The 288,358-nt window shown below is 42.2% G+C and overlaps 5 protein-coding genes and 1 non-coding gene across 14 annotated transcripts; 5 read left to right on the top strand and 1 right to left on the bottom strand.

The window, feature by feature from the left end:
* Positions 1-39,397: 39,397 nt before the first annotated feature.
* On the top strand, positions 39,398-50,022 carry LHX8 (LIM homeobox 8). The gene is made up of 9 exons (XM_005151202.3): positions 39,398-39,462; positions 39,720-39,870; positions 40,034-40,192; positions 42,843-42,964; positions 44,403-44,623; positions 45,093-45,196; positions 47,354-47,449; positions 48,429-48,612; positions 49,419-50,022. The coding sequence occupies exons 2-9, from the start codon at positions 39,790-39,792 to the stop codon at positions 49,493-49,495; spliced, it is 1,044 nt and encodes a 347-aa protein (XP_005151259.1). The 5' UTR covers positions 39,398-39,462; positions 39,720-39,789; the 3' UTR covers positions 49,496-50,022.
* A 14,571-nt stretch (positions 50,023-64,593) lies between these two features.
* SLC44A5 (solute carrier family 44 member 5) lies at positions 64,594-159,075 on the bottom strand. Of its 5 annotated transcripts, none has more exons than XM_034063481.1 (24): positions 158,703-159,075; positions 139,354-139,438; positions 138,786-138,978; positions 109,698-109,746; positions 99,650-99,723; positions 95,024-95,108; positions 93,217-93,301; positions 89,884-90,012; positions 89,060-89,120; positions 87,351-87,474; positions 86,067-86,150; positions 83,706-83,818; positions 83,140-83,271; positions 80,657-80,756; positions 77,881-77,973; positions 76,862-76,949; positions 75,365-75,627; positions 74,018-74,112; positions 73,534-73,637; positions 72,214-72,287; positions 70,371-70,441; positions 69,025-69,113; positions 68,407-68,491; positions 64,594-66,414 (listed from the first exon to the last, which is right to left on the bottom strand). In XM_034063481.1, the coding sequence occupies exons 3-24, from the start codon at positions 138,790-138,792 to the stop codon at positions 66,302-66,304; spliced, it is 2,118 nt and encodes a 705-aa protein (XP_033919372.1). In that variant the 5' UTR covers positions 138,793-138,978; positions 139,354-139,438; positions 158,703-159,075; the 3' UTR covers positions 64,594-66,301. The 5 variants fall into 5 exon arrangements, with proteins under 5 accessions (XP_033919372.1, XP_030906618.1, XP_033919373.1 ...); XM_031050758.2 differs by lacking the exon at positions 158,703-159,075 and adding an exon at positions 156,098-156,271; XM_034063482.1 differs by lacking the exon at positions 158,703-159,075 and adding an exon at positions 148,258-148,433 and having other exon boundaries at positions 139,348-139,438.
* On the top strand, positions 158,847-172,726 carry ACADM (acyl-CoA dehydrogenase medium chain). 3 transcript variants are annotated; one of them, XM_034063484.1, is made up of 12 exons: positions 158,847-159,123; positions 162,411-162,510; positions 163,266-163,363; positions 163,468-163,537; positions 165,767-165,867; positions 165,954-166,034; positions 166,858-166,988; positions 168,078-168,186; positions 168,982-169,122; positions 169,207-169,302; positions 169,970-170,218; positions 172,540-172,726. In XM_034063484.1, exons 1-12 carry the CDS (start codon positions 159,100-159,102, stop codon positions 172,609-172,611), a joined length of 1,272 nt encoding a protein of 423 aa, XP_033919375.1. In that variant the 5' UTR covers positions 158,847-159,099; the 3' UTR covers positions 172,612-172,726. The 3 variants fall into 3 exon arrangements, with proteins under 3 accessions (XP_033919375.1, XP_033919374.1, XP_030906692.1); XM_034063483.1 differs by having other exon boundaries at positions 158,915-159,123; positions 162,414-162,510; XM_031050832.2 differs by lacking the exons at positions 158,847-159,123; positions 162,411-162,510; positions 163,266-163,363 and having other exon boundaries at positions 165,744-165,867.
* A 2,106-nt stretch (positions 172,727-174,832) lies between these two features.
* RABGGTB (Rab geranylgeranyltransferase subunit beta) lies at positions 174,833-189,938 on the top strand. 3 transcript variants are annotated; one of them, XM_031050872.2, is made up of 9 exons: positions 174,833-174,860; positions 175,351-175,458; positions 176,489-176,686; positions 179,241-179,346; positions 180,644-180,696; positions 180,816-180,926; positions 182,976-183,101; positions 183,963-184,112; positions 187,775-189,938. In XM_031050872.2, the coding sequence occupies exons 1-9, from the start codon at positions 174,858-174,860 to the stop codon at positions 187,913-187,915; spliced, it is 996 nt and encodes a 331-aa protein (XP_030906732.2). In that variant the 5' UTR covers positions 174,833-174,857; the 3' UTR covers positions 187,916-189,938. The 3 variants fall into 3 exon arrangements, with proteins under 3 accessions (XP_030906732.2, XP_033920145.1, XP_030906733.2); XM_034064254.1 differs by lacking the exon at positions 174,833-174,860 and adding an exon at positions 174,893-174,910; XM_031050873.2 differs by lacking the exon at positions 174,833-174,860 and having other exon boundaries at positions 175,356-175,458; positions 176,466-176,686.
* Positions 175,592-175,674, top strand: LOC115946869 (small nucleolar RNA SNORD45). The gene has a single exon (XR_004080881.2). It is a non-coding gene; the product is annotated as a small nucleolar RNA SNORD45 (small nucleolar RNA).
* Positions 189,939-191,709: 1,771 nt separating the features above from the next.
* MSH4 (mutS homolog 4) lies at positions 191,710-221,165 on the top strand. Its single transcript, XM_005151324.4, has 21 exons — positions 191,710-191,998; positions 192,330-192,332; positions 194,174-194,335; positions 194,937-195,100; positions 197,355-197,465; positions 198,509-198,624; positions 199,200-199,373; positions 201,797-201,969; positions 202,663-202,730; positions 205,461-205,535; positions 205,942-206,006; positions 206,553-206,722; positions 209,503-209,639; positions 210,083-210,186; positions 210,988-211,112; positions 213,423-213,623; positions 214,826-214,944; positions 215,502-215,630; positions 215,996-216,170; positions 220,251-220,339; positions 220,687-221,165. The coding sequence occupies exons 1-21, from the start codon at positions 191,710-191,712 to the stop codon at positions 220,870-220,872; spliced, it is 2,835 nt and encodes a 944-aa protein (XP_005151381.3). The 3' UTR covers positions 220,873-221,165.
* Positions 221,166-288,358: the final 67,193 nt, after the last annotated feature.

Genomic DNA, 288,358 nt, shown 5'->3' with positions numbered 1-288,358 from the left:
GTGACAAACTGCCAGCTTCAATATCCAATTCCGACTGGATATCGAAAGACCCAGTTTCAATCCAATTTCAATCGTCAAGATGAAATGTTCCAAATTTTTATGCAAAGCCAGATTTTTACTAAGAAATTGTGATCACTTTTAGTAAAAATGTGACAGGACAAGGTGTAACAGGTTCAAACTGAAACAGGGGAGGTTTAGATTGGATATAAGGAAGAAATTATTTACTGTTAGGGTGGTGAGGCACTGGCAGTGTTCAAGGCCAGGCTGGACAGAGCGTTGGGTGCCATGGTTTAGTGTGAGGTGTCCCTGCTCATGGCAGGGGGTTGGAACTGGATGATCTTGAGGTCCTTTCCAATCCTAACTATTCTATGATTCTATGATAAACCAAAAAATGAGATTCAAAACAAAATATTGAAAAATATCCTTAGCAAGTGGCCACAACTGACTCTCTCCATTTCCTCGTTTCAGTGGTCCCTCACATCCTGCCTGCACATCCACACATCTCAGGTCTTTTCTCATTATTTTTTTCCCTGCAGCATCCTTCTAAGTACCATCAGTAGCTGTCAAAGCTTCCTGATAGCACAATTCAGACAAACCTGGAGGGCTCATGTAGACAAGACAGACATGCCAAGTCAGTCACATCCCCCTGTGCAACACATCTGAGTACCTGCACTGACAAAAATTTCCCACTACGATGCTCCTTTCGTTGTCTTCTGCTAATGCTCCATCCCAGCGTGGTACACGGGAGGCAGTGCTCTGAACCCCCCTGGATGTGAAACAGAAAGATTATTTTACCTCCCTCAAGCACTTATTTTGTTTACTGAGTAACAACCTCATGTCGTAAGACCATTAATTCATACATAATCACAGAATCCCAGCCTGGTCTAGGTTGAAGGTACCCTAAAGCTCATCCAGCTCCAACCCCTGCCATGGGCAGGGACACCTTCCACTGGAGCAGCTTGCTCCAAGCCCCATAAAGCTCCTTCTTTTTCTGTGCTTCCTGCAGGGATCGTGGTGCCTTACCCGGGCTTCCCAGGGACTTTTCCTCTCCCAGGAACACCCCCAGAGGGCTGGGAGGGTGCTCCTCACCTCAGCTCTCCTTCCCAGAGTGAGGGCAGTGGGCACAGAACAGCCCACCCCACCGGCACAGACACTTCCATAGTGCTGGAGTCCTCCCTGGTTCCCTGCGAGCAGGGGAATGGGCACCTCCAGGACATTCCAGACTCTGAGGTGATTGTGAGAAGTGATTTATAGTTTCATAAGGTTATGCTGTGTTATTACATACTATGTGGCATGTGTTGTCCCAAACCAGCGGCAGCCCAAGGACTGAAGCCTAGACTAGGCTGTAATTTGCTTGTACATTTTAATCAAGATGTAGGAACTGATCAGTCTTTCCTGTAACTCCCTGTTAAAAGAGCCTCATGGAGGCTTTAACAGCATTTGACAAAGTCATTTTCCACACCCTTGCTTTAAACAAAACAAAACAAAAACCAAGGAAGAGGCATGGGATGTGCATGCAGTTTTCGAGGCAATTAAACTCCTACATTAAAATCCCCTCTTTCTCCGCTCAGCAGAGCAGGGAAGTTCCCTTTGTTCTCGGGGAATACAACAACTGGGATTTAGGTATTTGTTCTCGCAGTGTGCACGGCACCCCACGCCACAGCACACCCAAGACATGCACGCAGGGAGGGCTCTGCCACATGGAGCTCACCCTTCGCTCCCCACCGCCATCGGCACAATGTTAGATCAAAAACACGTGAAGGAATTACCTTAGGAAAAGGCAGTAGGACAGAAGGGATTTCTGGTCCACAGGGTTTTCTTTCACACTCTTAACAAACATTTCCCTCTGCAAGGACAGCAATCTGGGAAGCTCAGAACATTATGTAAGGGGCACAGCCAACAGAAGGCTCGTAAAGTTAAAAAGTCTCTGTTAATCAATGACAAATTTAGTACTTGTTGCTACAATTACAAAGATAATAGTTCCTTTATGTCAGTGCCTTTGGTTTTGCAGCTGTAAAATAGCTTTGAAATTCAGCATTTCAAGTAACAGAAATTAATAGGAGGTCATTTCTACCAGAGAAATTTTAGGGGCCCATCCTCTCTAATCATCATTAAAAACTAAATCCACAGGAGAAGAGGCACTTTACTGATTGTCAAGTGGAAGCTATTATTCATTTGATGAAGCTCTTGGCACAGTGCCATTTATTCTGCTGTAGAGCCTGCTGGTTGCTCTACTTCATCTCATGCAATCAAGGTTGTTTCTGCCTGCCAAGAGTTATTTATAGAGTGGGGGAAAAAAACCGCAATATGTTCTCTTGCTTCAAAAACAACTTTCAAACTTTCTGACTGAACAACTGCTTCCTGCTCCCCAGTGACACCCCTTTATTTTGAGCCCCACTTGCACAAAAACAAAGGCACATTCCTAGGTTTCATCTCCCCCAAAACAGGGAAATGATCCCTGAGCCATGCACATTCTCACTGAGAAATCATCTGATTGTCTCAAGATAAGACTCTGCACAGTCCCCGCATCCCCCGCTGGTGTCAGGAGTGCTTCCTTTGGGGGTCTCCTTCACTGATGCAATTCACCTAAACACAAAGTGTGGGGGAATCCTGTTGGTGGTGGGGACGCTTTGCCTGTCCTCACTGAGCTGCCAGGATGAGGAGGTGGATGAGCCTGATGGATTTCCATTCCAAAGCCTGATTCTCCAGTCTCCAGATCATGCACAATCCATATGCCCCACACATCGTTTGCCACTGTGTTGTGGAAGGGCTCTACATCCCCTGCAGTACCCAAATGACCATATATTCCTAAGAAAAAGCTTAAAGCCTGTTTTTGACCCCAAAGCCAGTCTAAATTGGCAATCCTGACATTCTTGAAATGAAATGTATGAAATCAGAAACAGTCTTTAAAGTGAATGCAGTAAAACACCATGGGTGTCCAGTTTGTATAAACCCAGAACCACCCCTTGAAAAGTTCTGTAATTTTTAAGAGCAGTCCAATATAAAGCTCAGACTAAACATCTGAAAAAGGGAGAAAGTGAATCTCACACACAGCAAGAACACAATTCTCACAGATGCTTCAGAAACAGAACTATCAGTGTGCCACTGAGTCATTTGACAGCTGAATTCTGGTTTATTTGGCTCCATGAAACAGAAAGCAAACCATGGTAGTTTTCAGTGGAAAATATTGTTAATCCTCCGTTTCCAGAACTGTAAACCAGTCCCTGCCAACAAGCAAGGTTGTTCAAGTTCACTCATTGCAGTTCTGATACTTTTACTCACACAGAATAGCACTTCATGCCATGGGTGTTTACCCTGATGTTAAACAATTATGCCCTGAACAAGCTATCCATCATGGTGTACCCTTCCCTCTTCACCTTAGGACTTCATACACAATAAACAAAGCACAACCCCTGCATGAGTCTCCTTCACCCCTAAAGCAAAACCCTGACTGTCCCCTGATCCTCTGCACATCAAGTCCACACACTGCCTGAGGTACTGATTTCACAGTGGGTGACATTGCTCAGAGTGGGCACCACATCTACACATTTCCTAAATCCCTCCAGAGATGAGGACTCCTCCACTGCCCTGGGCTCACAGATGTCTTGTTTGCCTTGCAAACTTCATGTAGGGACTAACAAAGATGATTAAACTGGCCCTGTTTCTAAGCTATCTTTAATAACATTTAATGAACCTCACAGATAAAAGCAGAGATTTGATTCTATATCATCATTTCTAAATGCAATATGAACCAAATTCATAAATGTTGTTTTCTAATGGGTTCTATCCCTTTCCCTTTTGACTAATATAAAGTTTGATGTATTTTAGTGGATCTTTAGTTAAGCAGAATTCAGAAGACAAACAGAGAGCTACTAATAACCAACTGCTATGGCCAGCCTGCCAGGAAATCCCTTCAGTAAGGAAAATGTTGAGCAATTGTTAGCCAATTTCCTAGGGATTTTATACATAATAAGCAAAGTACATTAGAAGCTCTTGATTTAACAAACACCCTGAATTATGCATTTGTGTAATGACAAGTACTGTAGGCAACATTTACACAAGAATGCAAATTTCATGTAGAATCTAGTTTGCATATGGTGAAATGCCCATCCCCCATATAAACTCTGGGATAATGCCAGGGAAGAGTTTTCAGGATGGTAAGCACCACACAGCTTGATCGAGAAAACACAGGCTTCTAAAATAACCAGCAAACCTATTGTTCTAACTGGTATGTGAAAAAAAGATGCATAAATCACTGGAAAATCATGTGTGCTTTGAGGATTATGTCTCCGAGCTGGTTTTCCCATTGGGTGACATGCCAAACCCTGGACACCAAAATGGGTTATGCTATAGAGCAAATACCAGTCATTAACTTTCCTGTGGTTTAATAATTACACCTCTTCCTGGGGATGTGATTAAACCACACACAGCATTAGAAAACAGAGGGAATTAAGTCAATATGCCTCAGAGCTGAAGAGTAAGTGAATGTGTATAGTAAAAAAAAAGCTGAATCAGATGGCTGGATGTATATGTTCAAGGTCTGTACAGCAGTGCAACACACGAATGCAATAAGAATAACATCATTACCAGATGTAACGGCATTCTCCCCCTCCACAAGGGAAATGCAGCATTGCATTACAGAAAGACATGAGGGGCACCAAGGCCAGCGGAGACCTGACTCCCCACCATGAGCCCTGGCTCTCTGGATGGAAGGGTAACTCCTTGCCAGAACACTTTGGTCTGATGTTTGCTTCAGCAGTGGTGCTGTGGGTTTACATTCCTTCCTGGAACAAAGGGGAAGAACACCTGAAATGCCTGGCAGGGTACTGCTGCTCCTTAAAGTGCCTAAAGACAGACAGACTGAATCCCACAGAAAGACACATTGGGCCCAAGGACAAACACCCTCACCCACACCTGCGCCTGGCTGCAGACGAGTTGGGTGTTTGGCCCTTTGTATTCTCTTCTGCTTTACTTTGTCTTCAGCATTAGAAACACTTCCAATCAATACAATATTACTACATTACACAATGATTCATGTGGCACTGGAAGGTGACATAAAGCTACAAGAAATGGCATTTCTGAAGAACTGCATTAAACAAAGACTCTCCTATTTCTCCAGTTTTCAACTGGAGCAACTCCAGGAAATTCACTTGAGTTACTTGTGGGTGGGAAGCAGGAATGGGAAGAAAGAACAGTTTCTCTGTTTTGATCCCTGCCTGGAAGACAAAGCTGTACAGCACCCTCTCCGTGGGACACTGATACTTACCCAAGCATCTACAATGGAAACATTACATTTAAAGTGTGATGCTGGCAGGGAGAGCTTTCCAACCCCACTCTGACACTTGCCTAATCCTCCCCAGGTTTCTCTCAGCCCACTTGTTTCCCAACCCGTGGCCTTGCCTCTGAGACTGAAGATTATCTGAGCAGCAGGGGAGGTCTTAAGTGGGGGTTCCACTCATCTTCTGCAGCACTTGGCTCTTGCTGGGTATCACACCATGTTCCCCAGAGAGAGCAGCTGGTGACCATTGCTCTGATCTGGACCTGAACCAGTAACTGGGAAAGGAGGGACCCTGTCAGGCTGTCCCTTGCCCAGCCACCCAGCACTCCCTCAGCAGCAGTTTTGCTGCCAAATGTTTGTGAGGCTCAGAGAGTGTGATTCTGAACTCTTTAAAACACCCAAATCACTGAAAGGTTCATGTTCAGCAGCAAATTTTCTTGAGGAAATACAACCAAACCAAGAACAGACACTGGTGTCAGCGTCACTTCCCCATCTCTGAAGAAAGCATTTGGGGCAGCTGGCAGAACTTGATGCAAGCAAAAACAAGCAAATTCAAATTGGTAAAAATTGGTATTTGTCTCTAGAAACCTTCCAGCTTTACCAGACCCACTGGTAAAACAGAACAATAAATACCTCCAGGTTGAGTGCAAATTTCTAGGTGGGGACAGCTCTTTCCCTACTAACAAGCCTCTTGCCTGCAGGCCATGCTTGCTGAGCACACGTCTGGAGGGGATGGGAAGAGGGTTTGTTCTAAAACCATTTGCAAACAACAGTAACAAGCCAAAGAGGTTTGGCAAAGCTTAGGAGGATGCTGGCTCAGGAGACCAAATTAATTGGCTTTGATGGAGTAACATCAGGGAGGAATTTAAGACTAAAGCATTTCACTTGTGAGTCATTTAGGCTCCAATGCCACCATCTGGTTCTGGACAATCCTGTAACCGTTGCTGCTCAGGGCAGAGTGTGGCAGCCCTGTGCCAGGCAGGCAGCAGCAGAGCCCTGTGCTGGCCAAGGCTCCTTTCCCTTCCTGGCACAAGGAAATGACAAAAGTGACAAAGTTTTCATTTTCTTTGGACATTTTTCTTCAATAGTTCTAGGGTTTTCTCTGAAAAAAAAAACACAGAGAAGATGTCTCATTTTTCAAACACTTGAGAATTCATTTTCCATCCAGTGGTAACACCCCCAGAACTGAACTGTGTCTATTCCCTGTGTAAACTTGCACTCTAGCAGAGCTAAAAATTGGAAGAAAGATGTTCCCCCCCTCCCCCCCATAATACATTTAACAAATAATCTCAAATTATTTAGCTAATTCTTTGCTCCACTTTCGCAAAAGTGCCCCAGTACAGACTTGGGATATGAATGCACTAGGGATACAGTCAGCACACCCAGCCCAATCACTCTCTTGCCCTGAGCATACTCCTCCTCACAGAACCACAGACTGGCTGAGGTTGGAGGGGACCTCTGGAGATCATCTGGTCCCACCCCCTCCTCAAGCAGGGCCACCCACATCACACCAAGCAGCTTCACTAAAGCACATAGTACCAGTCAGCCCTGATTCTCCCTCCTTCCCACTGCGGGTGAGTAGTAAGCAAGAGGCAGGGAGATGCTTAGTTCCTGGCTGGGGTCAACCCACCTAATGCAGATCTTTTCCCCTATCCTTTTGTCTCATTACCCACACAGCATGTCCCCATGACGCTGGAAGAATATTTATGGGAATCTTGGACAAAGCGTTAGTTTATGATGGGATCAGTTTATGATCAATATATTTAAAATATAAAATATGATATTACAAATATATATAAATATACATGATTAATATTATAATTTAAATTACCTTTTACTTCTTTTTCCAGCCTCAATCCAGACTTGATTGAAGAAACTTTGACTTTGTTTCATAAAAATACAGCTCATATAGTCCTTAGGAATCTCCACTTTATTTTGCACTTTTTATCTCTAAGGCACAGCTTTTCTGTTCACTTAACATTTTTTCTTTACATTATAGGCTCTTCACCCATTCATTGTGCCCTTTTGAGGCATTTATCTAGTTCAGTCTGGAGTCATTCCCCACAGCATTTTTGCCTCTGTCTGCCATGGGCAGATTCTGGATGGGTTTCACATCTTAGATTCAAAAAAAGGCCAAAGCTCTTCCACATGCTAAGAAACCTGGAGACCAACACAAGCAGAAATATCTGGACCCTGTTGCATCTGCTCTCAAATCTATGTCTGGAAGGTTGAGTCTCCCATCATGATACAATCACTGGTAGTATTTATACCTCTCTAATAACATTGCAGAGATCTCTCCACATTTCCAAGCCCAACCCTGAGGGCATACAGCAGACACTGCACTACCCCAACAACGCCTTTTATCATCCCTTCCCAAAAGGGTTCTGTCTCACAGTCTGGTTTCTACACACATTACCCTTCTTTGTTCTTTCGAGTTACTGGGTCCTTGGTGTGCAGATGAACACACACACACACACACACACACACACACACACACACACGCTGGATCCCCAGGGGATGAGAATTTGCTACCACACCAGTCCAAGCCAATGGCTCCTATTGCTGCTCCCTGGCTCCTGCTGTGAAACCCCTGGCTCTCCTGGCCACTGGGAACCACTGACCCAAGACCAGGTTCTAGGAGAGGCGGCAGTGGGTGGGAGAATGTGGGATGTCACTGCCCGGGCGGGTGCCTCCACCAGCCAGCATTGCCACTCACCAAGAGCAGAAGCAGGGTGCACACAGGACACACTGCCCGGGTCCAGGGAGCTGCTTCCTGGCAGGGTTACTTCTGTTTGCAGAGTTCCCCTGTGGAGGAAACACCTCATTGTGTTTTGAAGCATGCAGACATCTCTGTGAAAAGGTCGTAGTACAGGCATGGAAGAACACATGGACAGGGAAACCATTGCAGATATGCACTGATTCAGTGGTGGCAAACAGAAATACTTTGGGCCAGATGCATCTGTTGCATCATTTATTTAAATTGCAGGGCTCTCTCCAGGAGTTAAATGGGTCCTATCCCAAGACCACTGATGTATATTTTACATTACAAGAAGATCCCAATGCTCACCAGTCTATCAAATAGGTAGGGCGGCTTTGAATAAATATAAATTACAAATATAACAGCAAAAAATATAAATTTTAGAATAAAAATAAATATAAATTATGAAAATAAATTCTGAAACAAGTTATACAATAATAAATGTCTATTTGGTAGAAAATAAATGCATAATTTTCAATGAAAGTAATGGAAGTTCCTCTGACCACTGAAGCAGAAATGCAACCTACCCCATTCTGAGACTCTATCCAGGGGACTTTATAAAAACACCAAAACACAGCCAAACAAACAACTATTTTCCTGAAAACAAGAGTCATCCACACCCCTTATTATCTAAATAATATGGATGTGAGGGATAAGCAAGGTCATTACCGACTGTAAGAAGTGAGCTGCACATTGTATTGTCTTAGTGTGAAAGAGACTAAAGAATTACATTAAAAGCATATTTCATGTTTTAAGTTTCCTGTGAGAATCAGACTCCTCTCAAGTTTAGATGCCTTCTCTCCTGTCAGTGTCTCCCTTACTCTACTGGACTGCCCTCACTGTCGCCTTCATTTGCAAGATACCCATTAATTGTAGCTAATGAGACCATTCAGATAACTTTCACCTTCAGCCAGCCATTAGGCCACACCAGCACTTCTACACCCTGGAATTCACCCTGCTAGACAGCAAGATGAATTAGCAGCCACTGTCCTAGAAGGGGAGGAACACACAATTACTGCTGGAAAAGTCACCCAGCATATGACCCACAAATCAGACACATCTGCAGACATGACCAGTGCCTGAAAACACATCAGAACTTGCAGTGATACCCCAGAGATGACACAGCTGTATTTTCTCCAATACAGTCACTGTAGGGTCGCCCCTTGTGTTTTGGTGTGATAATCAGCTCTTCTTAACCTGCAAACGGCAGCGGGAAAATACCAAGACAAGACCATTGGCTTCTGAAAGACTGCATTTCTGTGTTGGTTCTCCATCACTTATTTGCCTTCATTCTCCCATATTCCACTTTCCTTGTCACAAACCTGTCCCTCAGGCAGCAGAGCCCTGCTCACGGGAGCACAGCCCAGGAGCTTGTGTGCTTCCCTGCCTGGAGGAGCCGAGCCCTGGGGAGCACCCAGCAAGGGGCCCTGTGCCTGCTCCAAGCTCCTGAGCTCCACAGCTAGGGGAGGTTAGCATGGACCATAACGTGCACATGTCTAAAACAAGGATATCCCTTGCAAGGCAGATACTTCATTAACTTGGAAAGTTCTGATTGTTCCTGTTCCACATACAATGTCAGGAAAAGCACTGACTGCTGCTTTCTGTCCTGGAGTAAAGCATAAAGTGTCTTACAAAGGAGTTTTCTGGGCTGCTTCCACAGTTACACTTAACCACATGTATTGCACATACTCATTTTCTCCTGAGGTTTAAGGAATATGTTGCTTGTGTGCATGGATACTCTCATTTTGAGTGAAGCTATGCTATTCACACAGACCAGCGAATGCAAAGCTTAAATGTTGAATTTGACCAAGTTCAAACCTGAAGCCTATTTAAACAAAGTAGGATTTGAAAAGGATAGCCTGCAAGAAGGGATTTTTCTAGCAGATTCCTGGATTAGCCCAGCGGAAATGTGAGACAATAGATTTTAACATTTTTAATAAACAAGTGATTCTCTGGGGAATTTAGAAATTAAAAGAAAGATCAACCAGTTGTGGTCTGTGTGCCAGATTGTTTCTTTTCTTTTGCCCCACTATTCCAGCCTGCTGTTCTTGCAGTGGTTACTGAGATAGAATCATAGAACCCTGTAACCACAGCCTGGTTTGGGTTGGAAGGGACCTTAAAGCTCCTCCATGCCATGGACAGGGACACCTTCCACTGGAGCAGCTTGCTCCAAGCCCCTGTGTCCAACTTGGCCTTGAACACTGCCAGGGATGGGGCAGCCACAGCTTCTCTGGGCACCCTGTGCCAGTGCCTCAGCACCCTCATAGGGAAGAGTTTCTGCCTAAGAGCTCATCTCAGTCTCCCCTGTTCTGGCAGGTTCAAGCCATTCCCCTTGGCCTGTCCCTACAGGTCCTTGTCCGAAGCCTCTCTCCAGGTCTCCTGTAGCTCCTTTAGGCACTGGAGCTGCCCTCAAGTTTCCAAACAGCTGTAAGGTCTGGAAAAAAAAACCACCCCACACCTCTTCCTCAGCTCTCTGTGTTTGTATTGCCATGGCTCCAGGCAGCCTTACCAATCCCTTGGTGACCAGTGGCCATGAGGGCAACCTGGGGGAACACCAACCGCTGCTCGGTGTGGACAGCTATGCCCCACATCCTGCTCCGGAAAGCCAAGGGCATGGTGGCAGTGACATCTCTCCTCTGTGGCAGAAGGGATTTGGATAATGGTGCTGGAACAGCCACTGAGACACAGAGATAGAGCTCTGCTCCATCCACAGCTCTTCCTCATCTCACAGCTTATGCTATGCTTCATCCTTAGCTTGGTACATATGTACACTGGCTGGTCTCCCCTGGAGCCAGGCATAGGTTCAAGGACTCCTTTTCTCCTCTCTGCTTCCACTGACAGGTACCTGGGGATTTGAGTTATAGAAATATTGCTGGAGGATTATACCTAACAAAAATATTTGTCATTTTTGTTTCCCTCAGCGTTAGAATCTTGCTTCAGGGCACAAGGTCCTTGTTTCAGTGAATATTTTCGTTAGCAGACAACAAACAGCATTAGAAGGTAGGTTTTTAAACAGTAATGGTGATCCAAGCCCATACATAAAAGCAGCCCCCAAACCGTGTGGACACCACAGACAGGGAGTCACTGAGCAGAATGGGATACCTGCCAGGGATGAGCTGGGAGCACAGCCCTGGCTCCTTGTCCCTCCATCACTAGAAGACCTGACAGCTCCACTTATTGAATGGATCTTGGAGAGAACGCTTAGCAGGGAAGGTGCAGGGTAATGAAGGCATTTCAAAGTGTCTTGTTCTGACTATGTTTAAGCAGTTTTTCTTGGCCTGAGCTTCTCTGGGGAAAAACACACACTGAAGTTTGAGTCAATATGAAAATACACACAAGGATTCTCAGAATAGCACCACAGAAGCATCATTCCCAATTCTGGTTGAAGGAATTCTGTCTACTTATAATTGCTAATGCCACACAACATATGGAAGCACCAAAATGCCCATGTCAGGGCAACTGGAGTTACATAGATTCCTAAGCAAGATGTTGGTCTCAGCCAAGCAGCAGGCTGCAGATGCAGTGAGAGCAAGTACACTGGGAACAGCTTTAACCCCAAATACCTGCTGCTACATCACTGCTGGATACCATCGCACATTCCCAGGAAGCTGGTGAACAGGAACAGGAGCTGGGAGACAGACTGAGGTGTCTGGCTCTTGAGAACCTGAGCAGCAGCACAGTTTTACTAAGTTAGTTTTGTATCACCTGCCACAAGAAAACAAGGGGAGACATGCTGTATTTGTATCAGGTGGCTCAATTCCTACATCATCAAGGCAAAACAGGAGCCTATGTTATTTCTGTCATTAGTTATAATTAGACAACTCTAATCAACCCCCTGCCTGCCCCAGTACTCAAAAGTGTTTGAATCTGCAATTTTGCTTGTGTTCTTCATTAAAGAGGCAAAAAGGAAAAGAAATTCATTCATGAAATTCCCATCCGTATCAAGGATTTTAATTTTAGGTTTTGCCTTCAACATATGTACCTTTAGATCTTTTAAATAGGAATGCTGTTCTCCTGTGCCATCTCCAGTAATAATTCTCTCTATGCATAAATGTATGTAATGCCTATTAAAGACTAGACATTTCTCATTCCTCTTCAGCAATAATTACAGGACTCGGGTTCAGATTTAGAGAAGAAATATGAGGAGAAGATAAAGGTCTTTGAGACAACCACAGGAGGTATTAGCTGCACACACTTTCTGGTGCAGAACGGCAAAATTACTCACAAATCTGCAGCATCTTGAGTCTCAACTATTTCCAACAGATGGTGCTGATGACATAATTACCAGTGATTACATTTCAACTTTTATTAGAGGATGGTTTAAAGGCACAGGTAAGCAGCACCAGGTCCGGGCTGAGATCGTTGCCAGGTCTGCCCAGGGGCCATGACACCAGATTTCTCCCCCACGTTCTCCACTGCTTGCCTTCAGCATTCCCAGGAGGTTCGACACAGACACTGGACAAAAGCTTGTTCCCATGCAGACTACTGCAGTCTGGAGCATTACCTACCACATCCCCACAGCGTGCCATGGATTTCATAGGATGCTGGATTTAAGAGGTTTATAGACATTAGAGTGACAACTGATCATCCTTTCTTGCTCTATTGTATCACTGCCCCAAAAGGTACCATTCACATCTGCTATGACATGAACCAAGGCTTCATGTAAGCCAAGTGTTTCAGTCTTACAACCAATAGTAACAAGTGCTAGTGGCAGGGAACCTAGGAGATCATGCCACCTCTGCCTGACACTTCCACACTTGCAGGAAATCGATACAAGAGACTCACACAGTTGATTTCAGAAACAAATCTGCATGCCAAGGGATGCGAATGAAGGTGACAACATGCAGAAAGGTTCTGCTTAGGGAAAGAGCACAGCCTGTCTGGTTGATAGAGTCACAGGTCTGCCACAGACACGCTGGTCAAACATCTGAGGGAAATATCTTTGCTTTCCCCAGAAATCCAACACAGTTTGCTCAGATTGTATCTCAGACACAGCCAATTGCCTGTGTGCTTTAAAAACCAGTGACGTTTCATTAAAGTTTGTGCTGCCTTGAGAAGAAGAACTCTCCCTGAGCCCAGAATGGAATAGGCAGAAGCCCCAGATGAGAGTAAGTTTGGCTTTCTTGATAAATAACCACATGTGTCAAACATGTGGCCCAATTGCCAGCTCTGAAATACCCCAAGCATCTGCTGAATGATGCAGTAATCAGGTCAAGATTTAATAATGGGAGCTTGAATCCCATAGGCTTCAGTGTTACTGAAATATGCATGCAAGAACCTTTCTGAGAGGTTTTCCAAACTGGAATCAAGCTGTAACGATCATTGAGCTGGACAGGCCTGTCTCAGTTTTGTCAGATTTCCACATTCCTACCTTGTAGAAAGGAGCTACAAGATAAAGCAATGCCCAGCACCGCAGTGTGGGTGCATTCCCACTAGACCACAAGTCACATCCAGCGCTGTCAAGTGAGCTGCAGAAGCAAGAGAGCAAAAGGGACAGGAATCAGTTACAGTCTGTTTATTCAGCTTATCTGGAATGAGATGTGTGGTGACTCTCATATATCTATATAATTATCTCAGAGCTCAACTACTTCTTGCTGATATAACCCAAGTTGATGAACTAGGCTAACAGACAATCCCGCAGCTTCTAAAGGTGCAGTGACATCAGCTTGCTCACAAGCCCACCATTTGTGTAGCCACAGTACCAGAGGTCTAGATGTTCCTCTGGGATGCAGGGGCTTCACAGCCTTAGCCATCACCCATTAGCAGTCCATGTTGGCAGGGAAGGGCCTTGGGCACCAAGCAGCACAGCTCCACAGGATGAAAGGGCAATGTAGCTAGAAAACTCATAGAGGGCTCCCTGTGCACTAAGTGTCCACTTGTCAGGAAGTTAACAGGAACACATGCACCAAAGAACCAATTGAGGTTTTGTGACGGGAAAAGCAAAGCTCTCCCACAGTCACCAGTTCAGCCCAATGTACTAAAGGATATATTGATGTTCTCATGCTCTCAGAGCTGAGGACAGAAGAGGGGCACAAGCATTGCATGATCAAAAAAAAAAAAAAGAAAACCAACCCAAAAAGCCAGAAATTCCCCAGCTCAGGCTCAAATCCTGCAGTACTGAATTTGCTGTAGCACTTCTGTGCTTTCTGCGTCCCAGCAACCTATAAAACCAGCCCCAGAGCACACATATTCTGACCTGCTAGGCAGCTCATGGGAATCACTCCGTGCCTGAGAAATCCTTTCCCAGCATGGAAAGTCCAGGACCCTTCTGCCTTGCCAGGTGGGATGTTACCCTTCTTGTGCCCCAGGCTTCGTGGAGACCACCACAGGTCCAGACTTGTGACTGGTAACTTGCTCCTCCCTTAGCAATCCCCATCCACAAACACCTCTGCCTGGTTTTCTGCCCCTGGCACAGTCTGGCTCAGTCCCAGTAGATGCCCGAGAAGCCACTTGCACAGGCTGCCGAGCCCCATGGAGTTCTTTAAGTAACCACCTAGTACACCATGGGCCTGTTACATTCAGTGTTTCAATTCTAAGTGGTTTATAGAGCCCACCATGAGCAACAATCATGTTTCCAGTTAATTCATTCTGATTTCTCAGCCCAGCATTTCCCAGCAAAATTAAGAATATAAACAATTACCAGTCAATCACCGTGACAGAACTGCAAGAACACATAACCTACCTGCAAACAGCAGCTCAGGACAGTTCAAAAGGCCTGCGAGGGTACCCTCACAGTTGCACAGGGCTGCTTTTCACTGCTCCACCAGTGCTCTCCTGGGAACGTCATCCAGCCCTGTCAGCATGGCTAATTCAAACACGATGCTGCTCTTCTCTGTCAAACACATTACCCAGCTCAGGAGGCCTCGACAGCAGTTCTTCCATCTATATCAATATCGGTTTCTGCTCCATCGATACCATAGATGAGCCCTCACTCTCTCAAAGCTTTCTGTGTCCACACCTATCCCAGGTCTGTTATTTCCCTTGCATAAAGCTGTGTGCTATTTGCTTAGCTTCAGCCAGAGCCACAATTCTTCCTCAAGCCCATCAAAAGCCTATTCCCCTGTGTGGGAAGGTCCCTCGGGCACCAAGCACAAGCAGCAGCAGAAGCCTCCCCTAAACAGCCCCCAGTGTGTGACCTGTTTGTCAGAAGGCAGCCGGCAGGACCTGAAACACCACTGGCCATGTCTCCCGAGTCTCTCTTGCTCCAGGAAATGGAAAGTCTTTCCTTTGTTCCTGAGTTATCCAGGAAAATGGACTGACTCTTCAGCCGGTTCCGTAACACATCAGGCCAACTGGCAAAGTACAGCTGTGTCTTCATGCATGCATGGTGTCTGCCAGTCCCCCCTAATCAGCCTGTGACCCTCCACCAATCTCAGCTGGCTCTGACAGAGGAATAAGGAGCCTTCTCCCAAGTTCTTGATGAAAATTGGTGGTCGAATAGCAAAAGGATCTTACTGATATTCTTATTAGTGGAGAAAGTGCAACAGGATCCTGCCTCCAGTATCTGAGGCTTCACATCAGGGAGACATCATGGAGCATCAGTGAAACCCTGTATCCAGCTAAAGCACGAGTCAGCACGACGTCCAGGGAAAATCATAGAATCATAGAATCATAGATTAGTTAGGATTGGAAAGGACCTTAAGATCATCCAGTTCCAACCCCCCTGCCATGGGCAGGGACACCTCACACTAAACCATATCACCCAAGGCTTCATCCAACCTGGTCTTGAACACTGCCAGGGATGGAGCATTCACAACCTCGCTGGGCAACCCATCACTCCTATGGAGAGCCTCTGGGATCTATTATGTGCTGAACTCTCACTGTAACTGTAGTAATGATACTAAAGGTGGATGCATCACATTAGAAATTAGGGGGTTTGGACAATTTGTTGAACCTTCCCCAGGTGGCACCAGGTCCTGCTGCAGCTCCTCTGCCCACCACCCGACATCCACCACCAAAGCCAAAGAGCTTCACACTCTCCGAGGAGAATCATAGAATAGTTCGGGTTGGAAAGGACCTTAAGATCATCCATTTCCAACTCCCCTGCCATGGGCAGGGACACCTCACACTAAACCATATCACCCAAGGCTTCATCCAGTCCCCATGAGTCACACCAGCCCCCAGACCACCATGATCCCAGTCCCTGCTGTGCTCCAGTGCTCTCTCATCCATCCCCACTGCCTGCCACGCTTTTCCCTCAGCACCCACCCGCTCCTGCCCGCAGCCGTTTCCGGATGACAGTGCTGCCTTGGGCTGTGGTTATCCACGGGCTGTTCCACTCTTGGCACTGTCTCCTGAGGTGGCAGCTCTGAGCTCCGCATTGCTCAGCTTCGCCCCATATCCTCAGGCCCTGCCCAACCTCAAAGCTTGTCAGGCGCTCGTGGCTCTCCTGAGGAAACCCCCGGTCTCCCACAGTCACTTGTTCTTTCTGTACTTCCCAGAAACCAACTGCGACCTGGGCTGCATCAGAAGGAGCATGGCCATTGATTCCCTCTGCTGCATCCCCCTGCAGCCCTGATCCAGCTCTGGGGCAGCAGCACCAGAGGGACGTGGAGCTGTTGGAGAGAGGCCAGAGGAGGCCATGGAGCTGCTGCGAGGGCTGGAGCAGCTCTGCTCTGGAGCCAGGCTGAGAGAGCTGGGCTGGGGCAGCCTGGACAAGAGAAGGCTCCTGAAGGGGAGAGCTGAGAGCAGCTCCAGTGCCTAAAGGGGCTGCAGGAAACCTGGAGAGGGGCTTGGGACAAGGGCCTGTAGGGACAGGCCAAGGGGAATGGCTTGAACCTGCCAGAACAGGGGAGACTGAGATGAGCTCTTGGGCAGAAGCTCTTCCCTGTGAGGGTGCTGAGGTGCTGGCACAGGGTGCCCAGAGAAGCTGTGGCTGCCCCATCCCTGGCAGTGTTCAAGGCCAGGTTGGACACAGGAGCTTGGAGCAAGCTGCTCCAGTGGAAGGTGTCCCTGCCCATGGCAGGGGTTGGAGCTGGATGGGCTTTAAGGTCCCTTCCAACACAAACCAGGCTGTGGTTCTGTGATGTCCCCAGATGTGGTCTCCACAGCTGTCCTCTGCCTGTCTTCCCCTCTCTCCAGGCTGGCTTCTCAGTCGAAGCAGAAGGAGAAGCATGCGCAAGGCAGAGTTGGCAGGAGCAGGGCTGTCCCATGCTCTTGCACTTGTAACCAAGCAAAGACCAGACCCAGCAATGAAAAACCCTTGTGAATTGGCTGGTGACTAGCTTAGTGCTTGCAGGGGCAGGCAGGACCTCAGGAGGAGGCTTCAGACCCAGAGCAGGACCAGCAGTAGAAGGAAATTACTGGAGAATTACAGAAAAGTGCTGTAAATTAGAGAAAACTGCCGGAGAATTACTGCCAGAATAGCTGCAGTTCACCTAAAAACACTACAGATTGCAGGACTTGGGAGACAAATATTCCTCCATGTGTATGATGTGATGGTATTTTATGATGCACTGTATCTAGAACGTATCAAACGGTGGAAAGGAGAAGCAGAAGGAGCAGTTATCCCAACCTAACCTGTGCTTCTTACATTGCAAATGTGTTTATCGCAGCCTTACGTGGGCAGACCCCAAACTACATCCCTACCTGGATCATGAGCAGGCCTGTGAAAGGGGCTGTGAGGATAACATTGCAACCCCAGACCAAGAAGCCCTTTTGCCCTCCCTGGCAGGAGCAGAGGAGTCACTTTACAGGATCAGCAATAATTGCACTGAGGCTACGGGGGTTATGCAGAAGCTTCCCCATTGCCTCTCATGAGCTGTCAGACAGCGCAAGCCAGGGGGAATCATAACAATAACCCTTGAGTAGCTTCTAAAAATAAAGCCTGCAGAGCTCACAGAGAATGCCAAGGTGACTGCTGCAGCCACGGCCCGGCCTGCCTTCAGCGGGGCAGGTCCCAGGGAACAGAACAGGAGAGATTACCCACAGCCTGCATGCTGCAGACTGCGGATGTGATAAACGACTGGAGCTTAGAGTAGATAAAAGGGCTAGGGAGGAATTACAAATGTAACTAATGTAAGAAGTACAGCAGAATACAGCACAAGAAAGCTGGAAACTCTGTCAGCTAGTGACACGCTTTGATTTTAACATCGCTGATTTCAGCAGACAAACTTCACCCGATTCAGTCACTTACCCAAGGGGTAGAAAACCATTGATTTCCCAGGAAATCCTTGGTGTTACTGAATGACTGAAATGTGAGCACAGGCTGATTATGAATTGTTTATCTGAAGAAGATTTTCTAGTGAGAGGTGCTGCAGAGCTTAAGCCTCAGTAGTCCAGTATTAACACTAAAAGTCTGTCCTTAAATACTGTTGCTATCCTCAATTTCTTAAAACTGCTGGAATTTATCATGTTCTTAAATGCAGTAATGGAAAGAACATTTTTCTGTGCGAGTAGGTTTGGACAGAGTGCAGAAAAATGCTGAACAGATTTTTTTCTAGGACTGGGCTTAAGGTTAAAGCTGAAGTCAAAAAAATATGTTGAAAAAACTTTCTTATTTGATTCAAAACAGCCAAGACATACAAAAAGAGAATCCATTAGTCTGAACAATAACAATAATAATGAGATAGAGTTGTATATTTGAAGACAGTGGAAATATACACTGGGGGGAAAATACATGTCACACGAGGGAACTGCTGTTTCCTTACAACATTCCTTCAGAGAATTTTCCTTTGTTTTTCATGGAGTCTATCACTTTCATCCAGGAAAGGAAGATGAACAAACCAAGTGTCAGAGCTAGCAATGCTGTTGCACTTCTCCTGCACACACAGCATGGCTCAGGCCAGCTGGCTCAGGAAGGGGCATGTGGAGGTGTAGGGGATTCCAGGTAGGAAGCTCCAAAGGGCAGTGGTGGTGGCTGGCACATTCTTTCCATACACTTCCCAAACTCCTCCCCAGACTTCTGCTTGCAACAATTTCCCCAATAAGCCATTTTTTATACCAAGGAAACACCATCGACCATTGCTTATTTAGGGAAAAATCATCTGCCTGTTTGTGAAGGAACCATAGAAATACAATGAGAAAACCTGAGCAGTCACAGACCATGCAGCAGAGCCCAGCTATGCACAGGAGGCACATGTGAACCAAGAGGCCTAAAGAGGTCCATGCATCACCCCATCCTTGGGAATAACCTCTGTGCACAGCAGGGTGAGGAACCCACCCCACCAGTCAGCACTTCACCATGACCAAGCCTGCTGTGGGCTCCTCATGCGAGGGGTGGGATGTGGCCATCTGGAAAAGGAAAGTATGCCAAGTTGTAGCTTTGGATTAGGGGAGACCTTTGACATCACCAGTTAGCCCCATGCTCCCTGTTGCTCCTGCATTCGTTAGTGTTTGGGCTGCCTGGTTAATTGTGGCATGCGAACGGCAGGCTGCACAGATGTCAGATGTCACGCTCTATCTGATGAAGAGGTCTCTGCCTTGGGCTGTTTATATATGACCTACCAGAATTTCCTGCTGCATGATGAAATAATTAGGGGGCCCTCATGCAGGGAATAATGTTGCAAGTAGGTTGCAAAGGCATTACACATACAAAAAGAAAATCCTAAGCATTTTTCTTATCTGTGATATAATCTTCCAAGACTCCTTATATACATCCAACTTGTTTGTATTATTTCTTTTAAAGTTCTTCGTGCAAATGCTAAATGAAGGCTTCAGAAAGTTTAGCAGTGTGCTTTCCTTTATGCTCAGATTACATAGTGGGAATAGTGGCATAAGCAAACAGGAAAAAAGGGAGATTTATTGGTTTGTTTTAAATCAAGACTGCTTTTTGCCTCTGAAGGCAGCAAACTCTCAACTGGGGATGGTTTAATAGAAGTTGATCCTGTCATCAGAAAGAATCTCATTTTTGTGGCTCTTCTTTTTTCTAATCAGTTTTAATTCACAACTGGTTTTATACATAAAGAGAATGTCCCTCCATGTACTGATTGATATCAGCCCTCTGCCCTCCCAGCTCACTACAACAGAACAGCAACTGGATCACATCCTGGATTCAGTCTGGAACAGCTTACCCATGTCCTGAGTACACCCGAAGCAGGCGAGCTGGGCGACTGCTGCTGGCAGCGCTGAGGGAGAAGCATTGGGAACTGGTTTCCTAGGCTGGAAAATGAGGACAGCCTGAGACAGCTGGGACTTTTCAGTCTACAGAAGAGAGGGCTTGGAGGGTCTTCTCCTTGTGTATAAACACCTGATGGAAGGAGAGGAAGAAGAGGCAGCCCACTGACAGGACAAGAAGCAACGGGAACAAACAGAAACATGGGAAGCTAGCAGAAGGTGTTCCTGCCCATGGCAGGGGGTTGGAACTGGATGAGCTTTAAGGTTCCTTCAACACAAACCAGTCTGGGATTCCATGATTCTAAGCTCTATCTGAACATGAGGACGGAGCTTTTTCACCCTGAGGGTGACCAAACACTGTCAGATGTTGCCCAGAGAAGCTGTGGACCCTCCATCTATGGAGATACGGACAGCTCAGCTGCAGGCAGCTGACCCTGCTGAGTGGTGGGGTTGCACTGGGCAGTATCCAGAGGCCCCTCCCAAACACATGATCCTGTGAAAATAGCAATGAGATGGTTTGTTAGCATGAAAAACCTCTGCAGTGCCAAAACGGGGTTCCTGGGAGCCCATTTCCCTTGCACTTGCTCTATTAACTGCTTACAGTGCAGTGAAAAACCTTGTGCCATATTCCTACTGCTCGTGTGACTTGACGGGCTGCTGTCAGCTCAGTACATTCCCTCTGCCCTTCTCAAAGTGACTACCTGCTTGGATGGATATTTTGTTTAGAAATGTAAATGTTTTCTTTCTGTTTTTCCTGTTTCCAGAGCACATTTCCATCATTCTGCTATGAGAGGCTGGAAATGGCATTCTCACTGGTCTTGAGAAGACAAAAATAGGGGATAAATCCAGCAGATTAAGAAAATAAATGAAAATTACTTTTCAGATTGGCTGCGTAACTCATAGCTGGCGAGCCTGGAGCCTGACTCACTCATCTGGAGGGAGCATGAATTAGTCATAAGCATATCATTAAATAATCAGAATCTTTCCAGGCAGTTAATCAAAATGGGGTATTCTCCCAGAAATGCAGTAGCAAGCAAGGGTGCGCTGCAGAAATACCTGGAGAGGGTAAATTAATGAGTCAGACTTGTTTCTGGATTTCTTATCACAAACCATAGAATCATTCTGGTTGGAAGGAACCCTAGAAGGCAACCTGGCAACCTTTGCTCAAAGCAGAGACACTTTGGAAACAGAGCAGGTCTGAACATCTCCTAGGACAGCAGATGAAGACTAACCAGCCCCTGCACCATTTACCTTCACTTCTGAAGCTTTCCAGCAAAGCTACAACAAGAACCTCAGTAGCTGACATGTACACTAAATGTCAGTAACAAACAAAGAAAAAGGCAAATGCACCTTCTCATCAGAAACTATATTTGCTGTTAACTGACCGGACCGTGTTTGAGGGAACCAGGGTGCAAACTGGAACACTTCAGTCTCACAGCAAGGTGCAACTGGTACTTTTGGATCAGATCACTACACATCTTTTTCCTTCTGGCATCTTAACTTCCCATTAACTCTTTAACTTTGACTTTTGAGCCATCATTCTACTAGCTTTGGATGGGCTGGAGTTAAGTTTTCTTCATAGTAGCTTGTATGGGACTGTGTTATGGATTTCTGATGAAAATAGCATTGATCACACAAGGATGTGTTAGTTATCATTGAGCAGTTCTTGCATAGCATCAAGGCCTGTTCTGCTCCTCACATCACCCCACCAGTGAGCAGACTGGGGATGTACAAGGAGTTGGTGGAGGGACACAGCCAGAACAGGGGACGCCAACTGACCCAAGGGATATTCCACACCTTATGGTGTGTCATGCTCAGCCATAACAGCTGGAGGATGGGGGAGGAAAAGGGGGATGTTTGTAGTGATGGTGTTTGTCCTCCCAAGCCACCATTACACCAGCATGCTAATATCACAGAAAAGCCACTGCCAGCTCAATTTAAATTCCTTTTCCTTAGTGTTGGAGCTATGCTGCCCTGGGGATGACCGAACACCTGCCCTGTGGGAAATGGTGAATGGATTCCTCATTGTGCTTTGCTTGTGCACACAGCTCTACTTTACCTATTAAATGCTCTGTATCTCAGCCCATGTATTTTCACACTCCCTTCATCCCACCATGTGCACCACAGTATTCCCACTGGGATTAAACAGCAGCAACCATGATGGACCCCAGTGTAGAGCAAACTGGACTTACACAGCCTCAGATAATGCACGAAGACACACTAAAATTAATTTCTAAGCCTGAACTCCAGAGGCCTCTAAACTGCTCAAACAGTTGCCATAAATGCATCACATTTCCAGGCTTCACCCAACGTAAATGACCTCAAATGATTGGAAGTAAGACAAGTGACCAAAATAAGAATTTTCAGTGTGCTGACCATCTCTATTTTTATGGTTAGGAAAGCTGGATCCACACTTGTATTAAAGCACAGCATGGAAAAGAAATTCACATTTCCCAAATATCAAAAAGCATATACATCACTGCTCTACAGACACGGAATACAAATCCACTTCTAAATTATCATTGCCTTCCTGTGCCTATTTAGCATCTCAGCAGTCTTCCTTTCCCCATCTCCTTTTCTAAATGGATCCTGTCTTTCACTAACCAAAAGTTCAAGCACAATAAACAGCCATTTATTTAAGAGTATGCTGTCCCTACAGGTTCCAGTTCACATTAACACTTCTCAGCTTAGGTTTGTACACAGCACTGTATACATTACTCCCAAGGAAGTCGGTCTCAAAGACTGGAATAAAACTTCACATTTCCTTGATCTTAGTCCTCCATTAGGCTCACTATTTAATAGCTTCTTCAGTTACATAAAAAAGATAAAGCCGCACTTGCTCACCACCATTAAAAGCACACATGTATTCAACATCAGCTAAGGCTCTGGGTGGGCAGAACAGCTGGTGGTGTAGGGGTGCTTCTCACATCAAGAGCAACAGTGTTCTGCCCTCTGAACAAGACAGAGCTGTATTCCAGCATGCTGGTATCACAAAGAAGCCACTGCCAGCTCAATTTAAGTTCCTTTTCCTTAGTGTACCAGTGCATCTTCAAGAAAGAATAGAAAGACCACAAGACAAGAGGATTTCTCTTATTCACGTATTTGAAGACTACAACCATAAGAGTCATCAAGCCACCTGTCATCAAGACCAGGACCCCCTCGACAGAAGCTATTCCTTTCTGTAAGGGGAAATCAGCAATGATACGTGATGATGGAAGGCATTGCCTTCCTCAAGGACCAATTTAGCACAGCAGGAGAAAAGTAGCTAAGGCAATATGCATCTCAAAGCAGGATTAAAATTAAAGGCAAGAGAATGAAGAGTGGATTTGGAAGGGAGAGTAAGGGGTGAAAGTAGCAGTAGTAACCATGGGAAGGACAGTGGATAAAGAAGAGCAAATGCAGTCCTTGCAGTTTATTAATGGAGAAGATATCTGGACTGAGAAAACTGGGATGTCATAAGCAGAGTTGGAGCCTGAAGAACTGCAAGTTTACCAAACAGCTGCTGCTTTGTTCAACTTCTTCTACCAAAAGGTTAAAATGGCTGTAAGGGGCCCACATCTGCATGTTACGTGCCGTGAGTAGGATCACAGTGTTGCTGCTCTTGCTGTGGGCCAGACCTCATCACTCACCTCTGACTACTGCACCAGCATGAATGAACGTGGGAGCTGCTCTGCCCCAGCTTGCCTGACCCCCAGCCCAGCCCAGTGAGCAGCTGAAGCATGTCCCACTGCCTTCCTGAGCCAGTGCTGGCATGGCCCCTCTGCATTGCAATGCCGCTTCTTGCTTGGGCAGAGCTCAGTGATCCTCCCGTCATTGAGCTAACAAGAGAGCATCCTCACAGTACACACCCATATTCACCCACAGCAGGACACGCCACAGGGTGACCTGTAGGGCCTTATGCAAGTCATTCGTCTCCCTGCACCTCTGTTTCTGCCTCCATTAAATGTTACTGACTTGCCTCATGTAGCAGAGAATAAAAATCATTAAATTAGGAGCATATTAAAAGTTGTGGGAAATTCCCTTCACTGCTGGCTGCTGACAGAGCTGTGGAACTGTCTCCAAAGCACTTGACAAGCCCTAGAAGTGCCTGGTATTTGGATAAAGTATTTATTGAATCACCCTTATGTTTTCACCTTTTATTTTTCCACAACATAAAGTCACAACTTCTGCCTAAATGTGCATATTAAACCGAAACCCAGTATTGGAGGAGTAAAGAAGCAACTCCTTACGCTAACTAAAACTAAACTTACACAAACTAAAAGCAAACACATGCAACTCCTTCCACAAAGTAAATATGATCATTGGAAGTTCATGCATGGAATATGCATTTTTCACCTGTAGTGCTCAGCCCTTCAAAAGTTCCACTTAGCTGGAACACGGGACTGTTTTTCGGAGTGGTTATGGATTTGGGTAGTCCATTTTGGAAATGTTCTTCCACCTGTCCCATAGATAAGGGACACCAGCCAGTTCTCAGGCCATACACACTGCTTCTGAAATGACCAGGGAACCCCAGACAGCACCAGCTCCATGCAAACAGACCAGTATCTGCTGAATGCAGGGTGAGCTGGGGGGCCCTTCTTGCCTGCTGATGTTTGTCCCTGTCCCACCACAGAGTGAATGTGTGGTAGTAACAGGCTTTTTAACTCTAATAATAGATACCCCACCCAAAGCTACACAAAACAGAGATAAGTATGGTCTTATTCACAGGAAATCCTGTCTTGGTGGTCCACTTGATCACAGATAACACCAGAATGTTCTCGGTGTGAAAAGGACTCACATATAAGGGAAACTTGAACTCCCTTGCTGCCTGTCCTCATGATTTCTGTGATTGATTATATATATCCTTGTCTTAGTCTTAAGCTATTCTTCATTTATTTCATTTACAACATTTCTAGGCCTTTTCTTGATAATCATTTTATTCCCTTGTCTTCATTTCATTTGGCAACAGCTGAGCTGGCAACAAGCCCAAAACATGGTAAATGACAAATCACTACCAGATGAAGCTGTGAGTTTTACATAGAGCATTTCCTCCAGCCACAGAATACTTTGAGGCCCAATAAAATTACAAAACTGACTGACAATTACACCAAGATCAAGCTTTACATGGAGGCCTCCCAGTTACAGAAAACCAAACCAATTCTCCAAGCTGTGAATCAAGTAACTGGGTTAATGAAGCCCCGGAAAAGCTTCAGAATCAGAAGCAGCAATAGCAATGCAAATCCGCAGCGGGTCCCCCAGTCGGAGTTTCATGCTTGCTGCCTCACCTGGGAGCAGGAACAGCCCTTTGTTCCCCTAGAGAGACAGCATCCATGGAGAGAAATGCTCCACAAAGAGCAGGAATTCCCCCCTGCGTCCTCCCTTACCCACGTTAAAGCCAGGGAGCTCTGCCAAGTCACCTCCCTGCAGATGGGGCTCAGGGAAGGTGGTGCTTTTCCAGCACAGCCACAGAAATTTTCCCAGGAATCCAGCTTTTTGTCTGGAGAAGACGGCAATACCAGGACCTACTGCTGCTGACAACCATGGCAAATCCTTCTCTGCAGAGCATTGCCCCTGGACGGTGAAAGGAGAGGGGATGGAATTCTGACCAGAGGGAACAATGTTTCTCTCAGGTACCCTCCAAGCAGAACAATGATCCTTTCTCCCAGGAGCCCTCCCTGCAGTATCTGGGAATGCAGCATTGAAGCCACCAGGCATGAAACATGACATTTTCCTGAAGCCAGTTCCACCCTCCCCAGGCTGATGCCGCAGAACATCACCTCTTGCTACCCAAAATGATCAAACAGGAACGGAGACACCCCATCCTGTGAAAAGGCTTCCCTGTTTGCTGCTGGGTGGGCAGCCTTAACCAAGGCTGTGGCATTTACAGTGCCCCTGGAGCTCATGTGCAGAGGTATATTTCTTTATCTAGTTGTACAGACAGGGCTGAATTTCTGTGTACAGTAATTCTATGGGAAACACAGAATGATGAAGTGGATGTAAACTAAAACCGTTCTGAGTCACCCAACAATGCCTGGCTGTGGATGTAACCGAATGATACAAACTAAAGCCAGCAGACTCCTGGACAGAAAACACTCCTGAGGTGTCCAAAATGTTCAAGATCAATGATACAGCTATTCAATGAAGGTTTAAAAGTAAAGTCAGGGGGAGAGGAACAGACTGGGTAATAAAGCAGTGTTTGGCTGTACTTCTGTGGACCCTGATGTCACACAAACTGTTTTTCATGATCACTGGAAAATCAATTCTTTTATAAAGGGTGTTGTCTGATTTTGTGGGAAAGTTTGTAAGATATTGGAGAGCTGTGCAGAATAAACACACAATGCACAGCACACATCAGGCTTACTTAGCTGCTTCCAATTTCAACCCTCATCCACCAAAGACTTAAATCAGCATCACACAGTATGGTTAAGACAACTTTTTGCCACCAAACAAGCTAGTACACATTTAGGCTTGTCTGAGTCTTTCTTCAAACATCTTTGGAGTCAAGCATCACCTAAGAAATAATCGCTCTGCATACATCCAGCTTGCAGACCTGCACCCAGTGGCAGCCCTAGCCACCTGAGGCTGGGCAGGACGGGTTCTGGGGACCCCCTGCATGCCCCCCCCCCAGCTCCCATGGCACCCAGATGCGATAACCATGGCAGCACCCCATGGACAGGGGCCACGGCACTGAAATTGCAGTGAGCTGGAAGTGGAGGTGAGGGAAACTTCAAAGAGCCAAGTCCAGACAATCCCTCCCTGTGTCGGAGTTGTGCAGAGCCGGGAGAGGAGCGCAGGGGGAGGCCTGTCAACCTTCATTGGCCACAGGTAATGGCACAGGGTAATTTCTCCTGATAATGTCACCGGAAGAGGAAATCCTGCAGACTAAACTCATTATGGCCTGAGGGGCTCTTTCTGCAGGAAGGAGGGCCATAAGCTGACTTTGTCTGAGTGGGGGAGCATCTCTCATGGCACACACACTGAAAGCTTTCAGGGTACGTGTTAGTTCTTAAAGCCTGATTTCTCACTTTCAAGGCAAAACTCATCTGTCCTTCCAAAAGCACCCCCATCCCCTGGGAAAAAACAACAACAGAACAAAAAGACAAAATTCCATCAAGGAATGTGGCAGAATGATGCTCAAGAGCCCACAATTTGGAGGCATTTGAACAACTTTCCTTCACTGTATCAAGAAAGCTAATAAATAAGACATTTTGTCTTCATAAGTGGTTGTCTGTTAAAGATATTTCCATTGGCTTTGGATCAAGACCACTAATGCCTAGAAGTACTCTGTGGGCAGTGGTGGAATAACCCTCAACAGCTCTCCACCAAAGGGCAGTACCATTTGCCAAAACCAAACACTGTTATCCAGGCAAGGCATCTGAGGTATACATGGATTTAGCACCCAGCTTTCCCCTCCTCATTCATCTGAAGGTCTGGAGCAAGTCTCTTGTGGCACTGGAACATGGAGCTACTGGTTGATGAGCGGTCTGTGGCACTGCCTGTGGTCTGTGACCACTGCCAATCACCTCATCCCTGCTCAACCACACACACCCCAGTGCTCACTGATCCGTCCCACACAAGCTCCCTGTTTGCCAAGCACTGTGGATCAGCTGCTTCCCTGCACATGGGTCACAGAGCTGCAGAAAGTGTGGGAGTTGTAGAATCCCAGAATCATGGAATGGTTTGGGTTGGAAGGGAGCTTAAAGCTCTTTCAGCTCCAACCCCTGCCATGGGCAGGGACCCCTTCCACTGGAGCAGCTTGCTCCAAGCCCCTGTGTCCAACCTGGCCTTGAACACTGCCAAGGATGGGGCATTCAACCAACTGATGAAAGAAATTGAGCTTCATGTTGAAATAAAAACCAACTATGGCTTTACCCCAGTGCCAGTCAGAACACTTGTGAGGGGCACCTGTATCTCAGAAAATACCACCTTGTCAGAAGAAAAACAATTTTGGGAAAAGAATGTCACTTTTGAGGAATGCTGGTTTTAAAATAAAGCTTTTTAGCTTATTTTTTAGCATCAGTAAAACACAACCTTGTCTTTCTGCCTACTTTTTTCCAAGTTTTGAAACTGATGTTGTCCAATAAACCATAAAATGCAAAACCTACATTTCAATGAAGTGTTTTGAGTTTGTAAATCAGATCCTTCCATTTTTATGTTCTTTATAGAATTTGAGGTACCAGTGAATGTAGAAGAAAATAAAAACTGTTCCAGAAGGAAATTCCAAGTCCCGTAGCTGCACTGCTGCACTTCAAAGCATTTACCTGTATTTATGGATTATACTTTTGTACTCAGCATATCTAAACTATCAGCATAACCATTCCTTTGCATACGTCCATGAGAAGCTTAAAATCTGCAAAGGGAAGACCAATCTTGTGGCCATTACTCAGACTGAAACAGTGGGCACTGTGACAGGGTAAGGATCACAGCATTGTTACACAAGCAGTGCTGCAACCTGATTTCTAAGCACAGAGCTTCTACCTCCCTCATCACTAACTACACAAGTAGCTTTAGTATCCAAAGCTGTAACATGTTACATGAACTGAACCATTTGTCTAAGGTGGCCTTTCTTAGAAAATAAAGACAAAGTTAAGAGTATAAACTATCTGAAAATGCAGCAAATTGTACCATTGTGACTCTGATCTGGGAGAGATGGTTTAGCTCAAAACCGGCTGGCTGTGTACAGAGCAAGACAAAGCTTCAAAATATCCCAGGGGCTAAGTTCTGCCCAGCCGAGTAAAACAGGCATCATTTCTCTGCAAAACAAGCACACTCACATGCTGTAGAAGCAGCATGCACACAGAGCTGTGCTGCAGTATCATAGACTGGGCAATGCTGTGGCTCCCTGCTGCCTTACACACACAGGTACCACAGGAAAACCCAGCACAGGGTGCTCGTGCCCCACCATAGCAGCCAGCACCCTCAGCTCCAGCCACCTCCAGAACCTCTTCCAGCCCATCCCGGCACAGCTCCCATGCACCGTGGGACACCACGGAGCACTCCGGCAACTCAACCACATCGCGCCTTGGGTGTTAGAGCACGTGTTCCAGTCAGACTCTGGAAGCGGATATTGTCCTAAACCTCCCACCCCGGAATACCCACGTATGAGGGAAGTGGCTGAGATGGCAGCAACCACCGCTGGAGGCACCGTGAGCGGATTACAGGGACCTGCTGGCTTAGAGAATGTCCTGGCCTGTCCCCAGCAAAGTCAGTCAATTGTTTGTCTTCACCCCGAACAGGTTGAACCCAGCGTGAGGCCAGGGGGGTCCGAATGGCTCTTTGTCAGCTGCACATCACAGCCTGCTGTACTCTTACATGAGGGTGCTGGAACCGTTGGTTCCAGACTGCAGGGCTGCGCTGAATGGCAGTGACAAATTGGCTGTGCAACCTGCTCTGACATGCGTGTGTGTTCACATCCTCTGCTCCCAAACTGCTTATCAGTACTGCGAACTGTGCCCATGTAACCTTAAAACAGCTCTTCCTCCAGTATCCCATTGGCAGAGGGAGATACTACACCCTTAACCGGATCCATTACTCTTTCAGTGCTTCCCTAAAATAACTTGATTTGGGAATTTAAATGGAAGGAAGCATACATATGTAGGTTGTATTTAAAGCATCTCTTCTGTGCTCTGAGCTGGTCTAATTCTGTTTCCTTCTTCATTCCTAATCACAACCTTTAAACCACTTTGCATCAGATCCATGAGTATGTGCCTTTGCCTGGATATTCCCTTACATTTAAAATGATAGAAAGAGCATTGTGAACAGACAAATCCTGCACTGAGACAGCCATGGGCCCCCAGTGTAGGAGGACGCTGGATCACATGGTTCTGGAGAGCCTTCTCTCTTCTGGATCAAGCTGAATGACACCTCCTTACACATCTTAATGCATACCTCGCTAAGGACTAATAGAAACTCTAATCAATACACTGTGGGAGCATCTGATCTCAACTGATCCTCAAAATTATGTACTTTCCATTGCCAGTGTATAACTATTCTCTGAAAGTACCAACAACTTCAAATGAATTAATCCCATTCTAATTTATTTTGCTTGCAATGCCAAATAAGAAACACATAAAACACAATTAAGTCATCTTGAGACCTCTCTTTAAATCCTAATCATGAATTGCCACATATGGATGAAAATGAGACAAATCATGGCAGGGGGTTGGAACTAGATGATCTTAAGGTTCTTTCTGACCCAAAGCATTCTGTGACTCTATGAAACCAAAGCCTTTTCTGGTGTGAGCCAAAAGGTGTGGAGCACACAGCCCCTACTGCCTCCAAGGTAAATGCCTTCACTACTGCTTAAGGTTTCTAGTTAGGAACTTGCTCAGCTGTATTGGGACTGTGCGCAATGATTACATGGATCTCCTATTTGGAATGACTAGTGCAAGGAAACTTTAGCTACAATGTTCAATTCACAGCAAGACATTAGCCTATGGAAAAGGAAGGTCTGACACTTACTAAAGAAAAGGATGGCAATGAGGTACTGGAATGGGTTGCCTGGGGAGGTAGTGAATGCTCCATCCCTGTCAGTGTTCAAGACCAGGTTGGATGAAGCCTTGGGTGATATGGTTTAGTGTGGGGTGTCCCTGCCCATGGCAGGGGGGTTGGAACTAGATGATCTTAAGGTCCTTTCCAGTCCTAACTATTCTATGATTCTATGATTTGTTAAGCTGGGCTGACATCTCCCTCTTGTTGGGTACAGACACTTCTGCAGGGCACCTCATTCCAAAGCAGCCTGCTTTGCTCACTTGTAAGCACCCCCCCCAGAACCCAGACATGCCTTTCAAGCTAAGGCATTGAGTACACCCAGGTAACAACCATACACATGGCTCTCAGGCCCTGCGGGAGGAGGGTCTTCAAACACACACCCAGGAGACACCAAGGGGATTGTTGCTGTGTGCACAGCAGAGAGGTGCAGCAGGGATGGGTTCATGCTGTGAAGAGCTGGATCTCACTGTGTACCACAGCTGTGTGGGATGGACAGGGCTGCAGCATGAGCAGCTGTGTGGGAGAGTTACCACATCCCCACCACAACAGTCCCAATGGAGCTGCGGGTGATGCGACAGCACCAGGCAGGTCAGCCTTGGCACAGTTACAATTATAGAATCAGTAAAGTTGGAAAAGAACTTTAAGATCAAGTCCAACCATTCCCCAGCGCTGCCAAGGCCACCACTAACCCATGGCACTAAGGACCTAGCTGAGCACTACAAAGCAAATGTTGCCTCACTGGGAGGCACCAGAGATGCAGCCAGTGTCAACCTCAAACTTTTCAGATGGCCAATGACAACATAAATGAGGAAACATTGAAGATAGAGCTGTTAAATATGCAGAGCAGCAGGCAGTGAAGAAGGTATCTTGTCTGTCTGTAACTCCGTGTCCACTCAAGCAGCATCGAGTCCTAGTATGAATCCTAGCAAGTGCCTTTGCCTGCAGCAAAAGATTTATTTGTGGTTAGACAGGTACTCACATTTGATCAGTTCATGTATCTTCATGATGGGAAGGAGTTCTTTATAACAATGCCTTTGGTCTTTAGGTGCAATAGCTGTCTGGTGAGACTCCATTCTTGTATATATCATCTAGTCATACATATCATGGCTGAATAGCACATTCATAGCTTCTAGCACTGAATAGAATCCATACGTTCTCCTCTTGTCCCTCTGGAGAAATTTAGCTGTCTGAAATACTTGCTATGGGATCCTGCATATCCCATTTAACACCAACGTTCAGACACAAAGCAGCATCATATGTCCTGGCCTGCTCATCCATGAGAACGTGGGGCATGATCAGCCACCAGTATGAAATCCTCCCCCCCCACAAAACACTGGCATGAACTGCAGATACACCAAATGCAATGCAGCAAAGACAGGATAAATATAATCTCAATTTCTGAGCACACTATGATCCTGTCTTACAGAAAAATGCAGGTTCCCAAAACAGTTCAAAGTAGATGTGGAAACAGCAAAACTCACTGCAGAGCACAGACAGGACAGAGAGGGGCCATGTTTCCCACACTGCTTGCAGCCACGCAGGAGGCAAAACCAAACAGAACCTTGGCACACACAAGGCCCAGGGGCTCCCAGGGAGTCATCTTTCTGTTTGCCAAAGTCCTGGCCTCCAGCCTGACAGGGCTCCACATACTGGAGCCCTTTGGAGCTTCGGAGTGGGGCAATATGAAGTTTTGTAGCTCTCTGGTGTGCTGAGCCCATCAGGTTCTTCAGCTCATAAACCTGCCCCTTCATGCCATCAGGGCTGGCTGCTGGCATCTACGTGCTTGGGTACTTGTAGCACAGCAGTAGAACAGCACCAGTATTACAGGCTGTGTAACCCTTGATGGCAAGTCAGCACTCCACTGAACTCTGGGTTTTTTTCATTCCATTAAGCTCTCTATCCCTGAAAGCTAGGTAAGTAATTTTTCTCCTGGTCAAGCACCAACATCCAGATGGTTCTAAGGGACAGCAAAACATCAGACAGTAAATACAAACACTTGCCTTTAAAATCTTTCCTCTGTCACTCTCCTCCTTCATGCACTCCCATGCCGAAGCAATTAACAGATGATTATTGTAAGAGCACCAGGAATAAAAATCATCATCTGTCAGACTGTTGTTGTGGAGTACAAACAGGACTGAAAGTATCATACAGAGAGTCCAATGGCTCTAGAGCCCACAGAGGAGACAAGGGGTTTGTGTAGAGCAGTGAGGTGAACAAGACACCTCCTATATGTGCAGGCAGCAGAGTTCATGGGTTCAATGTGCTGATGTGCTGGAGCGATCCAGCTCTTCTCTTAATTTTATCTTTTTATTTTATCTTTTTTTTTTCCTTTTAAAACCCCAGCCTGGTTTATGTTGGAAAGGACCTTAAAGCTCAGCCAGCTCCAACCCCTGCCACAGGCAGGGACCCCTTCCACTGGAGCAGCTTGCTCCAAGCCCCTGTGTCCAACCTGGCCTTGAACACTGCCAGGGATGGGGCAGCCACAGCTTCTCTGGGCACCCTGTGCCAGCGCCTCAGCACCCTCACAGGAAGAGCTTCTGCCTAAGAGCTCATCTCAGTCTCCCCTGTTCTGGCAGGTTCAACCATTCACCTTGGCCTGTCCCTACAGGCCCTTGTCCCAAGCCCCTCTCCAGCTTTCCTGCAGCCCCTTTAGGCACTGGAGCTGCTCTAAGGTCTCCCCTTCAGGAGCCTTCTCCAGGCTGAACCAGCCCAGCTCTTTGAACTGTGCTCAGTGAAAATCTGCCTTGCTGCCCTTCAAAAGCAGACACAGTAGCCAGGGATGCTGCTGACCATGTCAGCAATAGGACTGGATCTGGATCCCCAACAGTTACAGCCAAAATACCCCTAGGTTATTTTTCCTAATGCCACAGTGTGCTCACAGATAATTTTAAATCCCAAACAGTGTTTCCACATGGAAACAGATGAGTTTATCTCAGGAAGCTCCTTGGAACAAGCAGGTGGACAACGGGAGCTCTGTCAAACTGACACGACCTTTCCCCTACCTTGTCCCCTGCCCAGATGTACTGCGCTGCTTTCAAGCACCAGCCTCAATAACTCAGGTGCCTGGGCAGAAGCACATGTCATCTGGGCGCTTCATCCTCTGGAGCAGCATAACTCTAGTATCAGGTAAAATTTTCCCCCTCAGTGTCAGTCAAGAGCTACTGTAGCCTTATCAGTGTAAAATTGATAAACACAAAGAGGAATATGATTCCTTTCTTCAACTTAAAACACTGTGCTGAGCACCTGCAGCCCCTGCACTTCCAAAAAGAATGGATTTTATTTCAGAGGATTACAGTAGCACTGCATAGACACCACTCACAAAACTGTGTCATGGTTTACGTGCACATGCAAACATTTTGGTAATTGTAACCTGTGAGTAGCAGATCTGTTTCCGGCATTTTCAGGTCTGGTAGGAGCAAATCACCTTTTCTCATGAGCTTCCTTCCCCAACTTGTCCACCTATGAACAAAACATCTCCAGCCAGGGAGCACTCAGGTTTTAAACAGACATTCTCATTTTAATACACATACTGAACATCAGCACGCAAAGTCATTCATCAGCTGGGGAAGTGTTTGGAAGCTCACATCTTAAACCAGATTGAATCTGCCCTTTAATTCACACTGCAAAGAACAGTCCTCTTTCTGCTACATCAAAAGAACGTCCCACCGCTGAGGATGTGATGAAGCACTCACTCTGCCTCTGAGAAGTGTCAGCCAAAGTCATCCCTATGTCTGTGTAACAGCCAAAGCGTTCACCAGTGACTAGTGCTTAGGGAGACAGAGGTATTCAAGTGCCAGAGGTTGCACACCTCCTCGATTCCCAATTTTCACTGAGCTCAGCACTACTTAAGAAGTCCCCTGAACGTGTCTGCGGTTGAAACACCGCAACCCAGCCACTTAAAAACCCCTGAACACATTTCAAGCAGAAGCAAGTGCGTTTCAAAGGCTGAGGTGGACTCAGCGCATGATTTCTGTGTGAGAAGACAGGACCGAGGAGCAGATCCTGCACCCAGAGCGTGGCCGCGGGCGGTGGAAAGAGGCGGGATTTGACACCAGGTAGTGAATATGACTTTTCTCTCAAAAGCGTTTGCGCTGCTGGGGGGTGGAGGGCAGTTTGCATCCGTCGGAAGAGGTGACTTCCTGCGCCTGCCCCAGGCTGGCTGTGCTGGGCTTTCGGAGGCGCGACCTTAACCGAGGAGCGGCGGCACGGCCCGGAGTGACCCCGTCTGCTGCCCGTCATTTGCTGGTCCGGTGACAGCTCGGACCCCGCTCCCTCCGGAGGGGCATCACCAGCGAGGCGAGGGGCCGGGCGTCCACCGGTCGGAACGGAGCCTGCGGGGGGTCCGCAGCACAGCTCCCGGCAGTGGATGCCCGAGCCACCCGTCGAACCGCTCCCGGTGCCAGGCAGACAGCGCGGCGCGGAGGGTGCGCGCAGCACCGCGGACACGGTGACCGTGCCCATACCCGGAGTGGGGCACCGCGAAGCAGGTTCTGAGCGGGGAGCCGGCAGAGCTGAGGGTTTCGGTTTCCACAGCACCTGCCCAGGGTCCCGGTGCAGAGCGGCCTCCGGGCCTGACCGCGTCCTGCGGGGAGAGCCGCGGCACAAGCCGGAGCGCCCGGCAGCAGGGGATGCCCTGGCTCGGCAGAGCCGGACCAGGGCAGCGGGGCGGCCTGCGGATGGGGTGCAGATATCGCTCCGTGGGGAGCCGCCTGCCTGCTTCGCCCTAGCGGGGAGGCCGTGGGTCCCGCGGCACTTCCCCCCAGTGGGGTCCCAGTCCCCGTCGGGGGCCGGAGGAGCTGAAAACCTTCCGAGTTCCCTCGGCCCCCCTCCTCCCGCCGCACACACGTTTCCATCCGACAGGCCCACTCTCCTGCCAGAACAGTGTTTATTCATCGCATAAACAGAAGTGAAAGGAATTAGGCGGGCAGATACGATAGCTCAAGGGAACCTTTCAGGCCCTTTTACCTTGCTCACGGAGAACAGGACATCCTCACAACTGAAACCATGCAGCGAGCTTTGTAGCTCTGTATTTATAAACAACCCACGATGGTTTCCATTTTGGGTTTGCCCTCTAGAACGTTAAGGGCAAAATGCTGTTTTTTATAATACGATCGCTGCTTTAATTTCCTCCGTCCCCAGCACTTTCTCTGGCTGAATGACGGCGAGACACAACCAGCACGGACGCTTAAAAAGTCAACTTCTAGGTAAAGCGTTCACCGCGATCTAAGGAGCACATCAGCTTAACCCGAGCACTCACAGACTTCACCCAGATAGTCTGCTCATAGTGCAGGGACCGAGAGGTGAAATAAGTGGATCTGAGAAAATGATGCGAAATTATTGCAGTTACACACTGGGGTGCCGAAATTACTCCTGAACTTTCTCCCGCAGTGCAAGGGCCAGAGCTCTAAAAAGATGCAGGGCTGCATCCCACTAACCCCCTTCTTGTCCTCTGCTCCCCGCCCCCCACCGGCCCCGGGGGTTTTCCTATAGGACAAAAAAAAAAAAGGGAAAAAAAAAAAAAAAGAAAAGGTAAAAAGAAGAAGGCAAATCGGCTCAGGCTCTGGCTGCTGATGCGGGAACCGCTGCTCGGGAATCCGGTTAGGAAATAGAGATTTTTCCCTGAGTGATCGGTCACCCACAATTAAACAACACGGAACACCTCACTGGAATAGCCACCAACAGAAGCCACATGCGCGCAGCTCTGGGAGATCCCGGACACCTAAACCGGCGGCAGACAGCCTGGCCCGCGGAAAGTTTGCTGCACTGACTTGGAAAACAAGTCACTGGTAAGAGACGGGTTCGTTCACTCCTCGTTAAACCAGCCCCTAACCTCGGAGTCGGGGCTAGTGCCCACCCTGCCGCTTCCCCCAGCCCCTGGAGCCGGTGCGGATCGCGGACTCACAGAGACCTGGCGGGATCTCCTCACCCGCCTTCCGCAGCGCACCGAGCACAACCCACCCGCGGCCCGGCCCGGCCCGCTGCGGTCCACAGCTGGAAAACCTCTGGATGCTGGCGGGTGTGCGAATACCACAGTACGCGGGCGAAGCTGCTGAGCCAGGGGCGGGGAGCCGAGCTTCATCCCGCAGAGGCTGCGGGACCCTGCTCTCCGCTCCGCGGCCTCTGCCAGACAGCTGTTGGTCCTGCGGCTGCCCAAAGGGGAAGACGGGAGCAGGGGCAGCCTCCCCCGCCTCTCCCTAGCCCCGCTGGGGAGCGCGGATGCCGATGAGCCGGAGGTGAGGCTGGGGAAGGCGAGGCGGGCACCGGGACAGCAGCGGGGATTGTCCCGCAGGAATCACGGCGCCAGGAGCGTCGCGGAGCGGGCTCACTGCGCAGGGCATGGCGGTGGGAAGGCCACAGGGCTGGGAGCGGCGGCTACGGCCGTGCCTGACGGTACCAGCCGGGGACGGCAGACCGACTCACCACGGCCCAGGGTTCGTTTCCGTGGGCTCACCACGGTGCCGTTGTTAATTTCTCAGCAGATTATATTTTAACGGGATAACCAGTTTCGTTAGAGCAAGCTCCAGAGAGGAGCACCGGTCGCACGCACTCGCGGTGCGGTCGCAGATGAAGCTGTCCACAGGCCAACACCCTCTTGTTAAAGCAACCCTCACTCTCCAAGTCCACTGTTTCCTTCGTGCCGCGCCTTACCGTCAGATATTTGTGCAAGCTCATTAGCATTCCCACGCGCATACACGCACACATCCTCACATTACTTGCGAGGAGAGGAATCACAACCAGACGCAGCGTACCGTCTATCCCACCCCCCTACACCATCGGAGGGTCCCGCGGGAGTCCCTCTCTCCGCTCCCAGCGTGGACAAAAGTGGCCGGGAGCTCCCTGCTCCCTCGGCAGGTTCCCGTCCCCTCCCGTCTCTTTATGCCGAGAACCGCAGGGCGAGGAGCGGCGGGACCGGAGCACGGGGAGAGGAGAGACCGCAGAAATCAGGAACTCCCTAAAGCCTGCGTGTCTTCATCTCCTAAATAAAAAGATGCTGTGAACACTCATTAAAACATCGAGGGCGTGTAAGTGAAACGATGAAATTCAGACCGGACGTTGGAGAGAGAGATAGTAAATCTCGCACGGGCGGAGCCCGGATAACCAAGCCCATGCCGTTTCCACGTCCACTTTGCACGTACTATCGCTATTCTGACCTCGTTTATGGAATAACGGCTCTCTCCAACAAGCTCTACGAAACCGCTCACTTCTCGCCAAACTGCTTCGGGCCGCTTCAGTGACCGGGTTCTGCCGCCTGACCAGCTCCGCTCCCGCCCCCGTCCCGCGCCTCAGAGCCAGTTTCCGAAGGGGTGAGCACCACGGACCGGCCTCCATCACCGCTTATGAGCTACCGCTGCTTGCTCGCAGCCGCCGTGGGGAGAGACTCCTGGACCGCCAGGGCCGGCTCCCACTTTTCGAAACCGAAGATATTCGCACACCGACAGGGAGATATTTTACAGGAGTCTAAAGCGCACCCCACCGTGTAGCGCACACCGACACCCTCTTCTCGTTGACAGCGTGGAAAAAGAACCGACGACGAAGAAACCCAACGCTGCTGCAACAGCCTAGTCGCACCCCGAGCTTACCGTGGGCTCTCCGCGGCGCGTCCTGCCCCGCTCATTTCTCGGCAGCCCCTTTCGGAACTCTCCCCCATCTTTCCCCCAGGTGCTCGTTTTCCGCCGCCGCCGGGGCAGGCAGCAGCTCCCGTGTCGTACCTCGGTGCTCACAGACGGGCGGTTGCGCAGGGTCAGTCCCGTGGGCTTCGTGTTGGACGCGGCACCGGGCCGGGAGCGAGTGCCCCGGAGGGTGTTTGCCTCTGAGCGCAGCCCAGCGGGACTGGCGGGCCCGGGATCTGCGGGACGTCGCGGCAGTGAGCTGCTCCGGCCGCGCTGCCGTCGAGGGAGAGTAGAAGGGGAAGGGACAGGACGTGGAGACGCCCAAAAGCCGCCTCCGGGCCAGCGGGGGAGCGGAAGAGTCCAGCGGACCCTCGGTGCTCGGCCGCAGCCCCACTTCCCCAGCCGGGCCGTGCTGGTCGCACTGCTCTGAGTCTTGTCACGGCCAAAAATCCCAATCTCTGCTCGCCTCGCTGTAACAGCGGCTGTTGGGGACATTAGGGGTAAATTTAAGGGGAATTCTGTCCAGAGTTAGATCGGTTCTAGGGCTGGACAAACGGGAACATTCCGGACCGCCCCTCAGTTACGGTCCTACAGGATCGTGTCCTGGGATTTGAAAAGACAGTTCTGGGGGGAAAAAGAACACGGGGCTTCTCGTTTCATTCCGCTTCCCAGCAGCGGAATCCCCTTCACCAAACCCATCGCATCTCTCAGGGTACGGCAAGCCTCTCTGCTTACTGGGGCTCTGCAGCATGTCTCCCATAGATCGTCAGGCGAAGCTGAAACAAAGAGACGAGGGAAGATGGAAACACAAGTTTAATTAAAGCCACCTGGCTGGTTAAATACGTGCCGAGAAGCAGACACCGCGTTATTCACCTCACCTGCGCCCGGCAGGGCTGCGGCTGCTTTGTTCTCCCGACATGTCCCGAGACCAGGAGCGGTGCTCGGGCTGAGCGGGACTTGCGGGGAGGGTTTGTCACGTACAAAACCCAGGACCGCCGACGGGCCGGTTCCGTGCTCCGGGAGCTGCCGACACCTACTGTCCGCGGCAGGACCAAGGGCGCGGGTGTTGACTAGCAACACTTGCGGTCCTGGGGCGTGAGCTTGGCCTCATGCCACTCAGGTGCTCCCTGTTTGGGGTAATGAGGGAGGTTTTATGGAGGGACCGGAGAGGCGCGGGCGGGAGCGGCAGGTTTAGGAGGTGTGAGTTTAGAGTTATAGGGAAACGCTCGGACTTCAGAGCTTTGCAAGATGGAAAAACCTTTTCCGTTGACACTCGCTCTGCTCCCCGCCGGGTTAGCCTTCTCCGCTAGCGCAGCGCCGTAACGCGAGTCTGCGTTTGGGGAGAGCGGTGGCAGAGGATGAAGGCAAACAGGGGGGCTGGAGGGGGTCCTCTGGGTTTTTTCGTTGCCGCCGCCGCCCCCCACCCCTCCCGAAGGCCGGCGCGGTCCCGCCGCGCTGGAAGGCGGGTTTAGCGCAGGAGGTGAGGCCAGAGCAGGCAGGTCCGCACCGCCGGGCCCTCCCCCTTGAAAACAAAACTTTTTTCCGGCAGGCGCTGAGAGCAGAGCCCGGGCGCGGGGTCCCGGAGCCGCCGCGGGGCTGGTATGCGCTAGGGCCGTGCCATGTATTGGAAGAGCGACCCGATGTTCGTCTGCAGGCTGGAGGACAAGGACCTGCCCGCGCTCGGCGGCCCCGCGGAGAAGGTGCGTGGTGGCAGCGCGAGGGGAGAGCGGGGCCAGTGCCCGGGATGGAGCCGTAGCCCCGCGGAGAAGCTTCGGTTCCCACCGCGTCCCTCCCCGGCGGGGCCCCGCAGGTACCGGCGCGGGGCTCCCGCCTCGCCTGGGCGCTGACCGCGGTTTTCCGCAGGCGAGCCCCGCAGCGGCCGACGAGGATTCCTGCTCTTCCTCCACCGCCCTCTCGCCCTCCTCCTCGCCGCAGTCCATGGCCTCGGGCTCCGGCTGTGCCCCCAGCAAGTGCGTGTGCAGCAGCTGTGGTCTGGAGATCGTGGACAAGTACCTGCTCAAGGTAAGCGCGGAGCGGGCGGCTCTGCCACCTTTTCCTCACCGACGTGACCCGGCGGCGCTGCCGCTCGCAGGGCGCCGCCTGGCCGGGAGCTCCGCGGACGTTTGCCCCACTCCCGGTCGGCGGTCCGAGCTCCCGGTGCAGCCGGGCCTTGCTATTCTCCCCGCCCGGGACGGCACGTTCCACTGGAGAGGGTCCCACGCAGAGCCCGGTCTCATGTTTGCCTGCGGGATTCGGGCCTTGGGGCAGAGCCAGGTCTCTGCTCAGCCTTCGGATAATGTTCTTCGGTGCTGGGACTGTGTTTTCTTGACTTGTCGTAGGGGAGAGTGGGGAGAAAAGCGGTGGGTGAGAGCAGGGATCGCTTCCCGGCCGTGCCTTAACGCTCCTGGTGAAGCGGTGGCGGAGCCACCCTTTTGGTATTAGCTTAAAGAAACTCGTCAGTGTGGTGTCCTGAAGCTCAGAGCAACAAACTGACCGTTGAGAAACGTACAAGTAGAAAGATGGTTTAGTAATGCCTGTGAAAAAGAAGCAAGCTGTGTGACTGCAGAGCAGTTTTGCTAGCCTTAGCGTTCGGGACTAAGATAATTTAAAACCAAGCAAAACCGTGCGACTTCAAATAAACTGCGTCAATGTAGCTGCGAGGGGGACTATTTTTCTCCTGTTCTACAGCCATTAAAATTATCCTGGATCGGGTTTTTGCCATCTAATTTTCAAAAGTGAGATCAGGCAAACTGCTGGAAGTCGCTTCGTTCTATTAGGTGCAGCCTTGAGTAAAGCCGTTATATATTCTGCAAAGTGAAAGTCATTATCACCGTTGAAAACATCCCGATGTTGTTACTAGACCGTTTGCTTAGGGTGACGAGGTCAAAGAAAGGCATATGCAGGTTGGTGCTCATTTAAAACCCAGTGGGTGCAGGTGTGGGGTCCTGCTTGGTACCTCTTGGTCAATCCCAGCCACCTCTGCAAGGGGTGGGTGCAGCGGAGCTCACCCCAGCTCCTTTCTAGCCTTTTCATTCCTGTGATGTGCTCAGACCTCGTTTGTCCGTCGTTGATGTTGCCTGAGTGAACAACCGCAGACATGTTGCTTGGAGCAAAAGACCTCTAAATGGTTTAGCCTGAAGTTTGAACTAGGTGTTAGTGCTTCCTGCATGGACAGAGAGGGAAAGCAGTCTGTGGTGGTGGTTTCCTGCTGACCATCAGAGTGCATCTTCCAACTTTGTAGTTTAATCGGAGAATGTAGATGGTGATGGCAGAGGGGACAGCTGATGTCCTGCTCTGTAGAAGACTGCTGGGCTCCGGAGGAGAGGCAGCGAGATGAGTTCTCTGTGCTTGGACGTCTTGTGCTGCACTGGGGTTTCTGGCGTGGGCCCTCGGTCGTGGTTGGAGCATGGGAATGGGGAGCAGGCCCGGCCTGGCTGGTGAAGCTGCCCGGGGCCAGCCTCGGGGCAGCTCTTCTGGGAGGATGGGTTTGGTGACAGCCGTTGTCAACAGTTTCACATTATACCGCAGTGTAAATCTGTCAGCATGCGGGGAGACGTTGCCAGTGAGGGAGAGCACTGGGCAACTGCAAAACATAACGTTACAACGTGGAGAATGACTGAAACGAGCGATTCCGGCGCAAGTGCTGGAGTCAGTGCCGAGCTTTCGCTGTGATTTGTCTGGCAGGGTCTGATGAAAGGCACATCCTGGATTATCTCAAATCTGCTGCTTTGCCCTAGGCAATCTATGGGCTGTTTGGTGTGAGACCAGAAACTGGCTCAGAAAACAAAAAAAAAAAAAGATCTGATTTAGTCATTGTTTGGCTTAGAGCATTTGCAGCATGGGATTATCCAGAGGGTTGTTACTTACTTTCTGTGGTCGCTGGAGTCTCAGATTCTCAAACGGTTTAAGTTTTTTAGCTGATGTGTGAAGCACAGTGTCTGCAGGACCAAGAGTTCTCTTCATGGGAAAGGAAAAAATACAATAAATGCACATAATATATTTACCAAAAATTAAATGTGAGTTTTCACATCTTCTGATTCATGCTGCTTCCCAGGGCTGTGTCCAGTTTCACAGATATTGATGATAAAGAACTGTTTAACTTGCTGTTAAAGCATCTGCTGGTATTTTGAGACTCTGGCTTCGTGTACTTGCTTTGCTTTAACAGAAACCTGGCAAATGAAGATGTGGCTTGTGGTGTGTTTCCCTTTGGCAGACTTACACTGCCCCCCCAACACACACTGCCCTTCAGTACAGGTATTTTAAAGTTTCAGATCCCTCTGCAAGGTTTGCTCTTTGTTCAGCAGGACTTTGACAGGCTGGAAAATAGAAGTATGTGAGTTCGCTGCCTTCCTGAGGTCATGTGAGGCCAAGACTTGCTCTGTTACTCCAATGCTATGAAAATAAAACTGGGCACAAAATGCTTATGTAGAACTCCGATCTCTTGCTTTTTCTTCTGTCACTTTGAATTGCAAAACCATGAAAGCTTATTTGGAAGACCCCATCGCATCAGTTACCCTTCAATGCATAAGCTCTGCTATGAAGAAAATGCTTTGCATTGAAGAGTAATGTCCCTTGAATCGTGGAACATGTGACTGTTTTGGCCTTGTCTGTACATGTGGAAAACCGGGTTCTGTGATGCTGAAACCTGGAGGGGGATTGTTCTGTTTTGCAGGTGAATGACCTCTGCTGGCATGTGCGCTGCCTCTCCTGCAGCGTCTGCAGGACATCCCTAGGAAGGCACACGAGCTGCTACATCAAAGATAAAGATATCTTCTGCAAACTCGACTATTTCAGGTATGCCACACAGGATTATCATTTTACTCAGTAACACGTTATGCTTGCTCGTTATTTCTTTGCTTAAGCTGCAACTAAAACACACATTGAGGCTCTTTGGGTTGTCTTTTCTAGGTTTAATTTCAGTAGTTAAACTGTCATTCCTTGCAGAGGGACTTGGGAGACCCCAAGTCTGTCTAATGCAGTGAGCTGTGAAGTCTCCCCCTCTACCCATCCACTGTTATGCACAGTTATTGCATTTATACAGTCGTCTACTTCTGTATGCATGGGGGGCAGGGAATCGGAGTTCATGCCATAGTAAATTGTAAATGTATTGTATGTATGTATGAAGAATCATCCTTTGGTAATACTGATGGAGGAATATGAGGCACAGTTGAGATGATATTCTGCCTAGACTGGCACTTTGCTGGTATGAGACTCATGAAACTACAAAACCAACCCAGAATAAATCCCATGATCTCTAAGAGGAGCTTTCAGCAGTTATACCTTTATGATCCATATGATTTGGAATTTAAGGCACTCTTCACAATTAAGGCTTAATCCTGTAAAGAAGGATAGTACTGATTTGTGTTGCATTGGAAGTACTTGTGATACAAAAATCTTCAGAAAGCAAAAAAATAGTGCTGTTAATTTTGGTGTGATTGGTGGTACTGCCCCATGCCAAAGTGTTTATGGGATCCTCACCTGTGTGGTGAAAGGACTGTGTTCAACTTGTCAGTTTGGCCACTGAAGGAGAGGGAGGGGGCAGGCTGAATGCTGCCAACTCTGGAAAGGCAAAGAGAATTTTTGCAGACTCATAAGGACAAATTATTGTCTAAATAATCAACATCCCTTGGTTGATGGTTTCCTCTTCAAAGAGAAATAATCTACTGTAGCAATGTAAATCCTTACAGATATTTGAATTTCTTTGAAAATAATAATGTGGTAGTAATTAAGGAAATAACTGTGAAGACACCGGTTTTCCCCCTTCTGCTGAAGGGGACTGACTGATTAGTGAGGGATGGTGTAGCTAAATATAACATTTCAGATTACCACTAGAGAAATGTGAAATATACTTGAATAATTGGGAGACTTTTGAACACAGTGTCAGCTGCTTCCATCTCCCACTCACAGCTTTTAAAAGAGCAGTTATAAAAGGAAGGGTGAAGAGTTGTGAATTCATGTAAACGTTTATGATGGTTCTGTTTTCCTCTTGGCTTATGAAATTATTAATTTCTGTAGTTCAGTATGGTCTTGCCTTAAGCAATTGGATAAAACTCATGGATTTACTTTTGTTTACCAGGTAAGACACAACTACAGTGTTCCCCATCCTCATGGCCAGCCTGCCTGCTGTGGGTCTCAGCTGTGCTGCCACATCCAGGTCATCCTCCCAGAGCATCCTTCCTGCCTGCACAGTCAGTGTCTTTGCCCTCACCCTGTGGTGGCCTCTGTTTTCCAGGCGGTATGGGACCCGCTGCTCCCGCTGCGGGAGGCACATCCATGCTACTGACTGGGTCCGCAGGGCTAAAGGGAATGTCTACCACTTGGCGTGCTTCGCCTGCTTCTCCTGCAAGAGGCAGCTTTCTACAGGAGAGGAGTTTGCTTTGGTCGAGGAGAAAGTCCTGTGCAGAGTACATTACGACTGCATGTTGGACAACCTGAAAAGAGAAGTTGAAAATGGTAACATGCTGCTTTTGTTAAGAACTGTGTTCGTGGTTTACTTTTAATTAAACTGTTGGGGTTCACTTCATCTTCCTTATGAAGAGGTAATTACCTGCCTTTGCTGAGGCTGGAAGCGCAGGTTCTTGGATTAAAATAATGTGTAAGTTATTTGATGTTTTAATTTTTTTAATTTATTTTTTTTTAAATTTCTTTTTTAGTTTGTGTAACTTGTTTTCTGTCCTAAGGAAAAGGAAGCAAGAGTGTATCTACCTGATAAAGTACTGTGCTGGATCTTTCCTCGCTTGGAAGGGAGTGATTTGGGCTGTAATGGGTAATGGTGCCAGACCAATTTAACTCTGAACACAATACAGCTTTTTTAAAGCTGAAGTTCAGCTGGTCAAGTGCTGTCGTTGCAGAACAGTCTGAGTTACAAATAACATTGTTTTGAATGTTCAGCAGACAGTGGTGTTTTCCTTCTAACCTCCAGGTAATGGGATTAGTGTGGAAGGAGCACTACTAACAGAACAAGATGTGAATCATCCAAAACCAGCAAAAAGAGCTCGGACCAGCTTCACAGCAGATCAGCTCCAGGTAGAGCCAGGGCTAAAGGCTTGCATGGCTCAGGTTTTTGCAGGACATAGGTGCTGAACTGATAGGAAATCAGATGAGATGCATATGGGGGGGAAAGAAAAAACTTGCATGCTTTAAACTCTTTCATAAACTATCAAGACACAGCATGTTTCTGGAATTGTTTATTAGCTTCAGTAGTTTAATATGAAATGGTTACTCTTCAAACTTTTTATTTCCCTTGGGGCAGCGAGCAGTTCTGCAGAATGGGAACAAAAAGGTGGTTCTGTTTTGATTGCTTGATGAAATCTATTTGATCAGGCATTTACGTGGCTACATATAATAAAGACAAAATATTTTTAGGATTCTATCATGTGAAAAGCCATAGTGAGGATGGGTTCTGTGTATGACTTCAAGATGTTAACGGGGTGGAAGGCTGGATTTTGTTGTAATTCTCCCAAGGCTTCTTGTGTTGTTGCTCCCTTGGCAGGAGTTAGCTCTGGACTGCAGCAGACATGAGTTATTTCATCCTCTGGATCACCGCTTCACTTAAATGAGCTTTCTAGGGAAAACCACCATGACTAGAGCCAGCTCCCCATGAGAGGGGTACTGGTGATACCAGATTTAGAGGTTTCAGCCTGCAGTGGGAAGGAAGCTGTTCTCTACCTAATCCTAGCTACACATCCCTGCTTTCAGCTTATAACACATCTGCATTTCTGGTCACACGTGGCTGCTATGGCATTTGTTTTCTACTGTCTCAGTTTGAGCTGTCCTCCTTCTATTTGTGGTGAAAACACTTGAGAAAAACTAAAGTTGAGGTGTGAGGCATTTAAGTGGTGCTGTATTACATGGCACGTGGCTGTTCAAAGCTTGCTTTGCAATTTCAGCTGTGACTGGAGACAGAATTATTGCAAGCAAAGCATGTTGGCAATAATCTGATGAGGGTTCTGGGCATCAAACTTCTGCAAAAGGAAACTTTATTTTCCAGCAGTTGCTGAAGGTGAGATAGGCACAGCCATCAGCATAGGAACCATTTTCAGAGCTTCCCATTTGCAGCACTCAAACTTCCATGTTCCCCCTCCCCCCCCTTTTCCTGGTTTTTAAATAGATTCTGACTTACTTCATAAGGTGTTTGAGTTCTCAAGGTCTCTTGTTATTTAATGACACTTGCTATCTGCTCAGTACATCTCTCTGTACCTGACCTTGATGCTGGTTTAAGACTTCCAGCAAGGGATGCATTGGAAGAATAAGTGACTGTCAGGGTGGCAGCACATAGTAGCACACCTCATGAAGCACTTGTACCGAAGGATGTCCATGCTTTTTGATGTCTTTGTATGGCACAGTAGGGAAGTAAATAGGTTTGATGTTTCTAAATGGAGAGAAGTAGTTGGAATCTTCAAAGAAGCAGACAGGCAAAATTTGCAGACTGTCAAGGGTCAAAATCCAGAAATGAGAAGCTACCGTTTACTGAGCTGCTGAAGATAACTTCCAGAAACCCATGGGGCCTTATTTCCTTAAACAAAGCTACCTTTCCCCCTGAAACTGTTCAGGGTGAGGCCAAGGTGACATCTACTGCCTAAAAAAAAAGTCATTCATATCCTAATGCCAAGTGTTGACAGCAGCTTTCTGTAACAGATAAGTGTAATTGAACAGCCATGTAGAGCAGGGCAGGCAAGGGGGACCTGCTGTGTTACTTGGGTTATTTAAAGGTGAAGGAAGCACAAGCAACTTCCAAGTCCACCCTCTGTGCAGCCGCAAAGAGGGTTAAGTTGTTCCGTATAACACAAGATGCAGACAGATAGTGACTGACAAGTTCAGAGAGGTGGATAAAAATCCCTTCCTTGTGCTGTGGTCTGCTGCTACAGACATCATCAGGGACGTTCAAATCTCTCTGCAGTGAATTTTCTCTCAGTCCTTTTAATGCCACCCTCACTGAGCATCCCCTGAATGTTTCACTACTGCCAAGCAGAATTTACTCCATTCCTGGCAAACAGTGCAGCTCATTTGAGCAGAATAAAGGGACAGGGGGGATTTTTCTATTGTTTTTTTCCTTAATGTATTTGGGACTGTTTGGGAGTAGTGATTATAAGCAAGGAGTAGGACCTCGGTCTTAGAGGAGTCCCTAATGCTGCTCTCAGAACTGCACACACAAACCTGCCATCTCTTATCTTCCTGTTTCAGGTTATGCAAGCACAGTTTGCTCAGGACAACAATCCAGATGCACAAACACTCCAGAAACTGGCAGAAAGAACAGGCTTGAGCAGGCGTGTTATACAGGTAACTGTGCTAAGACACTGAATCACAAAGGCCGGTACTCATTCTTTGGAAATGTTTAATAACAACTTTCTCCATGTAGTTACTCTGAGATGGAAAAAGACCTAATCTGTCAGTTTTTACATAACTTTGGCCAACATCCTTAGTCAGGAATAGGCCTGGAATAAACATGTGAATTTGGAGAACTTCTCGTATTCCTCTTGCGTGCTGTGTAAAGGATTAATAATCTTCCAGGAAGAAACTTCTCAGCCTAAGTAGTAAAGAAAATGCTCTAGGGTCTTCTAAATACCGAGTTTTTTACTTTAATTGTCTGTTCTTAAGAGCTGCAATCTGAGAAAATGGCACTTGGGAGCAAGTGAGTATTGAGTGACCTGTTCTAGAAAGCACAGTTAAAGTATACACCCATGCCATCCAAAACAGGGGGACAGACAACCTTTGAATCTTTGCTTGATGATGCCTCTCAGCAAACAGTATAAGCATGTTCTTTCATCATAGATATGAATTTTTATATTGTATAAATTATATATTTATGTGTTTATGTAAAAATAAGTTTGCAGTTCCCTCAGCATGTTCTGGCCTGCAAAATTGACAGTTTTGCTGCCAAAAACAAGGTACCTGGCAGCAAAAAAAAGGAATTTTGTATACTTTTCAATGCAAAGAGGAAAGTGCATTCTGTGAACAGCCACTGCATGGTCAGCCATGTGCTGAGGGACAGCACTGGCTGTGTCCTGTGCAGCCCTGCACCGTGCCTGCCCTTTGGGGGTGCTGGTCACTGATGGAGCTTCCCTGGTTTGACTGCGCTTATTTGAGGCACCCTGCAGGCTTTTAATGGATGTTTCTTCATGTGGACTGTCAGTGTTATGGCAAAGACCCGATTAACTAACCAAGTTCAGCTGAAGTTGGAACTCTGGGGGTTTTATTATGCTAATGTTGAAGCAGAATGCCATCTGTCAACATGATGTAATTTTTTCCCCCTTTTCAGGTGTGGTTTCAAAACTGCAGAGCACGCCATAAGAAACATGTTAGTCCTAATCATTCATCTACTGCTCCTGTCACAGCAGTTCAGCCCTCCAGGCTGTCTCCACCCATGTTAGAAGAAATGGCATATTCTGCGTACGTACCCCAGGATGGAACGATGTTAACTGCTCTACACAGCTATATGGATGGTAGGTACAACAACGTCACATACCCAACTAAAATCATTAGTGACTGTAGCAAGAGCAGTTTATCAGGTACTGATTAAGGAAACTTAAAGGGTTTTTAATTCCTAGTATGTCCCTGCCCATGGCAGGGGGTTGGATCAGGATTGTCTTTAAGGTGTCTTCCAACCTGAACCATGCTATGATTCTGTATGTTATTACTACTTGCTATCTACGCCTCATTAAGAAGTGTGCCTCTTAGATCAGTGGCCCTTCACTATAAGAGCAGAGCTAAAGGTTTGGGTGTGAAGACCAGTTCTTGTGCTTCCTCCAGCCTGTGAATATTAGTATTAAGAAACCAAACACTTTTTTAAGCATCTGTGCCAGGTTTCTAATAATAGGTAATTTTAAGACCACCCACTCCCTGACTCTTACCTCAAGGACTGTAGGTACACTCAATCCAGCAACTTCACCAAAAACTTTGGCTTCCCTCAGTGACACACAGGGAGGGGATAGCCTGGAGGTCAACAGTATGTTTCAGTCATTGCATGTCTTATGTCCCAGCAAGTCAACAGCTTTGGCTCATATTTGTGATTAGGAAGGACTGCGAAGGTTTGGGGAGAACTGGGCTCTGAGCTGCATGTGTCGCCTGAGCTTATTTACCTCCAGAGCAGGGGTGTAAGGTCGGCTGCACGTGGATGCTGGGCTGGGACAGAGAGAGCACACTGCAGTGCTTGGGACCAGAGGACTGTTTCTGCCCAATGGGAATTACTTGCTCCTGATCTTTTTGTACATCCCCTGAAGCTGACCAGTAAATATTTCTGGTTTTGTAGCTCATTCTCCGACAGCTCTTGGACTCCAGCCTCTACTACCCCACTCAATGACACAACTGCCACTAAGTCACACCTAACTCCTTTCTGTCAGGGATATAAACTATTAAGGATGTAACCTTAAGTCATTTATTGAGTATTAAAAGTACCATTGGAAAGATATTAATGTTAACTTTTTATTTAACATCTGAAGCATTTTCAAGATCAGTTTTGCTGCCCAGGTATGTAAGTATATTTAGCCTGCAAGACACTTTCATGGATTCTGCATAAATAACTATTACATTGTTTACAAGCCTTATTCAACACCTTTTTGTATTGTCTGGAAGTAGTCCACTCTAGTTATGTGTGTGTTAATTTATTTGCCATCAAAAGAGCACTTTGCCTAAAAGAAAGGACTGACAATTGTGCAAAATGTTTACAACTCCCTGTGAAATTGTAGTTTATCATTAGTTTGTATCTGTAAGTTATTGCTGAAAGTATTACCTGTATTTGAGTTGTAACAGCCTCTATGTTAAAGCTTATTTCTGTGAGTTTACGGAAATAAATTTTGGTTGCAGATATTTTCCAAAAGAACTGAATAAAGTTTCTGCTGTAGCATGCCAAGCAAGAGTGGTGCTGTGTGTCCATGGCTTCACCAGGGTCCTCTCTAAGTGCTGGACTCGAATCTTATGTTTAAAGAGAAGGTCCCTGGTACACTTTAGGTGCACTACACCGGATTTTCAGGAGTGTTCATATCTGTCCCAATGGACTTTAAAAACATCTTGAATATCTTGAAACACCCCCAGACCCATCTTTCAAGAAATAATACAGAAAACAGTGCTGCTCCTGCAGGTGTGCAGCTGCGGGGTGAGGGTGGATGGAGTAGATGTATATAGGACATTTAACTATGATTCAAGTCAGCAAGTGGAGAACCTGATTTCACCTCTGCTTTAACAGTTTGAATTTTTACTACTTCATCTGCTTTCTTCAGTGGTTTTCTCCTGTGTACATGATATGCAATGCTGAGAGTCTGCATTTGTCAAGTAAACTCTAGTTCAGTATTTGAACTGACCTGTGTCAAACTGCATAGGAACAGAGACTGAAATTCAGTCAAGTGCACGAAAGTCTACTGTATTTTAAATGTTAATGTGCTAAGACTCCATTGCAAAGCATGCTTTGATACACTGATTTAGACAAAGGCTAGTGCATACTGGCAATTACACTGATTTTTGTCTTCACAGACTAGTTTCCTTCAAGGATTTAAGACTGGTAGACCACATCTACACACCTAAACTTAGCTGCATCAGAAGGAAATCGTACTTTGAAGGTGTGTGTGTGTGTCCATGTCCTGTTTTGCTCTCCGAGTTATGAGTTAGTGTCTCTATTCTGTGAAACTTCTTAACTGTCCTGGTGAAACCATTTCAATGGGGAAGAGGTAGCAGTCTCCCTGCCACCATGGAAGGATAATGGCTTTTGAGAGTAGAACTTCAAGCTCGGAATTATTGAAGTTCCATAACTTAAATGTTGGCATTGCTTCAAGTGCTGCTCACAGATGTCTGAGCTAATCTGAGTTAGCAAAGGCAGTCTATTTGCACTGACACAGTGGTTTGTTTAGGCTGATATTATCCTGCCACAGTTGCTTCATGGCACACCACAGACAGGGTGTTCTGGAACTTGACTGTCTTTGCATTTTATTCTAATGTACATAACTTCTTAGTGCAATATTCTGTGTGGGATGTTGGAGCCACTGTGTTGTTTTCAGTACCTAAGCTAGCTCCATACAGCTGTATGATACAAAACTGCATGTGTACCAGCAGACAGACTGGTTTTTGTTCATTTGTTGGGTCTGTTATACAAACAGAACAACCTTGCTGCTGAAGTTTTGCCACTTAAATGCTAAATAATGCTAATTTAGATCTGAACATAAATTGATAATTTAAAATGCAACCTGCCTTGTGTCAAGTCCCTTTTAAAGAAAAGTTATTAATCACTCTGAGGGACTAAGCAGCTTTAAGTTGCCTGAACCAAACTAAGTCTGGTCTTATTTATGAAACCCTCTTCTGTTCAGTGCAGGATTAAGGTAAATAGGGAGCAATTTTCCCATTTCCCTACAAAAATAGGAAGCAGAAGAATTCATTTGCTGCTGTGGAAGACTGAGCAGCTATTTGTAAATGTAGAGTAGAAAATAGGAAGCTCCATCGGAGGATCTGGTCTTGTTGTTGCTGTTTAAAGCCTAACTTGGATACTGCAGTGCTGAGGAAATGAGTGGGCTCTCTTCACAGAAAGAGAATGCAGCTATAGCTCCAGCAGGAATATGTAGTATGCTCAGTCAATGCCTTTTAGACTGCACAGGTTCAATTTCAAATTGAAGTGATGTGTGAAATTAGTGTATGAAATAATTCATCTTAGCATCTTGCTTAAGGGATCTTGAACAGAGAAAGATATGGAGCTCTGCTTAGTGCTCTGCAGATGCTTTTGCAGAGAACTTTGTAATACGTTATCTGATGCCAAAGCATTTAGTCTACATTACAGGATGATCGTATGACACTTGCTAATAGTTTCAGTGCTACATATCTTAAGAAATCCAAAATGGATCTAAAGATCTGAAACATATTTTGCATCAAAGAGGTTATCAGAGGAAAAATCACTGTAAAAGTTACAGCAGTGTCTCAAAAGTCCTGTGAGATTGCTGGCTATCAACTTCCACTCCTCTTCCACTTCCTTCCCTGACCTAACCAATGCAGGCTGGGGCTGGCCCATGTAATGTGTTGGAACAAGTGATTGCACTGTAAAATAAAACTTAAAATGTATTCTATTCAACCTGCTGGAGGAGGAGGGAGAAACAGAGCTGGAAAGTGTCCTGCCTAGTGCATGCTCCACAGAATCTCTAAAGGATCTCTGTTTATTACTAGAAGCTGCTACTACATCAGTTTGCAAAGTGAAGAAACCATCTACTCCTACAGCATCTATCCTGGTGTCCCTCAGATATAAGAGTTAATGATGTGGGGAAGTTGCTGCCTTGTTCAGTTCTCCAAGGAGACAATCAGATTGGACCTGACCAGAGATTTCTTTTTCTGTTTGGGTGTTTTTTGGTCAAAACTGACACAGGTGAGGGTCTGGTCTGGGCTCACGGTGTTCCCTGGCTATAATTCTGACTCTTAGTAACAATCAGCACTAGCCTCACTCCTGATGAGATTTATTAATAAATGTACACATTGCCCTTGCTGACATTTGCCAATGCTGTCTGATGTCATGAATCGGCTTTTTGGCCAGAAGTTGCTTTCTGCATTTGCATTATAGTAGCCATAACTACTTTCTGCATCACTTCTATGACCACATACGGAGCTGAAGAGCTGCTTAAAGTTTAGGCAAGTTGATCTTATTGTACTTCCCCTTTTCCTTTATTAATTCTTTTTTGTAAGTACAGATAACTGTCAGGAATAATTTTCATTTCTGAAGGGACTGATGAGTCTTGTCTTTCCCCCTGCCCCTGCCTATGAAATTTTACAGCTCAGCTCTGATGTATGGCATTGCCTTCTCGAACCCTGTGTTTCCATCTTTCAATACACCACTCCTTAGGACATGCAAGGTCAGTGGTGTAATAAGGATGAGTAGTCACACAGATGTACAAGGGTTGGTCTCTTCATAAAAGATGCTATTTCCAGAAATATTTGACACAAGAATCTGTGCTTTTGTCTCCCTTTTTCTTGTCTTGTTTTTAAATTAAGTTGCACTTAAAATGATTTCTGATTCAAAAGTCTCAATAGTCTCCGACAGATAGACTTGATTCTCAGTTCAGAAAAGCAGCTGGTTTATGATGAATGGATGTACTATTAAAGTGGAAGGTGCAAGCCTTCTGCCTCTTGCTTTTTGTCCAGCCTCCTGTGACCTGCTGTAATCACTGTGGTGGGCACCCCCATTCTCTGCTAGTGACATGAATACCAAGTTAGAAGATCCCCGAAGGCCACCACTCTGCTGGCCCTGTGCAGAAGTGCCTGTGGCCAGCCCTGGCTGCAGGTTCACTGGATTCTGTACCACTGATTTCACCGTAGCTTTCACCATTACAGTAACACACATTTAAACTCTAAATATGCAGCTCCTCCACACGTACTCCCTAGACAGCTCCTGAGAAAAGCGTTTGCACCTGCAGCAGAGAAACATTTGCAAGTCCAAATATTTAACCTCTGCCAATTGCATTCTGTGCATCGCTGTTGTTGGCAGTTGACTCTGCACTCCTACTCATTGCACAATAGAAAGCGAAGCCCTCAGACTTGCCACACGAGTCACTACCAGTGCGACAAGCACAGGCTCTCAAAAAATGAAACAAAAATTATCATCAGTTTAAATGGAAGAGCAGAAAAATCCTGAGCCGGTTGAGCTCATCCCAGAAAACCCAGCTCAGGTCTGTGTGGCTGAGTCTCCAGCACAGGGACATCTAGGGACAGAAAAAGATAGCACAAGATCAGTAACAAAGCACAGGCTGCCTCTAAGCTGTTTATCAATTGATTTACACTGGAGTGTGTGTTTGCACACTTTAACTCTCCTGTTTCTTTTTAAAATGAAAATATATCAATCCAAGAACTCTTTTTCACGAGTTCTTGGGTAGAACATGAGAGAACAAGGTACTGTAGTGGGTACCTACTGCAGTACTTTAGCCTGGTTTTAATTCACAGTAATGGAATGCAATTCTAACATCCATTTCAAAGAGTGAACTCCTGTTGTCCTATGTAGCTGTCCTGGTTTTGAGCAGAATAGTTTTTCCTTTAAGGTGTAAGAGGATGCCTTTTCAGTTATGGGTAAGGCTGTAACTAATGCTCACCCTGTTAAGAAACACTGAGTCCAGAACGTGTTCGGAGTTGGGTCCATTCATGCAGCCTCTCTGTCCCTGGTGGTTAAAAGAAACAGGAATGCTGCAGGTACTTACTGTGTGCTTTCATCAGCCACCTAAATCTGGAAAAGTGTGTGTGTTTGGGATTGTGTCACTTAGAACAACACAACCCCAAACTCTGGAGGTTCACATTTTTTACAAGACCATTGCTTTCAGATTATTTACAGGTTTTTTTCCCAATAAGTCTGGTAACAGTAATTAAATAAAAATAAAATTAGATTAGAAAAAAAAGGTAATAACTGCAACACAAATGTGTGAGTTGGTTTTCTCTCCAGTGGGAGTTTACTCTATAAACTGAGGTTCAAAGAAAAGCCTTACTGAGTCGTTCTTAGCTCTTCCATATATGCTAAAATAACCCCTACCAAATGTTTTTTGTGTTCTGTTTTAAAGAAATTACACATCATGAGCAGTCTCCAAAAGAAAAAAAAAGAACCCTTAATTTTGATCTGCATTTGTTCTCCAGCCTGGTATCCATCGTTATCCCTACCTGGCTTGTTGTCAACACTTGCTCTTTCTTACTCTCCTTAGGGCTGGCGGGTTTATATTCCATCAATCCTGATTTAGGCAAACTTAGCCTCCCAGAATCAAACAGTTTAAAATCTGCTCTTTTATGAAATGGATGGTAAGGAACCAAAACATAAAATTAACATCTTAGCAGTGGAGCTTTTTCAATGTGTAACATCGTCCCTGGGTAGGTACATCAAACGTACCTGCTACAAGTGCATCCTCCTCCATGGCGTTCTCTCCTTCATGGTCCCCTTCTGCAGCTCCTTCCTGAGAAGAGCAAAGTAAGTATTCCCAAGGAACCAGCTGAAATAAATATATCCCTGCTTATTTTTAGGTGTAGAAAGTGATATGGTGCTTTGCTCTCAGTTTTTGGATGACTGTTTTGACTCAAACAGAGATCCTTCTAAGGCAAGCAGAGCAACTGAGCTGCTTTATCAGCGTGTCCTCTAACCAATTAGCAGCACAGGGAACTGCTCTGACCTAGAATGTACAGTCTGTTTGATATTTCTAGGTGCAGGAGCATTTTGATGCAACCCACTACAGTTGTGCTGTAATGACAATCCAGTGCTGGTGACTCTTGATGTGGATAGATGCCAACAGCAACGTAGAGTGAAACCAGAGAGAGCCTCTGGTCTGATCTCTTGCAAAAAGCCTTTTCTGTGGCTCATTTGGTTTCTATGATTCATTTGATTCTATGGTAAGCTAGAACATGAGCATATTACAGAACATGCAAATCCCAGCTTTTTCAGAGCTGCAAATCCAAACTTTTCTGCATGAAGATGTTATTATAGAATCATAGAATAGTTAGGGTTGGAAAGCACCTTAAGATCATCCAGTTCCAACCCCCCTGCCATGGGCAGGGACACCTCACACTAAACCATATCACCCAAGGCTTCATCCAACCTGGCCTTGAACACTGCCAGGGATGGAGCATTCACAACCTTCCTGGGCAACCCATTCCAGTGCCTCACCACCCTAACAGTAAAGAATTTCTTCCTTATATCCAATCTCAGCTTCTTCTGTTTAAGTTTCAACCCTTTACCCCTTGTCCTATCACTACAGTCCCTAATGAATAGTCCTTCCCCAGCATCCCTGTAGGCCCCCTTCAGATACTGGAAGGCTGCTATGAGGTCTCCATGCAGCCTTCTCCAGGCTGAACAGCCCCAACTTTCTCAGCCTGTCTCCATATGGGAGGTTCTCTAGTCCCTGATCATCCTTGTGGCCTCCTCGGGACTCGTTCCAACAGTTCCATGTCCTTTTTATGCTGAGGGCACCAGAACTGCTTGTTCCATACCTAACACCTAGCATATCTAAGAAAAAGTTTTCCTCTTCTCCTACACAGGCAGAATGAAGTGTAAGGCAAACAGAGCACGATTCTGTTGATGGATACACAGGTGGTTTCACACTGCTCTGTTGTTTCTTAGCCCAGTCAGGATGCCAATGCAGACCCCTTTACCTGGATGTGTTTTTTCTAAGTTGGTATTTTGATAGCTCAGTGGGGAGATTAAGGTATGTGACATCTTTGCTGTTTGAGAAGTGTTGGATATACCTCCTGAGACCATGCTTAATTCTCTCATGCTTTTTAAGATATTGTTACAAAACCACAGGCATCCAAAACACCAAAGCGTTCACAACAAAGGCAGTAACTCTCTTTCTGAACTCATACTTAGAAGCTCAAGGGCTTAATTCTTTGTTCTAAGCTGCTCCAATAATGTTAATATAGTTTCTAAGCATTTTACAAATAGAGCTTGGTGTGTAAGGACATCATCTGGAAGCACAATAAGTGCTCTTTCCCAGAGGTGCATCAAGGAGACCACATATTTGTTAACATGCCTGCGAGTCCAGCCCAGCCATACAGCTTCTGTGGAGCAGTAAGGGTTGTAAGGTCAGGAGGTTTCAAGTGTAAACTGGCTCTAGAACAAAAATCCATTCTTTGTCTACTCAGAACATCCTGGATTTGAGGGATAAAGTGTCCGGCAGTGAGGTTTTTTGCTAGCAACATAAGTCTGTGCAGTGTACCCTCTGTTTTCCAAATATACTCCCCTGGGAGGAAAGGTATGACAGTGATTTTAGAATCCGTGCTGACGGCTGAGCTGCTGTCTCACTGTCAGCAAATGAGGTGACACAACATAAGTTGTCTCAGCTTTAGCATCTTTCTCTCACCAGGCTGCTGGAGCATCGGTACCTTCACCCAGACAGTCTCTCCCTCCCTTCTTGTTAGAAATTCTAGATCAATCTGATGAGGACACCCACAGTCAGCCTACTGATGTGAGAGGTACTTCCAGCATGAGAGAATTGCAGCTTACTTCAGAAGGACGACCAGGGCTAGGGGAGAGAAATAGTACTCTAAGCTATGTTGGGCACTGCCTGCAGACCAGTCACATCCCCTGCGCTTCCTCTGCAAGTATCCTGGTCAGCAAGTGCTCTGCTCTATCAGTTTGAAAGGCTTGAACTCAACAAGGAAAGCAGTGAAAAAAATCTGTATAAAGCAACCTTGATAAAGTGGCTCAAAACAGAGCAAAACAAATGAGGAAACAATATTACTTCTGCAGGAAAAAGGCCTCCCCTCCAAATCCCACAAACCCCACTTCAAACACTGCACTATAAAGATGCACATTTTCCTGCTCCCATTCATTTTCTTTCTCATTTTATATTAATGGAAATGTGCAGAAGGTTTTGGTGGCTTCTCTGTGTGCAAAAAAGCAACTTACGGGAACAAAGACTTTGCCTCTTTGTGTTGTGCTACCTGCTCCAGCACAGCTGCACTCCCATGGTGACTGCTCTGATCTCAGTGCATAATGTTCTTATGTGGAAGCAATTATTCATGTAGATATTAAGATGACAAAAAGCTAACCAGCACATCACTGTTGTAAGAGGGTACTTACATCCTCAGAAGGGACTGCACCAGGATGTACCAGCAAACACGTATTGACTGTTGTAAAATCTAACATAAAAAAAACCCAACAGGGTATAGCTCAGGCCACTCTTTAAAAACAATGCTTTAAAAAAACATCATTTTATATGTGTGTGTTTTCTCTTTCCATTCAGTTTGCACTTTAAAGCATGCTCACTTCATCTGTTCCCCATAGCTGTGCAGCCCTTAGGCTACAAAAAAGAACAATGCAGTAAGAACTGACTGTTGAAGTGTGATGTGAGACCCATGAGCTCTATAGCATCTGATGATCACCAGGGGCAGCAGCACCGGTGGCCTCACCACAATCAAGTGTTTGACTCTCCATCCACCATTTGTCTCCTTTCCAGTGCTCATCTTTGCTCTTCTCCTCTCGCTAATTTCTTTTCCCCACACAAAGAAACAAGCAGCAAACACACAGAAATCCTGCGAGAAGACCTTGCACCTTCCTGCTCTGCTGAAAACTGCACATTCCTCCCCTCGCACAACTCTCCCCACCTGCTCACAGAGAGATTCACCCTGCTGGGCACACACAGGGCTCTGCGTCAGCTCTTCCCAACATTCCTGGCTTGTGGGTTTTCCATTTGTGATTGTCTCTTAAAGCCTTCCCGCATCCCACCAGGACAGCCCCCCCAGTGATGTCCTGCAGCAGTGGCCGTCACCAGGTGCACCACAGTGTTACCTGCCAAGCTGTGAGAGAAGCTGTCTCCTGCTCCGGACCTCCTGCAAATAAAGTTCATTGCCAAAACATGGGAAACTTAGAACAAGTAACAGGGCACCAGTGGATAGAAGTTACACATTGCCTTGCCTTAAAAATAAGGTATTGCATCTGAAAGACAACTACTCTGTAGAAAAAAACACTCAAGGGAATGCTTGGGTTTTTATGTGAGCTAGCAAGTTATCTGAGAAAGCTAACTGTAAAAGTATCATTGAAATAGGATGTAAACTGTAATTCACTGAATGTGGGAACAACTGACAACCAACGTTTTTACTACTTTCAGAAACAGCCAGCAGAAATACTATCATTCCTGTAACATGGATACAGGCACCTACATAAAATATGATTTTAAAACACCAAAAAAATACATGTATGTATGTTATGTGCAGTTTAATTCAGAGAAGTATTACCTTTCAATACACATTCTGATCTTCAGTGTCTCTGCAGGAATTTGTACAGGCATCTTGCAGTGGGCGAGGATGCTAAAACATTCTGCATGCTGAGTTACATGTTTCTGGTCATGACACCAGCTCAGGAAGAGTGGCCACCACTGGACACAAAAGCCACTAAATATTAAACTCAAACATATAACATTGACTTGTTAAAGCCCCAGTGACACCAAACCACTACCGCTGAGTGTCAGACTGTAATTGTGAGTTAACCATACCAATGTGATGATGCTCTTCAAGTGCTTTGTATTATTTGTGTTGCTGTAAGGAACTGGGACTGCACAAACTAAAGAAAAAGAGAAAAGAAATGAAACCAAACTGCAAACCCCACTTTTGACACGATCATTTGGAGCAGATTAAGCATGTGAGCATGCAGCCTTCTCCTGAGACTACACTGATTCCTTTCCAAACTTGGGCTTTTTCAGACTCCAGAATGAAAATATCTTGCCCAGACAACCAACAGAAATGAAAACTTGGGACTTAATGAAATGAAAGTTGATTCAAGACAGGAAATTGAGTTGGTCAGATGTGTTGAAAGTGACGGCAACCAGAAACTGCATTCTGAAGCTCTGTATAAAACAATCTCTTCCTTTCCCTCCCCAAGCCATCTGCAGATGTGTGCATCTGCAGAGCAGCATGCCAGGTTCCAGGAGAGAATGCACCAACAGCAATGTTCATCTGCAAAGTGAAGCAGCAAGGACACAGCCAGCAGGACACATCAAACACCACTCACACAAGCAGGAACATCTTCATCCTGTATTTACAGCCAGGGTCTGTTTCATGAGCGCAGATCAGTTACCTCATAGCTTCCTTCTTCAGACAGGCCGTGCCACTGCTCTGTCCCAGCACCACTGCAGCACCATTGGGATGCAAGGTGTCCTCTCCTCCCCAGAACTCATCTGGGGCTGGATTAAAGGTTCTATGGCATGCAGCCAAGCATTAGATTTAAAAGTAATAGGAATGGCAGGAAAACCATGTGAGATATAAAACACATCAGTCTGAAAACATATTTAAAAGGAAGCAAGAAAGGAATTTTGCTAGCAAGCCTGACGTTCTGAAGAACAATATAATGAATAGCGTCAGTCAGTTCTAACAGGCCCTGTGTGTTAAGAGCAGATACTGATGTAGCTTAAAAAAATAATCCACATTTAATTCAAATAACTATGTACATATGAGACACATAGTAAAGGTTCTCTATGCTCCAAAATCCCCTTACAATAACTTCTATATTGCAAATGTATCTTCCAGTGTCTCGGTCCACAGTAAGAGATTTGGAAGGGCCACACATCATCCCCTGCATCCAACCCCTGATACTGTGCTTTAACATGGGCAGTGCTTTGTTATTACTGTTGTTTATTGCCATGGTCAGGACTGAGCTTTCCAGTGGTGCTCTACAGAACAGAAGCACGCAGGCAGCGTCTGCCAAATCTGCGCCTGATCAAATGTGAAAAAGAAGGAAGAAGAAAGAAGTGCTTTCATGAAATGTGCTGTAGAACTGCAGCGCCTTTTACCTCTTCCTGATGGCAAGGCCTCAATCAGCCTCACTGTAAAACAAGGCCAGTATCCCTCTGAAGATCCCATTTACCGTTCATCTTCCAGTGTCCAGCTTGGACCAGCCTTGCCCACATCTAAACCCTCCAGGCTGAGGCATCTGACCCAGCTGACAGTGGCAGCATCAGCCTTTCTGTGCTGGGACAAGAACATTACCTGCAGGTTTCACTACAGCCACTGCCGGACGCCAGGAGCATCCTCAGGCAGGGCTCCCACACATGGAACAACTTCCACTGCATGCCTTACCTGTTGACCTCCAGCCCAAATACTCCCTTTGTCCTGCCTCCAAATAACCACTCTGGTGCTGCCTTTGCAGAAATGGATCTCCCTGTTCCTCTGCTGAGATCCATCCTCAGGGCTGAGAAGTTTTTGCACTGGGTTTGGTTGGTGGTGGTTGTTTGTTTGTTTTTGGGGGTTCTGGGGGGTTGTTGGTTTGGTGTGGGTTTTCCCCATCTGCCAGACCCACATCCTGCAGCAGCTCCTGCTCCATTTCCCTACTTGTTACAGCAGGCCCCGGCCTCCAGCCTGCTACAGCTCCATCTGTGATTGCAACAGCAGCATCATGTCCCCTGCAAGAGAAGCCTGTGAAGTCAGCCCGTGGTGTGCAACAGGAGTTCTGTTGAGCTCACATGAACACAAGGGGGGAAAGGGATGAGTCTCCTGAACCCAGAAAGAGGTTTCTAGGGCCAGGTTGGACATAGGGGCTTGGAGCAAGCTGCTCCAGTGGAAGGGGTCCCTGCCCGCGGCAGGGGTTGGAGCTGGATGAGCTTTGAGGTCCCTTGAACACGAACCAGGCTGGGGTTCAGTGGATGTGGCTGATTTAAAACACCCCTTGTGTGGCTTGAGGAGGTCCCAGAAGGGGCTCACGCCCTCCCCCATGTTTTGTTACTGCACGGCTCAAACAGACCCGCACAGACCCGTAAGGAGCCAGCCCCCCGCGCATGGAACGACGAGGATCCTCCCGCAGGGGAGCGGCAGCCCCGTCCCCACACCCGCAGAGCGGAGCCTCCACTGCGGGCACGGGCAGCGGCACCGAACCGACCCGATCCGCGCCCGGCCCGGCCCCTCCGCCTCCAGCCCGGCCCCCGGCAGCGCCTGCTCGCGGCTCCCCGCAGCACAGAGGGACGCGTGTTTGTATCCAAACCTTTATTAGAACAATCCCCAAGAGCTGAAAACAGCGAACAACAAAGGGACACACTCCTGTTAGCAAAGGAACTGCAGCAGCGCAGGCCCGTTTCTCCACAGCAGAAGCAACAGCGTTTAGAGCTCAAACTGTCGTGCTCGTGTCAATTTGGTTTTGTCAAGCTGACAATTTAACAATCACATCAACGAGACAGTGACCTCCACCCCGCTTCTTAAACAGCGTTTTCGGTGATTTTACAAGCCAGTGTTTGGGAGAAATACATGTGGATGCTCTGCAGCAGAGTAACAGACAGTATCAGTAGCACCACTGTTACTGGAACATGAAGAAACAGTTCTCTTTCCAGTTGGATCACAGCGCAGTACAAATTAACAACACCTCAAAATCATCACCTGTATCAAAAGTTTAAAAATTTAGCATAATTTATAAACATTTCTAGAATAGAAAATGGTCAGTCTCAATGTAGAGGATGGGCTTTATGCGTATGGCAAACAGACATACCAGACGCACCAGCTTCTCCCCTCCTGCTCTCAGTACTCGAGCCCAGCTCTCCCCACAGCAACAGGTACAATGGTGTGGGCGCTGGAACACAAAGCAGAACCGGCGTTCCCAGCTCAGGAGTTCACCATGCCACAAATTAAAGCTATAAACAACTGTACTACTGAAACTGGAATATCTTGCATTGGTTTTATTGGATTATTTGACCACGGCCATGATGGGTTTCCTCCCGGACCACACAGTCCATGTCTTCATCACACTGCGGGGAGCTGCATCCCGCAGCCAGACACAACCAACAGCTCTCCCATAGTTCACTGCGTATCAGTTAATTGGAAATAAGGAGAGCACGTCTTTCCTTACCAAACCTTCCCTGTTCTGTAGTCTGCATGGTGTGAATAAACTTCAGGATAGAAGCCAGGTGAAGTAACAGCCTGTAAGGCACTTTGAGACGACACAGCTGTCCAGGCTGAGCAATAGGCCCAAAGGAGACAGACATTACACGTCACCCAGGAGAGCCAGGCTGTTCTTCCCCATCGCTCCTCTGACAACCTCCTGCGCTTACTGACACTTACTGGCTGTCCAGAACCAGCTTGACACTGCACCTGCCAAAATCTTTTTCCTGTTCTACAGCAGAACATGCAACTTTACAATATCTCATCCTTCTAAACAGTAGTGTCCAAGAGACCATTCAGCATCCTTGGGACACCCAAGAATCTGCTGCTGCATACTACTTGTTAAAAAACACCTCAGCATAAGAAATGATGACATCTTTCTCATTTCTTTTTGTTTCTGGGGTTACTTTTTTTTTTCTATTTTTCCCCTTTTTTACAAAATTTGAAGGCTTGACATTAAACCTTTGGTATAAAACATGTAAATGAAAGCCATCCATTAATACATCCTAGGGAGGCACAATGAACCCAATCAGAACTAAACCAAACGTGACTGTGGGGATGTGATAGCAGGTGCTTTCTACTGTCTCTTGGTTTCTATGTTCTGCTTGCTCATGGGGTCCATAAATGGGGCTATCTGCCTTCCCAAAGCTTCTCCTGGGGCAGGGAAGGACCAGGACCTGCCAAGCTCTCTGCCAGCCGCAGCACAATGGGCTTCTGCCATGTGTTTGGTCCCAGCATCACCTCCTCTCCTGCACTGTCAGCACCAGATGCTCACCAGCGTGTGCCACGTCTGCCACGTGTGTCACATCTGCCACATGTGCCCCGGGGCTGTGCCTCATGGGAAGGGTGGGCACATCGTCATCATCTCCCATGGACTCAGAGCAAAGCACACAGGACATAATTCACCATGTTACAGACACAGCTACTACAGATCACACTCTCTGAAGTGAGGGATGGAATTTTCAATTTTACACTAAATAAAGCAACAAAGGACATGTCCAGGTCCATGAACATTACCACTAGGACCTCCTCTGTGGTGCAAGGCTGCAGACTCTGGCACACACAGGATAAGCTAGGAACTATTATAAGTTAGTCTTAAAATATTTTAGGTTATTCTTTCCCAAGTAATTACTTGCATTAATTTCTACTTAATTCATTAATAACAATTTATTTTTTAGCCAATCCTAGTATTAAATCATTCTGATTTATTTATTGAATCTAGTGATTACAAAATCTACATGGTATTGCTTTGTATTGTCACAGTTCTCATAATTATATCATTAAGAAAATGGCTTTTAAGTTTTTTCAGAAATGATGATCACATTCTAAATAATTTCACAAAATAGTGAGTGAAGCAAATTTTTACATATATATATTTACTGTATATAAATAATAATACAATTTAAAACTTTCACTTTTAGAAATTCCTTTAGTAAATGCATAGGCTTGTTACAAAAGTCTTCTAGTCAAATGACTGTCTACTATGTCTATTATGGTTTATTCCTAATAAACTCTATGGTTACATTCATATGATAAAAAACCACACTGTGTTCAGAAACACGCTTTTTTGGATGAGCTCCCAGTAAGACACTCAAGTCCAATAGAAATATAGATTCCTTAATGCAAACTAACCACACAGTGCTATTGAAAAAATTAAATTCAAAATAAAGGTTTAGCAGATGGGCTGTGATCAGACCAGCTGCTCCTTCGATCACAGAATGGTGACACAGACCCCAGAAAGCTACTGACTGCATTCTCAGAAGAGATTAGAATGATGGGGAGGGGGTGGGGGGGTGTTGGATATTCAATGCCATGCACATAAGGAGAAAGGAATGATGATGATGATGCAAAACTTCATAGTTGGAAGCCTGTGTTTTTCTGAAGGCAGGTTCCTCAGCCCTTTCAAAAATCAGGTTTACTCTAGGCTATCTAAGAAGGGTTCTCAAAATCTGAAGGTGCCCACAACCCGCAGTTCCATTTGAAACTGTACACCTTTACATTACTGGAGTCCTAAACCAGACCCCTCATTTCTGCTCCAGGGAAAGTGCTGCAGTGCCAACCCAATCACAGGGAATGCACGTGAGTACCCTGTGCTTGCACATCAGCTCACCAGGTTTTGAGACCCTGCCGTGCCTGTGCCATGCATCAGCAGGACCACAGACTGGCCACATCAGGGACAGTATTTCTGCCTCTGTAGTTCTTACAGTTACTATGAACTGGAGCCATGAGTTGTTAGAGAGCAAAATCACTTAGGGATGTGGATCATCAGGAATTTTTCCCCAGAAATTCGCATTCAAATCATCTGGAAATGAATTTGCCTTTCCCTTTGTGACCAACTGACTCCTGGGGCTGGGAAAGTATGTCAAGTGCTGAACTCCTGTAAGAGGTCTGGCAGAGGCACGGCACATGCCACTGCTGCAAGCAGACAGTAATGGAATATCTCACTGACTGTGGTGGAATCCATGAAAACTAGGGGCAGGATCAGTGTGGCTGCGTTCTTGGGCACCCATGAGACCAATAAATTAAAACCTTTTCAGCTCAGCTCATGGCAGTAAAGGACTTTAGAAGCACTCCAGTGTAAGACTTCTTCCATGAGCAGAGCTGCTACTAACCCCAGTGACACTTCTACTAATGGGAGGGTCATTAAATGGAACAGAATATTAATGTGCTTTCTACCAATGGATACTGTTCTAATGATTGGGCAAATTTAATAATCAAAAAACAAACTAAATCTTTTGGAGCATGTTTCAATATCTAAATAACTCATGCTGCATCATGAGAAGAGTCGAGTTCAATGTGTTAACACATTTCTGTGTGAGCACCTGAGAGCCAGGAGACCTGCTGAAGGAGCAGGCCTGGCTCTCAGGACATGCACGGTCACTGCAATGTCTTATTAAGGAGCCCTTCTGAGCGAGGCAGTGGCAACAGAATTCCTTGCACAACTGCAGCCAAGGCTTTCTTCAAAGTTAAAAAAGACTGCATTTGGATTTCTTTTCAGTGCAACTCAGCTCCTCATAATGCAGAACACAATCAGAGACAGGGGGATATTAAGTGCATCTCTCTCACACATCAGCTAAAAATGATACATTCACCATCTTGTACAGATGAAACTTCTTTTGTGAAACCACAAATCAAGTGCAGTGGGACCTTCTCCTGATTATATCATCTTTCAAGCACAACTCAGAAAACCTCACTTTAAGCAGGACCAGGTATAGTCTCCTCCGACCACCTTCTTTGGGACCTGCAGGGTACCATCATTTCATAAAAGACGCAGATGTGAATGTGATTAAAATATCACTACGTTTTTCAGTGTAGGGAATCATTAATGCATGTATAATCACAGTTTAAATAGCTGTGAACCAGCTCATACAAAAAAATACAATCATAGCACCATATTTACAAATTTAGTACCATCTCCTAGGTAACTAGAGAGTCTCAAACAATCTTTTATGGCTGATTAGGTTATGTTAGTGCTTTCAAAAAATTGCCTGAATTTCTTTTACAAATATACACTTACAAAAAGAAACGTTATCAAAACTGCTGTCATCTAAGGCAGCAACTTGTGTTACAAAAGTTATTAAAACATCATTATAGACTTAAAAAAGCTTCAAATTTACATTTTCCTTCTCATAGGCACTCTATAAACTAAAACGTGGCCTGTTTTCACAGATGTTAGTTTAAGCACTTAAACTAGTTAAATGTTACCAATGTTGCTCATTTTTTTAGATATAAGCAAAAGGAAAAAAGAATCACCCATTAACCAGAAGCATCGTTTACAGTTTTTACTTTTGCCTACTTTATACAAGTTTTGCTTAAAAGTGACACTGTTTTGACGTTGCAGTTTAGTGCATGTTATCCCACTGCCTTCTTAGGGCTTAGCTCCTTCTTCCCTAGAATTCGGTGAAGGCTAGCTGACATGAAGTAGGGTTTTGCTGTAGATCCATCATTTCTTTCCAGGTCTTCACCTGAATTTACACAGCAAAAGCGGCCAGAAGAGCAGACAGCAGTTCAACCACACACACATCCAGAATTGAAGAAAAGAGAGAGCAGAAGAAGACCCAGTATTAAAACCAGTCTCAGTCAAGGCAGTTCAGCTGTACTGTTGACAAAGGACACTATCAAATTTCTATTTGTTCAAACCAGAAAAGCTTTTACACAAAGCAGAGATGCAAACATCTAGCCATTTTTAAATGACGGCAATATATGCAGTTCATTCCCCAGGTCTTTGGTTTGGCAGTATAGGTGGGAATTCTCAGAAACATTCATGCCTCCACAGAAGCCTGTCATTTCTGGCTTGAAATTTTGCCCCAGTTAGAGCTGAGGATCTAAGCACTTCTTAAAACTGGACCTACCTAAGATAAAGTTCTTCTGAAAACCTGATGCCACAAAATATATTCTATATGATCTCTGGCTATCCATTACTGAATTACTGCATGGGAAGCAAACCAGAATATGCATTTTAAATAATGAGGCAGATATACTGCTTTTTTTTTCTCCAGGGAAAGGGAAGAAGGCTGTGACTAAACTGGGTTTAGCCCAGTGTTTGTGCCATGCAGTAGTCACAGACCAGTGAACTATTTCACACTGATGAGCAATCTAGAGGGAGTGTGCAGGGAAGCACAGTCATTGCAAGTGCAACCCTGCTGAGGCCAGAGAGAGAGCACTACATATAAGGGCTGGCCAAAGAGGTTAGAGGAAGCAAATCTTCAAGTATCTCCAAGGCAGTATATACCCTGTGGCTTTGGAATGAATTAAAAAGAAAACTGCTAATATTTGAGTGCACCAACAAACCTTCTACATTTAATTAGTTTGATCAATTTCCATTTCACTCTAAATAACAGTAGTAACTTACTTATGGAGTGTTATTAGTGCCGTCTACCTGTGATTATGTTTGTTTAGAACCAAAATCCATAACTCAAGATACATAGCTCTCAACTAGACATTAACTTTCAGTTTTCTGACTGATTTTGCTCCTGTGATTCTTTGGCCACCCAGTATTTCCAGAATCACTGTTAACCTTAGTTTCTCGGGAAGCAAGGTTAAGAAGGTGAGTGCTTAAAGGAAAGAAAGACTTCATGCTATTGTAAAAGGAAGATCAGTATTACCATGTTTACCTTGCCTCAGTGATCCACTATGCATGTGCTAGATTAAGCCTATGACTATAGTTAAGCCTATGACTAATGCTAAGGGGATCAGTATCACCTTAGCATTATCAAGTGATTCACCAGTTGCAAGAGCAATCACTACCATGCAACTTCAACTCGGGCCTACCAGAATGACTTTGATTATAGGAAAATTATAACTTTATTTCTTTAATTCTGTATATCTAGGAAATGGAATACATTTTGTAATAAGTACATCCTCTTCTTACAGTCATGTCCTAATCTGAGACAGATTTTTTTGTGACTTCAATATCCTCTGACTGGACACACTGAACAGCAGCAGTCCCTCTGAGGGTGCCCAAGATGGCTTGCCACTGGTGGGTCCAAGGGACAGATAGTTTGTTAAATGGTATTTGACACAAATTTGAAGACATTTCAGCATAATACTTTGTTTAGGGCTGTTAAGTTGAAAGAAACATATATACCCTAACTATTCTATGATTCTATAAACATGTACACCAAGGAATAACTTTGTTATTGACAAAAGGTTTGAGTAAATCATTTCTGTACAGGGCTCTTTACAAAGCACCCAGGAAAAACTGTTAATGAAAGTTAAGGAATGACTGAAAAACAAAAGCCAGATATCCCCAAGGGCCAGACAGCTACCTTCCATTACTTAAAACTAATTAAAACTGAACACTGAAACACTTCTGTACATCAAGGAGCCAGTCTAAAAAGCAGTTTGTTTTTCACAGTCTGATAGCATGTCACCAGAATTCTGTAAGGAATGGATAAGGTGGTTTTCTACTCTTCCTGTCACTTGCAGGTATTAGTGAAAGAAACCATGGTACTTACAAAAGCAGAGGAAAAGCGTGTCAACACACATTGCATAGACGCTGAAGAACCCGTGTGCAACTAGGTAGGAGCCAATAATGACTGTCTACAAAAGAACAACACAATAAACCCTCAAATTCAGTTTAGCATCAGTGTGGCAGTGGTAACACAAGTCAGAAGCCTAGTCTGCTAAGCAAATTTAGGAAGATTTAATGGCACCTCCATAATTCTACCAAAGGTCACTATTTCTGTGGAAAGGGATCACAGGCTCAAGACACTATAACATGCAGTAGCTGCTGGCTTTCCAGCTGCCAAATTACAGCCATTTCAACCCCCAAAGAGAATATATGCCAAGGATATTCTGAACTCCTACAAGTTTATTCTAAAGAACGCCCATCCTGGAGATGTCCCTGAGCCTAATGTAGCTACAAAAGGAGAAAGAGATGCATCACAAGTCTCTTCCACTAGAAGTCACACTGACATTGGTGCCTCACCACCACCTTTGCAGCTCAATCCTCACCTCAGTGGACAGTATGCCACTGAGAGGGTGACAACAGGAGCTACTACCAGACTATTCCCTGAGTAGTCTGGACACCTCAAATTGCTCTCAATGGTCAGGAGAGTAGGTGGTTGCCTTACCAACAATGGTACCCAGTAGTAATTTAACGCTGGGGCTTCCTGTGCAATGACTGGTATCTTCTGTGTGAAGAAAAAGAATGCAAGAACACCTGCAAGAAGCAGAAAAGATCACTGATTCCTATACTGACTCCGATTTCCTAAGACTAAAGAGTGGATAAAACAAACAGACAACAGAACCAAGGTTAAATATGAGCTTACAACCAGTAAATTCCTCAACACCAATTATCTCCTGGATCTGCATTGACAGAAGAGATATGTAAATGAATCAATTACCATAAAGATATTCATGGGCCCAGAGAGATTTTAATGAATTGTTTTGTTTCATCATTCTACTGGATTTAATAGCATAATTAATACATGATGATAAACAAGACGATGACATGAGATAACAAGGGCCAATGGATGGATCTTTTGTAAAATAAAAAAGACTGAGGAAAAATCTGCTGCTTTAACTTTCATTACTTGTAGAAATACTGAACTACTTCAGATTAAATGGAGAAATGGCAGTGCTAGTGATAAGCACAAGAGGTTTAGAACAGACCAATGCACCTGTAACAGAGATCACCCAAAGAGTTTATTTTTGAAGACAACAAAGACACAAATTAATTTCACTATTCCATGGCTTATATTTGTTAGAACATGTTTCAGGTCAAATTTGACACCCCGCCTGAAAGTCAGGCTAGAGTAATGACAAAGTAACTTAGATCTGCTCTTGGGACTAATTTTCAATTTTTGGTGAAAATAGACTTTGTTAGTATTTTTTCTTTTTTAGTATACAGAATACAAAATGTGGTTATTTGTAAAATAATGATGGAAGCAGCTGTAACACTTGCGAATGGAGTGAAGGAACATGAAAACCCCATTTCTGAGAGTGTTCCATTTAAAAAATAAAATCACTTTTCTGTCACAGAAAACCATGAATAACATACTTTTATATTTACTGATAATTAAGAAACCCCTCTATAGCTTATAGCTATAAAGGTTTAGTGTGAGGTGTCCCTGCCCATGGCAGGGGGTTGGAACTAGATGATCTTAAGGTCCTTTCCAACCTGAACTATTCTATGATTCTATAATGCGCTTGAATACAGAAGAGCTTCAGGCCCATCTCCTGCAGACCTGCCCCACCTCCTCCACTTATGGAAAAGATGCTGCCAACAGCACATGGGGCAGAGGGAGAAGGGGAAAAAAGAATCATTTTAGTTCAATCCTGTAAACCCCACAAACATCGGAAAGCTTCCCAAATAGTAAGACCCATAAGAACCTCTAGATGTTAACTAAGCACATATAAACATGGTGTGCTTGTAGGTATCAGAACACAGAACACTGGAAAGAAAACATTAGCTCACCTACACCACCAGCAACGAGGATTTTCCCCAGGAATAAAAGGAAGTCTGTAACTTTGTCCAGAACTGCAACTCTGTCAGCAAAGGACAAATGATACACAATCACCATCCAGACACTTGTATTATTTCTTCTTAAATCTATAGCTTATCTACAGATAATTGACAAACATGACCAAGAAGGTGTCTTCTGCTGGTTTCATGGACTGACAATACAATCAGACAGAAATGCAACACTGAGATGGGCTTTGTCACAGCCTGATCCTAGGAAGCAAAGCAGCACTGAGCCTCTTGGTGAGTTAATATAGCAATATTGATTCTGCAGTTGAAGACCATTCACTTCTCTTTATGGTTAAAAAACAAAACAAAACATCAAATTATGTTTATTTCAGCCTTTCTTCTAGGGTCACAGATAAACCAGGCTAGAAGAGGCAAAATACACACTGAAAAAAAAAAAGAGCAATGCTTGTAGGTCTTCTTACTTTGTCCCATCTGGCCACATTTCACGATCCCATACGATGCGAAATCCACTATTTTAAGATATCATGGTACAACACTGAAGGCAGGAGGCCTCAAAGCAGAGAGAAAATCACCAATGGATGAATTAAGGTAGACAGCAGAACTGACAGTAAATCTGCAGCCCTCACTGAAAGCAACAGCAGGGAGTTCCTGCTTGAAATACTTCAGGCCTGTCTTACCAGAAACTGCAGGTAAATAATGGGATGGAAAATGAGCTTTCTATCATCAGCCTGAAGGCTACAGATATGGTAATGCACAGCATTGACTACCAAGAAAGATGAACACTAAGGAATATTAAAGAGTGTAAATCATCTCATTAACCTGTCAGAATTCAAAATCAGCAAAATACACAAGACAAAAACATCTCAGTTTGAAACAATGAAAAGTACATGCCTGGCTTTTAGCTATTGCTCTTAATGATTAAGAGCAAAACCACAAACAGCAGTGAGGTAATGTTAGGAAAGCAAATGAAGGCAGCTTCTCTGCCCTATTGCACAGGTGTGGGCACCACTGTGCTACTATTACTGTGGGGTAATGGAGTGAACGTGCTCCATTCTCCCATCTCCAATTCTTTGCTGTAGTTTCTTAAGCATCATTTTCATTTTGCTGTTTTGGCCTCCCTCTCCATTCATCTCCACCTCCCAGTCCTTCACTTAATTTAAATCACCTAACCAGTTTTATTGTGTCTCTTGCTTGGCAATCAGGCTGTCTGCTATTTTATCAACATGACCTGATCCTAAGTTATTCTTCCACTATTTTCTGATCTCACAGTAGTACAGGAAGAGCCAGGAGCAATGAGGAAAAGAATCTGATGAGAACAAGAAGCTTGGCAGCAGTCTTCATGGTAGGGAAAAGAGCCAGGGAAGTTCCCAGCACTAGGGGATATATGGGCATGTTACAGATACTGGTTTGGAAAGCAAAGTACTCTCTTCTTCTACTCCCTGACACCCCATAAGCTTTCTGGTTCACTCTGAAGATTTTAAGTATTTCTTCTGCTTTCCTTTTTCACAGACAGTGAGTGGGCCAAAGCTCAAGAAACACACATATGGCAGATGGTGAGCACTCCATTCCTGTATATCTGCAGGTCTCCTATCAAGGGCCCCATTGGTTCCTTGGAGGAATCTATACTGGATGCTTACGAACTTGAAAGAGCGAATCACAACAAAACTGTTGGATTCCATCAGCTCTGCACAGGTTGCTGTGCTGGAGAGCCTGCTGGCCATGTCTGAGGACAGAAGCATCTTCCAATAATGGGAGAGGACAGAAGTCTGTCTTCAGAGTGTGACCGCAGGAAATCCTAACATTCCAAGTCCTGGAGGGTGCCCCTTACCTCACCACATTCCGCATGAGCAGAAAGAACGCTTCCTTCGCCGAGGTGCAGAAGTTTTTACCATAGATGGCAATCTGCAAAAAGCAGTAGCTGTTCAGTATTCAGATAATAAGGATCCCCCCTTGTGTGCCACCATCTTCCAGAGCACGGTTCTGGTACATGCACTGGGACTCAGGTGAACATAAAGCACTTCCCCCGGTCACCCGCTACCTCTCAATGTTCCCACCAGGCTGGGACAGAGTATTATCCATCTTTCCCCTTCAAATGACCTGATAATGAGCATGCCACCCCAGTGATCTGGCAGGCAGCAGACACAGTACTGAGTTTGCCAAGTTGAGCAAATGAGGTACTTGCTGAGGGATTCCCACATCGCTTGCTACCTGCACTAGATTTATAACCAGTGGAAAGAACAGGCACTTGTAGAGCAGAAGTGAGTTGACCCCTGTATGTCTCTCCTTGGAACTGACGCTGCTCTCACTTAATAAGAATCAGCAATACCAGTATCAATGTGGATTTACATCAGCATAAAGTAAAGAAGCTAAAGTTATTCAAGAACAAAACCTTTTCTTCTTCCTGGAATAGCATCTGCCAGGGTAGGATATACTAGAACAGCTCTCAGTGCATTCAGTTTACCAACTGTAAACAAGACAGTCAACAAGAATACTTCCTCTTCCAGATGGCATTAATTTCTAACACCAATTGCATGAACATGGGTTATAATGGACCCATTCCAGCCACCTCTTTTGAGATAACAAGCCAGGACTGTATCGTTCAAACAATGAAATTGCTTCCAGTCAGAGCATCCTAGGCTGACATCTGTGTATGTTTATTTAGATGAAAATCTGGAAGTTCTCTTCTGGAAGTTAAGAAGGGTTATTTAGAGAAATAGCACTACTGCTGCTGGTAAAATTTGTGCTTTTAGCTTCCAGGAGGAAGTACAGATACCACATGCCTTATACAAGCACTGCCTCCAAACAGAAGTGTCATCAACATGCCATATGAAACAAGCTCATATTCCTGTTGAAATCAGGATTTCAATTGCTGACTCAGATGGGGAGTTAACCAGTTATGCCATCTCCTCCCACCTACTTTGGGGGGTGAGGGTGATGGACAAGGACAGGCATGAAAAGAAGTTGAGTTCAGACTCAGGGAAAACAAAAAATCTTTTCCATGGTAGAACCATATGTGTTCCTGACAACTCTTATAAATCCCATTACTTTTCCAGCAGATTCTAGTACTGCTGGCTGCTGAGCCATTAGGAGTGGCTAGGGTATTTTAGTGCCCCAGACAGGGGAGACCACCTGCAGAGACAGCACATACCATGATGTAGGCATTTCTGTTTATAAATTTTAAGAATTTTTCCAAACACCAGAAACAGCATTTGAGGCAGCAGAGTAGAAATCTAGTGAAGGAGTTCTGTGTACCTGGAAAAGAGGAGAGTACATCATACACAGAGCTCCTGAAGTGTCTTTCTCAGAACATGGAAAGGTATTTGTAAGAAAATCTTACACTATGACAAAAGCAGAAACATTACTTCTTTTCTTCTAGGTACGAAGTCTTTTCCTCGATCAAATTTAGCTCAGTAGCTTTCAATTAGAGCAGATCCACATCCCCCACACAAACTTTGCATTAGGTTCCCAAGGACACAGCCTCAATTTGAGTAAATCAGTATAAATTCACTGGCTTCAAATGCACCTACAACAGCTAAAGCTCTCTTTTCACTGATAAAAAACATCTTGGGAGAGGAAGGAAGGGATTTACCAGAGGAGGCCTTGATAAGCTAGGGTAGATTCATAAATCTCACCTTTCAGTTTGTGATCCAAGTACTCCAGTATTACTCTAATAAGCTGGACAATTGCAAGAATTAAGGCTCCAAATGCCAGCGAACCTGTATGGTATCTAAAACAAAATAAATTACTGTTATATTGCACATATGTACATATTTACAGTTATACATGTATGTGTATGTGTGTGTATACACAGAAATAAAATTATAACTGGAGGAAGGCCCATTAGTAGGAATTACACGTACTAATGGACCATTACCTCGATCCACAAGAGAGAGGAACAGGATGAAGCCATTGGTGCTTTTGGTGTTTGAATGCTGTGTCTGTCTGTGTGGCCAGCTGTGTATACATGTGTTGCATACATATATTTGGGTGTGTGTGCCTACTGGGAATACCTGCTCAGCCTTGTACTTGGCTGGAGCTGGGGGCATGGAGCTGCAGCAGCCTTGCTGCTGTTGGGCTATAGGATTCAGCCTCCCTCTAACAACTACATTTTTCTGACTGGGTTTGGATGGAAGAGAGTTAGAATTCTTTGTAGTAGCTTGTACAATACTATGTTTTGAACTTGTGATGAAAACAAGTGTCGATAACAAAGGGATGTTTTAGCCACTGCAGAGCAGTGCTTACACAGCATCAAGGCCTTTCCTGCTCCTCACCCCAGCAAGCACACTGGGGGTGCACGAGGAGTTTGGAGGGGACAAACTCACCCCTGCCATGTCCCATCCCTGGCAGTGTCCCAAGGCCAGCTTGGAGCAACCTGCTCTAGTGGAAAGCGTCCCTGCCCATGGCAGGGGGTTGGAACTGGATGAGCTTTAAAGTCCCTTCCAACCCAAACCATTTCATGATTCAGTGATTCTATACGATTCTATGACACAGCCAGGACAGCTAACCCCATCTGACCAAAGGGATATCCCACACCATATGGTGTGTTCAACAGTAACAGCTGGGGGAAGAAGAAGGAAGCAGGGGGACACACACATTTGGAGTGATGGTGCTTGTCCTCTAAGTCACTGGTACACGTGATGGAGCTGTGCTGCCCTGGGGATGGCCGAACACCTGCCTGCCAGTACAAAGTGGTGAATGGATTTTGTATTGTGCTTTGCTTGTTCACACAGCTCTGCTTTACCTATTGAATGCTCCATATCTCAGCCCATGCACTCTCACACTCTCACCTTTCTGATTCTCTCCCCTGTCTCACTGTGTGGAGGTAGCGAGTGGTTGGGTGCGACGTGGCTGCCCACTGAGAGAAAAGCACAGTGTTCACTCATCATTTTCCTTTGATATTCCAAGTCTGGCTTCCCTACATGTAAAATGTACACTTGTTGGATATGTGAGAGGGCTCACATCCAGCCCCACAGTCTTACCGTATTGCTCGTCCAAATGAAGAGAAGAGTGGCCATAGTGGGATATCAGCTGGTTTTCGAGAGGCCCAGTAATAGGAGGCAAAGGCACCAGCAAGGGTACACTGACCCAATGCAATTGCAAAGTTCACCAGCCAGAGAAAGACAAAGGCATTGGCTAACTGTAAGATGAAGATGTACTTATGGTACAGGCTTTCTCCTCCATAAAAAGCAAAAGTACACTGAGCACCTGGACACAATTTAGTGACATTGGTTGTGTTAAAAGTCTGTACAGGAAGAAAAATAAACAACACAGTGATAAGCACTGAATTCTGTATTCACAGGCTCTGAAATTTCACAACTTAAGACAAATCACATAATCCTGCTTGATGTCTCATTAGATCATTGAACACTACACACCAGTACTATGCAACCTGTTTACATACATAAGGATTTATATCAATGTTTATGCAGGTGTTTAAACTGTACAGTTGGCAAACAGGGCTGTTTTTCCTAACCCTGAAACCTAGAGATACAGAATTTGAATGTCAGAAATATACTTTAAAGATACACAAATGCTTCAGTTTCATTAAAGAAAAGCTGCTCACATAAAAAGTTATAGCAAGGAAAAAAAGAATATTTGAAAATCGGAGGGCAAGTATGATGCTTGTGTAAATCACCATGACTGAACTGAAATCAACTGAGCTATGCCATCCTGTACAAGCTGCAGAAGTGCCAGAGCTTACCTTCTGTAAGGTAAGACATAGGTAAGCATACCCTTACCTATCTCATGGTATTAAAACAGGGGTAGTCTTTACATCAAATTACTCTTCCTTAGTTCTGTTGTTCAATTCATGTATTTGCTCAGTTTGGGTGTTAAATAAAACCAGCCAACTCCTAATCCCTTTCTTCTTTAGTGTTCGGGTAGCAGGATGGTGGGGAACTGTCTGGGATGTACCTAAGCACAGCAGCACATTGACATTTAAACACCTGAAAATAAACCTGACAAAACATTTGATAAGTATTTCTAGCTTTCAAGAAACACTTCAATTCAACCCCACACTCAAGTCAAAAGACAAGTATTTCTGGAGCTTCATAAAGGCCATCACTGTGCCAAAAGCAGCCAAGCCTCTGCTTTGAAACCTGGCTGGTCTTTGGGCAAATTTGAAGCACAGCTTTCAAATTCTTCCATCGCCTTTTGAGAACCACAAAAACAGAAATCCTTGTGAATTCAGGAATGCTTTTCCAAATAAACCTGTATTTCTGCATCCTCCTTTCTCACCCAGTAAATGAGACTGATTGATACTCACCTGCTCACAGGACACTGCAGCAAAAAAACTGCTCTGTATTTCTAAATTGCTTTGGACAAAGGAGTCTTAGCTGAACACAAAGCACTATTTTCAGATTTAACACGAGGAATCATTAGTTAAGATAGGCACATTTTCTCACACTGCATTTAATAGTGATTAAGAAATACAATTACTATAGCTCTCACTACAGGTAAGTATTTGTAACACCTACCTCTGGGTCACAAGTCAGGTTTGCATACTTGCACAGTGTTTGATTAGCCATTACTTTATACACAGGTTCTCCTGATGTAGCCAGAAAACTGAATGAGGTATTTTAAGGAGGAATCACAGAGCTGTGGGCTTTGAGCAACTCAGGAGTGTGCAGTGGGTAACCGTGAGCTCTAAAATACTTGTGCCAGTAACAGAAAAACCGTTCTTGCTATGCAGAGATGTATACGAAGGGCCACAGACAAGACTGAATACTTTAATTACTTACAGAACTATGGCAGACTTCATCCCAGAGCTGTATGCCATGGCCAGAGTGGGCAAGGGGAATAACCTTGAAAGCTGACTCAGCCTCTCCTGCACATCCACCTCTGACAAGGCACATTATGCAGTTTTTTGAGAGCTTGGATTTTGGTGGCAGTAGGCACAAAGCATAAGGATAAATCAACACTGTCCTGTACATCAGTAACTGACCCTCTTTGCATGAGAAAGAACTATTTGTTTGCAAAACGTGACTGTATCCTTTCTGACACCTTACCAAAGCCTTGCCTTTCCAGGAACAGACAGTGGCTGCTGTCAGGCAATTGAGAGGACTCGGTGCACTCTGTGTTCTTTCACTCTTTTCCTACATTATTCTGTACAGAACATGTGGAGCCCACCCAATCTAACTAAGTGACCATTAACATCAGGTCCCTAGAGCATATAGCCAAGAAAGGGCATAGTCACTCTTTGCTGAGGTTCCTTTTTCACCCCTTGAAGCCAACCTTATGTAGTATAAAAGATCTTGTATGATCCTCTGCCTTGGCATGGGTTTAGTCCAGCTCTTCCTAATGACATTGAGTTCACTGTCCAGTTGGTACATCACACACAAATGCCCAGTGAGGAAGAGTGTATCAGTGCAGAAAGTGCCTACTGACCAAATAGCCCTTTTAATGCTGGTTTGGCCAAGGTGAAATAGCAGAGAATTATCTGGACTTGTAGACCAGAAGACTGTTCTTCCAGAGAGGTACACAGACAGAAGGATACACAGCTGTCACAGCCCAGTAGGAAATACAAATTGCAATGAGTATGAAGGTGACAATTGGATAGAACAACGTAGACATTATGTAGCCAATAGCCCTGGTGAAAGAAACAAAACACGTCAGTAAGCTACTGCAGTTTAAGAAACAAGCTTTTTATCAGTCCCCTTCTAGCATCATCCTTTTTACTTTGAGCTACTCATTCATAATGGTAGCATAATCTAGAGCTGGGATCTCAGAATACTGTGGGTTCTTTCTTCAGATGTCTTTACATCTTTACTTTGTCATTTCTACCACTCCACTTTGATCACCAGCACTACAATCAACATTAGAAATTTGCCATGTTCCAGCCTGTCTTCTACTTCCTCCTTCTCCATAACTGCTTCACAGATCCAGCTCTCCAAGGCCACAAACCCATTTCAATCACATCTTCTTGCTGCAGTATAATAAACACCTTTTATTTCCTTGTCCCACTCTGCTCAGTTCATATGCTCTTCCCTCAGCTCCTACACACCTGAAATTACCTCTTGCTACTTTGCATTTGAGGACTCTGTTCCTAGCCCCTTTTCTGCCTTAAGTACTAACTATTTTGGGGCAGGGACATTCAGTTTGTCTTTGTAATGCCAGGGCATGCTAACACCTTCCTGTGACTATGGGACTTCCCTTGCATGTGCCCTAAATGAATGGTGCTCACCTTTGGCTGCTGGCAAGCAGAAAGAAGAATGGCCTTTCACTGTTGGCAGCTTAGAGAGCTCCTTTTAACATCAAGGCTGATGTTCTAGAGGCTGACATTCTGCTAATAGTTCTTGTTAGAATGCAATTACTGAGAAGGAACTTGAGCATGTCAGCTCCTACTCCTCCAAGGACTCCCCTCTGTGAGTGAGTGGATACAGCCCTGTTGAGTAAACCAGCCACAGTGACCTCAGATGTGAGTGCCTCCAGCTGGGTTATCTCATGGGATGGGATTGCAGAGAGCAGGGTTTTGTTCACTCAAGATTACAGGTTGGTTCTCTTCGCATTCTGGCCATCTACCTCTTCCTGTTACTCTAAATTGTCTTTTCAGTGACCCTGTAAGCTTATCACAAGCCTTTTTGTCTCTTAGCATTTCCTACAGGATTAATTTGTGGCATTTCTGATGCTATGTGTTTGGCAGGAGGGAGTTTCCAAAATGTAAAAGCAGACAAAATCACCCAATTCCTGCTGCTAAACTAGTAAGTGTTGGGGGAGTGCAAGGGAACTTCCGTGTGCAATCAGGACCTGAAGAGCAATACATCGATTTCTGTTTTAGTCTAGAGATGCATAAGTCCAGTAAGAGGCACACAGGAGGAACAGTCACTACACTACATAGTAGCAGTGTGCAGCAGCTCATAGAAGGCCTCTTGGTTTCCACTAACAGCATGGACAGAGTAACAAACAGTTAACTGTTTGCACCTATGGATATCAAGACAATTGCAGTATTTTTGACAGAGTAGTTAAAAGGTATTGAAAAATGGAATTTGATTTCCAGTCGTTAGCAGCTTGGTTTGCATCTTCTCGAATACAGGGCGTGGGCTGTTAGGTTTACAGGAATTGCACACAGAGCTTCACCTCATACGCTACGCATGAGAGTAAAACCATCACCCTCAAGTGACCTTTCCATGCTGCTGAAGAACTACAGAATGTTACCACTTCCCAGCAGGAAGTTTATGAACTTCGTGAAATCCTTCTACCTGTCAAGGCTGTGGACAAAAGTGTTGCAGAGAGTTAAAAGTGTTCCTGGATTGTCATGAACAGGAACTAAAGAGGATAATTCAGTGCTGCCAAAATTAATTGCTATGCTTTAATTGCACAGTAGCAGAAGACAGGAAACAGGTACCTGGCTGAATGCAGAACTTCAGTATTTCTCAATCCCATTACAAAAGTCCAAAACCCTGACTCCTGAGAACCATAACATCAACAGAGAGGGCAGGAAACTACAAGCAAGTGCACACAGATAAACTCAGAGCTAACTCCATGTGCTCTAACAGAGCCCTACTTCTCAGGCCTATGAGACCTTAGCCTATTTGCAATGAAATCCAAGGGTGTGGTAAGTCCGTTTCTCCTTTCTTATATTCCTGTTAAAACAAACCCAAACCAAACGCAAACCAGAACTAAGAGTTGGCACTGGATAAACCAGGAACCACTGTGAATAAAGCCTATCCAGATTTCAGAACTCTCACATCCTGCTCTGCTTTCCTCTGTACTTAGAGATGAAAAGAAAAGCTTTGGACTACACAACATTACAATTATCTGGTCATGGAATTCTCCTTTTCTCTCTGCAGATTTATGCATGTCCAGACAAAAGGTTGATTGGAGCCATAAGGATCCAGTCTTTCCTGAATTAAAAGCCCCAGCCAAAACAACACCACTCCTCTACCACTAGCATAAGTCTCTCTGGAGACCATCCAATGACAGAGCAAAGGTGGCAGGTATAGGTCTTAGGCTCCTATTAACAGTGTCCCACACTTGGCACACACCTCCTTGCACCGAGGATTCATGGTGCCGCTAACAGTGTAGGTATGCTTCAGGCAGGGAGCTGGGAGATAAGAAATGTCTGACTGCAAAAGAGAAAGCTCTTATAAGCACAATCTCAGTGACAAATAACTGGCTTTCTTTACACTATCTGTATGGCTGGACAAATCCAATGTTGTACTTCAACCCCAAATTCCTGCCCTTGGTAGTGCAAGACGAAGTTCAAGAAGAGTAGACTCCAGAGATCATTTAATAAAATTCAAAATATATTCCCAAAACTCAGGCAAACGTACCTACTGCCTTCCTTCAAGAGTGCAATAGCGATCCGGATCCGATTCCTTAGGAAGATCAGCATCAGTATGATTATGACCTCAACACCACAAAGTAGTATCACTGGAAGCAAACAAAAGTTAGATTTATCAAGAACTGAACCAATAGGCTGCCTCTGTAGTTCACCTGCCCCCCCCCTTGTGTTTTGCACTATTGCTCATGAGCTCGCTAGAATTCCCTGCTAGAGCAGCTCTTTCCTTCTCTCACTGCAGCTGCCAATCTTCAATCCCATTTCACAGCTTTGTGGGAGGATACTGTACATGCCCAGAGTTTGTCAGAATGGGCAGGACCCTGACAGTTCACCCTTTACAAATGCTGCTTTTTATAACAAAGAGTTTGCATGTTTATACTCTAATGCTGCTCATCTGTAGTATTTCGATACAATAAAGAAAAAGGAGATGCAGAGTCAGCTTTTTCCTGAGGAGTGCAGTTTTCTGAGACACACTCTCCTGTAACATGTAGATGCACTTAAATCAATAGACTTGCCTGAGCATTAGCTTGGCATGAGCTCCTTTCCCCTCATTCGAGTCAAAAAAACCCAAAGAGGCTAAGACAGTACAGTTTTAGACAAATGATTTTCACCTTCCCCTTGTGCTGCTGAAATCACACAAACTTGCTCTAAGGTTAGAGAGCTGAGAGCACCATGTCCCGGAACACTTCCTCTCTTAGTTGTGAGCAGTGTTTGATTCAGAACCCAGATCTTGTTTAAGGAGTCAGCTTCTCTCTGACTTCGACTGGCACCAGTTCAAATCCTACTGTTGCAATAGGAAGTAGAAGAATTCTCTGGACTCCACCTCCAGAAGGCAGAGTCTTAAATGCCTGAAGCACACCTCCTCTGACCCTGAGACACATCCCTTAATTCTGTGTGCCTCAGAGGGTTAGACACCATTTAAACCAGCCCAGCAGTGGTGGATGCTTACACACACCAGGCCCTTGTCTCCTTCAGCTGAAACCAAGAAGTTTTGCAGAGGCAGAGGAAGACAAAGGGATGGTTTCCCTCAGCCATGGGGTGTCTGGAGGTTTGCACAGGGACAGAGGAATTGGCTTCAGGTCCCACAGATCTGACACAGCCTCAGAATCCAAACCCAGATAGTCAGGGATGATGTTCAATTGCAATCCCAAGTACTATCAGCACCCCCAGCCATCAGAACTGCATGTGGCAAGTGACCTCTGTGGTGCTCAGAGCCACTGACTTTCTTCAGAACAAAATTTTTGTTACACACATTTCAGCACCTATTTCTGGTATGGTTCTCAATGAAGGAATACATAGGCAGGTTCCTTTGAAGCTGGTCTCAATCCCGTTCAGCTCTGTCAAGTTAATGTAGCTTGTCCCAGGCATTGTGAAAAAGGAAAGCAATGTCAGTCCGTGATGAGGTCTAGACTAGGACTAAGAGAGCCTACGATTTCTTCAAGGACATTTAACTGATTTGCTGGGTGACTTTGGAAAAGTAATTTCATTCCTGAGTACCTCAACTGACTCATCTGAAAGTGACACTGACCTCTGGATAAACTGTACATTGGCTGCTAAGAATCAGGCAGGGGAATTACAAGGAAAGACTTAATAAAATCCTAATATTCTCTACAGCCAGCATGCTAAAAAGCTCTGCCTCAACAATATGTAGAAGATGCTTGTGAGCAAAATGATCCAACACAATTACATGAAGACACAAAGCAGAGAAGGGAGATTGAAGCAGTAAACTACTGCTCTGTTAATTTAGCTACCAATTAGTAGACACAGTGTTTTAGGTTATGTGATGTTCATCATCAGTTAGTGCCTGTGTGCCTGCTAATAGAGCAGTAACAGCAGTGCAAGTAGTATTTGACAGGTATTTGCTCTCTTTTGTGTCCCTCCTTCCCTTTGGGAGGGATGCATACTCTGCAGGCTGTCTTGTTCCAGTCGGGTTGTTTTAAATATACTGCCCTTGTAAGAGAAAGCAGTGAAGCACTTTTGAAAACCACAAGTGATGACATTAGTGAAGTCACATTAGTTCCACAGCCTCAGGTCAGCCTCCAAGAAAATTCAGTGACCTAAATGTAAACAGGTCTACAAAAGATGCACAGAGTTTTTCATCTCAGTTCTGGGCCTCACAGGGAGGGAGCATAAACAGACTGAGAGAGAAAGATGCCTCTCCTTATCTTCATCAGGACTTAGTTATTGCCTTCTGCCTCCCCATTGTGAAGGATGAACACAGAGCAAGTAGAATGCTAGTAACACAAGTGTTTTTCACTATCATCACTAGTGTGATTGCATTATGATCCCTTACAAATACACTAGTAGCCTTGCAGAAAAAGCAGATTTTTGTACTGTACAAAGAAAGAGAATTCTGCTTACTTCTATGAGCAACATACATAGAGGACGAGATTTAACATGGCAGAAACTGCAGCGAAACAGTGACTGAATCTCCTGAACATTCATTAACAGATACCAAGTTTAAAGGGCACTTACTAAATGCTAACCATGTTTGCCTCAGCTGCAGGTACACTCTGAAGTCTGTCTGGAATCCAATGTCATAAACAGTGAGGTCAGACCCAGGTATTCCTTTAAGATGGTCATACTCCCAGTAACAATGCCAGATGCCTGTTAGAAAACAGTATCAAATAAGTGTTTCTGAAGAGTGCAAAGACAAGGTTGGGGTTGCTCTAAATCTTTGACAAGTGAAATGTTTTTCTCCTTAGCACATCAGATAAGCAAAACCCAAACACGCATTACTGCGAGACTAGTCAGCTATAACATCACATCTATAGAAAAGAAAGATGAGTACAAGTGAATGTGGACTAAGCACACTGCGATTAGATAGTTGAGGTTGCTACATCTGGTGCTAAGTATCAGCACAGCTGGATTCTTACTAAATTTCACTGTCATTTAAGCCCTTCTCACTTAACTGTGTTTAAACCTAGGCACTAGTTTTCCCAACTATACCCTTTAAGTGATGTTAATCACTTACTTTCCTTGCCCAAAATTAAGCAATAAGAAAAATTAAATAGCCTCAGAGGGTGGAGGATTACACCTACCATAACCTATAATTCCAATCACGCCAAAGATGAAAATCCAGAAGAGAACCCCAGCTGTGAATCTCAATAACACAAGGAAGAGCAGACTCACAACCATTGCAATGAACAGCCCACTAGAAAGACAAGAAACAGAAACACAGGGAAAACAAGACTGAGACTCTTTCTTGCATGCCTCTTATTCCAAATGAGGGTCAGTCCATCTCATGTAGGAGAATGGTTTGTAAAAATGTATTTCAAGATCTTTCTTATGAAATATTTCCTCATGGCTCTCTGCTGTTAGAAACAGATTATATATGATGGTCTCACAGGACACAGCCAGAAATGTCTGCACACACTAAGTTCTCAGGGAGTCTGAATGGGACCAGTGCAGGTCTGGTTTGGTCATGTACACTGGCTGACCAACTCACTGCCTTTTCCAGGCCATGGCTTAGTCTACAGTACAGAAAGTTAAGCTGGAAAAATACCTGTGTGTGTGTAGGTTGCTGCTTTATGTTCTCCATTTAAAATCCCTGCTTGCAAAGAAACAATATTAGGAAATAAATATTTGAGGTGCTTTCCTAGAAAAAAAGAATTCATTTTAGGAGGAAAAACAGTGACTCTTTCTACCCATTGGAGAAGAAAATGATCAGGGCATACTGATGCATAAAAAGAAACGGTTAACAGCCATCAGTGGGACCCCTAGGAAAGACATCTACTGTGTCTTTATCAAGTCTGTGGTAAGGAAACATTTGCTTTCATTTCATTCCCAGAAAGCAAGTCAGAAAGGAAAAAATTACTGCCAAAGGCCTTTTTACTCAGAAAGGCCTTCTAAAGCAATGCAAATAAAGCAGTGTGAACAATGGTTCCATCCAACAAAGATCCAGCTCAGACACTTCCCAGAACATTTCATTTCTCTAGAAACAGAATTTTGATTCTCTAGAATCAGAATTTTGTATTAGAACAGACTCAAAAGAAATGAAACCCTTTCCTTGCCTGTGGTCAGGAACCTCTCTTCTGAATGTTCCCAGTTTATTTAGCCAGTGACTGAAGATAAAGAACTGGTCAGCCTGATCACAAACAATCAAAACCGGATGTTTTGGGCAAACTAAGCCAGATGGGCAAAGGGACAAGAGAAAGAACATCCATTTATTTAGTTAAACGTTTGTGAACTGGCCTTTAAATGCTTCCCAGCATGATGTGTTTTCCCTTTTTGAATGGCTTGTTTGAATTCAGAACTTATTCCTCAAAAAACAAACAAACAAAAAAAAAGCTGTCTTTTTAGAGTTCCTGACTCCGTTCTTTAAAGCACTTAAGTTACCTTTATCTACAGTTAGCTTCAGATCTACACAAATCCTAGAAACATCAAAACTGAACAAATACCTAGTAACAACTGTCCTTAACAAAGTGGTTCCCTTAAACTGAGCCTTGAAAGCAGCAGTTCTTTGAGAGTACAATAAAAAGAACAGAGCAATTCCATACTTGATTTTTAATCCCACCTCCTTTCACCATCAGGCCTTTACTGTCATCACCCAAACTCTGGCACTTTAATATGTTTGCCCAGCAATAATTTGACACATGGTCTCATTTGGTGAAAAGCGTGAAGAAAATTCTATCAAATTACTTTAAAAGTAACCACAACTCCTTATAAAAGTATCCTGTTTGAAATGTGGAAACTGGCCTCATTGAGAAATTCTGTTCAGAAAATGGTCAATTCTCTCTTCAGCCCATCTGTTGAGCGGTATCTCCTTTGAGAGAATCTGCACTATAAGCCTGATTTCAGTAACAGATCTAGAGAGAATGGCCATTTATGCACACACACTTAGGTGTTTGCTTCAGCAAAATAGCTACTTCTTTTGTTTCGGTGCTGCATTTTTACTAATCGCTGATTACTGAGTAATAGTTGCAAGATAAAGCTAACTCTGCTCGGTATTTTTTGTTCTTTAAGCTGCTTTGCCTGCTGCACTGGATTTATGGAGTTAGACTGGATTTATGTATTATAATGAATTTAACTACAGATTGCTAGTATCAATTTAGAAATTTGGATGTGTTTTATATAGATACTAAAGACATTTAGCAACTGTAATTGGTTTAAAAGACTCTTAATTAAGATTTTTTAGTTTTGGAATTTCCACACTGATGGGTCCTGCAACAGAAGACAGCACCTCTTGGGTTTCTGCCTGGTAGGATATTAAAAAGCTACTCCAGACCATACAGTATGCATGTATGCTGTGCTATCCTTACTTCATGTACAGAACCATAACAACATTATGGCAGAGTTTAAAACTAGGTTTGGTAATAAACACATGCGTGATCTATTTTTCAATTCCCTACACACTCCAAAGTGAGTTTGGAAAACCATAAAAATACCCATTAGAATCTTACATTAAAATCCAGTACCAAGAAATGGCATAGTCTTCAAAAATTTTTACTCCAATTGATCTTGCATCCAGGACATTATTGATGCCACTGAGAAAAGACAAACCAGAGAAAAGGTTGCTTTAGATAGAAAAGCAAAATATAGTTAAACAACAAATAGGCACAGTGAAGGAATTTGAAGTATCTTTGCTAGTGGTGAGTATATTACTATCCTCTAGCTCCAGTTCCATAACCAAGCCGACATCAACCACCATTACCCCAAATCAAAACAACTGTAAAAATGTCTATACTCCTGAAAGGCTCCTGAAAAAGCCTTATTAAAAAAGCTTTGTGAGTACTCACTGTCATCAGATAGAACTGACCATTATGTCACAAGTGTACACTATTCAGATCTGCAGTGGACCAGGAGCCAAACAGTTGTCACTCCAGAACTGCTAATAGCAGAGAAGCGAAAAACAGCTCAGTGAAGCAAAAGGAGGACTTCTTGGAGTTGTTTTCCTAGCCTGCAAAGTGCTTGCCCATATATGTTCTCCTAACATTAGAAGAAATATCTTATCAAAGAACAAACAATGTAGTCATAGATGCCAGAAGGAGGAAACTTTTTAAGGTGCGGGTGTTACCACTGCTGGTAAGCTGCTAGAATGTGGTAGCCTCAGATCTAGAGGTAAGAAAAGGTACCCCTGTGCTCCAAACAGACAGGCTGAGGACGGAGAGCAGCTGGAAAAAGAGGCTACTGCAGCAGTTTTCTCTCATCCTGGTTGCTATCCAGGATTGGAGATGCTTGCTGTTCATCTGCAAGGGAAGTGCTGTCTGGCATCAGAGCCCAGGACATTGCCTTTTGACCTTCAGACATGTGCTAAACACAGGAGCATGCTGATGAGGTGAGATGCCAAAGTACTAGGACAGTCCACGGTAGCAGAAAGGCTGTTGTAGGAAGGCAGAGCTGAGGCCATTACTGGCTGGCCTGAGTCTTGCTGCATTTGAACCTCCTTTAACTTTCCTTAGTACTAAATTTTTATAGGAAAACCAAGTAGAATGTTTTAAAAACTGATAGTCATTCTGAGGCAGACTATGGCTTTTGGCTCCTTGCTCATTTCTGCATACCACAGTGCTGGTTTTGCCTACTGGAACTTTGCAAGTGCTCAGGCACAGAAACCATCTACCAGCAAGTCTCATCTGGGTACCCTCAGATGTTTGCTGCAACAGATTCTGATCTTTGTTTTTCAATTCCTAAATTATTTCACAGTCTCAGAAACCAACACGTAAGCAGTCCAGAAGGGTAAAACCTACTTTGCAGCTTCCCTGAGATCGGTTACATTTCTTGTTTTCCCTCTTCCGTCTTTGAATGTAGTCTGATTTGCCACGGTTAGCACACCATTCTTCGTGGAGAAGTCTGGGAAGCATCTCTTCAGAACTATTCAAAATACCAAAAGCAAGCAGAAATGTTACACCTCATGTCAAATGAGCTCCACTTTTGTTGCTTTTCTTTTGTGACACATTTAAACAATTTCAGAGTCAAGATCAATTCCTTTTCAGCTGATTATGTAATGGAATTATGACTTTGAGAACTCTTGCAAGAGCCATTCTATGCAAAATTAGGATTTTTATGCTCTGGGATTTTTTGTCCCAGCTAAGGGGACAAATCTCAGCTGGAGATTCTAGGTGCTACTGAAAAATAACAGTAGTATGTCTAGCAGCTTAAGAATTTGCAATATATGCACAACTTACTCTCTGTCAGTATCTGGGCAGTCTGCAAAAACTGTGGCTTCTCAAATATGTAATTTCATGGTAATAATCAAACCAGCCCCCAGGGACAGACTCAACATGATTGGTCACAAATGTTATTAGCACCCAAAACAATACATAACAGCAAGTGTCAGTTCCTCATATGCCTGGTGAGCTCCAGCACGAGGCACTATCACTAGACATTCTTGGAAAGGAAGCAATGGATAAAAGACAGAAACTATTGGTTAGACAGAGGGAGGAGAAGATTATGAAAGAGAGAGACAAGGACAGATGTTTACATACTCATTTACGTTGCCCTGCTCTTTGCTGCACCAATTCCTTGTTTTCATTCCAAAGGGAAGAGCAGCTCCTACACAGCTGTACTTCACCTTTAGCTAACGGTTCTGCACTTTCCGTACCAGGTTCCAATAAGCACTGATGTCTGGGCTCAATATTCAGCCTCGAATAACTACGCCCTTAGTTATTTTCAGGAAATAATTAATTAACATGTCTCTTTTCCACCCTCTCTAATCTTCACCTCTTGCTGTAGTATAAAAGAAGATAATAGCTTCTTTGCAAATGATTTTCTGTCTTTTGGGTGACTATATGATTTTTCATACAGATTTTTAACTTTTTATCATTTCATTCATTATTTTCTCTTTTTGACAGCCTGCTCCTGGCTTACACAATCTCTGATTTAAAGCATGGAAAAATAAACAGCAGTTCCTTATTTGCAGGAGCTTCTAGGTCAGCAACAGATGCTTTTGAGCTCTGAGACCTCTGCTTGTCTACTCAGAAACACCTCCTGACCACAGTGACAAAACCAGCTTTTTGCCCCCTTAATTCCTGTGCCTTCCTGCATAGGCAGCACTATGTGCAGCACTGAAAAGCAAGCTATGCTGTAACTGGGCTCAAGTACGAACTGAACTTCAACAGCTCCCCAGATGAGCCTTCCTACAGTTGTGATTGGGTTGGATGCTCACGTTTTAGAAAGCACATTTTGCACTGTAAAGCATTTCTTATCAGTGATGATTCAAGAGCAAGAAAGAGCTCAGCTTGACCCAATCACATTCTAACTGTCCATGGATGGCTCTCTAGGAAAAATAATGCTAAATCTTCATATTTTCAAACTGTTTAAAACTGAATGGATGCCACTGCCAGGTAACAGACACCTCCTTGTGATCTTGCCACAAAACACTTTTCATACTGGAGCTGTGCTTTCATGTGAACACTTACAATCTGCTAAGATGTGTGCAAGAAATAGAACCACTCACAAGGCCTGCTTGGAATGATCATCGAAGGACAATCTTCATCACGTAGGACTTGAGCAACAGACTAAAAAGGGGAAAAACAGGAATATTGAATACATAGCAATATAACTATGTGGCTTTTGTTTCTCATCCACTCTGAAAAAAATGCCCCAAACTGGACTCTGTAGCCTCCTCCCCAGCATTGACTGATGGAGCTGCAAGACACATTCATGATGTGAGAATCAATCTCTCAATGTGATTTGGGAAAAGACTATTCTTTACTTTTCTAGTGACAAAAAAGAAAAGACCTCTTCACTTCGGATCAGTAGGGGAGGCAGTAATGACTGGGCAATCGTTCCTTGCTTCCTCCTTACTTTTATCTTAAAGAAGAGTAAGAATTTAACACAACTAACATAGCTGAATTGCAAAGTGATTTAGAGATGGCAGAAATAACACAGTACATTCGAGTCCAAAATCAGTTCCATGAAAGACAGACTTCTTTTCCTAGCTGAATTACTGAGGAGCTATACATAACTCAGGAGCCTTAAGAACTGGTTTGAGACACTCTGCTCTACTGCTGTAGAGTACTTACTTGCCACAGTAACACAACCACATGGGTAGCTGCAGATACTCTTTAAGGAAACAGTAATCACTTAAAGAGCTAGGGATTTGATGTGCATACAAGACCTTCACCCCCGATTAAATCACTGTCAAAGCATATGTATGGGACAACTTATATGGTGAAATCAGAATAATTCAAAGCTTTGCTGTAGCTCAGTAAAATCATGTGTATTACACATTGCTTGAAGAAAAAAAAAGTATTCCATCACTTGCTGATACATACAGACCTTGCGAGGACTGTTAAAACCAGGTTTGCAGAACTGCTTGAAGTAATTCCACTGATCGGGTTTGTATCTGTAGGAAGCCTGAACATCAATGTAGGTCACAAACCTGTCTGGGCACTTTGAGACACAAAGCTGCAAGAAAAGAAGACACACTGGGGGTAGAGAAGGTAAGGAAAGTCAGTGAAATCAAAAAGCAAGAAAAAAGGCCTCCTGTAAAAGTTCCCTGTTTTATGGAATTGCCTTCAGTAATGTTTACTGCAGCATTTGAAAAGGGACACAACGCACTCCTGATTTCCTAGGTGAGCACTTTTCAAACTCTTTGGTAAATACTTTCAAAGTCTCTCCCCTTCCCTGGTACATCGAGCACTGCCTGTACCTCCATCAGCTTCACACATCCCGATGGATCTGCAGAGCTTCCAGTCTGCTGGGGAAAAAACCCAACTGTTTTTTAACAGCAGGAAATAAACCATCTGCCAGGTCCTCCTCTGCTCCCCTCAGCAGCCGTGTCCTGAGTGAGGTGGTGCAGTCTCTGCTTTCACAGCACACACCTCATGTCCTTCTAGCACATTTGTAAGGAGAACTTTACTCAGAAAAGGCCTTGTGCAGCTAAAATTCTTCAACCCTTCTACGCAGTCTCTTCAGTCAAACACAGCTCCATGGTTTTGCGTCAATCACTCAGAAGTGACTTTACTACTGACTAATGATGAATCTCCCCCAGTTACAAAGCAGGAAGGGTGCACATGCCAGGAATGAAATTGTCAGCACTTGAGGTACAACCATTATAAACCAGATACATGTGAGAAATCACACAAGGACTGCAGTTTGATGGAAGCATCCACTCAGAAGTTAGGATTCATGGAATGGAGAAGCAGTTGTCCCATTTCCCCAGAAGGCTCTGCTGGGCTCTGGAACAATGCAAGTGTACAGCCGGTCTGACTCCTTAGTGCTCCTAAACACTCCTGCGTAGTCTGAAGTCCATCTGTTCAGCAAGTTTCAGCCTTTTCCAGAAGTCTGTTCACTCTTTCCAGAGCTGTGCTAACCAAACACCCTTTGCAAAACTCTGCTATCCAAGTACCAGAGGACATCATGCAGGAAGCTGCGCTTCACCTCTAGGGATTTCACTGTATATGACCTGAGGGACTTTTGCAAAAAGATCTTGTACTAATCCTCGGAACAGGGTGGATGCTGCAAGAGGTCTTTCTACACAGGTGCTACAGTCCTGCGCACTACCCACAGGCCAAGGAACAAAGAAGAGTTTTGTCTTGCTGGGACGACAGGTAACTAACAAGTATACACTTTAACCTCAGCTTCCCACCTATGAAACAGGCAATGAAACACACTGTGCATGGATCCAGTGAACCGTAACAACAGTTTGCACATCCAGTGTCTTATTCAAGAACTGAAGCTCTTCCCACATCAGTTCTTGTTTTTTTTTTTTTCCTCCTGCTGTTTGATATGAACAGGACAGGAATGAAAGACCTTGTTTGCAGTTCAAAAGAGGAAATATCTAAAAACGTTTTCACAAGAGACCATCTGCAGGATCAAGCAGCCAAAACCATTCTCTGCATTGGAGATGTTGTACATTTGGAAATAAATGAAATAACTACTCTGCTCCCCCAAACTTTCCTTCAACAAGTATTTCACCTTACTCAACTCATGACCACTGCCAACTTGCCCACAGCCCCAATCACATCCCACAAAATGACGCCAGGATTTCTGAACAGGCTGAACTGTTCCAGTAACAGAGACTGCATGGTAACGGTGTCAGTGTGCATGTGAACAGAGGGGGATTCCTGGAGCAAACCTGCTGCTGACAGAGAAAGTTTCCATTCCAACAGGAGCTGGTCAGTGTTAACAGGGATCTTGCTATTCTTTGCTGGAAATTTCCATCTCTTCAGCTGTGTCAAATAGTCCATAAGGTCACACTAACTGATAGGCCAGAAACATCTATCAAGGACAGGGATCAGGAATAAAGGTAGGGTGGAATGGGACGCATTTTTAAATGATAGTTAAATAAAGACAATTAACATTTGGAATCAGTGAATTGGTAACCATGCAACAACCCTCATCCAAATTAATACCAGACCTCACTGAGTATTGTCAATATATCCAAGACCATACTTGGTCACCTGCAGCTTAGTTACACAGTACAAATACTTTGGCAGCAAAGCTGGATCAGAGCAGCCCTTCACCTAAGTCCTTTGGCGTACCCCATGCCATAAGTTGTTGCCCTAGAAGATGGAACAGATGAGCATAACTGTGCAATGGTTCAACATAGCAGGTCAGTGAAGTGGTCTCATGTAAGAAACATCAGGAGGTTGATGTTAACCCACACGAACTCAGTGCCTGGGTTTATTTCGTAGCTTCACAAGATCCTGCAGCACAGTGTGCTGGGTTCATCAGCAGCAGTCATTTTTCCTCTTTCTTAGTAGCTGGTGCAGTTTACACTGACCAAGGACTTTGTGAGTCTCCTGCTCTGCCGGGGAGGAGGGGAGGCCGGGAGGAAGCAGACAGGACACCCGACCCAAACTAGCCAGAGGTATTCCATACCACAGCACATCATGCCCAGGATGTAAACTGGGAGTTACCTGGAAGGGCACTCACTGCTCAACTGGGCTGAGTATTGACGGGTGGTATTGTATTCTCTTCCCTTGTTATCTCCCTTATCATTATTATCGGTGGTAGCAGCAGTGGTCTGTGTTATACCTTAGTTACTGGGCTGTTCTTATCTCAGCCAGTGGGAGTTACACTCTTTTGATTCTCCTCCCCATCCCTTCGGGAGCGGGGGGGCGGGGTGTGTGTGGAAGAAAGGGGGGAGTGAGCGAGAGGGCTGCATGGTTCTGATTACCAGCCTGGGCTTAAACCATGACACACAGCCAAGGGAGTACGAATTGTGGCACAAGGCAAGACCAAGCTTTCAAGATCTTCACTTTTCAAAGTGCTGCAGGCTCTAACCATACCCAGATACTCCTGTCACTGGGGATATACACATCTTCTTGAACTCATCTACTGTGGAAAACCTTAGATGTCAATCAGAAGTATTTTCTGCATGCACTGATTACTACTCAGCATCTGCTTGTGATGAATTTGTAAGTTACAAATTGCTGCATTCAGCTGAACAGACCTTTTTTTTGTCAACTCTTATCCAAAATACTCAGTTTTGTGCATTTCTGTTTATTTTTTCTGACCACCATAGGCTACAAAGACCGTGTGCTACAGGTCACCTATAAACCAACCATGTTACATTTTGAAGGATATGAATTTTTAAATCAAACAAATGTATGTCTAGTTCTTAAGTACAATGTCTAAGAGGCATTAGCTCGGTATTTCACTCACCTGTGTTGTAGGGCACTGTAGGTTTATTAACACCACGGGGCTGGCACATTTCAGAATGTTGAAGTAAAACAAAATGGTCTTGTTCCTGTGAAAGTGGACATAAGTAATATTATAATTATGGGTGCTTGCACATCCTACCATTCAAAACCTGACAGCATATATTGATATTTAAATTCTATTATTGCAATTGGTCATATTACAAATACAAAGCAAAAAACCCCCAAAACAAAATCTCAAGCAGACCCTGGGTGTTTCATGCCAAGACAGCGCCGAAACCAGACACATTTGGTCTGAAGAACTATGCGAGTTAAAGAGTGCTAACTCTTGAGAAGGCTTTTTCACAGCACGGTTTTACGTTGAAAGTTACAGGTATCTGTAGTCCTGCTTCTGAGAAGTGAGGTCTGTCAAGTACCCCTGCAAAACCTCTGTGGTCCCTCTGCTTGCACTGAACACACTGTGTGTGCACTGCATGCGAAATCACTACCGGCAAACGCTACACTGTGAAAGCTGCCTGTTTCTGGCTGGTCAGAAGGTGGCACCAAAATCAATCAAAAGCTTTTTACGGCTGAAACCCGAAAGCAGCTAGCCAGGAAACAGAATGGTAATAAAAGCATCTGCTCCTAATCCTGACAAACCTCCTGTGATGTAAAGAAGGGACAGTCTGAGGAGTTTGCACCCCAGAATCTTCACACTTGACAGCTTCTGGAATTTCACTGCACATTCAAGTTCCCTTTAAAACTGGGATTAGCTCAACTGCCTGACATTTTACAAGGTTAAATTGTTTTCACCAAGGTCTGTTCTGCGCTGCACTGGTAACAAACCACGCATCCTGGCAAAACCAGTTTCACTATCATTAGCTAGCTCCTTCCTTTCTGAATGCCCTTTGGACAGCAGCTTCCTCACAGTTTTTCCCCATTAGAAAACTAAATGGGAAATGAAAGAAGCAGCAAAGAGCTGTTACCAAAGATTAGCTTCTGCTTTGCTTCCTGCAGAGCCTCAAGGTCCTTGACAGTGACAATGGCATAAAGGGTGCCTAACACTTTTTAAAAGACAGAATTGGGGGGGGGGGGGGGGGGGGGAACAAACTGTCTTTACAATTCTGTTTCATAAAGCACTTAGGTTTTTCGGAGGAAACATCAATGCAACAACTTTCCCTCCTGATCAGCTATTTCCATGCAGAAGGGCTCTGTTGAGATCAATGGATTCATTTAACTCCCGCAATTCAGGATTTAAAACCACTGGGAAACAGAGACAAGCAAAGCAAGGCACTCGGCAGATATCCCAGGGAAGGTGTTCTTACAGCTGCCTGCTCCCAGAACTCTCAGTCTCCTCTCTTTTTGACTGGCTAAACACCAGAAAAAAAGCTCCAGGAGCTTCTCCTTATGGTCTTTTCTATTATTTGGCGCATGTTGAGAACAACTAAGAACCAGGCAACAATGCTTTAGGACTGACTACTCTTGCTCCAAGGTGTATAAAAGAATTAATGATCCAAACTTGGGTAGTTAGAAGCTGTGCCAGCTAGTCACTTGCTATGCGGTTACTGATGCCATCTTTAAGCTATGTTGATCCTTTACCAAGAAGATTCTCTGAATGATGAAAACAACTCCATTCTAGTAATAATTTGGATCTACACATGCACCGAGCAACTCATCTTTTTCTGACCTTTATGTGGTATAAAAATATAGTAAGAGTGTCACTGTTTCTCCAGCTTCCCAAGAGAAGCCCCAGCAGACAGAGAAACTTGAAACCTCACACCTTATTCACACTGCATGAGTAATAGAGGTATGTGAATGCACTGAGTACTCACTCATTGGGGGTGTCTTTCTGACCGCAGAACTGCCCATAGCTGTCAGTTGGATAAATCACTTTCCTGGGGTCGCCGTGCACCCAAGCTGCAAACATACACATCAGCTTTTAGCATGTTACTCAAGTGCACACAGTTAATAGTTGAAACAGACCAGCATGAAAATGTATCACTTCTAATGTTCCATTTAATCTCTGCTGCTCACCACTGAAGAGTATTGATTATTGTAGAGTTCCTAATGAAACACCAAAACATAAATCAAACTAAACTGAACTAAGATATGGATGAATGAGGAAGAAAGCAAACCAGCTCACTTTTTACCTCCAGGGCACGGGTATCTGGATTGTATCCAAAATATGGCATAATGAACTTAAAAACTGATGGTTATCAGAAGGGGAAAGAAAAGGACTTAACCATGTAGACAAATCTGAGTGCTGACAACATTTCAATGGCATTGAAATTAATGGGATTAAGTGGGGGTGTGATGGATACACACAAGGTGTGACCAAATGTAATGGACTCCATTTGCACTATGAACGGAAACAAACTCTCACTTTGTAAATTAAAACATTTCCTGACCTCTCACTTGGCAACTTTCCCATTTTTCAGCTATTAGGTGTGTACCTGGCAAGTTGTGTATTCTATGGACTAGCCACAACCATGGTTCTGAATTGGAAGAGCCTTATATTGAACTTTCAAACTTTTCTCCACTTTGAAGCAGGATTTCTTCTCCAAGCCATTTCCACCTGCGCCGTGATTTCCCCTTAAGGATCAAGTACACACCAGCCGTCACTACTGGTATCACCATTCCTAAGCTGTAGTGTGCAGACCTGACCCAGCTTCCTTTATGACTAGCCAAAGTTCGAATTCTCTTGACTAACTGCTTATCTGACCCCAAGGAATGGAACTTGCATTTACTTTTAAGTATCATTTGAAAGGAAGATGTAATACCAGAATAGAATTCCCTATCACTACCCTGAGATGACACTCTAAAATCAGGTTGCTAAAGAACTGTTAGAAATTGGATCTTCTCCCAAACATCTCCTTGTGCTTGTATTATGTGGAAAAGATTACAAGCATGACAATGCTTCCAGTCCCAATGCTCCCCATCCGCACTATATACTAAACATCAGGAGCCCACTTAGCATACACTTGAGGCTTTGATCTATCCAAACCACCTTGAACTTGCTTCTCTGTAATTATCCCATTTTCTCTCAACTTTGTGACATCATATTTAGTCATTTGTGCAACTGTCATTTTCATCAAGGTCACTTTGGTAAGAACAACAGCACTTAACAATGGTATGTGCAGTAGAGACAGAACCTATGTAAGATCTCAGAGCAGCGGAATGTGAATTTATTAAAACGTTCAGGACAGATGCACAGCATCTTCAATGACTTGCAAACACTGACAGAGAATCTGTAATACTGCCTTTCACCTGGAACACTTTTAGGTTACTAAAATGAATCTGCTAGTTCTTTTAACCTACGATAGTTTTCCTGTGTTTTGAAGTTTGGAAATCAACCTGCTAGTTGGTATCAAACACTTTCTGAACTTTCCAATCAGCTGCATCTCAGAATAACTGTGGTGTTCTGACACTCAGAAAAAGCTAAAGCGCTTCAACAGTGTTAAGCACCACTCCCTTTTTCATTTGTTAAACACCACTGGCTTATTTCAGTAGCGCTGCTCAACAGGAACATTTAGGAGGCATCAACTCTCTCTTAGGAATTCTTACAGTCAGTTGATAACTCACGTGTGCATGTGATATTAAAAAGCAGGAGGCTCTCTGGTGACTGCAAAGAGTCTCTATGTTCTGCCATGTGCACTCTATTCCATCATAACTGACAAGAGGGAGATTTTCTTTCTGCTTTAATGTGACCTTGCTTCTGTAATCCAGAAGTTGTTGCTACTGCCAACAATATCCGTTTCATATTAAACCTGGAATTCTTTTTCACTCCTCAGACAAACCTGGGAAAAAGGAGATAAACGCTGCAACATAATGCTGGTGGAATTGATTTTTTTTTTTGCTATTACAGCCTCATTAAGGATCTTTCGTTAGGAAGGGCTCACATGAGCCAGGCTTACTTCTTCCAGTCTGCTTTGGTGGACTAACACAGCTAACAAGAACAAAATTCAGCTCATCGAATGGGCAGAGCAGAGCATTCTCCTCACTCTCTTTTCAATTCTATTGCAAAGTCTGCTCAAGTATTTCAAAAGGCTCCCTTAGTTTTGCTGGGTCTGTATGGCTCCTTGGTCTCAAATTTAACCACTCATCTTTTGCAGTGTTTTTTCTCAATTACTGGTAGAAATTAGGAGAGTGTAAACTGTACCTGCTTTGCCACTATCAGATTGTCTAGAGCTGTCCTTCCTTCTCCTGTGTGCCTAAGGCTTCAGTCATGTTTTCAATAAAACAATACAAAAAAAGAGTTTGCTTTTTGAACAGCAGATTTAGGACACTTTGTGAAATTCCATCACTGGGATCAGCTGGCGGATGGAGGAAGTCACCTCTCAGCTAAATTCCAAAGCAAAATGAAAACTAATTGTGTCTGATTTACAGCATATATATTTAGCATTTCATTAACTCTGCAGCAGAAAGAGAAGGAAAATGACCCATAGAAGAAAAAATACACAGCTGCTTTCATTGCCTGTGCCAGGAGCTAACATCAAGATTAATAAACTTAATTCTCTGTTACTCTCTTTGCAAACTTTGAGCAATGACAGTGAAAGAATACAGGCGACAAATCAACAATTTCTAGTCAGAATTCAGCAGTTCTCACTGAAAAGGAGGTTGTTGTAAGAAATAGCCCGACAGAGCAGCATCATGTTCTGCATGCTGTGCTGCACTGCTGGTGACTAAATGAAAAGCAATCCAACCACCTGCAATCCTGATTCCAGCGTGCTCTGATGCTCATGAGGCTGCAGCCTGAGTCCTGGAACAAACATCTGGGCTAAAACTAAAGAACAGCTGAACCATATTGCACAGTTGACTCAGCCCTCAGAGTGGCAACATGACATTCTATGACACTAGAATAGCATTTTCCGGAGTTCTGTGGAACTAACACACACGGACAGTATCAAAAATAGTCAATGTCTGCCACTCAGTGCCTGTCAGATGCACTCCTTTTTCTGTTCTTTGTGGGATATGTCAGTAGTTGTTAAGGCTGCAAACCTCCATGTCAAGCAGAAAATGTGATTAGAGCAATGGCATCTTGTGATACTTAAAAACAAACTGCAAATCTATCTGGTTATACATTCTGTCTCATTCCCTCTCCTGTGTATTTTTGAAAGGGCAGTCTTTTCTAGTCTTATTTTGCTTCCCTTAAGGGTATATTTTACATGTTTTAGTGTATGAAGAACCTGACCTGCCGAGTTGTTCTTATGGCTTTTTGACACAAGCAACTTATCAAGGTATTGAAAAAGGTAACAGAATATGTGATACAGAATTTATAAACCCATGTGCCTAGCACTGGTATTGTAGAAGCATCCCTTGTACCGGAGTAATATGGCAAGAGTCATTACTTTAAATTAAGCTGTCCTTTGACGTGAGGCTTTTTTCCAGGATACCTTATTTGCTGCCTTTTACATGCACTTTGCTGAATTAAAATAATTTTAAATTAAGATGCTAAACATTTATAAAGTATCACCCAGATAAGCCCAAAGTCTCTGGAATATATATGAAGGTTAAGTCAGTTTGACAGGAAGGAAAAATGACATGGAATGTTAAATTAGCACTATTAGCTCATCTATAAAGTTAAAACAATGACAAAGTAAATCATAGAGTAACAACTTCTATTCAGTACAGTCACTCAACAGCAGCCACCACTGAAGCAGAACTAAGCACAGCCAGTAGCAAAAATCAGTTTGGTTTCATCTTTCAAGGAGAGTTGGTTACCTTTTACTCAGGCTACATCCCAGCCCACAGAACCACCAAATATTCCACGACTGTTTACAAAAACACACATGTGAGCTATACATATGTTACTGAGGGCAAATTTTGACTCACATTTTCAGCCACAGCAGTTGTGTGATGAACCTGCATTTATTGCTTACTTCTCAAGCCAAATTAAACAGGGATCCAAAGCAGCATTCACACATTTTTGAGAAATAACAGAGATCTACTTTTCTGTTCCATAATAAAGCATAATTATTGAGTACGGATTGATTCAGGATCTATTTTCTCTTAATGTGAAGTTCGTTGACTCTCACGTATTTTGTACATGGCTGGCCTCTGGAACTGGGCCAAAGCTGATCTCATCTTTTACTTAGAAATAAATGAAAAGTAAAAAGAATAGCTGAAGCACAGTACAAGGAAATATGAAAAGCAGGGACCATGTGGATCTGGACTAAATATTTCTAGACTGAAAGTTCAGATCTTCTCTGTAAGAAAGGTAGAGAAAGTCACCAGCTACAAATTCAGTATCTGGTTCCAGGAACAGGTTCTAGCTGTCAGCAGCATTTCATAAGTTTGCAAGAGAAGGCTGCTCAGATTCCTCGTGTCCAGCAGGAAACCATTGCATGTGCAGAGGAGGGAATAAGACCACTTCATTGTCTCACATCACCATAACCACATTGTCTGAGAGGACACACAAATGAGTGAGGAACTGGCAGCGCTGCACCTGCTGTACTTACCCACAACTCCTAATGCAATGTAACCCAGAATGACCACTATGAAGATCACACAGCACACGATGTCTGTACAGTGCCTAGGAACAGAAAGAAACACTTTTTAGAAACAAGGTGTCTAGTAGAACCCTCTGAGAACACTGAATGTCACAGGGAGTTTTTAACATCTGAAGACGATGTCTACATCTGCACTAAGCGCAAGTCTTACAAGATCGCATTTGAGGTCTAAGCCAATAACTGTGTATGCCTTTGGTGCTGTAGACAGCAATAAGAACATACTGAACAACAGATTTAAACATTCTTAAAACAATACCTTACAACACTGAATATACAAGATCACGTATGGTAGAAGTTCCTACAGGACATCTGCCCTAACACTAGTATCAAATATTGCAGACAATGTGATGAAAGAAAGATTCAGCACAACTCACCTGTATTATAAAAGTAGCTTATGAAACATAACAGCATGAAATGAAAAAAAGGCCTACCTGCAACTACCCCTAAGCTCTGCACAAGATTCCGACTCAGCTGTTTGACCTCATTTAATGCAACCGAAATATGCTCTACAGAGAGGACAGAAGTCCCCAGCAAACCGTGGAGAGTCATAACTTCTTTTACAGAGAAACAAAGAAAAACAACACTCTTCTGTCTGAAAACTAAGCCAATGAGTAAACTGGGAATATTCAGTTAAATTACTGTTGTTGATTTACTGCTCTGCATATTAAGGCCACGCAGGCAGAGGAGTGGAGGTGTGACTGCTTAGACTAATCTTTCTCCAGTATTTGACCTTGATCAGAGCAGCTCCAGGACTGTAATTAACATGAAGTATGATGCTCCCAGGCAAGCAGGAGGAGGTCAGTATACACTCCAAGGACTCCGCTAGGTGAAGCCAACTTTACAAGCCCCGGTTTCTAAAGATGTGTGGAAGCAAAACCACTGCCACCCCACAGGCTTTTGCAGGCTTCACTGTTTAAGAAACAGTTGCAGCTGAACAGGTCTCACCAGGGTTTAACTAACAAAGGAGTGAATTACGGCTAAAAGCGTGTGCCGCCCAGAGCCTCCTTATCTGAAGGATTTCAGTCACTGTTGTTATTTCCCATGTCCTGCTTGTCTGATGCAGCTTTGATGAAGAATGCCTTGTACAACCTAAAGGCTACAAGAGTGCTGCTGTTCATCTCAGCTTGAGACTCCATGCAAGAACCTTAGAATCCAAACTCCAATCCAAACAGTGGGATTGAGTGTGCCCTCAGCAAGCTTGCCGATGACACCAAGCTGTGTGGTTCTGTTGATAAGCTGGAGGGAAGGAATGCCATCCAGAGGGACCTTGACACGCTTGTGAGGTGGGCTGATGCCAACCTCATGAAGTTTAACCATGCCAGTGCAAGGTCCTACACCTGCGTGGGAGCAATCCCAGGCACAGCTACAGGTTGGGCAGAGAAGAGATTCAGAGCAGCTCAAGAAGGACTTGGGGGTGTTGGTCGATGAGAAAATGAACATGAGCTGGCTGCAGTGTGCACTTACAGCCCAGAAACCAACCATATTCTGGGCTGCATCCAAAGGAGCGTGCCCAGCAGGTCAAAGGAGGTGATCCTGCCCCTCTACTCTGCTCTTGTGAGACCTCACTTGGAGCACTGTGTGCAGTTCTGGTGTCCTCAGCACAAAAAGGACACGGAAAAGGGCATGTCAACTGACTGCTCACCTGTCCCCAGAGTTCCATACTCTCCAGCCTATCCCTAACATAAAGGGCAACTCCCCCTTCCCACCTGCCAGGCCTGTCTTATCTAAAAAGCCTGTAACCTTCCATTCCAACACTCCAGTCATAGGAGCCATCACACCATATTTCTGTGATGCTCATTATATCATACCCCATAGACGTGCACACATTTCTAATTCCTCTTGTTTGTTCCCCATGCTATGGGTGTTTGTATAGAGGCATCTGAGCCGAGCTCCAAATGAAGCCGATTCATTGGCTGGAGCTGCTGGAATATCTCTGCATTGCTCCAACCATTTATGATAGGTGCTCACAACTGAGTGTGTTGGGATGGAATGATGCCCCCCTCCCCCAACACATCTAGTTTAAAGCATCCTTGACAAGTCTGGCAAACCTCCTACCAAAACTACTCTTCCCTTTCTTTATCAGAGCAGCTCCACCAGCCCCCAGTAGACCTGGCCTACAAACTTGGGTCCTGTGTTCAAGACACCCAAATCCCTGACTATGGCACCACCCTTCTAACCATTTACTGACCTGGGCAATCCTCCCGGCCTTTTTAAGCTACTCCCCTTTATCCTGGAGAATTGATGAAAAGACAATCTGAGCTCCAGAGCCCCTAACCACCTCTCCCAGGGCTCTGTAGCCCCTTATGTTCTCCAGACTACTGCTATCTATATCCCTAGCACCCACAGGGATCACTAGAAGTGGGTAATAGTCTGTGGGACTTACTTGAGCAGGCAGCCTCTCTGCAACATCCCTGATCTGTGCCTTAGGTGAGGAACACCTCTCCCTTGAGACTGTTTCAGGCCTATAGATGAGTGCTTGTGTTGCTTTCAAAGCGAAGTCTCCTGCTATTATGACCCTCTGCTTTTTCCTGGCAGCACCAGTAGAGATCTTCACCAGGGTGAAGATCTTCAGCCGGGTGCTTCTGGTGCGAGTGCGTTTCCTCGTGAGCCTCCTGCAGAACTGCAAAGCAGTTCTGGGTGGGGACAACAGACTGAGGAGGAAGCCCCTTGCTTTCAATTGTCCTCTTCCTCCTGTTTTTTTTGTTGCGTTTTTTTTTTGTTACTATTTCCCAGCTTCCTGCTTTAACAGCCTCCTTCTTCACTCCATGAGCTACAGGGGACGCTTGAGGCCCCTGGACAGTCTGGTCCTAGAGCAAGCAGTCCTGCTTCCTCTCAGCTTCCCTGACGTCTTGCAGCTTACTGACAGCGTCCCGCAGCCCAGCCCTGCTGAGTGCAGCCCTGCCCATCAGGCACCTTTCCCTCCCCAGACCAGTGCAGACGCTCTCTGCACTCCCAGCTCTGCACCGCAGCCTCCCGTCATCGGCTCTGTCTGGGTGCCTACGCTGGGTACCGCCGGGGCAGCCAGGGCAGAGCTCCCAGTGCGGGCCCTGCTCACACGACGGGTGCTCACCAACCCGCCCGCCGCTCTGAGCTGAGCTCCGGGGCGCTGATCTGCCCCGCTCCGGAGCTGAAGTCCTCCCTCGAGCTGCTCACCTCAGCAATCCGAGCCTGGCTCTTGCCGCATCAGAGCCGTTTCTAAGAGGTACAATATTTAATTCAAGATGTCTCAGGAGAAATATGGCACCACAAAAGACTTTAACTACAACTCCTAGAGTCTCAAAGACCTCTGCCAGTCCAATTCTCATAGGTCTCATTTTATGATACTAAATGCAATTACAGGTTACACAGTTTGTGCTAAAGCTCCCTTTTAAAGTTTTGTAGAGCCATCACAAACAAGTACCCACCAACACTTCACCAGAACACAGAATCTTCGGTTCTGCATAAAGCACAAAAGTATTGCTGTTATATTAGTGTCTTAAATCATATGAGAAGTACATGAATCCTCTTTTGGGTGGCTTCAGAAAAATTTGAAACAGTTCACAAGACTAAATGTTTTTCATGTGAAATAATGGTTTATTTTACAAGACACTGTGGGTGAAACCCTGGCTCTGTTGGACTCTGTTGTCAGCTCAAGGAGCTCACGTTCAGTGAGATCATAGTATTACCTCATAGACCAAAGGCTCCACATGAGAGGAAGAAAAATGTAAAACAACCTAAAAGAGTAAGTCAAAATAACTCTGTAAAGACACAAGGTTATACCATGAAGATTCTGGGAGTTTCCAAAGGTGCAGGAACTGGAATGATAGGAATTGCTTTGAAACAGGAAATACTGGAAGCCCATGCTTACTACTGAAACCTAATCAGAAATTCTCCACCCATACTTCAACTAAAATAGACCTGATATTCTTTTTTTCAAACTAAGAAGGTGGCCTGTGATGGCAAATCTGCTTTTTTGCTTTGTTTCAGGCTAATGAGGCAGAGTAAAGTTACTCTGGAGACTGAACTCTTAAAGTGAACCCCAAGGAAGATGGATTAATGAAAACAGGATTATGAGAACAGGAACCAAGAACACTGCTCATCATACGGGCTCTAGGATCTTGCTTACAGATAGCGTGATCACACTCTTCTGTAATAATGATGTGTAAATATTCAAAGATTAACGATAAAAAACACTTCAAATTTCTTAAGGTGGAGATGATGAAAACATTCAAAGTGCTTTTGCTAACAGGCAAGACTGGAAATTGTTATGGGTCTTGGTAATTTTGAGATAACCAAGTTCCATAATCTGAGCCAAACCACAGTGAGTCTGCGTTTGAAGACAGAAATAAACTGCTCATAAAACCACCCAATTCATCATTTTCAGGTGATGTCATGAAAGCCCTTCATTTGGTTAAGTGCATGGTTCAGCCTCCTGCATCACATTTTACTGCTTACTGTTGTCATTTAGCTTAATTTATGGAGTCTCATTTGCTTTCCACCGTCTCTCAGAAACATATCATAGAATCATAGAATAGTTCGGGTTGGAAAGGACCTTAAGATCATCCAGTTCCAACCCACCTGCCATGGGCAGGGACACCTCACACTAAACCATATCACCCAAAGGCTTCATCCAACCTGGCCTTGAACACTGCCAGGGATGGAGCATTCACAACCTCCCTGCGCAACCCATTCCAGTGCCTCACCACCCTCACAGTAAAGAATTTCTTCCTTATATCCAGTCTAAACCTCTGCTGTTTAAGTTTCAACCCGTTACCCCTTGTCCTATCACTGCAGTCCCTAATGAACAGTCCCTCCCCAGCATCCCTGTAGGCCTCCTTCAGATACTGGAAGGCTGCTACGAGGTCTCCACGCAGCCTTCTCATTTCCAGGCTGAACAGCCCCAACTTTCTCAGCCTGTCTTCATACGGGAGGTGCTCCAGTCCCTGATCATCCTCGTGGCCTCCTCTGGACTTGTTCCAACAGTTCCATGTCCTTTTTATGTTGAGGACACCAGAACTGCACACAATGCTCCAAGTGAGGTCTCACGAGAGCAGAGTAGAGGGGCAGGATCACCTCCTTCGACCCACTGGTCACGCTCCTTGGCTTCTCTTGCCGGGTTACATGTGACAGTGCACGCAAAGAATACTTTGTGCATGGCATCCTAGCAAATAAATGAATGCAAAGATAAAATCACCCACACAGATTAGTGCCTAAAGGCCATTTATTCATTGACAGTTTATGCACTTCATTGTTAATGACTGTCTAGAGCATCTCTCTGTTCAGCAGTTTCATTCCCAACCTGTCACAAGCGCAATTTCACTCAAGATGCTGCACTAGCAAGAAATTACGACATTGATTAGGGAAGCAGAGCACGAGCAGATATTAGCACCTACAAATAGCCCTGAGCCCAGCACTGTGCATCTGCAGAGAAAACAAGGCTCAAGATGTTCACAGTGTGAGTTTCAGGTTACCACTTTCAACTCTGCTAATGCATTAAGGTGACCACTAGTGTCCTTGCTTCTGAATTCCTCTTCCCTGCTTGACTGATAGGTTGTGTTCTGAGACTTCCCTAAAACACCTTGTGTCAAGGTTGGTGTTACACTGTGCCACCCAATGCCTTTAATAGTTCTGAAGACCCATTTCTCCATTGGGAATGAACTGAGAAGCAAAATCTGCTGTACAAATGGGCATTTCTATCAGCACAGTGACACTGAAGGCATCATCCTGCACAGCTGAATAAATGTGCAGGGAGCCCATAAACTAAATATTTGCAGAGAAAGTTCCTTTCAAATCCCCCCAGAATTGATACTTCTACCAAGAAGGCCAAAACACATGGGAAAAGGTATTTATGCAAGTTTTCACCACAAGCTGTTTTCTGTCAGCTTAAATTCTGCATTTTCTTAATGAGTATGATTGATCTGCACTGACATGCATGGACTTACTAAGTTGATATGTCTTAGTTACAGGTACAGTGCTTTATCAAGTATTGTTTAGCTCTGGAACACCCAGATTTCAGTGTCTGGAAATGCTCAACATCTGTAGACATGGAATGCCCCAATCCAGGAACATCAAACAAGAATACAAAATAAAATGTAGGCTTCCTCATGCATATTAGTGAATACGTGGCATGCTATGTTGATACAGACAACACCACATAATGGAACATAGACGGACCAATAAAATACCAGTAGCAAGAGAAGTAATGTTATATTCTGCCAACATTTATCTACAGCAGACTTTCATCTTTAGCGGGCTATTTAGTCTAAAAAGCATAAAGATAACTTAAATGTCAAAAATTGTTTATTATCTCAATATTGACCACAGTATCAAGTGATGTACATGGAGACATCTATAAGTGATGCACTTGTGTTTATGAGAAGGTGAAGTTTGTATTGCTACTTAGAGGCAGCAATTTTTATTAGTTTTCTACAAACTCCTAAAGATAACTCAATGCTTATGGTCATTTACTGGTATTCAATTCACCTGAGAAGCCATTAACTGTATTTTCTTACCACAGAGAAAAAGGTGATCTTCATCTTCACAAGAACACTGAATTTCTACAAAGACACTGAAAAACTAAAGATAGCCCAGGAGGTGTCAGGAGTTTGTAAAACATAACAAGAAAAACAAATCTAAAGTGTGTCTAACCAGCAAGAGGAAGACGAGAAAAGGCCAAGAGAAGAATACATAGAAGAGGGAGAAAAATAACAGAAGGGCAACGGAAAGAGTTAAGATAAACTCCACAAAATTGGAGGCAAGTCAGAAGCGTGATTTACTCATTTGATTTTGCCAAAGCAGTTTAGAAAAAGATGCCATGGTTGTATTGACTCTATAAATTCCCTTGCTGAAATTTAGGGAAAAATCTAAGTGGAGGAAGACAGTTCATTTAATTTTCAAAGTAGTAACATTGCACCAGGAAAAAGGAGAAGCTTGTTTCCCCCCTGTATGATGATACCTGACTGATTTATCCACAAACATAGGTAAGATATCTTATGATGATGTTGATGGAAGAAATGCTTTTTTATACTTAAATAAGCATAACACACTCTATCTAGATTTCTTATTAATGGCAAGCCTTCCCCGCAGCATTCCCCCTTTGCCTGGCATTGGCATGAAACACTGAGACCATGCAACAGAGCCCTCCTCTCATGTGACAAATCCGCCTGGAGTCCAGTATGAGAGACCATTTCAGTGCCAATAGGAGAGACAGACAGACAGCTACCTAGCTTTAGGGTTGTGACACCAGACAAGTGCCCATACAACTGGAAACTGAGAGGTGCCCAACTCACTCTGCTCCTAGGGGTGAACCTCTTGGGGCAGGGACAGATGTCTTGGAAGAAATATCTGCTTTTGAGGAAACAGAGATAGCTTAGACTTAAAATATGATGTGCTAGATTTTGTCTCATGTGCATTCAGCTAAGCTGATCATCAGATCTGGTGTGAGGAAGGTGCATGTCTCCAGCTCAGACTGACAGGAACACCAGGAGTTTGTATTTTCCTCAAGGAATTTGTCGACAGGAATTGTGCTGCATCATTTTGAGTTGAGAAAAGGCTGAGCTACTGCTCACAGGGTGGATGCAATATACAAACCTCCTTACAAGCATTTTCTGGTAGAAATGCACATAGGTGAATGTTTAATAACATCCTTAACTATCACTTAAATTCATTGCTGTAGACAGTGCAGTATCATGATACTGGCAGCATCATAAGTATGTTCTCTAAACAAACATTTTCTATTTATTTCTAAAATTATTAGCTTTCAGAAAGGAAAATAAGAAATCCATGTTGCATAGACAAGAACAGCGTGCATGTGTTCAGATGAGGGTACCACAAAGCTGCAGTTCCATCATACAAGACAGACAAAGATGCTTTGAGAAATTGCCCATGATTTCTTAGATGCTTTTTGAGCAATTTCACTTGCAAACTACTGAACCTTCAAAGAGGTAACAGACATGCTTTCATCTGCACCACCCACTATGGAGTGAAGTCAATCCAGATAGTTCTGCTAGGAGGATTTGTAACAAAGAAGTATGTTTCAGAGCTACTTTTAGGTTAGATACAATCTGCATTTTTAACGCATATTTCACTATACATGAACCATTTCTATGGAGAACAGAGGCAGACAATCCTGAATGGTGCAGAATGAGAATGAAAAAACCTGAAAAGACCGCAGGATGTAATCATACCAAAGACATCATCTTGATAGCATCATTTTGGATTTTCATGAGCTGGTTGGCTTAGAGTCAATCAACACCATAGACATTGCATTTTAATTTTTTTTAATAAAAAGATATTTGCATTAAGTATACCAAACTCCCCAACAACCCCCTTGAGAATGATGGTACTAGCAAAGCACTACACACATTGCCTTGCTGATAACTCCTCTTACCCACCATTGTTCAACATATAACCACTGGCAACAGCTCTATTCTATAAAACAAACAAGTTCAGATAACTGAATCTCATTGCAAAGAATGCATCTGACAAAAATTGTGGGAGTAATGCATTCTTATTGGACATTAAAACATCATTATTAAGACTTGGCTTTCAGTTCCACAGTTTTTGAGGCTTTTAATGGTTTGGGGATAGCTTGGTGCTCACCAGCTTCGAAGTATCATTTCTGCTCTACAGCACCTCCAAAAATGCATCATGCACTGATGACCCCAGAAGGTCAGGCAAGTCACAGAATCACAGAATGGCTTGGGTTGGAAGGGACCTTCCAAGATCATCCACTTGCAACTCCCATGCCACGGGAAGGGACACCTTCCACTAGATCAAGTTGCTCCATGCCCCATCCAGCCTGGCCTTGAACACTGCCAGAGATGTGAATACATCATACACTGTATCTTCAGGGATGGAATTTGGAAAGTCATTTGGGTATCTTGCAGAAATGGTATGTTTAATCTAAATCCAAGTGCACCTCATTGCAAAGATACTCAGTAAGAACCAATGCAGCTATCACTACCTTACGGCCTGCTGTACAATGAAGTCATACCCTTCACATTTAGGGAACTGATCTTTGTTACATTGCTTCCAACCATACTATCTCACCAAAGCATTATAAAATGCACTGAACATACGTGGTATAGTGGTGTTGCACTGTAGTCATTTGGTTGTGTTTTTAAGAAGCTACTGTGGAATGTACAGTTAGAATTGCACATATAATATATACACACCTGGAACTGCAGAAGCTGTCACAGCAGTCACACAGCTGTAACAGCAACCCACAGTACAAAACCAGTTTTTACCAACAGTATCACACAGTAACAGTAAAGTGAGGAGTCCTCCTGGCACACCACCACCAGAGCTTCACCACTCCTCATACGCAGTAATAGACTGCTCAAAAATACCATTAAATTGCAGTATCTTAGGATCCAGCTCTGCAGCCCACAGCACCATAGGTAGTCTCACTCACCACAGAGAGAGACTCTCCACACATGTAATAGCTGTCCACTCCAGCAACGGTTTCCGGGCTGGGTGGCTCCAGAAGTCAGCCCCATCACTAGCAGTGCTCCTGCCACTGTCCAAGCACTACCCATTGTCTGCCAGGGATTCACCCTGCTTGCCAGATCGGGTACAAAAGGAATGGTGCACATGCAGCACATGCTCTGGAGAGAAGTAGGGCAGGCCCTTAATGAGGTGACCTTGGGAGCAGGAAAACCAGCTGAAGAACAGTGCATGAGGATTCCAGTCCTATGCTGTATGAAGCCAAGACAGAGTGCATCACACAGTCCTGCACCCCAGAACATGACAACACCTCAAATGTTCCTACTTATGTCATCACAATGTAATTCAGCAGGTACTAGACAGAATGAGGTGTACAGAATTGGTATTCAAACAGAGCTAAAGAGCATACAGTTAAATATTCCCCAGTAATCACACACCCCCCTAGCTGGTAAGGATTGTCTTCTGGATTTAAAAGAATTGCAGAATCAGATTCACAAGTTTTGTTAACAAAGTTATTTATCCCATTCACTGCAAAACTGAAAGGATTAAATGAATGAGTTAAGCTATTTACCTGTTATGGATAGGTCCTCTGAACTTTGGGTCAAATTTCCTTGGTTCACCTGCATTTAAAATAAAAGAGTATAAACATATGTCCTTATTTAAAATAAGATCTATAGAGAGGGGGATGTTAGCAGCAATCTTTGAAGAACATCTTCCATATATTCCTATTTAATCAGTTCTGTTAAAATCATTTCAAGTAGGCAATATCAGTAATCCACCAGTACAATGACCTAGTTTTTGTAGATGAGATCAAAGCTTTTTTTCTTCTATCTTAAAAACTTTGTAGGCCTCACATTTACCACACAATAAATTACCTCAGCATACATTCTATCACTAAACCTCTGCACAGTGTTCACAGCAGAAAGTTGCTGATAGTTGAGAGATAAGGATTATGTCTTGTAGTCACGTTAAGTGTGTTCGGCAGAAAGTGAACCTACCTCTCTGAAGCTGCAGGTTAAACCCTTCTGGTTTTTCTTTAAAAACCAGTTTCAAGTCATACCTGTATCTAATGTTCTACTTACAGCCTTGCAGAGTTATTTGGACTTTGCACTGCTTCGGCTGCAAGACTGCATAGACACAGAGCTGCAGGTTTGCCCTTTTTGCACTGGGATTACGAGATGATGAGGCATGGCTGGAGACTGCAGAAATTCTGGGCTGACCTTTCTCTCTCTACACAGCTCCACTTGATAGTGCAACTGCTCTGGCTTATATTCTAGTAATATTCCTTACCAAACTATACTAAGAAACTGCCAAACACCAACCCACCACTGTGTGCTTCAAATGGACTTGAAGACAGTGAATTACAGCATGATTTCACTTAGGAAAGAGTAACACAAGTTTATCACAGAATTTAAATTTTCAACTTTCAAGCTACTGTATGAAGAGAGAGAAGCAATTTCATCCTTCATCCAACAAACCAGGGCTGGAATTTTTCCTTTTGAAGCTAATTGTTCAGTTTCATGGGTTTTTTTCCAAGTTCAGTTGCAATGGAGATTTACTGAAGCAAACTTTGTGCAATGAAAAATTACTTCTTCATTCAAATGTCAATGCTACAATACAGATTAATGCTTCAGAGTGCTTTCTCACTGCCTCCTTAAGGATCTCCTCCTCTGAATATGCCTTGTATTGAATGGTGTAACCAGCCTAAGCTTTCCCTTGCCCACAGAAAAAATACTTCTTCAACTAGAGAAGAATTCAGCAATTACTCAAAAGCAGAACTTACTTATTAACTAAATACCACACTTTGTTCTTGGCTTCTATCAGAAAAACCTTATCAAAATACACACCGGCCAGTACAATAAATAGAGCAGATAATAAAATTCTATTTGCCTTTCATCTGAGGTGTTTAGGTCCACCTTGCTAAGCTCCTAAAACAAATGCATTTTAACACAGGAGAGACTGGGAAAGCTAAATATTGTAAAGGTTATTCCTCTTTACTTGTCTTCTCTTCACTCATTTCTCGTAAGTAAGCCATTCTATACTTTTAGTCATACTTCTGTTCCTTTTCTGTACATTTTCATAGAATCATAGAATAGTTAGGGTTGGAAAGGGCCTTAAGATCATCCAGTTCCAACCCCCCTGCCATGGGCAGGGACACCTCACACTAAACCATATCACCCAAGAGGCTCTGTCCAACCTGGCCTTGAACACTGCCAGGGATGGAGCATTCACAACCTCCCTGGCCAACCCATTCCAGTGCCTCACCACCCTAACAGTAAAGAATTTCTTCCTTATATCCAATCTAAACCTCCACTGTTTAAGTTTCAACCCGTTACCCCTTGTCCTATCACTACAGTCCGTAATGAAGAGTCCCTCACCAACATCTGTGTAGGCCCCCTTCAGATACTGGAAGGCTGCTATAAGGTCTCCACACAGCCTTCTCTTCTCCAGGCTGAACAGACCCAACTTTCTCAGTGCTACTAGACAGCACTGGAAAGGGAAGGGCAAGAACTGCATGGGATATTCAACATAAATATTGGCTGTGATTTACACAATTATACAATGACTTTTTCTGATAGATCTCAGTCCATGCCTAATAACTCTTTCTTACAGTCTACTTCCACTGAACCATCCATTGAGACCCCAGGTCCTCCCTCCTGAATGTTAGTAGTCCGCTTGCTCCCATGACCAGAGGAACCTGTCCTCCAAAGCTATTCACTATTTCCTTGATGGTTTCAACAATGAAGTAGAATGAACACTGAAGCTGTGCAGGTGACAAGTGTTAAAATACTTCTGGAGGCAGAACCAATGGGATTTTGGTGAATGATTTAACAATTCAAAGGGATTTTTGTAAACTGATGAAAGTGACAAACTCCATTCACAGCAAGCAGCCAGTTTTTCAAAACCACAACAGGCTTTCAGCAGGGAAGCCATACACTTAGATTCTGCTTATAGATGTTTCTCAAGTCATTCTGTGTTGTACTGAGAAAGCTTGTTGACAGGGGCTGTCTCTTGAATATCCAGGATATCTCCATCAAGGAACAGTTCTATAATGTAATCAGCTGGGCCAGATGCAATGTGTTTCCACAAGTGTCCTCCTTTCCATATGATCATTATTAACAGAGTAAATTATAAATAGCTCAAGTTTTGGTATTTATGTCATGCATGCGTGCTTATGAAATGGAACAAAGAAAATGCACAGGAAAAGATACATGTATTTATGGAGCATATTAAAGTGTAGCAGGTGAACTCCACAATACTGCTACAATGAAAACTAATATCCACTAACCAACAGGCAAGAAAATGAACCCAAAACACTCCAGAAAATGAGCCCTGATTCAGATAGAGAATTTCATCTCTATCAGGCAAGAGGCGGGGTGCTATGAGATTATAACTCTATTCTGAGTTAAGAAGACACTAAAGTCCCCTGACAGAAGTAGCCTGTAGCATCACTGTTTGTGTTATTCTCATATTCCCTACTTAATTACCAATTTGGGGGTGAGGTGGGAATTAGGTGGGAATATGAAAATTAAAACATAACTCCTGGTAAAAGCAAATCACTTCCTTTGCCATAAAAGCCCAAATGTATTTAGAAAGCAAATTCCGAGCCGTAAGAGTTTGGTAGACACAAGGAAGAAAGCACTTCTCTGGAATAACAACTGTTATTTTTTGATAAGATTAAAAAAATGAGATTACATTCACTCTTTGGAGATGAGAGATCTATTTCACACGCTGATTTATAACAGGAAACATTTATACATTGAATTATAATATCATTACAAGAAATATTTCACAAAATATTTCATTTTCCAGTCCTGACTCCAAACAGATGAATTTAGTTGTTGCATTTCATCACTGTAATAATTTTAAAAAGCAAATCTAAATTATCTAAAATAAAAATCAGCAATGTATATATAGGTTTACCTTTGAACTATGATCTGAATAAACTTGCAAATACCATGCTGGAAAAAAATAGGATATTGCTAATAACTGAAGAAGTTACAGAAAACCATCTGGGACTTGATCCAAGCCCATTAAACTAAATTGAAATAACACAGTTGAAATAAGTGAAACTTAGACCAGGCACTTATAAACTGTCGTAAGAAAGCAGATAAATTACCATGTTTTCCATAGTAGTTCTCATCTCTATCCATGTTGCTGTACCTGGATGACTTTAGCAAGCTGTCGTGTGGGAGATACTACCTGCAGGCTCCTGTGCTGCTAGCACACTGCCCCCAGCAAGCACAGATACATCGAAATACTACTTAAATAGATTTTAAAATAAAGCTGAGTGTCAGGGACTCTCTAATGAGAATGGCAAATTCCAGAGTAGGCAAGCCTACCACTCACTGACTTGCCTACCTTCTGCAAGCCAGCCTGATAGCGTGAACAAAGAGAAAGGACTCTTATCAGCTTGTATAACTACAGGGTATAAGCAGAAAGGGAAATGTGTGTACCTGAATAGCATTTGTAAAATAATCCTATAGGAGTCAATACAACCCCAAAAAAACCCACTGATGCTTTGCTGGGAATAAGATATCATCGTTGGTAATTATTGTGCTTTTGTAGGCTGTGCTACTGCAAGAGAAAACAGTCTTCACACGTCACAGCTGGCCATGTCTTTCTTCCTGTACACATGCAACAAGCTGTCCCAAAATACAAACCGTACAAGTAGGGAAAGTAAGATTTACTCTGACACGTTCAAGTCTAAAGTGTACACTGTCTGTGTAGATCACCCTGTCAAGTGGAACATTTCTCTGCAGGAGGAGTCATAATTTACTAACTTATCTTCTCGATAGAATTGACATTTTGCAATTCTGCACAGCACAAAAGTTCAGAACAGCGGAGTTGGTGTCAGAAAGTCTTGGCATTGTTACTTTTGATACTGTAACGCTTACATGGTGAAAGGAACTACATGGCGTCACAGAATGTGAATCTGAAAGCCTGAAGCCATTAAAAAAAATGATAAAGGAAAAGCAACCAACCTCTCCTTTTAGCCACAAAGGAACAGAATCCCTGTGTGGCCATCCTGACCAGCAGGAAACTTACATTCTCTATGAAAGATGACCAAAACACCTATAGTAGAATTCTGCAATGAGAAACACATACACTTGTATATGCATTCCTACAATAGCTTTACAAGACAGGGCTGAACTACATGCAGGAACAACAGAAGTAACGATTTTAAGTTAACCCTGTCACCATGTAGTACACAAGGGCAAAGAAGAATGATCTCCTACTACAGTTCACAAATGCTCTCTGTGACATGAAGCTATAGCCCGTTTTGCTACTACAGAACACAACAGCTATTTTAAAATGTTTATCAGGTGAGATATTTAGTACACCCACTATCGGCACCTGATGGTAAAAATAATATGAGGATGCAGAATAGTATTTGGTAAAATATTGACCCTTGACTGAACTCTCATAATTCACTGGACTTCCTGCTATCCATAGGCAAATACAAGGAAAGGCAGGGAAGCCAAGTGACTGATGGCACTGTGCTCCTACTGAGGTTTGCATCTCTGTCAAAGGCTGCTTCAGCGAATCCTGATACAGCATAGTAACAGAAGGCCTTGAACAGCGCTAAGCACAGATGTGCACTAACTAACATGGCATTTGGCCAGCAGTGTTTCACTCAACTCTAATAAAATGCTATTTCTGCTTTAATAACTACCAGTTTCATCAGGTTTCTTTCTTGGTGTGTGGTCAATTATTGCATGTGCCCGTGCCTAGAAATGGCACGGCGTTTTACTAACCGGTACTTTTATTGGAAAGGTGTTGGAGCTGTATGTGTATGTGCTGCTTCCCCCTGCTGGAGTAAATCGGTACCTTCAAGTAATCCATAGTATTCCAATAATAATGCCTCAACAACAGTTAATGACTCCTTTAGGGCAAGTGTATCAATCTGCTACTGCAATGCTCAAAGATACAAGAGCACAAGCCAACAAACTGGGTCGCTAGGAAATGCTCGGGGTGTGTCAGGATTGAATGAGATTCATCCCATTTGATGTTTCTCTACAAAACCATATGAAAATTCTGATGCTTCTGCCTGCCTCTTGTGGGTAGGAGTAGGAAAAACCAAAATAACACAAGTTCTTGCTCAATTCATCTATCCCTTTCAGGAGCAGTCTTATTGTACTGTCTGAAAGCCTAGCCTTTGCAAGGCTACTGTCTCATTTTGCACAGAATCCAAATGACTGTTTGAGATTTACTGCTCTTTAGTAGCAGTCCATTTTATTTTATTTTACTTAAAGATTACCTTTTTTTTCTTTAGGCAATCTTAAGCCACACTGTAAATCACATATAAAGTTCCATATACAGAAACAGCCTAATGATCTTAGCAATATAAAATAATGCATTCTTACTGCAGGACTCAAATGTCTAGAAGCAGTATATGAATTCAAAAGGTTGGCATTAGTAGAAAAGCAGCTCTTCCAATAAGCTCTGTACCTGCTCTGCAGGCCCACACAGGTTTTCTTTCCTCTTCGGAAGATTTAGGTATAACTTGTTTGTTATGAGATCATACACTGACACACACATAAATTCCAATTAGAATAAAAGCACATTTATGATTCCTGTCCTGTGTAATAAATCATACTAAACAGTAGCCACCTTTGAAATTTCTTTCATTGTGAGCGTATGAGTCTCCCTGTTTGCTGCTCTTTCAGCCAGGAAAGCTACTGAGGGGATGAATACAACTTACCCTGAATTCCATTTTTAAATCCCAAGGACAACAAACTTAACCTGACTTGGGGCTGGGGGGTTGTTAGTTTGTGTCAGCCATTCACACTGACAGATTTTTACCAGAGCAACTAAATGTGAATCTCTTTTAAAAGTTGAGAACTCAGTGTAAAAGTCTCAGTGAGTGGATGCCAGACATCAAAATGCGAGTCAGCAATATTACTACATTAAAGAATTGTACTAGAGTTTTAATGTCTTGGTCTTATATTAAGTAGAAGTGATTGGGGACAGTAACTTAAGAAATAGCAACATTAGGTGATTAAAATCAGGGCTAAACACATACTCTGGGTTCTTACAGTGCAATCCACAGCTCTGTCTTACTTTGGGCATCTAACAGTGAAATAGAAGTCTATGAGAAGAGGACAGCAGCACCCAGCATGCTGAGGCAAGGGCTGATTAACTAGCTAGTAGGAAAACACTGACAAAATAAGTGCAACTTCAGCTCAGTTCTCTAGAGGCTCTTGTGTGCCTGATTCTGGGCAAAATTCACAGCCCTGCCCCCCTCCCTGGAGATTCTATCCAAAAAAACAAATGAGGCATTCTTTCCCTAAAAGTACATGCCAGAAGAGACGATGGTGCCTGTCTCCCACTGAACAAATAGAGCACTCCAACTGGAGATGGAGGAGATCTAAATTCAGAGCCCTGCTGCAGAACAGCAGGATGCAGACACTCCCTTAGGCATGAACAGAAAGGCACCATGTGCTGTCAGAGGTACTGTCAGAAAGGACACAATTATATAGATGTTCTGTAGTTCACAATGGGTCCAAGGATCCAACCAAGAATCCTGTCCCTACTCCAATATTTAATACACAGCCAGATCAGTAAGTTCTTTCTTTACAATAAGAAAAGGATGATTTTTCCTTCCTTTAAATGGTTTGATCAACATTTCTTACTATGTTATTACACAGAAGTCAGGTTATTTTCTGCCAGATGCCAACAGTACACTTATCATTCATCTTACCAGAAATACCCAGAATGTAGGTTTCAAAAAGATCTAACTGGTGACTGGCACTGCACTGGTAATAATAATGCAAAAGGGAAGTTAGTAAAGTAAAGAAAAAGCACCTCCTCTATCATATGACAATCATCCAGATTTTGAATCAAATTATTTTGCAAGAGGTTTTTGATCAAAGAAGAGGAACTTCAGTAACAAATAGCAACCAGGACAGGCACATTTGTATTAATGTACAATGCAGTAAATCCTCCAATAAGCTACACAGCCAAGGGAACAACCCTTCATGGTGCTATATACTTGCCTCTGCATTAGACTAGTGTGAATTCATTCCCTCCTGGAATTCTCTGAAACAAGAGGGGAAAAAAAGGTTGTGGTTCAACAGCAGAACAAACAACACTACTTGCAATGTTCTGTCTTGTACATTCTCTAACCACCCCCACACAATTCTTCCAGTTCATTTCCACGGCCAAGCATTCCTTTCCTCCTGCAGTTCTCCACCAGCTTTACATTAACATTCCCTGTTTTTCTGGAAAGGCAAAAGCATACACAATAAGTGCTTCTGAATGACACTGTGATCACTGGCTGCCCACTGTGCTCAAATTATTTGTCTGTAGACAGCCACCACTTTGGATGTTCTAGGGTCTGACTAGGGAGGCAGTGGTCATGAAGGGCACACTCGTGAATTAGTGCTGAAACCCAAATGATATCTGCAGCCAGTACTGCTTTTATATTACTGACACTGGCTCATGACCTGAAAAAATTCAGGGGGGAAGAGGGAAGATGAGGCGGCAGGTGAGACAAACGGGTCACTTCATCACCTAAATGTCCTTTCCTTTAAGCAGCTGCAAGGACACATCTTCACAGGTAAGTCACAGCTTCCCATCCACACTTGGTCTGAGTTTCAAAAATGACTGCCACTGACTAAGTGGAGCTGAGAGCTTCCAGCACCGCTCACAAATCAAGTGTCATCTCCATAGTCTTACTGGGGGACATGAGAACAGAAGAGGATGGAAAACACAACACAGTGAAAGACAAGGGCTGAAGAAGGTTTCAAGAAGACTGAAGTACTATGCCTTTTTACCCATGATGCAGAGCCCAGGCCACAGGCACTACGTATGTACATCCCATAAAGAAACTTGCCTGGAAATCCTGAGGCCAGTGAAACTCCAATGGAGAAGGCTGACATTATTTTCCAGGATGGTAAGAAAACCAAGCACTGAACTAGGCTCCAAGAATCATAGGTTTTAAAAGGAATGTTATTGCATTGTCCTAATTAGCCATGTATCTGAGGAATCATGTTCTCCATGTCATAGCCCCAAGACAAAGTGAGTGACAACACATCATACACCCGGCTATCAGTCTGTCCAAGAACTGTGCAATGTTTTTTTCCTGAGGGGTTGCCTGTACAATCAACATGTTTCCATGTTCACTTAACATTAGCTAAAACACTTAAATCTCTTTGACCAGCATATGATCACGTTTCAAAGGTCCACAGCTAACATTCTCCTGATACCAGTGATAACACTGGTGGTTGGGCAGATTTTGAAATATACCGGTTGTCAAACAACTGTACACAGAAAGGTGATTGAAAACATACAGGGTTAGTATACTACAACTGAATTCACCACTAAGCTGCAATTCTGGCATGTGATCAAGAATGTTAAGAGCTAGGGGAGGTTTTACACTTCCCTAAAGATCAAATAGCAAGTTTGCTGTCAGTTTGGAACACCTACACAGCTCCATTAAGGCTTCCATTCCTGTGGGCTTATTAGCTGTTCCCCAAAATTATTCTTTAGAGATTACATACTGTCTGTTCTTTTCCCTCCCAGCTTCCAGGTCTTATTCTTGTTCTGGGACTACTGCAGCCACAATTTCTTCTGGAATTTCCAAGCAAAGTCACAGACATCAAAATGCTTCCGAAACAGAGCAAGTGTGTAGGATGAGTGCAACCTCAACTATTCTATGAGCCTGTGAGACATTTTGTCAGACAGGGATTGGGCCCAGAAGACTGGGTGAACTCTAGAGAAAAGCAAGCTGTTATCACACAGTCGTGCTTGATGTAACTGTTTCGTTAAACATCTCATTTTCCCAACATTTTTACTTATTAATCCATCTAGGATGGGTACTTGGTCTTGAAACATACTCTCATGCTTTAGAAAACTACAGCATCTTTTCTTCTATATGAAGACTATATTCAGAAATACAGCCTTTGAAGATACTTTAACTGGAAAAAGTGGTGGTTTGAAATAAGCAGATGCTTCCCACCCAGGACCAGAAAACACAAGAAGTTTCCCTTTCTAGGCTGCTTTACTCCAGTTGATCAGGGACAACAGACTTTAGCCAAGTATTTTTTTCTCCTAGCTGAGTCTCCAGCTCCAGATGCTTTACACACCCTTACACACCACTGCAACCTTTTCTAGTTTGTCCTATGCTGCAGAACACTGCATGCAGATACCATACCATACCATCTGAGACCCTTTCTGTAAGTCATTAAAATAACACTGAAATAATACCTTCATAAGCTCAGAAGGAGGGTATTATCCATCAGCATTTACCATTAATAAACAAACCACTGAACTGTTTCTACTGGGAAAGGAAGTACAATTATATACATTTTTGAGATACAAAAATGTCAGGTGAAGGAAAACAAAAATTGGATTATTCTGGACTGTGTACAACATCTATATGCCATACACAAATATGTTTTATTTGTATAAATGAATTCAGTAACTTTGCAAGCAAGGGGACAGTCAAACCCACAACCTTCTGAATAAACCAGTGTCTAACTCACAAAAGCCATCTTGAAACCACAGTAATCAAAGCCGTAACAGTGATGCATGGTTTTAAAGATCTGTCCTCCTCTGCATACCAAGCCTCTTCCAAAGGCTGCTGATTTAAACTAGGAATGGGCAGTTTACCTGGTTTTGGTTAGCTGAGTTTGTCCAATGAGCTACCATTCTCTGTGAAAATTTGACATCAGGAATCCTAATGTAACATGTTGTTAGAACATCCAACATAAAATGTACATATCTACCATGTGTCTCATGTTGTTCCATAACTCCAAATGTAACTAATGTTTAAATTCTTAGTCATGATTACTTGCCTAGTTCTCATAAAGCAAAACAGTAAGCCAAGGTTCCATCCTTTCTACCCCTCCTCCTTTTTATTAAACATTTTAAAATTAAGGTTTTTTCCTTGAAAACAATATATCAAGCATCCAAATTTTAAAGACTGTTGCCTCAGTTTTACCTCCATTGTTTGGCTCTTCATGCCTTTGAAACTCCATTCTTGGTGTGTACTACCCAGCTCCTAGTGTGGTACACGTGTACCACCCTGCTCCTGGTGTGTGGTACATGTATACTACCCTGCTTCTAGTGTGTGGTACATGTGTACTATTCTCCCATTTCAGCAGCCCTCTGGCAACGTGCCTGCTGAGCACATTTAGCAACTGGTGAGTTCACTTTCATAACTAGGATCCCACTTTTAGGAAGAACTGTATTCCTGTATGTGAGCATAGGAATTTGAAACCAATCTTCTGGGTTTCTGAGATAAGAACAATAAAAACCCCATCACTATTACTACAGACGAAATAAGCCTGATACTGACATCAAAGGGGAGGCATCAAACATGTAAGATAACTTTCAGCTCTAGAGCAAGTTGTAACAAGGGAAAATTTACATTATTCATACTCCTCTACAGTATGCTTTTAGGACTAACAAAATTTATTCCACTAAATGTTTAGCACTCCAGTGGACTCTGATCTTTGATAATGACTGCAACTTCCAATGGGATGGAAGCTTGGTCCTATGTGATTAATGACTTCAAAATGGAGACAATTCACAGACATTCCTTTAAGAACTGAGATAAAATACTAATTCAAAATCAGCTCGTATTCCCTATTGTATTTTTATACTATCAAGTATCCACTAGAAAACAACTCTCATATCTATACGGTACCTTCACGTTAAAACTTATTTAGCAAAATCAAAGTTTCTTTGAGATGCAAACAGAGCACTTGAAGTAGCATTACGAATTATGTTTTCCTTCTATGTGAGCACAAGCATTTGAATAAGATCTTTGTAGTTTCGGTCAGCTCAAAAGAAGAGAAATGCTATGAGGGTGTAATCTACTGACAGCAGCATACCCATGGTTCCATCGTCTTGAATAACATTAGGAAATTATAGTCATTTCTAAAAATTTCAACCCAGACATCACGATTCACTTCACAAACTCCTGTCTCTCAGCCTTTGTTTTTCAATGGCATATACAAATATTCACCCCCTCAGTCCTGGGTTCACTCCTGGTCCCTGGCCATGCCGGCCTCATCTAGGTGTCCGGGGACAGCCCCAGCCCCCAGGGCAAACCCTGCCCTGACCACAAGATGATGACGTGCAGAGTGGCCACTTCATTTTCCTCAAAGACAATGTACCAGAAATTCAAGCATATTTAACACTGGTAAAATATTTTCTCTTAAGAGAATATCCTCCAGGATGACCTGAAGGGCTGCTCTACACAAACATTGCTAAAATACCAACAAAACGTGTATGCAGAGCAGTAGCTGATAAATTACACTGCATTAGTCTGGACAGTTCAACATACCACAAGTATGTTGATAGTTTAAAGCATTTCTAAAAGCTACAAAATATGTTATTTTCCCTTCACAAAGGGGTTTTTTGAACCACATGCACACAGTTTCATGTGAAAGCCTAACTGCCTAATTGCATGAATGATTTTTGCACTTGAGTACTGAGCTGGTATGATATTTGAATATAAAAATAGCCAGTTATGCTTTAAACTGATTACATTAGGAAAACAACAGATTTGTCTAGAAAATGAGTGAAAAAACCTTATCATTAGACACTTGCTCATTCACTGTGTTTTCTATACAGAGACACACACCTTGTAGAGATAGTCTTAGGACAAAAAAAAAGTAAAAAAAAAAAGAAGAAAGAAAAAACGCTAAGAATGATATAAAAATCATATAAAGAAAACCATTCAGATGGAGATTTGTGACTTGTGACTACTGCTGCTTTAACAGAGGTTAAAATTTACATCTGTATAACACTGTACATAAGATGCATTATGATGAATGTCTGCCTTTCTGAAACTAGTCTATGTACTGCACACTGTCTGGTATAATGAACAAAGAACCAGCTCTCCGTGGCTGTTTCTGAACCGTTAGATATACAGTTACAAGAGGAGTTTGTAAGATTATGTTAATTAGATCCAGTATTTTAATAGGCAGACACATTTTCATTTATTCTGCCTTCGTTTCTGAGACTGCTGCCATTTACTCTAGGATGCGCTCTGCAGACTTACTGGTGTTAACAATGGCTCTGTGTATCTGGAACAGTGAATATATTCACACAACAATAACACAGGAAGGTTTTAAGAATTTATCTGAGCAAATCAATCCCCTACACTTGGTTAGAAATGGTCAGAAGTGAACCTTCATTCCAAGGTTTTTCTGCTTTTATTAATAAAAAACAGACTTACACTATATTCTTTATTTTGCCTTCTTAAAAAAATCCTCTGGAATCAAAAGCTTGAATCTGAATAAAGCCAAATGTGTTCTTAGACAAAAGAAGGGGACTGTGACTACTGATGTTTTTTGTCTCTATTGATCCCAAAAAGCACAACACATTAAGCTAAGTTGGCCAGCACGCACTGAGCCAAGTTCTATCCCTTGCTAATAAAACTGTTTATAATTAAGTAATTCAACATTAGTTAAAGGGTTTTGCTCCTAAAACGAACTTGTCAGCGCTTCCAACATACACAATTAATGAGATATTGTTACACTCATGCAGAAAATATCACTGTGCATCTAATCATCAGGTGCCACAATAAAAAAAAAAACAAATACTACTTGAATGATTATCTGAAAATTGTATGAATGATTTTGAATGTAAGAAGATTAAATCTGAAAATCTTCACGTTGGTTAGACAGCTGGGAAAAACTCTTTAACCTGTACACAGGCTAACTTGCAACCATGTTTTACAGATGTGCATCCCCAATCCTCTGTAGAGAGCACTGTGCATTATGAGGAAAGTCTTTCTATGGAACAACCTGTTCCTGCAGAAGCAGGTGCCAAGTTACTTTCTAAGCACATAAAGCTGGCTCAGATTTCCCTCTCCATTTCATTAACAAAATGCATGATGTGCTACATGTGTAAGACCCAGTTTATTATAACAGGTTTGCAGATTTCCCAGTTTGTTATGCAATTAGGAACACATTTTCTATCACTGATGGTATATCAACTTAGAACCAAAAGGGGTGAAGAATGTAATTCTGGATTCAATGTCCAGAATATAATTCATGGACACAATGGCATAAGTCCTGAATGCTCAGTCTAATCTGAAATTATTATAGAAGTAAACCCCATATATAAGAATCATTACATGTGGACCAGCCATAAGGTATGTGGAATTAGTGAAGAGGCAATTACAAAAGATAAAACACATAGGAACATTTCTACAATGATTTGCACAGTCTAAATAACATATTGTTCAAAAGAAAGGCTACTCCATGTTAACTCAGCCCAATGTCTGCTTCCATTATAGCAATGCTAACATGGGCCTTAGTAGTATTTTAAGAAGAGACTGCTCAGTATCTGGGCATTTTGTCAAATGTAAATGCTGGTTCAGATCATCCCTGTTACCTAAATGGGAAGAGGTACTCTTAAAGGCTTTGTAGCAGCTTCAGGCTACTGCTCCCACTTCATACACAAATGACATAAAAAGTGGATTCCAGCTCCTAGGGAAAAGAAATAAAAACAAAAAAGAAAATCCCAGCCCACTGTGACATGAATTTTTCATGTGTGTGTTTAACACGTGAATGTTGTAACAGACAAGTAACTTGTGTAGAAAAAATGTCCCAGAGATAAACCAAAACCAAAGTAGGAGGTAACATATGGTCTGGGTTGATTTTCAGAGTACATATCAATCTCGGCAACCCTGAGAAAGTGTTTCTTAGACCTGCAAAAACATAAAAGATGAAAGCCATAAAAATAAGGATTTGTTCTGCTCGACAGAGAGATCAGAAAATTCCCTCCCAGCTCCAGAAGTGCAACTTGCCTCATCTACTTTAGTGTCACAGAGAAAGGAGCATTTTTACAGTCTCAGACTCAGTTTTATGCACCACAGATGTCCCTTAACATTTTAAGAACAGTAAGCAGTAAGAGCATAATAGATATAAGAACCTGCTGATGAGAAGTTCTGCTATATTCTCTGAGCTTAAAATGACTAATATTAGGCCTAGATGCCTAAAAGCTAGTCTCTAGTTTAATCTCCAGTGTATTCCTATAAATCAGTACCTTATATTTGGTAAATATTAGTAAGTGTATAGATTATAACTGGAAACAAGAGTTCCTGTTCTTATAAAAGACTACTGGGACAAAGTTGTAACATCCTGTGAAATCTGTGAAATCATAGCAATTAAAAGCAAAGCAAATCCTGAAAGTTGAGCCTTTAGTGTTACATTTTTGTTGCTGAATCCACTGCAGTGCATTTTTCTATTAGGGATATATGACACTGAAAAGTATAGTCAAGACTTCCCCCCACCCTTCTTCCTCCCCCTGCTCCTGGAGGGATGAGGACAGTTGAAAGAATGTAACTTCCACAGGTTGAGATAAGAACAGTAACTAAGGTATAACACAAACCACTGCTGCTACCACCAATAATAATAACGATAAGGGAAATAACAAGGGAAGAGAATACAACCGCTCACCACCTTCCAACCAACACCCAGCCTGACCCTATCAGTGATTTAGCCCTTCCAGGTAACTGCCCCCAGTTTATATACCGGGCATGAAGTGCTGTGCAATGGAATATCTCTTTGGCTAGTTTGGGTCAGGTGTCCTGTCTCTGCTTCCTCCTGGCTTCCCCTCCACCCTGGCAGAGCACGAGGCTCATAAAGTCCTTGGGCAGAGTAAACACTGCTGAACAGCAGCTAAAACCATCGGTGTTATCAGCGCTGTTCCCAGGCTGAAAGTCAGAAAAACAGCGCTGCACCAGCTATCGACAAGGAGAAAAATGACTGCTACTGATGAACCCAGGACATTGAACTGCAGTCTGCGTTTGCCTCTTGCCAAGTGCTGCAAAGCACATAAGCTTATCATTCAGCCATGAAGGTGCTGCTAGCATGATTTGTTACATGGACGTCTATAGCAATAAGCAAGTTTCTGTGGCTAGTAACTGTTACTGGTGCCATGTAGAGTTCTGCTCTGTCCCAGGGGTACACTGGTAGAACACAGTCAGGACACATTTTCTTGCAGACAGGGCAGGTCACAGCACTCTCTTCATGGCCTTTAGATACCATGTTTAAATTAGCTTGCAGAATGCATTACCCATGTATATTAATCTAACCTCTTGAGACCTTGAGGGAATTGCGCATCAACATAAATTTCATGGTCTGCAGTCTGAATTTGCTTTCTGCAGTGAACCACCACACCACAGTATTCATTCTGATGAGCCTCTGGTTGGTATGAACAAAAGGTATTGCAAAACTAAACTGTCAGTGTGTGAAGTGAAGATTTCACACCACACGCTTATACCCTTCTTTTTCTTTAGCATTCTGTTAACACACTCATCTCTTCAAAAAAAGAAAATGCGGAGAAAGACACTTTATCTGTCCTATGCTACATATAAATGTAAAATCCATTCATCTATTACCAGCACTCCCAGATATTCCAAATCTCTGGAGAAGCTAAAAAAAACCCCAAAAACAGACTATTAATGAGTAATTTTGCAATTATTGCATTTTACTTACAATTTATTCCTGTGTGTGTCTATAAGCAAACACATGGAGAGATTTAAAATTGTAATTGGAAGGATTTTCCCCATACAACTCTGAAATGCAACACACTCCAGGGTCTTTATATGTCTGATCCATGTCTGCTATTGAAAGCCCTGAGTTTCATTTTAATTCAGTTCTCTTCTGAAAATCCATGCTAGTCATTGTATTATAGCGCAAAGATCTAAAGATTCAGAAGATGTGCAACTTTAGGAAAAGGTATTGCTTTGACTAAATGGGTTGAAGGAGACGGAAAAACAGAAAAGGTAATTGGGCACTTCACCAGACCACTGGACAAAGTAATTACAAGGCTATGACATTAACTGCTTTCACCTCATCAAAAACATCGTGTGGAGTTCATAGATTCATAGAATAGTTAGGGTTGGAAAGGACTTTAAGATCATCCAGTTCCAACCCCCTGCCATGGGCAGGGACACCTCACACTAAACCAGATCACCCGAGGCTTCGTCCAACCTGGCCTTGGACACCACCAGGCATGGAGCATTCACCACTGTCCATGTCACCGACAAAGATGTTGAAACCACGACACAAGACCAGTCCCAACACTGATCCCTGAGGGACACCACTTGTTACTGGCCTCCAGCTGGACATTGAACAGTTGACCACAACTCTCTGAGTGCGACCATCCAGCCAGTTCTTTATCCACCAAGTGGTCCACCTATCAAATTGATGTCTCTCCAGTTTAGAGACAAGGATGTCATGTGGGACAGTGTCGAACGCTTTGCACAAGTCCAGGTAGATGACATCAACTGCTCCACCCATGTCCATCAGTTTTGTAGCCCCATTGTAGAATGCCACTAAATTGGTCAGGCAGGATTTCCCCCTAGTGAAGCCATGCTGGCTGTCACCAAGCACCTTGTTGTTTTTCATGTCCCTTAGCATGCCTTCCAGGAGAATCTGCTCCCAGATTTTGCCAGGCACAGAGGTGAGACTGTCTGGTCTGTAATTCCCTGGGTCATCCTTTCCCCTTCTTGAAAATGGGGGTTATATTTCCCTTTTTCCAATCATTGGGAACTACACTTGACTGCCATGATTTTTCAAATACGATGGACAGTGGCTTAGCAATTTCATCTGCCAGCTCTTTCAGGAGCTGATGGATTTCATCAGGTCCCATGGACTTGTGCATGTATGGTTCTTTCAACAGTTACTACAACTTCCACTCACAGATTATTTTTTTTAACCTTCATATTTTACTCTTGAAAACTTCACTACTTAAAGTTAAAGATTTAATTACTAATTGTAGTGATCCTTACAAACTGCCTGCATGTTATAAATGAAACAACCATTACATCAGTTGAATCAGGAGTATGAATTGTAAGGATGTTCATCAGTAACATATAGAGAAAGATACAGGAGCAAGAACAAAAGATTATACAGGTTGTTGAAGAATATGTTTCTTTCTGGATATTCTTTTTCAATTAATATAAAATCTGAAAAATGTCAGTGGGATAATGTCACACAAAAGTATTTTAAAAAACTATCCTGCAACAGTCCATTGCACATCATGAAAAGAAGAAAAACACTGCAGTGTAATAAACACATTTTAAAAGGTCTAATTGGTTAAGTCAAAAAAAAAACCAACCAAACCCAAACCAGAAAACCCCCACACCTCTCTGTGCTAATTAAATATCTCAGTTAGCAGTAGCATCAGCTAATATCCTCTGAATTGGTGTCCTTTACATTGTACCATCCTCCATTAAAACAAAAGCAGCTCTTCATGTTCCCTAAGATATTTTGCCAGTCAAGAAACATTCTGCTTAGCAGGCTATCACAGAAAATAGCTGGAAAGAGTGAAATCAACATTCAAATACTGTTGCAAATTAGGTAAGGTAATCAGAAACTAATTTGAAAAGAGAGAGCTATTCTTTAGAAATAGCCCTGTGTTGGCAGAGAGATTAATGACTGAAACTTAAACAGGGGAAGTTTAGATTGGATATAAGGAAGAAATTCTTTCCTGTTAGGGTGGTGAGGCATTGGAATGGGTTGCCCAGGGAAGCTGTGAATGCTCCATCCCTGGCAGTGCTCAAGGCCAGTTTGGACAGAGCCTCTTGGGTGATATGGTTTAGTGTGAGGTGTCCCTGCCCATGGCAGGGGGGTTGGAACTGGATGATCTGAAGGTCCTTTCCAACCCTAACTATTCTATGATTTTCTATTATTCTAATGAAAGGACATGTCAGGAAAGGACTGTTTATGTTACAAGAAAAGAATGACACATTTTGACTTCATTCCTTTCCTGTGTATAGTTCAGCTTTATGAATTTGACAATTGTGATTCTAAAGCCAATGGTTTATGATCTAGTTTCATTTTCAAAAGCTTTTGGAGTCACTAATTCTAGCATGGAAATTCCTGTTGAGTTCCATGGAGGAGAGGCCAAAGCTGAGTTCCTTAAGAAAGTGCAAAGACTTTAACAAATATTCAAGAGAGTATCTCAGTGAAATAAAGATCGAAATTATCAATGAAACTTCATCAAGTTTGTTCACATTTCTGTCTATAGATGGAGAACATTTCCAGTCATCTTCTGAACCTCTACCTTATTTCCTCACTCTGTTAGAATTCCTTCTTGTTATAGCATTTCTTGTGGAACACCAAGATTCTTACAATGTTGTTAGCATTTATCCTGAGAGTAGTCAGACCAACGGAGAGACTTAATTCTGTTTTAGAAACAAGACTTCTAAAGATATTGCTTCCAGTATTAGGCATGTCAACACCTTTGTTTCAACTAGCACATGACCAAGTTTTGAGATTATATCAAAAATCAAGTCTGAGAAGACCTGCATTTAAAGCATGGACAGAAATGAGGGGTGACAGGACAGTCATCGAGACATCGCATTTTATGTCTCAAATGAGGGGTTAAGAAAATGAGCTAAAAGTATTGACAGAAATGTTAAATAAATGTGTTTGCTTCTTAAGTATTAAAATAGTAAATCACAACAAACACATGCAGGGCAAAGTCCAACTTGAATGAAGATCCCCTTTACATTTGCAGACTGTATTAGTTAATCAATAAACTAAACTGTACAAAAAACAAAAAAAACCCCACAAACAAAACCAAAGCCACAAAACTTTTCAACCTGAGAAAACAAACCCCAAAGCTGTAGCTCCATTTTTCCTCACAAGAGGAAGAGTTGAGCAGCTTGAAATTCTGTATTGTACTCCTCAGCACATGATTTGCTTTTCAAGATTAATTAAAGCACCTGGCTGCTCAGCTTAAGGGCTGGCTGAAACTCAAGAGGTTGGTCCTCTGCCTTGTGCCAACAGCAGCTTTCTTGCAGGTTGATGGTAAAAGCCCCATTGTGACAAGACTGAAAACCACCTCTGAGCAAAGCATGTGGCTCAGCTTCACTGCAGGGCCCCACCAAGCTGTGCCATGGCACTAGAGAAGGCAGGAGCATGCAAGCATGAATCATGGCACCACAGCTTAAGTACAGCAGTTGTGTGAGGTTGGAGATCAATGGATGAATGTTATGGGCCAATTCTGATAGAAATACACAGACATATTGCTACATCTGTTGTATTATGGACCTAATTCTGCAACCATCTGGTGATGAGGGTAACTCCCTGAAGACAACGGTAACACCATATTCTTTTATGCTTCCCTAGATTCTTTTGTTGCCATTGAAGCTACATGCTTGCTGCCAGAATTTTAGTAGGGCAGTGGATATTGGTTTATATTTTCATTCAGTTTCAAGACGAATTACTGCCCAAAAATGGTTTTTTTTTGGGATTTGTTTGGTATGTTTTAAAGACAATCAATACACATTCCTCTAAAACATTTCTTCTTTTTTACTAAGACTCTGATATGCCAGAATTTGACTTGTATTTCCAAAATGTGCATGTGTTCAAACTCTATTCAAACACTGTTTCAATTTAGAACTACAACATGCAAACATGGAGAAACAAAGAGAGAACATCTGCTCTGTCACTTATTAATTCTGCAAAGCTGCTAACAGAGAGCACTTTTTCTATGGTAACTGTAACTCATTGCTCTTATTTGAACTATTTTCTTCTCCACTGATTCATGTTTTTCTTTACACATTTTCACATTCATTCACATTCAACACATTCACAATCACACACAACACTGACATTATACTCAACACTGAGGTTGCACATTTATTTGACTATATATTATTTGTTATTTTTTAGAGGTATTAAACCTATGCTTTAGCAAAATCCCCTGTATGTGAATTTATACTGCCAGTGAGCTCTACATGTTATGAAGTCTCCTAGTAGACAAGTCACTGAATTTATCAAGTTAAAAGTCCTGTTAAACAGAAGTCACTTTGCCAGTCACTTGTTGCTTCAGTCAGATGCTTCAGCTTGTAAGAAATGGCCTATTCCAGTAAATCCATCTGGTTGCATCTGGAAGTGACACTTCACAAAATAAAAATTGCTAATCAAAAAGCCCAACTTTTTTTTGTGAATATTTATGTTATAAAGGTATACATGCATCGAGGGCACAGATCAAGTAAGCCAAAGGCTGCAACAGACCCTGCAAATATAAACAGTTAATACTAAACTGAAAGGATCTCAAATGTTAATAAATGTTAGCATTAATGTAACTTTTCAGACTTGATCCAACTTCTTTGTGTAAGTGAAACTGGGTCTCTTAGTAGATACACCATTTCCCTTATGAGGAGAGGCTGAGGGAGCTGGGTCTCTTTAGCTTGGAGGAGACTGAGGGGTGACCTCATCAGTGTTTACAGATATGTAAAGGGTGGGTGTTAGGATGATGGAGCTAGGCTTTTTTCAGTGATATCCAGTGGTAGGACAAGGGGCAATGGGTGTAAACTGGAGCATAGGAGGTTCCACGTTAACATCAGGAAGAACTTCTTTACTGTAAGAGTGACAGAGCACTGGAACAGGTTGCCCAGGGGGGTTGTGGAGTCTCCTACATTGGAGATATTCAAGGCCAGCCTGGACAAGTGCCTGTGTGATGTACTCTAGGTTACCCTGCTCTTGCAGGGGGGTTGGACTAGATGATCTTTGAGGTCCCTTCCAACCCTTGGGATTCTGTGATTCACATTCCATCCACTGTAATACTTCGTCGCTCCTCTTATATACAGCCTCATTCAGGAAAGCATTTAAAAGTGGGCTTAATTTTAAGTATATACTTTCCTTTCAGCATAAAGTTAATTGTGATTTGAAATTCAGGGCTTGGTACCTAAACCTTATTTGCCACATGGCATCTTAAATGCACACTGGCTGTCAAATTCTCAAATCTCCACACTGCAGAGAGCCCAGCGAGGGGCCACCCAGTGCTGCAGGACCCGGAGCATCTCTGCTACCAGGAGAGGCTGGGGGAGCTGGGGCTCCTCAGCCAGACATGGCTCTGGGCTACCAGCTCTGGGTGGCCCTGCCTGAGCAGGGGGCTGGACCAGGTGATGGACAGAGGCCTCTTCCAACCCCAGGCAGCCTGTGATTCTGTGAGTACTTAATTCGGTTTTCCTTTGTTTTTCCCCTCTCAGCTTTTCTTGCCTTCTCTTCTTTTTTTCTCCTTACCTGAAGTCCCTTAAATTCTTCCATACCTTTGGTTATTTCTTAGGCTGTATTACTCATTTTTTTTTCCTGTTTGATTCATCATATGGGACTTAAAGATCTCAATTACTGCTATTGCCTTTGGCAACCACACATTATCTTTGAACTATTTATTTTTACTTTTTAATGTTCTTTCTTTGCTCTGTATCATTTGATTTTTCTCTCTTCCTTCCACGCAGTCCTCAGCTGCTCACAATACTTTAACAGTGTAGGACTCCTGGTGAAACTGCCTGTTATCAAGGTGGCTTCCCCATTCCTGGAAACAGGACAGGCAGTCCTGAAAGGACACTGAAGGGAGACTGAGCTTACCCTACACTCAGTGGAGGTCTGCATAACCAACCTTCGAGGACATGTTTACCAGTTCACTTCAATGTTTCTTTTGAGCTTTCCTTTGACATCCTTTTCACATTAGAGTGCCTTATTAAAGCACATGGATCATTGAAACATAACCCTGACATATTTTGCCAAAAATCTCTTCCTCACACTTCTAGGGACCAGATGAGACAAAACATTTCTGCAGTGGTAGCAAAATTTATCAGAAATACCTATTTTCTGAGATGCAGGATAGAAAAGAAACACAGAGAACAGGATAAAACCAACTTGTCCAGAGGACCTGTGCTCCTTGCAAGAAAGGAATCCCACTTTGGCATACTACCCTTTGGAAGTAGTCCTGAAGGTGCAGGAAAGTGAGTATCAGCTAGTTCCACTGATGCTCCAGCCGACAGCACATTTCTGTCTCACCTAAAATTTACCCATTGCTCTGCCTTGTATTCATAGAGAAGGAAAAATCCTGAGTGATCAGCAATTTTTAGTGTTTGTCTAGAAATACAATTTGCCTGAATCATTTTGTGGGAGAAGACAAGTTTATATAAATTTCAATTTTTCATATGAATCTCATGCAATGATTACTCTCACAGTGAATAAATGTTAAATTGCAGTGAACATTATCAAAAAGCTAGAAAAATTCTGCTGAATTGACATCAAGACCAGGATGAGACTTTACAGGACGGGACAGTATAGTTCTTTGCTAAATAGGCCATAAAGCAGGTAATGATCTTGGAAGTAGGAAATACAATTTAATCTGAGGAAACTACAATTACTTTAACTGCGGGAAGGTTCCGGTGCTTGAGCAAGTTTCCTGCATAGTCACTATGACACTGAAGCAGTTGCCTTACACAAGGAAGTCATCAGGGTGTTACTGCACTGTGTCATTACGTGTCCTGACTGTCTGCAATTCCCCTTCCCCTCCCCTACCCCCCAGGAAAAACAACACTGCTCTTTCTGACTTTGCAGAATAGCTAACTAAAAGATACATCACCAGATCCCAGGTCTCCATCTAAGCTGGAATTCCTGGAGCTCAAGCCATGGCAACAAAAATTGCTCTGGAGGGGAAAAAAAAAAAGCCCAAAGCAAAAAGCTGGGAGAACTTCAGAGCAAGTGGAACTGGAAACACCCCATCAGGCAGGGGATACAGGGATACAGGGATGCGAGTGTGGAGAACAGTTTACAAACCAATCAGGCATCTGAGAACAGCAGTAGGCTTCTCCATATGTCCTTAGCTAAACACAAGTCTACAAGTTAGATTTAGCAGGCAACATAAGGGCATTATGTCAGAATTCTGAATCTAAAGCATAGCAGTATTTTAATTAAGAATGGTGTGAACTGGAAGGAAGGAAGATCAAATCCAAGCATGTTTCAAGATACAATTCTTTGCAAGCCCCAATATGACTTCAGTTTAACCATCAGCAGTAATTTCTCCTAATGCACCTAAGCATCTTCTAACTGAACAGCACATTCCCATCAACTGAATCCAAGTAAGTCATATTATAACCCTAGTAAATTGTGCATAAGTGAGAATTTGATAGTTATGTTACTACTTGGTTTTGACTTCTGAATAATACATTAATGAAATGATTCCTGAATTCTTACAAAAGCACACAGTAAGCCCCATATGATTTCTTCACAGAACCATATAGATAACGAGCATGTACTGCAAAACACTGTCTAAGATGATAATACATCTATATCCTGAATGCTTTAGGAAATGCAATAATGAACTTTTTTGAAGGAAAAAAAATACTACCTGAACCACAACCATGTATTTTCCTGTTATTAATGGACAAAATGAAGGGTAACAAACGGTTTCCCTCTTGGAGCACCTTGTACATGAGATCTCTATCACTAAACCTAATCAAAGCTTCTATAATAACTCAGAAAATTAATATAGATTAAACATGACAAGCTGGGAATACTGAGACACAGAAGACAGACTTTCTAAGATCACATGCCAGAAGGCTGTTACAAGTCACTATTCTATTCTAAGGACAGAGGCCAACGTTTTCCAATCCCAGGCTTTTTCAAACGTACCAATCACTATCCCCAGTGTTCCTGCTTCACTGGAGACTAAAAAAAACAGGAAAAAAACCTCTTATGGTTATGGACTGCTGCACAGTGAAGTCAGTGAAGTCAAAAGTGAAGTCAGCTTCCCAGTGACCTGTATCATCTTGCAACAGGTTTCTAGCTATGTGTTGCCAGTTCTTTCATGTCAAGACGTGGTCCCCATTTCCTTCACTATGATTTTGGTATGTATCCCGCTAAGCCCTACTTGTCATCAAGCTCATGCTGGAACACTGAAGCAATTGTGTGTTTTCACAGTACACATAAAAACCACCATATGAATAAATGTCACCATTTAGACTTAACGAAAAATAAAAGAAGAGATGGCATTTTCTTGACCTCCATCCCTGGACTTTCCCTTCCCCCCACCCTTTCAAACACTTCCCACTCACTAGAGAATTCAAGCGAAAATCTATCCCATGATTCACATTCCATCCTACTCATATTGCCAGTGTTAGAAATGTTTCAGTTGTTCTGCAAAGGGCATCACCAGAATTAAGTACATCAAGCCAAACAGAGTTCTGATCATTAGGTATTAAGACCTATTGTTTCTGGGGTACTGTAATAATTTATCAGAGCTGTGTCTGTACAACTGCATTTGCAATTGCTTTGAGTGGATACTCAGTAAAGAAAAGTTACTGGAAAAAATGGTCCTGAAGTTGTGAGCTTCTTTTCACACATTCTACAATTTTCCTGTCTAGAGCAACACACGAGTCATTAAAACCTAACTGATGAAAATGAGAGGCTTCCTTTACCCGTTAAATTTTTCCTGATCTTTCTCTAACGTGAAGGTCCATGACAACGTTCCTCATACTCAAGGCTTTCAGGGGAAGATTTTCTCACAGCCAAAGTAATTATTACAGATTTAGCATTTTAACGTACCCAAAGATTTGGAAAAGACTGGCAACTGACTTTCAGCTGTACAACCTGCTGTGATGGGCTTTCCCCCTACTTCCATAAAGCTACAAAACAAATGAACAAAATCGCCTCCAACAACTTGCTGATTTATCACTACTGAAGTTTTGCAGAAGTCCGGGGTAGGGCACGAGGATGATCAGGGGCTGGAGCACCTCCCATATGAAGACAGGCTGAGAAAGTTGGGGCTGTTCAGCTTGGAGAAGGGAAACAGCATGGAGACCTCATAGCAGCTTCCAGTATCTGAAAGGGGCTACAAGGATGTTGAAGAGGGACTCTTCGTCAAGGACTGGAGTGACAGGACAAGGGATAATAGGTTCAAACTTAAACGGGCAGCTCAGGTTAGATATATAGAAGTTTTTTAGATATAGATATATGGAAGAAGTGACGGGGTGAGGCCCTGGAACAAGATGCCCAGAGAGGTTGTGGATGCTCCATCCCTGGCAGTGCTCAAGGCCAGGCTGGACAAAGTCCTGGATGACATGGTTTAGTGTGTAGTGTCCCTGCCCATGCCAGGGGGGTTGGAAGTGCATGGTCCTTTCCAACCCAAACCATTCTATGATTCTATGAAAAGAAAATGGCAGTTTTTCCTACGGGGAAAAATCACGCATTAAAGAGAACTCACAGCTGGAAGTATAAATTCATCCTGATTGAAAACTTATATTCTAAATATGATTATAGTTTGGTCACCTGCAATTACCTTTAAAAAAATTAAAATTTGTGATGGTGACATGAAATGCAAATGTATCACAGAAGAAAACATCCTCTTGCTCACTTTCATTTTGCTGTAGGTCAGATCTGTAGTGTTGAAATCAGAATAGTGAGGATGGGGAGGAAATTTCACAAAATTCCTCTAAAACAGAAGAAACAATGAAGGCACAAGTGATCAACTAAAGCAGTACTTCCTAGCAAAATTACTGTTTTGTAACAAAAAGACATATAGGTGGAACATAGAGAGACCCTAATCAAGCTTTGGCTGCACTAATTTTCTCCCTACAGTGCAGCACAGCATCCCTGTAGTCCTCCCATGTCACCTGTCCTTGCTTCCAATGTCTGTACACTTTTCCACCTAAGTTCTAGAAGAAGATCCTTGCTCAGCCAAGGCAGCCCTCTATCTCCTTGCTTGCCTTACCACGCTTTAGAGTTGTCTGCTTCTGCACTCTTAAAACTCAACCAGCACCCACCACCTTCAGAAGCTGACTCCAAGGGGACCTGACTAACCAGCTCCTTCAGCAGCCCCAAGTCTGCTCTTCCCATGCTCAGGGCAGAAGTTTTGCTGGCAGTTTTTCTCCTGTCACCAAGAATTTGAAACAACTACTTCATGCTCACTGAGACCAAGCCAACCACCAACCACCATGTGGGCCATGAGCTGCTCTCTATTTACAAGCAACAGGTTTAGGAAGGCGCTTTTCCTAGTTGGCTCCCTTAGTACCTGCACCAAGAAGTTCCCTCCAGTATGCTCCAGGAATTACATGAGCCCGTTCATGTCCACTGTATGATCTCTCTGCTGATACCTGGGAAGTTAAAGTCTTCTACAAGGACAAGGGTGATTTCCTCCCAGTCAATGTACTTACACGCCTTGTGAGATAGGCAAGTAAAGCAGGAGGAGCTATGAACTAGCTCCAGCATTTCTGTAAGCCCCTGTCCTAGCTCAATTCCAGCATCACCTTAAGATTGCTCAGGGAGTCTGCTGAGGTTTCCTAACGCTCATGTTTAACTTGGACATTACACCAAGTACTAGCATGTTCTGACAGTGTCAGAGGAAATGTATTAACTCTACTTTGGTACTTGCATGGATAAAAGCTCCCATCTTGACCTGCAAACACAGCTTTGTTACAAGCAGTTGCTAGTGTCAACAAACGGAAGTCATCCTCCAGGAAGAAACAAAACTGCTTCTTTACTGTGTTGTCCTTTCTCATTATATTTTCCTTACACCTTTGTGTGAGATAGAGCATAAATACACAACAGTCATAGGTTTTCTCTTGTATCTTTTCTGGCAGTGGTTATGGTGCACATAGAATAGTTAGGGTTGAAAAGGACCTTAAGATCATCCAGTTCCAACCCCCCTGCCATGGGCAGGGAAACCTCACACTAAACCATATCACCCAAGGCTTCGTCCAACCTGGCCTTGAACACTGCCAGGGATGGAGCATTCACAACCTCCCTGGGCAACCCATTCCAGTACCTCACCACCCTCACAGTAAAGAATTTCTTCCTTAGATCCAGTCTAAACCTCTGCTGTTTAAGTTTCAACCCATTACCCCTTGTCCTATCACTACAGTCCCTAATGAAGAGTCCCTCACCAGCATCCCTGTAGGCCCCCTTCAGATACTGGAAGGCTGCTACGAGGTCTCCACGCAGCCTTCTCTTCACCAGGCTGAACAGACCCAACTTTCTCAGCCTGTCTCCATATGGGAGGTGCTCCAGTCCCTGATCATCCTCGTGGCCTCCTCTGGACTTGTTCCAACAGTTCCATGTCCTTTTTATGTTGAGGACACCAGAACTGCACACAATGCTCCAGGTGAGGTCTCACGAGAGCAGAGTAGAGGGGCAGGATCTCCTCCTTCCACCTGCTGGTCACTCTCCTTTTGATGCAGCCCAGGATACAGTTGGCTTTCTGGGCTGTAAGCGTACACTGCAGCCGGCTCATGTTCATTTTCCCGTTGACTAACATGACAGGGAGCTTTTAGCAGCTGAGGGGGCTTTTCCTTCTGCTTGCAAAGCCACTTTTCCAGTTGTAATATACAACTCTATTGACAGCTTGTGGCCCAAAATTCTAGTAGGTTTGTTTGTTTAGTTGTTTACTATCCTCAGTTACAGATTAACTTGTTTTGGGGTTGGGTTGGTTTTGTTAAGAAACTTCCATTGTTTCCTGTTTTGTTTTTCAGTACCCCAAACTAACTCATTCACTACCGACAGATTTTTTGATTCCCTGGATTGAATGGGAAACCTTTCATTATGGAGGCATCAGAAGAAAAAGCCAGCAGTTTCCAGTAGGTAAGCTCACTTTACTGTTTTCTCTACAATCACAAAATAAGCTCCAAAACAGCTGTGGAGATGGATATTCTGCTTCAGACTGGGGGACTGGTCCCAAAGTGCTGTCTCATTTCCAGCCTGTGGCAAGATGCTGACAAGTGTTTCATTCCTCTTGCCACAACTCCCAGTCATCTGTGAAGAGCCCACCAGCATGAATTAGGAAGGGTCCACTCACCATGACCCACATAAACAGAAATACAATGTATGCACATATGTGCTTTCCAAATGAAATTAGGTATTAATTGCTATAACAATTCTGCTATTATTGTTTTGCCTGGGGATTGTAGGGACCTGGACAGCTGCCAGAAATATGATAGCAAGGAAATATATATATATGTATATTTGTATTATATATGTATATTTGTATTATATACCTATTTTCCTAAATACAGGGGGTTAGAGCTAGATGATCCTAAGGTCCTTTCCAACCCTAACTATTCTACAATTCTATGATTCTGTATGTATATAAGCATTTCTCACAAATCCCACTCAGACCTTTAAATTACTTATGGGGGTAAATATTACAAGAGTTCAAGAACACTGGTCACAGGCACCCAGCACTTATTATCATGTTCCTGTTTATAGCAGTTGTCTAGATGTTAGCACAGCTCTTGCATTGTACTGAAGCCAACAAAAAGGGGTATTCACAGATACAGCTCATTGCCTTTTGTCAGAGCAAAGCAACAGCATAGGAACATCATTCTGCTGGGCGAAAAAAAATCTAAAAATAAGTACTGTATTTTGCTAAACTGTTAGTCAGCTGGTTTTTAGCAACCTGGTCACGTCCAAGACATTCAAACTCCTGTAGAAAAATAGAAGTGATGAAGACAACAATTAGTTTTACTGTAACATCCAGTACAACAAATCTTAAATAAGTACCAGGGCTATTATTCAGCATAATCATTTATTTCAAAGTACACTGATTATGAAGGACACTAATTCAGCTACCAGTTTTCATGGCACATCAGTTTGTATGAGTCTAAATGCTCTGCATGCAATTGGCCAGCAGGAATCTGTTAACCTGAAAAAGAAACTTACTTTCTTCTCCATATCACCAGCTGTGCAGAAGAGATATTAAGCATAATCCTGGCCCACTTGTGTGTTAGACCTCCTCTTTCTGGTTACACACGCTCATAAGGCAGAAGCAAGTTCCCACCCTCACAACATCAAAAGCATACGCTAGACCATATATTTTAACTGATTATCTCCTGGATTAAGAAACAGGTAAAAACATGGGACTTCCTGATGGACAAGTAACCCACCAGACATCTTGTGAGAACCTCAGTCACTGGTTCTCTTTAGGGAGAGGTCCGTTTTGGGGCAAACTTCCTTGTCTAGGCAGCTGTCAGAGGCCAACCAAAGGCAGGGTTTCAGGTTTTAGGACAATGAAGGAGCTTTGATTGAGTCCAGCACTTAAGGAGGCCAGTCGGTTACTGCAAGTCTCTTCAGCACAACCTAGGAGGGAAAGGATGATTTCACTTATGTGGATAGAAGTTGGAAATGTGCAAACTTCTTAGAAGCAAATGCTTCTAAGGAAGGAAGGGCCAAAGGCATCCCATCCCTGCTTGTAAAAATTCCCCATCATTTGTATGAGCATGCAGACAGCACTGAATTTCTACATCAGTGGGAGGCTATACAGGATTATCCCACAAGCTGGAGAGATTTCCTCCTGGCTACTTTTATTTATGGGTGCTCATAGCAGCCCAGCTGCTGTGAAGTGCACCTGCAGAGTAACATGATTTGAAAAAACCCCAAGCTCCTGATGTTTCATATGGATTACAGCTCAGTTATTATTGAGAATGACACATATAAAGGCATTTGTACCTATACCTAGACAGAGGTGAATTCCAGAGACTGGAATTTCAGGATCACAAAAGCTTGGCAACAATGAATTCTGACTGAACAACATAGAGATCTGAAAAAAAAAAGAAAAAAAAAGAAAAAAAAAAGAAAACATTAGGACCAAGCTGAAGTTGCAGACATCTGTAGTCTAAAATTACAGTCAGGTACTGCAGGGATGCATGGGCTGCCTAAGAAAATTCCGATGTCTAAGACACCCACCTAACTCTAGTGGCTGCCATACATTTATTTCCCATCATCCTAGCAAAAGTAAAACATGAGTTTACAATATACCTATTTTTTTCCCAGGAATTACTTATTAGGCTTGCCACTGCTTTCCCATCACTTTCATGGAGTTTATGCCTTCTCTATCACATCACCTGATGGAGATCCCTTTAGTTCGTCTAAGTCAGCACAGTCCAATGAGTATTATGAACCTATTTTGCCTAGTACTTTCTTTATCCAAGAGGAAACAAGGAATGAATTTTTAAGCAACAACTGACCCTGTGCCAAATGCTGTCCACTGTGTTCAGTGGACACTTGACCAGAAGCCGCTACAAACACTGAAAAAGGTAACAGGGATAGAGGCATTCCAAACACTGCTTTTTATTGGGTCTTCGGGCTCTCAAACTTGCTGAGACTCAGCCACCTCCCAGATAAGTGATCACAGAAAATAAAGCTGGAAGGAACTGTGAAAGGTTATTCTGTTTGTCTTCTTCCAGGATTCTCTTGGGTACTTCTGCACTGCTTCCTCAAATAATACAGCTTCTTCAAATTCCCAAAGGAATCAGTACAAGTTCAGCAGGAAGAGACTACATGCAAAAACATAAACACCCAGGCTTGCATATATGTTGTACAATGCACAACCATCATGTTTTGCTTAGCCTTCACTGTAACAAAACAAGGTGGTTAACAAATTTGGGGATGTATTTATCTTCATTGTATTAAACAGAGTCGTATTTCAAATACACCTTGCTCCTAACTTCACAGGAGAGCTCTTATGTTCACATGTTTTAAGAGCTCTAAATCAGCTTACTTATGCTATCCTCTAGGTGTTTCTATACTATGGCATTAGGCTAAGAGTAATTAGCAAGACACTGTTTCCTTGACACAATACCCAGATGGGTGATGAAAAATGATGTACTCACAGTAGCAGATTTCTTAAATCTGACTGCCTCCAAGGCAGGTACTGGTAACAAACAAGACAAATAGTAAACACAGTTAAGCAACTGTGAACATTATGCACTTCTGCACTTCAGGAGTGAATGGACAGCAAATCAGTTTTTTCACATCCAAGTGAAAATCAGTTACTGAATTTACTGAATCACATCCAGGTTTGCTTTTGTTTAACTACAACAGCAATTCTCCTTCTGACCAGATGATTGTGACTAATTTGTTTCATTTTTGCTTATCACGCTGTGGTGTGACCACGGTTTTACAGGTAACAGAAACAGCTAATTAGTCTGTGCAGAACAAGATATTTATGTCTCTTACATAAGGATGCAGTGTAGAAAAATACAGGACCTTGAGAAGCATAGACATAAGATAAAGCATACAGGCATCAAATGACAAAAGACAAGGCACAGGCATAGCTCTGGAGTCCCTATGGCTACAAACAGCTCACAATGAACAGTTAAGAAATACAGTGCTGGAGCTGGAAAATACCACTTTTCAAGGATAACAAAAGAGAACAAAGAGAAGTATTTAACCTAAGTAAAACATCATATATGGTGAGTTTGGATGTAATTTGAAGCTGTAGGCCAGTGAAGAGCAAGGTATACAAGTGTGTTAACAAACATAAAAAGGTCCCAGAGTGGATCCTAGAGTGAGGAAGAAAACATCAATAGTAACATCATACTCCTCCTGACAAGGGCCTCCAGATGTTGGCAACTCACAGTAACACCCAGCCAGCACCAGACTGAAGCTGTCAAACTTAGGACATGGAGCAGGGATGGAAGGATGAACCTTCCATCACTGTTCCAGGTCCTACCGTTAGTGGCTTCAGGCTGGTGCTGGCTGGGCGTTACTGTAACACACGAAAGGACAAACCTTGTGTCACTAGACAAGAGAGAAAGGGGATAGAAACTGAGAATCACCAATGTAACAATTTCAGCTCCATTTAACTCGAGCTGCTTTAGAGAATTTTTCTGTAGAGGTACTCTTCTTCTGTAATAACTAGATTTGAACTACTAAAGATCACTGGGTTAGACTGTTAAAATCTTAATTATTCTAACAATAAAATTATTGATTGTATATATAAGGTATAGTTCCCATTTGCCCACAAAAAAGATTTGTAGCTCAGCACAGATGCTAAATTCTCCTATTACAGCCCAACTGCAATATAAGACACCAACTTTTCCTGATTTCTTGTCCCTTTACTCACCCCTAAAGAGCCAAATAATTATAAAAACTGTCTCAGCTTCACTGGTGTACATGGAGAAACTCTTACAAACTTGCTAGAGCAGAGTTCAGGTGACACTCTACCCAGGCACTGTAAGCACAAAAATACTTATGTTGATATTCTATTTTATTATTCCAATAACATTGTGAGAAACAGTATGCCAAAGAGAAGCTACACGGGAAAAAACAAACACCACCACGAACGCATCTACCAGTTTAGAGGGACAGCTTTATGAATTTCTACTAAATGCCAAAGGTCTGCAGAAGTTGGTGAAAAAAAACCAACGTATTTTTTAATTCGTACTGATGCTGGTAAGAAATAACTCCATGTGTCTGTAAGTACCCATCTTCCTTTCCAAGCACAGGACTGCACCCTTCCAGTCAAAGCCTGTGAGAAGTCCTAGATGGTGGACAGCAGGCAGAAGCCCAACCATAGCAAAGGAGCCAAGCAAGTCCTGGAATATGCTTCAAAGCTCTGGCTTCCAAACAGGTTCTGATTAACTAGGCCTGAAATTTGCTACTATACCAGAGATACATTTTGTGGCATAAAGACCACATTCAACATGTAAAAATGCTGAAGACCTTATTTCTTTCATCTCTCGCAATACTGTTTTAAAAGCAGCATACAGCACCAACGACATAGGTACTAAAAAGCAAACAAAACTCCAAGCCCCGGCAACCTAAGGTGCTCTCTAAAGCCTAAGACTTGTTGTTTTGCCATGAAAGGCTGGGAGCGCAGCTAAGCTATGGCTTGGGGAAATGGGATTGGAAGTCCTTGGCAGAAAAAACCTGGATTGCTTGGGGACTGAAGGCAGGAAGCTGGCATGGGCTTGAGGGAAGAAACTACTAAAAAGCTGGAGCATTTTCTTCATTTGCCAGGACCACTTGTGCAGCTGCAGCCAGACAAGTTCAAGGTACTGCCTGTTTATCTGCCTCCTCTCCTGTCTCTGAGATTTCCACTGGCCTTCTACAGATATGTAAACAAGTGTGCACATGAGAGAAAACCAGGCAGAATTACATTTCATTTTGGCTTTATTTTACATAAAAGACTGGTCATGATTTTGAAAGTGAGAGAAGCTTGGAAAGAGATGGAATACCTGAGGATATGTAACTACCAGCATACAAGAGCATAAACATGTCAAAGAGGTATGAGAAAAGTGCCAAGTCCCACTTTCACACAACCGTTAGTGTCTCTGCATTTGATATAAAGAGGTTTCTTTAATTTCTTTTTCTCAAGTTGAGTTGTGAAAACAACAGCTTTGTGGTAAATGCACAAAATGCCAATTAATCCAAAAAGAATCAACTGTTTTTAGGGTTTGACAGTCATATTGAGAAGGCAAAATGATGAGGAGACAGACTCCAGGGTGCCAAAGAACAGCAAGAGCAAGACTAAGGCAAGGCAAGTCTGGACCCCAGGATGCCTAAAACACAGGCTTTGCAGTGTCCTCACACCTGTTGCACCAGAGACAGGCACACAAAGTCACAGCAGCAACATGTTCTACTGACAGCTCAGTGCTCATCAGGCAGGAAAGTACAGCAGGCCAGGTCCACCCAGGGATTCCATGTAGCACCTCAGAAACAGGACAAGGGACATAAACCCCTAGGCACACACCCCCAGGGGAATGAAAGGCACCAGCCTGAGCTTAAATGGAACCCTTGGTCAGAGGACCAACAACAACTTATTTGTGCTCTTGGCACCCTGATGCAGAGAAATGTCAATGTATTCCTAAGCAGAAGGGTTCACCAACTCTGACAAAACTACCAAGTTATGGTACATATATGTAAAGCCTTGTTTTGGTAACACAGGGTGTTCTACTAAAAGCAAGGGGGTTGAGCTTTATCGTCACCTGCTTGACAATTCCATTACACAATCACACTTTCCTTTATATCCCAAAGAAAATTTGTATTGCATAGAAACTGATCCAATCCATCTGACAAAGGACTCTGTGAAGGTTAGACTTCATTTCAGTACTAAATTGCATGTTAGCAGAGAGAATTTCCCTGCAAGTATGCATTAACATCCTGCTTGTTAGAAAGATGTAACAAAACATATGTAGTCACAAAGATTCCTAGCGTACTGAACTATTTCTTTTTGGGTAATGGTCAGTGACAGTCATACCACTCAGCAATAAATAATCACTGAACAGTGCATATGTATGCATAACAGTTAATCTTCTTACATAAAGATGTTCTTATTGCATCATCCTTGTTCATGGCTGAGCAATACCTCACTCCCAAGAATAGTTCAGCTTAAGTCAGTACACTAAAAGAAGCACAATACTCATAGTTCTAAAGAATGACAAATCAAAGCCTGGATGCTTTGCAGGTCAAAGGAGGTGATCCTGCCCCTCTATTCTGCTCTCGTAAGACCTCACTTGGAGCATCGTGTGCAGTTCTGGTGTCTTCAGCATAAAAAGGACATGGAACTGTTGGAACAAGTCCAGAGGAGGGCCACGAGGATGATCAGGGGACTGGAGCACCTCCCATATGGAGACAGGCTGAGAAAGTTGGGGCTGTTCAGCCTGGAGAAGGCTGCGTGGAGAGCCCATAGCAGCCTTCCAGTACCTGAAGGGGGGGTCTATAGGAATGCTGGGGATGGACTATTTATTAGGAACTGAAGTGATAGGACAAGGGGTAACAGGTTAAAACTTAAACAGGGGAAGCTTAGATTGGATATAAGGAATTCTTTCCTGTGAGGGTGGTGAGGCACTGGAATGGGTTGCCCAGGGAGGTTGTGAATGCTCCATCCCTGGCAGTGTTCAAGGCCAGGTTGGATGAAGCCTTGGGTGATATGGTTTAGTGTGAGGTGTCCCTGCCCATGGCAGGAGGTTGGAACTGGATGATCTTAAGGTCCTTTCCAACCCTAACTATTCTATGATTCTATGCTTTCACATACTTTAAAATCTTAATTGGACTAAAACCTGTAGTAATTAATTTGGCTCAAGACATACAAAGAAGTACCAGACCACTAGATATGCAATTTGTATCGATTAAATCCTACTGGGTCTATTGGCTATTCACTTACTGACCATTCACTTACTGACCTGTTTCTGGTATACCGTCCTGTTCATATTTTAAAAAGATACACTGAATCCAACTCAGCTATCTGTATAAATAAAGTAAGCACTTACTGTTGTACCAAAGCAGATGTGTGTAAATTTAACTGAGCTGTTGTTTGCATCTCACCCATCAGCTGTTGAAGACCTCTTGCAAAAATTTGGAATATGCCTAGCTTTATAAATCCAAGTCATCCCTTATAAATGTACCCCACTGGTATGAAATTTGAACCTCATGAATTACCAACACAATACACAAGGATTTACCAGCAGGAGCCAAGGAGGCTTTACCTGCAGCAGTGTCACAGCCAATAGCCTCCATGTCATACAGCACAGCTGTGGCTGAAGAGCCCATTCTCTTTAGGTGGAGGATGTCCTTCCTGCATGGTATGTATGTGTAAGATGAAATTAAGACTGGGAAATGCAGGCCAAGTTAAAAGAACATGTCTTGATGGGATGTTTCACAGTTCATCAAAAGCCCAAGGAAAACAGAAGAACCTCCCCATCTTGAGAAAATAAAGAGAATTCATTTTAGTAAAATACATAAATAAGTGACATGATCACTTCACAGCAGTGATTAAGAAACCCAGTTATAGATTCAAGTTTTGGTTGCACCCACTACTGGCAGAAGAAACCATAGGAAAGTAGCTCTTCCTACAGAGGATCTAAATATGCAGCTGTAAAAAGAAAAAAAAGTAAGCTAGCTAAAATTGAGTTGAAAGTAATAAAATTTGGCACTTGTACCTATGCAATAATGCTTCTTAAAACAGTGATAAAAGCTTTCTTTAAAGACAACGTCATCACCCATTTAGACTTCGGTGATTTGTAATCTAACAAGTGGACTGTGGTTCACTGCTATAGAAAATTGCTTATGGTACAATCACTGCTAAGAGCCTGATTCTGCAATGAAGTAAAAAAGAAATTGACCATTTATTTCAACAGTCACATGACAGCCCTCAGTATTGCAGCTACATGAATGAAAACACTACTTTGGTTAAAAAAAACCCTCTCACACAATCAGCTATAATGAGAAAAAGAAATAATTACTTTGCCTCCTTAGCTTCAGAGGCAATCTTTCGGTTGGAAAAGAGGTTTGGTTTTTCTCATTTGGAAGTCCCCTGCTAAAGAGAGAGGCCTCAATAAAGTAAATGTAATTGCTCTTGACAAAACCTTCCTATTTTACCAATGTTAAGGAAAAACCTGATGCAAGTCCTGGACTCAGCCTACAGCCATCCTGATGAAGACCAAACTTCAGGAAACACCCAAAAGCTTGTTCTCAAAGATGAATTTATGATTCTTCTCACACATGCATGTGGATAGAGGAACTAAAACTGAGACGGTTTATCTCCAAATGCTACGGCTTACCAAAACCTTCCTCAGAGCCAGATCACTCGAGCAGTCAGCCACCCCATCCACCATGCCAGACTGCCAGCACAGTCCAACTCACAAGGAGCAGTCATCCAATGGGATACTTGGTACTCACAGAGAAATCTGAGGTAGTTACAAAACTGTTCACAGAGCCTTTCATCAGCCATGGGCTTGACTCATGTCTTCTGAAAAATCAGACTGATGCCAGAAGTTTGAAGACCAAAACTTTGGAGAAGAATTTGCCTTTGTAGTTTATAAGTGCAGAACCTCTGAGGAATCCTTCAGATTCCAAGAAGAAAAGTTTAGCACACCTCAGAAAAATGCACTTGTGCGCTAATAAATAACCAGTTACTGGCAGAAAAAACAAAGTCAAGAGTCAAGGGAATAACAGCAAGCAAGGAAAGAACCTTTTTATGTTTGCTGAATTTGGAAATGCTGCACTTCCCTTCTGTAAGTCTTTACCATTATGTGATCTAATAGGGGGAAAAAAAGCTGACTTCAAACTTTGCTTCCTAGTACAAGACCAGAGCAAGTGCTTGAGAGCAGTAACACAATACATTCTACCACAAACAAAATCCACACCTGCAAATTAAATAATGGGAAGTAAACACACTGATGCTACAAACCAGCCAAAACAGCAGGAATCCTAGTCAGCTACATTCCAGACATATCACCCTCTTCCCTTAAGTTGAATAAATAGAGTGTCACCCTTTCTTGCCTGAGTAACATGCTTTGAAAAATTAAGTCCAAGAATAACTGTATTATGATGTTACAACACTGGGTACTTCCTGCCACGACTTTCTTACCAGAGCATCCATACTTACAAATGGCAAGCCTGGAAGCATGCACAGTACTGAGTGAACTCTATTCAAAATGTATTTTTCCTTCCTGAATCCTGTATTCCTGCTCTTCTTTCAGAAGGATGTTTCCATGCCTCCTTCTACCATCAGACCATGAGCTTCTGTGGTCCAAGGCCTACTGCCTCTGCAGTAAGCTGCAAACCCATTTGAATTCCACAGGGGTAGGCACAGGTTCTCTCTGAAGTTAAACCCACCTGTTTAGATTTCACCTTTGAAACACACCACTTTCTTTACGGCTTGTCCCTGAAGGCATTTTTTCCCCTTTTCCTTTCGTGAGGAAGCCAAGCTGTGAACTTCCCTTTAGCCAGATCGAGGCTCAAACCACAGCGATGAATTATAAACCAGAGTTTTCCACGAGCTGTAAACACAGCACAGTGCGTGCCCGTGGCACCAAACGGCAGCGGCTGCTCTGCCGAGCAGTCTCGCCCGTGTGTCACCGGGCCGGTTACCAGGGACCCCGGGACGCTCAGAGGAGCTGCCTCGTTCCCTCCTTCCCTGGCTCCCGGGGGGCTGCTCATTCCGCAGGTTTGTTTGGCCACGGAAATGTTGCTCACGCTGGAAGAGGAAACCGGTTCTGTACCGACACCTTCACACACCGCAGGGAGCTCCGCAAGCCCCGTGCCCACGGAGCGCCCGCCGAGGTGAAGCCCTGCCCCGGTGACCTTCCCCGGACCCAGCCGGGGCGCAGGGACCGCGGTGCGCGCAACCGCGCACCCCACGAGCACCGCGGCACGGACCCCGCCCCGCACAACGGCGGCCGCGGCCTGGCCTGGACAAGCAGAGCCCCACACCAGTAACGGCCAGCACGGCCCTGCCGCCGCCGCGCACCTGCCGCCCAGCGGCCTCCCCTCCTGCCCTCCCTGCCGGCGCCGGGCCCTGCAGCCCTCTCCGCCCCACAGCTCGGACAAAGCGGCCGCAACGTACCTGCTCCCGAGGCCGGGGGGCTGGCGGAGATCTCGGCCATGGCCGCCCCCATCCCCTTGCCGCTGGCTCCCCTCCGCTCCCGGCCGTCCCGGGCTGCAGGAGCTCCCGCCCGCGAGGGCTCCCTGCGCCCCCGCTCCCCAGCACCCGCTGAGGGACACGAACTCCGCCGCCGCCGAGCGCCGCTTGCATCCGCAGCGCAACCAGGCCGGAGCGAGGCACTGGTGCCCGCGGCCCCCGCCCGCCAGCACCGTCACCCGCCCCGCCTTGCCCCCGCGCCGGCCGCTCACCGTAAAGAGACGCGGAGGCTTCTCCCTTCCTGACCATCGTCTCCGGGTGCCTCCGCGCCGGCCCGGCCAGGGGCCCGGCACCGCCGCCCGCCGCTCAGCGCGCCCTTTGTTGCCGTGAAGGCATGAGAGGCGACAGCGGCCGGGCAGACCCCGCTCGGCTCCGCTCACAACACCGCCCGCGCTCACCCGCCCGTCCCGGCGGCTCCGCAGCTGACGCCTGCGCCGAGCCCGCGGGGGCGGTGCCCGAGCTGTGGGGTGTGGGAGGGGGCAGCGGGATCGCGCCGGGGGCGGGACGGGGATGGGAACGGGATGGGGACGGGACGGGCCCGCGCGGACACAATGCGGCAGCTGCCAGCGGCGGGGACGTCTCCATCCCGGTCGCTGCCCCGTGGAACGTGACCGCCAGCAACCGGAGCGGCCGCGGCTCCGTGGCCCCGTCAGGGGGGACGTTCTCCCCGTCCGCGCCCCGAGGCTCGGCGGAGGGTCGGGAGCAGGCAACGGACTCGAAGCCCTTCGCCGGCCGCCCGGGCCCCACCGCCCCGGGAGCAACCTTGGAAAGCGCCTCCCGGCGGAGCTGTCCGGGCCGCCCGTGCTGAGCCGAGCAGAGACGAGCCCCACGGCGGAGAAGGGCCCGGGGGCTGCTCGGAGAGCGAAGTACTCCGGTTCCCCCCAGCAGAGCTGGACTTCCGTCCCCCCGTTCTCCTCCCGCCTTCACCAGGAGGAACCGCAACTTTTTGGTCAGGGCTTGGCAGGGGCATTCCCATGATCCCGTCAAAGTACAGGTTTGGTGCTGACAAAAACAGATGCTGGCTATAAACTTGAGTTGTCATCCTCCTCCCTGTGGGGCAATGGCCACTTAAAGCGCAGTTAGTCTGACTGCTGACAGTGACGGCCCAAATCGTTGCTGCAGCGAAAGGACACTGTATTCAAATACCACACTGTGATTTATCTCTTAATCCGTTGTTGGGGAAACATCAGAAAGTCCAACACAAGATGCAAAATTTTGTATTGAAAAAAATTTGAACTAACCCCTTGTAATTCTTGATAGAAGATGTAGGCCATCATTTACGTGTTTACACAGGAGCAATTTGAGAGAAAGGTACTCCAAGTCTTGCAAATAAAGATAACCTTTCAAAAGTTGGCTTACAAACCTCAAAAGCACGCAAGTATTTTATTTATTACTAAATTAATATGCATAGATTATGAAAGATGTTAATATGCTGGTACTGAAACATGAACCAATCACACATACATCAGAGGCAGTGAGGGTGTGTGCCTCCTCTAGTCAGTGCAGCACCCATCTTGCAGAGCCAGCTGCCTTTGCTAGGTTTAAGGAAACCAAACCAGGCACATGTCACACCTTATCCATCCCCACAGAGGTGTCAGTTCAGGCCAATTGCTCTCATACTTAAGTTCACATATGCAGCTTTATCTGCTAGTACTGGAAGTATTGGGGGCAGTTATTTCCCTTCTGCATTCAACTGGGAGGATTTATTTGTCTTTATAACTTTTAAAATGAGTAGTTGCTTCTTCCAGCTACCCTGTTTCATCAGAATACTACCCAGGCAGAAGTTAATGCATTCTGTGCATCCATGGTGGTCCACCAAAGTAAACTGGAGTTCTTTCCTAAACCTAGTCCACCTACACTCTTAAGCCACTTCCCTGGTCTAGCTACCCAAGATACCTGTCATTGTTACGGGAAAAAGATCCAAAGAGCAAAGACCTCCTGTATCAAAGGAATGACATACTTCACTATCTAAAGAAATCCTTATTTCATCTCAGTGTTGATGATAATTCAGACAATCTTGTGTTAGAGATTGAGTCAAACAGGAGAAAGGCTGCTTAGGACAGCTCTATAAGCACCAGGGTGGTGGGTTAATGTCTTCTGGCTCATTCTGATGAGGCACTGCAACCTTACAGCAGGGCAGGATAGAATTTGCTGCTCAGAGCTGAAGTAAAATTCTCAGGGAAGCATCAATTCTATCCTACAGCTCAGTACTACTCTGTTCCCTTGGTGCAGAGCAGTAGCTGCATATAGCCTACTTTCAAGAACGGACACTGGAATCTCAACAAACTAAACAATAAAAGCCATGGGTAATGGAGTTTATATAGCCAGTCCTACCAATACATATATAAACTATATATATATCTATCATATATAATACGTAGTATATATAACATACAGCATACACTATATGTTGCCTCTATTGTGTGTATATATTTTTGTGTATATACAACATTATACAGACTATGTAATACAATATTTATATTATATATTGTATCCAACATATGTTACATTTAACATATATGCTATATAGAACATATGCATATGTTATATGCATTATATATAACAGAACATATATGTTCTGCATATATATATATATGAGCTATGGCTAACAACCAGAAATGAGCTTTTACTTACTCAGCACTTCCAAGTTCTAGGTAGAGAAAACCCTCACATGCACTCAAGCAAATTTTTTTTCCTTTTCACTAGGGTTTATAGGCCAATATAAAATTAGGACTGTTAGTTTTTTTTTTTTAAAGAATAAAATCATACATAATATTAAGAAGTTAGTGTGGAATCCTCCAGGATAAGAAGTGTCTTTTGATTTGGTTCTAACCATCAGAACCAAGGAATAACTTAAAAATACACTAAAAAAGAACTTGCTAATAAGAATTCAATAGGTTAGAATAGTGCTAAAAATACATGAGTTATGAGTATTTCTGGTAGACAGAAGGCTATGTAAAGACTGCTTCGAGACATTGCAGATCATCTTTGCATATTCATGTTTTTCTGAAGGGCCTGAGAAATGGTGAAAGGAACCCAGCATGGTTTAGATTGGATATAAGGAAGAAAATCTTTACTGTTAGGGTGGTGAGGCACTGGAATGTGTTGCCCAGGGAGGTTGTGAATACTCCATTCCTGGCAGTGTTCAAGGCCAGGCTGGATGAAGCCTTGGGTGATATGGTTTAGTGTGAGGTGTCCCTGCCCATGGCAGGGGGGTTGGAACTTGGTCCTTTCCAACACTAACTATTCTATGATTCTATGTTTCTATGTCCAGGCAGAATGAAAAGGGCAGTTGGAGGAATCATTTGGTAAGTTAAAGCTGTGTTCAAATAAAGGATCACACAAGTTGGCAGGTTAAATGTGAAAGCACACTAAGGCAGGCCAAAAAAGAGTTTGAGCGTTAATTTGCAAGAAGCGCGAACACTAAAAATAATCCTCTTTTTAAAAGCCAAGAGTAGGAAGAGCACATGCAGGGCAGCTCTGGTATTCCCCTTAAACCTACTATGCACATACAGACTTGAGGGTGATGGACATTTTTGAACACAGACAGGTTTGTAATATAGGATATATTGGGAAGTACATTTTTTGTAAAGTCAGGGCTCACAGAACTACTGGAGACATCCCAGCAAGTCAGCAGGTGTGAAGATGTGGGAACAGTCATTAGTTTTCATAACTCCAGGGATCCCTTTCCAACATTCTGGACCCTCAGGCTTTCATCCTCATCAGCTGCAGTCTCAGTTTGCCTATAGCTTATTGAGAGCCAGTTTGTTGCTTGTCTTTGTCAGTGTTGTGTTTGCCTGTCAAGTTTGTGTCTCCATGTTTTGTTTATGGCTTCCCACTTTTTCTTGCTATGCCATTTGACAAGAGACTTGGTCAGATAGTCCTACTGAAATAAATGTCCCCATATCCATTAGTGCAACTGAGCGGGTTTATATCTCACCACTGCCTACCTTACCGTTTGTCAGTCATGTCTGTGTCTCTTTATGTTCTTGTTTATGGCTTCCTCCTTTTCTTCTCCCATTTTGCATTGAGATGGTTCTTAACCAGATACCCCCAAAGGGACAGACACTTCCACACTGCTTTACAGAAATCTTTAAAAAAACTCTGAGACTGAACAATACTGCGTTACAGTGATGGGGTTCCCCAGGGAATCTCAAAGACTAATGTGCCAGGATGGTTGCTGTTCCAGGCACTCAACAGTGATCTGACAAATGAGAGGAACACTGGAGTGGGAAACTTTGCTGCCCACAGCTATGGGACTGAAATAATTTCAGATAAGGTCAGGGTAGATAAATGTAAAACAATACAGACAAGGGGTGCAGAGAAACACTCATACACAAATAAGAGCTTTTCAGTTGACCATTACAGCCCAGGAATTGTATTTTGTTATAATGGAAAATATATGAAAATTTTCATTTCAGTATTCAGAGGTAGTAAAAAAAACGAAGTACCAGAAAAAAAAGAAAGAAAGAGAAAAGGAGAACAGAACTAATACTCTCATTTTTTATGCAAGAACATGAGCCACTTTATGATTCTGATTATTTTGCCACAAAACAATGATGCTGTAGAAAGTACCCAAAGAGGATTATACAGCTTGGAAAAGAAATAGCTACAGGAACATCAAAACGTTTTTCTCTTAAATCACTGACACAAAGAGGATGGTTAGGGACTGATGGTCCAGTGCCTCTTCCAATTCAAGCAGTAGGAACACAAATGAAGGTAGTAGATGGCACAGAGAAAACAAGCAAACCAAAGTGTTTCTTCATAATGTAAGAAACTAAGCTGTGGTTCCCAACACATTCAAAAAGCAGCTAGTCAAGTTAATGGAAGAGACATCCATGAAGTATTATGACATACAAGAGCATCACCTCCAGCTCAGTAAACTCCTAAACTGGAAAATTTTTAGAAGGTAGAAAAAAATTGGGGGAAAAAAAGGGAAGGGGGGGGGGGTAAAGGAGAGAAGAAAACAGGAGAAGGGGAAACGGAAAGGAGAAAGGGAAAGGTGAAAGGGAAGCACAAAGGGAAGATGAAAGGGAAAGGAAAGGAGAAAAGGAAAAAGGGTAAGGGAAAAGGGAAAAGGAAAAAGAGGGAAAAGGAAATCACTACATTATTGGCAAATACTATGATCCTGATGCCTTCCCTAATCATTCTTCATTGCATTTCTAGTGTCTCCAACACAAGAAGGACATGGAGCTGTTGGAACAAGTCCAGAGAAGGCCATAAGCATGATCAGGGGCTGGAGCACCTCCTGTATGAAGACAGGCTGAGAAAGTTGGGGCTGTTCAGCCTGGAGAAGAGAAGCTACATGGAGACCTCAGAGCAGCTTCCGGTATCTGGAGGGGGCTACAAGGATGCTGGAGAGGGGCTCTTCACTAGGGACTGTAGTGACAGGACAAGGGATAATGGGTTCAAACTTAAACCTGTCTTAATCAGGTTAGATATAAGGAAGAAGTTCTTCATTGTGAGGATGGTGAGGCAATGGAACAGGGTGACCAGAGAAGCTGTGGCTGCCCCATCCCTGTCAGTGTTCAAGGCCAGGTTGGACAGGGGTTGGAGCAACCTGCTCTAACGGAAGGTGTCCATGCCCATGGCAGGGGATTGGAACTGGGTGAGCTTTAAGGTCCCTTCCAACCAAAGTGCTGGAATTTTGTGATTATTGAATTCTGCCTGCAGTATGTGGGCACAAGTTCTGTCAGCTGTTACGGAAATTGAACTCTTGTCATTTAAGGCAGAGCTTACTTTGTGTTTTGTCATTTGCTGCACTTGCTAAAATAATTATACAGGTTTTACTATAAAATTAATGTCTATATTGTATCTTACATCCATATCCATTTACACAGTTAAGTTCTTGTATGCCATTAAATGTTAGCATTGGCATGGCCTTGCATAGTCACAACTGACACTTCGTGACATAAACGTTTATTAAAATCCAGCCTACAAAGGCCTTTCTGCAGTGCCCCCTCCTGTCTGTGCCATTAAAGCTCTGCTTATGTGGAACTTGCGTTACATCAGAGGGGGTTTGCCAGAGCCACACACACCACTTTGGCAAAACACCTTTTTAATGACTTTACTGCTCTGATATCTAACCTACAAGCGTAAACACACTTAGGAGATTGCAACTGGGCATTTATTAATATATGATTCAACAAGGAGAAATGTACCAACCACATAGCCTCAAGATATTTTTAGCTGCTAAAGAGCCTGCTGCAGCATATTTCAATATGATAATCAAAGATGATTTAGGGCTAAAATGGCCTAAATTTTTCTTCTTCTTTTTTTTTCCCCACACGGGCAGGCCTTACCTCACTTTATTTTTTTAATGATGAACTTGTTTCTATTTCACACAAGTGAAAGCCATTGCTGTCTGGGTAGCTCGTCCTGAAAAATTCTAATGGAAATTTCAACATACTTTGAAAAAGACAGGACAGGTGATCTTTAAGGCATGGTTCAAAAGCCACCTTCTGAGCTTTCCACTGACCTTTGCATCTTCAGAAGTCAAAATCATTACAAGATGCAACTGAATGGTTTTTATTTGTTTTCAAGCCCTGTATACCTATGACTTCTTTTTTTTCATGTTAGATAGTCACAGAAATGTACCTAAGTGTGGTTTTATTCTACTAAGGAGAAAATGATTGCTATGTTTACATATAATAGTCAAAATAGAAGCCTCCAAGACTTTGAGTGGATATGGCTTTGTAATTAAAAAGACTGAAAATTTGAAACTATGTTTGTGATATGCAGGACTCAAACAAGCTAAAATACACTTGAAGATGTTTTGATTCAAACATCATATTATCTTCCTTTTTAGGTAATTCAAAGCTTCCCATATAGGCATCTTCCTTCCCCCCCCCCCCCCCCCCCTTCCCAGATATATTTCTTGCTTTAAAAACATTTAAAAAGCTAAAAAAAAAACCCCACCAAAAACCACAAAAAAACCAAACCAACCAACCAACCAAAAAACCCAAAGCAACCCAAAAAAAACCCAAGAAAACAAACACCACATCCCGTCCCCCAGAAACCAAACCCAACAAGACAAACTGCAAAAATCACATGAGCTTGTAACAGAAGTTTAAGAAAAAAAGTATTTGGTATAAGATGTTTTAAATTACTATTGGAGGAGGGATCAAATTAAAACAAAAAGTATTTCAGCATTTTATTAAGAAGTTGCCATGCTTGTCACATTGGACCACACTGAAAAAGATTCTACTTTGTAGACCATGAATTCAGGACCTACACATGAAATTTTACAATGCACATTTACTGCAGTAGCTTCAGTAACTTGCATTACATAAATCACTGTAGAAAATTGAAGTTGCTCTTCATTTTCAAAATGCAGGTTCATTAGCAAATGTTAAAATAGTTTGCTGTTAGCAATTACAAAAATAAACTAAACCATTTATAACAGCTATTAAAAAAGTAACACTTCAGCCGAAATACAGACACTAACTTTAAGGAAGGAGCTGTATTTTGTAATGTAATATTCTTACTGTGTTTACTTGCTAATATATACATTTCAGCAATAAATGTCATGGATTCTGGTGGTTAGTATAAAAGAATATTATAGGTTAATGCAATAAATGGTGCATTATATAATTTTTACTGTTGTAAAAGTGATCAGAGGAGTAAGAAATGTTTTGAGAAGATAAAAATACAGATGCTGTATTTCTTGCTTCTCTGAGAAAGGCTAAAAATGCTAGATAAACCTAACAGGAACTTCCATCTATTGTCACTCCCTATGTAAATAACTCTGAGCCTCAAAGTTGAAGTGGTTCAGGCTTTGACAGGGAACCTTTCATACCCCTTTCTTCCTAAAAACTTAGCAGACATGGACCACTGGGTGGAAGTCACCTGTGCTTATAATTTTCTGTCCAGACTAGCTGGATAAAAGCTCTGTTGGCAAGACATTGTCAAAAAAAATCTCATTCATCTACCCAAGGAGATGTGAAGAGAGGCAGTGCAAAAATGACTGAAGGGAGTGAAGAAATGTGAGCAAGGGTATGGCTTCATTAGCTGCATCAACTAGTGACCTTAATCAAGACTTGGTTCTGGTACCTTATTGCAGTTGCTCCTGTCAGTTAGCAAAAATGCCCTTGAATCCTGATCTTGGCTCCATGCACTCTTTCCCTTCTTCTTTCTTTAACCTCTACAACACTGCAGGAGATAACAGATAGTTAGGAGCTTTTTAATAGAGAGGCTTGCATCCAGAAAGGACACAGACACCTGTCTTCAGAGGCAAGCAGCAAACTTCACATGCAAAGGTACTTCTAGTGCAAGGCAAGCCTGGAGAACAGCAAAGGTTCTGGTTTGTTCCTGGCTCAGTTTCCTCAGCTGGACAGTTTCAGACAACTATCTTCCGAGGCTCTATCTACACAAACAGTTCAGTTCAGGTAAGGAGTGTAGTTCTGAGGGGAATCTCCCAATTGTTCCCACTTACTGAACATTATGTCATTCACAGAGAAATTTCAAAGCATGTTAACTGAATTTTGGATGAAACTATCTGGAAGACCTGATCTAGGAGCACATCTAATGTGCCCCAACCACTCACTAGCGCGTATTTTGTCTAATTCAAAGCAAAAATCGTACAAAACACTTATAACTTCTTGAATACAAGCATTTCACACAATAAATCCAACAATATTGGTCTGCATTACTTCCTAATGTCAATATTCCCTCAATGGACTGATTATTCAGTCTCTCAGCTTTACGGATGTCCTCAGCCCCATTCCAAGCTGTCTCTTCACTACAGTGCAAAAAAGAGCTTATTTACTTACTGAAGGGCTATGGATCCTAATCTCAAAGGCATCTAGAAATACAGTCTCAAGTCTGAGCACAACAGTATTTAAATCTGCAGCTAGCAAATACACTCAGTGTCTAACACCTTTACATGTATTTAAGCACTTGACTCAGTCATACTGCCTGTGACACCAGCTTTTCATACAGATTCTGAACCCATCAACCCATCTTTAGAATTGTGTGTGTGTGTAATCCTCATCAGAATACACATAGTAAAATCCGTGCTGCATATCTAAAATTAAACTTTTACAACATTAAAATGAGATTAATGGTTTTCCCTATACCTCGTCACAACAAGGGCTGTTGTGATGATATACCAGCTGAGGAATACAGATACTATGTATAGACAAACCAAACAATTTATCAACAGAAAATGGACTGCTCAGTAATTAAACTCCCACACCATAACCAGAAACATGACCTACAGAACGGAGCCCAATATAAAACAGAACACAAAATGCAGACTTGAGTGCTGATAGTTAAAAGCCCTGCAGCCATACAATCCAGTGGTATGATATACTTGAAACCAGATTTACAACAGGAAGAATATACAAAATTCTTCATTAAATACTTGGGTAACAAGGTTATAAATTATGCTTCTTTTATTCAACTACCTTTACAGTACAGGGCGGGGAGTGAGGAATCTACTGGTACTGGAGTTAATCACCAGCCTGTGACTGAGTCAGGTGAACACCTGGAGTCATGCCAGGATAAAGCCTACACAACATCATCAGCTTATTTTTAATCAGCTGACATAGATAAGCAATAACCCTTACACACTTAGCATCCTACTTAAGTGATTCTTTGGTACCAAATACAAAATCAGTACTCTCAACAGTCAGAAACAAACCAAGCAATGAAGAACTAAACATACCAAGGCAATAACTGTCCTAAAAGTATTTGGGACATCTTACTTGAATTGTTACACAAAATGAAATGATATTTAAAATCCAGCTTCCAGGAAATTGCTTTATGGTTTGGTAATTCTGTTAAAATCTTTTGCCATAAAAAAGTCGTTCACAGACAAATCGAAGTAGCTATTTGTCTTTAAATAGTTGTTTTAATAAACCCCTAAATGACACTGCTTTATGACACTGAAGAATCATATTCAAAAGAATATATTTTGTGGACTGTACATAATTTATAAAATAAGAGCTTTTGCTTTAGCATGTGGCCAGAATTGAGAACATTTATAAGTGTATTTTACACAACTATCAACATAGTACACATCGTTATGAGACCTCAAATTAAGAATGATATTAAAATCCTAGAATCAACCAGGTTGGAAAAGCCCTTTAAGCTCATCCAGTCCAACCATTCCCAGCACTGCCAAGGCCACCACTGCCCCATGACACTGAGGCCTCGTCTCCACACTGTGTGAACACTTGCAGGGCCGGTGCCTGCAGCCCTGCCCTGGGCAGCCTGTTCCAATGCCTGAGCACCCTCTGGGGCAGGAATTGTTCCTCAGCTCCATCTAAACCTGCCCTGGTGCAGCTTGAGGCCGTTTCCTCTTGTCCCATCCCTTGTTCCTCGGGAGCAGAGCCCAGCCCCTCGTGGCTCCATCCTCCTGTCAGGCACTTGGAGGGAGCCATCAGGTCCCCCCTGAGCCTTCTCTTCTCCACACTGAACCCCCCAGGTCCCTCAGCCCTTCCCCATCTCTCTTGTGCTCCAGGCCCTGCACCAGCCCCATTGACCTTCTCTGGGCCGGCTCCGGCTCCAGCACCTCAAGGTCTCTCTTGTAAAAACACAACAGAACGGGTTTTCTTCTAAGGGGGCAGGGAGAGGGAAGGAAAGTTGTACGGGGCTGGAAACAGCCCAAAAGAATCGCTATACAAAAGGCGCACTGGCCAAGCCTCAGTCAAACCTCCTCTCCCGGTGTGCGCGGACGCTGACTGGATGCCTGCGGGACAGCGGCGGTACCTCGGTGGCGTCAACAGTCCGGGCTTTCCCCTGGCTTGGGAGCAAGCAGCAAACGCGGTGAATGAAGTTCTCTGCAGGTGGACGGGAGACAACAGCCCTGCGCCGAGCCGCCGCCTTGCCTGCCCCCCAGAGCGCGCTGTGCTGCTTCCCCCGCCTCCTGTCCACCGCGGAGCCGGGACGGCAGCTGGCCGGGCCTCTCTACAGCAGAGCGGGGGAACCCTCACGGGGGTCAGACCCCTCCGGGCCTCAGCTCGGCTTGCGCGGCACCGCCCCGCTGCCCTCAGCGCCCCGCCTCTCCCGGCTCGGCCGGAGTCTCCGCGGCCTCCGGCACCCCCGTCAAGATGTCTGCGCTGCGGGCCACCCGGGTGAGCGGCTGGGCTCGGACCGGGCCCGGGGCCCGGGGCATGGGGTGGGGCGCTGCGGTAGTGGGGAAGGGCCGCGGGCAGAGGGAGCTCCGCGGAGCAAAGGCAGGAAGCCCCGGCGGCCCCGGGCCGTGGAGGGCGGCCGGCCGGTGAGGGGCAGGCCCGGCTCCCAGTGCCGCGACCTCCCCGTCCTGTCCGTAAGAGCCGAGAGCCGACGGCTGCCCCGGAGGGCAGGGTCGCACGGAGCCGAGGGCCGATCGCTACTCCTGACTACCGGCGAGGCCTTGGGCGAATCCCCGTGGTCCGCCCGGTGCCGCCCGCGGAGCTGTTGCACAACCGTGGGCCGCTTTGTGTGTCAAAGGTCGTGGGATGGGACTGCGGGAAAGCTTCCGGTACTTGTGCGGGCCCCGTTTCCCGGGGGAGACCGCTCCAGCACATCGGGGCTCAAAGCTCGGGGTGTTTATACAGGGAGTTCAGTGAGCGCATTGCCTATGCTGCTTCTTGAAGGTGTGTGTGAAGTACAGTAGTTGTTTTTATGAACTACCAACGTTCTGCTGTGCTGAGCCACCAGGAGCGTCCTAGCATCGAACTAGAAAGCAAGGGTTATTCAAAGTTCGTACCTTGAATAGGAAACAAAACAATACCTTGCCTATAGCATTTCCAGGCCTTCCTCTGGCGTCCCGTTTTCCAGAGGCACTCACTCACTGACCTAGCAGAAGGGCATGTCGCCAGAGCCGCCTGGAAGCAGCCCTGGTGTGCCCCAGGGTGCTGCTCTGACAGCGCCTGTGGAGGAAGAAGTTTCATCTACAGGCAGCCAGTGTGTTCACAGATCATAACCCGTGAGTTAGGCAGGGGAACGGGCAGTTATTAATGCCCATTGTAGGGCATGGGTATTTCCAGTTCAGCCTGCAAACACAGTACCCTAGCAATGAACTGCTCTTGACAACTCTCATCTTTGTCCTGATGCAGAGTCAAAGTTAGAGACTTTAGCTTGTTGTCCATCTTCTTTTTGTGATGTACAGCTTTTCAGACAGGTTCTGTAGCTGTTTAAGTATGAATACAATAATATGTATAGCTTCCATGTGTATCCATGTCATGCTCTTTTCCTGACAGCAGGTTATTCCAGTGTTAGTCTTGCCATTCTAATGATAGTATTTCTAATTGTGACAGAGCTTATGGAATAGTGTATGGAAATGCAGCAGGAGTTGCACTGGAGCATCACTGATGGTAGCTTGTTACTGAATCTCATTGTTCCGTTGCATTCAGGCAATAAGAAACTTGAGAGAGTAGGCAGATGGGCATCCAAATTCTTACATGTAACAAGCTGTGGTCCTTTGTCACTTGATCATTTATGCAACTTCCAGGTATGAATCCTGACTAATTCCTGTTTCTGTTTGTGGGGGGAGTGTTCATTTTTTCCAGAGCAGCTGTCAGTGTTGACTTACTACCCTGGTACACAACCCACAATAGTTCTCTAGTATAAATTTGACAGCTTCTTTCATGTAGTGTGTCATTGTTAGCATTACTTTGAGTTCAGTACTTTTACTGGTGCAGGCAGAACTTTTTTGATGGAAAAGCTATATATGAGTCTGTCAAAGGCCTTAACAGAAGTGGAAGGAAAGGAAAAGAAAAGAGAGGAAGGAAAATAACCCCTATTAGAATCATCTGGCTTTTTTTTCAACCTCATCTTGTCTTTCTCGAGATGAATTAAGGTGTAATACATTCTGAAAGGTTGAGGTTTTTCAAGATAATCATTTGTTGATCTTCCTTGGCTTGTTTTTCTGTGTAGGAGTGGCAGCAGTAATACAGAAGTTAAGAAGATACCATTTTGCAATGTCTGGGGCTTGTGAAAACTTGAACTGAATGCTGTATTGCCTAGTGGAAAAGCAGTGCTGAACTACTAACAAACGGGCTTGACATTCTGTATCCAGCCATGTCCACCCTAGGTCCTGTGCCTGGCAGTGGTCTTTCTGCATTTCTTCACCTTTCAGATTTATACATGTTGTCAGTATCCTCTGGAAATGCTTTCTATGCTGTATTGACACCTACTGTTACCTGTGTTCTTCCGGTTCATGTGATGTGGCTTTGTAATGTTCTCTGCATTGCATTCTTGTTTTTTAGAGTGTGTTTGTCTACCACAACTTTATTTTGAAGCTACTTGTTGCTTCCCCAGCTGTGTAACTTCCTGGAATGTCCCTGTCTTCTACACCTTCTAGGAAAATTTCTGTACTTTTTTTGCACTGATTTTTTTTTCAGTGTTGCATAATAAGTGACTGGTCTGATAATGCTTCCCCTCTCCCTCCCGCCTACATTTTTAGATAGCAAAATCAAGAACAAGGCTTTTCTTAGTGTTTAGGCTGGTTTGGTTTTGCACAGTATTGATTTGGGTCCTTCCAGAAATTTATCCAATTAAATATTTTTCACTTTTTGTCCAAACATTTCAGAGATTCAGAATTACTGAAGGATGAAAGAGGGTAAAACAACTATTTAAAATCAAATTGAGACATATTTTTGCACAGAATCAAGGCATTCTGAAAATAGCTGTAGCAGGAATATTTGTGGGCACTAAATTAATAAAAAAACAACTAAACCAACCAACAAAAACCACAGTCCACCAAACTCAAACAAACGGAACCAAACCCAAAGCAAACACACTGAAAAAACAATATATCTGTGATAAGTATTAGGAAAAAGTAACCAACCTCAGATACTCTGCTGAGTTCTGCCTCATTTGGGGTGCAATAATCACTAAGTGTCTGTAGAAGCAGCTTAGTAACAGAAAGCAGATATGAGTCTGGAATGTTATCAAAGTATTCTTATAGATCTTGGTTAATAAGTTGTTTTTGAAGTCTTACTAAATCTGCATGTAGATGGTAAGCATTGGGTAGATGAAATATTCACTACTGGTCAAGAAAATCAGGTTTGATGAGTGTGTATAAATGATAGATATTGCTATGTCTCTGTGAATATAAATTTTAATTGCACTTAATTATTTTTAAATAATTAGTTGTGCAACACTCAGAAGTGGGTACAGCAGTTTGCTCACCTCAATGCTGTTAAAACCTGGGATTCCTGGAGTAGCTGTAAGTTCATGTGTGCTCTGCTTGCCACAGGAACCAAACTTGATGTAGCCAAGATTTTTTTTTATCACTGCAGTAATTGTATTCTACTTGATGTGATGTTGTTTCTGCAGAGGGATTCTACATTTAAAGTTGTGCTGCAGTCAGGCTGGTAGCTTTAGGAGGTTGAAGCTGTAAAAGTCTGACAACTTGTGTTCTTTTTCTCTTTAGCAGATACTTCAGACCATTGCAGGGCATGGATGGAGGTCACACTCTAGCAAACCTGCTCAAAGTGCACATATAGGCAAACCTGGAGCTGGCTTTAGCTTCGGTAGGTATTGCAGTTTTTGAAAGAATTACAGCAATTAAGGGAAATTGCAGAGGTAAAAGAAAAAATAATATATCACAGTTTAACATGAATTTAAAGTCAAGGTGTTTATTAAAAATAGATTTCTATTCTTTAAAAAAAATGTTTGAAAACCAAAATTACTTTCTTCTTAGCTCAGGCAAGTCGGATGTGTGCATGTTTGTATGATTTTCTTCTTCAGACTCATGTCTGTTTTAAGCTTTTTTTATTGCCAAAGTGCCTTAGCTTTGAATATTACAATGTTAAAGTAGCTGAACATTGTCATAGTTGAACGTAATTGCAAAGAAATGTTATAAGGAAATTCATCCTTGTCTTGGCATGCTGTAGACGTAAAGCAAATTTAGTGGGTCAGCAGCTAGATGTTTGAAATTGAATAGCTAGGATCTTTGGATAGTATCTACCTCCTCTTTCTCCATTTAATGAGTACAGCCTTCTTCTTTCTTTTGGTAATACATTTTATATTACACAGTCCTCTACTCCATTTTCACTATTTTGTGGATAATTTTATGAGTGAGTGTATTGTAGGCGTAGATGAGAGGACAGTGGAGGCTTTCTCCAAGGAAGATGGGGAAGCCAAGCTTTTTTGCTTCCTTGAGAAGCCCGGGAAGTGGTGGTTTGGGTTGTCATGGAAGGACACTCTTGTTTTCTTTTTCCTCATAGTCTGGCAATCGGCAGAATTAAAAATAGTAGAGAATTTATGACCTTTGTTTTTTAAATAGAACTTACTGATGAACAGAAAGAGTTCCAAGCTACTGCTCGTAAATTTGCTCTGGAGGAAATTATTCCAGTTGCTGCACAATATGACAGAACTGGAGAGGTAAGTCTAAGTGTAAGGGGAAAAGTAGACTTTTTTCTTAATCTGCATAAAAATTAAGATGTTGATTGTGGTGAATCAGAAGGTGATTTTTATGTCTATTTCAGTATCCTCTTCCACTTATAAAACGGGCTTGGGAACTTGGTCTTATAAATTCACATATACCAGAAAGCTGTGGTAAGTAAACATTCTTCTTAATGTGCAAAATTAAACAAAGAAAAGGCATTAGATGAGATTTATGTGTGTAATTATGGATTCTGTATGAAATAAACAGTTGTCTACTTGGATAAGCTAAATTAATCAGTAGGAAGGTTGACACATAAAAGTGTTGCTAGGTGTGGATGTAATCAGGAGACAAATTAGACAGATTATGATTTAGTAATTTACAACCAGATTTCCCTAACGTGATTACAAGTGCCTGATGTTTTCCTGGTGCACTGTGTCAGCTGATCAGGCAGAGAAATTAGAAGGTCATATTTTCTTCTAGTCTCTGACACAGGCTGGAGCAATTAGAGAGTTTATTCCAGAAGGACATTTTTTCAGTTTCGATTAGGTGCAGTACAACAGTGCTTTGGTAGTGTTCATGAATATGAGTAACCATGGAGGTTAAGGAACAAAGAGACAACAGGAACAATTGTGAGAACTGGATTTATCCAGCCACAAATACTGGAGAAACTAAAGACTGAAACAGCTGAACTACTGCAGTATTATCACCTGATTATTAAATGAAAAATTACAAGGGGAAAATTGGACACCACTGCTTTAAGAAGTCTCCAAGGGAGATATGGGAAAATACATACTAGTAAGCCTCATACACCATGGAAATTAAGGGCAAGTAAGGTGAAATACAGAAATAGTAGACAAGAGATAAATGTGGTATGCTAGAGAAGGGGTTTTGTGAAAGAAAATCATGTCTCATAAAAATTACTGGAGTTCTCAGAAGTAGCTGGTAAGTGTGTGAACAAGGGGATGCCTTGCCTGGTTGATATAGAATGCTAGAACTTCCAAAATGAGTTTTAAAAATCATCAGGTTTCATAGTGGAAAAATTAGCAGCATAGTCTTGCTAAGTCTTGTGCTACTTGGAATGTCTATAAATAAACTGTAAAATGGGGTAAGTACTGAGGTGGTAGAGTTAATTGATCATACTAAGTTATTCAGTGTAGAAAAGATGAGAGGTGCAGGAGAAGGTCATGAAACTGAGCAACTGTTAAAATTGCAAATGCAATTCAAAAAAGGAGGAGGGATGCACATGTGAAGGGAAAGAAGCAATCTGAACTTCATAGAGAAATAGTATCTTCTGAACTAGTTACCGCCTTTCAAAAAAGACATTTAGGGGTTTATAATATGTGATTACGTGAAAGTCAGCATAATGCTCAGAAGTGTTCAAAACTGTAAAATTTAAGGTCATAAGGGACCTTGAAGGGAATGAGGAAAAAAGCAGCTGACATAATTATGCTGCTGCCTGAATCTAAATTGCACTTGCCTCTAATTCATTATGTAGTCAGATCCTTCTATCTTGTAAGAGTATTGCGGAAATGGAAAGGGTTCCTAAAAGGATGACAAAGATTATAAAAGCTGCATGTTCTGTGTGAGATGTAGCTTCTATGTGAGAAATGACTAAAATGTCAGTGTCATGGAGAGTGTGAAAACAGATTAATAATTCACTGTCCCTTTCAGTATAACTAGAAGGCATCAAATTAAGTCAGCAGATGGCAGGTTTAAAATAAAGGAGATGGTTCTGCATGCAGTGTGTAGTTAATTTGTGAAACTCATTGTCCCAGATGATATTAATGCTAAAATTTTATACAGATTGAAAAAGAGACTGGGCAAATTCACACAAGAAATACCTGTCAAGGGTTAAGTATAACAAAGATGCCAAAAAAGAGGCATCTCTTTGGCTGAGGAAGTCAGCTGAAGGGTCAGGGAAATATTTTTAAGGAAGTAAAGTTCCATTGTTATTGTATTTGTATTTACTTCCCAAAATGTGGCTCCTGTCAGAAACTGATTACTGAGCTGGTTGTCTGACTAGTATGGACACTTCTTTTTGCTTTCCCCTAAGTGCTGTGTTTTCCTGAGTGATTGCTCAGGAGCCCTTTTCCTGCTTCCTGAGAACTCTAATTCTCAAATGTAAAGCAGTAAAATAATTGGAGTGGTATATTCTTGCCACTTCGTGCACCTTGTCCCGCATGAATCACACAGTAACCCTGCAACTGTGATTCCTCATTTTCAAATCACATTATTCTTCTGACAAAACTTTTTTAAAAAGCTTGTGTGAGAATGGCTTGCCAAGCGTGGTACACAAGCAGATGAATGGGGGGGAATGTGTTGTTGTTAATTAATTAGAGTAAATCACTAATATTTTACAATTTAAACCCATTTTAGTAAATGAAGTCTTTCAACTGTAGGTGGTCTTGGCCTTGGCAGTTTTGAAGCATGCCTTATTACAGAAGAGTTAGCTTATGGATGTACAGGGGTTCAGACTGCCATTGAAGCAAATTCCCTAGGGGTAAGTTCTGCCTTTTCTTATGCTCTTTAATCTAGAATCTGTGTGTTTGAAAAAGAGGGATTAATGGTCTGAATGTTTTCTTTCAGCAAATGCCAGTAATCATTGCAGGAAATGAGCAGCAGCAGAAAAAGTACTTAGGAAGAATGACAGAGGAACCAATGATGTGTGTAAGTATAACTGGATCCTTGTAGAATGTTCCTAAACCAGATTAATAGTATTACCTCTTTTTTATCTTTAATTTTTTCCCTTTTTTTTTCTTCTTTTTCTTTATTTTTTCTCCCAGAAAATTCACAACTTACAACTTGGCCCATTTTTGTTTGTAAATAAATGGTGGCATTTACTGAAAGTCAGGGAATAGCTAATGAGATACATTAAGTACTCAAATAGAAGTTATAACTTGGCAAATTACCCCCATCCTAAGTCACTTACAAAAAGTTAATGCCTTTTATTTCCCTTTTGAGAGCATATGTAGACGTTTTAAGAAAAATAGGTTTGTATAAAGAGAAACTTAGCTTGCATGGGAATTAAACTATTTGTGATATTAAATATAAGCAGTACTTGTTACATAGAAAGAAGTAAAAACTCATGTGCAGTGCATTAAAATGCGAACAATTAAGCCTCATGAAGGACACAGTAACCATAAAATGTTACTCAGTGCCCTTATTTTCACATTTCAAAGATTGTCATCTTTCAGTTTGTGAAGCCTGAGGAAGTAATGACAGAATGGTTGTTTGATTAAAGTACAATTTTATGTATTCTTATGGATTTATAAAGAAAATTAACCCGTATATGTTTAGATTCTAGTGAAGAATCTAGCTGTTGGGTGTTTTTGAGTGGTTGGGTTGGGTTGTGCGTATTACTAGTAGTAGTAGTATATTTTTGAGTTTACCAGGCAGTTCACTTAAACCTTTTACAGATTAGCAGGGTGCATGTTGTGGTTGCCTAAAAACAGAACTTTAATTTCTCAAGATTCTACATATTTTCTTCTAGGCTTACTGTGTAACAGAGCCTGGAGCAGGCTCTGATGTGGCTGGTATAAAAACAAAGGCTGAGAAGAAAGGAGATGAATACGTTATTAATGGTCAGAAGATGTGGATCACAAACGGTGGGAAAGCAAACTGGTGTGTTAACTGTTAACTTGTTTTTATGTTATATAGTGGCTTTCCACCCTCAACATTAAGTTCTTTAAAGACTTGTTAGAAATCTAAATCATTGTTGTGTTTCAACACACACGCTTTAGTCTCTGACCAGTTTATCTGTATAGGATATAAGAATGTAGTCTCAGTGCTGTGCAAAGCCTAAAAAGGAAAATGAGGATTGATATGACAACTCACTCAAAAAGGCCTCTTGAATCTTTCTGCTGTCAAAAGAAATCAATTCTGCTTTTTCTTCAGGGCAGGAAAGCACCAGTTTGATTTAACTTGCAAAGTACTCAAGAGGCTCATATTGCTGGCCCCATTGCTTCATAGTTATGGTGACTGAGATCAGTGATTCTACTCAAAACACCTCTCACTTCTAGTGAAGCTACAAACATTATTGCTGTGGTGTGTATGGAGCGTGCTTTACAGTATAAACCTCTTTGATAATGTCTCACATCGTGCTGATCCATAGCACATAAATTCTTCTTAATTCAAGTGAAAAAACTTTATATTTTTATCCAAAAGCTGAATTTTCTAGTTAGTTATTTCCTTGTTCAAGGCAGATCTATCAAAGGCAATCTACCAGATGTCTTTTGACAGTACTGAGCACCATGTGTGTGATTTACAACTGTTTACTTTCTAAGAAAAATACTGATTTACAACCCACACTTAGAAGAATAAAATTAAGATAATTGAAATTATGTGATAATATTTTGCATGCAAGAATATATTTCCAAAACATTAATTTTTATGTATGTGCTGTGAATAGATTTATTTTGTACTATTCATGAAACTGATAATATCACAAAGATTTACAGTACATGAAAAAGGTGGAAAATCTCTGCATGTTTATCTGAAGTAATTTTATTGAATTTTATGAAATCTTTATTCTCTGAAACTTCCTCATGCTCTGTTTATTTTTGCAAGGGACAAGAAAAAGGAATTTTTAACTGAGATAGAATTTATTATATCATAGAAATGCACATAAAAACATTTAAAATGTTAGCTAGAAAAGTATCTGATTGTTAATTGTGAGGATAAACTGTATCCCTCTTCTTTGTTTTACACTAGGTATTTTTTGCTAGCTCGTACCAATCCAGATCCAAAAGCTCCTGCAAGCAAAGCCTTTACTGGATTCATTGTGGAAGCAGATAGCCCTGGAATCCAAGTTGGAAGAAAGGTGAAGACTGTATCTTTTGTTTGACAAGCCAGGAATTATCATTCAGTTCTAAACTGGTAATGCAACAAATTACCATTAGAGAAAAAAGACTGTTATGCAACTGCACATTTTATATACTCACGTACAACAGTCTTTTCAGTTTCACAATATACAGGAACTATTTATAAGACACAATTATAAAATTATTCATTCAGATAAGGGATTATTCAGAACAGTCTAAAGCAAGATAACTTTGAAGAGCTGCAGAAAGAATCTTTCAGAACTATTTTATTGACAAGTGCCAATAAATGAGAAGTAGTTTGCCTTGAAAGGATAAGAAGCAAGTTTGACAGCTTTAGCCAGGTGAGCTTTAATTTTGGTTACTGATGGTTGAGGAAGAGGCCTTGGAGGCACTAGTGCTATTTCTCTTTAAAAAGTACTGGTTTTTTTGTAGTAAGCAAAACTGGATGTTGAACATTAGGAAAGGAATCCAAAAACTGTACTGCATATTAGTTTCTTTACTTTTTTCACTCCCATCTCAAAGGATATAGTTGAACTAGAGAAAGACAACAAGACTGATGACAGCTGTAGACTCTTTACATATAAAGAGAAAGTAACTTGCTCATCTTAGACAAGTTCAGAGCATTGCTGGTCTGCAAATGCAAAACTCGTATTTTTCATGTATAGGATAATTTTTGGATGAAGTGTTTTGGGGAAAAAAACATACTTTATGCTTTGAGTAAACTAAAGAATGAAAGCATATTGTTCCGTTGCATAATCCAATTTATTTGTACCTCTATAAATTTCCCATTTCAGGAAATTAATATGGGTCAACGCTGCTCTGATACAAGAGGTATTGTCTTTGAAGATGTGAGAGTCCCAAAAGAAAATGTACTAATAGCTGAAGGAGCTGGCTTTAAAATAGCAATGGGAGCTTTTGATAAGACCAGACCACCTGTAAGTATCAGAAATAACTTAATTATAAAGCATAGCAGGAATCCCTGATGTTTTTTTTTTTCGTCTGTGCTGTTTTCAATTCAGGTAGCAGCTGGTGCTGTTGGATTAGCAAAAAGAGCACTTGATGAAGCTACTAAATACGCTTTGGAGAGAAAAACATTTGGGAAACCAATTGTTGAAGTAAGTGAGGGGGACTGGGGAATATAAGTAAAAGCTGTGTTTTCACAGTAGATGTACTACTACTGATTTTTCAAGGTTATTCATTGATTTACTTAGTTTATTAATTTTTATATTGTATCTCTGTCATTTTAGGGTTTCTGAGTATGAAATGGGCCAGAACCATTTCAGTAAACCTAGCTATGTGGTAACTTTCCATAATTTGTCAGTGATTATAGTAAAAGCAGAAACTAAACTCTGCCCAAAAACCTGAAACTCATGTACAGGACATACTTAAGGTCTTCAGCACTAATAAACTGGGATTTTCAGGAAAGGGAAAAAACTCTAAGGTATGTGAAATAACACACAGCATTTATACTAATAGAATATACTGTCTATCACACTGCTTACCAGTTTCAAAGAAATACGAATAAAAAGCAAGGTAAATGCCAGTCTCATAAATAGTAAAGAACAACCTCATAATTCAGTATTTAATCCCTATGACTAAATGGATTTGAGAATTAAAAACTTAAAAGTCTAATTGAACATACGATGCTGAGAGCCTGATCCATATTCTGTAGAAGTGTAGTACAATTTACTGAGTTTGTTGAAGAGATCACTGTATTAGGATTATGTTTTTCTTGGAGTGTTAAGCAGGCAGTGCTAACCTGGTTTATTTCATTGTTTACAGCACCAAGCAGTGTCTTTCTTGCTTGCTGAAATGGCAATGAAAGTGGAACTGGCTAGGATGGCTTACCAGAGAGCTGCTTGGGAAGTTGATGTTGGTCGCAAGAATACCTTCTATGCTTCCATTGCAAAGGCATTTGCTGGTGACATTGCAAACCAAGTAGCTACAGATGCAGTACAAATTTTTGGAGGAAATGGATTTAATACTGAATATCCTGTAGAAAAATTGATGAGAGATGCTAAAATCTACCAGGTAAGTAAAACAGAGGATGTGACCTTTATAGTAATGCATACATTTCATATAAAATAGAGTAATGGCCCTTATTTCAAATCACAATGTACGCATATTCAAAAAAGAAAAAAGTTTCGAATGAAAGCAGTGACCCTTCAATTTGAAAAAAGACTCATTCAAATCAGGCAAATTCTTGCACACAGGAGTCACTGCACTAGATCGAAACTAAGCTCAGGTAAGAGAAATACATTATGGTTTTTCTATTTTTATTTTTTTCCCAGTGAGGTAACTCTCTGAAATTCTTGGATTCTTAATTTTGAAGCTTTTGAATTTTTAAGGGGGAAAAAAAAAAGTAGTAGAAAAGAGCAATGAAAATACCAACACTGTCTTTGGTATTCTAGCAGTCGAGATGGTTTACATCTAATGCTGTTCTTAAAAACCTAAAGTGATGGAAATCTTCTGACCTTCCATATGTATCCTGGATTGGTGCCTGCCTCGTAGTTCAGCTTTCCTCTCCGCCTGAATACTAAAGCACCTTCTTCATGTTTTTCCTAATAACTTGTTGGCTTTACAATTATTTCATCCATGTCTCTTGATTATACCTTGCACTTCACTGTGCTTTACTGTATTGCTGCCCGATTCCAGGTGGTATATGCTTTTGGCAATGTTTCATGTACAAAAACTTGGGTTTCCAACTTTTTTTTCTATATATTTGATCTCCTTTGGTAGCACACAGTCCTAACACTGTGTTTACTGGTAACATTTTTACATGTCCTTATTCTTCTCTAGGTTTGTGTTGCCACAAATCTTCGCTCCTCTGGTAGAAAATCTTAGTTTCCTTACTCAAATTTGGGAAGCTTCCCTTCTTTAATTGTCAATGATTCTTGAAACCATTTCCATTGGCTTATAAACCAAAACCTTACTTAAGAAGATTGTGAGTTTTGATGTCTTTACACGAGTCCCATGGCTGTCTTCATCTGCAAGTCATTATGTGCTATATGAGCAGATTAGTAGATTGCAGGAATAGGTGCTGAGGCCCCAGCAGCTACACTGTCAGCAATTTGGACAGGCTGAGTTCATAGCAAACCTGTGTGGTCCCTTGGACTATATGTCACCAGTATGCATGTAACTGTAAGGGCCCAGATGTAGGCTTGGACATTGGGTCTTGAGGGATTTGGTATACAGAGAAAGCAGAGCTGCCACTTCAAGTTTGCTACAAAGGTATCTAGCATCCACAGAACACAGCCTGCTCTATGAACTGGATCAACATGTGCTGAGCAGCAGCAGTCAGGGATTCACTTTGGGAATGAACAAATTCTTCTGAATCAAAAAACTAATGTGAATGCAGGTTATAGTGTCTTTATTTTCAAAAAGCTCTGGAAGGTTCTTGGGAAGATTATTCCTCTAAGTAGACGAGAATCACAGAATCACAGAATCCCAAGGGTTGGAAGGGACCTCAAAAGATCATCTAGTCCAACCCCCCTGCAAGAGCAGAGTAACCTAGAGTACATCACACAGGAACTTGTCCAGGCGGGCCTTGAATATCTCCAATGTAGGAGACTCCACAAGCCCCCTGGGCAACCTGTTCCAGTGCTCTGTGAATTTAAGCAATTTGCCAAACCAGGTTCTGGCAGAACTTGGAGCTGAAACATTTAAAGCCCTGAACTGTGTTGTCTCAGCCCTTGTATTACATTGCAGTATGCCTGGGGAGCATTTTGCCTCCTCTGGCATTAGAGCTTCATACATGCTTTGTTGTCTATCTTTGACTTTGGTGCCAGCAAACAAATAGAGGTGTGATGCAGACTGTTTCTGGAGGAAAATGCAAGGACACGTGATAGAAAAAAAAGAAAAAAACAACAAAACCCAAATAAAACTGTATGGTGGAGAGTGCCAGTTAACAAGAAGCAATGGAAATACGTGGATAGATCAAAGAGAACATTTGGTATGAACAGTCAAAGAAAATACAACACTTCAGCACAAGTCATCTCCTCCCCTCCACCTGGTGTTCCAAATCTTGTTTTGTAAAAAACTAAATTACGCATTTTCTTCCTCACCTAAGCAATTTTCTTCATCCTTCTTCACATGCCATGTCTATTTTCATGAGAACCATAGTGAATTTAGATAAGGGCAACTGAGAAAACAAGACTGTCTCTCATGATCTTGTATGTGATTTATTCCATTTAGCCCACTTAAGGTGCTCTGTTGCACTGCAATTTTCTTTACTTTCTCTGTCTTTCTGTAAATCCTAATCCATGCTGGATTAGTGCCCTGAATGTTTAAAAGTGTAGGTGTGTTAAAACCTTGTCAAAAAATCATTAGCTAATATTATTTCTTCTTTTCAGATTTATGAGGGAACTGCTCAGATTCAAAGGATGATCATAGCTCGTGAACATGTTGGCAAATTTAAGGCTTGAAGAAATGTATCAAGTGTGTCTGGTGCCACTGTAGTGTTCTGTGTTCTCATGGAAGAGGATTTTAGTGGACTTCTCAATAGAATTAGAGGCCTGGAGAAAAAAAAAACAACCACACTTGCCTTCAAAATCTTTTTATTCTCTGTGTTATTAAGCACTACTTATCTTCTCTCTGTCCAGTCCCTCACTTCACTCCTGACTAGCAAAGCTGATGTTTTCTAAACATTCTGAATTCCAAAGGGATTGGTTGTTGAAATACCAAATGGGCAAGGAATGAGAACCTCACAATGCTGTAAAATTAATGATCAGAATGTTACTTCTGACAGTTGTTGCTGCATTCTAATAAATATTTTTTTAAGAGTAGTGTGATTGTTTTTTGTTCATCACTTAAACAGTATTTTGGGTAAGTTGTCCAGTGTCATAAAGATGTTAAAAGCAGTCCAGTTCCCACTAGATTACAGCCCACAGCTGCGAACTTGCAGAGTGAAGGCTGGCACTGCTGGTTACCTGCACTGTGTGTGCTCTGAGGATTTCAATATTCTCCAGTTGTAACAAAACCAGCCAGAGGGAATGTGGCCTTTGGCACTACTACACTCCTTAAGCCAGTATATGCTCAATTAGGATAATTCACTTCAAGTGAACATGTGTAGCTTTCCTTCAGACCATCTTATGCAATTCTATTTATTTCAAATCAAGTGTATTTAAACCTACAATTCTTTTCCATCAGTGTGTAACTGAAGAACAGCTGAGAAGGAAATGTTGCAAGATGTACTTTGTTTTTAGCCTTGGATAGATTGTCGTGGCAGTGGTGGCAGGATGGACATCTCCTGGACTTGTAGAACAGATTACTTGGCATCTGGGAGGGAGTACCTGCAGTACTGCATCCAGTTCTAGGCTTCCCACTACAGGAAAGATAGACTTAACTAGAGGGAGCTCAGCACAGGGCCACAAAGATGGTTAAGAGACTGGAGCATCTGTCATGTAGGGAGAGGCCAAGACCCTCCAGCCTGGACGAGAGAAGGCTTGGGGTAGTCTTATGCACATGCATAGACACCTGATGAGATGCAATAAACAGCAGGGAGCCAGGCTCTTCTCAGTAGTGCTCACAGACCTGGTAAGAGGCGGTGGGCACAAATTAAAACACACAATATTCCTCTGCAACATGAGAAAATGTGCTTTTTAATTTTTTTTTTATTGTGAGAGATGTCATACACAGGCAGAGGTTGTGGAGTCCCTATCTGTGGAGATACTCAGAGTTCACCTGGAGACAGTCCTGGACAGCCTGATCTAGCTGACCCTGCTCGGGCACGTGGGTCACCCTCAGCAGTCTCAAGAGGTCCCTTCAAATCGCAACCCTCCCATGAATTCATTTGCAATTTCTCACCAACTTGTCCTTGCCGTGGTCCTTTATCCATCACCTGAATGCAGTGCTGGGCAGTAGTACAAGTACCTGTGGCCACCCTGCTATCAGTTTTGCAATGCTTATTTCTCAGGTAGGCCACCTAAGAAATTAGTTCATTAAGTGAAGTGATTAATCACTGTAAATCACCAACTTCTTTACCTACAGGAAGACTGATGATGCAAAATGCTTGGGAAATATATATGTAAACATAGACCCTCTTTTTGACTGCTCTGTGCAAGCCAGCATTGCACATCGTACTTCTTTATGGAATGGCAGGGGTGCCCCTGCCTGGCACAGCTCTCTGGGGGACACCTGGCAGCATCAGGTGTTGGTCATCAACACATAATCATCCTGTGCAGTTTTGATCAGGTAGCAAAGGGTGGTTTTGAACTGAAGTTATCCCTACCTTCTCTGTAGCTACAATCTTGGGATTTGGGAGCTGAGGTCACAAAAGGGAACCGGACCCATGTCTAAATGTGCTGTGACACAGGAAAGCGCGCAGCTGGACTCAGTGTGTGTAAATTCACCCTCTTCCCATGTGTCAAAGTGACCTTTACCTATGCAAAACTGCTCGTGCACCCTCAAGGCCCCAGCGTGGCCCCCGCCGCGGCTCCCGGCGCCGAGTACCCAAACAGCGTGGCCCAGCGGAGGCAGAGCTGAACAACCCCCCAGGCCCCTCTTCTTCTCTCCTCGGTGGGAGAGCCGCCGGCAGGCGGTGACGGTACCTCAGGCTGTGACCGCAGCTGCCTTCGGGCGGCCTCTAGACAGCCATAGCGAGGCCCCGCGGCCTCCGCCCCCCCTTGCTCCGCCCCGCAGCACCACACTCCTTCCGGTGCAGGCGGCCAAGATGGTGGGTATCGCTGGGCGGGCCGGGGAGCAGGTTTGGGTCGGGGCTGGTCGGTAGGTCGAGCCCGCGCCTTCTCCTCCGGGGGACGCGCAGGCTTCCAGCCGCGCTCCGCTTCGCTTGACGGGCTAGGGGCGGCCCCAGGTGTGGTTCTCGGCCCTGCGGTGCCAGAGCGGGCCTGGCCCGGGGATGGCGGCGTGGTGACCTGGTCCTGCCCCTTGGCGGTAGAGAATGATTCCGCATGTTTCGGGTTGTTGCTGGCTAAGTGCGGTTCCGCTGAACCCTGCGGGGGGGGGGGGGGTCCGCTCGCTGCCTTCTCTGGGGGGGGGCGGCGGTAGTCGTAGCCCGACTGGGAAGGGAATACTGGGGGCACGGGGTCAGCCCGTGTTCACACAGAGACGTGTCGGTTTGTCAGTGTGTTGGTGGCGGCTGTATTACACCCAGGTGCTACAGCCTGAACTGACCGCACAACCGGCGTTTTGTTGGTACTTTATAGGGGACGCCCCAAAAGGATGTTGTGATAAAACCCGATGCCCCAAGCACGTTGCTCTCGGAGAAGCACGCGGACTATATAGCTTCGTATGGAACAAAGAAAGATGATTATGTAAGTATCGACTGGTGTCAGTACAGCTGTGATGTTAATAGTCATAATACCCCTATTTACTTATTAACAAGCCAATTCATTCTCGCCCTGCAATCCCAAGTACAAAAGAAGGACATCTTTATTAATATCTCGAGGTCTATGATGAGTTTTGGCATGTATTATCTGAGTGTAAACTTGAAGATTATTGGTTTAGCTCTAGAATTACTCTGAGACCTGAGAAATGAGCTGCTTGTTGCATCTTCACCTGCTAGAATGCACAAGGACTATAGCTATATTTACATGTTGCTCTTTTGATGGGACAGCATGCTGAATCCCACCACAGTACTGCCCTATGTTGCCTGGGTTTGAGAAACACTTAAACAACAGTTTTATAGCCTTGGCCCCTCAGGCCCACACAGTATTCCCGTCCCAGCAGATGAAAGATGTCAGTAACTGCTTGTGTTTGAAGAAAACATGCGGTTACCTTTACTGTCCACAAAAGAACTCTAAGTACTATTGCTTATGATTGTTCTTGTGTTCAGAAAGTAGAAAACAATGTTTATGGGTGGTGCGGATGATATGATTGGTGGAAGAGAATTCAGTATGAAATTTCATTTCCTAGTGCAACTTTAGACTGTGGCAGTTTTGGCACTTGACAGTTTCCTTAAATTGTAGGTTTGTTATTTTTGGGACTAGTTGGGGTGATAATTTGAGTGGTAGTTTGAATACCAAGGTAATAACTGAATTGGTGCTAAACTACCTGTATGCGTTTAATTTGATACTGACCTTGATACTTTGAACTAGACAATACAGGGGAGGAAGGGGATGTAGTACATGTAGATATATGCATATACATGTGCCTGTATGTGTGTGTATGTGCACAAATGCATTATCTGCAGAGTATGTGTGAGGGGCTGCTATATAGTAAGTTGTTAATAGGATGAAAGATGGTTGACATGCATTAGTTAACGTTTACAGTTCATAGTATTTTCATTGTTCTCTACTGATTATGTGCTTATCTGATGAAGAACTAAAATAATGCACTACTTAGGAATACTGTATGTCGGAGTATTTGAGGATGAGTGGTGTTTACTGGGGGCTGACAGCAATGGATCTCATGGGGCAGCTGCACCGAATGAATAAAGAAGAAATTCTGGAATTCATTGAATCATGTCAACATGAATGTGGTGGAATAAGTGCCAGCATAGGTCATGATCCTCATCTCCTCTATACCCTCAGTGCTGTCCAGGTAAATGTAACAGGGTAATTTTAGAAGAAACCATTGCATTTACTGCTTTTGATGATTGCAGACTGATGAACCAGGTCCTGTGGGATGCCAATGGAAAAACTATTTCAGTTCCTTCTTAAAAAAAAAAAAAATCAAACAGAAAAAAAACTAGCATTTGGCTGTATCATTTCCTACAAAATGGTCAGATTTTGGAAGGCTGTGGTTTTTAATGATAATTTAATGCATTCTTGATAATTTTGCTGCATTTTTTTTAAATGCTTCCTAAGAAGCATTTAAAACAGGCTTTGCTTTACAGGCTTTGCTTCAGCTTTTGGTAGATAATACTTGGATTTTGTAAAATTTTTATAGTGTACATTGAGGTGAAAGATAAGTGTGACCAGAATAAGAGTAAAGTTTTGGATTTTATTTTTTCACGTATGCATTACTGTAGATTATGATTGATAGATATTATAATGTGTTAACAAATAATTATATAATATAAGTATATATTTAAACTGTGTAATATGTATAATTACACATAGTGTGTTTAGATGTTAGTACTGTACAAAAAGAACCACTGTAGTACTTGGTTCTTGCTGTGTTCCTCAAATCTGCTTTTTTGTGTATAACTTAAAAATGATACCAGTCTCCTGAGCATTTGATTTATATGGTGTGTACTCTTTCCCTGAGAAAGAGTAATTTTCAACCTAATCTTTTCACTGCAGTCATCTCCACTGTAGATTTAATTTCTTGCTCTCCTCTTGTTTGTTTTGTTGTGGGGTGGGGTTTTTTTTGTTGTTTGTTTTGTATTTGTTCTTCTCATGAAAACTCATGTTATGGAAAAAATACCAAAAAGGCTCAGATGTTTCTGAACTGTTGTTTTATTGCTGCATAACTTCTTTCTGGTCCAGTCTTACAGAAGAAATATTCAAATGGTGTTACAAATAAATAAGATACCCTGTTTTAGAATCATAGAATAGTTAGAGTTGGAAAGGACCTTAAGATTGTCCAGTTCCAACCCCCCTGCCGTGGGCAGGGACACCTCACTAAACCATATCACCCAAGGCTTCATCCAACCTGGCCTTGAACAAGTGTGTTGGATTTAAGGTGTTTGATTTGAAAGCTGTAGGTAGGCTAGAAGAGTGCTGTTTTTTTGGGTTAGTGGCAAGTGCTAGCATTTATTATCTGCTCTGAATTTGGTATTTATTGCCAGTTTAGCTCTAGAATTATTCGAGTACTGTGAGAAGCAGGAAACTAAAGTTTCTTTAGGCTGTGACATCTAAGCTGTTCCAAACTGCTCAGTCAAATTCCCTTCACAAATTCTAATGCAGTATAAGAAGGGGGTACAATCTGAGGTTGTTAGAGATGTTTGTTCTTAAGTAGATACTTGATGTTACTAGAGGATGTTTTCATGCTAACTGAATGCAGCTCTAGATGTGCAAAGTTGAGAAGTTTTAACCAGTGCCAATGTAACACTTTTGTTCATTAAAACAGCATGTCTAAATGAGCACGCGTGTTCTTAGCAAACAAACATACCCAGAATGTGTAAAGCGTAATGTCACGTCTTCCTTTGATGACTATTAGTAGTAATTTGTTCAGATTTACTTTTTAAGGAGTATGCTATGATTATGTATTTTTTGTTGGAGTTGTATGTTCTTTTTTTTTCCCATTTCCTTAAGACTTAAATTTTATCTAACAATTGAAAGATTGTTGAAAGATTCCAGCTGACTCTGGGTGTTCAAAGTCATGCTTATTGGTGTTTTTCAGGCTTGGTGCTCTAATACTGCTTAGTTTGAACTGTTCTTTCTATTACACTTTTTATAATAAAATTGTAATTACTCTCATTGCATATTATGCAAGTTTTGAGTAAAACCGGGAAGCTGGCTGGGGCTCAGAAACAGTATGCTTTGTCATATGGATTTACTGGCTCAGATCAGTGCTAGCTCAGCGAACTTCATATTCCCTATGACATTTGTTTTTTTCCGAGAATATATTGACTGTACAGTTAGTGTCTACTCATATTGTCATACTTAAGTTACTGCGATTTGGGTCTCCTCATTAATTGAATGTAAATGAAAATCTTATAATTTGAAACTGATCATTGCTACAGGCTTGGACTGTAAGTGCTGTTACTGACAAGCAGTTTAACTTACACTTGCCATATATCCAAGTAGAAGCAGTGCCCATACTACATATCTGTAAATCTAGGATGTCATTTTCCCATTATGAAATTAGCCATAAATTAAATCTCTGTTCTACATAATGCCGACATAAAAACAAGTAAACCTGATTAAGTTTTTGAGAAGTGAGCTGGAAGTTGGAAAGTAACAAAGCACGAAAGAGTTCAGCTTGAATTGCCTATATTTGCACTTGAGAGTTTCTTAAAACAGTTTTTAGACAGAGGTAGATGAACTGCAGTGAATGACATTTTACTTTAATAAACCTTATCAGGTAGCATTCACGGTTAAATGAAGACTTTTATAAATCCAGTTTTTTTAGGGTTTTTTTTAAAGAAATAGTGTTTTTTTTATTTTTGCCTCTCTTTGATTGTTACTGTGTCTTTTTTTTCCCCCAGATTCTTATCTTATATGATAGTCTGCATGTTGTTGATGTAAATAAAATTGTTGAATATATACAGAGCTTGCAAAAAGAAGATGGATCATTTGCTGGAGACAAATGGGGTAACTTTCAGATCTTTAAAATTTAGTGGGTTGGTTGACACATATTAAGTCTGTGAGCTTAAGTTTCCTTGGATGATCTTTTTGCTTATGTTTTGTATGTGAACACTTATTTCTGAGTTATGAAAAAGGAGATTTTGTGAAGTGCAGAGATATGTTTCATTCCTTTTATAAATACTCTAAATTTCAGGTTTATTCTTGTATTAAAATTGTCCAGCTCTGAAAGAAGAAAACTTTTGAGCATTTGTAACTTGACGGTGGTTTGATACACCAGATAAGCCACTTCAGAAGGGATACAAGATCGTGTGCTATTTAATGGCAGTCAGTTACGATCTTTATGCATGTCAGCTGTGAAAGCATCTTTTCACTACATGGGAGTGAGAAAAATTGGATTTGTACTAATGAACTTCTCTTAATACTGATTTTACTTCTGCAGATAAATTCTTTATGAGCAAAGATGATATTTTTACGCTGTAGCATAAATGTTTAGTCCCATGGAAAAAAACATGGAACACTTACATTTTAATAAAATTAAAGTACTGAAACATATTGAATGCACAATGAATTTATGTTATTTGTGGAAGGAAGTTACAGTGCAACTGAAGAAATGTGCTACTTGATGTAGGACAGAACAGCACAGGTTTGGTTTGTATTTATCAGCCTGTAAATTGGTGGAGAAGAAAAGTTTAACCAAAAAAATACTGCTTGTGGATGGGTTCAATTTTAAATTTTGACTTCAAGTATTAATTGCTTGGAGTTTGCATGAGGAGAGTTACATTGGTATGGACTTCCTGAGCAATCATTCTGCTATAGATATAGCCTTCTGGTTTAGCTTCCAGATATAAATGTGCAACTTCTATCAGTCTTACTCTAAAAAAAAAGGGGGGGCTTTTACTTCTGCCTGGATTTAAGGCAGATGAAGAGTTGTGTCCAAGTATTTTTGAGTCCACTGCTCTGTGATTATCTACACTACAGAAACTCTAAAATCATGTAGTTATTTGTAAATTACCACTAGTTGAATTGATTTGGATATATAACTGACTGTATACCAGCTCATTATAAACTGTTTGCTTTTATGCACAGTAAACAAAAACATTTTAATGTACACTTTCTGAATTAGTGAGGGATAATTCATGGGCTGGAAAAGGAAATAGTACAAGAGCAGTTTTTGGCTCATTTTTGTTCTGTGTAAAACCTAGTACTTTAACATGCTGTTCCATGCTTTTAGTGGTGATTTAAATGTATTTTTGTTGTTGTTAATAAAAATACTGTTATTTCATTCCTTACCTCCGCTTTCTAGGAGAAATAGATACAAGGTTCTCGTTCTGTGCTGCAGCAACTCTTGCACTTCTGGTAAGTTCTAAATTATTATGTGCACAAGTGCAAAATCTTCTATTTGGTCCTGATGAAGTTTCTGAACATAACGAGCTTGGTAGTATATAAAGTGCATTAGTTGCTTTTCTGACTTGCAGGGAAGGCTGGATGCTATTGATGTGGGAAAAGCAGTAGAATTCGTTTTGTCCTGTATGAACTTTGATGGAGGATTTGGTTGTAGACCAGGTTCTGAATCGCATGCAGGACAGGTGAGTTTTGCTTCATATGGAAATGCTTTAAAATTGCAAGCATTACATACTGCCTTAAGCGTTTCTTTATGGTGTTGTCGTGGTTTAAACCAAGTCCCCCAACTCCCTGAGAGTTAGGAAGGAGAATCCAAAGAATGTAGCCCCCACGGATTGAGATAAGAACGGTTTAATTGCTAAGGCATAACACAAAACCCCTACTGCCATTTACTACTACAAATAATAATGATACTGCAAACAGCAAGTGAAAAGAATACAACACCCCACCAGCCACCGACCCATAACTCACTCCACCCTGCCTGGCCGAGCACCGCGTGCTCCCTCCTCCATTTTCCCCTCCAGCTCTCTCTTTCCCCGTATGCATCCTGGGCATCACGTGCTATGGTATGGAATACCTCATTGCCTAGCCTGGGTCAGGTGTCCTGTCTCTCCTTCCTCCCGGCCTCCCCTCCTCCACCTGGCTGGAAAAAACATTGAACAAAAACACCCTCAAAACATGCTCAGACCATGACAGGTGTCTATCAAGGATGGCAACTGATAAACCTTTCTTGTTTCCAAAATGTCTGATTCTAGTACACTAGTTAAAATAACAAATAGCTAGATAAATCTGAGAGAGTTGGGACATTACAATGTGTGAGGGGGATGAATATCATAAGGGAACAACTTAGAGGACTGTATTTCAGTCTTCACATAGTGATGCTGAAATAGTTAGCAGAAGGATTTTTTAGAGAATTTGAAATTGGTATTAATAGAGATGTTGTACACTGTGCCACAAATCATGAAACATAAAGGTCAATTGTTGTGTATGATGTTTGACACTTACCATCTGCTGAACTCAAAAGTCAGATGTGAACCTTCTCAAGGGGAGGGGAAAAATTAACTCAAAACAACTAGTATAGGGTTGCCTATATGATCTAGGTGGCTGGACCGTGTTCTGCTGTTCAAAGAAGTCAGGTTAAGTAGCTGAATGCACTCTCTTCGTAGCTGGAGTTTCCAGGAAGGATTAGATCTGTTGTGCATATTCACATGCTCCTTGAAGTGCTGTAAAGCACAACTCCTTTGCCTGCACAGTAGTTAAAAATTTTCTGAGAATATAACATTTACTTTTTTACTGTTCTCAGATAGGCACATCCCTGTTGATGTGTGCTTTTGTTGTTTTTCGTTGTTATCATTTTGGGTATGTGTTTTAATTAGGAAAAAGTGATTATGAGCAGTCTTCAGTTGAGGTTTTGGTGTCTTGCTGTTTGTGCTTTGGCTGCTTTCCTAGTGACTGCATCAAAGGTGACCAGAGTATCATAGAATCATAGAATAGTTAGGGTTGGAAAGGACCTTAAGATCATCCAATTCCAACCCCCTGCTGTGGGCAGGGACATCTCGCACTAAACCATGGCACCCAAGCCTCTGTCCAGCCTGGTCTTGAACACCACCAGGGATGGAGCATTCACAGCTTCCTTGTATGCTGTTGCACTGTAAATGTTATTTCCCAGAAAAAAAGTAAACACAGTTTAATCAATGCACATATGTTACATGGCACATTGGCAGCAAGCCTGACATGGCTAGATATTTGTGGGATTGCCAGGATAGTTAAAGATCAGAGTTAATCTGTTTCTAGTGGTTGGTCTTTAGCTTGCTGTCCACAAGCTGCTGGGTAAGGGGCACATACAGGAATAAACCACATGCTGGATGCAGAATTTTCATATAGGCCATATCCCGCCTGCAGAAATCAGTTTGGCTTCTCTGGCTTCGGAGTCCATTATCTTAAAATAAAACTGTAGGGCTCTGCCTGATCTTTTAGAATTTTCCTCCAAATGCATTAAGTTCTTGTATTGGCAGAATTTTACTGTTCTGTAATTACATCGTATAGCTGGTGTTTTTATACATCGCAACTGTATCAATAACATACTTTTCTAATGGAAAAGTAAAACCAAAAGTTAAAATTCGTGCTTATTTTGTATAGTTTGCATGACTGTACTCCTGCTTTGTGATCTTCCTGCATTTAGTCTGCTAATTGTAGTCTTTAAATACACAACCAATTTATGTCTGTAATTTTAGATCTATTGTTGCACAGGATTCCTGGCTATAACAGACCAGTTGCATCAAGTAAATGTTGACTTGCTGGGTTGGTGGCTTTGTGAACGTCAGTTACCTTCCGGAGGTCTCAATGGACGACCAGAGAAGGTATTAGGTGGCTTTTTTTCTTTGCTCAAACCTCAGTAGAGATTATTTTTTCTAAAGTGAAGTACTTCTGGAAAACATCATGACTTCTATGAAATATTTAATAAACTTTTCAAAGAAATCAGGACTTCATTTTGACTCTTAATTTTGTCACTAACATCTGTCATGCAGTCCTCAGTTATGCTTAGTCTGAGTACTCAGGAAGGTACACATATGGAAGTACGCCTTGCTGACTACTTTAACCAGAATCCTGTTAAATTCAGGCTTTAATGTTTTCTGACATCAGGAATGATCTCTTCTGTAGAATTTGTGAAAAAATTACTGTTTTCCTGTGTGTAGATCCTGGGTATAATAGTGTTCCTCATCACATTAGGGAATTGTGTGACCTCGAATAGTCTCGACTGATAAATACATAACCAATTAAAAATGCTTCCACTGCTCCTTCCAACCAACCCCTTCCCCTTCCATCACCTCCCCCCTCACCATGGAAAAAAAAAAAACAACCAAACAACCAAAAAGTAATTGATACAAAGCTCTTTGTACTTCCTACTCCTGAAAAAGGGGCTGTGGTTTTTTAGCCTCTCCCACCGAAGGTGAAGAACACTTCAAAATCACATTCTTGTGGTTTTGTTTCTTGAAGAAGAGGTTTGAGAAGAGACTTTCCCTTCCTGAAAAAGGGAAGTCCTCAGAAAAGAGACTGCATCCAGGAACTTTCTTGTCTTTTATTCCAAGTAAGCTCTTCGAGTGTTGTTTCTCTGCAACAGTATTGTGACAGCAGACTTAGTAATTTGCAGAATCACCAGTAAAATTGCAGGGTCATGTTTAAAACAAAATCAAATAATAGTCTGCTTCTCTGCTTGCCAGTTACCTGATGTATGTTATTCGTGGTGGGTGCTAGCATCTTTGAAGATGATTGGTAGATTGCATTGGATTGACAGAGAGAAGCTGCGCTGCTTTATTTTGGCTTGCCAGGATGAGGAGACAGGAGGATTTGCTGACAGACCAGGAGATATGGTAAGTAACCCCTTACTACATAAGACACTTAACTGAAAATTACAACTGGGAATGTAAATTTTCTCATTTGAGTGTAACTCAACTTGTGATCCAGGTGTAAGCATTCTGCAGAGCCTGCAGTTTGCTTTGAAGGAAAGATTAGGGTAGAGTTGCTTTTGAAGGCTTGCTTGGGCAGCACATATTTTATATCACACCTGCACTGTGATATTCCCCACTGAAGTCAGTTGCCCTTCCTTACAAATTCTGGCTTGGTTCTCATAACACATACCACACAAATTGTTTCTCACAAGATCACTTGGAAGATGTCTGTAAAAGTACCATGTTTGGTGTTTTGCTGTTTTTTTGTGGGTTGTTTTGTTTGGTTGGTTTGGTTTGGGCTTTTTGTTTGGGGTTTTTTTTGTTGTTGTTTTTTTTGTGGGGGGTGGGGTTTTTTTGTTTGTTTCTTGGCATGTGTCGGGTTTTAGGAGTTTTAGGGGGATGTGTCGGGTTTTAGGAGTTTGGTTTGTTCTGTAAAATGATATGCAAGCTAGAGTCCAGTGCAGGTGTAGTCCTCGACTCTCCTCATGGTTTTGCCTGATCTAAATGAGCTGTAAGTTTTTATTAAGAATCTTTATATGCTAACTTTTGTTCTGTGCCAGCCGAGCAACTGCCTCTCACTGGCATTTGTCTGTACAAAGGAGGAATAAGCTTTTGTGATAACATTATGAAGAGCGTGTTGGTATGAATTTTCTGCTTGTTTGAGAGAGCAGTTATGGTTTAGCTGGTCTGTGCTCTCTGGTTTCAAGAAGAAATAATGGAGATTGCCCAGGTAAAATGGCAAATAAAGCCATCTTCCTTATCTTTCAAGGATGCTGGACAGATAAAATTAAAAGTATTCTGAGACTTCAGTGCAATTCCTGTAAAGCACTTAGCTGCTTATTTGTCAAAGGTCACAAAGGGGACCTCATTTTATTGCTTCTTTTATTGCAGCTGACCATGTCTTTTCCTTTCTTCACAAATGCCTTAAAAACTGAACTTTTCACGCTGATACATTATTCCCACTTGTGGGAGGGGGAGAAATCTCCTTATTCTGGTCTGTCATTTGGAAAGTATTTTGGTGTTCTTTACATTGGAAGGTTTTTGTATTTCTAAAGAGCTCACAGAAAGACTTTTTCAGAATTCTCCGTGAGAAGCATGACACTTAAAATCTTCATGCTTTTCTGGCTTCAGGATTAAATTTGAGCTATTGAACTACTTCTGTCTTCCTAGAAGAGCAGAGCCTTTCCTCCATATCTAATGCAGGCACCATTGGGAGAGTTTTTGTGTGTTATGTTAGTGGTCATTTCATATTATTTTTACCTGTTATCCATTGTTGAAGTGGGTGCTGCCATAGTGGTAGGAAGAAAGATTTTGCTAGTTATGTTCTAAGCTCCTGGTTAATGGAAGACCCCCACCCCCTTTCAGATTTGTTCAGCTCAACATTAGATGCTTTCTGCCACTGATGCCATGATTCATCAATTTTTGTAATTCCGGGAATATTTGCTAGATTATCTTCTATGATGCACAGTTACCCTCTTGCTGCCTAAATCCCATAGTGTATCACTGAAGTCCCATTATTGGAAGTCCATAATGGGAAATCACAGGTAGAGAAGATCTTGGTTCTATTCTGCAATTAATGCCTCGAATACTTTGACTGGAGTTGTTCAAATGATGCTTTTATATTTCTAAATCAAAGTTCAGAAGTTTTGCAAATTTTTTTTCAATCATTTGAGGTGAACACAAATGTTCAAGTAAGACAGATTTCCACTGGATTGATATTCTCATTTTTGCCCAAGTTAATTCCTGTTTTGGAGCCAGAAGAGGGGATGAAAAACTCCACTGGCACATCTGTCAGCTTTGTGGTCTTCTCAAATTCAATTTAATCCAGAAGAACAATTTTGCAGGAGCAGGTCCTTTCCTACTCACATCATTTATTGTTTTAATTGTTTATATTGGAACTATTATTTGTATTCATGAATTGCTACTTTAATGACAAAAGGCCAAATTCTGATCTCCCTGTTTAGTAGTAAATGTGACTATTCCACGGACTCTATTGCAGGTGTTCTGTTGACACCTACAGGTTTTTGCTTCATTCCTGTAAAAACTCATTCCTAACCTGTTATTTTGGAGGCTTGTGGGGTATTGGGGGTTGGTTTGTTTGAGGATGTTTGTTTTGGTTAGGAGGGGGATGTTTGTTTATTTGGGGGGGTTAGCGTGGTGGGGGTTTTGGTTTGGTTTGTTGTGGAGCTTTTTTGTTTGGTGTTTTTTTGGTTCTGTTTTTAGTTAGTGCTAGGTTCCAGTCTTGATTTGATGTTGTGATTGTACTTCAGGTTTTGAACCACTTCACAAAAGACAGCTCTGTCATTTTTTTTTTAATTTTTATTTTTTTAAGTTCCAAGCAGCTGATTCTCAATAACTTAACTTCAGTAGCTGTGCTTATTAGCTCTTGGTTGTCATTCAGCAGGTGTTTCCTTGTTATTTACTTTAAAGAAGATTCCAGAAAGGAACAGGTGGCAGTAGATGTATCTTCTAGGAATTTCGGTTTCCCTGAACACACATACTGTTCATCAACAGATTGAACTTCACTTGCACACTTTCCATTGGGGACCATCTCCCCTTCTGGGCCTGTCCATCTGTCTTGCCATTCCTAAAGTGTACTGTTCATTATTATTATTTTGTTGTTTATTTATTTTACCCCTCCTCTATGGCCATATACTCAGTTCTGGGAGGGAGCAAGTATATATAAATCTAAGCTTTGACCACACCAATAATGTGGTTGCCAAACCGTTGAGGAGCAAGACTTGCTATAGTGGTGTAGTTTGAACCTTCTAGGCTGTGATCAGTGGTTGAGGATCCTGTATATGGCTGCAGTATGGTAATTTGGCTTAATTTACTGCAGTATAGAACCTTTGCAGTGAGATCCAGATGTTCCACTAAAGCAAACAGGATGTATGCTGCACCAGACAGCACCGGGACTTTTGGATAGGTTTTTGTGGAATGGTTGATTAACTCAATTGACAGGATGCTTGTAATGAGACTTCATAATCTGCTGCAGTTATATGGTGATAACTGCTTTTAGGGAAGTTTCATACAGTGAAGGAGTACTTGGATACCAAATCACTGCTCCTGTCTCTTCTGGGTTTTTTCTTGTATTTTTTCTTTTCATTTTTCTTTCACAGTAGGTTGCTTCTCCCTTCTCAAGATTTTACAGCACAGCTCTGTATTCAGAGACCGTTAAAGAGCTGAAGACCATTATAGAGTTGCTGAAGAGCAAATGGGGAATTTACAGAAGTGATACTTACAGATGATCAAACTTGCTTTCAAAATCTCTTCTTTGCTTCTGCTACTCTGTGACATTAATAGTAATGGAGGCAAATGAGTGCTTCCTGCCAAATTCAGAGTTGAAAATTGTCTTAAGAGACAGTTGGCAAGCATCTCTGAGTAAATCATAGTATTGTAAATACGTCTTGCCTGTCAGCACAAATGAAAGTTCAGTTGTATTGTCTCCTTCAGCCATGGGGATTTTCAGTCTCTTCCTAGCAAACAGAAGCTTCATTCCGTACAAATGAAAAGGTTGTATGAATGAACATTTGGACGTTAACATGTTTGGAAACAGACACAAACTCTTTTCTTTTTTCCCCCAGGTGGATCCATTTCACACCCTATTTGGAATTGCTGGACTATCTTTATTAGGAGAAGAACAAATCAAGGCAGTCAATCCTGTCTTTTGTATGCCAGAAGATGTCCTTCAAAGAATAAATGTACAGCCTGAGCTTCTGAAATAAGCCTCATAGAGACAGAAGGTTGATATGTCCACTTGCTTTGGTTCTACTGATTCAAGTAATCTCATCTCTGAAACTGTTAGCATATTCTTCTGAGATGTTTACATTGCAAAAGTAAAGCAATAGCTTTACTGTTGGCTTTGTCACTTCATAAACTGTATCAGAACAGGCTGCTTCTAATAATCTGAGTGTAACATGTTCTTTGGTTATATATACGAGATGTAGAAACACTTCCAATGTGTATCTAAATACATGGTGGGCTTTTTATTTTTATTTTTTTTTAATATTCAAGTCAAAGCAATAGTGTGAATATTTAATTTTTGTATTCCTGTGATATCAATCATGCTCACATATGTCCTTCAACAAGCATGTTTTGATGGCGGATCACAGAAAGCACTTTAAAAGAGTATGAAAAAACCCCCAACCAAACCAACCTGCAAACAAAACCTTACTTAAACCATGCACTTACTGCTGTGCACTTGTAATTGTTCCTATTCACATTTGCCATCACTTTTATCTACTGAGAAGCAAGTTTTTTCTTCTGATAGTAATTGATTCCAGTGAAAGCAAAAATTGTTGTTCCGTTAAACATATAAATGTCTTCACTTACTGATGAGTCCCTTAGGCAGAATTTCTCTGATATTTGAAATAGAGCATACCTTGAGTATCTGTAGTGAAATTCGCTAACATTAAGCATTCTAGAGAAGGTCTATAGGACAGTTACTTCTAACTGAATATAGAGTTGATGCTAAATTTGTTGCTGAGCTGAAATCGTGTTTTCGTAGCTTTTAAGACAGTAATTGCCAGCACTTGATTATGGTGTAATGAGAATAAAACTAGGCATGGAAAATACTTGTTCTCTGAAGGATTAAGTCCTCTTTGTCTTCATAGAAGCCCTAAAATTGTCTTTTAATTTACATTCCTCACACCCTGGCTAAGAGTGAAATACATAATAAAAGGTAATTGCAAAGGGGAGAAAGTCTTTACTACTGCATGTATTTAAGAAGGTCTACATTTGTTTCAGACACTTCTAAAAGCCATCTGGTTAGTTTTATCCAGCTTGTTCATGTTAGTAGAGTGTAAGGTATAACTGTACTTTTTGGTAGACCTTTACATACAGAGAATTTCAAAGAGAGAATGTGCATTTGAATGCCTAAGTATTTCTAATAAATGTTTTAAGCTTTCTCTACAGGTTTTTTTAGACAAGGTAAGAACCCTGCTCTTCTTAAACTGTTCAGTTGCCTGATGAATTAGTTTCCTTCTCAAGGTTTGGCAAAAAGTTACAGTAGGCTTTGTGTTGAGCATGAGGGAGCAAGAACACTGATCAGGTTTTATCCAACTGAAAGGTGTAACAGAAAATGGTTTTTGTTTTTTTTCTTATTCCAAGTTACTTTTGCAAGTGCCACTTCTTTTCATCTAAGGAAACATTGTTCAGTACATAGGAATTTGCCATATTTCTGTGTTGTGTAGACAGAATAGAATCATCTTCAGAATTTCTTGTCTTGTATAGACTGAGACACCCTGAGAATTAGTATGTGGGTGATACTGCATGACAGTGTAGAACATTTAACTGTAGGTTCAAATCCTGTTAAGGTGTTGGAATTTTTTTCTGAAGAAGGTCTGGTCAACTTCATTTCCTAAGTCAGCTGTTACTTGTAAAGATCTTAAGATTTTAGGTTAAAAAAGAGGTGAGTATGTGCACAAAGTGACTTCTTGAGAATATTCTTCCATTCTTAACATCAGTTCTTTAAAATACTGTATTTGCAGAAGTCATCAAAATTTTTCTTATGTGAAGAAAGTCTTGTTTTCTGTTAAATGTCCGGTGAAAAAATCAGTTTCCCAACGTGTCTGTGTTATGTCTTATGTCATTTTGGTACAAAATCCATTGTTACCGTCTACCTCTATTTTGTTAAAAGTACTAATAAGAGTTTTCTTTTCTGAGCTTATGTAGTTAATTTTGCAGTAATTAATCAGCTGTTCTCGGTCTTTGGTTACTGGTCCTTTATTAAAGGCTTTCAGAAATACATATTTTCATAACCTTTTTTTTTCCCTCTGGAAATATTCATATGGAAAGATCCCAACATTATATTAGTACTTGATTTTAAGTACTGTAGCGTAGCCAGTATTCCCAGCAATAAATATTGCAAAATACTGCATGAGAATTTGTGAGTGAATAGTGAATAATCTGGATACATAAAACTGTGTGTCTGTAGATATGCTTATTCAAAGAAAATGAGGAGGGAAGATGGATCAACAGCCATTCTGTTGCCTTCAAGAACATGGTTCAAGTCCAGAGGTATGTGTTTTATTCCAGAGATGATTTTTCTCAGTTTTCTCAAGGCAACTTGGTTAAGACAATTCAGCCTTGTGGTCTGTGACCATACAGAAGGAAGGAATGTGGAAGATGGACTTCGCTTTTGTTTCTGCCTTTCTTGTCATATGCTTGGATTTCTGTCAGAGAAGAGGAAAAGGGTCTAACACCAGCTGCCGGAGTCTGAATGCACTCTGAATTGATGGAAAGGTGTCGCCCAGCTGGCAATCCAGAACCATGCAGCACTCGCTCACTCCCCCCTTTCCTTCTCCCACTCCCGGAGGGATGGGGAGGACAGTTGAAAGAATGTAACTCCCACGGGCTGAGATAAGAGCACCCCAGTAACTAAGGCATAACACAAACCACTGCTGCTACCACCAATAATAATGATAAGGGAAATAACAAGGGAAGAGAATACAACCACTCACCAACCGCCAAACGATACCCAGCCTGACCCGAGCAGTGATCTAACCCTTCTGGGTAACTGCCCTCAGTTTATATACCGGGCATGATGTGCTGTGCTATGGAATACCTCTTTGGCTAGTTTGGGTTAGGTGTCCTGTCTCTGCTTCCTCCGGGCTTCCCCTCCATCCTGGCAGAGCATGAGACTCACAAAGTCCTTGGTCAGACTAAACATTACTGAACAGCAGCTAAAACCATCGGTGTTATCACCGCTGTTCCCAGGCTGAAAGTCAAAACCACAGCACTGCACCAGCTACTGAGAAGGAAAAAACTGACTGCTACTGATGAACCCAGGACAAAAGGAAAGCTCAGTATAGGACTTGAAGTTGAGGACAGGCAGTAGCTGGAATGGGCACCTGCAGCCTGCCATCCTTTGCTCTGCAGTGACACTAAAGTTTCTGGTACCAGGCTGATGATGCTGCTGAGAAAGCACGTGCTGTGCTTCCCCGAACTGTGAGCAGATGCCAGCAGAGGAGCTGCACCTGCTGTCATTTCAGTTGTGAAGCTGGATATCCATCAGACTGCAGTTGTGGCCTGGCAAGGGCTGGCTTCTGTTTGGAGTGGTTTCTAATGCAGGTGTGTTACGTTCCAAGGACAAATCTTGTCAGAATGTTTATTGGAACGCTTTTAGTGGTGTGTCTGCCTGCTAATGCACAAAGTAGTGTCATGGTGTGCTAAGGACGTGTTGTAACAAACCTAGATGTACACAAGCTGTATGGTTGTTATTGGGATCTTCTAGTACCTAAACTCTGGAGCAGGGCGGGTGCAGCTGGGACGCTGCTGGAACAGAGCGGATGTGGGACAAACCGCGTGTAAATGCTTCGCTCCCGTGGGTAGGAGCTCGCTTGCAGCCTGTGTCACCCTTTGCACTGCGTGTTCAAAGCGGCGCTGGTTGCGTGCCCCGGGCAGGGAGGGGCCGGACGCTGTCTGTGCCCCTGTGCGGCGGGGGCGCGCGTGTCCCCTCAGCGGCAGCCGGCGGTGCGGAGGCGAGAGCGGGGCGCAGGCGCCGCCATTTCTGTGGGCGATGGGGACCGTAGCGGGCGAGGCGGGGATGTTGAAAGCGAGCGAGGGGGAGGCATGCAGGCGGGAGGCCACCTCCGGGTCCTACAGCGGCCGCTGCTCCTCCACCTCGGGGCCGGGAGGGCGGGCGGAGCGGCCGCCCCGCTATACCCTTGGGCTGCTGCAGACCCCGCACAGCACAACGGGCAGCACCGGAGACCTCTCCAGCGGCGGGGCCAGGCCGGACAGCTCCAGCGGGGAAGGCCCCGCTCCCAGCAAGGTTGCCGGGGTAAAGGCGCCGGTTTCCGGAAGAGGTGGGGTGCTGCCTTGCCTTCTCTACGGGTTTTGGCCGTTTTCTTCTGTCGTCCTGCACTGTTTCGGTCGGTCTTTGAAGGTGCTGTTACACGCGGTGGTTGCCTGAGGAGACGCAGCAGCATCTCCTTAGCGACCTTTCTCTCCCCAACCCCCCTTCCGCCCCTTCAAACCATCAGGACAATGGTGGTCGCTCTTCACGCTTCTTTAAATACCTCTTCATTATTTATGTGAGATTTCTAGATAGCATTATCTCGGTTCCTTGACGCGGTCAGTAATTTGGTTTGAATTGCAACACAGTATTGCTTCACTAGAGAGCTGAACGGCATTCAGGTGGTTATGGAGTTTGGGTTTGATTTCTTTGGTGGTGGTTTTTCTTCTTTTTTTTTTTTGTTTTCTTGTGGGGTTGGGTTTTTTTTTTTTTTCTGGAGGTTTTGGGGTTTTTTTTTGTTTGTTTGGTTTTTTTTTTGTGTGTAATAGTTTTAAATGCTCTTATCCTCCATGTGTTGTAAAGATGCTGAGGTCCTAAAATGTGACATTGCTGTTGCCATCCTCCACATAAGGCAGCTGTTCACCCCAGGCTGCTGGCTCCTACTGGGGACGTGGCCCCTCAGCTCCTGACTACTGAGCATGTGTGCACCAGCCTTTTAATAGATTTTGACCCTAACATGAATCTCTGTATTTTGGCACAGAAAAAAATTGTTCAAATAGTATGTTTTCCAGTGAAAAAAAAACTACAAAAGGAGCTGGAAATTATTTTAACACTTGCTGCAATGCATTCTGAAGTGCATACATCTTCATTACATGTAAACTGGGAGGAAGGTAACATGGTTGTGGGTAATGTACATAATCAGTCATGAATCCTGAAAAATGCCACAAAACAAACAGAATTTCAATTTGAGTAGTGCATAACTTGTTAAATGATGGTTTTAAAAGATACCCTGAGGTGGTTTGGTTCATCTGGTCTTTAAAATTACGGTTTTCCCCATGTTATGCCAGGAAAGCAAAGTCTTCTCTGCCAAATTTCTGAGTGAATTTATGCCAAAACCTAAGAGAATGACTATTTAAAAAGATCACAATGCATTGCAGTGCTGATTTGTCCACTCTTAAAAAACCAACCGACCAACCAAAAACCCCAAACGAAGCAGTCTGAACTAATGATGTTTTGTTGGGTTTTTTCCCAGATGCCACAGTTTTGTAAGATCTAAACAACCCAAACAACTCCCACAAAAAAAATCAAACAATATTGTCAGTATTTTTTTTACCAGCTATGAGGAACTGTTGTGCAGTTAATGGGTCATCTGAGGACAGTGCTGAAGTATTCTGTGTTGTAGATCCATTTTTAATTTAATAGAAGGAACAGAAACATTTGGGCTTCCGTGTCTCTTAATACCTGGAATTTTGTAACTGCTGAGTGGAAAAACTGTTTCTATTTTAATTCATTTTTATGCAACTTACAGCAACTGTTCAAGCTAAATTAAAGATATGATGTTGGTTTTAGTCATCTCAAGAGAACTGAATATAAATAAAGTATTTTAAATAATTTGTTAAACAGAAACATGATCTGAGAGATTTTGCAGGACATAAAAATAGAGATAAATCTGAAGATACATGTGTAAAAGAAACCACAGATAACAAATACTTACCAGATTATTGTATGATTTTTGAGAGCTGAACCACATAAATTCAAAGGGAGACCATTCTCAAGCGGAGGAGATTTTGAACATGGTTCTTTGTTTTCTCTTATTAAAAAAAGAATACTGACCTTCAAAAATAAATAAACCCATAAACACATGCAGTTTCAGGTACAGATTTAAAAACTGATAGGCAAATGTAAGATGGAGGTGACACCACATTCATAACTGTAAGGTACACTAGAATATGAAATTATGAGTGTTACAGTGACTTCTGTAGTATTTCAGTCTAGCAATGCAAACAGTGGTTTTCACTGGTGCTGCAAGTTATGTCATTGTGGAAAATAAGCATTAGTAAAGGTTTGATTTCAAAACAGACTGATTTTTATTTTATTTCATACTTCAGAGAGCTTCTGTGACATTAGAAATTGTTGCTTGGATATCTCTCTAGTAAGAAAAATAAAGTTTTCAAAGTGGTATATTTATGTATTGCTTTCTGGATAAAAAAAAAATCTTTTATTTTTTTTTTCCTCCCCCTTTCAGAATCATATTTTGGGGACAAAAGTTCTTGTGTAGAAAACACTAGCACACTGCATCTCACGAGTTCTTCTGTGCGAGGCCTGAATAGCGCATGTGTAGGAAAAACACCCCGCTCTTCTAGCAGGTCTGTTTGCAGAAGCCATACGCCTCTTATGGGATATTCAGGTAAGATTAATAGCTATTAAAGGAAGTAGTCCTACTTTCATTTCTTTCATTATTTTATTAAGCACATTTTATTTTTAATGTGATCCAAGAAGATACTGAAGTATATTCAAAACTCAGAACCTACTGTCTTTTGCAGTTTTCTTTGTGACTACTCCAAGAATGGGAGAATTGGGGTAATTATGATAGTGAAACCCACAGAGCAGATTTCTCTAGACATTATGCAACTTAACAGTGAAACAAGGTCACTTTGTCAGTTTCCTTTGCTTTTACTTGTGTGTTCCTTAGCCGGGAGAGGTTGATTTTTTTCTGTTTTCAGTTGCAACAGAGATGCAATTAGTTCTGACAATCTTTAATTAATGCATTCAGTCAGTCTTTTAATGTAAGAGTGTGATGGTCATGCTTTAGAAAGTGCCTTGCCTGTATGGTGTGGCAAGTAAGGAGTTCAAGAACCAGGGTTTTTAATTTTTAATGAAGTTTGTTAAATTGAATGGGATTTCCATTATATGGGAATACAAATACATATTTCACTTGGGATGTCAAAGAATGAATCTGTGAATGTAAAGTAGTGGTTTGTAACTGAATATATGCAACTGTTTTACAGTTACATCCTCATCTGCAGTCTCTACTCATACTGCTGCATCAGTTATTGTAGCTGTAGTAGAAGGAAGAGGCCTTGCCAGAGGTGAAGTAGGAATGGCCAGTATTGACTTAAAAAATCCTGAGGTGATATTATCACAGTTTTCAGACAATACAACTTATGCAAAGGTATTGTTGCATTTACTTAATTGCTGTGTCCCTTACAGGCTAATTATAACTTTCTTCCTTAAAAAAGCTTATGACTAATGGAAATGTAATAGTTTGTAGAAGAAACTTCTCAAATGTGAAAGTAACAAGTTCTAGAAAATGTGAAGTGTTGAAAGGACTATTTTCATTACTGTGCCTCAGGTTTTAGATGAAGGGGAAAGAATGTTCTGCAAAAGAAAAATGGCCTTGGCAAAAACCAGTGTGTCTGAATTGTGAGGAAGTGAGAAGCCTAGTTTTGAAGATCATTGGGCAATACATGGTAGTAGAACTGGCAAATATTTTTCATCGGGCAGAACAGCTCTGAGGCATATGTTTTCTCATGTAATTCTCTTTTTTTAATTAGCAGTGCTCTTAAAGCTTGCCCTGATCTTGACACACATGGGTACATACTAAACCTGGCAGCTACAGAAGTACTTCTGTAATACGCTGTACTAAAATTCAAAAAGATGTGCACCTTGAAAGTGTGGGTGCATGATAAAATGACGAGGTTCAGGTGATGAGGTGGCAACTTAAATAACCATTCTCTTAAAGGTGTGAAAGTGAAAACTTGATCTTCTAGTACCTAGGAAAAAACCCTGTCCTGTGTAAGCAAAAGAACGTTAAGACTAGAATCCTGTAAGGAAATGTTGGATTAATTTTATGGAAGTTGTTTAATGGTTTCGTAAAGTTTGCAGTTACTTCTAAGTGTAAAAGGCTTTATTTTCAGCTAGCAATAGCTGTGTTTAGAGTCTCCCCTGTTCTACTGTGTCAAGGTTAAGGACTGTGTTGGTGTCCCATGATATTTATATTTGTCAAACTGGGAAGTATTTTAGCTGGCCAAACTCCCTCTCTAACCCTTTACTTTTGATTTTTGTCTTGCATTTAGTGATAAAATACTATTACTTTTCTTAAGACTCATGTTTTGTCTTTAAATTATGATAACACAGCTTTCTTCTCTGTTACTCAGGCTTGTAACTTGTCAAGTTTACATCTTATATTACTGCTTGTCAGGCCTTGACCAGTTGTTCAATGTTTTCCTCCCTTACTATTCTAAATGATGGCATTTTTAATTGTATATATCTTTGTATTTTTCCATTTAGATTACCGAGTTCTTCATTCTGTGGGCATACCTGATACTGTATTGCCCATCCAGTCAAAAAAAAACCCCAAATCCCAAACAAAGAACCCCAAAACAAAACAACTCTCAGAACTTCTCCCCAAAGGCATTACATGGCTTAATTTCATATCTCATTCTTTAACAGGTTTAACAGTACTGTCTTATCTGCTGATCAGCTGCTTTTTTACAGTGTCACTATCCATGTTTTGCTAGTGATCAATATCAAACTTAACTGTATTTTACTTTTCTTGTACACCTTTTTATTTTTGAATGTTCTGTAAATTAATTCAGTGACATTTTCTTGTATTCTTGAAGTTCCTCAAGGTTCATTTTATACGTGATGCCTCTGTAAAAAGTTTTCTAATGATTACCAGACATGATGAGCAGTAGCAGCTTTCCCTTCCACCCCCAATACCCTAATATTATCTATTTTGTGTATTTTTTCTTTGTGCTTGTTCACCTTTCCATTTTTACCTGTCCCTTCTATGACATCTTAACTTCTAAGTGCTTAAAGTTTTTTCATGTTTCTTCCTTGAGCATATGTGGATGATTATATAAATGCATAATATTTGTTCTCTCTTATGAAGTAAATAAATAGAAAAGCATTTAGTGTACTTTGAATTCCTGCAGCAGGTGTGTAAAAATGAGAGAAATGTTGTAAGAGGAGGTTACAAGAAAGTCTAAAGCAAGCCTCAATCAAAAGATTATTAATATTCAGACATATTACATTTCTTCATCTTCCAGAGCACCATTAACATTACAGCTGCAAGCCCAGAAAGCTGCTATCTATTGAGAATAAGTCCTTCTCCAATCTTAGCCGTGGAATACAGTTCTGGATATTTATCTCTTGCATTGACAACAAACATGTTTTGGTGTAGGACAGGGAATAGATACCTGTCTTTTTTGTTAATGTGGTTTCATGTATATTTAGATATCCATACCTATAGATATGGATAAATTTTACTTGGTGTAGAACTCAGCAGAAAGTTTGGTCTTTATTTACAATATATACACATATTTGTAATTTTTAGAATATAAGGATACTGTCATTCTTCATTGCTGGTTCATATTTTAGATTATGTATGGATTTTCATTAATTTTTATAATTTTTTTGTACAGGTCATTACTAAACTCAAGATTTTAACACCGCTGGAAATTATAATGTCAAACACTGCTTGTGATGCGGGGAACACATCAAAATTGTTCAGTCTGATAACAGAACATTTCAAGGTAAGCTCTTAAATTTTGTTCAATATTTTAGAGTTCTTGTTGATCACTTTTATACAATTGTTGATTTGAGAGCTTTCCACAACTTGTAAAACCCTGAATGCAGTCAGATTTTGTGTGGTTTATGGTTCTGGGGACTAATTTTACCATGGTAAAGAGTAATCTAAATGCAGTTCAGCACTAGTAGATCTAATCTTAATTGCAGAGATAAGTATATTTCTGATTAAAGACCCAATTTTCAAATGTATAGTATTGAAATAATTTGAGCAATACTGAACCTAGGAAGGACTCAGAGGTTAAAAGAAATCAAGCAGTTTCCTTTGCTCCTTTTTTGTTCTCTCAACCTGATAAATAGATGAGGCTAGTGTATCACAGGAGAAAAAGCACCACAGGGTGAAAGATCATGAGATAAATAGTGTATGTAATTTGTAAGTATCAAAGCCTCAGAAGTTTTAAAAAACTCTGTATTGAGTACTGCTTTAATTGCTCCCTTGTCTGTACTGCTGATGGCCTCTTCACGAGTCTTTTTCTGCTTCCTGACCTCTCCTCTTCGTTTTGCATATACTGCTTGAACATCCCACACATTCCATTCCATTAACCTGTGTATCTTTATTGCCAGTTTACTGCTGAGAGCTTGATAATGATCCCTTGGACTTAAACCTTGGCAAGAGAAAACCGCAGTTTCAATGTCAGCATTGATGCTACCATGAAAATAACTTTCTGTAAAGTCATTAATTTTAACCAAATCCAAGTTCTTTGTCTTGTTCTTGAGAGCAAGAGCAATATCCAAGAAAAAGCCTACATTAACTTGCTCAAAACAATGGTATGAGCCTATTTGTATGTACTTACTAGCAAAGACAAGGAAAGATGAGTGGCAATAGTGTGGCTTGCTTGTGCTAATAGCATAGAATGAATACTTCCACAGTTTGCTAAACGAAATGATAGATTTTCTTGGAAACATATCACTAGAAAAATAGAGAAGTCTATCTGATGATAGAATCTTTGTAACTTTTAAAACTATCTGCTTTTCCCCTCCATCTTCACAGAACGTGACTTTTACAACTGTGCAAAGAAAATACTTCAATGAAACTAAAGGTTTGGAATACGTAGAACAGTTGTGTGCATCTGAATTCAGCACCGTTTTCATGGAGGTTCAATCAAAGTATGTTTAAATAAGGAAAAAGCACATGATGTTCAGAAAAGTTTTTAACCTTTTTGCATACTTAGCACACAAGTCTTGTGGGTTGGTGCAAAAGCTAGAAAACCAGAAGAGAGTTGTTCTTTTATTCTGCCCTCCAGTGTTTCTGATACATCTATAAACTTGCACAGAAAGCCCATTACAGCCTCTTTTTAATTTTTTTCCCCTGTTTTTTTTGTTTTGTTTTTGTTTCCATCACTTTCTACTTTATCCTCTTTGTTTTCCTTGTACCAACAATTTTTAAGTAGTGGTCCTTGGTGACCTGGGTCTTCAAGTCACGTACTGAAATATGCATGTTTGAATTACCAGGTATATAATGTGGGGTGTCAAGTGTACAGACAGTCAAACATGAGTATTTTATTTACATGCATATATGTGCACTCTTCATGGGTTAGTGCATACCTGAAACATACTATGTTTTCAGTGCTGTCAGTCCCAGTAGTTGTCAAGCGTGAATGTAATTTCTGTAGTGCAGCTCTTGGTTTTGTGGTATTTCAATAGCCCTGTTCAGCATTCATTAAAGATTGTTTCTTTCCAAGGTATTACTGTCTTGCAGCTGCTGCAGCTTTGCTAAAATATGTAGAGTTTATTCAGAATTCAGTTTATGCTCCAAAATCGCTCAAGGTGCGTTTCCAGGGGAGTGAGAAAACAGCCATGATAGATTCATCATCAGCACAAAATCTGGAATTAGTGATTAATAACAGAGATTCTCGGTAAGAATATTTAAGTTTACAAATTGCATTTTTTAAAGTTGTATTTTACCATGTGTTCTTGATGCTTGTGTCAAAGAGCTGACCATTATATTTATTTCTGTATGACAGATCTTACATACCATTCAGAGCTTACAAAAAATATTTGGACAGAGAAATACATTACAATTCAGCACAAAATTTCTAGCATAGGAATCCCACAAATGAATTGCATAAAGGTGACACATAGTCATCTTTGAATCAGTGTAAACTTAAAATGATGTTGATGCAAAATTTCACAGATCATGAAATGAAAGAGGTAACGTGTCCACGAGAAGTTGCTTATGTTGGATTAAACTGCCTGGATTTTATTCATTTTAGACAAGATAAACAGGCTTGAAACATTGTTTTGTTTTCCTTTACTTCTAAGGACTAGTGGCAAGTTGTTCTCCACAATGAGAACAGTGCTTGGAATGCTTCTTTCACCAGAAGTTCCCTGCTTTCTAGGCAGAAGGGGAGCTGCAAGAGTTGCCTTCTCAAGACTGTTATATTTCTGGTTAGAACTGGCTGCCTGCTAAGTTCTGAGATCCTCCTCTGCTTATAAGTCCACTCCTCACCCTGATATAAAAAGGAGAGCCTGGAGATTGCTCGCTCTCCAAGTATTACTTGTAAAAGCTTTCTGCTTAGAGGTATATTAGAATTATAAAATGATTTGGGTATAAGGGACCGTTAAAGTTCTTCTAGTTCCAAGCTCCCTGCTCTGGGCAGGGGCACCTTTGACTAGATCAGCCACCCTTACCACTGTTCTTTTGTCTTGCTCGGCTCTTGCTCTGTTTTTCTCCCTGGTTTTCTCTTCTTGTGCGGATCACAGAGAGCAATGTTAGATCTGCTCAGAAGAGGGTGGTAACTATGGTTTCTTTCTGTTCATCTGCCATACCTTGTCCCCAATTTCTTCTTGTTTGCTCCATCGCTTCATATATAACTGCAGGAGCCAGCCTGTAGGATTGGCACCCTCAGAGCAATATTTCTCTGAAAGCTGCACTAATTTGACAGATGGTTTTGAGAGGAAGGAGGAGGAACTGAGCAACAGTAAACTGCCTAAGGTTTGCTGCCTTTTTTTTTAGCATTATAGCTGCACAATTTTTTGCTGACCCAGTGGCAAGTCTGAATCAGACCAGACAGTGTTGTTTCCATGACCTAAATATTACCCCTAAAGCCTATTTTGATATCGTTTTATCAGATATTAATAGGTAAATGTTAATAGTACAGGCACATGCCAATACAGGCACGCCTGATTTGATATGTTTTTATCAGATACTAACAGGTAAATATTAATAGTACAGGCACATGCCAATACAGGCATGCCTGGTTTGATATCTTTTTATCAGATACTAACAGGTAAACGTTAATAGTACAGGCACACACCAGAAACACCTAAATCAAGTTCTTGTGGCAGTATCTGAAGGGGCTTGTCCTTTTTCATTTACTGTACAGGGAAGTGAGCCCTCAGTTGCTTAAAGGTAAGCAGTGTGGAAACTATCCCAAATGTAGAGTTCCCATTAATTGTTGCTATGAATTGCAGCTCATGGTGTGTATGTCCTTAATAAAACTGGCTTTGAATTTCACCCTTTTTTAATTCTCTTGACTATTGCTTTCTTCTTTTGGACCATGATATCTCAGGAGTTTCTGTACTGTCTAGCTATCTTTATGTTGTTTGGTGTCTGATTTCTTCCTATTCAAATTCTCCTTTAAATCACAGTGTTTATGTGGCCTTCTTTCAAGCCAGTATCATTGAAGGTTTCAGGTTTCTAAAACTGTGTAGGTATGTACTAGATGTAAATATTATAGGCTGCTTATTTTAAACAGATACAATCAGCCCTTAAGTGTGAGGCCCTGGGATGTAACATGTAAAAGCCATGAACATGAGAATATTATTTACAGATCATAAGCATGTTATTTGTCTCCTATAGTGGCTGTAAGTCAGTTCTTTCAAAAAATAAATCCAAAGCTTAAGTCTCTCTTGGACTTGTAAGGATTTGAAGTAATTTTCAGAAATGTATTTTAATGAAAATGTTCAGATTCGTGTTTGATCTCAGACTCTTACTTTGCCTCTTCTGTTGGATTTGTTTGGTTTTAATTAGCTCAACTGAGAACAAAAATGTGAACTGCACCACTGCAGTAGGAATGGAATACTACCACAAAAAATGAAGAAAATACTGAATACAAATGAATTTCTATATTTAGGAAAACGATATAATGAGGGATAATATTGCAATAAATTGCCTGACTTTGTAAACTGCTGTAGTTCATATAATACCCATGGCAAATGGGGAAGTGTTAAACATCCCAAAAGCATGTCTCAGATTTGTAGGGTAATCTTACCTGAAAATGTCCTTGACATTTACCATCTTTGTGAGTGTATTCTCCAGTCCATTTTATTTTCAAAGGAATGGTCACACACTTTTTGGTGTACTAAACTACACCAAAACTCCGGGTGGAAGTCGAAGACTTAGATCCAATATCCTGGAGCCACTAGTCGATGCTGAAACAATTAACACAAGACTGGACTGTGTTCAGGAATTACTCCAGGATGAGGAGCTCTTTTTTGGTCTTCAAGCAGGTAGCAGTTTATTTTTTAATTCATAGTATTATATTTCTTTTTAAACATTTATTTCTGATAGATGAAAGTATGTGGGGTGATTTAATATGTTTGAAAAGTTGGGTTTTGTGATCGTCAGGTGACATAGCAAGCACTTAATTTTTGAAGTAATCTTTATTTGATAGTTTTTCTCAAGTATTTTGCAAAGAAAAGTTAATTTCTCTGCTTAAAGTGGATAGAAGCCAGCAGGCCAATAGCTTTTTCAGAGTTTAACTCTTCATCTCTGTGGCTAGATACACACTATGTTGGAAGAATACAAGTATGTATAATATATACATTAAAACCAAAGGCATCACTGCTGTAATACTTGTGTATGCATGTTCTCTTGTCATAGCTCTGTAAAGCAGTGGCCCAGACAAATGTGAAATAGACAGTACCAGAGTATGAGTTAGTCCACCCTAAGCTGGATCATGTAATCTTAATCATAGAAGAAATAAGATTCAGTCTAACAAAAAGAATATTGCTGAATTGATATATGAGTAAATAATTGAGATAGCAGCTATTTTTAACCCATTTTTTAACTTGGTAAAGAATTTCTGAAAATAGAATGAAAGAAAAAAATTAACATAAGTATTGCTAAGTAATCATGCATGTAAAAAAAATGATTTTACTATAATTACAGTTCATTTTCTGTTCTGTACTTTTGTTTTACAGTTATCTCAAAATTCCTGGATACAGAGCAATTACTTTCAGTTTTGGTACAAATTCCAAAGCAGGATACAGTATGTTTTGAAATACTCTTTAGATTGAGTTATCTGGCTAAAATGTGCAATATATGTGATATCTGTAAATATGTATGATACGATAAGAAAAAGACTGTACCTTAAAACCACATGGAATAATTTTTATTATAGATTGAGAGTAGATCGTATTTTACAGCAGTAGAAGATTCTTATAGAAGTATGTTAGAAAAATTTGTGTTTGCTTCAATATCACTTTCATCTAAATTTATGCAAATTGACTTCAAAACTGTTTACTTTTTCATCCCACCTTTATTCTTCGTACACGTATGTCCTATTCGACAGTACTATGATGAGAGAGAGGAATGTCTTTCGCATCAGCCTAAGAGGAAAAAGTGTATAACAGAAATTTACTCTTATTTTTGGAGGTCGATAAACTTTTTGATAGCCTAAAGAAAATGAAACATCTTTCTTACTAGAAAATAAATAATTTCTTAATTTTCATGTAATACAGGTGAATAGAAATTAGTCTTTATTGCCTGAAAAATTATTTTGAGAAAGGTTCTTATGAAGCATTCTGACTTTGCTCAGCTCTGCATACAAAACAGATGAACTAAGTCAGTCACATAAACATACAGAGCCAGAAATGGAACTTGCCTGTTAGTTTCCAAGGCACAGATGCTTTGTGAACCAAGTGCAGCTTTTTCATGGAGGGGTTAATGAACAACCTCTGAACAACAGTGAGCTGACAAAACCCAATATACTCACTTGCATAGCATAAGCAGTACCAAGTGAGGCAGAAGTTGCCCCTACGCTGACTGTTCTCATAAGCAGATAACCTTATGTCTCAAGCCCATAACAAAGAGATCTCTAGGTTATGGATAGTGTTTGGAAGTCATTTGTGCATCCTGTTCTCAACTTGACCCATGCTTCTCTGTTAACCCTTGAATGCAAGGGATAAGTAATATATTGGAGAAATGATTACTGTTAAGTTTCCTCATGGTCCTGTTTTACAGATTGAAAGAGTACCCTGCTACATTAAATCATGTACCTAACTATTCTATGATTCTGTGATCTCACAAGTCAGAAATGAAATGCAGATAAAGACATTTATTCATAAAAGTATAACTAGACAATAAAGCTATAAATGCTTAGAATAACATAGCTTAGTTGAAAGACAAGCAGTACTTTATCTGCTTGTGTTCAGGCTTCAGCAGGAAGTTATTTTATTCCTTATCTGCATGACAGTGACAGCCATAGTTTTGGTCTGTATGAGTGTTGTATACCTCCTGTGACATCCATTAGAGTGCATTTGGGAGCTTGGCCAACAGAGAAGGTTTCCATCACAGATCACCTTTGGGAAAATTACTGAATATACCTTCAGATTCCTTAGAACCTCTCTTTCCTCCTCAGTGTTTATAATGAATTTTCCATTTGAAGTTTTTTAGGAGCTTGAGAAAGGTTTAATCTTTCACCTTGAATATGAAAGTGTAACATTTTTAACCAGGGAGCTGTGATTAATCAAGGTTTCTCTTCCTTCAGTGTACTGCAGTGTGTTTGTTAGACTGGAGGTCAGCTTCTGTTCCTAGCTAGTTTGTAAACAAATGCTGGTGAAGACTCCATAAGGGAGAGGCTTGCATTTTAGTCATTATGAGTCTAAAAGAAGTAACATTATATGGAAGAGTTACTGACTATTGACTGTATTTGTTCATTTTCTCCCTTTGAGCCTGAAGTGTAGCATGTACAAAGATACTCTTTTAACACCAGTTAAAGTTCCTGTAAGAGCTATTCTAACAAGGTACACTCTGTGAATACCAGCTCCACACATCTGACCGTATCTGTCCTTTTGATGTCCAATTCCATCATGCAACTTAGACCTCACATGTATTTGCAGATCATGATTCTTCCATCCATACACATAGCATTATTTAGTCTATTACAGAAAAATTACTTCATATAGAAGGTTAAGATAAGGCAAGGGATGCCCTCTACTACAAGAGTAAAGAGTTATTATATACAAAGAAGAAAAGATTTCACACAGGGTCATACTCCTACATTCATGTTGAAAACCAGTGTTAGGTTTTCTCGGAACCAAACAGTGTGCTTATCTATGTTGGTTTCTTAAAATCCCCTCACATAGCATATACGTAGTACATATGCTGTGCATTACATGTACTATGCTCTAGTATCATCAGAAAAATTCTTTGCTGTAAATGTTAATAGGCATAGAAAACAAGGTAGAATAGCTGTGTGGACAAAACACGGTGAAGTTAGTCATTAATGTAAGCAAAACTTTTAAACATTTATTGGATTTGTTTTTAAATATAAGGGCAGATGTTTAAGGACATAAATATATTAACCAAGGATAAGTCAACCAAATTGGTTTATGTTGTATTCAACATCATTTCTGAAAAGGGCTATGCTGCTTAATTGTTGTGAAGAATGTATTTTATTTGCAAGAGTTTACAAGCTTATAGAGCTTACAGAGCTATGTAGCAGATCAGAAGTTTTCATGGCTTGGTCAATGATTATCAGTGAAGACAAATGAAAATATTAGCTACTGGTAGGCAAACTATCACAGTAGGCAATGTAAAATTTAGGTAAGCATTTTTTTATGCTGTTACACATCAAATGAGCTTATAAAGTATTGTAGCAATTTTTGTTCAAAGTACAAAGGTGTTACAGTTAACAGTATGAGTTCTGCTAGTTCTTAAGTACTTCTTCAAACAGGCAGACAGACAAACCTCCAATATTTGTACAATTTTTCAACAGGTTAAAACTGCTGAATCAAAAATAACTAATTTAATCTACCTGAAACATACCCTAGAGCTTGTGGAGCCTCTAAAGGTCAGTTATGTCATTTTTCATAAAGCACAGACTGCTTTGTCCTTATTTTTGTACAGTGCAGTTTGTTAAATTTCATAGACTGTTTCAAGCTGGAAGGGACCAATAGGTTTCATCAAGTCCAAAAAAAAAGTAAATTTACTTTAATCTGTCAGAACATAATCCTGCCAACCAATACAGTCTGTTAATTCTTAAGCCTATTGGAAATATGCATTTGAGTCTGATACTCTTTTAAGGACTGTATTCCTACCATTACCTGAATAATTGATTTTATAACAGACATTTAAGTGAAATTCTTGCTCAGATTATCCAACCACTGATGTAGCCTCAGTGAATCGGAGAGCTTTGTCCTTTGAAAGGGCTAAAAAAACTCCGTAACTGTTCATGTCCATATTTTACTCTTCAATAGGCTGTTTTAAGAAGCTGTACTACACCACTGCTAAAGGCTTATTACAGTTCTCTTGAAGATACAAGGTATTTATCAGGATACTTTAACTAGTGTGTTAGAAAGTTTTATGTTAAGAATGTGTGTAAGAATTAAGATGTTGCATCTTTGCTTATCTGTAGTTACAAGTATAGCTCAGTTCTTTTGCCTAAAGGTTGATTTTAATGGTCAAAAAATCTGTTTCTCAGCGAACAAAAAATAGAGGGGAAAAACATGAACCATAAAGCTAGTTGTGACACTTCAATTGCTGATGAACTGCTCTCTTTTAGAAATAATTCTGAGAAGACATAAGTAGTGGTTTCACAGTATCCCCATAGCAGTGCAAAAATCAAATGTTGCCTGTATCTTTGAGAAATAATTTCTGTCTCCCAAACGTTTGAATGACATCTTCAGTCAGACCTGGCTGTAGTCATACTTCATTCTGAGGCAAAAGTAGACATGACATTTAGTGGTTTAACAGTGCATAATTTGCTTCAGTAATTTGTAATGCTCGTATTTGTAATTTTGGGATGCTGTTACAAATAAAAAATAGTAAAATATTATGTAGCTAATTATCAATACAACTAATATTGCAGATTTGGAATTATACTTGAAAAGATTACAACTGTCATTAATGACGATACGAGGTACACAAAAGGATGTCTGAGTATGAGGACCCAGAAGTGCTATGCTGTTAAACCTAACATCAACGAATTCCTTGACATAGCTCGTAGAACATACACAGAAATTGTTGATGACATAGCAGGTATTTCTAAACCAAGTTTCTTTTTATTTGGAGATCGAAGTATATTGCATGTGGCATATAGAAACCACATAATCCGATCTGTTGTAGCCTTCTAATGTGTAAAAAATAGTTACTATGAACTGATTGGCATTGATAAGTAACTGAAGTACTTTTGAGATACATACTGAGATTCTCCTTTTTGTAGATAAAAACTCAGTTTTTTTTTAATGGAGTTGAACAACTGTATTGTGTCTCCTATATTTAAGTCTGTTGATCCTTATTCTTTGAAAGTACAATAAAGTTAAAGTAATGTGACAGAATTATCCCATCTAAAATATTCTGCATAAAGCACATAAAGCTTTAGTTTAGCTTCTTGACTTAAAATGTCAGAATTCTGTTCTTTATATTTTAAGCAGCCTTGATCTGTGTACTACTTTTTAGCCAAGCTACTAAGGGTTGGAAAACATGAATGAGAAGAATTTTACCATCATGTCTGTTACTGTGCTTTAGTAATCTTCCTGTTTATCACTCAGTCAAAACAGAAGGAAAAACCCCAACCTTCTGGAATGGATCTCCATTTTTAGTGTAAGATGTTGACTTCTAGCTAGAGGACCATCTTCTTTGTTTACTAGAGAGCATCAGAAACTTTATCTAATCTGTCATATGTTCTGAGCTTCCTGTTCCTTTCTAGTCTTGTATTCTACATAGTACACAGTGAAAATTACAGAGGCTATTGTTTTTCATTTCCTAAACCTTCCAATATTTGGTAGCTACTGGGAATCCAGAATGTGTGAACATCTTCCATGCACCTATTTTCACTGTAGCCCCCATGCTTGCAGAAGGGACTCTTCTCTCTTGTTACTGGATTAAACTCTTGAGTGGCTAAGACTGAGATACTGATGTTGTCTGCCTGGAGTTCTGTCAGCCTTTGATTCAGTCCTCCACAACATCCTTGCTGCTAATTTGGAGAGAGATGGATTTGACAGATGGACTAAGGAATGAGAGGTAGATATGAGATGGATAAGGAATTGGCTGAATGGCCACATCCAGTGAGTGACAGCTCAATGTCTAAGTGGAAACCAGTAGCAAGTGGTGGGTCCAAACTAAGACAATTTACCAGCTTCTCCAGTGACATGGACAGTGGGATTGAATGCACACTCGGCAAGTTTGTGGACAATACCAAGCTGAGTGGTGGAGTTGATTGGTGGGAGGGAGCAGATGCCTTCCACAGGGACCATGACAGGCTTGAGGGAGGGTGGGCCTGTAAGAATCTCTTGAAGTCCAGCAAGTTGAAGTGCAAGGCCCTGCATCTACATCAGGACAGTCCCCAGTATCAGTATGGGCTGGAGAATGAATGGATTGCAGGGAAGGATGTTTGGATACTAGTGGACAGAAAATTGGACATGAGCTGGCAGTGTGTGCTTACAGCTCAGAAAGCAAATCATGTCCTGGCCTACATAAACAAGAAGTGTGACCAGCAGGTCAAGGAGGGAGATTCTCCCCCTCTCTTCTGCTCATGTGAGACCCCAGTGGAGTATTGTATCCAGCTCTGGGTTTTCCAGCGAAGGAACAACAGGGACCTATTGGAATGGGTCCAGTGTAGGCTACAAAACTGATCAGAGGGCTGGAACACCTCTCCTGTGAAGAAAGGCTGAGAGACTAGGTGTTATTCAGCCTGGAGAAGAGAGGGCTTCAGGGAGACCTTCAATATGTAAATAATATGGGGCTTTTCAGAGGGAAAGAGAAAGACTTTTTTTTCTTTTTACCAGGGTCTGTGCTGAAAGGACAAGGGGCAGTGGTTTTAAACTGAAAGAGGATATGTTTAAGTTGAACATAAGGAAGAAATTTCTTATAATCTGTGATGGGATGCTGAAACAGGTTTCTCACATAAGTTCTGAATGTCCCATCACTGGAAGTGTTCACGGTCAGGTTGGATGGGGCTTAGAGCTACCTGATCTAGTGAAAGATGTCCCTGCCCATGGGAGGGGAGCTGGACTAAATTCTTTAAAGGTGCCTTCTGGTCCAAACCATTCTGTGATTCTATATCCAGAATGTCCGTGCTAGTCTATTCTATATTCAGAATCCATGCTAGTCTACATTTGGAGTGATTGGAATATGAGAGTGGGTGAGCTTAGAGCCTTGAGCAGCAGGGAAACACCACTAAGTAACTCCATCCTTTCTTCTTGCAGGAGTACTACACCATTACCATCTTTGAAGTATTCAGAATTCCCATCATTTAATACTACATGTTCTTCTATCATCTAACAGTTTCCCATATGCGATATCTTCTCAGCTAGGAACAAGATGGATTTAAGGGGGGAATTACAAATGTAAAGCACAACCCTCAGTCTGGGGGAAGAAGATTGCTTAGAATCATGAACTGGTTAAAAACTGAGAGTTCCTGAGTTCATCACTCTTATCATTCATCATCTCTCATCACTCACTATTGATGAGGCAGTGACACTAGGTGCTTGAGCAAACTTTTCTTGCCATCGTTAGGCCCATGTGGGAGTTGGTCCGATGCATGACCTGCCTTTAAAAGCCACATGAATTTATCTGATTCTCCACTAGATTTTTTTTTTCAATAGCTGTATGCAGCCACATCTGTTACATTAATAAGTTACTTCAGTAACTCCCTGGAGACCTGCCTCTAAGGCCTTTTGTCATGTTGCGTACCTGACACATGCAGCACCTATAAATCTCATAAACAGTGTGTGTCTTTGTACCAAAGCAAACATGTATGTGTGTGTATGCACAAGTCTCTATGTAATTTGGGTCCACTCTGTATTTGTGGTATATAGGTATGATCACACAGCTTGCAGAAAAGTACAACCTGCCAATGAAAACAAGTTTCAGCTCTGCTCGTGGTTTTTTTATCCAGATGAATATTGATTGTTCAACATTACCCAATGGCCAGCTTCCTTCAGAATTTACAAAGGTATCTGTACTAAATATGTTTTTACATAATGTGTTTGTATACTTAGTATATAAAAAATGTATAATACATTATTAAAGGACACATTAAACAGTAATTTAAGCAACAATTAAAATCATTTCAGTGAAGATATCTAGAAGTAAATGAAGGTGTAATTGATATGTTTTTATAACTGCCCTATTTCTAATTAATATAGTGAGAAATGTGCAATCACATGCAGTTATGTTGTATGTGAAGATAAAGTTACATATCTTGCTGATAACTGCATTCTCTTATATGGATTTTTCATAAAAATGTATATAGAAAAAATGAAACAAGGCGTTGATTCTCCTGCTCTGCCCATCCTCTTCCCCCCCTCCCCAATTGTTCCCAGTTTGCATTTTAGAAACTATTTTTTGTTTCTGATAATATGGCTAGCTCTTACTGTTGGTTTGTATTTTCCGTAGATCACTAAAATAAAAAACACATATAGCTTCACTTCAGCAGATTTAATAAAGATGAATGAAAGATGTCAGGAGTCACTGAGAGAAATATATCACATGACCTACTTGTAAGACAGTCTAATATTTGTTAATTCTATGGGATTTGTCCAGTTAACAGCTACTTACACACTTTCTTAAAGCTGGATTTCTGTTCAGTTGTGGCCACTTGCAGAAATAATCCAAAGTGACACGACATGTACTTCCTGAGACCAAAAAAAAACCAACCAAACAAAACCCAACCAAACCACAAAGTGTGTGTTGTATTAAGCGTGATTACAAACATACTGGCACTTTTTAATAAGGGTGGCCATCATATATATTAATTTTTTATGGATGACACAATGAATGCATTAGGTTTGTAATGCAGAATCCTTGCATTTTCAGGAGAACTGTCTGTTTCTGTGTTTTGCCCTTGCTGCTGTCATGTTGCTCTGCTGTCTGTTTCAGGAGACTCACTAAGCATAACATTACATGTCAGTTTTATGGAAATTCTTTCTAGAAACCATATGGGGGTTTTATTAATATGAAGGCCTAAGGGAATTAGAATTGCATTTGATGTGTTAATAAAATATACTTGTTTCCATAGCTGTAGTTTTAGTTCATTCTCTTTGTGAAGCTTTCCTATGAGCTGTTGGCATTTGAGTCTTGGGTCTGATAGGAGAATTTAATCTGAGCTGATGGTATAAGATCTTAATTTGCTTCAAAGAAATTTGTAGATTTGCTTGCATCTAGCAGAGATGATTGCATTTTGTGAGTAACCACCTATCCTAATGTATACAGTATGAACATTTTTAACTTGCTTTATTTCTGTAAGTTGTATGAAGTGACAGTATGTACTGTGGAACAACTGAATTCCTGTCTTATTTCAGAATAGTGTGTAAGCTACTGAATGAGATCTATGAACACATTCATTGCCTGTACAAGCTGTCTGACATTGTGTCCATGCTGGATATGCTGCTTTCATTTGCCCATGCCTGCACCCTTTCTGATTATGGTAAGTTTCTTCTTTGTTTCTGTCATGGGCCAGATAAAGTCCCTCCTGCTGGAGAATATCCAGGCTGTTTTGTCTGTTTTTCCAGTTGCGAAGTCCACAATTTCTTTTCCTAGGTCTCAGTAGACTTCATGTGAATGTCTCTGGCCTGTCCTTGCCAGTTCTGTGCTGATGTTCTTTCCATTCACTGAAATTGCATTCTGCCATTTAGATTCTGTAAGCCTCCACAGACAGTCTTTTTCAAAAGTCTATTCAGTTTAAGCATATTCTATTGAAAAGTACAATGTCTGTGAACATTCTGAGTTTACACTTCCATTCTGAAAGGACACAAGATAATATAAGCAGATCAACACTAAGTAGCATAAACCAAAATATGTGGCTACCTTTGTTTATCTGCTTCAATTTCTGTAGTGCATCTGGATGTTTTTGGAAGTAGAGTCTTGTAAGGAATCCAGGATCACATGCTTACTGTCATATTGTTTCTCCTGCTTCTCTTGCCCAGTTCTGCAATGTACAAAGATCACATTGTCTTCAATTAATGCTGAGCTGGAATACCTACCTCCAGTACAATACGATGTAGATACTTAATCAGGTCTAGAAGCCTGTCATGGGTTCAGCAGTAGCAGTCATTTTTTCTCCTCCTTGGTAGCTGGTGCAGTGCTGTGTTTTGACTTTCGGGCTGGGAGCGGTTGCTGGTGGCACATACGTTTTGAGGTACTGCTCAAATGTTTGGTTTTGTCCAAGGCCTTTTCTGAGCTCATGCTTTGCCAGTGAGGAGGGGAGGCCAGGAGGAGGGAGAGATAGGGCGCCTGGCCTGGGCTAGTCGGGGAGGTATTCCATACCATAGCACGTCATGCTCGGGGAGGTAACTGGAAGTTGGCCGGAAGGGAGGGGGTTAGCCCTCTTCCAGGTTGGGCTCGTTTCGGCGAGTGGTATCGTATTCTCTCTCCTTGTTTATTTCCTCTATCATTGATGTATTAGTGGTAGCAGTAGTGATTTGTGTTATACCTTAATTGCTGGATTGGTTTTTATCTCAATCCATGGGAGTTATATTCCTCCGGTTCTCCTCCCCATCCCTCCGGGAGTGGGGAGGTGGGGGGGGGAAAGGGGTGTGTGGTGCTGCGGGAGACTGAGGTGGGGTTTTAAACCACGACAAATCCTTTTCAGGAGATGTATTAGCCCATCATTACTGGTGCTGCTATGTAATTCTCAGTTCATGAGCAGGATCAGTTTACTTTGCAGTTTGGACTGTGAATCTTCATGTGCTGGTGATTCCAGTCATAGCATATGAATTGATGTGATCGAAGCATTGCAGTCTTTCCAGATGAATCAGAGCACAAGACTTTTTCAGCAGTAATAACAAGACCAAAGCCAGTTAGCTTCTTCCAGAAATCTACACCTGCAGTTTGCACAGCCAGGCATGAATGTGCATCTGCTAAAAGAAATGTACTGTCATGTGTAGCTTTAGGTCCCCTTTGCCAGTTGACACTCTCATGTAAATCATTAAATGACTAAAAACTACACCAGGTAATTAGAGTTCCCCAATGTTTAAAGCTGAGAAACTGTTCTAGCACTTCTCTCTTGAAGTCTGCTCCATTTAAGTGGACTGCCAAATTTAGCAATGCTTCTTTGTTAGCCTGGGGTACTGCCATTGAGGTGGACAAAGAGAACATAAGGAACAGGTTCAGAGAAGAACTGTATTCTGACAGAAATGCATACAGGTAGTCTCAGTATCAAGTGGATCTTTGTAGGCATAGTGCGCACCCAGATAATCAATGTAATAGCATAGAACAGAAATAGAAGGAATGCTACTGCGTCTTTTCTTGTGCTTGTATAACAAGGTATATAAGTAGTAGTAGCAGAGTTGTACTGTACCCCTCTACTTGATGTGCTCATAGCAGTATAAAAATAATAAGGATATATTAGTTATGAAACTGGCTTTCAGGTTTTCTGTTTTAATTACTTTTTAAGTTTTGCTCTTTGTAGTTTTCTTTATTACTGGAGTCTAACCATACTTACTATAGAACACAAACACAATGTTAATTTAGAAATGAAGTGTTATGGGATTCTTTCTGTAGTAACAAGTCATGAAGATTTTCATGACAGTCAGAATCTGTACCTGAAAGTGCATGGTAATTCTTCCCAAGTGCTGCATGTCAGTCTTGCTCTCTGCAGGAAAGTGAAAATTGGGGAATAGAGTCTGAGTTTGGCTTTTGCTCTGTAAGAATGACTTTGTTTCAGAACTCACTAGTTTAAAAATGTGAAGCTTTCCATGCCAACTCTGCAGTGGCCTGTATCCTTTTTCTCCTTTAGTTCGTCCAGAATTTACGGATACTTTAGCGATCAAGCAGGGATGGCATCCCATACTTGAAAAGATAGCTGTGGAAAAACCTGTGCCTAACAATACGTATCTGACAGAGGGTAACAATTTTGTAATTATTACGGGACCAAATATGAGTGGAAAATCTACATACCTAAAACAGATTGCTCTTTGTCAAATTATGGCACAGATTGGTGAGTAATAATGTACTGTGTTACTAATCTTCTGCAGACAGTTGTTTTCTACTTAAAAATATTTATGAAGTTGAATGATTTGGCTTCTACAATAAGATTCTGTCTAAATGGTACCAGGTGTTTTTTAGTCTGTTTGCTCCTCCCAGCTCTTGTGTTGCTGACAGAAGCCACTGCAAGGTTTTGGATCTGCCATTGGTCCTGTTTGTGTATCCGAAAGCCTCCCCAGTCTGTTCTTAGGAGAGTTGTGTGCTTCAGCCCTTTGGAGCGCCTTAACCCAGTCTAGCACCTTATATTAGACTTCAGGTGTCCTTGAAGTATGCTCATCAAGCTACATATGTGTTGGTAATCCAAAAGGAACATGAGAAATTCCCTAGTATAGGGATGAGTCTCAGTCTCGGCTGCATCAAAAGAAGCATAACCAGCAGGTCAAAGGAGGTGATCCTGCCCCTCTACTCTGCTCTCATGAGACCTCACTTGGAGTGTTGTGTGCAGTTCTGGTGCCCTCAACATGAAAAGGACATGGAACTGTTAGAACAAGTCCAGAGGAGGCCATGAGGATGATCAGGGACTGGAGCACCTCCCATATGAAGACAGGCTGAGAAAGTTGGGGCTGTTCAGCCTGGAGAAGAGAAGGCTGCGTGGAGACCTCATAGCAGCCTTCCAGTATCTGAAGGGATGCTGGGGAGGGACTATTCATTAGGGACTGTAGTGATAGGACAAGGGGTAATGGGTTAAAACCTAAACAGAGGAAGCTTAGATTGGATATAAGGAAGAAATTCTTTACTGTTAGGATGGTGAGGTACTGGAATGGGTTGCCCAGGGAGGTTGTGAATGCTCCATCCCTGGCAGTGTTCAAGGCCGGGTTGGATGAAGCCTTGGGTGATATGGTTTAGTGTGAGGTGTCCCTGCCCATGGCAGGGGGGTTGGAACTGGATGATCTTAAGGTCCTTTCCCAGCCTAACTATTCTATGAATCTATGTTTTTTACCTTAAAGATGGAGGTAACCACCTGTTCCACAGCAGGCTGGTAGCATGGAAGAAACACTATAATAGGCTGACCCTGTTTCTATTAGGATGAAATTACTTAGAAGTGGTGAATAAAAGTTGTCCACCATGTGTTTGTGGGTACAGTCCCCAACAACTGCAAGTTCGAGTATCATATCACACTGATACGAGAAAACTCATATTTTACTTGTTTCGTAGGTTCTTATGTCCCAGCAGAGTATTGTTCCTTTCGAATAGCAGAGCAGATATTTACCAGAATAGGTATGGATGATGATATAGAAACAAATGCTTCAACATTCATGAAGGAAATGAAAGAGGTACTAAACATGGCTAAGTAAGGCTCCAAGGCCCATTTTTACTGTTAGGCTAATAAGAATTGTACTAGTATAATCCCACTGAAAGAATGTACTTTTAAAAGTAGTCAGAAATTCAGCTGTCATCTGGTACTTAATGGTAAACCACAGAAACCCAGGCATATCTTAAATAGCAAGATACGCCAATACAAATAAAAATCAGTGCTGTGTTGGTTGACAGTAGTTTTGACATTTTATTGTTCTTTGGACCTTAAGTGAGCTTCCTCAGTTCCCTTTCCCAAACTGATACAGTTGAGGGAAAGTGATATATTCAGTGGACAGGGGGAGGAATGCTGCAAGAAGAGTCTTTGGTTGGAATTGGCAGCTGTCGGAAAGCTGTGAAAGGGTAAAATTTATGGCTCTGACATGATTTTTAAGAATTTCTATATTAAGTTTCATCTGAATAAGGCAGAGTATTCCTCAAGTATCCCTCTGGGCATCCCTCTGAGCAGCACTGTTCCTAATGGGGGTTCTTAAAAAATGTATTTGTAGGGATGGTAACATATGAAATATTTTTTTAGGTAACATACATCATACAAAACGCTAATGACAAATCACTCATCATAATTGATGAACTTGGCAGAGGTACCAGCACTGAAGAAGGAATTGGCATTTGTTACGCTGCCTGTGAATATCTGTTGAATTTAAAGGTAATTCTGTTTTGGAAAAGAAAAAAAAAACAAAAAAAACCCTTCAATTATTTTATCATAAATGCAAGTTTACATTTCTGTCTAGAAAGTGAACAACCTGGTCTCTTTAGTTTTGCTTCGTACAGCTTTGAATGCTCAAATGTTGAACCTTTTTAATTGACTGTTACCTTTCCAAAGTACAGTGGCAGTTCCACACAGTGGTTACACAGGCTGGAGGTTTGTTTAGAAAACAGGAAGATGGTCTTAGATGGGTTGAAAATTTCACCTCCATCATGAGTTAGGTGATCATCTAATTTTTCTGATTTAATGTAATTTATTCCAGAATCATTTCCAACAGAAATTTTCTTTCTTGTTTCCTTATTTAGGCATTTACATTGTTTGCTACACATTTCCTGGAACTGTGTCATATAGATGCCTTATATCCCAATGTGGAAAACTACCATTTTGAAGTGCAACATCTGAGAAGTAGTGCTGGAAATAAGGAGAAAATTGCTTACACTTACACACTCTCTAAAGGATATACAGAGGAAAAGAACTATGGTAATGGATTCTACTATGACTCTAACTTAGTAAACCTTACATAGGACATTATTTCAGTTAATAGGCATCTAACAATATTTTTCTGCTGACAGATTTCTCCCGAGTTAGTATCTCCCTCAGAGTTACAGGCGCAGATCTGTAATATGTTCCTAATACTTACGTGTTTTAACTCTACAGTGAGATATTAGTTTTGGGGTAGTATGAAGAAGTTGGATGAAATTTTCCTTTCCTGTGGTGGGGGGTTGGAATTAGATGATCTTTAACATCCCTTCCAACCCAAACCATTCTGTGATTCTATAAAAAAAAACCCTGTTTTAATAATGTGAGTAGCTACTTGATTCACCTCTGACTGATATGAGCCAAACTTAGCACACAGCGCTTTAGGCGATGATGGAAGTAAGTGAAAGTTCCGGAGAGACTTACAGCTGTGAATGCTGAGGTTTATGTAAAACTCTTATGTGTCTGCCATATGTAATGATATATCATTTAAATAGCAGCTTGGCCTTTATTGGTTAGCAAAAACGCATAGAGTTTCTTTTAAAAATGGCAGGAATTTTACAATGTGTCAGCTGAAGGTTGATTTTGAGAGGTTCCACTAAAGCATTGGTGTTCTCAGGAAAGTGCGTTTACTTCTCTTTTAACTTCACCTCAGTACTTCACTTTAATGCCTATAGACAGATAGGAACAGCCTCACACTCGCAGGCCCTTGTCCTCATGGGGGACTTCAACCACCCTGATATCTGTTGGAGCGATGGTACTGCCCAGCACAAGCAATCCAGGAGGTTCCTCGATTGTGTGGAAGACAACTTCCTTCTGCAAGTAATAGAGGAGCCGACGAAGAGAGGTGCCATGCTTGACCTCGTGCTCACCAACAGGGAAGGGCTTGTTGGAAATGTGATGCTCCAGGGCAGCCTTGAATGCAGCAATCATGAGGTGGTCGAGTTCGAGATCCTTGGGGCAGTGAGAAGAGCGTGCAGCAAGCTCACTGTCCTGGACTTCAACAGAGCAGATTTTGGCCTCTTCAGGAGCCTGCTTAGTAAAGTTCCATGGATATAGCCCTACAGGGCAGGGGGGCCCAAGACTCTTGGTTGATACTCAAGGATCACCTGCTACAAGCTCAGAAGTGTTGCATCCCAACTACAAGGAAGTGCAACAGGAGGGCCAGGAGACCTCCTTGGATGGATAAGGAGCTGCTGAGGAATCTTTGAGGGGAAAAAGAGGCTTATAAAAGGTGGAAGCAAGGACAGGTGGCCTGGGAAGAATGCAGGGATGTTGTTTGGGAAGCTAGGGAACACGTTAGGAAAGCTAAGGCCCAGTTAGAATTAAACTTGACTAGGGATGTGAAAGATAACAGGAAGGGATTCTGTAGTTACACTGCAAATAAAAGACAGACGAGGGACAGTGTGGGCTCTCTCTGGAAGCTATCAGGAGAACTGACTTCTCTGGACTTGGAGAAGGCTGAGATACTTAATGACTTGTTTGCCTCAATCTTTACTGGCAAATGCTCTGACCACACCACCCAAGTCTTGGAAGGCAGATGCAGAGACTGTGAGAATGAAGACCTTAGGCTCACTGTAGGAAAGGATCTGATTCAAGACCATCTTAACAACCTGAACGTACACAAGTCCATGGGACCTGATGAAATCCATCAGTGGGTCCCGAAGGAGCTGGCGAATGAAGTTGCTAAGCCACTGTCCATCATATTTGAAAAATCATGGCAGACAGGTGAAGTTCCCAACGACTTGAAAAAGGGAAATATAACCCTCATTTTCAAGAAGGGGAAAATGGATGACCCAGGGAATTACAGACCAGTCAGTCTCACCTCTGTGCCTGGCAAAATCTTGGAGCAGATTCTCCTGGAAAGCGTGCTAGGGCACGTGAAAAACAACAAGGTGCTTGGTGACAGCCAGCATGGCTTCACTAGGGGGAAATCCTGCCTGACCAATTTGGTGGCCTTACTATGATGGGGCTACGGAACTGATGGACAGGGGTGGAGCAGTTGATGTCATCTACCTGGACTTGTGCAAAGCGTTTGATACTGTCCCACATGACATCCTTGCCTCTAAATTTGAGTGTCATCAATTTGATAGGTGGACCACTCGGTGGATAAAGAACTGGCTGGATGGCTGCACGCAAAGAGTTATGGTCAATGGTTCAATGTCCGGCTGGAGACCAGTAACGAGTGGTGTTCTTCAGGGATCGGAGTTGGGACCGATCGTGTTTAACATCTTTGTCAGTGACATGGACAGTGGGATTGAGTGTGCCCTCAGCAAGTTTGCCGATGACACCAAGCTGTGTGGTTCTGTTGATGCACTGGAGGGAAGGAATGCCATTCAGGAGGATCTTGACAGGCTTGTGAGGTGGGCTGATGCCAGCCTCATAAAGTTTAACCATGCCAAGTGCAAAGTTCTACACCTGGATCAGAGCAATCCCAGGCACAGCTACAGGTTGGGCAAAAAGGAAATTCATGGTAGTCCTGCAAAGAAGGACTTGGGGGTGTTGGTCGATGAGAAAATGAACATGAGCCGGCTGCAGTGTGTGCTCTCAGCCCAGAAAGCCAACTGTATCCTGGGCTGCATCAAAAGAAGCGTGACCAGCAGGTCGAAGGCGGTGATCCTGCCCCTCTACTCTGCTCTCGTGAGACCTCATTTGGAGTATTGTGTGCAGTTCTGGTGTCCTCAACATAAAAAGGACATGGAACTGTTGGAACAAGTCCAGAGGAGGCCACGAGGATGATCAGGAACTGAAGCACCTCCCATATGAAGACAGGCTGAGAAAGTTGGGTCTGTTCAGCCTGGAGAAGAGAAGGCTGCGTGGAGACCCCATAGCAGCCTTCCAGTATCTGAAGGGGGCCTGCAGGGATGCTGGGGAGGGACTGTTCATTAGGGACTGCCGTGATAGGACAAGTGGTAATGGGTTAAAACCTAAACAGAGGAAGCTTAGATTGGATATAAGGAAGAAATTCTTTACTGTGAGGGTGGTGAGGCACTGGAAGGGGTTGCCCAGGGAAGTTATGGGTTCTCCATCCCTGGCAGTGTTCAAAGCCAGGTTGGATGAAACCTTGGGTGATATGGTTTAGTGTGAGGTGTCCCTGCCCATGGCAGTGGGGTTGGAACTGGATGATCTTAAGGTCCTTTCCAACCCTAACTATTCTATGATTCTATGATTCTAAATTGAAGACAGATTGACCAATAATGGGTCAATAAAGAAATGAGTGAGTGACAGTAAGGCATAGCTACATTTTTAAGGAGTTACAGAACTCCATACACTTCCAAATACTAGATTCTGAAGTTTGATTTAGGTGACATTTAATCAGAAGAAAATTAGCTACACCTGACTTTTGCAGACTAGTGGTAACTGAAGCCTAGGAATTAGTCCAGTCAGGCTTCCATTAACTGGACTTAAAATGTTTCTTTATCAGAATTTCAGAGTAAGTTTCCTTCCATTCAGCTGCAGTTATTCAACTCAGTTTCAGAGGCTGCAACAGCCTTTACTTGAGCAAAGTTGAATTCTAAGAAAAAGGTCAGGTTCCCTTCTTGACACTTTTTAATTTTTAACCCTACAGTATGAGAGCCCCTGAGGAAGCACAGGTTTCTCAAAAGAGCCAGGGCCATGGGCAGGGGGAAGAAAGTGTGTTAGTGCAGGGACAAAAATGTGCATCTCTTTCTTTCTGTATCCACTGGATATGTGGGTTTAAGGGAGAGTGCATTTAGCAGAACCACAGCATTTTCTGGCCTGCCCAATTAAAAGAATTGAACAGAGAAGCTGCCAGCACCAGCGTGCCATTTTTCAGCTTTAACCCCTCATGTGCCCCATCCTGCGCAGTTACAGTGCTACCAGCAGTAACTTCTTGTGGAAGCCTGTCTCAGAGGTAACACAGGAAACATTTTGTTTGTAACTCTTAAAACTGTACTGCTTATTAAAATCAAAAATTAAAACCAGAAAATGTATATAAAAATTATTTTTATAAAAATTAAAATTTCTCCCTTCAAAAATAGGTTGAGTTAATTCTGGCAGACATAGTGTGGAAGGTAGGGAAAATGACATCAAAACCCCTGATTTGTCTTTTTATATGTTTAGGATTAAAAGCTGCCGAAGTTTCCTCCCTACCATCATCTATCATCGTGGATGCAAAGGAAATCACAAATCACATTGCAAAACAAATTTTGGTATGTAATAGAAAATTGTAATGGGGTAATTCAGTTTTGATGAAACTCAGAGACATTTTCAGTTCCTGGAAGGATGTGGGAGAAGCACTGCCCCTGGTTTTAGCAAAGTAGGTGTAGGTAAAATCTGTATTTCTGAACCAGTTATAGAACACTGTACTGATGATTGCTGTTTGGTGACAGCCAAAAGCAGTCCTTAGGGTGAAGGTGTTTAGGATGGAGCATTCATTGGTGTACAAGTCAAGAATCAGGAGGTGTGAAGGAGGCTGGAAAATAGCTAATATTAGCATTTTAATAACAGAAGATAATTGATTTCCTGTTTTTCTGTATGGGTGTGTTTTTGAGAACAGCACAGGCAAAAGAGCACTCCTGAGATGATGAGACAGAGAGCTGTTTACCATTTAGCAATGAGATTGGTTCAGACTGCCAGAAATTCTCAATTGGATCCAGACAGTTTGCGGATGTATTTGAAAGGCTTGAAGAAGAAGTATGAAGCCAGTTGTCCTGCACCTGGACAGAGTGGTGAGCAACAGTAATGTATTGCACAGGGTGTTGCTCTAGTTGTTATGACTGCGAGGTGACTCTGGTTTTCCCCATAGCATTAGAAAACACTGCTTTCCACATGTTTTTAGTTTCTTAATGCTTAGTCTGAATTATATTCACTACTCAAAGACCATATGCTTCATGTTTCTTTTCCACAAAACACACCTGAAATAAAAGCATTTACTCGAGACGAGGAGCACAGTTCTTTTTGATAATGGACTACATCCCCTTCATTATTTTCTAGAGACAAAGAAGTTGTATAATGTTTCGTATTTTCTTCCAATATATCTGCTGTTACAGTTCTTACATCTGATAGTAAAGATCTTGCCTAAGGAAAAGCAGTCCTTGAAGCAGGTGGTCCACTTGTCTTGCACAGACACACTCTGCTTGCACTGTTGAACGTGCATCCATAAATTTGCAAAAATGTGTGCATATAGAGGATTTACTCTGCATTTATCTATTAAATGGGTAATATAGAACAGCACAATATGTAATTTATAACAACAAATGTATTTTATATGTATTTATAGCATCCATTTCCTTTTAAAGTATCTATCTTTGTAAGCATACCAGTGCAACAGAGTAACATTTGTAATGGGCACACTGTGGTTTTTTACTGAGGAAGGGGTTTTATTTATTTAAGCTATTAACTGCAGTTCACCTCTCTTCAGGCCATTGTTGCCAAGTCTCTCACTCATCACCTCCATCAGTAAATACCATATTTGTTGCGTACCCCAGTGAAAGCCATGGCAGAAAGAAGTATTTTGTGTTCAGGTTTCTTACCAAGAGGAACCAGACGAACTTTTGAATTTAGGTGGTACTTGAGGTATCATAGGTGACAATTTGGCTGGAGTAGGTGTTAGCTTGTATAAGGAAGGTGTTATGTTGGGTAGTGTCAGTGTCACTTTGGGTATTATAGGGGTCAGGTTGGATACTGTTGGTGGCACTTTGGGAGCCACTGGTGTTAGGGTGGGTAGCACGCAGATGGAGATCTAGGTGGCAAAGTGAGGGCAGGAGTTCTGTGTGTGTAGGTGATGCCTGTGAGAGAAACACTGTTGGTTTTGCATATTTCGTAAGAGGGTTTATAGTGTTAAGGCTCTGCAGTATTAAGACTTAGCAATATTAGGTCTTGGACTAACTTACCGAAGGAAAGAAACAAAGGGTTTGAAATACCATGCACTGAAAGAGACATGCTCTGGTTAAAGACAGCATCATCTTTGGGCAAGAGACATGCTCTGTGGTTAAAAAGAATGCTATCTTTGTACAACCTATGAAACTAAGCCAGTGCAAACTGCTGCTGCAGTTAAACAGTATGTGGGGGTACTGCTTGTCTGCCAGAGAGTGATGAAATCAAACCCTAAAAGGACATAAAGAAAGAAAGAAGAGGAAGGGGTGTATGGAATCGAGTAAGGGGAGGTGTAAACAGAGGCAGGACAGTTAGCATGTAGATTATAAGCACTGTAAACCTTGGGAGTCCCCAGGCAATGGGAAAACAAGGGAGGGAGCTTGTGGGTGAGATAGGAAATATAAATCCAAGTTCTGCCTTTGCTGTGTGTGTCTGCTTGCCAGGACACCCGTTTTTCACAAGCATTCAATAAAGAGCTGCTTCACTGCTGCATCTGACCGAGGCCTGCCTGAACCTAGAGACTGATTCTCACCGTTCAGCTTCTCAGACACCCACATCTAACTCGATGTGTCTCCTGCTACAAGCACCTTGCAACACAGATCAGGATTCTAAACTAAGCTTTTCATGCCCTGCTAGACATATAGCAAAGATGATGCTTTTTGCCTAAAAATTAGAACATCATCCCCATTCTGCTTAGGAACCAGATGGCCTTTAAGGTCAGCTAGGGTTAGTTGGAACTGGATGACCTCTAAGGTCCCTTCCAACCTGAATCATTCTATGAGTCTATCATTAGAAAGCAATAGACATTCTCAAATCTAACAGAAAGTAAGTGTACTGCCTCCCCCTGCAGTAATAAGTTCTGCCTCCCCCTGCAGTAATAAGTTCAGAAGCTACACAGAAGTGTGCTCCTCGATCTGCTTCAAACCAATGTCCATGTGTCTGCTGCCTCTAGAATTTTGGGACTTACCACATAAGCTTTGCATTCTCCTATCCGCTGCCTTCATAGTTCCATAAGCCTCAGACATACCTCCCCTGTACCTTCTCTCTGAGCTGGAAGGTCCCAGTCACAGCGTTTTCATGCTCTACCTACAAGGCAGCTGCTCTGTCCCTTTCATCATTGTATAGGTCCTCGTCTGCATCTTCTTTAACTCCACTCTCACTCATGACAGATGAGAGGCAAAACTGTAATAATACATAAGCAAACTGTTGTGGAAGTGCATCAAAGTCTTCTATAACAAGAACACAAGTCTGTCTCAGCAGCCTCCTCCATGACGCACAGCACTGCTGGCTTTTTCCACTCTCACACATTGGCAATGCTTTTAGACAGCAAAAGACTCCCCATCTCTTTTTCCCAGAAGCCACTGTGGCTCTTGCCACCCAGACTGTTTTATCTCCATGTGCAGGGGGTCCATCATCTTTACCACTAATGTTTTATCTCAGCGAGATGTCCAACAGCTTCTTGGTCCCAGGCTCTCCGTAGAGACCTCTGTGTCAAAAAGTTACTCTGCCAACTGCCCAGGCCTCCTGCACCCTATCAGCAATGGAAAGTCGAACACCATTTGCCTGCAGCTTTCTGGTTTAACCTCAGAGTTCTTTCAGGACTCTGATGTATATCGTTGTCTTAGCATTTTCCTGCTATCTTACTTGCCTAAAACAGTCTAATGTTTCCCATGTAATTACTGTAAATTGATCCGAGGTACCCTGCTGCTGCTGTATACCTCACTCATTTAATGGAGAGAGACTTTCAGTCTCCAGATCTTTCAGCATCTCAAAGCTACAGTGAACAGTCTCATTTCAAAACTAACTGCAGTTTTAGAGCAGAGGAAATAAACAGGGAGTTAATTCCTTGGATGGTTTCTAAGTGGGTATTTCCATCTTTGTGCATTTCCCTACCAATGAAGATGCAGCGTGAATGAAGGACCCTCCAGGTAACTCCCCCCAGTTTGTGTACTGAGAACAATGTGCTTGCTCTTTGCAAAGAACATGTTGGGGTGGGAATCTGCCCAGTGTCTGCAGCAGCAAAGCCTGATGCAAAGATCATTGTGTGTCTGCCATTTTCCTCATTGTCAAGGACAATTCCTCCCAATTCTCTTCCTGACATCCCACCTACAGTACATTTAAGTAACTAAGACCCATCAGTTTGAGCACCTTTTGAAAGTATTGCTTGGTTCTAGTTTTGCCCTTTTCATTACCTGGCTCTCCAATATTTCACAGGCTATTCCAGTCTCCTTATTTGCATAAGCTTTCTACTTAAAGGGCCAAAAACCCATGCCAAAACACCTCCTCAGCTCTTGCATGGAGCCACTACAGGGGTGTTACGCTTGTGCTTGCAGTGCGGCATGCTTCACCCAGGCTGCAAAGCCTCCAGGCTGTACTGAGGCATTGCAGCATATTGCTTTGGTTCTTTCTCAGTTTCTGGGGGTTTTTAAACTAATCACTTGATTGTTTTTAATGGATCCCTTCCCGAAAATAGAGAATTTATTTGGCCTTTTCTCTCCAACCACATGTGAAACCCGATCGTACTGTGACAGCCAGAGTAGTGCTCCAGCTAACATTGTCCCAAGCAGCATGGAAAAATAGATCAAGTTTTCTCTTGTTTCCCACTACCTGGTTCTAGGCAATGACGACCACTGCATTCACATTCTCTCTGTATCTCACCCCAGTCAAGCTTTGGGGTCTACCTACATGAGGTACCTAAAATCTCCCACTATTACTGCCTCTTCCAACCATTTACCCTTCTGATCTTGAGGAGGATACAGCTAGGATGTCATAGTAATAAAAACGCAGTACAGGATTTCCAAACCTAAAGATTTCACAGCAAGTTCCACCTCATTACACACTCAGTATTTTTACACTGTTCTACTTGATCCCATCTGCCCATCCTGCTTGGTGTGGGCTGTTAGTCACAAGTAGGTGCTCTTCCACACAACAGGAGAACACTCAATCTCCAGCGGTTGCCACACTCCCTGAGCCCGGAAGAGCAAATACATAAGCAGCTCCAAAAGATTTAAGTCCGGTAAGTCCCAAGAGCCCAGCTCTGAAAGATCAAGCACTTCTGAAGCATCAGATCAAGGCGGAACCCATTTGCCATTGTGCCTGAGCACAGAAACACCATTAACCATTAAACACCTGGGAGTAGTTGGTATCTATGCAGGTAACCAATCTGTAAAAACAAATACCAAAGGGATGAGTTATTCCCAAATATCAGCTCTTTTCAGGGCAGGCTGAATACACCATTTACCTTGCATCAGCTGCACTGTACTGACAGGCTGAAAACACAACATGCCTGAGTTGGAACTGCAGTAAAATGTCCGAACTAAGCACCTTTCCCTTTGTTTGCTGTAGGATTCAGTTATGCAGTGAGGCTTTCACTGAAGATGATATTAAGTCCACTTTTTTACTCCTAACCTCAGTCTAAAACCGTGTCAGTCAGCACAGGAAAGCACAGGGCATCCTCTTCCCATCCTGCCTTTGAAAAGCCCAGGCCTGCTGTCAGAGCTGTTGTGCTCTACCTCAGACAGGCTCTGGGCCACACAAAGACACAAAGCAATAAAACACATCTGATACCTCAACCATGTTACATCTAAACACCTACCAGGCTGTGACCTGCCCTGTGAATAACAGGTCACTTGCTCACAGTGCAGTCAGTGATTTACATGTCTTGTCACCTCAGGTGGATTCTCATCACAAGCTTTTACACCAATCTCAGCTTTGATAGGCTGTTATAATACAAAGTAAGATGCGAGTCATGATTCAGCAGGGTTTGTTCTATCCCTTACCCTAGAGCAACAGAAGGCTCACATGGAAGAAAAACTGTTCCTACATCCAAAACCCTTCATTCCTTCCCAGTCCCATACTTTCATTACATTAGGAACATTCGAGAGACATATTCACATTCACTGCAGTGCTTGGGAGCTGGCTGTAAGCATCCTGATTACTAATGCTTAACCCATTCTCCCCCTGTTTATACCAAGTGGGGCTACAGAGCCCTAGCATCTCACATGAAGTTCTTTGCTGTGAAAGCACACAAGAGTCTAGCATTTAATAATGGTAACCAACCCAGCAAGGTGCCAAATGGCACGAGCTCTGAGCGGTGAGGATACATCAGAGGATGAGAGGAGCCCTGCACTGGCCCATGCAGGATGGCACTGCTTGGCACTGGTGGGTGGTGGTCACCTTGGGTGTTTAGGGATGAGCAGATGGGACATCGTTGGAACGCAGGCCCAAGGAGAGGCCCCGTGCAGGTAAGGACACGCTCTGGGGACACAGTGTAGGGTATCTGCAGGTTGTCCTATTGGCAGGGATACAGGCAGGAGTTAAGGGGCGCAGGCAGAGGCAGGTTGGGAAGTGCAGGTGTCAAGTGGCGCAGGTGTCAAGCTGGGTATCACAGGTGTCAGGCTGGGTGGTTTAGGTGGCAACTGAGGAAGAGTAGGTGGCAGTTTGGCAGACGTAGGTGTTAGCTTGTATAAGGAAAGTGTTAGGTTGGGTAGTGTCAGTATCACTTTGGGCATCATAGGGGTCAGGTTGGATGCTGCTGGTGGCACTTTGGGAGGCATTGGTGTTAGGTCAGGTAGTACAGGTGGCGCTTTGGTAACAATAGGTGTTAGGATGCGTAGAGCAGGTGGCACTTGAGGTAGCATAGGTGTTAGATTGGTTCTGGTAGGTGGCACTTTGGGTACAATAGGTGTTAGGTGTTATGCTGGATACCACGTGTGGTTCAGTGGGTATAGCAGTGTTGGCTTAGTGCAATAGGGGGCAATTGAGGCAGTGTTAGATTGGAAATCATGATAGGTGTTAGGCTGGGTGCTGTTGGTGGCACTTTGGGTGTTAGGTTGTGTATCATAGGTGGCACTTTGGGTATGCTCATGTGGCTGACTTAAAAGAGCTTTATTACGCTGGTTATAGCAGAGTCGTGATGGAGAATAGAGGTAGGGAACATAGGGGTAGGAGCAGTAAGGGTAGGAGGGAGGGTTTGGGGTGGGAGGCGGAGAGAAGGGGGTTGGAGGGTGGGGGGGAGCCGTGGGAGGTTTGGGGGGTCAGGGTGGGTGTGGTGGTGAAGGGAGGACAGTGACACACACTTTCCTGTTTGAAAAACCTCTTATTGACAAGTAGAAACAGCAGAGCTTACAGCACTCCCTCCCCTCCTAGCTCGTACCCCCCCACACTTCCCACCCCCTTCACTTCTCCCCTATCTCTCCTATAGGGACAGCACCGCCCTGTGACCACCATGGGGACTGCATGGGAGAACCATCAATGTGGACATCGATTGGGACCTCAATGAGGATGGCAATGGGGTGAGGGACGGGGTCACCCCATAGGATACCCATAGGGACAATGGGGGTCCCCTGCCCCGATGACCTCCTTGACCTTGACGCAGGTGACATCGATCTCCTGCACGATGTCCCTGAGCGCCAGCCCCAAGTCCTCGTACGTCAGTGGGTCAGTGTAGAGCTTCTCCTCTGCCACCAGCACCCAGCGTCACCCAGAGACACCCCATGCTCATTGACAAGTACAAACAGCACAGCTTACAGCACTCCCTCCCCTGTGTGAAATAGACAGGAATGATTCGGGTCAGCAACTTAGGAGCCCTCGTCGCCATTGCACTTTGTGTGAAACCAGCCCTCCTTTGTGACCATGATTACCATAAGTGCTCCTGTCAATACAAGGATGAAAGGGAAGGAGAAACAAAGGGGATAATCTCTCCGAATCAATCGCTTTGTTTTTCAAAGGGTGCTTCCGTTTAAGTGTTTGACTGACTGGCTTAGGGAGGTTAGATACCCAAGAGATACATCTTGTTACGGGATGTTGCACACCTGAGCACTGGGCAAATAACCGTGTAAGGTATAGAACAGAATGTTCAGACCACGGTGAAGCTTGTAAGCGTTTTTCCGTTCATACGTCCCCAAGAAAGTTCAGCAACGTCTTCACCGGAGAGAGACCCCAGCAAACAAGAGAAGAACAAAGGAAAGGGGCCGCGTCCACGTTCAGGTAAAGAAGCCGACGGGATTGGCTAAAACCCAAGCCCGAGAAGTAGAAGAGACTGTGCCCCAAAGATCCCGGTGTGCGTCCTCGGTGGAGCACAGACTCCGCGGGGCCCCCAGCACTGCTCACTTATTGCCCTCGATATGAATCAATTGTAATAAACTTCATTGGATCAGATCATGGCTGAGACGAAGTTTTTATAACAGCTCCTAACTCCGCCCCCCCCCCCCACGGGATCACGGTGGGGGTGCTGGCGGTCACCACTCCCCGCAGCTGCACCACGTTCAGGGGCCGGCACTGCCCCGTCCGCGCCGCCTCGCCCAGGCAGTCCCGGCGCTGCCTCTCGCCCGCCCCCCCCTTCAGCACCGGCCCCGGCACCTCCGGCTGCCCCGGCAGCGCCAGGCGGCCCCGGCAAACCTGCCCGAACTGCCCTGCGGGGACAGGGGGCACAGGGGGGCACGTGGGGATACACGGGGCACATAGGGACACATGGGCGCACACAGCTCACATGGGGACACCTCCCCGAGCCACCCTTGTAGGGATAGCGCCGTCCTGTGGCCAGCATGGGGACTGCACGTGGACGTCTCGCCTATCTCATACAGGTGTTAGGGTTAGGGAGCCGACTGACGGGAACGGACCTGAACGGATCCGAATGGACCCGGACTGAGCGGAACGGACCCGGGCTGAGCAGAATGGGTCTGAACGGATCCGAATGGACCCGGACAGTCCCTGACGGAGCTGAATGGACCCGGACTGACCGGAACCGACCCGGACGGGCCCGGCCGGACCCCAAAGGACCCGAACGGATCCGGACTGATCGGAACCGACCCGGACGTACCGGAACCGACCCGGAAGGACCCCAAAGGACCCAAATGGACCCGGGCTGACCAGAACGGGCCTGAACGGATCCAAACGGACCCGAATGGACCCGGGCTGACTGGCACCGACCCGGGAGGACCCGGACGGATCCCAGAGGACCTGAATGGACCCGAACTGATCCTAATGGATCCAAATGGATCTGAACCCGAGCTGGACTGACCCGAACGGATCCGAATGGACCAGGAATGACCCAAACTGCTCTGAATGGACCTGAGCTGATGCAGAGTGACCCGAAGTGACCCAGAATACACCCCAAAATGATCTGAAGTGACCCGAACTGCTCCAAGTCACCCAAATAGACCCAAATGGGCGCGCCCCCCCAAAACGAACCAACGTGACCCTGAACTGATAAAAGTAACACCAAAGTGACCCAAACTGCCCCCAGACGTCTCAAAAAAGCCCAAGGTGACCCAAATTGCCCAAAATCACTCAAAATGACCCAAAGTAACATCATACAGACCAAAATGACACAAAGTAACCCCAAAGAGACCAAAATGACCGATAGTAACCTCAACGTGACCTGCAATTGACCCCAATGACCGATAGTAACCCCAGCGTGACCCCCAGGTGAACCCAATGACCGATAGTAACCCCGAAATGACCTGAAGTAACCCCAAAGAGGAGGGAAATTTGACCTAAAGTAACCCCGGGTTGCTGAAAATTTTGCGAAATGACCGATAGTAACCCCAAACAGCCAAATGACCCCGAGTTGACCCCAATGACCGATAGTAACCCCAATTTGACCTTGAATTGACCCCAATGACCGATAGTAACCCCGACGTGACCTTGACTTGACCCCAATGACCGAGAGTAACCCCGAAATTACATGAAGTAAATCCAATTCCTTCCCCCACCCCCCAGTGCCATTGCCAGTTGTGGATGTGGTGCAGGTCCGGGCATTCACCCACGGGGGTGAAGCTGTCGTAGCCAGACCCGGGGGGGGGGGGGGGGGGGGGAGACTGGGTTTACTTCAATGTTACTTTGGGTCATTTTGAGTGATTTTGGGCAATTTGGGTCACTTCGGGCTTTTTTGAGAGGTTTGGGGGCAGTTTGGGTCACTTTGGTGTTACTTTTATCAGTTCAGGGTCACGTTGGTTCGTTTTGGGGGGGCGCGCCCATTTGGGTCTACTTTGGGTGACTTGGAGCAGTTCGGGTCACTTCAGATCATTTTGGGGTGTATTCTGGGTCACTTCGGGTCACTCTGCATCAGCTCAGGTCCATTCAGAGCAGTTTGGGTCAGTCCGGGTCCATTCGGGTCCGTTCGGATCAGTCCAGGTCAGGTTCGGATCCATTTGGATCCATTAGGATCAGTTCGGGTCCATTCAGGTCCTCTGGGATCCGTCAGGGTCCGTCCGGGTCGGTGCCGGTCAGCCCGGGTCCATTTGGGTCCTTTGGGGTCCTTCCGGGTCGGTTCCGGTCTATCCGGGTCGGTTCCGATCAATCCGGATCCATTCGGGTCCTTTGGGGTCCGTCCGGGCCCGTCCGGGTCGGTGCCGGTCAGTCCGGGTCCATTCGGCTCCGTCAGGGACTGTCCGGGTCCGTTCGGATCCGTTCAGGCCCGTTCTGCTCAGCCCGGGTCCGTTCCGCTCAGTCCGGGTCCATTCGGATCCGTTCAGGTCCGTTCCCGTCAGTCGGCTCCCTAACCCTAACACCTGTATGAGATAGGCGAGACGCCCACGTGCAGTCCCCACGCTGGCCACAGGACGGCGCTGTCCCTACAACGGGGGCTGGGGGAGGTGTCCCCATGTGAGCTGTGTGCGCCCATGTGTCCCTATGTGCCCCGTGTATCCCCACGTGCCCCCCTGTGCCCCCTGTCCCCGCAGGGCAGTTCGGGCAGGTTTGCCGGGGCCGCCTGGCGCTGCCGGGGCAGCCGGAGCTGCCGGTGCCGGTGCAGACGCTGAAGGGGGTGCGGGCGAGAGGCAGCGCCGGGACTGCCTGGGCGAGGCGGCGCGGACGGGGCAGTGCCGGCCCCTGAACGTGGTGCAGCTGCGGGGGGTGGTGACCGCCAGCACCCCCACCGTGATCCCGTGGGGGGGGGGGGCGGAGTTAGGAGCTGTTATAAAGACTTCGTCTCAGCCATGATCTGATCCAATGAAGTTTATTACAATTGATTCATATCGAGGGCAATAAGTGAGCAGTGCTGGGGGCGCCGGAGTCTCTGCTCCACCGAGGACGCACACCGGGATCTTTGGGGCACAGTCTCTTCTACTTCTCGGTCTTGGGTTTTAGCCAATCCCATCGGCTTCTTTACCTGAATGTGGACGCGGCCCCTTTCCTTTGTTCTGTTCCTGTTTGCTGGGGTCTCTCTCCGGTGAAGACGTTGCTGAACTTTCTTGGGGACGTATGAACGGAAAAACGCTTACAAGCTTCACCGTGGTCTGAACATTCTGTTCTATGCGTTACACGGTTATTTGCCCAGTGCTCAGGTGTGCAACATCCCGTAACAAGATGTATCTCTTGGGTATCTAACCTCCCTAAGCCAGTCAGTCAAACACTTAAACGAAAGCACCATTTGAAAAACAAAGCGATTGATTAGGAGAGATTATCCCCTTTGTTTCTCCTTCCCTTTCATCCTTGTATTGACAGGAGCACTTATGGTAATCACGGTCACAATGGAGGGCTGGTTTCACACAAAGTGCAATGGCGACAAGGGCTCCTAAGTTCCTGACCCGAATCATGCCAGTCTGTTTCACAGAGGGGAGGGAGTGCTGTAAGCTGTGCTCTTTGTACTTGTCAATGAACATTGTTTCAAACAGCAAAGTGTGTGTCAGGGTCCTCCCTTCCCCACCACCAGGACAGAAACCAGGAGCTGGGCATTTCCTACACAGGGAGACCTCGGAATTGTCCCACCAATACGGATATCCTCACTCACTCACACACCTAAAGCTCCATCTCTGTGAAGCCTCCCTGGACAGCCCTCTCTGCTGACCCACAAACCAGCTCCCTAAGTGCCCAAATCCACACCCTGCTCCTAAGCCTAATGTGTTAGGACAGGAAGCTGGTGCTGGCCATCAGCCACACGTGGTGCTCTCCGACACAGTGCCACTGACACGGCAATCCACCCTTGCTTGGCCATGTAAATCTCCATCTGTGCAGGACTTTACATACAGCACTCTCGGACACCCCATAAACCAGCTCTGTAAGCGTGAACGTCCAGACCCTGTGCCTAAAGCTAATGTGTAAGGACAAAAGGCAAATAGCTGGTCAGGTTCTACAGAGGGCACCCTCCAGAATGGCGCCAACAATATGGATATCCTCACTTAAACACCTAAAACTACCCTTGTGTAAAGCCTCAATGTAAAGTGCTCTCCGCTGAATCACAATCCAGCTCCCTAAATGCAAATTTGGAACAAGTCCAGAGGAGGCCACGAGGATGATCAGGGACTGGAGCACCTCCTGTATGTAGATAGGCTGAGAAAGTTGGGGCTGTTCAGCCTGGAGAAGGCTGCACGGAGACCTCATAGCAGCCTTCCAGTGTCTGAAGGGGGCCTATAGGGATGCTGGGGAGGGACTGTTCATTAGGGACTGTAGTTACAGGACAAGGGGTAATGGTTTCAAACTTAAACAGGGGAAGTCTAGATTGGATATACGGAAGAAATTCTTTACTATTAGGGTGGTGAGGCACTGGAATGGGTTGCCCAGGGAGGTTGTGAATGCTCCATCCCTGGCAGTTTTCAAGGCCCAGTTGGATGAAGCCTTGGGTGATATGGTTTAGTGTGAGGTGTCCCTGCCCATGGCAGGGGGGTTGGAACTGGATGATCTTAAGTCCTTTCCAACCCTAACTATTCTATGATTCTATCAGTGCCCTGACTCTCCCCCTAAGCCTAATATGTTAGGACAAAAACAGGAGCTGTGCATTGCCTACACATTACCCTCCGGAACAGTTCCCCCAATATGGGTATCCTCACTTAGTTACACACCTAAAACTCCCTCTGTGTAAAGCCTCCCTGGACAGCCCTCTCTGCTGACCCACAAAGCAGCTCACTAAGTGCCCAAATCCACACCCTGCTCCTACGCCTAATGTGGTAGGACAAGAAGCTGGGGCTGGGCATCAGCTACACACAGCCTCTCTCAGGCACTCTCTCAATCACTGTATTATTTCCACATCCAGCCTATGGTGCTGCAATTAATTCCATCTAACTGGTCCATCTTTGCCTGTCTTACTGTCATTATACCTGTCCAGATGCTACATTATTCCCCCTCATTCCAGTTCTGACACCCACAAATGAAACCAGTGCCACGGAACCAGCTGCCAGCCACAAAATCATTTCACTTTATTCACCTTTTTATTATTTTTCACCCCATTCCATAGTTTTCCATGTTGCTGGATAATAGACAGAGGGAAGGGGAATGGAAGGAGAAAATTCTGAGGTGTTTGCTTCCATGTGCTTTTCCCCTCTTTCCTTAGCACTGCACCCATGGGTCACGCCTGAGGGTCTCTGGGCAAAAGCAGCCTTTTTCTGTTGGGAAGGAATCTTTCCTCTGAGCTCTAATCCCAAATTTCTTCAGGCTTCCCACAGCTCTTCCTGTGCTCAAGCACAAGAGAGCGCGTGTCCTCCGGGCTATCCCAGCACACCGGTCTGCCTTGAGCGGTCACCCAGCCTCACACATCTACAGAAATGGCACAGTAATGGAAATTGCCATTAACAGGAGGAAATAACTGGCAGTGACTGCAAAAGCAAGCATCCTGTGAGGTGGAAGGAGCTCACAATTAAAGACAAAATGCGGCCTTAGACCTAAAGGAGAATGGAACCCCTCTAACACACTATGGACAAACCACAGGGATACTCCCCTGAAGGCACAAAACCTGCAGTGCCGGGCATTGTAGGCCATTAGCTCCTGGACACAGGGCAAGGAGAAAGGGGCTACCTTCAGCTGTCACCTCTAAGAGGCATCCCAGTCAAAACAGCAAAAGCCCAGGACTCAGCATTAGGCTATGTGGCTATTGTTTGGCTCTCCGTGCTTGTTTTCTCCCTGGGCCTCACGGGATACATGTGAGAAGTGGGGATGATAAGAGCCACCTAACAGTGGCATCTCACAGCTCGATTCCTGCAGAGGTATATTCCTTTCTCTTACATTCCATTCCTCCCTCACGATGCGTCTCCAATCCTGACATGCTTAGTAAAATCCAATGCTAAGTCAGTAATTTAAACAGTTTAGCAAAGAGCAGACTACTTCTTCTGCATTTTCCTTCCACCACAAGCATCCAAGTCCCAGTAAATGTTAGCAAAACCCTTTACACCTCCCATCATATTCCCAGTACGCTGGTGTGCTTCTTCAGAAGCCTTCCCAGCCAACAAAACGGGCCCAAACTAATAATTTGTTAGACAGAGCCATCATTGCTTGGGATCTCTTCCAAACAGACTTCAGCAGGATACATAAGGAACAACATCTTCTCCAGAGAGATTTGAGTCTGATCTAAATGTAGGTATTTTCTACAGAAAGACACACTTCAGATGCCTCATCTGTATCTATATACAAAGCTAACCCCAAATGTCTCAGATGCTTCTGGGTAATACAAGATGGTAACTTGGAAGTAAAGCACTTTGGCAGGCTGCGTACTGTGTACGAAAGCACACAGATATTACTCACCGTCGGATGATCGAGTTCCTGGTACGCAGGGAGAAGACCGAAGGCATCCCAGCAGTCTTCCCGGGATGTCCCCTGGTCTCGCTCTGGATGATCGCACACAGATGAGAGCAGCAACGAGGCTGAGGGAAAACAAATGAGAATTGACAACATCAGCCCAGCAAAAGCATGACTGGGGGGCTCTGAGCCTATTGGCTCATACAACCCAGCAGCATCAAAGCTCTTTGAAACAGCGGGGAACGCCAAAAAGAAGCAACCTCTTTGGGGAAGGGGCCAGAACCCTCGAAAATGGCTTTAGACTTTTCTGTTTCCCCCTCTTTTCCTTTGAGCCCTTTATTTACTGCCCGTGCAGGACCAGTGTCGCCCGCACGCTCTGTTCCCTGCAGCACAGAATGGCCCATGCCTGTGGAGCTGACTCAGACCTGAGGCCGAGGAGGACTCTTTGGTGCTTACAGGTGGGAGCTGCCTTCCAGAGGAATAGAGAGGAGGATAAATAAAATCGGCAAACTGGGAAGCGCAGGGAAGCAGGGGAGAATTGCTGCTCTTCCTGGTTTACAGGTAGGGAAACTGAGGCACTGACGGCTGAAATCTGTCCAGAGAAGCTGTCGCTGGCCATCCCCTACCCAGGCTTGCTTGGCATACTGATGGCACCGCTCCGGGTGCCTCCGTGTGTAGGGGATGCCCAGCACCAGCTTTCCGTAGCGGCTCCCCAACTGCGGGAGCGGGGCTGGATGCTCGCGCTCCGTGTGCTGTGACTGAGGAGTATAATAAACCTATAATAATATAATATAACAGCCCCGAAAAGAAAGCCTTACAGAGACACTTGTTAATGCACTCACTGGGAAGCCTTGAGGGGTCCTGACGCTCCGCACTCAGCTGATTCCATTACGGCAAACATCCCAGCACAACAGCACAAAACACCACAAGACTCCAAAGCTACAAAACACAAAGCAAGCCCAGCGAACTCACCCTGCTGACGCCCGAGAGCTGAATGAGCTCCTCAGGCCAACACTGCGCCTTTATACCCCAGGCAGCACCCACAACCCCTCCCTCAATGCCCTGGGGCAGGGGTGGGCAAAGCAGCACCTGGGGTAAAAGTGGTAGGATGAGCAGTGCTTTCCGTTTTGGCTGATGGCTGATGGGAGGTGACGGGGGAGAAAGCGGCTGGGGACGGCTTTCCGGTACTACCGCGTGTCCTTCGGGCGGCAATCCGCGGCAAGCCAGGTCGGGACAGCGGAGGTACAGCGGCGAGAGGCGACTGGTGCTGCCATCTTGTGGCCAATGTTCGGTACTGCACACGGTGAAGAAAGGCGGCTGCACGGGTGGTGCCTCAGCCAATCAGGGGAGTGGGGGGGGCGGTGTCGAAAAGGGAAGGGAAGAAGAGTGATTGACAGGACCCCAGCCGAGCAGAGCCGTTCCGTGCCGAGCCGCGCTGAATAATGGGGGGTAAGGGGACTCAGCGGAGGCTAACATGGGGGCAATGGGAACTGTCGGCTCCCTTCGGAACCCATGGAAGCCTCTCCGGTCCCTTCGAGCGGCTTCGGCTCCTCTCGGCTCCCATCGTGCGGCTCCGCCCCTTCGGGAGGGTTCGGCTTCGCCTCAGCCAATCAGGAGAGTGGGGGGGGGGAGGGGCGCTGTCGAAAAGGGGCGGGACCAGGCGCGAGTCACGTGCGCCGCAGCTAATCAAAGGGATGGGGGCGGTGTCGGAGAGGGGCGGGGCTAGGAGTGGGTGACGTGCGCCTCAGCCAATCAGAGTTGGGGGGGGCGCCGCCGAACCGGAGCGGGACCGTACCGTACCGAGCCGAATCATGTGGGGTAACGGGACTCGGCGGAGGCAAACAGGGGGGGCAATGGCAGCTGTCAGCTACCCTGGGATCCCATGGAAGCCACTCCGGTCCCTTCGGACGGCTCCGTCCCCTTCGGGCGGCTTCGGCTCCCCTCGGGCGCCTCCGCCCTCTTGGGGTGCAGTTCGTAGTTCTGGCCACAGGAGGGCAGCAGCTCCCGTTGCTCTGAGCCACTCTTCTGCTTCCCCTCCCGCATCTCCAGCACCTGCAGTACCGAGCTTTGGACACCGGATGGCAGCAGCGAGCAGTGCCCTGAGCCACGCTGCGCCCCCCCCACCTCCTGCAGTACCGACGCTTGGACACGAGGTGGCAGCACACGCTGCAGAAGGAACGGGCTGAGAGCAACGGCCGCTCCCCTCCCAGTTGACAGCCTCCGCAGACCCCAGCTGCTGAGTGGGGACAGTTTGCAATATTGGGGCTGGGGCTAAGTTACTCAGGGAACTTTTATTCGAGATTCTTTCAGGCTTTTATCGCTTTGTGTTTGCTTTGTAGGGATTTATAATCACATTCTTCTCTTTTGCTTTTTATTTTCTTTACGCGTTTTATTTCCTTTTTCAAAAGCTGTGCTTGCTTTTTAGTCTTTCAGTAACTTTTTTTAGGCGTCCCATACCTAAAATGAGATAAGAAATGGGCAAACATGGGTTAGAAAATGAAAAAAATGGTTCAAAACACCTTACGAATGGTCCAAAATGGAACACAAGTGGCCCAAAATGGATTAAAGCAAGCAAGAAATGGGTAAAAATGGGTTAGAAGTGGGCAAAAATGGCTTACAATACGTTAGAAGTGGATAAATATGGGACAGAAACAGCCATAGATTGTTCAGAAATAGCCCCCAAAAAAACTTTAAAGGGGTTAGAAATGGGAAAGATGGGTTAGAAATGGCCAAAAATGGCTTAAAACTGGTAAGAAATGGGCAAAACTGGGATAGAAATGGCCACAAATTGTTTAGAAATAGACTAAAATGGCTTAAAATAGGGTAGAAATGGGGAAAAATGGGTTAGAAACAGGAGAAAAATGGCTTAAACCAGGTTAAGAAATGGGCAAAAATGTGTTTGAAGTGGCAAAAAATTGGTTAGAAGAAAAAATAGTTTAGAAATGGACAAAATGGCTTAAACCAGGTTAGAATTGGACATATAAGGGTTGCAAATGGCTAAAAATGGGTTTAAATCTAGTTAGAAGTGGCCAAAATTGTGTTAGAAATGGTCAAAAAATGGCTTAAAGCTGCTGACAAATGGGAAAAAATGGGTTAGAAAAATAAAAAGGTGGCTTAAACAGAGTGAGAAAAGGGCCAAAAAAAATGGAAATTTTAAAAAATAGCTTTAAAAGGGTTAGAAGTGACCAAACATGGGTTAGAAATGGCAGAAAGAATTTAGAAATAGCAAATAAAAGTTTAAAAGTGGGCATAAATGAGTTAGAAGCAGCCATGTTACGGCATCTTCTTGAAATCAGGGGCTAAGTACACACCTCTGTCCCGATCTGTGGAATAGGCTGTGTGTCTTCTGGTCTGCGAGTCCCCCATCAGCTATGGTACAGGTGAAGTCTTGTCACTGGAAAATGTTGAGCAGATAATACCCTTTAGTGAGCTAGTATCCGGCACTAATGCTGCCCACCTGGCAGGCTAGGAAAGGCAGATACATTTGGGGTTATGCACACGAAAGCTCTATGTCCTGCCATGGTTCCAGTGTCATTGCTCTTAGAGGTAAATGGAAAAGCAGTCTCAGGCCTCCTGCTGGGCTCAGGGGTCCATCAGCTGCAAAAGAACAGCTTTGCCTGCAGGATGTGATACTTGCTATGCTGGTAAGTGACCAGTTCAAATAGGTTGAAATCAAAGTGCATTTGCCCAGAGCTGGGTGTTACTCGCATTGGTACTTGTGGCAACAAACTTTTAACATGACCCATCTGCTGAACAGAGCTCAGTATTGCAAATAATAAGCCAGTTTCCCCTCCCTGGCTGCATTAAAACATGCTCCTCCAGATGAATTTAACCTCATGTCAGTGAAGCACTTTAGCTCAAGGTGCCAAAGATGAGCTTCAGCAAGGGCACAATGCCACCAGACACACCAAAGAGCGTGAGGATGGGAAGCCCTTCCCTAAGAAAGAAGGGTAACTGTGGCCTTGGGGTTCTGAAGAGACCCTCAGCAGCTGTAGGGAAATGCCTGCATTCCCTGGGGTTCTAATCATAGGAGCACAGAATGGTTTTGGTTGGAAGGAACCTTTAAAGGTCGTTTAGTCCAACCTCCCCTGCCATGAGCAGGGACATCTTCAACTCCATCAGGGTGCTCAGAACCACATCCAGCCTGGCCTTGAATGTCCCCAGGGATGGGGCATCCACCACCTCTCTGGCCAACCTCTGCCAGTGCTTTACCACCCTCATTACAGAAAAATACTGGGGCTGACCTGCAGTTCCTGGTTCTCCCTCCCTCCCTCCAGGCCTTGCCTTCTCCTCAGCAGCGCAGCTCCTAATTCAACAAAGACAACACCAAGAGCTGCAAACTCTACTGGCAGTACCCAAATGTGAAGAGGAAACTGGGGACCTGCATTGTTACAACACCCAACAGGATGATTAGAAAAACACTGGTAATTCCCCATAGAGCTGCTGCAAAACAGCCTGCAAGCAAAGCAATTGCTGTTTAGGCAAAAAGCAGCGCAATGGTCTCCAAGCAGGAAAGCAAACCAAGCTGAGATTTTCTGTGACAATGTTTTCAATTACGTGAACGTAATTGACTGGAAGAGAAAAAACTTCTTGAATTAAGCATGTAAACAAGGTGAACAAAATAATTTCTTCCTTGTTCAAGCAGAGGATGTGGTTTTGCTCTCATTTACTGGCCCCAGGTAGGAGAATCTAGGTCTGTCTGGCTGTTAAAGTGTCACTCTGCATTTATGCCAATGTAAGAGGAAACAAAGTCCTGCATCCACATCTTGAGCTCCAACTCAAGAGGAACGTGGAGCTGCTCAAGCGAGCCAGAGGAAACCATGGAGATGCTGCAAGGGCTGGAGCAGCTCTGCTCTGGAGCCAGGCTGAGAGAGCTGGGCTGGGGCAGCCTGGACAAGAGAAGGCTCCTGAAGGGGAGACCCCAGAGCAGCTCCAGTGCCTAAAGGGGCTGCAGGAAAGCTGGAGAGGGGCTTGGGACAAGGGCCTGTAGGGACAGACCAAGGGGAATGGCTTCAACCTGCCTGAGGGGAGACTGAGCTGAGCTCTTAGGCAGAAGCTCTTCCCTGGGAGGGTGCTGAGGCGCTGGCACAGGGTGCCCAGAGAAGCTGTGGCTGCCCCATCCCTGGCAGTGTTCAAGGCCAGGCTGGACACAGGGGCTTGGAGCAAGCTGCTCTAGTGTGAGGTGTCCCTCCCTGCCTGTGGCAGGGGTTGGAACTGGATGAGCTTTAAGGTCTCTTCCAACATGAACCATTCCATGATTCTGTAAAATGTAGAAATGGGGAGGATAACTACAGGCAAATTACAGACCAATCGGTGAAAGCAGAGGGTAAATGGATTTCCTCTCTCGGTAAGGTCAGAGGAGCATGTGCTACAATTACCAGACATACCTCCGCTCTCCTCTCCTGCTTCCCAGTTGCAGAAACCTCTTTCCTTTTTGGTCTTGCAGACGAAAGGAAGAGGCTAAAAAAGTCTTCTGGAGCTCTTGAAAGGGTCTGTTCTGGCACACACAGTGTCCACACGGCTGCACACTACTCTGAAACAGAAGGGTTCTTATATTTACCTAAGAACAAGAACTGCGTTTTTCTCAAAGCTCAAGAAACCACTGATGTGGGTCCACAGCATCAATGCTGATGAGGCCGATAGGCGGGTGTGCAGCCTAAAAAGCACGCATGATCAGGGTGCAGGTCACGTGTAAAACTCGCTCAAAACAGACACTCATATAGGGCATCGTGCAAGCAGGGTATTGCTGCAGCAGCTGTCCCTTGAAGAAACGGCTGGTTTTACAAACCTGTCTATCCTTACATCATCTTTATGTTCCTCCTCCTCGTACATATGAACATAAATTGTTAACAAGTTAAGCTTGGGTTCTGGAATTTTAATAAAGGTGAAGACACTCAAAGGATTGCCCAGGAAAGTGACATTTCAAATGGATAATGTGGGAAAGAGACGTTCATGGTTGAGGGGTGGGAAGGCAAAAACCCAAACCAGGTTTTTATCTTGTTGCCAATGGAAAAGGCGGTACCTTCAAAGGTCACCCAGGCTGTCTGATGACATTGTGTAGCACCCCATGTAGCTGTTCCCCATTTCACACCACAACCAAAACCGCAGACAGAGGCAATGGGCAGGAAACAAAACACAGGACAGGAAAGTCCATTTAAACATGAAGAGAAAAGGTTTACTCTCAAGGTGGTCACCGGAACAGGTTGCCCAAAGAACTTGTAGAGATCTCCTTGGAGATGTTCAGAGGGGACAAGGCACCAGAGGCTGAGCAAGGGCTTGGAGTAAACATCAGGAAGTCCCTTCCAACCTCACCCACTCTGTGAGCAAGGCAGGACTTGTAAATACCTAAAACATTCTTCCAGGAAACGCAAATCCATATGCTGCTCATTTAAACCTACCTACAACTTTCTTGGTGACAGCTTACAAACAGCCCCCTAAAAGTGTCCTGTCACCTTCTGGTGTCTGCAGGCCACACACTGAAACGACTGTCTGGACACCAGGAAAACAACATAGGAAACAACTGTTCCCATGACAGAAAATGATCCTCATCCGAACATTAGATCTAACTGCTTTGTGTCAATACCTTCCAGCATCCCCCAACCCTTGCAGACCCAGAATCAATGGGTTTGGAGTATCTTGGGGCTACCGCAGCTGCACCAGGTATGCAAGCACAGCCTGTCATGGAAGGGTCCTTGTGGGGGAATCAGCACCAAATCCAGCTGTTACCCCCCTCTCTTCACAGGACCCTCCCAATCCTCTACTCACCTGCTCCTCTGATGAATCATCGCCCCCAGCCCAGTGACACTGAGGTGCCCCAAACAACACCACCCGTCCACAGAATCCTCCCATCCCCGTTTGTATTACACCTCCCCTCCAATGGCTTAAACCTGGCATTTACACCTCTGGCATAAACGGCTTAAAAACAGTTAGAATGGGGCTACAGTCTGTTAGACATAGCCCAAACCAGGATAGAGAAAACTAAGAACAGCTTAAAACAGGCTAGAAATGGCAGGAAATTGTTCAGAAATAGCCAAAAGAGGCTTAAAACTGGGAAGAAATGGGCAAAAATAAGACAAACAGCCAGAAATGGTTTAGAAATAGCAAATAAAGACTTCAATTGGCTTAGAAATATGCAAAAGTGGGTTAAACCAAGCTAGGAAAGGGCAAAACCAGGTTAGAAATGGGTAAGAAATGGACCAAAATGGTTTGGAAACTGCGAGAATGGCTTCAAAAGAGTTAGAACTGGGCATCAAGAGGTTAGAAATAGCCTAAACCAGATTAGAAATAGGCAAGAGCAGCTTAAAACAGGCCAGAAATGACCATAAATATTTAAGAAGTAACCAAAAATAGCTTAAAACTAGTAAGGAATGGGCAGAATAAGATGGAAGGACTTCTCCACTGTTTAGAATTAGCCAAAAGAGTCTTAAAAAGGGTTAGAAATGGACAAGATAAAAATAGCCATAAAGGAGAGAAATCAAGTTAGGAAAGGGCAAAACCAGGTTAGAAATTACAAGAAATGGACCAAAATGGCTTGGAAACAGCCAGAATGACTTCAAAAGAGTTAGAACTGGGCATCAAGAGGTTAGAAATAGCAAGAGCAGCTTAAAACAGTCCAGAAATGACCATAAATACTTAAGTAACCAAAAATAGCTTAAAACTAGTCAGGAATGGGCTGAAGTAAAATGGAAATGCCTCTTAATTGTTTAGAATTAGTCTTACTGAGGCTTACCTGAACCTAGTGACCGTTTCTCACTGTGAAGCCTCTCAGACACCCAACATGCAAGATCCATTCCCTGGGCATGATGCTCCAGCTTCTCAGCTGTTGGACTCTGCTCTGGGAGGGGCAGTTTCTGCCTCACCTGGATGCTGCTGGTTTTCTTTCTCCTGCTCTTGGCTGGCATCTTCCACCCTCCCATCTGGGCTTGCTTCTTCCCCGTGCTCTTCTTTATCTCTGCCACGGATTCTGCTGCTTCCTTCTCTCACAGGCAAGCAGAGGAGAAAAGAGAACAGTGAGAGATTTTTTATGGAGAAATCCCATGCAAGCATTTCACAGGAGAGACAATCCCCTACAAAAATTCTTACCTATGAAACCCAGCAGTCGCAGCCACTGCAGCCATTAGCGAGGGCCTGTGCTTGAGCTGTCTCTGCATCTGGAATAGGAAGCATTTAGGAAGAAAACTGATGGCTTTACCGGAGCTAAGCAGTTGTCCAAACACGGGCGAAAGCAGGAGAACAACAGCAGCAACTGGAGTCCTCAACAGAAAGGCTGGGATGAGCTGGGCTCCCCCAGGACACAACACAGCAAGGTCTGTGTGCAGAACAAAAGGAGGGCAATGCACCCTTCCCCCTTCTCAGTTCTCGGAGAATCCCAGTCTCCAGATCCTTCAGCACCTTAAAGCTACAGTCAACAGTCTCATTTCCCAACTAAGCACAAGCTTAGATCAGAGGAAACAAGCAGGGAATTCCTTGGCTGCTTTATAAAAGGCTATTTCAACCCTGACCCCTTTCCGTACCAATGCAAGTACAGTGTGAATTAAGGACCTCCAGGTAACCGCCCCCCCCCCCGCCTTCACTCCCTTCAGTACCGAGCATGCGCGGAGGCAGGGCTGCAGTACTCAATTCTGGACACGAGATGGTAGCAGCGAGCGGCGCCCGGCGCCGAACCCCCCCCCCCCGATCATGTCATCCTTATGGGATCACTGTGGGGTCTGCAAGAGTGTCTACCGGCTGCTCTGCATCTCTGCCACAGAGCCTTGGTTCAAGCCTGCTTTCATCACGTTGACAACTGCTTCAGAGCAGAGATCTGAAAAAACACTGGCGAAATTATCAGCGAATTGCTAAAAAACTACTATGTTAATACCCACACAGCTTTTATGTCTAGAGACTATTGCTGAGCCCAGAACCTGTAACCTCCATCCCAAGGAAATGCTCAAGATTTGTCTCTAATTATAATACACACAGACTTGCACTACAGATGCTGCACCTGACCCAACTACACACCATGAGCAGAGCAACTCCAAGGCAAACACACACACAAAACACTACAGATGCTGTGACACCACAAAGAGAGAATAACCTACAGAGGCAGAGTACCTCCCAGATGGAACAGCACATCTGCCCGGATCACATGCACAGACCCAAGAGCAAAGCAATTAGGATTTCAGCTCAGAAAGGCCGTGGTTCAATCCTTCTGTGCAAAACTTCTGTGCCAATCAAAATGGTCATCTGTACCAATTTCTTGCAAAGATGTATAACATTCAGAAACAGGCAGAATTAGTGTACTCTTCAGTTTCGTTATGTTGCCATGATGTCGGTATAGTTAAGTTATTGAATGATTGATGGATGGTGTGGTTAAAGTGATAGGTTAGATTAAGAAGAGTAAGATATTTCAAGACGTGGCCATCAAGTCAGAGATAGTGGGGTAGTGACAAAGCAAGTGAAATGCTTCTTTGTCTGGGTTTTCCCAATAACTTCAGGATGGTGAATGAGTTAAATCAGGCAGGCTGGCAGAGATGATGGAAGAGGTGCTCTAAGCACTTGCTCACTGACTAAAGCAGTTTTTCTGGCTTTGAAATTATCTGATCCAATATAGAAAAGATTTTCCTATTCCAAGTCAACGAGAATTTTAAAGCCACCCTCAAGGATTCTGAATCAGAGGTAACATGAAAACTGCTTTTAGCAAAACTGAGGGAAAGAGCATTGAAACTTCAAAACTCTGCCAAACAAAGCAAACAAACAGAAATCCTGGAACAGAATTATTCTCAATGAAGTCCTACATTAATGCTTGATCTGTTGAGCCATAGAGTACCTCTTAGGCAAGTTAGTTCATTTTTTTTCCGTACTGCAATTTCCCCACATATAAAATAGGACAGTGACACTCACTTAGTTGCAGTGGTTGAAGGAATTTAAATCTTTCACACATCCACATCCATTTGCATAGTGCTGGGCTAGGGAAGGTATAATTAATCTTAAAGAACATTAATCATAAAGAAGAGACTAAGCAGTTCTCTGAATTGTTCTGACAAAGGTTATTAAGAATAAAATCCAATATGCGCCTTCAGTCTATGTGCACATTTTCTCCAGCTTTGGGCATCTAGTTGACCTGCCTAAATCAGAGGCATCGTCACACTCAGCTCCCTCTACAGCTTTTTGGGAGAGAGTGATGCTCCAGACTACATTCCAGACACTGTCTGGTAAAAATTGCCCTCTGCAGCTGCCTCTATGTGCTTGCACAGCTTAAGGTGAGCATTTCAGGTGCTTCAGCTGGAAACTACAGTTAAGTAGGAAGAATCTAGGTGATAAATCCAAAATTTGTGGTAGGTATCCCAATGTAATTGGGATCCAATCCAATTTTGAAATCTCCAGAACTTATGCTTCATTTGTAATGAATTTACTGTACAAATGTAAGTTCTTGCAGTAACAATTACAACCACACAGATTTCTGTGTAACAATCCATGCATTGAAAACTGCAGTGTAAAGACATTTTTTACCCCAGTTTTACCTTATGCTCATGTGTATGTCTTAAAGTGCAGACATTTACATACACCCAGTGTGCATTCATAAACATAGACAAGGATGCTTTCACTCTATTTCTTAACTTTTATGAAGCTACAAAGTGGCAGAGGAATCAAAAGCAGATGTAGTATTTGAAAATACTTTTAACCTTTTTAACTGACGAGATCTCAAGTTGACAGTGTGCTGTTAAATTGGACTTGTTTGAAATTTTCTAAGCCAATTACTATTTCCATTGTATTAACAGGCTGAAAGGATAAAATGCAACATATATTTGAGTTCCTTTTACATAGCATTGTACCTATAGAATAGTGTCCTAATATAAAATATCTAAGCAATAAAATCTTGGCCTGATTGATAAGAGACTTGTCATCAACTTAAAGAGTCAAAAAATGCTCCTAGAATTTAGAATATAAGGTTCATGGTGTTTTAAAGTTCACTGTAAACCAGCAATTTCAGTAATGATAGTATAAGCGGAGTTGACAACATTATACATATATAAATAGCACTTACACGGTTTCTGACTCCATAAGAATTTTTGCAGACAGAAGGAATATAAGGCACATTTTATTAGGTAATTATATATGACTAATTGTGCTGTTCTGTATATATCAAGATTACTTATCATCTCTATCATCATTCTTTTCACAACCTGTTAGTATAAATCTATACTTTGTTTTTATTTGCCATTTGTTTTATTTTTTTTTTTTTGTTTTTTAATCTCTCATCAGAGAAACAAGATCTTTGGTCAGCAGACTTAATTTTACTTGTCTTTTAGTTCTTCTAGTAATAAATGCAGTTGTGCTCAACCTTAGAAATTATTCATCACAACCTATATGTGCCCATTTTCATTTCTGATTACAAGACTGTTAAAGAGAGAAGTGATTTCTGCAGGACGTACTGTAGCTCATTAGCTAACTGGAAATATAATTCAGAGCATCCGGCTTCCATCTATTGACTTAGATGCTTAACAATTTTCTCTAGAGTAGATAATGGATCCTATACTGAAGGAAATGAAAGGAGGTTTTGCCATGAAGTTTGGGTTTTAAATGGGAGGATGTTCCACTATAAGGTCTCACTTATTAAAAACCAGATTGAATAGAGGATTCACCTATGCTGCTGAACAGGCAAATTTTCCTCATTTGTTATTTCTACTGGGCTTTTAATAATATCATAGGATCAGAGAATGGTTTGGGTTGGAAGGGAGCTTAAAGATCATTTAATTCCAATTCCCCTGTCATGGGCAGGGACACCTTCCATTAAACCAGTTTGCTCCAAGCCCCATCCAAACTCACCTTAAACACTGCCAGGGATGGGGCAGCCACAGCTTCCTGGGCAACCTGTGCCAGTGCCTCACCAGCCTGATTAGTGGCTCTTCCATTTTCTTTCTTTCATTTTTCTTTTAAACTTACTAGCAAATTCAAGATTTGGAATGCAATAAAGGCCATCCTATCTGGCAAATCCCTTGAAAAGACAGCCCTTCTCTTCTTGGTAAGGGCATTTGATGTTAGAGAGACAACAGAATAACTTACCTTCAACAAATGCCTCCTGAGTGTCTATAATTTTGATATAAATACGATTAATATATGCAATACGCACAAGAATACCTTCCATCCTGTAGTACTTACCCTGAACCCCGTGGCATTTACTCTATATCACCTACAAGGATTCAACCTGAGCAATGACATTTTAGGTAGAATTGTTTTGTACCTAAACCATCACACTAAATGGTTTTTAACATCAGCAGATGTTTTTCTTCTAATGTATTTTGCTTTCAGTTAGTAATAAATATCTATAAATAAACAACTCCCAAGATACTGTTTCATAACCATTCACCTATCCAAATTAAAGTCAAACTGAAATTCATAATCTGAAGGAAGATTTCATACGTGTATACATTCAATGCTAGCAGATCCAAGTGAATAAATACGACTGCTGCTCTCATTAAATAAGGTGGGACAAAAAAACCTGGTGACAGCTACAGCAACAAGATACAGATTTATAGAACATTTATAAGTAACATAACACCGGAGCTGTACAGGCAGGTTAACATTCTTAGGAAGACCTGAATAAGCAATACCACTGAATTTTCAAGAACTGGACATGATTTCTGTGATTTCAGCTTTTTGGAAGGCATTGCCTTAAAAATGCTACTTTTAAATGTATAAATAAGGCTTAATTCCCCTGCCTCCTCTCCCCAGTTCCACCTTCTTCTGGGTTAATATTCCAAGCACAGGTGCCTCATGCGAAAAACAGCACTAGAAAACTTGGAAAACTCATAGATCACAGAGTATTTGCATGCAAACTGGCTTCTACAAATGGTCCCTGGAAAGCTACAATAATATTCCTGTCATGTCCTGGAATTATTTGGATAGTATTATTTGGCATGGACCAAGCCTTCCTGGGGCTCTTTAGACAGGTTAACAGCTCAGGTGAGTAAGACTCCATCACCCAGGATGGATATTTCTCTGTCCTGCTTAGCTTAGTAATACTAGACAAAACTCAATATTATTTGGTGCCTTAAGCTTCTGTTTAGATCTTAAAAAGTTTCTGATTGTCATACTTAGATTCATTTGCAAATTCATATATGTTCATGTTTTGTTTTAGTAAATATCACAGTGAAACTCTGTAAGGTAAATTAACTCCTTACAAATAAAATCTCATTCTCCTACTTGAACAATTACTAACTGTCCAAAATAAAATGACACTTTCTTGTCTCAAGAACCACAGGCTGGAATTTGTTTGTCTGTGTCCTTGATTTTATTAGGTGTGTCTTAGAACTGTCCCTAATGCAAACATCAGGAAGGTGAAAGACAATGGTTTCCCTACAGACATTTTAATTGAAATGCAATACAGTAATGAATCATTAAGAAATTGCAATAAAATCCATATTTTTGATAAAATAGAACTCCCATATAAACCACAGATCTATTTTATAGAGAGACAAAGGCAACTTTTTGTCCTAGTATTCACTTTTTCCCTGAGCTGCATGTTCAATTATTTCTTAATCAGGGAATGCATTTCTTCTTCCTATGAAGTATCTGCTAACTTCATAACTTAGAAATCTCTGTATGTTGGCACATAGCACATAGATATTAATGTGACTTCTCTCTATACTCCAGAAATTTCACAAGTAGACTGCTGTATGTTTCAGATGTTTGGGGTTTATGGTTTAATTCTGAATAATAGTAACAGAGTTGCCTGGAGATCATTGCTTTTTTTTTCCCCAAATTGGAAATAATTTGATAGGAATATGACTTCCTCTAATGATAAAAAAATAAAAATAAAATAAACAGGATAAATTTGCCTACATATAAAAAGCTTTTCAGACTAACATGTAAGTAGTAAGTGCATAGACGTGTCATTAAACGAGATGCAAAACCAATGCAGTGCCTAACTGTATTATTATCAATATTAAATTTGCAGATTTTAAGTTCTGTTTCACAACTGACATTGCAATGACTCCAGGATGAAAATAAGCCCACATTTCAGAGCCAGCTAGAAGGTGATGGCATTTAGAAGCAATAAGAGTCTGCATCCAACTGTACCTAGAATATAAGGAACAGGGACTACTGAACATGGTTACCTTCCAGATACCATTAATTGTTGCCAAATGCCCTGCTAGCATCAACTGTTGTACACCTGTAACCGAAGAAAGCGTATTCCTTATAATTTCTCATTTCAACTCTTTTGCCACAAGCAACAAAGAAAACAAACTCAAAAGAGAGTGAAAGCTGAATCTTTTCTCTAGCCCAAGAGGTTAACTATCAGTTATAGCTTTTTTTTTTTTTTTTTTCCAGCAGCCTGTGTTCTGTGTTAGGAAGACAGAGCTAATAAAATTAGATGGTGTATATGCAGGTGAAGTTATTTTACAGGTTGCGAAAGTGGTACTGAAGCCTCTTCCTTTACAATTTTTTTTTTTAAGTAATTTCCAGTAATACATCAAACTTAAATTCAATTACAGAGCAAATGTATCCCAGCTAATGCAAAGATTGGCTGCACTGGCAAGGAAAATGAAAGGGAAAGTAGTTACTGAACACCAAAACAACTGTCTCTTGTGAAAAGGATTGTTTCTACGTTTATTCCCTTATACTTGAAAACCTAAGTGGCTCTTAAGTGGACAAAGCAACACTGTCGTGGTTTACATTAAGTCCACACACAGCTCATTCACTCACTGCCCCCCTTCGCTCCCCCAACTCCTGGAGAGTTAGGAAGGAGAATCCAAAGAATGTAGCCCCCACAGATTGATATAAGCACAGTTTAATAGCTAAGGTATAACATAAATCACTACTGCTACTACTACTACAAATAATAATGATAAAGCCAATAACAAGTGAAGAGAATACAACATCTCACCAGCCACCGACCCATAACTCACCCTACTCTGCCCGACCGAGCACTGACCAACACCTCCTCCATTCCCTGCGAGCTCCAGCCCTTCCGAGTCTCTCCCGGTTACATCCTGGGCATGCCGTGCTATGGTATGGAATACCTCTTTGGCTAGCCTGGGTCAGGTGTCCTGTCTCTCCTTCCTCCCGGCCTCCCCTCCTCCCTGGCAGAGCATGAGCTCAGAAAAAGGCCTTGAACAAACCAAACATTTGAGCAGTAACTCAAAACATGCTGTCTATCAGCAATCGTTCTCAGCCCGAAAGTCAGAACACAGCACCTCCAGCTACCAAGAAGGAGAAAAATGACTGCTACTGCTCAAACCAGGACAAATCTCTTCAGAGTAGAATATAACATTAAGCTCACATAAGCATATATATGCATTTCAGCTGTGCTACATAAACAGCTATTGAAAATATACTGCCTTAACTCAATTGTAAAAATCTTGCAAGCACTAAGATATTCTAAAATACATTGTGCTAGGTAAGGAAAGAGCAGTTGACCAGTACTTTTTCCTCATTAGCTTCACAGGACTCAGCATAGACAAGAAAGAATGTGTGTAATTGCAGACTACTCAAATAATCCATACAGACCTATTTTAAGCACTCATATTTCAATCAACAGTTCAGAAGGAAGCTGCAGTATAAACACACTTCATTCAACCAGATTTGCATATTGGTGCCAGTAGTTTGAATCAAACCAATTAGAATATGAAGTTATCTATAGAAAACACATGGCAGACTGATAAAAAGAACCCACTTCTATGTTTAAAATCTACAGTATTTCATTTGCATAGCAAAAAGCAGCTGAAGGAGGATGTTATTCGTCAAGGACCAGACCAGCTGATACAAAGGAGAACTCCTTGGGCTGAATCCTCAGTTGGTATAAATCATGCTGGTGAATTGAAATGGAACTGCTCACTCTAAAAGCAAACATGGTCAGAGACACTGAATCAAGCACAGATTTCTTTGTTCTCAGTTCCTTATCCATAAAATGGGGCTATCCCATTTTCTCACCCATTCTTTTTTTTCAAGTAGAGCAAAAGCTCTTTAGGAATAGCATTGTATACTTGTGTTTAAAAAAATAAAAACAAAAATTGCAAGAGGGACACCATCATGTTTGAGCTGCTGCCCTAACATGAATAATGACAATGGTACCTCAACCCTTTTATCTCTAAGTTTACCCTTTCATGAGAACCTAAAAGCTTTTCTTAGCTCACGTTTATCTTCAGCGATAAATCATGTTTTCATTGCATCCCTGCCTCATTGGGGTGAAATAACAAAACAAGACAAATTAAACTGTAAAGCAGTTGCTGAGGAAAGAAAGAAAGGACAGACAAATGAATTTCAATGGGAAAGACAACACTGGTTCTAAACATCATCTTTTACTGTTGCTGCTTCCCATATTAAAATGAAAAAAAAATCAACCCCTTTGAGCAGTCAGTAATTTAGTTATACAAATATCCGGTCTGCACAACATGCCCAATCATCTCATCAGTGCCATGTTCAGATGACCAGAGCAGTATGTTGCTCTGGCATTAACTGTATGCTAAGCATTTAAACCCTTCTTAATTATACATTCATGGCTCCTAGACTGCTCTTTTCCTGAATGAAGCACACTCATGATTTGTTGGGTGACATCATTTACAAACAATGACATTGCTGTCTGGAATGAATACCAATTCAGAAATTTCAAAGGAAGAATGAATCCACTATCATCTATTTGAAATTCAGGCTTAGCACTATATAAAATGACAATATATGCTAATCTTTCCCCTCTCCTACACATTCTTCAGCAAATAAGTCACATTCTTCAGCAAGTAAGTCAGTTCATTGCAGATAAATTATTCCATAACCCCTGAATCTTGAAACATGGTGGGATATAACCATGGTTCAGGACTACTCAGCAATTTTTTTTTGTTTGTTTCATACCTACCTTCCTCCTCCCTACCCCTACATTAAAAAGATTAAGATCCTGCTGTCAAAAGCATCCATATTTAGACAACAATTAAAGTTCAAGGAGGAAACAAAATGTTGTCTTTTTCTCATTGTTATTCAGATAGCAAATGCTGCAGCAAGGAACTGCATGTCCAAATCAAATACTTCCCCAGACCAGGTGGTTTCTTTTATCATAGAATCTTTATCCTGGGAAAGACCCAACTATAAATCCATCACTGCCATGTCTACCACTAAACCATGTCCCTAAGCACATCTACACATCTTTTAAATACATCCAGGGATGGTGACTGAACCACTTCCCTGGGCAGCCTGTTCAAATGATTGACAACTCTTGGGGGAAGAATTTTCTTTGTAATATCAACTCTAAACCTTCCCTGGTACAACTTTATGTTGTTTCCTGTCTGTGACAGATGAACTCAACCCAGTAGTTTAGTTTGGTACAGAGTCCAGGAGATAAAGGTCTAAGCCATAGCCAGCTCAATAACTCCTCTAGTTACTAACTCTCTTCTGAAAACCCACCAAGAAGCATCAGTGACAGAGTGGGCATCAGTGTATATGAGCTTGGAACACCAATCATACATTTAACACATGTATAGTGGGTAGTTTTTCCAAAACTCAAATATCAAAGATCAGAGAGAGTTGTGAGTACAAGGACTCATGATGCACACCTTTCCCATTGCCTGGAATTTGACTACAAACCAGCCACTTTACTATATAAGTGTGACAGCCTTCTTAAGGCTTACTTAAGCCTTCTTTGACTCTCCCTGCCAAGCAGTGTGTCTGTGTGATGGTGATCTCTGAGTATGCTATCACTCTGTATCTTCAGAAATACATGGCTTAAGGACTTCAAGAGTCATATCTTCAATGCTTAGAGTTATCCCATCCTGTGCTCAAGAACAACACATCTTTCCACCTCGAAAACTCTGCAGTATCTAATGACAAAAGCTTTATATTCTTCCATTAAAAAAAAATGAAGTGAGACTTTCATTAGTTCAGCTGATGAATCAAAGAGAAAACATAATTATATCAATAACTCACATGGAACTATTTTAAATGCATACATAACACAATGAAAGGCACCAGTTTAGTAAATTGTCTGGAATATATACTAAGAAAAAATACGGTTATTGAACTGAAATCTTTCTTTCATAATTTCTCACCATGAAAACAACAGAGAAAGCAAAAGGGAAAGAGAAATCAAAGAAGATTATAATTTCTTCATTGCACACTTTGTCAAATATACTTTCTAAAAATCTTAAAATCTTCAAAGCAATAATGCTTGCTTACTCTCTATGCTACCTGCAGCGTAGGTGAATTTATTTGTGGCTAGTGTTTACAAGGGAATGACTGCCCTTGCTCCCTGGAAGAATTCTCTTATGTCAACAGAAGTTAGATTGAAGGTCATTTATGGCTCAAATTGCTGCTGATGCTACATTGAAAGGATTTACTCCTACTTTGTTAAGCTTCGTTTTCAAAGTTTTATTTCTTGACCATTAAAAAAAATCAATTCTGTTACTTTGATGTATAATGTACAAGATGTTAGGCTAGAAAAATTATTCTTTAAAACATTACATTAATGTGAGGAACAAAAAAAACCCCACAGATCATTGAAGCAAGTCTCAAAAGTGATTGACTTGTATAAAAAAAGGCAATGGCTTTAATTTTCTCTTCAGACAAAGATAATAGGTAACAACATTCTGCAAATTTCCACAATTGGCCATAATTTGTCTCAATTAAGGCAAAGTGTATCATATTAAAGCACTTCTTTACCTTTCATTTTATGGATTCTTGGACACAGTGTATTCTGACACAGAGGTGTTGTCAAGCAACATGTTTTCAGAGAAACTAGAGGAAGCAGTAGTTGACACAGGTCAGAAAGAGCAGTCTGCCAGGATAATGGAGGAAATTGGGAGGGCAAGATTCCTAGTGATGTTGAATGCACAGTTTGAGCACTGCTGTCATAACGGCTCTGTTTCGTGGAAATACCTTTAGATATCTGTGGTAGCTGCTACCTTGGAGTGCTTCTCACACTCTGTTTCTTGGAAATTACCTTCCTATTCTCTCTGCTGGAGCTCAGCTCTCTGTAGAGCAGCTGCTGAACTGCAGAACTGATAACTAAGGATATTCTTAAGTCATAACTTATTTCAGATACCCTCCTGTTCCATGCTGCAAGTTGTGGCACCTCAAACGTATTTGGAAAGGAATATAAACAAATTCAGAGGGCTTCCCTCAGGCACATCAGAGGATTAGCTAAGTCACCAGCTCCCACAGCTGGTTTCAGATCCACATATAAGGGTAATACTGGTAAGATGGGTACACCCCACCTTCAGGTGTGTCAGTAACATCTCAGTCTTGGTTGTGGCAGGTTGAACTCATTGATATTCTTCATTAGAATATCTAGCAATCATTAAGCAAAGTTTATAATTGCTTTTTTGTGGTTTTGTAGTCCTTTTATTCCTGTTTTTTACACAAAAGCCTTGAGTCCTACATATTTGATTAGCCCATTAATCATCTTTTGTTTTGTTTTGAAAGGCAAGCATATCTGAAAAAAATGCCAAAGTTAGTCTCTCTTCATGGAGTCAATTGATCAATATAAATGGAAGAGTAAGCTGTCTCAGGGGAAATGATCTCTAATAGGTATACCTTGAGATAAGCTATGGAAGCTGAATCAGCAAGCTCTAGTGCTGCTGTCCTACTCATATGTAAGGTGCACCAACAGAGAACATTGGCATCTGCTGCTTTTGGAGATAGTTCTCCCAGAAGGGAGCCAGCAGTAAATATAGCCTGCATTCTATAAAAGATCATCATGAGAAATCACAAGATGCCCTATGCATGGATATTATGGATACAAGAAAGAACACTTCTAGAAAATCATAGGTAAAAAAAATTACATGAGCAATCTTTAATTCTAACCAAACACTTAAGAGTCATGCTCTACTTCAAGTCTTCCTGTTTTTCCAGCCTTAGCTCCAGTGTCCCAGGCTCAATCCTCTTTTAAAGAGACTCACTCATGCAAAGGTGTCAAATCTGATGTTCAACAAATATAAAGACATGAATTCCATTCTCATTTTCATTGCCAGCTCCCAAGCTTGTACCAACAGAAGTGCATCCGCAATTTTTACCAGTTCAATTAATTTGGATTCCTATAACAAGCAGAAGATACAGCACATAAATGAAGTATTTGAAACTAAGTGTTCTAAAGTTTGATTTTTCAGCTGAACTAATCATTTTCATGCACAGCTCTTTGGCCTCCGAACAACTTAATGAAAACTTTTCAGGAGGATAATAAAATTTGTTATTCAATTGAACATTGGACAATTTTACAGCTGATACCAAATGTTATATGATAAAATTAGAGCTGAGTTTCAAAGCATCATTGGCAGTAATGACAATTAAAGACAGAGTTGATTTAAAAATCTCAGGTAATAGGCTTCTTCTGCACTCATTACTGAAGTGGAAATATTACTATAAAGTACTGTGGGACTTCTTTCTAATGTCAGTATAAAAGCAAGCTCAAGTGCAGTCTGCCTGAAATTTAGTGAGGCCTGGGCATTAAACTCTGCATGAACAATTCTACATACCTGCTATGGAAACACTATGGAAAACAATTTTTGGGTTTTCTTTAGATGGCAATCAGAAATTTACTAAGCCCCATTACCTTCAGCACAAACCATCAACATGAGGGTAGCTTAACATAGAAAACAGAAGCTGTTAGCAATACCCAGACTTGTTACATGATGTAAGGATGATATTCTCCATTAATGTGCCTACCTTTCAATACACCTTCAAAAAATTAAAGAAAGCCCCTAGTTTTTATACCATTTGGATAACACCTATACCAAAACATTTTAAAAATGGAGCATCATATAGCATAAGAAATGAACTGATGAAATTAAGATTTTGCTTTAACAATTTTCTTGGAGAACCTCCTTACTCCAGGCTATGGAGGTTTTGTTGTTAAGTGCCGCACCATGCTGCTGCTGGGGAGTGAGGACAGCCCTTCCCAGGGCAGCTCTCATGACCTTCATCCAGCCCATCTTAGAGAAGGAGGTCAAGGACCCACTGTAAGGCAAACCTTGGGAGGAAAATATCTTGCTGGCCTTAGCAGAAGTCTAATTTTGTTTCCCATAGGTATCCTTTCCCTATCAAGCAAAGCTAAAGGAACATTACAGAGGTTTATAGATTCTTTCAAGTACCTCTCCATCAAGCCCATGCTGCAGAAGTCTCCTAACAACTGGGCTAGTGTCCCAGTTGCAATTCCAACACTGTGGAGTTCTTTTTGTTTGGGTTCTTTTCTTTGTTTGTGGAGTTTCTGTTTGCTGATAACAACAACAACATTTTACGTACTTAACAGACGGTATGTTTAGCGGTTTCATAATCAAAGATTTTATTTCCAGTGGTGGGTATTTAGTCATCTAACACAAAAGAGAAATTATGTTAAGACGAAAGCCTACTTCATTTTTGGTTGTTTGCTTTTTCTGTTAAAGTTTGCAGATGATTTAAAATCTAGATAAAATTGTTATTTAGTGCCAGAGCAAATCAGTTCATGTAAAACCATGAGTTAATTATTTCTGTGAATAAATTAACAACCCAGTGCTTCAAAGTCATACAATTGTCTGTCCTTCAGTCTAGCAAGAAGTAAGGAGAAACAAACTGTTGCTGCTTTAGAGAACAAGGTCACAAGGAAATTCATTAGATGGACAGAAATCCTCAGGGACTCAATTCTGCAATTAGATACATGATATCAGAGTTAATATAAAAAACCCACTCTAAAAACCAAGTAGCCCACAACAACACTTAAACTGAGAGAGAAAAGAACTTGCTGAAGAACTTGCTGCATGTTTTTTAAATAAATATTAACTACCTGAAAAATACAATTCAGCTTTCCCTAATTGTTTTCTTTAGACATTTGTTGCAACCCTTTTTTAACTGAAGCCCAGCATGTATATGCCCTCTATAGAACAATGGGTTGTTTGCAGGTATTTTCTTCTTAGAAAAAAATATCATCTGGGAAGCTAACATAAAAAGGCAAGAACTTTGTACTCCATTTCTTGGAGAACTGGAAGATCAGAAACCTATCAGTTTCTGGCTAAGAGAATAAAGTATTATTTTTCATTTAAAAGGGATTTATTCTGGACTTTGATAAATCAACTTCATAAAGAGGTTTAATTTAAAATGAAGTAAAAAGAAGCCTTCAAATGGCATTTTGTTGAGAGATTGACACTGAATCTGAAAAGATTAAATTCAGATTACTATAGGTCCATATGCTAATTATGAAATTCAGATTAACTATAAAATCCTAAAGCATAATTAGGCTTCTCTATTTCATAGTCATTTCCTCTAAGTTGCCTGATTCCAGTCAGTTTTTATAAATTGGCTCACGTTGATAATTCTAGTAAATGAAAAGAGCTTTGCCTACTGCACTAGGAGGAACTAAGGGATAAGTCAATACTTGTGTGTGGGAATATTAATTAGCCTTGAGGGGAGCAATGAAAAAAGGCTGTAATATGTTAAAGGAGATTTTGATCCTTTAGTTTTTCATGCATCAAGCAAGAAAGATACCCTACTGAAAGGACCCTAACAGACAAAACAAAACTACATAAGCAGGGCTCTATTTGAGATTTGGGAACCTGAGTACTATTTAAGGACTAAATGATACAGGTGACTAAAAGTTAATTTCTTCAGAGAACCCAATTTTCATACTAAAATAATGTTGTAGAGGTATTAAATATAAAACAAATTCAATTAAATACATACATAAAATTACAACATGCTGAATTGAAGTAAAACAAATTTCTGTACTAGAACTCTGACAAATCTTAAATGACTGCTCACAGACTTTGAATAGTTACTTTATGTGAGTTAATACAAAGACTTTCTGGGAGTCCTATTAATTTAAGGCAAAAAAAATAAAAACAAAACAAAAAAAAACTTCCTAAACAGGTAAAAAGATTTTGTCCTTCAGAAGATAAGTAGGAGAAGGTGGGCAACATATTGGGTCACTACAGTACAGTAGATGAATATATAGTACTTTCAACACTCAAGGGAATAACCAAGGCAGAAGACCTTGAACACAGAATATTTCTAACACAGCAGAGAGTTTAAACTGCTTATCAACCAACAGGTAAGCTTCTATCTCTTAAGAGTATGACCCTCTCCCCAAATATGCTCTAAACATTTGCAGATCATACACAATCTCAGTTTCTTCCCAAGATAAGTATTTACTTAACCACAAGATGTTAAACTTCCCCACTTTCTTCCATCCATCATAGACATTACAGATTTTAATTACCTCTCTCAAAATTATCTTCCGAGTCTCAGCATAGTTATGTTCAACAACAAAAGAATATAATCTACAGCAATTTTCCTCTAAAACAGTACATTACAGAAGCTGTTACTGAAAGCAATCAGGTAGACCTTATGTAGCTCTGCCACTTCTTGAACTAGAAAAAGTTTGGAGTTTTCTTTGTTTTTTCTTGATCTTTGTCACTGGACATGTTTACAAAGTTGCAAAATTCTTTTTATCAAAGTTGTTGCTAAAATATTGGGTTTTCAAACACTTTTTTTTCATAAAAGATTTTACAGAAAGCTGGGTGTGCTTTGGAACTTCTGACACTGGGTATTATTGCAGTTCTAGTTTTCTTGTATCTTCCATGTTAGTTCGTTCATCTTTTCAGTCACGGATACCCATTTGTCGTGGTGTAAGGCCAGCCAGAAACCCAGAACCATGCAGCTGTTCGCTCACTCTCCTCTTTCCTCCCCTTGCTCCCAGAGGGATGGGGAGGAAAATCAGAAGAATGTAACTCCCACCAGTTGAGATAAGAGCAGTCCAGTAACTAAGGTATAGCACAAACCACTGCTGCTGCCACCAATAGTAATAACGATAAGGGAAATAACAAGGGAAGAGAATACAACTGCTCACCACCCGCTGACCAGTACCCAGCCCAACCTGAGCAGTGACCTAGCCCTTCTGGGTAACTGCCCCCAGTTAATGTACTGGGCATGACGTGCTGTGGTACAGAATGTCTCTTTGGCTAGTTTGGGTCAGGTGTCCTGTCTCTGCTTCCTCCCGGCTTCCCCTCCTCCCTGGCAGAGCATGAGACACAGAAAGTCCTTGGTCAGAGTAAACACTACTGAGCAGCAACTAAAAACACCAGTGTTATCAGCGCTGTTCCCAGGCTGAAAGTCAAAAACACAACACTAAAAAGGAGAAAAATGACTGCTAGTGTTTAACCCAGGACCCCATTGCATGTTGGCTTTGCCCTTCAGGTCCAAATGGTTAACGGAAGAGTCAGTCTAACTGGGCAAGCCAACTTGCAAAAGAGGAAAGAATTATTATTTTACAACTTATTTGCACAATTCATATACTAGGATAGGAAATTTCACAAATGAGATTTGGAGCATCAAAGAGTCTATTTTTAGTTTTATAAGGAAACAAGATTACTAGGAAAACCTCAACTTATTTTTTTTACCAAAAACCTCAATATTAAGGTACTCTTAGTGTCATTAAAAAATTCCTCCTTAAAGTATCACCACAACTTGGAGCCCCCATGGGGACCACAATCCACTGAAACTACTGGCCTTATTTCCAAACTCCCCACAGTAACACAAAGATCTGAGCACAGTGATTTGGACTCTGTACAAGCACAGAAAGAACCAAAACAAACATTCATATGGTATTTTAAAGAGGAACTGCCTAAAACACAAAAAATATTTAAACAAGAAACAAATTAGAAGTATTGAATATACATAATATTCCACTATACTGTATAAGTGAGCATATTAAAGACTGTATCTTTTCTGTTTCTAACAGAATGGCATTGAAGCAGGTCACCATACCTAACAGTGAATACTTTGTACTATCTTGGTCATTGTATGATCAGAATTGTCCTTCTAATTGAATTTAGTAACTGGAATACTGTGGTGCTTTCAGTTTATAAATATTTTTAAAATAAAATACCACAGGAGGAAGATGAAGATAAGTAGCAGAACTTAACTGCAAAATGCACCATTACATTTGATATTTAGAGTATCTTTTGACCTCCAGTTATGAAACATGTATAAAATCCTTTGCCTCTAATCACATGCCAGAGTGGGGAAAAAACCAAATCATCAGGGATGTGCTATAAGCTCATTATTTTTCCAAATAAAAATAGTGTAAAAATATATAGTTATCTTCAGTCTACACTTAAGTCCTTTTATGGACTGCAAACTTGACTTGAACTGAGACAGTTTGTGCTGTTAAGAATAAATAACAAGAATAAATAACAGATTCCTGTATGTTCACTACTAGTCATGGAAATGCTGATTAAATTCGGCTTAGCATCCCTTAACCTGGCATAATGAATACTGTCATATGCAGAGAGATCATTTCATTAGCTGCAGTTCAACTTCATATAGTGTCATGCCCAGTCAAGCAGCTTGCCCACTTCCTCCAAGGCCACAGCTTTCTTTTGGAGCACTTGTGAGGGGAAACAGTTTCCCAGACTAAGCCTACAAATTGTGTTCAAGCTGTCTGTTCTCCCTCAGGAGTCACTCATGGCTAATTTGTCATCTTGTCTGCTCTTCCCTGAAATAATTGATTTCCTTAAAAAGCCTATGTTGTAGCACAGGGTGACAAATCCTGCCCTTCACCAATATTCTTCAGTACATGCAGCCCACCCAGACTTGGTCTTAATATCAGTATTTATTGTTCTTTAAGAATAAATATTGCAGAAATTGCAGGAATTTGGGATCTGCACACTGAAAACATGCAGCTTAGTGTGCTGAAACAGCCACCCTCTTTCTGGCAATGCTGCTATAAATTCCAGATTCATCGGTTAACAGACAACAGCATAAAGTCCACAGAGACATCTTTTAAATAATTCAATATAGAAGAGAGGTGAATTATTGTCAGTATTCCTTTACAAGTGTAAAAATGTACAATTTTAAATTGAACTGCTGACAGGATCCTTTTCTCTAATGTCATGGCAGGATTACCAAGGGCTACTTTAAATGCTTGTACTGAAAAAAAAGCCTCTGAAAGATATATAGGGGAAACCCTTTCTGCCTCAGGTAATGTCATGTTAATCCCAGTAGGTAATTAAGCCCCACGTAGCCATTTGCTCATTCCCCACAGCAGGATGAGGGAGAGAATCAAAAGGGTATCTCAACCCATGAGTTTTCTGACTTTTAGACAGTTTAATAGGTAAAGAAAAAGCTATGCACAGAAGGAAAGCAAAAGCAAGGAATTCATTCACTACTTCCCATCAGCCATCTCCAGGAAAGCAGGGCTTCATCATGCATAACAGTGACTTGGAAAAACAAATGCTATCCATTCTGAACATCCCCCTGTTCCTTCTTCTCCCTCCAGCTTTTTTTTTTGTTGCTTGGCATGGTGTCGTATAGTCTGGAATATCCCTTGGTTCAGTTGTTATCAAGTTGTTTGGAGTTGTTATCCTCCAAAATCACTGTGCACCCCAGCCTCCTCATGGGTGGGTAGGCAAGGAGCAGAAAAGGCCTTGACACTATTCTGCTCAGCAGTAACAGAACACCCCTGTGTTAATATCACTGTTTCAACACAAATTCAAAACATATCCCTGTACAAGCTACTATGAAGAAAATTAACTGTATCCCAGCCAAAACCAGCAATATTACAATGACATCTACTATTAAAAAATGAGTGTAAATTGAGTGACTAGGGGATTATACATTACTTAAGAAGGGCTGAGACAGGATTCATCCAGGCTAGCAATACACAAAATTCATGCAGGCTTTGTGAAACACAATTAATTCCAGTGCAAGATAAAAATGAACTGAAGTTCTCATGATAATAGTCTAAAGAGTGCCATACCTGCAGGCATATGAAGGTAATGCTTGTACTTAGGTAATGCTTACCGAATTTTACAACCTTCACTTACTGCTATAGCAATACATCTAGAGATAGAGGCAAAACTTCAGCAACTGCAAGTCTTCACAAAGCTATTCAGTGCTAACCATAATGAACAGAACATCCCTCTGGTGCCTGAGAGATTTAGAAAAAAATGGGGCTTTCTGAACCTAAAGCAATTGCAAGCCTAACATTAACCCAATATTGCCTACAGATCAGTATAATAGAGGCTAGTTTTGTCTCAGACTGTATCATGCATTTCTAGCCTAAACTTCTACAGAAGCAGATGTTGAGTAGAAATGTTGTCTGTTATCAGACAGACACCTTCTATATAATCCTTACTTTCTTCTTTCTCTGTTTTGCATCCTGTCTCCTGAACTGGGTACATCCAAGAGTAAAATGGCATTCCTTAAAAGGAGAACAGAAAGCTTTTTACTCATCAATTGTGTTGTGCTGTAGTTTAATTCAGGCATTTGAGGCAACACACAACCGAATAAACAGTGTGGAAAAGAGAATGAAGCTAATGGGCACAGGAGCAATTGCGACATAGTTGTCAGCAAGGGCATCTGTGAAATTATAGCCTCACTTCATTTAGCAGTTAACTTTCTTTTTTTTGAGTGAAGAAAAGGAAATACAGCAGTATGCACCACTGCCATGCTAAGGAAGCAAATTAATTTGGTAAACCAGACATTAAACTTATTGATTTCAACTGAAATATTCCTACAATGAGTTTGGAAAATACTACACTGAAACTTGTCCCTCGATATGAGTTTCTACAGCTGCAGCTCTTTCTTCTGTATCACACTGCTACACAGGTCCAAGCTACTCAAAATATTTCCAGGAAAATTCTGTACTTTGAATAAACATTTCTGAAGGATTTCTAGCTAAAATTACTTCATTGCTTTATCTCTGCATGTAAGCATAGGCTTGTCTGTTCAAATAGCTATTGGAGTCCTAGACAAGGCTCTCTAACAGGAGCAGATGTCAGCTTGCGGCTATTAGCAACAAGGGCAATATTAAGATGAACATACATTTGCATATTAAAGATGTTACAACACCGTTTTTCTTGGCAGTAAGGTTTTGTTTTTACAATTATCATCAGCGGAAGAAATATCTAACCAACCCAGTAAGAATCCTATGAACAATATCCCATATGCTGGGAGAATGACATCTAAATTGAGGAAAAGTTCACATATTAAGGCAAAATTAGCTATAACCAGAGGTTATTGAAATAATACAATCACTTCTTTTTACAGCTTCCTCTGGCACTTAACAAGGTTTTATTTCAGAGGAAACAGAGAAAGAAATGTATATGTCACTCTTTTTGCCTTCTACTGTGCATTTGTATTTGAAAAGTCTGAACATTACTTACACTGAGACTTTATTAGGCACTGTTAAAGAGAACTTGAAACATTAGTAATAAAGTTTACGCCCTTTTTAGCTTCCTGTTCTCTTTCTAAGGTAGAATGATGGGAAGAAAATGTCAGTTGTATACATATTTCATTTGAGTTAGCTATACTGAACATTTAGGAGTAATCTGAATAACACCAGCACAGAACTTCATTATTTATGTGACAGCCACAGTCAGAGGCTGAACCAAGATCATATCACACTATGTCCTGTACCATCACAAAGTGAGATAAAAGTGTTTCTGTCCAGAGGGTTTACATTCAAAATTTGGGCTGTAATCTTGAAAATGTCTTGGATATTGTAGAAAAGGAAAAAGTCCAAGTGGTTGCAGAGGAACTTGTGGACACTGTCCATTTCAGTCAAAAATGATTGAGTAAGTATGGGTAAAGTGCTGCCACCTTATTCCTAGACAACTGCACAATTTGCATAGCTAACAGCCTGTGCCTGCTTTGCAGATAGAAAAGAAAATTACTAAGGACAGCAGAAACACAGTTATGGTGAGAATAATTTAAATTCAAGGATAAGTGTCACAGAGTTCAAGAAAAGGACCTTTCTATACTTCTCTGGAAAGGGCACATCAAATTCTATGGAAGGTCAAACTTAAGTATTGGAGTTTTTAAAACCTCATGTTTTTCTTGGAGGGAAAAATATTTCTCCATAATGGTCAAGTTCCTATAATGTTGCTATTTGATCATCAGATGAAAACTGTAGTTCAGGAAAAATCATCAATGACATCCTATGGGTATAAGAAAACTGAAATATATCCAGTGATTTTTGTACTCTTATTCCAGTTCTGGAAATGTTCATCCTTAAGGACCCAAGATGTCAGAGGAAACATATACAACATACAGACAGGACTCTCGGCAGATGTAAGTAGTATTCACTGTCACTGTTGGTGCCCAATGATTAAATATGTAGCAAAAAGATCAATCTTCAACCTATTTAAAGAAGAATACTTCATTTCTTACAGCTTCGACCGTGCAAGTGTTTATAAGTAATTGATTTGGTTTTCTGCCAAAGACTTTTTTTCCATGCCTGGTTTTTAATAAACCATATGTCATTTACAGAGATAAAGCAAGATGCTCTTCTTCATTTCTCATTTTTACTCTAAAATCAAGAGCTGAATAATAAATGGCAATATATATACTACAAAACAAACCCAAAAGCATTACTTTCCAATTCAAACTATTTAATTTCTTAATCTTTTATTTTCTGTTGATAAAGTACCAGTCCTCACCACACTCAGTGTTAATGATTTTAAGAGATATTAAAGTCAGCCTCATTTTTACATGCAGCCTTTTACATGTTAAGAAGAAAAAGCTTTTAATTTCAACTGGACTGGAACTTTAAAAAAGTGGATGCTGCACCTCTTGCAAGAAATTGTTTTCCATCAGTGCTTACAGAAGCTTGACATGTGGTCAAGGAACTACTACGACTGATTAAAAGCAAATTGCTAAAAATTAACTACTCACAGATGTCTCCTGCAAATCTGACATGATTTTGATTTATATGCCAAAGAGAAATATTCTGGCAGGACATGTATGGATCATTTTTATTGTCAGCCACCTGAAATTTTAGATAGCGTTACTAAATTTAATACTCTTATAGGAAAATGGAAATTGAATGTAGTTATTATCTAGTAACCATGTAATGCAAACTCTTAGCTTTCCCCCCAGTTTGTTCAGTCTACAAATTTAGTTTAAAGTTAAAAAAAAAATAGATAAATAAATAAAGAAGCATGAACACAGCAGCAACTCCCAAAGAGCCAATCTGAGAAAGGTCAAATACTTTTTTCATTTCTGGTCAAGATTGAAAAATACTTCAATTTTTGGTACATTATTAAAGGCAGTGTTCTGCTGCAAGAAAATTGAGATACCAATAAGGACTGGTGTACTCTGGGGATCTGACACCATTAAGTGATTGGGGGACTTCTCAGTGAAACTGCATCTGACCCATCTCACTGTACTAACCTGAACTGTACACCACAGTATAGGTACATACTCACCTTGATTTTTTTAAGACTGTCATTTCTATACTTCAACCTTCACAATCCATTTTTAGTAACTCCTTTATCAGAAAACTGCTGGGATTTTCAAATTCAGAGAGAATGTAAAAGTTTTTCTTCTTATCCTCCAAACTCAGCTGAATAGCTGCCTTTATTTTTAACAGGTGCTTTTCTAATTTTAATTGGGTCCCAGTGCTCTGAAGAAGTGTTTGGATTAGAGCAAGGTATCAGAATCATGGCAACAGTTGAATATATATGAACAGTTCAACTAATTTAAATAAGTATTATTTCATTGCTAATGGAGCTACAGCCGATAAGGTAAGGGTCTGACAGGTTTCTCACATCAGAGATGCACTAGCAGACTGGGTTAAAGCACCTGTATCCTTCTGTCTGTGTGATTCCCTGTAACCTCATCCACCCCAGCCACAGAAGCTCAGCAGCTGGTGCTCGAGGTCTGCTCCAGTACAGCAGTCATGTAACCTCAGATCAGCTCAGCGAAATTGTGAGAAAAAGCAATAGGAAGCTTCCTCTCAGATCCTCATGCCATCTCTCCATCCAGCACCTCAGGAGCTGCCTCTGGTCTTAGCCCTTGCCTTAGCTGTGCTGTAAGTATGATGTAGGTGTAGGCAGCCACCTGCATTTCTCTTTAGCTTTGTGACCTGAATTCAGATGACCCTCATCATCATTAGCCTTCTCTAGCATTTTCTACACTACCAGGTACATCCACCCCTTATCTTTGATAGCACTCTCCTGCCTGCCTTGCTGCTGTCTTTGACTCCTGGCTCACCTCCCTTTGCAAAGCCCCTCTTCTGCTGCTCGCCGATACCTTATCCATGATAGAAATGTAAATGATTCTCCACTTCCCTTGCCAACAAGAATTGTCATTTCATTAGAAAGAGTTAATTAAAACCTGAAGGAAAAAAAATCTACTCTTTGGTTCTTGCTCAAACATCTTTCATCATTCCAATGACAACTCCAGAAAGGAGGTCAATTGTCAAAACATTATTTTTGAACTGATTCTGGAGAGGCACACAAATTTGTTTCACACACAACTATCTATGACCACAGAATAAAACACATTTGTTGCGACTGTAAAATATGTTGGACTTCAGCTCAGAGGCTTGAGGCTGCCAGTTCAGAGCCTTCAGAAGGAGGGACCTCTAAACAACTGCCATGCCATATGATGGCTGACAGCAGGAGGCAACTCTATCCATTTCACAGTGGATGCTCCACTTGTTCTCAGACTCTTCTGAACAGAGATGTACAGAAAGACAGAGGGAATAGGTTATTGGAGTTTGTAAATTAAGTTAAATCTTTTTAACTTCCAAGGAAAAGCTCTTTTTTAAAATTAACTCTAACTGTATTTGAGATAATTTTTTGACTCCAGTAAAATCAGCCACAGAATTCTCTCAGCTTCAATAGGATGAGAATTTCAGCCACTGTGAATCTATTACAGTTCTTTCAGAACAGATGCTTTAGTGGAAGCAATTTTTAAAACTATCATATATCTACTCTCAGTTACATATATAATTTTCCTGACATTATTGTTCTGAGCAGAGCTACTCAAATATGAAGTGGGAACATTTCTAAAATGTGATTCTTCTTTAAGGAGCAGTAAAGTTTAAAAGCAAATTTGAGTGCCATTAAAATTATTTAAAACCAAGCATGTTTTGTAAAACATTTTCATAATTCTGCATTCAAATCTCCTTTTCATTACTGATGAATGAAACTGATCAAAAGTTGTCTAAATTTATCATAGCTGCTGCTGTCTGAGGTAATTCAGTGGTGTGATGCTTGCATTTGCTGCGCACATCATATAACATCTTATAAAAGGCATAGATAAAATTTGCCTCATGTTCTGAATGGTTCTAATATATATCCTGATTTTAAAGTAGGATATGATCTCAATGGAATCTTTAGGGAGCCCTAAGTATTCTTGACACTTGCTGGCACAGTACATCCAGCTGTCCATTCTTACTGTCCTTGGGCTCTGGTTCTTTAGCAAAGGTTCTGGCCCAATAAACTTCAGTTCACACTCTCATCAGAAAGGGCATGGTACACTTTCTAAGATGCAATTGTCTTACGCACCAGAACCAATAGTGTGTCAAATTATGTGAAAATCATTTTGGTTGATACAGATGAAAGTAAGTAGGTTAATGTAAAAGCTGAGTTGGATGCTCTTCAGATTTCAAATAGTGGAAGATAGGGGATTAGCAAAGATCCTGGATTATCCCAACCATAGTCACTGTAATTAGGAACATATCCAAGCCTCAAAATGGTGAATAGAAGCCTTTTCAATGAAATTTTGATCTAGGATTACATAGGTAGACCAAAAATGTTGGACAATGTCCACTCTACTAAACAAAACTGCTGAAGACTTATAAAATGCATGGACTATTTGAGTAGTAACATTTCAAAAGCAAATTACTCAACATCAGTCACTTGAAATATATCTAGCATGAAGACCTTTTAAAAACTATAACTATGACTAATAACAGTATGACATTTTTCAGCAGACAAGTTACCTAGCTGAAAATATCCAAAACATGCAATCAAAGACAAGTTATAAAATGTGCTTGGAAGTGACCTATGTGCCTTTGGAGCATAAAACAGTTAGAATAAATGTCAGGAAAACATTTGCCTCATCACTGGAAACATTCTATTGCTACAATAAACATGAAACAACTTAGAAGATTATGTGACACAAAGTCTTACAAGACCTGGTGCAAGTTTCAAAAAATTTAATTTAGAATGTATATGCGAGAATGCTTTTTCACACCAGAACAGGCTCCCAAGACCTGATTAAGGCTGAAAATCCTGTTTTTTTTCATCAAATAGTAATCACATCCTGTTATATTTTATAACAATAACACTACTAAGACTTATTGCTGAAATTTTATACCACAGCAAAACAAAGATTTTGGTCTTTAAGTGTCCAAGTGGTAAAGGAAAATATAATTAGCTTTGAAGACTGCCACAACTTTTTTTTTTCCCCTTGATGTAAAGTGTTTTACAGCAAAAGTAGAATCATAGAATAGTTAGGGTTGGAAAGGACCATACGATCATCTAGTTGCAACCCTCTTGCCATGGACAGGGACACCTCTCCCTACCCGTGCCACCCAAGGCAATGTCCAACCTGGCCTTGAACACTGCCAGTGATGGGGCATTCACAACTTCCTTGGGCAACCCATTCCAGTTCTTCACCACCCTAACAGTAAAGAATTTCTATTTTTAGTAGTTTTACAGTTTCTCTTCTCTCTCTCTATTACACACTAACATCCATGTTCCTAAAAAATAAAAGAAATTAGGGGGTTATCTACATTTTAAAAAATAAAATTGTCAGTTTGCAGGAAAATTTATTCTTTCCAACTGGTCTTTATTTTATCATTTGCACATTTACCATAAATGAAAAATATAAGAAAACTTGAATATGTATTAAAACAAGTATTGGAATTGCTAACAGTACACAGCTTCAGCAGTGAGAACATGGCTGATATCATGTCTTTTTAATGAACACATTACACTTATGTAGCAATTGAAGATTTTTATTTTTTTTTTCCTTAGTACTCATCTGTGTTTTGGTAAAAGTCTAGGGTGTTCAGCTTCTCAAAGCAAGCTATGGAAGCACATTATGTTTTCTTTTCAGAATAGGAGTGGATGGGGCTCAGTAAATGCTAGAGAATATTCATGATACAATTCACCTTCTCCTGAATCAATTCTGCTTGTTACTTCTAAAGCAGTCAGAGCTCTCCCTGGCTTGAGAAATGGCAGTTTATGCTTGAACTTTTGCTCTATATCATACTATGGGACCTTTTGACTCCACTGAATCTAACCCAAGATTTACTGTACCTAAGGTCAAGGACAGGCTCCTTCTACATTCTTATATAGAACATAAGAGTTTACAAGCTGCCTAATTTTCAAAAGTTCAAAAGTCCCCTAATTTTCCTTTTCCATACTGCAATCTTTTAGCTCACTTTCTCCCAGTGAAAAGTTTTAGATGTCTTGGCTTCATTGTTCAAGCAATATACTAATTAAGAAATAAAACTACTTTTTTCTTATGTATTTTACTGTCACCCATTGATTTCAGACAAAAAGGAGAATTCTGCTTTGTAATCATCTACTTCAGTTCACTAGTGATTCACCTAACAGCACTTGTCACTGTGCTATTTTTAGTGTCAGTATCTTTCTGAGTTCATTTTACTCCCAGAATTATGTGTTCTTCAAAACGTACTCAGAACTGAAATGCTCAAAGGCCTCTTCTACAAATCTGGTCTCACATAATACAACAGCCAGTTTCAAAAGGCCTATGCAAAAATCTTAGACGTTTTTGTGTGCATCCTCAGAACTGTTGACATATTTCAGAAAGAAGCACTGATGTTCATCTTTGCATGTGGCTATTGCTGGGTCGATTTCCCTACCTGTAAGTCAGTAGAACAGACAACACATTCAATTTGAAGAGAGACAAACACAATTATGAGCTGTTAAAAATGTAATTCTCCTCCATCTTGTGTTATTAATTTACCTGAAGCAGTGGTAACAAACTGTTGAAAAAAGACTGAAGTGCAGAACTTTTTTGTTCACAAATGCTCAAACATGCTCATGTTCCTAAACAAAACCAAAACCCTCATGGGAGTGGGAAGTTATGGCAGAATATGTTGCATTGAGTATCTACTGAAATGAGACATTTTTTTACTTGTTCAAGTACCTGTTTGTAGCAGTTTTTATTAACAAGATGAGGCTTATCTCAAAGATTCACCTTCAGAATAGACAGGAGTATTTTTAGTTCTAATCCTCAGTCAGTGGCTGTCACTTTCTTGCTTTTATTGTGTTGAGAACATGTTCAGTTTATTTTTCTATTCTTGTGTCTCACTCCTTGAAGAACATTGACAAGCTGTGTGGGAAGCAGCAGCGAGAATGAAGGGGGAGGAAACACACAAACAAAACCAACAAAGAGATCCCCACAAAACCCCCCACAAGGTAGACATCATTTTAGCCTATTCTCACTTAAAATCTTGGGGGCAATGGAAGAGGTCTGCCTTGGTAAAATTCCTTCAGTTGGATCTTAGTCAAACAAAGCAGTTAGGTACAGTGTGATTCTACAATTTAATTCAAATAAAGCCCCTTCAATTGCTTCACTGAAAGGGAAACAGGTCTGCTGACAAGGGGCAGCCTAATAAGACCTCTAGTTCACATCTTAAGGCATCATCTCAGGTACTGTGGCTCTGCAGTGGTCAGGGACTTATCTTTGCCCAAAACTCATACATAATAGGTAGGACAGAATCTGGTTTCTATTATTCTACCAGAGCTTTAGGGAATGAAAAAGGTTCTTTCCAAGTGTATTACCACTAGCTTCAGAAGAACAATAAAAGAAGGGATAAATCTGACTTATCATCGTCAGTTGTGATGGGGATAGTGCCGTTCTGTTCTGCAGCACTTGAATCACAACCTGCAACATACTTTCCATCTCCTGAAGCAGGAGTTGGCTCTCTTGACAATGCATAGATTCATTTCTCTCCATTACCCATGTCCTGAGATGAAAGTGATCAGTCAGGGTAAGGGACCATAACCAGAAAGTAAGTAGATCTAAATACAGAAAACAGACTGGCAGGCTAATAAAGTAACTCTATATCCTAAGCCTTTCTCAACCAGAGGGGTATAAAAACACCCTTATTTTGGTTTTCTTTGCCTTACTATCCAAAGATTAAAAAATTTAAAAGTCTGTCTCTGCAACGGGAATAAATATTGGCATCAACATAACAGCAGCAAGCCTATTATTGGGAAACAAAGATAAGGAGAACCCAGACTTTCTGCAAGTTTCTTGTTAGTTACCAGCACTTGGTGCAATTTTTGAATTCCCATGAGCATAGTGGTGAATAGGTCTATATTGCATTTATATGTCTATGCTACTCTCCATAAAGCAGATGCACAGCATCTGATCCCTCACTGCTTATGTACCTGGTACCGTCACTTCCATTTGTGCCTCTACTCTTCCCCTGATACTGTAAGATCTATGACAAGCTTCCTGTTGGTCATATAAGTATCATTCAGACTGCAAAATCAAGGAACTGTAATCCACAATCTGCTGCTGAAGGAGCCCTGGTGAAGAGAATCTGGTTTAGCTATGTTTTATGCTTGACTTTTGTGTTTGTAAATAGGACATTATGAGGGCCATTGGGAAGGCATCCCGTAAAGAAAAAAAAAGCAGTAGACATAATGTAGGGAAAACTCAAAATTCACTCTCAGAAAATAATGGTCAATTTGAGAAAAAGGAGGTAATTTAAAAAAAAATCAATAAGATCATAAACAAACACTTGAAAACACCTTTTTAAAAGTAATACTTGAAAAGATTAAAAAAAAAAAGAGTAACTTCAAAAGGCCCAGCATTTACCAACAGCTACCACACTGTGGCATCCTATCATAACACAGTATTTGACTGTTTACTCAGAAGAAATTAACACTCAGAAAAACAAATTTTCCTGATAATCTACTATGAGACATGTGAATAACTGTTGACTTTTTAAAAAGCAACAAATGTAAAATGATAGAATTTTCCTGTCGGAAGGCTGCATAAATTATTGTCTACATCAAGGGATTGCATTTGATCTGTTATCTATGAAGCATTTCAAAGTTCTCAAAAAAAAAGGCTGGAGTATTGACAATGAAAAGACATGGAAAACATGGCTGTCAGTGCAATGTTTGGCTCTACTGAGTGATTTCAACTTTTTAGTGGTATAACAATATTCATGTTATTGCCTACAGTTTATCTTTGCAAAAGGGGAACTCATTTTATAATCAAAGCAGGAATATTACTAGTCTTACTGCATCTTTGATACGCATAATACTAACATTGGGATAAATACTTTCTGGTGCTAGAATAAATTGTAAATTGTCTGAAATTATACAGTACAGCTGTATTAATACCTAAAAATTTCATCATGATTAATGATACTATAATGCATACTCAAGGAATGAAATATAATTTGTCTCACATAATGGGTTACCTACCATCTTGTCAGTTCAGGAGGCTCAGTTTTGCTGTGACCTTCTAATAACTGCAATTCAGTCACAGGTTCATTAGCCACACTTTTTGTATGACCTAGAAAAAATACCATGGAAATCCAATTCTGAAGTCCATCACAAGTCTGTTCCAAAACCTATTTCAATTTCTGGGCTGCCAGCAATAATGGAAGTATGAGCAGGTGACTGATCAGTGAGAATTACCTAGTTCAGTCTTACAGCTTTTTTATTCAGGTGCCCAAGCTCATCAATTGTTCCTGACACCTGCCAGATCATTCATTTCATAGCATACGCTTCCTCAGAAGAGACATATAGGTATGGACACTTCCATTTTTAATGGAATGTTCTTACTTTGTTGGAAGCCATCTGCCAAAGTGCTATTTTCTGGGACACTTTCAGAGGAGTCTGAATGCACAGAATATCTTTATACTTCAACACAACAGGTCTAGAAAAGCCACAGCCTAAGTGTTCTGTTACAGGTAAAGGTTTGCGGGCAGGATAATTCGTTCAAGTGGGGGTTATTGGTATCTCAAGTGCTGTAGATAGTTACCACAGACCTATGAATTTATCTCAGCTGGAAGAAAATCACTTTCTGTAAAATTGCTCATCTCAGCTATCATACCTAATGCAATGTGGATTAAGACAAGGAGAGATGACTAGACTGTAAGAAGGGAACAGCTAGATCTGCCACCAAAAGCTTAGAAATGTGACATGACATATATTCTACATAAGCTGGGAAGTACAGCATTGCAAATTGGTTAGCTTGAAAAATACAAGCCTTCTTTTTTGAGGTCTGTTTGACATCACATCATGAATAACTATTAAAATGTTTTTGTTTATTCAGTGAAGTCATCAGGTATAAAACAGAAAGGATAAAAAAAATTATATGCCAAATTGAACATAATGGTCTTTCTCTCAGTGTGTGAATGACTCCCTGAAACTTAATCTGATGAAGTACAAGGTCACATGGAACTACTCCAGTCAGCTTTGAACCTAAGCATGGCTTCAAAATAGCACAGTTGTACTAATGAGATGCTCTGCACGGAGTAGTAAAATATGCACACATAGTATTGCTTCCCTACCTTACATAAAGTTGTACTGATTTATAACTTAGTCTCCAGTGTATGTCAATTTCCTCAGAGATCACGATTTCAAGATATTGTTTCAATAAGCCAGAGGCAAATATCATACTTCCAAAATCCCACAAACACCCCAGCCCCCCCAAAAAAGTGAAGTTTGAGTGTATGAGAGAAATGGCACAGAAAAATGACCAAAAACTGCACTGAGCACCAGAAAAAGTTAACTCAAGTACACATTATGTTCATTTTGGTTTTTAATTGCCAGCAGGAGTAACCACAAAGACAGAGCAGCATGAGAGCTGATCTCATACTTATCATTAGAACAAGTACTTCAGTATCTTGGGATACTTTGATGACTAAAACCCATGCAAGCCATAACGCTTTAAGTTCTCGATACAGACAATAATATATCCTGAGGCAACATCTATTATATTGACACGTTTTTCCAATGTATAGAGAAGATTGCTCCTGGCAATTTTTTCCCCCATTTGATTGCTATATTCAATGAATGTGAGTCAATGTAGGCTGGACTTTTCAAAGGTGCTTAGGGATCTGTAAAACCTAGAGAAGATTTTAAGTAGTGTATCTACAGATACCTACAGTCAGGTGTCTTCCCAAGCTCAGGCAGTTTGAACCTGGGAGATCTTTTTGTTTCATCCTCTTATTTCTTTACTTTCTTTGCTTATATTTCATAAGTTTGTTGCATTAATTAACAGGTGTATATCCTTTAAATCCATCCAGATTCTTTAAATTTAAAGGTAAAAAAATAAAAAAGAAATATTCACTCCAAATCTTTATCTTAGGAAAACCAACATTTTTTGTCAAAAATCTAAAAAACTCAAATATATGTGAGGTACATGTCTTTCAGTCACCAGTTCAAGCAATCTCACTGATTTAACAAAATGAACCCCCCAAAATGCAGCCAAAGCCTAAACAAAAAAAACCCCAAAAACCCCAAACAACACAAAAGCCTGAGAGACTATGAAGAATAAACAAATTCAGCTGTCAGCAGATCAGTCTCTGAGTTCAGACATTTTGCCCTAACTACTCTAGGCCCCTTGGTTGTGCTTTTGTTGCTGCTGATTTTGTTTGGGTTTTTTAAAGCAGCTAATTTGCAAGCCTGAATTTTAGTGCATACATAAAAATATTATGCATAGTCAGAGGAACAGGAACTTCACATGATGATGTTACAGTGGCTCTTTCAATGTTGAGAAATTCAAGGAAAAAAACAAAAACAAACCCACACCAACAGGATATGCTTTCTCTATCAGGAGGAGGAATCTGAAAACAATCAAAAATCCATTAGGAAGGGTGACATGTTCAGTAAATTGAAGGCAAGATTATTCTGATAAATCAACATGATGCGGTAGATTAAATTTAAAGCTTCCCAGGACATGGACAAGAGACTGTTTTAGCTGGGTCCTTATAGACTGGCATCAATTAAGACTGCATATTTGGTTTTTCCTCCTGTCTTGTCTTTCTGATAAGTTGCTTTTTCCAGTTGGGGGGAAAGATACTAGGAATGATGATATCAAGAAGAAATATACTTGGTCAGATCTGTATGTCTAAGAGAGTATTTCTTCAGGTAGCTCAGAAGAATTTATCATTTCATTGCCTTCATCTCACAGTAAACAAATAAATTTTACCTAATTATTGAAATTATAAAGGCGAGAAACATTGTAGAGAAGGAAGCACATCTGCACTACACAACACAGTAATCTTCCAATATTCATTGTTAGAGAAGTTTAAATATCACTAAAGGACCTAAGACTACCTTGTGGCTAAGGTAAAACTATTGAGGTGAAAGCAGTCCTCACTGGGTTAAAGCAGACTATTCCACTGCCAGCATGAAAGGAACACAGATGTACCAAATGGCATTTTGCTTTATTTTAGGAAACTAAAGTTTAGTATAGCACAGACCCACATGCTCATATTGTTTTGGTTTAAACTCAGAGTCAGCAATTTCTTTTTTTCATGATCTGATCATTGTTAAGAAATAATAGTGTTGCTACTTGATAACATTTTCTTATCACAGTCAAAGTGTCATTCACAACAGCAATAGAGTCTTGTTTAGAGATCTCTGCTCAGGCATTGTATTTTTGTTAGGGGAAAATGAAAAAAAGATGAGCCAATGATCCTTATAATGCCTTTCTAAGCCCTCATGAACAGGCGTGATTTCACCTGAATGAGTAAGAGTTTTGTAGCTTCTCTGTAAATTCCAGGCAATACAAAGACAAGCAGCAGAGCACAAGAAATGCCTTAAACAATTTCAGCCTACCTGCAAACTAGCAGGCAAAGCCTGTCCTTCAAGACCCAAAGTATCTAGGATAAGAGCCCAAGATATTGACTAAATGATAGGTTAATGTAAAGGCTTCAACCCTCTGTGGCTTTCCCATACCAACAATCTTGCCCTGTTAACCCCGAATCTTACTGGGGAGACATCCAGCAGCACCATCCCATACCCCAGCACCTAATTTGTAATTTATAACAGATCCAGGAAGAGAACATCTCACTTGTATTGAGAAAAAGTTTTTTTTTTTAAGTATTGAGGAAAAACTTAAGTATTTTTAATTTGATTTAGAAACATTTTCTCACTTGCTTTAGTGAGATCACAGCTTCATTTGAGTTAATCCCATTCTTGTTTTCTGGCACAGTCTGTGTATTATTATGGCCCTGCTTATGCAATAGCAAGAAAAGCATAAGATCAATGAACCCAGTTTAATTAGCTCCTCAACTAAAAAACTTAAGTGCTACAGACTATATCTGAAGACGAGTTACAGTTACAAGAAAGGGATATAAAACAACACAGGACTATTGCTCTATACAGCATGCATATAATTTATTAGCAAGAACAACACCAGCAGCTTCAGTGTGGTGCAAGATGGTAAAGAGAGAAATAAATGCTTTAGATCACCATACAAGAAAGACAGTGCTTACATTGGGGTTGCAGGATTCTGCATGTCCCTTCAAAGTCTTATCTCCATGCAAAGGTGGAAACCCTTGGAGGTGGAGAACACACTATGCATTCCCTCACTTTCCTCACTTGCTTCATTCTCTGCTCCACAACTACCAGGCATCAAAGTAAATGACTCTAAGGCTTGATTGTCATAAACAAAGCAGAAGGTATTGTGTGCACCATAAAGCAAAATAATCCAACCTCAGTTACATTAACTTAGCATATAACAACAGAGACATTAACAGGTGTCCCTGCAGAACAACATAAACAAACAAGTAATACTATCCTAACTCTTGGTTCATTTTCAGAATCACCAAAAATTATATTCTGAGTATCAGCCTAACAGATTATTTTCTTTAGCCAGTGCTATCATAATAAAGCCTTCTAGTAGCTATAATTCCATGAATGTTTGCTGTAGAGATAAACTATACCAGCTATTAGTTTTAGTTTATTGCTTAATTTTATACAAAATTAATCATAAAACTAGTAGTGAATTATCAGCTATTTTTATTTAAAGATAGACACAAAAACTAGTTTTTTCAAAGCACATTTTACAATGTCTTGGTCTCGCTTTTTCTGTTTGCGATCATGCAGATGGGTGAGACTGGGGAGCAAATAAACTCCCAAAACTCAGTAATGGAGGGGAAGTGGTACAACTACATTTGTATGATATCCTAGGAAGGAAGGAGCTTGTGTTTCCTTTTCAGTTTTCAGGGAGATTTGTTACTGGTAGATAGATAACAGGTAGAATCAAGCACACATGTGGTATAAATTGATTGTAGTTCATATAACTTCTTCCTATGAACAGCCTTTAGATTGGAAGTGAAAAGGAAAAAAACAAAATCCCCAAAATTAATTAATTAGAAAATAATGCACTTCGTAGGATACTTTCAACAGCACTTCCCTAAAAGCAGATAATTACAGCTCACAGCATACTGAAAAACATGTTGATGACCATCCCAAATGGTAGAGTTGATGAAAAACTACTTATGAAAGACACAGAATGTGTTATTTTTTCTTCCCACACCATAATGAGGTAGTTATAGTTTTACATCAGAAATGTTTCATCACTCAAAATAACTAGTTCCTTTAATTTCAGGGACACAAAACTGGTGGATTTGTTGTTTTAAGAACAGATTGTTTTGAATTAGCACCACCAGAAGACAGATTTTTAGAGGAAAAAACATAGGCAATACAAAACAACAATAAGTTATTCAGTTGTGTCCTAAGTAATCAAGGCAATATATTGTGAAAATCAGAGAGATAGTTACTGCAAAGGAAATTTTTAAAGTAGTTTTTTACTTATGTGTTAGTTTTGATCAAACATAAAAATTCAATGCTTCTTTGATTCAAGTAGACCTGGAGCTAAAGATACATCTGGCAGCAAAATCTGCAGTTCTTATCTGTGAAGGTTTCTCAAACCTACTGGCTTACTTTATAGTTGCCTCTCACAGAATTTCAGGTTAAACAGATAAATCTTTTAACTGATTTCCATAGGGGGTTCTCTTCAGAGAGGTTTTATTAGCTGCAGGGTGAAGAGATTCTTGAAAGTGTTTTGGTGGTTCCTGAATTTCAGAACACACACAAGCAAATAAGAAAGGATTAAAGGTTAATGGGATCAAATGAAGGAAGGAAGGAAGAAAAAACAAAGTAAACCAAAATCATAATGGTGGCAAGCTTACTCACCACTGATCAAACATGAAGATATCCAAGATCATCAGGGAAATGAAACTCTACTCTCTGCAGCACACTTGCCTGGGTTTCAGCTGACCTATTTCCAGGAAATGTAACAGGAATTATGAAAGTGCTACAGATGAAAAAGGAGGCAGAAATTTACTGTCTCTTCACAGAAAGGGAAAGGGAAAAAGAAAGAAGACAAGCTGTCTGACATGATCTTTAAAGCCTGGGGATGTCTTCCCTATGTGTTCCGGCTTTGGCTGGTATACAGTGCTGTGCTTTGGATTTAGTATGAGAATAGTGTTGACAACACACTGATGTTAGATATTGCTAAGTAATGCTTATGCTAAATCAAGGACTTTTTGGTGTTCCATGTTCTGCCAATGGAGAGTTGCGCAAGAAGTTAGGAAGGAAGCACAGCTGGGACAGCTGACCTTAACAAGCCAAGGGGATATTCCTTTACCATAGAAAATCATGCTCAGTATAGAAACTAGGGGAAATTGGCTGGAAGTCACTCATCACTGCTCAGGGACAAGCTGGATACCCATCAATGCATGGTAAGCAATTATATTGTGCATCACTTGTGTTTCATTCCTCTCTCTCTTTTTCCTATTACTGTTGTTAAATTTTACTTTATTTCCATTATTAAACTGCTCTTATCTCAACCCACAGGTTTTACCTTTTCCTGGTTTCCTCCACATCCTATGCAGGGGGGAGGAGCACAGGGGAGGAGCTGAGTGAGCAGCTGCACTGTACTTAGTTACCAGCTGGAGCTTCAGTCCAGACGCACTGTGACTAGTTAATCCACTCCTCCCTACCTACATCTAGACCAATAAACAGACCTTGTTTCAGCTGGAAACTAGTGGATCACTAACTCTTCTCATCAATATTCTACCTGATGAACACTCATGATGAGCATCAAAAAAACCCCACATATATTTCTATGTGCCTATGCCTCCATGCTACAGTAATAGTGTATTTGATAGCACGGAAAAGCCACTGCAAGAAACTAGTTTCATCAGCTGAAAAGGGCCAGCATATTACTCTGAGTTTTAAGGTATAACAATCATCTTATTATTGAGAAACTAAGTAAAAAGGAGCAAAATGAGACCTAGTTTTTAAAGGAAATGCAGTAGAATCTTATCATTCCTATTAGGCACCACAAAAGATCTAGCAAAAAAATTCTCTCTTTTTGGCATTTTACATTTTTCTAGCTGAAAAGCTGATTGTGCTCATTCTTTCAGGTTTTGCCTAGTAGAAAAAAAAATGGAATAACCATCACTATAGTCTCTGGGGAATAAAAGTACTTATCTGGAGAGAGAAGAAAAGTTACACATTCTAGGCACTTCTGGAATTGGTTCTTTCTGATGCAGCAGGCCAATTTAATTTGAGCTGGAGGGTCCACTCATGACCTATCCAGCTGTAGAATCAGAGATGTGTGAAGCCAACATTAAAGTCATTGTAGGTCTTGCCCCAAATTTTGATTATACATCTAGTGCCACTTAGGCAGATCACATAAAGATCATTGATGAATACAACATCTCATAACTGTATTTCATTCTGCATAGACACAGGACTGTAACAGTGGTAACAGAAGCTGGTGTTGTGTGGTAACTTTTAATAATAGAGGTTTGGCATTTAGGTATAATCATAGAACAGTCAGGGTTGGAAAGGGCCTTAGGATTGTCTTCTTCCAACCCCCCTGCCATGGGTAGAGGTGCCTCACATTAGACCATGTCACCCAAGGCAACGTCCAACCTGGCCTTGAACACTGCCATGGATAGGGCATTTACCACTTATTTGGGCAACCTGTGCCAGCGCCTCACCACCCTCACAGTAAAGAGCTTCTTCCTTATATCCAATGACTGTTAGTATCAAATTTGGATTCTACTGCATCCTCTTGGGAGATTTATAGTAAATCTTATTTAAAAGTTATTGCGTATAGCGAATACAAGATTTTATTTAGTCCATGTGTCATGTATTTTAATAGAACAAAACAATATTACCAAGATTTGGGCTAATATTATTGAAATACTTTAATATTAAAATATGAATGAAAATCCAAAAGGAAAATTAGGATACAATTTTATGTGAAAGCCCATTGAAGTCTTTCTGTGATGCTCCTAAAAAAGAATGAGATGAAAGTCTTCATGCAAAACAGGAATAGACAGATTCAAAGACAAACAGCCAACACAGGATTTTCTTAGACCTTAGCTGCTCATCTTCGATCTGCCTATACAAACCACTAAAGGGGAAGAAATGTGGCTTAATATATTGCAACAGAAAATAATGGGCCACATGCTTGCAAATTCAGCCTTCAAACTGAAGGATAAAATTCTGGAAAATATCTTTGAATTTTTACAAGATTAAAATTAATCTAAATTCACCTTGTGACTAGGATTCTTTTCTATGCAATATAGAACAAGATAAAGCTTTGCGGCCAAGGTATAACCCTCTCAAGATACTGTTTAGTAATTATACATCCTTAACTATGTTAGTGTTAGCTTGTGCATCTACAGATGCCTGTTGCTACTTAATTTTAAAAGGTTTCTAATCTTGTAATGAAACTGTATTTTTGACCAGCCACAAAGTAGAATCTGATTTCAGCTTTCTAATGTAATTAATCATGGATTTTACTGTGTCATTTGAAATAATTTATTCAGATCTGAGAAATACAACACATGCCTTATGATTGCATTATATAACAAGCAAATAAAGTACTTAACTGAAAATTAATCATAGGTATTATTTATCATAAAATAGAACTACCTGGAGTTTGGAGCTTGGGCCCAACTAGTTTGCACTTTCACTCCTGTTTAGGCATTTGCAGCCATACAATGAGAGTCAAACTTTGTTGCTTGAATTTTAGCCACTTGAACAGTGCTGAGAAAGTTGTTAGCAAAGTTATGTTCATAGTATTCAAGATTCAAAACAGACTTCACATTCTGTGGGCAGATACCAATATTACAGGGCAAACTATAGCTTTCTGAGCCTTTGTAGGCTGCTAAAGGAATAAAAAAAAAAGGGAAAGAAATTGTATGGCCTCTAGAAATACACAGTACAGAATATAATTGGCCTGATTTCCACCAGCAGATTTTACATCTTCAGCTAACATCCCAAACCTGAAGAATATCTGGAGTAGTACCTACTCCACCTACAGAAAGCAGTAATCAGAGACCATGCTGAGACTAAGAATATACATTGCATAACCTCTGTTGGTGGAGCTTCTAACTAGAAAAGAGACAGATCTTCTGTTTCCTTCTTTGTTTACACCAAAACACAAATGAAAACAAAGTCAAGGTTTTACTTAACTGGTAATTTCCATATGAAGTCCAATTTGAATTCAGGGTAGTAAAATCCACCTAGGTAGGCTTGAGCAACTATGTTCTTCAAATCTTTATTCAGGAGCAACCAGTGACTAGAATCTGTTTCTCCCATGATAATTGCTGAGTAATCATCCTAGCCTTATCTTGACCCACAAACCTTTTCAGCATATCTTCTCTCCCACATCCAGCTAAGGGGAGTGATAGAGCATGGTGGGCACCTGGCACCCAATCTAGGTCAACACACTATAGTCCTTTTTTGGTGCCAACTTTCTGTTCCTCCCTTAATGAATGCATTTTGTTTCTTACTTCTCTGTTTTTCATGTCCTTCCAGTTTTTCAATAAGCACAACCTTTCCTAACACATATTTTAACATTTTAAATTAATATACAAAATAGCTTTTCCTGATTAAAATGAATTTTATTGTACAACCCTGCTCTACTAAAGAGGAAAGATCTATCCACAACAATTTGTATAATGTGTTCTGCCAGAGCTAGTCATGGCATTATAGAGAAAAAGCCCTATTGGTTTCTATGGAACCATTTATCAGGCATGATATAATGGACAATACATCAAAATTTAGTGCCACATGAGCTAGTGTGGCAGAAGTTCTATCCACTCATTTGTTGTGTAACTCCATATTGGGGAAAGATGTCACAATTTGATCCTTAAGAGAACAGTGCATTTATGCAAACATATGCACTGAAATTGTCTTGTCAGACTATCATTCAAAACTAGAGCTAAGTAGACTTTATATATGACTAGTTTGCTATTCAGTTCTCAAAGTACCATCAACATCTTCAACAATGCACCAGTTAGCATGAAATCCCAGCATTCATCTGATACATTAAGATTCTTATAGGGACTTTTCCTACATAACATATTCTTGGCACACTTGACCTTCCCTTTCATTCATCATCTGCTTATGACCTTATAAATTTGTACGTCCTCCAAGTATAGAGATCACCTAATTGTCTTAGTTTACAGCTGCAGAAAGCTGCAGCTTGCTAAATGAAGAAAAAATTATTAAGATGTACGTACTGCAGCTTTCTTGAATGTCTGGACTACAGTTCTGTGACCTGGCATCTTTTAAATGAATCTCCTACTGTTTTGTGTGCATGCTCATTTTCAAGCACTATTAATGATTTGATTGCATACCATATGAAACTTTTGGGAGAACTATCATCCAACTATCTGATACTTCATGATTCAGGTAAGGCATCCAAAGTAATTCAATTAATTGCCACTATGCAATTGTACTGCTCAACTGTCATGGACAATTAAAAATCTCCTTGTATACCAAACTCCCTTCCTAGAGCTCAGTGAAATGTATATTTGAACTTAAGGATGATTTAGCATGGGTAAGCACTTAAGGAAAACACCTGGAAACTGCAAGTATGAATAATTTGTACCCATCAGGAACAGTCGGTGAAAGGCATGAGGAAGTCCTTCTAAAAGGTAAATAAAAGATTTTCACTATTTTGTTTTTATTCTGTGCAAAAGAAATATAATTTTATCAGGATGAAAAAAAATATTTGTTAAATTTAAAAGTCAAACTGAAACCAAAAAACTTTTCAATGCTCATGAGTTTAATTTTTTTTTCCATCTGTTTTGATCCTGCCTGATGCTGAATGATCTAAAGGACCAGAGTATAACAAAGTACTTCTCAGAAGATGCTGAACATCTTGTATTTTTATATACTTAGCTATTTTCTATATCACCTTTGGCTCTGGTAATACAGATTCAAGTTCTGATGAGAGATAGGAGAAATGAGCAAAGGATTAAAAGAACCACCACACCCCCAGTTCAACTCTGGAAAGTCCAAATGATAAATAATGAGGTCTACGGTACCTATGTGAAATCTAAAGAGGCAGAGTGAAGTAGCAGAAAGAGGTTTAGGACATCTTCAAAATGTAAGGCCTTTCTCAGTGTTTAATTACATTTTTTCCAACATATATTAAAAAAAAAGGGTGGGAATAACACAATGAAAACTACTTTCCGTTTTAAAATAATAATATAGACTTAATACATTAATATGTATCATTTACATATATTAAATATAAATATTATAACTATGTAACATTATATATAGAAACATGACAGACATTTTGTATATAGCTTTAGGAAGGCCAAATTCTGCCAAGCACAGAGCATCTCTTACATGCTATTCAGTGGTTTCTGTTGACCAGCTCAATGGTCACAGCCTCATTCTACATATTGAGGTCAAATGTGCTGCTTGTGTAAATTGAAACAGCTGAATCTGAATGGTTCCTTTATAATGCTGCCTGTGCGAGGGAAAAAGTAATGTGTGTACATCTGTCACTGCTTTTGTTTCTGCATGAGAAAAGAGAATACTCATTTCATGGAGGGTGATGCATTTTGCCTTTGCCAGAATATCTTTTTTAATTGCCTACAGTTATAACTAAAACCAATAACGAATGTATGTAGCATACGCACAATGATTCAATACACAATGAATCATTTAAGAGGCTTGGAAGATGTAAGAAAGAAGCAAAAAAATTACTGCTTCTCAGGACCTCCTGCCATGAATCTTTCTGTATATACAGCCAATCTTTTATAGGAGAGCTGCCTGGAAAAACCCATACAATTTTAAGCACATGTACCATAATATTTTATTGTAAAATATTTGCAGCTGCAGTGTACCTTATTTATGATCCAGACCCACAGCAGATGCATTAATGTAGCAGAGAACACTCAAGGAAAATACACAGACCAGGAAAATGCTTTTCACAGACTTAAATAGCTGCAAGGCAGTTTTGCTTTAGTTTCAAGTTTAACCTAATTAAAGCCAATCTCATTTTAAAAAGGAGAATGAATAACTTCCTGTGGCATAGATATTATATACAGTACTGCACAATTCTGGGCAACCAGCAAATCTATAGGTATAAGTTTCTTGTTTCATCCCTGGATGTTTTCCTTACTTACTTTATACTACTAGTGTAAATCTGAAGTATGTTAAACTAGAACTACACATATGCAAGTAAACCTGGGTGTAGTCACTATTGTCTTTCATTCTTCAGCTGTCTTTTCTGACACAGAATCATCCTTTACCTGCACTGACCATGCATTGCAGAAAGCAATGTTTTCACACTGAAGTCCCAATTGGTTAGAAACTACATAATTAAACTGGTGTCAGGCTGCCTGTCATACATTCCAGTTATCCTATGTTTGTAACTTATGAAAATGTAAACTGCCTGCTGAAGTTACCTGTACACTGAAATCTAGTCGGGAAGGAATCCAAGAATGATAACTCCCAGCACAGCTAAGCAGTGTTTTGTTTTATTTCATTGCTTCTTTTGTATTCCCCTTAGTTTTGAATTTATTATAACCAGTGGTGGGCAAATACACATCGGTAGCTAAAGATACAGTGACTGAAGCGCTGTCATGCCACAGTGCTGAATATGAATAAAAAAAAATACTGCAGTTCATCCTACTGGAGGTTGTTGAAAAAACAAACGACCCCAAAACACAAAAACTAACACATTTGGGTACCAGATCTTTGATCTAAATTTAAGATACCATGTTTCCCAGTTGTTATCCTAATATGATGCTGGAATTGATGATGTTGCTAAATTACAGGTGTGGTATATTCTCTCACTCTGCCTCCTGAAAAAAAACATCAAAAACTATGTGATACTTAATTCAGCTTATTTTCTTACTGTCTTTTTACAAGAATCTATTTCATACATGAAGTAATTCCCTGGATGTCAGTGGGGCTTCTTTTCACAATTTGGATAAGGCATGTTTTGAAATCTGATCCAAATCATTCTTGCAAGCTGAACCCTTGGAAAACCTTTTGACGTTTGTAAAGTAGAGATTAATTTGATTATTTTTGTTCATGCAAGTTAACATTATAATATGCTAAACTATGGCCATTTTAAAAGACACAATAAATTCTTTACAATTCAAATAGATTAAATTCATTTCATTTAATAATGGAAATGAAGTTTTCAGTTCCCAGCAAGTCAGAGGCATACTTTTACTCACAAAATAAGTTAGATGAATTAGAACATTAAATGTTCCTGAGAGCAATTAATTTATAATTTTAGGCAGGAACATTTGTAATGATCATTAGCAGGAGAAAAAGATGAACAAAAAAAACCACCCCATTTTAATTCAATTCCAACCAAATCATCCATTTCCTACAATTAGTTTTACATTCACATAACACTTGCCTTCTGGCTCTTTTCTAAGTCAATTACATTATTTGCTTTTGAAAGAAATACGATTTGACTTAGATATTGAAATTTCATCAACACAAACTGTTCAGTGAAAATAAAAAGAAACTATGGCTGTTTAGACAACATCAGAAGTTTTGCACTGACTTGTGTGTCTCTATGATTCTTTCTCTTCCCAGGACAAATACATTAAGCTTCCCAATGTGTTGCTGTAGTTGCTACCTTTTCCGTTCTCTTCTCCCCCTTAATTTCAGAGCTAAAGGAATACATTGCTTATACATCTTTTCTGAATTGTCTGCTAACCAGTTCCACCTTACATTTCACAAAGTTGCAGGTAATCAGTAAGATCAACTGTTCTTCCACCTCTCTGTGGAAGAGGAAAATACTTTTTTCAGTACTTTTCCCACCATCTCAGAAAAGGAAATCAAGAAAAATCTCCACCAGTTTTTCTTATTAATAATTTATTAACAGTAACTTCACAGTTGAAAAGTAGTCTAGTCATGGACTGAAAGAACAGATAACCACAACACTAGATCACAGTGTCAAAAAATATGCCAATTTACAAGAAAGTGACTTTTAAGGGAAAGATAGGAGTTACTACCGTTTCTTCAGTACTTGCTTTCTCTTTGGTGTCATGCAAACTCTCTACACAACGTTCTAGTTTTAGAAACAAAGATGAAGATTCAAACACTGGTAAGAGAAAGATCTTATTGGCAGAGAATCTAGGTAGTGAGGTGGATCAAGAACTGGTTGAAAGGAAGAAGGCAGTTGGTCAATGGCACAGAATCTAGCTGGAGGTCTGTGACTAGTGAAGTCCCTCAGGGGTTGGTGCTGGGACCAGTGCTGTTTAATATTTCCATCAGCGGCCTGGATGAGGGAACTGAGTGTACCCTCAGCAAGTTCACTGATGACACTAAACTGGGAGGAGTGGCTGACACACCAGAAGGCTGTGTTGCCATCCAGTGAGACCTGGACAGGCTGGAGAGTTGGGCAGGGAGAAACTTGATGAAATTCAACAAGGGCAAGTGTGGAGTCTTGCATCTGGGGAGGAACAACCCCATGTACCAGTACAGGTTGGGGGTTGACCTGCTGGAAAGGAGTGAAGGGGAAAGGGACCTGGGGGTCCTGGTGGAGAGGGGGATGACCATGAGCCAGCAATGTGCCCTTGTGGCCAAGAAGGCAAATGGCATCCTAGGGTGCATTAGAAAGCGTATAGTTAGTAGGGCAGGAGAGGTGCTCCTCCCCTGCTACTATGCCTTGGTGAGGCTGCGTCTGGAATATTGCGTCCAGTTCTGGGCCCCTCAGTTCAAGAAGGACAGGGAATTGCTTGAAAGAGTCCAGCACAGAGCCACAAAGATGATGAAGGGAGTGGAGCACCTCCCTCATGAGGAGAGGCTGAGGGAGCTGGGTCTCTTTAGTTTGGAGAAGTGGAGACTGAGAGGTGACCTCATCAGTGTTTACAAGTATGTAAAGGGTGGGTGTCAGGATGATGGAGCTAGGCTTTTTTCAGTGATATCCAGTGATAGGACAAGGGGCAATGGGTGTAAACTGGAGCATAGGAGGTTCCACATTAACATCAGGAGGAACTTTACTGTAAGAGTGACAGAGCACTGGAACAGGTTGCCCAGGGAGGTTGTGGAGTCTCCTACGTTGGAGATATTCAATGCCCACCTGGACAAGTTCTTGTGTGATGTACTCTAGGTTACCCTGCTCTTGCAGGGGGGTTGGACTAGATGATCTTTTGAGGTCCCTTTCAACCCTTGGGATTCTGTGATTCAATAGGGCACCAGATAGCCCTCAGGCAGCTAAATAATACAAATGACTTGAAAATGCCAAAGTAGATACTCAAGGACTATACATTCTGAAAATGGTCTTTAGACTATCTAGCAATGATGCTCTGTGATTAATAAGCAAGAAACATTAGGAACACGTATAATGGGTATCATTCTTTATACAGAAACCATTACAATAGCTTTGATTGAAAAAATATTAGGAAAAATAACTCTTCTGTGGTACTATCTGCTTCCTAGATTTTAAGTAATTGCCTCCTATCAGAAAATTTTTGCCTATTATATGCTTCAGTAATTCAGTCTGCTTCATAACCTTCTCAAAATCTTTGTACTAAGCTATGAAATCCTACCCTTCAAAGATCCTTATTCCTTTCCTTTTCCTAAATTAAACCTGTAGACCCTGTCTTGATTTAAAATGCATATCAATTATATGGTGAAGGGGTACATGGAACTTAAGACTTCCTTCTTTTTTTCTATAAAGCTTATTTCCAAGACAGGCATTTTATAGTAGTTTCACAAAATATCATAATACTACTCAGATATTTTCATACATTTCTTTTGCTTTCCACTTGTCTTTGGTAGTGTTTACAAAGACCAGGCTTAATGCAAAGAACTGAAGTAGTAGGTGTAATCTCATGTTGGCAGCAAAGAGGTGAAAGGCAGAACTAGCCACTTATCTCCAATAATATTTCATCGCTTTCCAAAGCTTCATAAAATTCCATAATTTAGAAAAATATATTTAAGAGTCATAATGAACATGTGAATGCTGAATGTTCACTCAAAGCATGATGGATATGCTGTATCTCAAAGGCCATAACCTTCAATTTTATGGCCCCTTTTGTCCAAACTGGGTTTGGACCGCAATTGTAGAATCTGAACTAGAAGTAGAACACTAAGGAGAAGTTTAAATAACTCTAAATTACATCACAAAGCCATGTATGAATGATAAGTAAACTGTAGTAACCTCTAGATTAACCAATCAAAGCTCATGTATGAAGATAAGCCATGAAGAGGACCGATTATATCTCAGTCTCCTTTGCAGCTAATTCATCTCAGAGCATATATAGCTAATTTATCTCAAAGCGAGAGGTAACACATAAATTCAAGTAAAATTATCTTTTTAGATTTTTTTTGTTTGTGTCATGCATTAAAGACTTTATAAACAATGCATTCACAAGAAGTTACTTTTTTTTTGGTATGTATTTCCTCTCTTACATGTTAAACTTAACTGAAGAAATAGCTCCTGTGTATTGTGCTAACAGACTACTAAAGAGAGTTTAAAAAACATCTTTAGTGTAATGCAACCTTAAAATGTAAGACTAGAAGTTTATTTTTAAAATATGGACTTGTGCCAAGTTATCAATCATCATAAGATGCCTTAAACATACAATGTCAAAACATATCGGATAACATTTTTTAACTCATTTATATTTTACTCACCAAGAAGGAGAACTCTGAAGGCTCAGGACCATGGGAACACACACACAACTTACTACCATTAACCTGCAAGAAAACAGGTCTGAGATGGTTTATTTCTTCACTACACACTATCTCTATAAAGCAGCTTTAGGATCTAAAACAATGACTCTCATCCTAACAGAACTACATCCAAGAGAGGCAAAAGAACTCTCTACATAAGCATTATATATCTTTTTGGCTTGTGAATGCAAGATAAAACCTACAAGCTCTAGATTCTTTTTATATGATATTGGGTCATTTTTAAAA

Source organism: Melopsittacus undulatus, chromosome 6 (assembly GCF_012275295.1).
Source record: "Melopsittacus undulatus isolate bMelUnd1 chromosome 6, bMelUnd1.mat.Z, whole genome shotgun sequence".
In the NCBI taxonomy this organism is placed as follows: domain Eukaryota; kingdom Metazoa; phylum Chordata; class Aves; order Psittaciformes; family Psittaculidae; genus Melopsittacus; species Melopsittacus undulatus.
The sequence above is the reverse complement of the archived record's forward strand: the minus strand, read 5'-3'. Positions and strand labels throughout refer to the sequence as shown.

Bases quoted from the DNA above. Each gene is read 5' to 3' on its own strand.
- LHX8 (XM_005151202.3), top strand. From the start codon at position 39,790: ATGTATTGGAAGAGCGACCCGATGTTCGTCTGCAGGCTGGAGGACAAG. The intron at 42,965-44,402 runs GTATGCCACACA...TCTGTTTTCCAG, and splicing joins TGCAAACTCGACTATTTCAG to GCGGTATGGGACCCGCTGCT. The intron at 48,613-49,418 runs GTAGGTACAACA...CTGGTTTTGTAG, and splicing joins TCTACACAGCTATATGGATG to CTCATTCTCCGACAGCTCTT.
- SLC44A5 (XM_034063481.1), bottom strand. The intron at 86,151-87,350 runs GTAGGTTTTACC...GTCTTTTCTCAG, and splicing joins GATCTCAGGGAAGCTGCAAA to TGGCATCAATAATGTCCTGG. The intron at 74,113-75,364 runs GTAAGACTGTGG...ATTTTGTTTTAG, and splicing joins TCATTTGGACGAGCAATACG to ATACCATACAGGTTCGCTGG.
- ACADM (XM_034063484.1), top strand. From the start codon at position 159,100: ATGTCTGCGCTGCGGGCCACCCGG. The intron at 159,124-162,410 runs GTGAGCGGCTGG...TTTTCTCTTTAG, and splicing joins CTGCGCTGCGGGCCACCCGG to CAGATACTTCAGACCATTGC. The intron at 168,187-168,981 runs GTGAAGACTGTA...TTCCCATTTCAG, and splicing joins GAATCCAAGTTGGAAGAAAG to GAAATTAATATGGGTCAACG.
- RABGGTB (XM_031050872.2), top strand. The intron at 176,687-179,240 runs GTAAATGTAACA...TTTTTCCCCCAG, and splicing joins ATACCCTCAGTGCTGTCCAG to ATTCTTATCTTATATGATAG. The intron at 183,102-183,962 runs GTATTAGGTGGC...TCTGCTTGCCAG, and splicing joins TCAATGGACGACCAGAGAAG to TTACCTGATGTATGTTATTC.
- MSH4 (XM_005151324.4), top strand. From the start codon at position 191,710: ATGGGGACCGTAGCGGGCGAGGCGGGGATGTTGAAAGCGAGCGAGGGG. The intron at 211,113-213,422 runs GTAAGTTTCTTC...TTTCTCCTTTAG, and splicing joins CTGCACCCTTTCTGATTATG to TTCGTCCAGAATTTACGGAT. The intron at 220,340-220,686 runs GTATGTAATAGA...TTTTGAGAACAG, and splicing joins ACATTGCAAAACAAATTTTG to CACAGGCAAAAGAGCACTCC.